Raw genomic sequence first — 248,591 nt, 5'->3', positions numbered from 1 at the left:
GCATTTGTTTGTGAAAATTGAATAACGTTAACAGAAGTTTAGAGATGCTTACAAAGCAAAAGAAAATGAAGACCTCCAACCTGTGAAAAAATGCAATGAGGAATAATGTTCCATATGTTATTATTTAAAAAAAAAAAATAATTGTTTAATTCAGTTTACTTTATAAGTTTAATTAAGAGTGACAAAATCTAATTTGATCTGATTTATTAATTTCTGATTCAGCATGAGTGAACTTCTGCGGTTAACAAGAAGAAAAGAGAAAGAAGAACAAAAAAGGGGAAGTGAGTAAAAACACAACCTTATTTACTTTCAACCTAAAAGAAATCTGCTGAAATAAAAGAAGACTTAACTGTTTCTCAATAATGCTGACAAACAATATAAAACTTACATACATACTGCAATGCATGGGGTCCACCAATCAAACTCATGCATGACTTCCAGTTAATAATTTTTTTCTGACTTGAATAGCTTGTGTTGTGATGTTCAGAGTTGTCTGTTCATCTGAATGCCTTGATTGTCACTGTTGTGGAGGTGAATACACTGATTCTTGATGTGTGTGTGTGTGTGTGTGTGTGAGAGAGAGCTTGTTTATGTGGTTAACGAGGACACACATTTGTATAATGACATAGGTATGACACAGGTATTACAATGAGGAGGTGGTTTATGAGGACATTCTTAGTGTCCCCGTAATTCAAAACGCTTATAAATTATACAGAATTAGTTATTTTGAAAATCCCAAAATGCAGAAAGTTTCCTGTGAGGGTTAGGTTTAGGTGTAGGGTTGGGGTAGGGCAGAATAAAACCCATTACGCCTATGGAGAGTCCCCATAAACCGCATATACCAACATATGCTTGTATTTTTCAAATTGTATTGTTTTAGTAGGATTTAACGGTCACTGTCCCACCTGTGGGACGCTTAGCGCTCTTTTTTGTTGTTGTCCTTTTTCTCTATAAAGTCTTTTAGTAAACATCATAAATTATATATCAGTAGAAGCCAAAGATTAATCTTATGAAAACCATTTTGAAATCAGACATTGCGTTACCATGGAATTTGTACTTTAAAATCTTATGGTGGTCTTCTCCCCCTTACTGGGCAGTGTCAAGTGTCATATTACAAAATGCATTACGGCCTTTTAGAATCATTTTTTAAAAATATAATCTTGGCAACATCATATCATTGGAAAGGTCTGAGTCTCAGGAATCCATATTTGGTGGTTATTTTGAGATAGAAGTAAAATTGAAAGTAGTTTTGATGGCTCCCAGTGGCTGTTTGTGGTTTGTCGCCCTAAATAAAATCTCACAGGAACCTCAATTTTTTTTTCACATCAACTTCAAATTTGAAACATAACTTATTTAGACACAATTCTTTAATTGTATAACAATTTTAGAGTAAAACCTGTTATGTAAAATATTTATAATAAAAAAATATATAATAAAATTAATATAGCACATTATATTTACAGTACATTTAAACTTATATAACTTTTGATACTTAATTTTTTTTTTTTTTTTAATTCAACTTTGGCCAAAATCTGCTAAGTTTCTTCTTTAAAAAGAGACCTAAAAGAGAACTAAAAAGAGGTTTATATTCCAAAGTGTTCATAAAATTACAACAATTTCAGTTTGGAAAGTGCACTTTAATGCCTATTTTCAAAAATGAGGGGTTACCGTTAAAGGCTTAAATGTCTGAAACCTAAAATATGCTTTATGTGGTTAATAACACTGCATAGTTGTGATAATAGGACAAGAATCTCATATGTGGTACCGTACTCCCAGGGGCATGGAAATAAAAATCCCATATGTGGGACCGTACTCCCAGGGACACAGAAATAAGAATCCCATATGTGGGACTGTACCTGTCAAAAGGATAACTATAAAAACAAGTATTTCTGCATTCTATCTTTCTGATTTTTTTCTTTCTGAATGTAATATTCAGTTTTCGATAAAAATAATAACACATATCTTTACTTTTGTATTTGTGGGGTTGCTGCAGATAGTGTAAAAAAAATAAACAAAAAAAACAAACAAAATAACAAAATAAATGAAAGAGGAAATTAAAACATTGAAATATTAACGAATATTTATCATTTTGACCATTCGATGGAAAACAAAGCTTCATATTACCATCACTAACAACTGGAACACACCTATTTTCATCTGATTATAACTCCCATATAAGTCACAATATCTTTAATCTGTTCTGTTTTCTTCTTTTAACCTCTTGAAGATCTGATGTCTTTGATCAGAAGAACAGCAGCAGCTGCAGCAGCCACTCCCATCAGAGCAGTGACCACCAATCGCATCACAGCTTCAACTGTATCACAACAATTGAGATGAACTTCTGAAAATAAGAAATAAAATGAAATGGGGTTTACATTTTTGGCTGGCTCATGGAGTGAGTAACTCATCTAGTGTCTGCATCTTTAAAAATCTTTTTAAATGGAAGATTGTATGCTCTGATTGCGAATGGAAGTAAAGGGAAAAATGTAAAATTTGCAATTATTGGGGAAAAAGCAAATTAGGAAATTTTGAATAAAAAAACTTCTGATTCGAAAGCTTATGATTTGAAAAACATTGCTATTTTTTTTTTTTGCCACATTTTTTTATGATTTGTTCACTTTTTGACCCTCTGGGCCTCTTCGTTTAGTGACTGAAGCCTTGAATTTTTTTTTTTTTTTTTTTTTTTTTAAATCAATGTAATACATTTTTGTTCAATAATATTGTCTGATTGTAATTTAGAATTTTGAGGGTATTTTATGATATTGTGCAATATTTATACAGTTTTAATAAGCTATTTTTCGATTAGAATTAATATAAATTTTGTTATTTAATTATTTATTTATAACTTTAAATAAATGCAATATTTCAAATTTAAACATAATGAAATCTTCATTTTTTTGAAGTGAACTGGTGGCATAAAAAATAAAATAAAAACATGTGTAATGTCCTCCTGTATAGCTCCCTATATACATATACACAGAGGCTTTTGGATTCCAAAAGTTTTTTAGACATCATCTCTTCATTTTATTTTTAAGGAACCCTTAACTTTTATATTGGTCCTTTTAAGATCCTTTTTAAATCCAGTAGCTTACCGCCTGCAGCTGCCCAGGTCCATGAGGATTCACCCAAAAAACATTGTTTTTTGGATGTTTCAGCACACAGAATTGCGCTTATCAACAAAGCATGTTTATTCAGAAACCGCAACAAACATCCAGGTTCTGAGGAATCCTACATGTTGATTCGGTTGATTCCTCACGTATAGTGTGAGCAGTCAAATCGCAACTCGCCGATCGGACCGTACAGTGAGCGCATACAGATCATGAGCTTTGGCTTTACATCGCATGCAATCTACTCGTACAGTGTGAGTTGGTACTTTGCCGAAATTGCACAGAAATCGCACAGTGGATGCCCACCTTAAATCTGTTAAAGTTTAAGTTTAAGTCTTTGGACCCTTGTGTCTATTTTTCTTTGTACTGTTTTTGGAAGCTCGGCTTCTCTTGTTTTGTTGCACCTTTTATTAGTCAAGTTTGTATTTTGTTGAAGACCTACATCTCCTTGCCATTTGAACATACTTGCTCTTGGATTAATTTAGTGGGTAGTTAGCTTAATCCATTAACTTTGTGAATCTGAACCCAACAGACCCGGTTTCTATCCCCACCTAAAACTGCCTCATTACAGCAAGACTGAACCACAAAACATGAATCCAGCGGAGGAGTCCACCACTATCTAATGTGGATCGCATTCTGTCTGCCATATCAGGGCAAGCTGCTGCCATTCAGCAACATGAGCAGATCCTTACTGAGATTCTTCAACGTTTAAATCTTCAGACTCCAGTCTCTTCATCACAAGAGCCTCAGCTGTCACATGGTAATCCTTCTCAAGCTGTGGTAGCTGCCCTGTCAGAACCCAAATTACCAACACCAGAATGGCAGTCCCGAGAAGTGTTATGGGTTTGTCACTCAGTGTAACCCTAGTGTTTCAGTTACAACCTGGCAGCTTCCCCACAGAGAGCAGCAAGGTTGCTTACATCATTACCCTTCTTACTGGCAAGGCTTTAGACTGGGACCACTCACTGCAAACAGTGTCAGCTTCATTGCTGAAATTAAGACAGTCTTCCACCCAGCCAGCAGAGGTGATGTGGACTACCGTTTGCTTCAACTCTCAAGGCACTCGAAGTGTGGCAGAGTTTGCCATTGAGTTTCATACCCTAGCTTCAGAGAGTAGTTGGGACCAGTGAGCTTTAAGGGCCACATTCCACCAGGCCTTGTCTCCGGAACTCAATGATGAGTTAGCTTTTAGAGACCCTTCTCCGGATTTGAAATGCTTAATTGAGGTGGCTATCCGAATAGATCATCATCTCTGAGAACGACAACAAGAACGACGTCGGGAGACCATTGTGTATCGTCCTCAGGAATTTTACAATACTTTTGAACCACTCGGGAAACCCAGTGATCTGGAGGAACCTATGCAGCTGGGTTGACCCAGATTAAGCTCAACAAGAAAGGGATTGACGGATGAGGGAGCAATGCTGTCTGTACTGTGGAAAGTCTGGCTATTTCCGATCCAACTGTCCTGAATTGTCAGGAAAAGCCTGTTTTCGACCAGGAAAGGGGGAACTGGAACTATCTTCCCTCATCCTACAATCTCTGGAGTTACTATCCAAGCCACCATCTTCCACAACAACCAGAATCACCAGCTTGGTGCTTTCATCGACTCTCGGGCTGCTGGGAACTTAATCAGGCGCTGATTACTGATGTCTTGCGGGAGATGCTGAACAAGTTCGTTTTTATCTACCTTGATGATATCCTCATTTTCTCACGCAACTACCAAGAACACATTCAACATGTTTGACAGGTCCTGTCCCAGTTACTTAAAGCCTCTTCGTCAAGCTGGAAAAGTGCAAATATCATTTGTCTTCAACCCCATTTCTTGGCTTCATCATTTCCAAGGGCAACATCCAGATGGATCCTGGCAAAGTACGAGCACTGCAGGAATGGCGCAGGTAAAAGTTTTCTTGGGTTTGTAAATTTTTATAGAAGATTTATAAGAAGCTTCAGCTCTGTTGCAGAACCTCTCTCCGCACTCACAAAGAAGTCTGCCCAATCATTCATGTGGACTGAGAAGTCCAATCAAACTTTTAACAAGCTGAAAATACTCTTAACGTCTGCCCCTGTTTTAACCCTTCCAGACCCAGAGTTGCCCTTTGTGGTGGAGGTTGATGCTTCTGATGTGGGCATAGGGACAGTCTTATCCCAAAGACCCAGGGTCGACAACAGGCTTCACCCATGCGCTTATCTGTCTCGTCGAATAACTGCAGCAAAGAAGAATTATGATATTGGAAACCGAGAGCCATTGGCAGTAAAGGTGGCATTGGAGGAGTGGAGGCATTGGTTGGAAGGGGACAATTACCCATTCCTCATCTGGACAGACCACAGAAACCTAACCTACATTCAGGAGGCCAAGAGACTGAATTCCCACCAAGCACGCTGGGCACTGTTTTTAACCGGTTTGACTTTGTTCTTTCTTACCGCCCAGGTTCCAAGAATTCAAAACCTGATGCACTTTCGAGGCAGTTTGACTCCCCTGAGGAGGAGGCCAGACCAGAACCCATCCTTCCCACCTCCAGAATAATAGCAGCTATCCCGTGGGGCATTGAGGCTGCCATTAAAGGTGCCATCTGTAATGTTTGGCAAAAAAAATCAAGACATACTCCACATTCCATACCAGATGGGGGCAGTATGCCTCAATTAAGTGAATTGGTCTACTCTAGAGAAACAAAGGAGAAACGGCATAGTCTCTATGCTCCGCCCCTACTTTCACAACAACACTACAGGCATAGCCGAAGCCTAACTGTGCGTTCACACCGCCGGCGTTTAGAGCATCAAAAATCGCTCTTGCCGCTCTGCTCACGACGCTGCCGAAACATTTGTGAGCGCTCAGATGCTCTAACGTAGATCGAATGCTTATTTTGTATTTAAAGCGGCCGCAAAGCAAACAAACTTGTTGATCTCCTGCAGACTAACCACAAGGAGTTATAAATTAACCTCATTAAATATTGTTGTGGACAAAATATTAGGATCCTTTACTTAAAATGAACAATCTCAGACACCTTGGTCCACGTATCACTTTTAATTTATTTTTTTATGTCCCTGTTTGCAAACAGGGACACATCATAGATTAATACAAACGCTAAACAGCAATAATCAACCTGTCCTTTATTCTGCTTGAGAACTAATGTGCCAACTCTCAAGCATTCACCGTGAGACACACGCAATTGACTCTTTTCACACGCTTTCACGCCACACATTCATTTTTTTACGCACAGAAAAACCACGAAGCAAAGAGGACACGGAGACCAACAGACTAGACAGAGCAGGTTAGTTATGATATAATAATAGGGCTGTGCAAAAAATCAAATGCGATTTTCATGCACCTCTCATCAGTAAAGACGCTCCTGTAATTAGAAGTATATCTCAAGCCTGTGCGTTCAGATCAGGGTTGCCAGGTTTTCACAACAAATCCTGCCCAGTTCCATCTTAAAACTAGTCCAAAACTAGCCCAATCGCGTTTCCGGGAGGTTCCCCGATAAAAATTGCGTCCCGGGGTTAAAATATACATTTTTGGGAACGGTTTCCCTGGTAAAATTAGCATTTTAGGGGCTAAATATCACGTTATTGGTATTGCTTCAAACCGCTGCCATAAAAAACAACCGCAGACTTGGCAACACTGGTTCAGGTGGAGCGGCAGTTACTACACAGAGCCGTAGTCTACCGACAACTAACACAAAATCGCTTTCAAAATCGACAAAGAATCGCCTGCGATTTTAACATCGATTTTGTGTAGATTGTCAGTGAATTACGGCTCTGTGTAGTAAATGCCAACCAGTGTTGCCAAGTCTGTGGTGGTTGTTTTTCATGTCCGCGGGTCACAGCGACCCCAATACAAATAACGTGATATTTAGCCCCTAAAATGCGAATTATACCAAGGCAACCCTGCTAAAAAACTTATATTTTAACCCCGGGAAGCAATGTTTTATCGGGGAACCTTCTGGAAGCGGGATTGGGCTAGTTTTGAGAAGCAACTGGGCAGGAATTGTTGTGAAAACCTGGCAACCCTGATCTGAACACACGTGCTGGAGATATACTTCTAGTTACAGGAGCGTCTTAACTGATGAGATGTACATGAGAAAAGACATGCACAGCCCTACATAAAAAAATGGGTAACGTTAAGTTATAGCTAGCTAATTACCAAACACAGCTACGGTTAGCCAACGCTAACATTAGCACGTTTATCGAACAGCCTTCGATACATTTCTATGTTATAACTTCCCGAAAATAAATACACAAACATATAAAACAAACTTCTAGTGAAATACTAACAGCATCTAACTTAACAATCAAAAACAAGGGTTGTAAGTTCGGAGTCGAACCTCATATCTTTCAGGTCCATCAGTTGTCTCCAGCAATTAAAAGCAGTGCGAATGTTTACTCTGGTTTGGCTCCTTATTTGATTTGTGTTTCCGAGCGCGGTTGTTTCCCTGAAGCGGGTGACGCTCTCTTCCCTGAACTGAAATGAACTAGTGGGCTGTACTTTCCACACGATTGACATCAGGTTCAAGTACACGCCCACAAGCCATGCAAATTATTCATGTATTGCAGGTTGGCTGGTGGTTATGTTGCCTGCATACCGCCTCCCATGGCCGAAACTGGTATTATGACACCTGTCGGGCCGGGGCTAGTAATGCTAATGCTAATTAAGATTGATATCTCTGCAGCACTATAACTTGACATTTTTTTAATGACATAATCGCCCTTATTTCTTCTCATTCTTTTGATGCGTGTAGGTCATGTTATGGATATTTTTACCTCAATTTTTGCATATGGCACCTTTAAGAAGGCCCAACGGAAGCAGTCTGATCCAGGTAATGGTCCACCAGGATGTCTTTTTGTTCCTAAACGACTACGTTCTGATGTCTTGCAATGTGCACATGTCTCCCTCCCCTCTGGTCATCCTGGGTCCTCTACAACTTGCAAGCTCATCCACAGGAGATTTTGGTGGCCAAAGTTGCAAAGAGACGTCTGTGATTTTGTCGCCGCTTGCACAGTGTGTGCCCAGAACTAGGAGCTCAGAACCCACCCTCAAGGACTACTGCATCCTCTACCTATCCCTAAACATCCTTGGTCGCACATATCTCTGGACTATGTCACAGGTCTGCCTGAATCCCAAGGTAATACTTTCATTCTTTTGGTGGTGGATAGATTTTCCAAAGCCTGTCACCTCCTGCCACTACCCAGACTTCCCACAGCTAGCCAGACTGCAGAGCTCCTAATGCAGCATGTGTTCAGGATTCATGGCTTCCCCCAGGATAATGTCTCCGATAGAGGTTCCCAGTTCACCTCCCTGTTCTGGAAGGCTTTTGGCTGTCTCATTGGATCTGAAATCAGTCTGTCATCTGGTTTTCACCCCCAGTCTAATGGGCAGAGGGTGAATCAGGAAGAGAAAACTTTGAGATGTTTGGCAGCAGACAATCAGACCACTTGGAGCTCTCAATTAATCTGGGCAGAGTTTGCACATTATAATCTCTATCATTTTTCCTTAGACATGTCCCCTTTTGAGTGCCAGTACAGTTTCCCTCCCATTTTGTTCCCTGGACAAGAGCCAGAAGTATGTGTTCCTGCTGCTGCTCAAATAGTTCGCCGTTGTCAACAGGCTTGGAAGAAGGCCCGAGCAGCTTTACTGAAAGCCACTCAACAACAGCAGAGGCAGGCAAACTGGCATCGGAGGTTGGGACCAATACTTCGTCCGGGTCAGAGGGTGTGGCTCTCAACCAGAGATCTGCCCCTGCAAACTAACATGTTATATCGGTCCTTTTAAGATCCTCAGGAAGATAAATCCATTAGCTTACCGCCTGCAGCTGCCCAGGTCCATGAGGATTCATGTCTCTCAGCTAAAGCCTGTTGTTTGTTCTTCTCTGTCCCCAGCTGCCCGTATCGTTGATGGACAACCAGCTTACACTGTGTGTAGGTTGGTGGATTCCGTGGAAAAGTACTGTATTTGGTTGACTGGGAGGGTTACGGCCCAGAGAAGCGCTCATGGGTGCCTGCTTGAGACATTCTGGACCCTACTCTCATTATGGATTTTCGTCGCACCTAAAGACTCCAACAAATGAGCGTCAGGAGCCGTTCTCAGAGGGGGGACTCCTGTAAGGAGCCCTTAACTGGACTGCTATTTTCCTCCTGGTCAGCTGGTGGCATCTCTCACCAGAACACTACCACTCATTATGCCTGATGCATCACACCTGTATCTTGCCCTATTTAAGTGTGTTTGTGCCATGCCTTATTGTTCAGTCTAGAGCCTATGTTACCTGTTGCAAGCTAAGTCTGTTTAAGTTTAAGTGTTTGGACCCTTGTGTCTATTTTTCTTTGTACTGTTTTTTGGAAGGTCGGCTTCTCTTGTTTTGTTGCACCTTTTATTAGTCAAGATTGTCTTTTGTTGAAGACCCATGACTCCTTGCCGTTTGATCATCCCTGCTCTTGGTTTAATTTAGTGGGGTGTCAGCTCAATCCAGGGGGGGGGTGAAATGCTATTTCATGCATACTGAGTTTTTTACACTGTTAAAGAGTTGGATTCCCATGCTAAACATGGACAAAGTTTCAAAAATTAAGTTGTACGTTTGAAGGAGTATTTCTGTTCCAAAAATACTCCTTCCGGTTTGTCACAAGTTTCGGAACGTTTTTTTCGAGTATGGCTCTGTGTGACGTTAGATGGAGCGGAATTTCCTTATATGGGTCCTAAGGGCACTTCTGCCGGAAGAGCGCGCGCTCCCGTATAGCAGAGCACTGAGAGAACAACAGACATTCACTGATCAGAGCGAGAGCGTCGCGAAATGTCACAAAATAAGTGTGTTTTTGGTTGCCAGGGCAAGACAACCCTGCACAGATTACCAAAAAAAAAACAGCATTAAGGGACCAGTGGACGGAGTTTATTTTTACAGAGCATCGACGGAGTTGTGCAAGTGTTTGTGTTTGTTCCCTGCATTTCCAAGATGCTTGTTTTACAAACAAGGCCCAGTTTGATGCCAGATTTGCACATCGTTTATTTCTTATGGATAATACAGTCCCAACGAAAAAGGGTCACGATCGTGTGTTGGAACCGCATGCGGTGAGTAATATGCTTCAAATATCTCTGTGTTGTTAACTTAACTATCGGCGCGTAAGCACATCAAGTAAACAACATGCGATGTTGTCATCAAACTGCACTTTCCACATGTACAGCTTAAAAAAAAAAAAAAAAAAAAAAAGACGACAAAGTGGAACTTAGTCATTTTCCAAAACCACTAAGCAAATATATACAGTTTCAGTACATACCACATAGAGACGTTGTTGCTGATGCTGCTCTTGTTAAATTTCAGCCTCTGGATCTGATTCTGGATCATAAATATACGCTGAATCTGACTGTTAGCCATGGTTTGTTTTGGATGATGGTTTTTTCCTCACGGTAATGTCACAGCTTCCAAACGCTCTCAACGCAAAAGCTTACTGGTGCTCGCGATTCTTTAGTTCGGCCCACACGTCACGCCTCCAGCCGGTCGTGTTTTTCCGGGAAAAAACGGTACAGACTATCTTTCTCTTATGAATATAATAAAACTAAAGACTTTTTGGAGTTATGAAGGATGCAGTACTACTCTATAGGTACTCAAGATTAACAGGATATTGAGTGAAAACGAGCATTTCACCCCCCCTTTAACTCAGTGACTTTGAACCCAACAGACACAGGTTAAATCCCCACCTAAAACAGCATCGTTACATTATTAGCATCAAGTTCTGATGTTTCGTCTTCTATCTTTACTTACTTTTTCCTTTTGAAGTCTTTAAACAAATTTCTAATACTACTTTTTTTCAGTTGATATAATGTGTATTGTTCATAATTGTGTATTATATGCAAAACAGTTTATATGTCAACTCAAATGTCCTTTTGTGCTCCACAGAACATCAAATACAATTTTAATTCTTCATAATTTCAGGCACCTTAAGATCAAGAAATTAATTCAGTGAATACGTGCACAAGAGGACTGTACCTGAACATGGTTGACAGAGTTGAGTGATGTTCAGATGTGTGGTCTGGTTTGTGATGGGATTGTTGATCACACAGCTGTAGCTGTTTTTCTCCTGATATTCCACCTCCAGAGGTAGAGAGAGACTGATGCTGAGATCAGACACACTGATGCTGGACAATAAACTGTTTCCTTTGTACCAGGAGAGAGTCACATGACTCACATTCACCACTGAACACAACAATGAACAATATGATGATGATGATGAACATTGTGAAGAGTTACTGCTGATGACAGGAACAGACAGATGAGCTGAAAACATAAAAAAATAATAATGATTAAGCATCAGTCAGTCTCATAGCAGTGATCCCCTCTCCTCTCTCTTTTTACATTTATACAAGATTATTGTTTACATATTAACAAATATCAGACAGGAAAATTATGCTTTATTAAAGTTATCTAGTTATTTTTAAAATATTTTTAAAAAAAGTGTTAAGATAAATCTAACAAGTTAATAAAACTAGTATTTAACTCACCATAGACAGTGAGAGTGAGATTCTTGCTCACACTGCTGGCCTGTAGTTGATAGAGTCCAGTGTGTTCAGTTCTGGTGTTTGTGATGATCAGAGATCCAGTTTGATAATCCAGCTTCAGTCTGTTTCTGAATCTCCCATCAAGAACATCATCACATACAGAGATGCTGTCACCAATTAAATTAATTTTAGCTATTACAGTGTTTTCAGATCCAATCCCCCACTGAATCAGATCTTCATCCATCATGTCAGTAAGACCAGAGTCCAGAGTGACTGAATCTCCCTCCAGCACTGACACTGACTTCACTGTAACTGTATCACCAAACACACCTGAAGAAAAGAGTTACAGATTAAAAAGTAAATAAAATAATTTTGTTGATTTTCTTCAATAGATCAGTTTTGTAAATGTAATAAAGAACAGCAACACAGGCACAAAAGTATCCTGGAATTCATATTTACTGAACGTGTTATTTTCAGTTAGCTGACACTGTTAGTAAAGCTGGGTCTGGAGCCAATCTGATTGTTCCCTTCAGTGCCTCTGAGACATTAAGACCTGTTTCTCAGACAAAACCAGAAATAGGCCATAGTAAAAAAAAATAAATAAATAAATAAATAATTGGAAATTAAGATTACTGGTGTGCATATTGTGACAAAACATAAGATCAGTCAGTGCAAGTTTCTATCATATGAAACAGCTCAAACATATATTTCAGTCTGGGAGGCCTCGTCTGTGAAACCAGGGGTGAAGGTTATAAAAATTCAAATGCTTATTTCACCCTGGACACATAAGCAGCTCATTGTGATTTCATCACACAACAGTAGCAAAAGAGCAGTGATCCTTTGACATTAATATATGATGGTCATCTTTCAGTAAAACCAGCATGAAATCAAATAAACATTTTTCTATTTTTTATGGAATGTTGAACTATTTATTATAAAGGATTTCATTTTTTTTTAAATTCATGTGCAGTCATTATCTTTAAAAAAATAACTTGTCTTCCCTCTAACAGATACATCTCTTCTTTGATGATGTGTTTACTGGCACGAAGGTGGAGCAACTTGTCACTTTGTCACTTGAGATTTGTCCAAAAGTAAACCACAAACATTCAATTACCTCACCATGAGCAAAATTAAGCCCCGCCCTACAAAAGACTCTGTCTGTCCATTGCATGCCAAACAGAACAGATTTCAAACAAAAGGAAACTGCAGCCTGACTTCACTTTGTAGTTGCCTAAAATGGATAACTGTACAATAACATGGGGAAGTCGTGGCCTAATGGTTAGAGAGTCGGACTCGCAATCAAAGGGCTATGAGTTTGAATCTCGGGCCGGCAGGATTTGTGGGTGGGGGGAGTGCATGTACAGTGCTCTCTCCACCTTCAATAACAGAACTTAGGTGCCCTTGAGCAAGGCATCGAACCCCCAACTGCTCCCGGGTGCCGCAGCATAAATGGCTGCCCACTGCTCCGGGTGTGTGTTCACAGTGTGTGTGTGTGTGTGTGTGTGTTCACTGCTCTGTGTGTGTGCACTTCGGATGGGTCAAATGCAGAGCACAAATTCTGAGTATGGGTCACCAATACTTGGCTGAATGTCACTTTCACTTCACTTCACTATAACATGCAATGCCTTCGTTTTGAAAATAATTCACTTGAATGAAAAATAATCTGCACAATCTGTAAATCATGGACATATAGAAATGCATATGCAGCTGATCACTCTCATATTTCACAAACAAATAGTAGATCCAAAAATACTATTGACCTTAATGTGTATCAATCATTCCTATCTCTGCTAATGTGTCCACTGCTAAAATGACATACTACCATAACAAAATTAACAATTAATTTCTCAACTCTAGCATGCTTTTTTTTTTAGTTTCCTCGAATTTCCTTTGTCCGTTTCATCTCTAATAGCTGACAACTTTGCCACATTTTTCATTAATAAAATTAAAAACAATTTTCCACACCACAATCAGTCAAGCTCATGTCACCAGTTAACATGCACTCATTTACATCCTTCTCTTCACTCGCTGAGGCAGAAGTGTCAAAACTCATCCTTTCTAATCACCCTACAACTTGCCCGCTTGATCCTATTCCATCTCATCTCCTTCAAGCCATTTCTCCTGCAGTTGTACCTGCACTCACTCACATCATTAACACATCCCTCCACACTAGTGTTTTCCTTCATCATTGAGACAGGATCCTATAACTCCACCACTTAAGAAATCAACCCTAAACCCATCTCTTTTAAAGAACTACAGACCAGTTTCCTTTCTTCCTTTCATTGAAAAAAACACTTGAATGAGCTGTGTTCAACCAAGCCTCTGCATTTCTCACACAGAACAACCTCCTTGACAGCAACCAATCTGGCTTCAGAAGTGGACATTCAACTGAGACTGCCTTTCTCTCAGTTGTTGAAGCCCTAAGACTGGCAAGAGGGGAATCCAAATCTTCAGTACTTATCCTGCTGATCTGTCCGCTGCTTTTGACACGGTTAACCACCAGATCCTCCTATCAACGCTACTGGCGAAAGGCATCTCAGGAACAACACTTCAATGGTTTGAGTCTTACCTATCAGATAGGTCCTTCAAAGTATCTTGGAGAGGTGAGATTTCCAAATCACAACATCTAACTACTGGGGTGCCTCAGGGCTCAGTTCTTGGACCACTTCTCTTCTCTATCTAAATGTCATCATTAGGTTCTGTCATTCAGAAACATGGCTTTTCATACCACTGCTATGCTGATGACATTCAACTCTACTTCTCATTCCATCCTGATGATCCGATGGTAGCTACTCGCATCTCAGCTTGTCTAACAGACATTTCTTGCTGGATGATGGACCATCACCTTCAGCTCAACCTTGCCAAGACAGAACTGCTTGTGATTCCAGCAAACCCATTGTTTCATCACAATTTCACCATCAAGTTAGGCACATCAACCATAACTCCTTCAAAAACAGCCAAAAGCCTTTATGATTGATGATCAGCTGACTTTCTCAGACCACACTGACATAACTGTCTGATCCTGCAGATTTGCTTTATTCAACATCAAGAAGATCAGGCTTTTTCTTTTGGAACATGCTGCACAACTCCTTGTTCAAGCTCTTATTCTGTCCAGGCTGGACTATTGCAATGCCCTCTTGGCAGGTCTTCCAGCCAGTTCTATCAAACCTTTACAATTAATCCAGAACATGGCAGCAAGATTAACTTTTAATGAGCCGAAAATAATACATGTCACTCCTCTGTTTATCAATTTGCACTGGCTTCCAATAGTTGCTCGCATAAAATTCAAGGCATTGATTTTTGCCTACAAAACTACCACTGGCTCTGCACCCATTTACCTAAATGTATTACTTTAGACTTATGTGCCCTCTAGAAGCTTGCATTCTGCAAGTGAATGTTGCTTGATTGTGCCATCCGAAGGAAACACAAATTCACTTTTACGGACTTTTAAATTAAATGTTTCCTCCTGGTGGAATGACCTCCCCAACTCAATCCGAGCAGCTGAGTCCTTAGCCGTCTTCAAGAATTGGCTTAAAACCTTTATTTGACCCTCTAACTCTAACACTCACTATTCTAATTCTATTCTTTAAAAAAAATCTAACTACCATTCTAATCTTTTTGTATTCTATTTTCTTTTCATGTATTATGTATTATGTGTATGTATGTATGTAAATATATATATATATATATATATATATATATATATATATATATATATATATATATATATATATATATATAATACCTCTAACACTAGCTTGCTCTATTCTTTTTTCTATTCTATCTGTTTTCTTTTTTATTTATTATATTTAAAAGCCCTTGCTACATGTACTGTGTTAAGCTAACTGAGACTTGTTATAGCACTCATATATCATTGCATTTCTTGTTGTTTTTGATTGCTTCCACTGTCCTCATTTGTAAGTCACTTTGGATAAAAGTGTCTGCTAAATGAATAAATGTAAATGTATTAAATATAAATGACATTAACATCTCACATTTACGCAGTAACTTTAACATTCCACTCTTCAAAATAAAGGTCCTTTATTGTTTTCAAAAAGTTTTCTTGGGTAACCAAAAAGGGTTCTTCAATGGAATCACTGCAAAAATTCAGGAGCATTATTTTTTAAGAATGTAGCATTCATCGATTCTTTACTTTATTTTACAATAAAACTGTTTCTCATATAGTGGAAGTGAAATTGTGGAGGTCCTTTCAATCACATGCTATACTCACAAGAACACAAACAGACACACACACACACACACTATTCAAACCTCAAGACATACACACACTAAAATACGTCAACCACAAACATGGAATAATAGCCTCACTGTAATGCACATTAAAAATGAAGCTGTGGAGATGCAGTAGTAAAACAATGTCTGCAACGGAAGACCTACTGTTATTAAGAAGTTTTCTAATGTACTCCAAGCGCTTATACGCTATGCTATTTTGTGTGTTTTTACACATAATGCAACAATTTCCAATTAAATAATATTTGATATAGATTCACAGTTTAATTTTGTGTAGTGTAATGACTTGGGTTCATGCCCTTCAAAGACTCATTTAGTTCTATTGTTTCAGTTTTCACCATTTCTGTCTAGCTCAGTTTTCTTTCGTTTCTCTAGTGTTTCTAGGGCTTTTAATTTTCCCTTCACCTGTGCCTAGTTTAGTTGCTTTTCTAGTCTCTTGTATTTATAGCCCCCTGTTTCTTTTATTATTCATTTATTTTACACAAAGTTGTGAGGTTGCATTTACCTTTGTCTTGGAGTAACAATTTTACAGAAAAGGAAGGAATACTTTAGATCTGTGAACACTATTCACTAGTTGATTATTAGCATGCATATTACTAGATTATTTACTGTTTATTAGTACTTATAAAGCACATATAGTAATGTTTTATTCTAAATGGCCATATTCTACATCCCTTAACCCTAATCTATACCCAAACATAACTACTTCAAACAACTACATCTTTAGATTGCCATCTTTGTAGATCCTCATCTCAACTGCACATTACATGCAGTCTACACTGCAAAATCAATACAGTATAATTCTAGTTAGTTTGTAGTTAAACTAGTACATTAATGAACTGGTTAACTTTAACTGAGCAGACATCAGTCAGATGTTCATAGAAGAGCTTTGTCTTCGGTTGAAAATTGACTCAGCAGATCAGATGAAGCCTGGGAACTTTATTTTCACACATTTTAGTGTTGTATTTTATTTATTTATTTAATTTAATTAAAAAAAAAATTATCTCACCGGGTGGACTGGGGTTTAACTGTTAAACATATGTGCTGTACAATCATTTCTCAAAACTAGCTTCACTTTTTTAATATTTTTGCTCAGTAACTTCATCTGCAGAGACATATTTTGTATTTTGCACTTTTCATTGATATATGCATTCAATTTTATAGTGTCCTCATTGCAAAGTAATCAACTTCCACAAGAAATATAAACCATGAAATGATAAAAAAAAACTCAAAATATGTTTATATTATGTTACAGACTAAGCTAAACTGACTCTAATCATACATATGAATCATGTGAAAATATATATTTTTTTTTATTATTTTTTTTTTACAATTTTCTTCAATTACCGTGTCCCTGAAGTCATTTTCCACCCTGTTAGTACATACTTTCTCGCCTTCCAAAACTGACTGCAATGTCATTGAGACCATTTAATAGAAGTGATTTATTTTTCCCACTGGAATTTTTCTGTCAAAATTGAGGTAAGCTTCAACTCTCACGCATAACTTTGCTTTAGTTTTTGAAATGTTATCCTGCTTTATCCTGTGTTTTTCCCTCATATATGTCATCATAATAAAAAAAGCATAATTATTAAAAGCATAATTATATAATTTTTTTTTTTTTTTTTTGAGTCCCAGAGCTTTACCAATATCCATTTCTAATCGTTAAACATTTCACTATTTTGGTAGAATGCAAAAAATATAAAAATCATGTAACTTTTTTTCCAATACTTATGAAGCCAAAATGTTACCGCATACCAGGAATGACCCAATTATCTCAGGCTATTTGAATTCATTAAAATATCTGCATTAGTTTGTCTGAGATTGCTGCACAATCTTATGTGCACTGGTAAGAACAGATATATTGATAGTTGAAACCATGATCAGTGATGCAGCAATTCACTGAATCAAGACAGAAACATAATGACATCATAACTAAAATCAAGGAAACATCCTAGCGAGCATAAAAGATGTATTATATATGTATTATTATTGTTATTATTATTATTCTACAATCGCTAGTATTTGTACAGATTGCATTACTTATTGATTGATAGTGGAATTGAATTCATTAGAGCTCCACAATATTAACAATAATAAAAATCTGTTCTGTAACTTACCAGCCAGGCGGCAACAGCACAAACAGCAAAAAGCCAATGTGTGAAACATGTCCATCTTCAGTTCAGCGGTCTGAAATAGTTTCAGTCAAATGTGAAAGCTTGCAGTAAATTTGTGTAGAGAACAAGCTTTTAACAAAGTGAACTATGTGCTGACTTCCTCCAGACTGAAGACTGAATTAGATCATGACCCATGTGTTCAACAACATTTCCTGTCTAAAACACACCCAAAGACTGTCAGGTAATAATTGGCAACCAGGAGAGTCTTTTTTTTTTCTTGACAAAACTATTATTCACTACTCATTAAATATTCAATTTAGGTTGTCATTTATTAGATAGTATGTTATTAAAAAGGTCTTATTATGCTTTTTCACTTTTTCAACTTTAGTTAGTCTGTAATGTTGCTGTTTGAGCATTAAAAAAAATCTGCGAATTTTCAAAGCTCAAAGTCTAATTCAAAAGGAGATTTTTTTTTTTTTTACATAAATCACTTGGACTACAACATATATTTTCTGGGATTTGTCATATCACAAATATTAATGAATGTGATAAGATGTAGTTGAGATTCAACAGAGAAGGCAACAAGTGTTATCACGATGTCAAAAATACACTAGCTTTCCAAAGACAGAGAAATTTAGAGTGGTTACAATGATCCGGGTTTAAATCACGCTCAAATTGTTTTGATTTTGACACAATATTTACACTGAAGCATGCAGGCAGCTATAGTAAGAGGCAGGACATTTTCTGAACAGTGGTGCAAATCACAACACACTGGCCCAGCTAAACAATCACAGCACACACTGGCCCAGCTCTGAAAAAACAGAGGAAACACCTTGCGAATGACTGTAGTTGTCCTGCTGCATCGGCACAGTGTAATAACTGTCAAAAAATGGGAAATTATTCACAAGTCTGTTGCTCGGGACAAGCTCGCTCAGTGCGTGAAATTTACTTACCTGAGATTCAGATCCTTTATATGCATGACTCGTTAACTGATAAAATTCAGTGCACGGCTGTCATAGCGACCACAACTACGTCTGTGCCTATCGAGGTGACCGTGGATTCTGGATCATCTGTTTAGATTTTGCCGAAAATTGTGTATGATACACACTTCAGGAAAGACGCTTTGCAGCCTCCTTCTGCAAGACTGGTGACATATTCTCGTGCTCCGATTCCTGTACTTGGATGCTTACCTGTGATTGTCTCTAAGGATGACATTACCTGCTCCACATCGTTCTTCGTGGTTGAATCTGGCACAGCTCAGCTTGGAATGGATCTGATCAATGGGCTACATCTTCGTTTCGAAGGCAATTCAATTTTGCCAGAGCGCACGTCAGCTCCGGTCTTGCGATTGTCTGCTTCGATATCTTCACCTGCTTTGGGATGCGCAAAAGGTTTTGTGCACAAGGTAAAAATTTTGTCTGCTGTGACTCCTGTGCATCAAAAACTCCGCCGCTTACCTTTGTCTGTTAGAGATACAGTCAGTGAAGAAATTCATCACCTTCTTGAGTTGGGCGTAATTGAGAGAGTGGATGCTTCGCCATGGGTCTCCCCGATAGTAGTAATACAGAAAAAGTCGGGTGCTTTTCGTATGAGCGTTGACCTGCGAGAGCCCAACAAGGCTGGAGTTACGGATAGCTACCCTCTACCACACATCGAAGAAATGTTGTCTGTGTTAAGAGGCGTGACTGTATTTTCCAATATCGATTTGGAGAGTGCTTACTTTCAGGTACCGTTACATGAGGAGAGCCACGATCTGACCGCCTTCATTACTAACGAAGGACTTTTCAGATTTTGTCGGGTCCCGTTTGGCCTTGCTTCAGCACCCTCCGCTTTTCAGAAAATGTTGGCAACAGTTTTACGAGGACTTCCGAATGTGGCCAATTACCTGGATGATATTATTCTTTGGGGACGTACACAAAAAGAACATGATCACACGCTCAAAGCTATCGTTCAGCGTTTACAGGATGCTGGGCTGAAGTTGAATCATTCAAAGTGCCAGTTCAACAAAACCAGTCTGCGCATCCTGGGACATACAGTGAACGCGCAAGGAATTCAACCGGATGAGGATCATCTTTCCGCTATTCTTCATACACCTGCTCCGGAAGATGTGACCCAACTTCGGCCGTTCATTGGGCTACTGTCGTGGTACAACAAGTTTATTCCTAATTTTGCCACGGTAGTTGAACCTCTGCGTGCTTGTATCAGAAAGGGCTCAGATTTCGTCTGGTCTGAAGATGTACAGCAATGCTTTAATGCTGTAAAAGAATTGCTCATCCATAGCCCTGCACTTTCATTATTCAATCTAAATTTGCCTACAGTGGTATCTACAGATGCCTCTAACTACGGTCTGGGCGCTGTTCTCGTTCAAGTTCACGAGGATAAAACGGAACGCATTGTCGCTTTTGCATCGCGGACCTTGTCAGCGGCTGAACGCAAGTACTCGACCATCGAAAAGGAAGCGCTGGCTTGTGTCTGGGCCGTTGAAAAGTGGCGAACATACTTGTGGGGCCGCAAATTCTTCCTGCGCACGGACCACCAAGCCCTAACTGTGCTTCTCTCATCCAAAGGAACTGATCGTGCCGGGATGCGCATTGCGAGCTGGGCAGCGCGGTTACTGTGCTTCAATTATGACATGATTTACAGGCCTGGGGCTCTGAATAAAACAGCCGACTGTCTTTCTCGCCTGCCGTTGCCTGTTTCGGAAGAAGACTGTTTGGAAGCTGAACTGACGAACTGAGTGTGCAGCAAGATTATGTGTTCAGAGAGTCACGTCTTGTTGTACCTGTTGCGCTATGGCACACATTGGTGAAGTTAGCTCACAAAGGTCATCAGGGAATTGTGCGCACAAAACAGCGGCTTCGCGAACTGTACTGGTGGCCTGGCATTGATGGTTTGGTTAAAGAGCACATCCAAACCTGTCAAATGTGTCTGTCTTCTGACAAAACTGCTAACACCTTCACTGTGCCACTGCAGCCAGTGCCTTTTCCATCTGTACTGTGGGAAAAGGTAGCTATTGATGTGGTGGGACCATTCGAAACCGCTGAGTGGGACTGCCGTTATGCGCTGACATTGATCGACTATCACAGTAAATGGCCTGAAGTCGCTTTCACTGCTTCCATCACTAGTCAAAGTGTGATCACCTTCTTGTCATCTGTGTTTAGCAGATATGGAAATCCACGTATGGTCGTGTCTGATAACGGGGCTCAATTCACATCAGTAGAGTTTTCAAAATTTCTGGAAAAGAGAGACATTCAACACATACGTACTTCGTTGTACCACCCTGCTGCGAATGGAGCTGTAGAACGTTTCCATCGTGTGTTGAAAAGCTGTATTCAGTCTACTGTTCTGGAAGCGAAGCCGTGGAAATCTACAGTCAGGGAATTTCTCCAAGTGTATCGTGCGACTCCCCATTCTGCTACTGGACTTTCCCCGTTTGAGCTGCTTCATGGCAGAAAGATGCGAAAGCGTCTCAATATTCTTCCTCTTCCCACCACAAGTCAGGATGCTCCGGCGCTTTTTCAGCGAGTTTCTTTGAAGCAAAAGAAAATGAAAGCATACACTGACTCCAGATGTGCAGCTCGCACCCCGGATTTTAAAGTGGGGGATTGGGTGCGTGTGCGTATTCCGACTCATGTTCCGAAAGCACATCCAAAGTTTACCAACCCTCGTCAAATTGTGCGTAAATTGGGTGCGTGTACTTATCTGTTATCTGACGGGAAGAACTGGCATGCTTCTCACCTGACTCGTTCTGTTGCACCTGTTTCGGTGGCAATTGACACAGGGGTTATGGACTTGTCATTTCAGCATCTTTCTTCGTCTCCTCCTCCGAAGATCCAAACTCCTGAAGCTCTTCAAAGGGTGTCTTCCCAGTTGAGACAACCTCCTCGTTGGCTGGAAGACTATGTCACTTAGTCACCTTGCATTGCGTGATTATCACGGATGAGTAATTCATTACGTCAGTTTACGATTGATTTTAAATGAATGCTACGTCTAAAAAAAAAAAAAAAAATCTTGTAAAGCTTAATTTTGTTCTTTGATCTGGTTACAAGTAAGTGTTATATAACAAGTGAATGCTTTAGTAACTTGTGGTTGTGTTCATTTTTTTGTTGTTGTTTGTAAATATAGGGGTAAGTAGGTTGCTTTAAGTGATGGGGGAATATGTTGTGTTCTTTTGTGCATATTGGCCAGTAGGTGGAAATAGAGGTTCATGATATACGTTTAGTTGAATAGAGAAGAAGTAGAGAGTCCGAAGCATCTCCACCTGCTACTGCGTGTGCTGTACCACTCTGCTATTTAATTTGGTTAAATAAAGGATCTTGATGTTCGAATGCCTCCTCATTGCTTCTTACAAAGGATATAACACTGTGTATTATAAAACACTCTTATTGTGGCAGTGAGAGTTGAGATCCAAGCGTACATGACATCTTTTGCTTGTGATGGTGACAAATTATAGCAAACTAAGATGTTATTGCATTGTTGCAGCTATGGGTTCATTTTGATGGATAGAAACCTTGTAGAAAAAATAATTTACTTACTTTTAGAAAATTATCATGCCGTCACAAACTGACATCAATGGTGACAATCGGAACAGAAAAGGCTGGAAAATAAGGAGGAGTTTGTGCTATGAAGCTCTTTTGTTTGTCACCGTTGGTGTGATGCATATGCTAAATCTAGAAGTCTGTGTGTGTGAGTACTTGATCCTTTTACTAAAATAATTTCAAACACATTCATTTTGCCCATCTTCAAAATAATTATTTTGCTCTTGGTGCCTGTTAAAAATATCAGACAAAACTTATTTTATGATCTCAAATGCTTATTATGTGATGACTTTCTCATCACCAACAAAGAGCTGATAACACCTGAGCTCGTTTAATTTTGTCTTTCTTCGCCACAAAACAGCGTTTTAAAATACACTGTTTCAGCAGCAAGAGACAAGCTAACTCAAGAAGTAACTGGACCAAGATCCCAACTAAACCAAACACTGATCACCACAATGATGACTTCAAATGAGTCAAGTATCAACATTTAAACCTCTGTTAATTCTCAATAAGAGCTTATCCAGATGTCTGACAGAAATAAAGTCACAGAACCTTGTAAAGAGGATCCGTGAACGTCTATATCGGATGTACAGAAGACATAAAAAACATTTTTAAAAAAGACTTGATAAAAACATAATGTATCCTCAGTGGACGTCTTTTAAACATCTGCAAAGACATAAAAAGACGTCCACTGGACGTTACTTTGCCCAGTGGATTAGGTTGATGTGCAATATAGTAATTTTTATGTAATAGTTCCTTTAAAAACAAACAAAAATGTTGAATACATGTGACTTCATGCCACAAGACTGCGAACGTATGAAGGTGTAATTATCACTGGATTTATTTAACATGCTTTATGTACCATGTGTTGAGTTCAGTGTAAAATGCATTGAGTAAAGAAGTTAATATACAAGACTTGGTATGTCCTTGTGCTTTGGACACAAACTTCCAATAATAATAAAAAAATAGTTATTTGACCCGTGTTATGGTCTTTTATTTATTAAGACTTTTTGAATAATATAAAGTTGTGGCCTAGTGGTTAGAGAGTTTGACTCCTAACTCTAGGGTTGTGGGTTCAAAACTCGGGCCGGCAATACCATGACTTAGGTGCCCTTGATCAAGACACTGAACCACCAACTGCTCCCTGGGCGCTGCAGAATAAATGATGAACACTGCTGTGCATTTTTGTCTGATATTTTTTAGGTTGACATGACTATTTATGTTGTGACAACTTGTGATATTAAGTTATTATTTTAAGTTGAGTGGATGTAAGTACCCCTTTGTTAAGTTTACTCAAAAAAGCTAAGTTGCATTATTTTTTTTTAGTTGAAACAATTGTTTTTTTTTTTTTTTTTTTTTTACAGTGTGCAGCTGTTCAATCTTTAAAGCCCTTTATGTCTAAATATACACTCTGCTTACTCATGTGAAACATATATACGCAACAAATTACAGTAGTCATCTTTACAATCAGGCATCATTTCAGTGTCATTGTTTATAAGGTGGTGAAGTCATTAATTATTTGAAATAAAACAGATTCGCTGTTTTTGCACCTGCCCTATGTTTCACGATTTGTCTCTGAATTATTGTGAAATGTTATTTTGGAAATTCTCTGGCTGATTAAAAAAGACTGTTAAATCTTTGTAAACACATTCTATTAAATGAAAATAAACCAAGAAGTGATGTCAAAATGAATATGATTATAACTTACCATCCAGACAACACAAGCAGAACAAAGTAAACGTGTGAACCATTTTCAGATAATAGCAATTGTGAACAGTGTGTGAACATGCGTATGTCAGATTGAGAACCCACAGGACAGTGTTAAACTGCGACAGTGTTGCGTGTGTTTCATCCACCAATAATAGTTGAGCTCCACTCACTCACTAAACATGCACACGCTTCAGCTTGCATTGGTTATAAATATTATGTTCTATATTATTTTGCAACAATGAATTTCAGATATTTTATTGTTTAATAAATATTTAGCTCTTGAAAGTTTAAAATGGTTTTAGGAGGTTTACTAAGGTGTGTATTCTCAGTAGATCACACTCAAACAAATCACATGTTTGAATTTAGTAATGCAGAAGCTGCCCCCTCACCTACCAACACATCAAACCACATCTTTGTAGGAGCTCAATTGAAGTTTCACTTTGACTCACAGAAGTAGACAGAATTAGATACATTACTCATGGAGATTTTTGCTTTGTTCACTCTCTGTTTTGTGTATAGTCTTAAGTCAGATAAGGCCAAAAATCATCAGGTGCTATTTTATAAAATAACAGTTATCCACTCAAGAACAACAACAACAAAAATAATAATAAACACGGCAATGACGTTGTATTTATTTGGATACCAGCACATTCAGGCATTATGGATGGTTTCATCAGGCGCGCAAACCTGAAGTTAACTTCCAGTCTGTGTTTGTTTATCAGTCTGGCTATGGAGCTGTCTACAAATGTAATTAAAGTTAAGATGAAAAAACGGATGTTGGGCTCAGGTGGTTGTGCTGTGGGATGTGTTTTACATACATTTACATGTGGCACTCACAATATCGTGTGGAGTGAGAATCATATGGTCTTACTTCCTTCTTAGCCTTCATCCAGTGGTTTAAGGAGGTTTGCGAATATCCCGCTGGTGGAAAGGATGCAGATGAGCAGCTTTTTATCTCTACACCAAAGAAGGGGATCGGCATCAAATTCTGCTCTAACTTCCTGCACACTCTCTTTGCACAGACAGGGCGGCTGGAGGATCCTCTCAAACTACACTTCTGCAGAGGTCTGAGCACGGAGATACAGTCTGAATTAACCTGACGAGATGAGGGGAAATCCTTGGATCAATTCATTGGGCTGGCCATCTGGATTGATAGACTCCTTTACTCTCTTCATCAGATTTGGCTCTCTTTCAGTTCCAGTCGGCACCACATAACCCCAACCTGACAGCTCACAATCGTTTTATTAGACCATCCACATCACCTAGCTCTGCTGGGTTCTTCTTTGTCAAAAAAAGAAAAAGAAAAAAGGATGGAGGTCTTTGTTCCTGCATCCATTACCAAGGACATCATCATCAAGTTTCTCTACCCCTTGCCTCTATTCCCTGCAGCCCTAGAACAGCTCCTAAAGGCAAGATACTTCACCAAGCTGGATCTTTGCAGTGCATACAATCTCATTTGCATTCGTGAGGTGATGAATTATAGGATGCTTTCTCTACAACAACTGGGCACTGTGAGTATCGTATACTATTTGGGCCTGCCAACAGTCCTTCAGTGTTCCAGGCCTTCATCAACAATGTGTTTAGAGACATGCTAAATCACTGGGTCATTTTTTAAATTGACGACATCTTAACCTATTCAGATTTATATGAAGAGCATGTCAACCTGTAGCACAGCTGTGTCAACCACTCACACATTCACTCTACGCACCTGGTTCACTCTGCACACCTGTTCACATACTCACACACACAGCTGTTCCCCATTTGTTCAATAGTTTATAGTTTTGTCTCACACACCACTCTGCCTGCCTGGATTATTGTAATGTCAAATGTGATTACGTGTGCTACTCGTGCTTGTATTTCGGCTTGTTCCCTGTGATTCGTTTCGGTTTAGTGATTTCGTTTGGCCTTTGTGTTCTCGTTTATAATGAAGTGTCTCTTCCCTGCATCTGGTCCCTGACCTTGTTCTTTCCATGGCGCCGTCTCTACTGCGCCGTGACAACCTGCAGGTTGGTAGCATGATTAGCACATGACTAGCATGTTTCTAACATGATTAGCAAGTGACTAACATGTTATTAGCATGATTATCAAGTGATTAGAATGTCGTTAGCATGTTTCCAGCATGATTAAAAAGTGACTAGCATCCTGCTAGCATGATTCTATGCTAATAAAAAAAAAAAAAAAAATATATATATATATATATATATATATATATATATATATATATATATATATATATATATATATATATATATATATATATATATATATACAATTTATAAATAAGATCTGGTGGTTCTAGATATTTTTTTCTTTACTTTATCCTCTAGTCTTGTGCATTTTGCTAATATGTGTTTGCTTGATAAGGATTAAACTACGTGCTTTGAGATCTTTTGCTTTTAATGTCACAATTTAACTTTTCACCCTTATGAAAAGCTGATATTTAAATACATACTGAAATACATTCAACAGAACATCCATGAGACACATGTTAGAGATGTTCAGATGGCGTCATTAATCAGTTCAAACAAAAACAAACCACTGATGATCGATCAGTAAACTCTTATCGTCAGCTCGTCTCTGGTATTAATTCCACGTTTGTATTATTTTGTGTATGTGGTTCATCAGTTCTTCTTTTTTCTTTACCATCTGTGAATCTTTGTTGTCTTCCAAGAGAATGATGACGTGATAACTCGTCTCATAACCCAAATTACATTAGCTTGATGGAGACTGTGACTGATTGGGACATTAATTAAGTGTAGTGTAAAAAGACAAGCTGTCTATTAATGTAATGATCAGGTAAATGTTCTCCAGTAGACTTTACTGTGGTAACTGCTTGTTGAAGGTAGTTGTCTAGATTTTGAAAGTGCTTTTCTGAATGAATAAATAAATAAATATTATAATATTACACTGCTACACTTTACTGTAGGCTACATCTCTTTAGATCTAGATACTTTTGCAATTAAAGGGAGAACTATAACTGTAATGCTGGTAATTTCTATTTTGCCTTTCTCATATAAGAAAACTATGAATCACACAAAGCAGAGAGAGTAATGCAGATAACAGAACACAACAGTCTGAAAGCATCCCAAAAACATCAGTGAGAAGCTACTCCATCATTTCAGATTAACTAACACACTTATATCTTTTATGAAAACATAAAATCACCTGTTACTTTAAGCAATGTTAACTGTGATGTATAGAATCATACTTTCTGGCCTGGATCTCTGACCATCACAGACATCACAACTCAACACGCTGGACGTTATGAAGCAGAGATCATCAGACGCCCGCTGTTATACAAAATTTCCTTCAATTTTATTTATCCTCAAGTTCATTTTTACAAACAAAAACTAAATGTAATAAAATAACTTTAAAGACCGTTTGAACAGAGATGTTGAACTTCCAACTTTTTTTGTGACTAGAAATGAACTGAACTGCGAGAATGACACATCTGTTATTTATTTATTTATTTATTCTTATTATTAACTTGCATTTTCAATGTTCTCTGTCAGGTTGGAGAAAACATCACGAGTATGTTTTCTTCTCTTTTTAATTTATTTACTTACTGTATAATAGATTGCACTAAATATTTTTCCTCCACAGAAGCAGATGATCATCCATTATTTCAGTAACATTATTTGAGTATAATTTAATCTCCTCCTGTCCCTCCTAATGTCACTTCATCACCAAACATACCTAACAAAACAGATTCACAATAGTGAATAGTGTGTGTTCACTTTTCTTATTCGGTTTCTCTTTTATTTTATTTTTTATTATTGAAGAAAGCAGAAGCTGTTTGTCCAGCAAACAGATCAAACCACAGCTCTGTAAAGATGCCAGTAAGAGTTTCACTTTGATTCACAAACTGAGCGACACAAACATCACATGCATTCAAGTGAATATTATTCCTGTTTGGTCTGTGGTTCTTCTGTGCTTTGTTAAATTATACATTTTTATATAACTAAAGATTCATTCAAATGCTCTGAATTTGCTTTGAAATGTGCTGCTCATTAATTTATCAACATTTTATTTGAGCAAAGGAGAATGGAGGAATCAAGAGAATCGATTTTTCTAAATCACTTGATCACTCAAGTGTCATTCCAGAAGTCCATCTGATGTCAAATGGACCATTTTAAAGATATCCTTACCTATCCTTATCCTCTGGGTCTTGAATGTGTCTGTTGTGTTGATGTCTATGGAGTGTCAGAAAGCTCTTGTCAAATTTCACCAAAAGTATCTTAATTTGTTTCAGGTTTGGAATGAAAAAAAAAAAAAAAATAGAACAGTTCTAGAACGGGACTCTCAAAGCCTTGACATTGTATCTGGGAGACAAGTATTAGAGTAAAATTGAATTTCAAGTCATTTTAAAATAACACAAGGTCCCAAGAAAATACTAATCCTAAATAATAATACTAAAGTGCTGTTTTGGCTGCTGTGTGTCACATGAAGATCCCCCCCCCCCACCAAACTTGTGCCACCTCAAAAATAATGACGCCCCTATGTAAAATGCATCGTACGAAAGAGAAAAGATCAAACATTAAAAGGGTCATATGAGGCAACATGACTAGAACGCATGTTTATATCACTTTATAATGGGTGATATAAAAAAGAAAGTTATCTGCAAAATACAGCCTGTTTAGAAATACATAAGTTCATAATTTCTGGCATCTTAAGTTATCAGCAGTGGCAAAGCTAGAGTTTTATACATGGGGTGGACAGGGGGTACATAGACCACGACAGAAAATCAGTATATAACTCCAAACCTGGCATAAAAAAAGCATTAATAAATCCTACAATTGCTAATTACTTCACATTACCCCACATTAGCTATACATTTATACTGTAACTTCAAATGTTAGTTTACTGAAACTTATTTTATTATCTCATTAACCAGTGGTTGGAGCAAAAATAAATAACTTGCTACAGTGTATTTTATAAATATTGTTCAGGGAGCCTAAAACTTTAAATTACTTCAAACAGGGCTGCCAGCTTTTGAGTTCTGCCTAGAGAGAGATGTATTCAGGAATAATTAACAAGCCTGCGATTAAATACACAATCAGTCAAAAGTTTTGAACAGTAAATTGTTTATGTTTTTTAAAGTATACTCTTCTGTAATTTATTTGAACCAAAATACAACAAAAGCAGTAAAACTGGCTTATTTTTACTATTCAATGTACTGCTTTCTGTTTGAATATATTTTAAAATGTAATTTATTCCTGTTATTTAAAACCTGAATTTTTGGCATCATTAGTCCAGTCACACGATCCTCAAGAAACATTTTATTATTATTATTATTATTATTATTATTATTATTATTATTATTATTATTATTATTATTATTATTATTATTATTTAAAATAGTTAAGTACATTTTTTTCCAGGATTATTTTAATGAATAGAGAGATCAAAAGTCAGCATTTATCTGAAATAAAAAGCTTTTGTAACATTAAACAACATATCTTTTAAAAGCTTGGAGTCAGTATTTTTATTTTTTGGGGTGGGGGATTAAATAAATTAATACTTTTATTTACCCATGATGTTTTAATTTAAATTGATCAAAAATGATGCTAAAGACATTTATAATGTTACAAAAGATTTATATTTCAGATAAGTGCTGTTCTTCTGAACTTTCTATTCATCAAAGAAACCTGAAACAATTCTAGCAGTTTTCAACATAATAATAATAATAACTCCCAATAAGTTTTTGAGCAGCAATTCAGAATATTATAATGATTTCTGAAAGATCTGTGACTGTAGTAATGATGCTTAAAAATTCAGCCTTGAAATCACAGCAATAAATTACATTTTAAAATATACTCAAATTGAAATCAGTTATTTTAAATGGTAAAAATATTTCACAATATTACTGCTTTTGCTGTCTTTTGGATCAAATAAATGCATTTTTATTAATTATAATAAAAAGAGCAATTATGAGTAAATATATAAATGTCATTTTTGCTAAATTCTCTCTACTTTACATTTTTTCTACTAATTTATGGACACTGAGTGGATTTTCTGCTGTAATTTTTTTTTTTTTTTTTAGCTGCTGTCTTTCCGCCTTTGAAACCCTCGTTGAGTGATGACATGATACACAGTAAATTGTAGTTTATCTTTCAACATGGATCAGATATTCATTCAATCTTTATTTCATGCTAATAAGAATGCACTCCTGCTTTGCTAGAACTTGAGGAAAAGCGGGAGCGCGCATGATCCGTCACGATACTAAAATCTCCAAGACTGCATTTATCAATTGAAATTCGTAATAACATTTAAATGAATAATTTGAATCTTGAGACTGTCGCATCCATCAGCTTGTTGTCTTTGCCCTCTCTGCTCTGCAATGTTTTTCACTCCATAGAAAATTTACGTGTCACGAGAGCGTGTACACGAGAGGCTGGATATAGATGTGATGTCGCATCATTGAGTTTGCGGCTAAAATAAATGCTTCTTTCAGTACGATTAATCAGAGAAAATAAATAGTAATTATTGGGGTGGCAACCGGGGCGGCTGAACAGATGTCAAGGGTGTCCAGTGCCAACCTGGACACCCCTCTGGCTCCACCACTGGTTATTAGTTTCAGTAAAATTAACAAGTAAATTCAATGAATAGATGAAACAGATTATCAGTGCTGCTGTACCTGGACATGGTTGACAGAGTTGAGTGATATTAAGATGTGTGGTCTGGTTTGTGATGGGATTGTTGATCACACAGCTGTAGCTGTTTTTCTCCTGATATTCCACCTCCAGAGGTAGAGAGAGACTGATGCTGAGATCAGACACACTGATGCTGGACAATAAACTGTTTCCTTTGTACCAGGAGAGAGTCACATGACTCACATTCACCACTGAACACAACAATGAACAATTCTGCTGTGATGAAGATGATGATGATGATGATGATGATGAACAGTCTCTGCAGATGACAGGAACAGGAAGACGAGCTGAAAACATAAAATAAGACTAGATTAGAAAGTGTTTATTGCAGCATCAGTAGGTGTCAGCAATATAATTTGTTAATCTTATTTATTGATTATTACACACAGTAGCAAAGAAAAAAGAGGAATTATGCTTAATTGAAATTATTTAGTTATTATATTGATCAATAATCAAAATAAGGGAAATATTGAAGTGCATTTAATTTAAAGGTAAATAAAACAGGGGAAACAAACATTCAGCTCACCATAGACAGTAAGACTTAATCTCTTAATCACTCTGTAGCTCTGTAGTTGATAGAGTCCAGTGTGTTCAGTTCTGGTGTTTGTGATGGTCAGAGATCCAGTTTGATGATCCAGCTTCAGTCTGTCTCTGAATCTCCCATCAAGAACATCATCGAATACAGTCATGCTGTAACCTATTAAATCGTTTTCAGCTATTAAAGTGTTTTCAGATCCAAACCTCCACTGAATCAGATATTCATCCATTATTTCAATAAAACCAGAGTCTAGAGTGACTGAATCTCCCTCCGTCACTGACACTGACTTCATTGTAACCGTATCACCAAACACACCTGAAGAACAGAAACACAGATTTGATGTTTTACTTAAATATTCCTCACAGAACTAAACTGCAGCTGTTCAATCTTTAAAGCCCTTGAATTCTAAACATACACTCTGCTTACTCATGTAAAACAGCACAGATATATTACAGTAGCGCATGCAGCATCCATCATCAGTCCATCTTCAGATCAATCGGTCATCATTTCAATTGCATTGTTTATAATTATAATGTGGCAAAGTCATAAATTATTTGAAATAAAACAGATTTGCTGTTATTGCACCTGCCCTATGTTTTACAATAATTTGTTTTGGAATTATTGTGACATATGATTTAGGAAATTCTCTGGCTGATTAAAAATGACTCTGTAAATACTATCTAATAGAATAAAATTAAAGCTAGAAGTGATGTCATAAAATGAACTTACCAAGCAGACGAAACAAGCTGAACAAAACAAACATGTGAACAATTTTTCAGATAACAGCACAAGTGTGTGAACATGTATGTGTCAGATTGTGAACAGATTCTGAACTCAGGACAGTGTTAAACTGCCAGAGTGTTGCGTGTGATTCATCCACCAATCATATTTGAGCACCACCCACTCACTTCACATGCACACACTTCTGCTTGCATTGGTTATAAATATTAAATTCTATATTATTTTGCAACAATGAATTTCAGACATTTTATTGTTTAATAAATATTTTGCTCTTGAAAGTTTAAAATGGTTTTAAGAGTGTTTACTAAGGTGTGTTTTCTCTTGTTCCCATTAGCAGATCACACACACACACACACACACACACAAACCACATATTTTTATATATTAAGCTGCCCCCTCACCTACCATCAAACCACATCTCAGGAGATCATTAAAAGTTTCACTTTGACTCATAGATCACAGAGGAATCTATAATTAGATGCATCACATTACTCATGAGATTCTTGCTTTGTTCCCACTCTGTTTTGTGTATAGTCTGAAGTCGAGTCAAGAATCATCAGGAGCTATTTTATGAAATAACAGTTATCTGCTCAAGAACATAAAACAAGCCAATAAGGTTGTATCTATTTGGATTCCAGCACATTCAGGCATTATAGGAACTGAAAGCAGATAAAATAGACAATCAAGGTTTGGAAAAGAAAAAATAATTACGATGCTGAAAACAACAACAACAACAACAACAACAACAATATTTGAAACAATACACACTTAATACACTGTAAAAAATTTCTGTAAATTTACAGCATATTAACAGCGTAAATATACAGTACTGAACTGTTTTCTAAAATTACGGTGTCTTACCGTAAATGCACACGTGATCGGTGGGAGAGGGGAAACCAGGGGGCAAGGAACTCGACCGGATGTTGAAGTCGGGTGGGGGCTGCCATCTTTTAGCAGAACTTCACTTGCGTTAGCATTCCCATTGACTCCCATTCATTTTGGCGTCACTTTGACAGCGAATAACTTTACATCTGAGGCGTTTAAAGACGCCGTTTGTCCATTATTTATTTCTAAAGATACACGACAATGTATAAAGGGCTCCATTACCTTCTATGTTACATTATGGCCCCGTATAAACAGTTTTTGTAAAAAAATAGGCTAACGATTGCGTCATAACCACTCGACTCTCTGTCGCATTACCGTACAGACAGGAGGAGAAGCTCGCAGGCAATTAACTTAATATGGCGTACTGGCGTTACATTTTAAAATACTATACAAAATAATTAATCAGAATACTTACTCCTGCTCACTCACGACAAAGAACTCCCCGCTCAAGCTCGCCGTCTCTGCAAGATTAACGATGGCAGTTTGCACACACAGCCACTAGAAGATTTACATCTGTCAGACAGGTTGCTGACGTCGTCAAGCTTCGTTTGAGTCTGCGCGTCAGAAACGGAAGTTCTAAAAAACGCTAAAAATGGGCTTCACTTGTCTCAATTGAGTTCCAATGGGGTCGCTGTGTCCATTTCTTTTACTGTCTATGGGGGAAACCAAAGGCTAGCTGACGCATGGAGGAGCATGGTTTCAGTCAAAGTTTTATGGATTTCATCTCAAGTTGAGGCTCATTTACAGGTAAGCAGATCAAAGTCTGAATACATTTTTATCTTAAACTGCAGCGTTTTTTTTAATGTGGGCACAATATTTTAATTTACCTTTGACAAATCTTGCCAAGACGGTGAACTAGCATGTATGCAATTTTTACAAATTTCTCCTGAAAGTTAAGCGTGTATGAGTGTGTTTGTGAAGGATTTGCATTGTTTTTTTTTCTTTCCTGGTGTAAAATACTGTAAATGTTAAACTTGTAAATAGTTAAATATAAAATACTTGCGTTCGCTGATTATTTAATTGGATATGAATTGAACATATTTGGCAACTTTATAAGATGAGCACGTGATCGGTGGGGGAGGGGAGCAACGGTTAGCGTCTGATACCAGAGAAAAGTCTCTGTGAATAAAACGGATATTATCTCAACTATAATCTCGATTACAGATTGCAGATAACGAGGATATGAAGTAAGTGTGTTTTCCTGATTTTCTGAAACACTTAACTTATTTGCACAATTATATTTACATTTTGCATTGGCGCCAACCCAGTGTAGTTTAAAATGGAGGATTTGTTTTATTTGCATTAATGTTGCTAAGTTAGGTGCGTATAAAGTTGGTAACATATATTATCCTTATATATTGGGAAATCGAAAATAGGCCTGTAAACTTAGGAAGCATAAACTCATCGCCTTTTGCATGAGCACTTGACTGGATAGATGGAAAGAGTAGCGTTAACGTTATGGTGAGAAACGTTTGTTTTTTTCGGAGTGACACATTAGTCTTTTAATATAAGTCGTATCTAAAACTAGTTAGAGTGTAATCTAAATATATTTGAAATTATTGTTAATAAAGTGGGCTTTGTATGTGAGCACATTTTAATTTTAATTTTGCACTGGATTTATTGGCACAAATCTCTATATCACAGAGGAAACGTTACTTCATTCACTTACATTCTAACTTGTTCCTCAGCCTCAAATACAGTTGTGTGTGTGTGTGTGTGAGAGAGAGAGAGAGAGAGAGAGAGAGAGAGAGTGTGTGTGTGTGTGTGTGTGTGTGAGAGAGAGTTAGAGAGAGAGGAAGAGGAGAGAGCAGTAGACAGAATATTTTTAAGTGTTTTTAATGAAAAGTTGGAGGATGTCCCAGGATGAGAACAAAGATATGGTACACCTCCTTGTCAAGATTCTAACGTTAATGTCCCACTTCCAGGAACATGAAGATGGACTGGTTTCACATGCAGATGTAAGTATTTAATTTTCTTCTTTCCACTTCACCACATTATATTATGTAATATTATTATTTGTGTATTGTGTGTTCTCTACAGGTTGCAGCATCTGCATCTGAGGTTGAGAAGACACTCAATCTACCTGCCAATCCTCATCTGATTTTGCTGGGTTAGTGTGTCATTGCACATGATGAAGAAGAAACATTTACTGATGGCTGAGATCTAAAATTGTTAACATTGCTGTTGTGCACAATTGTTAAAATTGCTTCTTCTTTTTTTTGTGAGTGTCCAGTCAACATTTTTGACTGCAGTTGCAACAGTGTTTTGCTGTGTACTACATCTTCAACCTGCAGTATCAAGAGGCGGCTTGTTGCACGTTAGAGTTTTTTCAAAGGTAAGTGTTTTCCTTTTTGCGTATGTTTTAATCACTCTCTTAGAATCTGTGGTAACACTTTATAATAAGTATACAGTAGTAAAGTAATAAATTATTTGCAAACTAGTTACCTCAACCTTTCTCCTGTTTTCTACTTGTTGTTCTTCCATTTCAGTTTTTTCAGTTCATCATCTGAAACACTGTCAAATGTGGTTTTATTCGCATGCCAGACACGGAGAAAATAGGAGAAAGGCATGTAGATCCACATTAAATCCAAACGAGTCAGAATATATATATATATAGATCGTTTGCAAATGATTTATAAGTGCTTTATTACTTTATACTTATTATAAAGTTTTACTAAATTAATCTAAATTCTAAACCAAATTAATTAATCAGAATTTAGAAAAATGGTTATTATACACTTCGGTAATTTTTAATGCAACTTTCCTTAGATGATTCTATGGAATAAACCCAGAAAGAGGCTCAAAGACCTGCCGAGGCAAGGTAGTCTCCAAGAAGACGGGGAAGGTGGTGAATAAGAAGTCCACTACAGTCAATCCAAAGGTTGCCACTCTACAAAAAAATCGAATGGACTTCAAATGGGACTTCATCTAGGCAAGTGAAGTTACACATACATTTTCATTAAATACAGTTCTTAATACAACTTATTTCACAGTTTACACACACAGAATATTTCTCACATTTAAACTTGTTTAACAAAAAAAAAATCAACATTTAAAAGTAGTCAGTTGAAAAAGACTGGTGTGACTCATTTTGGTAACTAACGTTGCGTCCCTGTAGTTTGCATTACATAAAATAAAATAATTTACAGCAAAGAAACGGTTTTATAAATAAAATCCACAAACCTATATTTGACCCAAAAAAAAGTCGTCAGTGGCACTGAGAACTACCCTGAAGAGGATACAGTCCGCACTCATTACAACCCCTATGTTGTTGCGACTGTTCAGTCCCAGGTTACACAAAAACTATCCAAACACACAAAAACATTTCGAGGTTGAAATAATATAATGATTTTATTAAAACCATGAATTTTTTTATTTTTATTTTTATTTTATTTTTTGAGTACATGCACACTATTAATCAGTTTAGTTGGTCCACTAATGTTGCTCAAAGTCTGCTTAATATTTAACTTAACACTCATGAAGAAATTAAGTAAATATGTTTTATAATTTTTTTTGTTTTGTTTTAACTTTTTCAAATTACATCTTAATGGTTAAAATACATTTTAGAAATACGTTTTATTCTCAAATTCCATTTTTATTCCTGTTACAATTAAAACATGGAATAACAATTGTGTAATTATTCCTTAAACATCATTTTTAATGATTATTATTATTTTTATTACTATAATTCTTATTTGTATTATTATATTACTTTGAAAATGACATATTCTACTGTACAAAAGTGATATATTTCCGTCACAATCACATCACATTAGACCGAACCTTTATTTTGAAGGATTGATGTGAAGACACTTGATATTTTTTTTTTTTTTTGTGTATGTGGGATAGAGCTGCAACTATTGATTATCTTTTCTGTAAACTAATGTGACGTGTGGGTGGAGCTAAAGAATCACTAGCGCCAGTAGGCTTTTGCATTGAGAGCGTTTGGAAGTTGTGACATTAGCGTGAGGAAAAAAAAAACATCATCCAAAACAAACCATGGTTAACAGTCAGATTCAGCCGTTTATTTATGATCCAGAATCAGATCCTGAGGCTGAAACTGAACGAGAGCAGCAGCAGCAACGACTCGCTCCGAGCGGGGCTCGAACCCAGGTCTCTGGCATGGGAGGGGACGCACTAACAAGGAGGCAGAGATATTTGAAGCAGTTTTACTCACCGCCTGCGGTTCCAACACACGATCGTGACCCTTTTTCGTTGGGATTGCATCATCCTTAAGAAATAAACGATACGCAAATCTGTCGTCAAACTGGGCCTTGTTTGTAAAACAAGCATCTTCCAAATGCAGGGAACAAACAAAAACACTTGCACAACTCCGTTGATGCTCTGTAAAAATAAACTCCATCCACTGGTCCCTTAATGCTGTTTTTTTTGGTAATCTGTGCAGGGTTGTCTTGCCCTGGCAACCAAAAAGACACTTCTTTGTGACATTTTGCGACGCTCTGATCAGGGAATGTCTGTGCTTAGCCTCGCTATACGTGAGCACGCGCTCTTCCGGCAGAAGTGCCTCAGGACCCATATAAGGAAATTCTGCTCCATCTAACGTCACACAGAGCCATACTCGAAAAAAACTTTCCGAAACTTGTGACAAACCGGAAGGAGTATTTTTGGAACAAAAGTACTCCTTCAAACGTACAAACGTACAAACGTTCAAACGTACAACTTAATTTTTGAAACTTTGTCCATGTTTAGCATGGGAATCCAACTCTTTAACAGTGTAAAAAACTCAGTATGCATGAAATAGCATTTCACCCCCCCCCCCCCCTTCAATCTAGTGTTCCCTTTTTTGATTAGCTAATTAATCCTTTGGATAACTTTACAAAAACTATAAGTACAACTTCTAACATAATATTGCAACTTTTATTAATTAATACACTAATCCACATCGCGATTTCAGTTAGTGTACAACACTATTTTATTGTATTCATCACAAATGTGACAAATTCTGTGACAATCCACATTATTTGCCTAATTCCGTTTTCATGATTTGATTCCGTGATTGCCTCCACGTTTTTCACATCGTGGAAATCGTAGGGTCCTAAGTTTCTGAAATATTTTATATTATTATGCAGTATACATGTTTTTTGTTACGTTCTATTAAAATTCTGCTGATGTTATTTTAACTTAAAAAGGATTTTTCTCAATGTTTATGTTTCAGACTACACCCCTCCCTGGCTACACTTGCATCAGAGTTGGTGACAGTTTTATGCTTCTGAAACGTTCTTGGACTGTTCTACAAATCCTTGCCAGGTTTTGACTTATTACACCAAAATAAGATTCTTGTTCAGAAGTTGTTTGCCATTTCTTAAAGGCTGTTTTTAGGGGAACGTACACTCCAAGCCCATGCCCATGCATTGTCATACTCATAGCACAAAGCTAGACCAAAAATGGCTGCTTGTTTTGTGTTTTATATGGTCAACTTAAATTAGTTTAAATATGTCCACAGACTTCTGCAGGGTTCATTTTGCACATTGTCTGTTTTGTAAATTGGTTAATTTTCTTCTCTCTTCATCTCATCTTTCTCTAACACATACAAAGACTGACTCTTCCATTTTGATTGCTTATTTTTTTTTGAGAAAGCATTTGAATTATTGGTTGGGCACTTAAATAAATAGTGTTCTATAAGAAATACCCCCTTGGTCTTCTCTTTTCTGTCTATTTGCTGCCACTTTTTAGTATAAATGAAATGCCAGTTTGTGAATTTGTTAAAATACAGATATTTTTAATAAAGTTAATGATTGGCAAAATTGCCAGTTCTACGGTTTAGAAAAAAAAACAACAACTAGAATACAGTAATGATCCTGAAAAATTACGGTACACCGCTGGAAACCCTGCTGCCAGTATATTATTGTTAATTTACAAAAAAAGCTGTAATTCAGAAAACTGTAAAATAACGGTACACAGCTGGAAACCCTGCTGCCAGTATATTACCGTTAATTTACAGAAAAGCTGTAATTCTGGAAACTGTAAAATAACGGTACACAGCTGGAAACCCTGCTGCCAGTATATTACCGTTAATTTACAAAAAAGCCGTAATTCAGAAAACGGTAATAAAACTGTAAAATTACGGTACACTGCTGGAAACCCTGCTGCCAGTATACTACCGTTAATTTACAGGACAATTTTTTACAGTGTAGAGAAACATTCTAATGGATTGTGCGGCCTTTGTACCTTGAGTCTCTCATTCATTTTGGTAAAATGATTTTTTTTTTTTTTATTTATATTTAGCGAAGGGTTAGAAAGTGAAAGGTTAGAGGATGATGAGGCAGCTTAGAGGCTCGTTTGGGGCAGAAAACGTCACTGAAGGGGGCGTAACACGATGGGATATTTACTGACCGTTTTTCAGCTGGGCTCTCAATGGAAGTGGCGCAGACAGACAGCTGTTAAGGCAGAGAAGAGGATGGAACCGGAAACCCTGATAGACAGTCCTGGAAACAGGTGTCGCCCCACTTCAGGACTTCGCCGGTCTTCCACGAGATGACTGGGTTGTGCTGCTCCAACCACAGGTGCCCTAGGATCACTTCAGCGGCAGAACCAGCAGATGAATCTCGTGAAGTAGACTGATTTGAAGTATAAGAGGGCCGACACCACGGCGAACCGGTCTCCTGCTTAACGGCTTTCCTGTTATTGAGTGGATCTGATAGGCTGACGGCATTGCCGTGGTAGTGAGGTTGAGCTGACGGCAGAAAGTGTCGGAGATGAAGTTGCCGGCTGACCCAGAATCGAGGAGTGCATGGACTGGAATGGAAACAATGGATGAATCCCAGGCGGGTCTACAGACTTCTCTGTGGTCAACAAAGCTAGAATATGACTGAATGACAGATTTATTCTGGGTCCAAATAGAATCGGCCCATTGTAGTGCTTTACCTTGTAATTGGGAAATAAGGAAAGCCACCTTTGATCGTTAGGTGGGGTACAGGTGCGGTTGCATCTCCAGGACCAGCGAGCACTGGAGGAGAAATCCGCTGCAATCCTCCGCCGAACCAGAGAAGGGTGCCGGTTTGGCCATGGGACTGGCGTGCACAGAAGGTGAAAGAGAGGTGGTGTTGTTCCCGGAAGTGTTGCTGGTGTTGAAGGTGATTGTAACGCAGTTCTTTCGTGGAAGGAGGCGGGAACCGGCAGACAATCAAATAAGATTTTAATTACAAAATAAACACAAAACAGCGCAGCAGCCCCTCACGGCCGACTGCCGCGCACAAACAAAACCACAACAGAAACTAAAACCCAGGCCCGGTCCTCACTCGTCCTTCACTGTCGCCGCTCCCATTTTATATCCTTCCATCTCCTCCGTGGGATTCAAGAATGGTGAGTGTTGCAGGTGTCGCTGATTTCCAATCACTCCACCAGCCTCGCTCATTCCCACGGCTCTCGGCCCCACCCACTCGTCACATACCCACATCGCCCCCCGCAGGCCGGGGGGCACCCTCGAGACTGCGATCTATATACTGGTGAGTGTTCAACGCAAATTGTCTACGAGGTCCTGAAAGGGGTCTGGAAGGCTCATGCTTGTGTCTATCGGTCTTGGTCCAGTCTTCTGTTACAGTACAGATGGGTCGGAGACAGAGAATCACAGGGAAAGATGTTTATTAGACACAAGCAGAGGAAATAGTGAAAACAGGTGAGTCAAACTGAAGATGTAGGAGTAAATGTTAAGTGAATGGGTGGTGATACTGTCCTTGGTATCTTGGAGGAGTGAAGATCCGAGAGGCGGTGGTTCGAGAGGATGGAGAATGATGACACCCACACACACGATGAACACAGGAGGTAACTAGAGATTACTGGAGACAGGTATGTATAACACGGGTAGTCCTTGAAGTAAGCAGGTAGGCTTGACCTAGTTGCGAACAAGACCGAACAGTGACTGCGTGTGTGTGTGTGTAATGGTAATCTTCCAGGTCTATGGCGGTTAAAATAGCAAGTAATCCACATATCACATGCGTGCTGGAAGCCTAGTCAGTACGAATCACGGATAGACTAAGATCTATTAAAAACATTAACTACTGTTCACCAATGAAAGCTCATAGTAAGCCTTACTGTTACAATAATAATTTATCACTTTATTTTTTTTAAGTTAAGAAGGAAATGTGCTCAATTCTCTAAAATCATTAACTAGCCTACCTCTGAGAGAATGTTATTGCTTTAAAACTAATGCATTTATTTATATATATTTTACAGATATGAGATTCATCTAGTCAAGTGCAATTTGACTTGCAAATGCTCTATAGAAGGGGTGAGTATTTTTGTCAATCTAATTTTAATCAATTCTCATTTTTATGAACCGATATCGATTCTTAAATACCAGGAATCTAATAGTCATCCTGTTTTCAGTTGATGAATGAATGGAACATTGTAGTGCACATCACATCCAATAACTCACAATAATCTTTGTGCTTTGTTATTATTGATATGAAACAAAGTCTCAGATTTAATATTACGTCCGTTTTCTTACGAAATTCAAAAACATAAATACCATTTTGGCGCTGTGGCGTGAGATCGCTCAGGCTCAGCTCAAGAGAAGCACATGATCTTCTCTTTCATAATAATACCAGTTACAGCGCGAAATAAACATGAATGAGCATTAGGGCTGTCAACTAATATTCTAAATTTGAATATATATTCAAAAAGGTGAAAATTAGAAACGAAGGTGAAAATTAGAAGACTATAAAAGAATCGTGTAAAAGCAAAACACAGTTAACCTTGAGATTATTAGTAGAACAAAATATATGGATATGAGAACACCTTGGTTTTTTTTTTTTTTTTTTTTTTAATATATTTAATTATTTATGACGGTTTAGGTGTCTAAACAAGCAGCACGTGCTGTCAGTGATTTCAGCCACTAGAGGCCGCTCTCACACTGTATAATGAAAACTGCAGCAACAGACCCAAACTTTCAGCCACTCCAGCAAAGGACGAAACATGGAAAACTATCAGCAGGGATTTTTGCAGATAACCGACTGTTCCACCAATCAACTATCGGTGCCGATTAATCGGCGAAACCGATAAATCGGTCAACCTCTAATCCCGATGCACTGCATCCTCAATTTTCAATTTTACTTCACGAGTGATGTGTGCGCGCATGTGCGTGTGTTCACCTATTCGGGAAGTCGCAGTGACATAGTTACATTCCAGTTAAGGTTTTAAGGGAGTAAAGCCTGTTTATGCCATTAGGAAAATAAATTTGGTAAAATAAATGTTTTTAAAATAAATTTTCATTTAAAAGCAGTGCTCATTCATCAGTGTATTATGTTACCATTAGAGAAGCACACAAAGCTTGCATTTCCAGGTATGTCCCTCTTTGGCTGATTTACTTTCAAGATGGAGGCTCAACATGGCTTCCAGCATTAGAATGATTCACTTGTATGTATTTTAAATGGCAACTTATACACTTATGAGAATACTTAATTAGTTGTTTGAAGTGTATAAACATTGATTACATATAATTTTGAAAGAACAAAGTTTTTTTGGCTAAAAAAAAAAAAATCAACTTTTGTAACTATTACACAGTGTAGCTTTAATTACTCTTGTCTCGACTCCCTCTGCTATTGTATGCTACCACGACAAAGCACATCAGTACATTATTATTGATTTTAGTCTATTACTGAACTGATACCAAATCATCCTTGTCTGCATCGCGTTGCATCGTACAAACAATTAATTTTGACACCCGTATTGCATATGGACATATATTTTGAGATTATCATTCCACATCGTCACATAGCATGTTTTATTAAGTTAGGTGCAAAAAATACTAATAAAGTTTCAGAAAGCACAGATCCAACAAATCATTCTGTAATTATCCATCTGCCAGCCGTAAGGTTGCTGACCACTGCACAATTGGGTATCTTTGATCTAAACTTGAAGGACTACCATCCACAATCCTAGAACTGAGGTCTAACAGTAATCTGTAATCCGTCATCTGTCTTTCTTGGTCTTGTCTGGTTCTCATTATATACAAGTTCACATTTTTCATGATATCTACATTATTAAATGATTGAAATTGCATTTGTTTGAATATTCCCAGAGCAGTGCCCGGTGTTCTGTCGAATTTCATTTTGTCTGTGCATTCTGCAGGATGATAACGAAGCCTTCATCCAAAAATCCACAGAGGAGACCACAGTGGGAATCTACATTCTCAAATTCCGTGACCGATCAGATGACATCGGGATTGTTCTGGAAGGCCAGAACATCTTGCAAGGCTTGGACAACTTTGCATTAGCTACGGCAATGCTTTTTGGTCTACCCACCTAAAACGAAAAGTACATTGGAGGTACTGCAGAAGATAGTCATTGAGCTGGATGGCTCCACTCTGTCCAAGAAAGACTAATTGATACTGTTCATTTACTTCTGTACATAAAATACATACATAAAAATTAGTGTACCGTTAAGAAAAATGCATCAATTTGACTTCTCTTATGATTTTAAAATTTAAAACAAATGTCAAGGTATGTTTTTTAATAACTTGATACTGTTCGTTTACTTCTGTAGCACATACATAAAAATGAGTTGTACTCTTAAAAGAAATGCATGATTTTGACTTCTTATGATTTTAAAATTGAAAACAAAAATGTCAAGGTATGCTTTTGACTTGATATTGTTCATCTTTTCCTCTGCACCTGTTTGACGGTGTATTTGTGTTAATGTTTGTTTTGTTGCAGTTACTCTATGAATGGTTATTATTGTTCACCTTTTCCACGACATGTTTGACTGTGCATTGTCTTTTACTTGAAGTGATGAATAAATGAAATGAGTAAAGTGATACGAGTACTTATGTGCGGTCATTGTTCATTGACATTTGTTCATGGAATCTAAGCTATTTTTAACTTCAAATATCCACACAGAAAGCTTACTTCTAATAGCACAACATTTATTGTAACTTTAAAAAAAGAATAGCGATTTGATGCAAGAAATGTGTTTGCTGGTCTTACTGCTTTTAAACTGCAGTAATGTTGTTCATGTACTCAAAACAAGTGGATGTAAAAAAAAAAAAAATCTTATTAAAGTCAGCTTATAGTATTCTAAATCTTAATCAGGTTAGTTTTATTTATCGAAACCTCAGCATATATGAATGCAAAATATAAAAATGTCATGTTAGTTTAAAAAGCACAAATTATGTATCTTGAACATAAAGAAATCAAGTTTATTTAACAAACAAATGATGTACTTTTAACATATAAAAATCATTTCCCTTTAACAAGCACAAATTATGTATTTTGAATATATATAAATCATGTTTATTTAACAAATTATGTATTTTTAACATATAAAAATCATGTTCGTTTAACAAGCACAAATTATATATCTTTAACATGTGTAAATCATGTTGCGTATACCTAACTTTATTATGTGCAACCGATGTACATATATTTTTTGTTAATCCAACAGGTTTTTTTTTTTTTTTCAGTGTGGGCGCCACAGCATAAATGATGAACACTGCTCTGTGTGTGTGTGTGTGTGCGCGCGCGCAGAATGCACCATAAACAAGTTTAGTAACATTAATTCTTACTGAAAATGGTCGATTAAGCAGTTTATATTCTGAAACATATTTCTAGGTTGTGTTCTGTGTGCAATCAATTATATTGGGATGTAAACTTTCCTGTCTGGAGTCGGGCATCTTCAACTTTATTTTGGTTTGGTAAAGATTCAGTTGTTGTATGTTATTAAAAAAAAAAATTAAAAATCATGTCATGCAACAAGCAAGCATAGACTATTATCCGCCAAAATGCAGATTCGTCACGCGCCAACTTCTTACGCAAATAAGATTGGTAAAGCCTATCACTAAGTTTGATTTTATTAATTAATTTACTTACAATAAATAACAGCAAATTATATTTATATAAAAATATATAAACAAATATAAATCTCTGACTATGTTTATACTATGTTAAAATAGCAGGATATTTTTCTAATTACTTAAATTTAAATTAAATTAAATTAAAAATTTTATTAAAACATTTTAATTAATCCATTTAGCAGACATTTTTATCCAAAGCAACTTACAGTGCATTCAGGCTAACAATTTTTATCAATCATGTGTTCCCGGTGAATCAAACCCCCAACCTTGCGCTTGATGCCCGCGAGCTACAGGAACATATTACATGTTAACAATTGCTTATTGCAAATAGTGGCAATTATATGGACCTCAGCATTGTAATGCATTATAAACCAGTATGCAATAACTAGTTTTGTGTACATTTTAATTAAAATTATTAAATGGATGGAACCTTATTGGGGGGGGGGGGGCACAACCACAGTCCGCCAACAATACCAGATATTTGCCCTTTTTGTGTGTAAAATAGACGCCTATTTTTTTTCTGCTTTTTTTTCTCAACAGGTAAACAATTGCCCACAGAATGAAATAAATAAATAAATAAATAATAATAATAATAACAATAAACGGGGTGCTGACTTCTCGCGCATATATTTACATCGGTCGACCTCTAGGGGCTGTTTCTGTAGTATCGTAGAGTAACCACAAGGTGTCGATGTTGTATTAAGTGTTGTGTTCTTACCTTGAAGTTTGTGTAACGGAATCCTTGATAGAGACGGCCTGTGATGCCGATGCCTGTGCGTTTCTAAAGATAGAAGTAAAGATTGACTTCAACTCATTTATGAAGTAGATTACTCTTTGTGAAGATAGGCTACTACAGTTTCATAAAGCTAAGAAATAAACGATATGCAAATCCGGCGTCAAACTGGGCCTTGTTTGTAAAAGCATCTTCGAAATGCAGGGAACAAACAAAAACACTTGCACAACTCCGTTGATGCTCTGTAAAAATAAACTCCATCCACTGGTCCCTTAATGCTGTTTTTTTTTTGGTAATCTGTGCAGGGTTGTCTTGCCCTGGCAACCAAAAACACACTTCTTTGGTGACATTTCGCTCTCGCTCTGCTCAGTGAATGTCTCTGCTCTGCTATACGGGAGCGCGCGCTCTTCCAGGAGAAGTGCCCTTAGGACCCATATAAGGAAATTCCGCTCCATCTAACGTCACACAAACCCATACTAGAAAAAAACTTTCCGAAACTTGTGACAAACCGGAAGGAGTATTTTTGGAACAAAAATACTCCTTCAAACGTACAACTTAATTTTTGAAACTTTGTCCATGTTTAGCATGGGAATCCAACTCTTTAACAGTGTAAAAAGCTCAGTATGCATGAAATAGCATTTCACCCCCCCTTTAAGCAATTTTGAGCGTGGCATGGTTGTTGGTGCCAGACGGGTCGGTCTGAGTATTTCACAATCTGCTCAGTTACTGGGATTTTCATGCACAACCATTTCTAGGGTTTACAAAGAATGGTGTGAAAAGGGAAAAACATCCAGTATGCAGCAGTCCAGTGGGTGAAAATGCCTTGTTGATGCTAGATGTCAGAGGAGAATGGGCCGACTGATTCAAGCTGATAGAAGAGCAACTTTGACTGAAATAACCACTCGTTACAACCGAGGTATGCAGCAAAGCATTTGTGAAGCCACAACACACACAACCTTGAGGTGGATGGGCTACAACAGCAGAAGACCCCACCGGGTACCACTCATCTCCACTACAAATAGGAAAAAGAGGCTACAATTTGCACAAGCTCACCAAAATTGGACAGTTGAAGACTTGAAAAAAGTTGCCTGGTCTGATGAGTCTGGATTTCTGTTGAGACATTCAGATTGTAGAGTCAGAATTTGGCGTAAACCGAATGAGGACATGGATCCATCATGCCTTGTTACCACTGTGCAGGCTGGTGCTGGTGGTGTAATGGTGTGGGGGATGTTTTCTTGGCACACTTTAGGCCCCTTAGTGCCAATTGGGCATCGTTTAAATGCCACGGCCTACCTGAGCATTGTTTCTGACCATGTCCATCCCTTTATGACCACCATGTACCCATCCTCTGATGGCTACTTCCAGCAGGATAATGCGCCATGTCACAAAGCTCGAATCATTTCTAATTGGTTTCTTCAACATGACAATGAGTTCACTGTACTAAAATGGCCTCCACAGTCACCAGATCTCAACCCAATAGAGCATCTTTGGGATGTGGTGGAACGGGAGCTTCGTGCCCTGGATGTGCATCCCACAAATCTCCATCAACTGCAAGAAGCAATCGTGTTAGTATGGGCCAACATTTCTAAAGAACCTTGTTGAATCAATGCCACGTAGAATTAAGGCAGTTCTGAAGGCGAAAGGGGGTCAAACACAGTATTAGTATGGTGTTCCTAATAATCCTTTAGGTGAGTGTATATCCAAGTGAAAACCGTTTCTGGAACAAAAACAAATGAAGGGTGCTAATAAGATAAGAGTTTTAGTATTTTAATTCTTCTGTCATGTTGGTTTAAACAGCTGAGACTTATACAGAAGGGATCACTTTCGCTGAAACAACGTTCTATAAAAGAAATGTACAGAAACTAAGTTAATTAATAATTTATGTTATGCATCTCTGCATGATTTTAGCAGTCATATTTAGAGTTGTGTGTTTGTATGTGAAAGATCATTTTACAAAACACCATATGTTATGAAAATTATAGGACAGTGTTACAGTCAGATTATTTGTAAATAGATACAAGAACAAATAAAAAAAAACATTTCCATTTCGGTAGGTATTACAGTGACTGCCTCCACCTCGTGGTTGCAGAAACACTCAAAAAAGCCACTCCAGGAACATTCAAATTTAATAGTAAATAGTAAATATTCATTTGTAATTTTAATAACCATTTTACAAGATTTGGTTCACTGTTCTTCCACACTAAATTGCTCTCCTTATATTTGAGTCTGAAGGGGGCCCAGTTCTTGTTACAATGTTGTCAAATCGCTCGACCTTTGTCGTTCTGTAAGAAAACAAGTAATCACAGAAAACAAAGAGAAATAAATAAACAATGTTTACAGTGTATTTATTTGTTTTAAAAAAAAATCATCACATCTGTCATCAAGTTAACAAGATTTCCATTTAAAGGGAACCCCGAGTATTAGGGCTTGTATAGCTTAATATAATAGACATGATGTGTCTGAAAGGTGCAGTAGAAAACCCATGAAAGACTTGCATTATTAAAAAAATAAAAATAAATAACATTGTTTTATACATATGTTGGGTCAACATTATTTTGATGACATGAAATGGCAACATGGAGACATAAATTATGTTACATTAAAGGAATAGTTCACAAAAAAATTACTCCATGATTTACTCATCCTCAAGCCTCATATATGACATTTTTCTTTCAGACGAATACAATCAGAGTTATATTTAAAAACATCCTGGCTCTTCCAAGCTTTATAATGGGAGTGGATGGGAGCCCAGAATATAATGTCCAAAAGAACTGAACCAATCCATTATAAAAGAAGTCCACACAGCTCCGAGAGGGGTTAATAAAGGCCCTCTGAAGCGGCACAATGTATTTTTTTAAGAAAAATATCCATATTTACAACTTAATAAACCTTTATCTGTAGCTTTGCTACCTGTCGTGCGCACGTTCACGAGAGTGTTGTCCACCGGATGACGTAGGATGTGGGCAAACGCAATGACGAATACGCGAGTGACAAACGTGGAAGTGCAGAGGAGAAAGCAAAACAGAACACCAGTCACAAATTAGTAGTACAAAATTAAAGATTTGTAAAGTAAAATGTCTGAGATTTCAGCATAAGCCAATAGGACTCTGGTTTTCCTTTGCTGTAAACAAAACTTGTTCCTCGAGAGACTAGCATATTCTCAAAGGAGTTTACACTATGCCTACATCAGGGGTCGGCAACATTTTCGGCATGACGTGCCAACTTTAACATTAAACAGACGCTTTGCACTTTGATTCTGTGAACAGTAAACCCCGCCTACTTTGATTTGATTGGCCATCTCAGTCATTTTGACATTGACGAGCGCTGTTAGACTGCTGAGGATTTGATCTGAAGCGCCAAGTATGTGCAGCGACTAGCACAACTTAATTCTCACACTTTAATAGTTTTTATAGTTCCTATCAGTTCCTTTGTGACTATGAGAAGTTATTACCTCAGAATGTACGTCAGTATGCAGTTTTCGCTCTCGCTCGCGTGCCAGCGTTCATCCCTCTGTGTGCCACTATTGGCACATGTGCTGTAGGTTGCCGACCCCTGGCCTACATCATCTGATGGATGCTACTTCAGAGATTAACGTTTATAAAAGTTGTAAATATGGATATTTTTCTTACAAAAATGCATCGCTTCACTTCGGAAGGCATTTATTAATCCGTATACCTTCATTTTAGCTATATTTAAATAAAATGTTGAAAGTTAGTCAACTAAATTTGTTCATTTAAATACAGCTAAAATAAATTGATTGCAAGTTCAATCATTTTTTCTTTTTCAATGTACAATAACACAGTGTCTTACCTCACAATGGGACTTTCAGCAGCTGCTCAGACTTGTTTTTCTCAACATTTTCTGTAAAAAAAAACACACAGACAATTAAACATTGATTTTGCTTGAAAGATGGTTTTCCTGTCAAAATCTTATCTGTAGGTGATACTTGCCCTTGCTAGATCTCCTGCAACGATAGTTAATCACACCAAGAACAGCAGCTGTAGCTAGCAGCAACACACCAACACATATTCCAGCTATAAGACCTAAAGACAGACCTGAATTAAGAAAAGAGACATTAGTGTGAGTGAATCTGACAGTCTGTTGTACAGTATTCACTGGATATATTCTTTTTATGGACCCTCTCAAAGATCCTGTAGAGATCAGAAAGACTAATTTCTGAAATTATTGCTTATTAAATACCTATATACACTGAAAAAAATGATTATGGCCCCAATTAAATTAAGCGTAATTCAATTTTGCTATTTAATCCATTTAAATTTAGTTTTTGATTTTAATTAATAATTATTAATTGGTTTTAAACAAATTATGATTATGATGGTATGATTAATTGAATTTACTTAAAAAAATTATGGTAAGTGGTTGCAATCAATTTATTTTAGCTATATTTAAATAATATTTTTTAGTAAATTCAATGAATCATTTTTTTTCAGTGTATTTCCCATCATGCACTGGGGCATGAATAATTAAAAATGTTAAATTTTTCACAGTTTTCGAGTTGTATTTACACAGTTTTATGGTTGCTTTTGATGTTACTTTTAGTGACATTCATTTTTGTGATGCCTGAAGTTCATTTTCTACTCAAAATGACCCATTTATACTCAAACACTATTCACTGATTGTTACCGTCATTGTGTATGGTGTACCAAGTATTGAGGTCTCTGAGAAATGGTGACTACTGAGTTATTTTATACAGGCACTCTTGTTTGGGAGAGCAAAAATATCTCTTGGATCAGAAAAATAAAGTTAGAGTTGAAAATATTGGGTTTGCTTTATTTGTCTGAATATTAATGAAAAATGCAATAGATAAAAAATATATTGGATTAAAATTAATCTAATATGTAGAAATTAAACGATTAAATTGATCTGGTTGCACAATTAATTTGAGTAAATTCTACTCAAAATAGTTTAGCTAAAATTATGAATATAATTAATCTGAAATTACTGAAAGAGATTAATAAACTCAATGTATAAAATGTAAGTACAACCAATTTATAAAATATAAGTAAACTCAACTTATAAACTATATCTGGATTTAGATAAATTTATTTCGTGCAACCCCTTGATGTAATAAAATTAAGTAAATTCAACATAACATTTTTTTCAGTGTGTATATATATATATATATATATATATATATATATATATATATATACACACACACACACACAATAAATAATATATTTAAGATTACAATCAGTTAAAAATAAATAACATTATATATAAAATAAGTTAGTAATAATACTAACAATAAAATCATTGCTCACAAACCTGAATATAACTGTCAGAGATCAATTTGGGAGGAATATGTTGGAGGCGGTCACTCTTTAGAACAATGTGCCTTTATAAATGAACTAGTATTTGTTCTGTGATCTATTGTACATAAATAAAGGAGGAAGGGAGGAGAAAACATACTGCTTTCATGCTCTTGTTCCTTGTCCCGATTGTATGATACTACGTTGGGTTTGTCAGTTCTAGAGAGAAAGGCTGGAAAACAAAAGCGAATGATAATGAATAAATAATAAAAAAACACAATTATTTTTATTTAGTATTATTTTTAATTCATTTATTTTTCTAAAGCCATTTCTATTTATTTGTAGCTGCAGGAAAACCTTTCTAAACAAGGAACAAACCACCTACAGTGTCCTGTTTCTAATATCAGCTGTTATTGTGGAATAAGGAACATCATTAGTCAAAGTGATCAATTCTGATTTTATTTCTGATAAAAAGTCTTAGAGGACCAAATTATAATATTTTTAATACCATCTAAACATCCATATTCAAAGAATTGCTGAGTTTAACCATATTTGTTTTTAAAATACAGCACATGTGAGTGAATGGATCCCTGAATGACTGAATTATACTCACCAGTGACAGACACACTTAAAGTTTTTATGTTTTCGCCGATGTTGCTCATTTTTCTGGTGATTTTTGTGCCGTCACACTTGCTGTTTCGATTCAAGCTTTGGCTGGTTCCCGTGCTCTTGCTTTGGATGAAATTTGCTTCATAACGTCCAGCGTGTTGAGTTGTGATGTCTGTGATGATCAGAGATCCAGTCTCATAGTCCACCTTCAGTCTGTCTCTGAATCTCCCTCCTTCACCATAATACAGACAACTCTTACTGGGATCTCCATTGATCAGAGCTATCAGAGTATTGTTGAAATACCACAGCATCTTGTCACGTTGTTGTTTGGTAACTCCTGTGCTTAGAGTCACATTGTGTCCCTCCATCACTGACAGCAAGTTCAATCCAGATGTGTCAGCAACCAGACCTGGAGACAGTGACAAACTATATTTTTGACCTTCTTAACTTTAACCGTTTGTTGTTTAAATGGCAAAAGATGATTTCGGCGAATACAATCACAGAAGATGGGATTTACTGTTCTACATTTTTCATGGTGAAAAGAAATGTGAGGTAAGATAATCACAGATAAACATTTAATACATTAACTACTTGAACACTTTATCATCTGTTTAGTCGACCACTGAAAGTCATATTAGTGAAGTGAAACTGAAGCTGGAATCATTTCTTTGAATATCAAAGCAAAACTTTCATTTTCTGTTTGACTTATGTTTAGAGTGTATACTCAGTTGGTGAGTTAAATTGAAAGTGACAGTGAAAGTGACAGTGAATACAGCCAAGTACGGTGACCCATACTCAAATTCGAATATGAACCGAGCAGCAACATCCCGCTCTCTCCAAACGCCAAACATTTTTAATAAAGCATTCTTTTTACAGACAAGCTACGGGAGGAACGCGTAATTAAACGCGTTGCGTTCGTATTCTAGGCACATATCTGCTTGTCTGTGAGTAGAATGGTTTAAAAATAATTTGTTTACTGAGTTTGGTCTTTTTAAAACACTGTTTTAATGCATAAAGCCACGTACTTTCACATTAAGCGCTGTAGAATGTCCCTAATTCTTTTGTGAATTCGACTGGTCTAGAAGATTAAACTTGCAGCAGCTACACTCTAAAAAACGCTGGGTTGTTTTTTCAACCCAAATGGTGGGTTGAGACCGCTGCGTAGGACTTTGGGATGTTTTAACCGAGCGCCAACCGCTCTCTCTCGTGAGGCCAATAAGGAAGTGACTAAAACTGCAATTCATCGACTGGCCGCTTGAGGCTGGCTGCAAAAGGGAGTCAGTCCCATAGACTCCCCATGTTAAAATGCCCAACTTTACAGCAGAAAAAAAACATGTTTACAGCCTGGTTCAAAAAAAGATTTTGGTCTAAATAGCTAATTTTGCCCTTCGTGACAACTGTGAGGGGGGTGATTTTTTTTTATAACTCATCCGTTTCAATTATATTAAGACTTAAAGTTCTGCATAATTAAGGGTTGTGGCCACTTGTGTGACAGGTTGATTGCCACTGCGGACACTGCCGTCGCGCTAAGTGGGCGTGGCTTCAGCAAGTAGCTCCCGCCTTTTTGCCCATTTTCGATTGTCCGGGAGAGTCGCGCGGTGACGTTCTGCCAAGATGGCAACGGCTCACTCTGCACACTTTAGGCTTCAAAAACACACTTCATGAGTCTATGGGTGACGTCACGGACACTACGTCCATATTTTTATACAGTCTATGGTTTTAACCCAAGTTTGGGTTGAAAATTGCTCTGGATTTTAACCCAGCGGTGCCACGCACGTCACGTTGAGATCGTACGTCTCCAGGTCGAGCAGCCGTCATTTTCTCATTGTGAAAGAAGCGAGAAGCGAGTGAAAGACATTATGGTAAGAAAAGATTCAAAATTTAAAGTTATTGTTTATTGTTTACCCGGTTGTATGAAAGGCGGAAGGTTTTATGAAAGGCGGACACAAAGGAGCTTAAAGAGTAACTAAACCCTAAACCAACTTTTTTTAGTTAATGATCTATAAGAATGGGGCTTTATTAGTGCTGTTCATTGATTCAAGTAACTTTTTTGGCATTTGAGTATAAAGTGTTTTAATTATACAATATATGGTGTAAAAACGTCTGAGTGCTGCCCTCTTCAGGTTGAACGGTGGCTACTGCAGTTGATTTTTCCTATTGGATGTTGCGGTGGCAAGTGACGTAAGCAGTTTCCAGCTCACCACGCCCCTTGGTACGAGCTACCACGCCCTTGGCAGTATAAAACCATCTTGTTCCCTCAAAATCACTGTAGTGACTGTGAGCTAGTGAGTCAGGAGTTGGAATTGCGAGTATTGAAAACGACCAGGATAGACTATAATAGCATCTATTTAGCATGGCAATTATGTAGTTATTTAGATCTTCAAGTTAGTGTAGATTTATCTGTATTTAGTACAGTGGTCAGGATGGTACGTAGGTGTGTTGCTGGTTGCGACAACACTGCTGGACTTCATAGTTTTCCAGCAGACTTCAAAATTAGGCGCCAGTGGTTGCATGCACTTGGCCTGGAAGACCGCGAGTTCCCGCCTAGAGCTGGAGTGTGCAAACTGCATTTTACAGGGGATTACTTCTCCAACGCAATGGAGGTGGAAATGGGCTTCTCCACACAGGCCTCATTTAACGTTACTGAACGGAAGAGGTACTTTTAATATAACGTCCGGGAATGTCTTATGTCATATTTACGTAAGATTTTACATTATCTGCACTTTTTGAGTTGTTAATAGACGGTTATGGTTACGGTTACACTCATGTTAATTTGTTGTCTAAAGACACAGAAGCTGTTTGTGTGAGGAGTCTCAGTCAGACTGTGTGAGGAGGAGGAGGAGGAGGTGCTCTCAGCTTCTTCAGAAGAGAGGGACAGACAGGTTTAAGGCGAGTAAACTTTAGAATTCTATCAAGTTATCTTTTTTCTTTTTTTTTTTTTTTTTTTTTACTAAGACTAAAATAATGTTTGTTTTTGTAGATGTTGAAATCCAGAGACAAGATAACTTAATTCTTTGAGACTGATGAGTTATTTTTTAATAAAATTAATGTTTCTTTTGTGTCCTCCCTGTTTACTTCACATTTTGATGCAACAACAGTGTGATTTATATGTTCATATTTTATTGAAACCATTGATGTCCCTCTTTGCAGAACTCAAACTAACTTTGGAGTTAAGGACATACAAGTCTGCTTGTGTGAGGAGGTGGTTTTCTCAGCTTCTTTGGAAGAGAGGGAAAGATCGTTTAAGGCAAGTAATCTTCATAATTTCATGTTATCAGTTATCAGTTGTTGTTGTTGTTGTTGTTTTTTACTAAGAGTAAAATAATGTTTGTTTTTTTGTTTTTGTAGATGTTAAAAGCCAGAGACATGGGAGATCATCATTCTTTTGAGATTTAATGTAAGTTATTTTTAGAAAATAAATGTTTCTGTTGTCTCCTGCCTGTTTAATTCACATTTTGATGCAGCAACAGTGTGATTACGTTCTCATTTCATTGAAACCATTAATGTCTGTTTTTCATTGCAGAACTCAAACCAACTTTGCAGTTGTCTGATTTGGAGAGTCATCATTCTTGGTCTTCCCTCTTAAAGGTAAAGTTCACACAAAAAATCATTTACTTGCCCTCAAGTCATTCCAAACCTATAAGACTTTTGTCTGTCTTTACAACACAAATTAATATATTTTTTTTCTCATAATTTTGTTAATCCATTTATAGTTTAGATAATCAGGATTTTCAAGCCTCATAAATACAAAGTTATTGTAGAAGTAATTCATTCCGATATTTATATATGAATAATTCTTAAATTATATGATAGCAAACATGTATGTTCAAAATAAAATACTGGTCTCCCAGACCAGCATGACAAAAATTAAGAGAATATTAAACATATTTATTTGTGTTCCAAAAATTAGCAGAAAGTAGGGGAGAGTAAATTATGACCATTTTTATTATTTGGTGAATGAACCGTTTGAAGAGCAGCCCTCCACGTACATGAGAATGTGTGAGGTATGTGAATGTCATGTCTGTTTCAGTAAAGTAGATTTCTGAAAGCAATATATTTATTCAAACAATATCACCTGCCCTCACACTAGTGCTGCCATTATAGCCTCCTGGAGCGCTGTGGTGGACTGAGACATTAAACAACCTCACAAAGTGTTGAAACTTTAACACAGATTATTTACCTGTCCTTACGGATGTGAATACACCTCTATCTGAAAATGGATAGTTTAATTAAATGTTTTCTCTTTTCAAATGTGTTTCTCTTAGGTCACTGATGAAGAGCAGGTGGTGACTGGGATGAATCCTGGTCAGAGAGGAGAATCTTCTTTCCTCTAAACTGATGCAGCGGTGGTTTTAAAGGAGGACGCTGCCCTGGGTGAAGTAGAAGATGTCACATGCTGTGCAGATGGGGCTTCTTCATGACTACATCAAATATGCTAAAGCGATCATGAAAATTGACATTGATGTAAGTGTATAAACTGTAAGTGTATAATTTGTAAAAACAATGTTAAATGCTTCTGTTCTGTGTTGTTTAGTAGAAGAGTTTACACTCTGTCATTCATACACATGCTCACATTCTTACACACACACACACACACACACACACACACACACACACACACACACACGTCTGTTAAATGTTATAATATCAATGTTAATGTTGTTGTTTATTTGTGTACTGTCATGCCAGAATAGCTGGTAAAGAACCTAACTAATTGTCCATTTATTGTAGTGTTTTCATATATTTTTATACAATATATAAAATTGAACAAAGTCCAATTTGATCTTAAGTTATATTCAACAAATGTTCAATGCTTTATGAATTCTGTAGCTGTTAATGCCATACGTTTCTCCATTTCTTCTAACATGTTACTTTTTGACTTTTCTCTTGTTTTTAATATTTTCCTTTTGATAATTATTATTTGTGTGTAAAAGTGATATTTAAAATGAACAAGATTTGTAGGTTTAATGCCCAGCTCAATTTGGGTTCATTTTAGCCAAGCTCAATGCAGTGTTTCCCCACAGCCTTGCACTCCGGCATTCCGCGAGTTAAATTTCTTCCAGGAGGAGGCGCTAAGAGCGGGAGAGGTAAGGGTTTCTCCGGTAACGGCTGCAGAGCGGCGCTGAGCTCACAAACACTGCCTTATCAAGCGTTACATGCGAAATGAAATCGAACATTTACTAAATACAGTAGTTTTCCTTCTGAAATACAGTGATAAGAAACACCCGCGCTGGTTTTTGAAACCCTGCAATGTAGTATTTTTAAACCATATAATAGGAACCCAGCAGGCTGGGTTAAATATGATAACCCAACTGGGTTGGGTTAAAATAACCCAGCGTTGGGTTCGTCCCTTTTGACCCAGCGCTGGGTTGCCAAAATAACACAAATTGAGTTGTTTTCAACCCAGCAGTTTTTAGAGTGTAACATCTCGTGATTCAATAAATCAGACAGTGAGCCAAGTTAACAATAAACAACTGCATTATAATAAAGGCTTTATCAAACTGCACAGCGTTTTTGGCTTTTAGGCTTTTTAAACTACATACTCTGTCCTATACAAACTAAGCACACATTTCCTACCATGTTTGTCTATGAAAGATGATCGAACCAATCAGAGTAGGTGTGGGGCGGGGCTGCACGTGTAACCCCGCCCCACGTGCAGCCCCTCATCGATCTGCTGCAGTCGGGTACACTTACAGTCGGGTGCTTCTCCTTTAGACCGCTCGGATACGCTACCCTCGCTTAAGTTTATTTAAATGTAGATTTTCTACTAACCGATATACAGTGTAGAAAGTGACAGAGACATTTTATCCAAGGCAAATATCACATGCAATTTAAGTAAAATGACTTACCATCAACAAGAAAAACAATCAAAGTGAGCACAAGGTAGCCTCCCATCATTACAGCTTTAGTTCCCCTGATTAATCAGTTAAATCGGTAATAACACGAAAAGAAAAAGAATTACAATGGGACACACTGTAACATGCTGGTTCCGACGTTGCTGTATAAAGAAAGCGATAGTAACTTAGCGATTTTATTTTAGGCATGTGAGAGGGGAGGAGAAGGGGATGTAGGGTGTGTGTCATGTGAATTGATTAGTTTTCTATCAGTCAACCTATAATAAAAGTAAAATATCTAGCTACAGTGCAATTTTGTTATCCCTGCTGAAAACTGTCTTACACCTGCTGTAGGTTTTAGCTTGTGCAATTGTTTGCAGCTTTTAACGTTTGAGCACTCATCAGCTGGTTTTTCAGTGAGACCAGCGCCAGCCTAAACCTGTAGATCAATTATTAATGATGTTACTTATGAAGCAGAGGCTAAAGCCATACAGTATGCATGGCAATTTCATTTTCGTTTCGAGGCTTGTATCGTTTCTCAGAAAATACGTGATCTATGGTAAAGTTTAGTTTCGTTTTAAATTAACCCTTTCACGCATAGTGGTAACTACAGTGGAGAGCTATTTAAAAAAGCATTTTCTTGAATTTGCACGGGTTTTTATGGCAAAGTTGCACACCAGCCTCTTCATTGGACCCTGGTGCATCATCCTATAAATTGCAACCAAGAGTCAAGCTGTTGTGTTTAAATTTTTTCCCCCTCCAAACCAAGATGGCCAAGGGTCAGTCAGACATGCCAAGTTGCTCCGGAATATCCACCCATTCGTTCTATCCTAGGAGACTCTTGTAGGTAAAAAAATGTTGCAGCATCAAGCAATATCTAATGAGTCATATCACAGTAACATTTTCAAAGTTTTAATTTTAGATTGAGAGAAAACTCTGATTAAACACATGCATAAATTGCTATATTTCAGCTGCAAATCATAATTATAATGTGAATATTGTTTTTGAAACTTAATCTGCAGTGACTTTTTTACTGTAAATAAATGTATTTGAATTATTAGAATGTAATTTTCATTGACATCGAAAAAGTCATGTGACTACATAATGTATGACACTTGTAATGCATTACTTTACTTGTTAGATCAAAAAGTAATCTGATTTCGCAATGCACGTTATTGTAATGCGTTTTTTTACTCATAACATCAAAAAGTAATCTGATACCGTAATGCATGTTACTTGTAATGCATTTCTTTACTCATAACATCAAAAAGTAATTGGATTATGTAATGCATGTTACTTGTAATGTGTTTCCTTACTCATAACCATGACCAATGCTTTGGCTCTATTAAGGAGCCTACAAAGCTTCTTTATTACCTCTGGGTTCGTCGGATCTTAATTGTATTCATCTAATCCCATGTTATGCTACGGAACTGAAGAGGGGAAAAGTTTAAACAAAAACTGTGAAATCTTGGACTGATGATGCTATTGAGAGTTTACAAGGATGTTTTGACTGTACCATATGGAATGTTTTCATGGATTCATCTGCTGATATTGATGAGCTTAATGATGTGGTTAGTTCCTGGGTAACTTATTGTGTTGACTCTGTTATTCCCAAAAAAGCTGTGAAGATATATCAAGATAATAAGCCATGGGTGAGCACCAATCTTACACTATTAAAAACGCTGGGTTGTTTTTTCAACCCAAATACTGGGTTGAGGCCGTTGGATAGGACTTTGGGATGTTTTAACCCAAGTTTGGGTTGAAAATTGGTCTCCCTTTTAACCCAGCGGGGCTGGGTTGAGAACGCGGACGTGAAGGAGAGCACGCACGTCACGTCAAGGTCAGTGCGAGCAGCCGCCATTTTCTCAGCGTGATAGAAGCGAGAAGCGAGTGAAAGACTATGATAAGTAAATATTCAAAATGTAAAGTTATCGTTTATTGTTTACCCGGTTGTATGAAAGGCGGAAGGTTTTATGAAAGGCGGAAACAAAGGAGCTTAATGTTATAAAAAATAATAAAACGGACGCGTTTTTCGCCTCAGACACGGAGGTCTTAACGGCCTCATTTAACGTTACTGAACGGAAGAGGTACTTTTAATATAACGTCCGCGAATGTATTTTGTCATATTTACATAAGATTTTACATTATCTGTACTTTTTGAGGCGTTAACAGACAGTTATGGTCACGGTTACGCTCATGTGAATTTGTCTTTTTTTTTCGCGGTTAAACTGAATATATGTTTGTCTGCTAAAGGTAATGGCATTGCGTAGTAAAGACTAGCATAATTATTTTGAGGCTGTTGAAGTGGTAACTGTTAAAAGTCTGTTTTACATGTAATATTTCAGACTTGTCCAGCTCGTGTCTTCATTGTCCTCGCGCTGAGAGTTAGAGACACAGAAGCTGTTTGTGTGAGGAGTCACAGTCAGACTGTGTGAGGAGGAGACGGTGTTCTTCTGAAGAGAGGGACAGACGGGTTTAAGGAGAGTAAACTTCAGAATAACATCAAGTTATCTTTATTTTTACTAAGACTAAAATGATGTTTTTTTGTAGATGTTGAAATCCAGAGACAAGATAAATTCATTCTTTTGAGACTGATGTGAGTTTTTTTTTTTTTTTTTTTTTTTAATGTTTCTGTTGTCTCCTGCCTGTTTACTTCACATTTTGATGCAACAACAGTGTGATCACATGTTCATATTTTATTGAAACCATTGATGTCCCTCTTTGCAGAACTCAAACTAACTGGAGTTAAGGACATACAAGTCTGCTTGTGTGAGGAGGTGGTTTTCTCAGCTTCTTTGGAAGAGAGGGAAAGATCGTTTAAGGCAAGTAATCTTCATAATTTCATGTTATCAGTTGTTGTTTTTACTAAGAGTAAAATAATGTTTGTTTTTTGTTTTTATATATAGTTAAAAGCCAGAGACATGGGAGAGCATCATTCTTTTGAGATTTTATGTAAGTTATTTTTAGAAAATAAATGTTTCTGTTGTCTCCTGCCTGTTTACTTCACATTTTGATGCAACAACAGTGTGATTACGTGCTCATTTCATTAAGACCATTGATGTCTGTGTTTTTCATTGCAGAACTCAAACCAACTTTGGAGTTGTCTGATTTGGAGAGTCATCATTCTTGGTCTTCGCTCTTAGAGGTAAATTTCACACAAAACATCATTTACTTGCCCTCAAGTCATTCCAAACCTATAAGACTTGAATATATTGAAATTAATATATTTTTCATTTTCTCATAATTTTGTTAATACATTTATAGTTTAGATAATCAGGATTTTCAAGCCTCATAAATACAGAGTTATTGTAGAAGTAATTCATTCCGATATTTATATATGAATAAATCTTAAATTATATGATAGCAAACATGTATGTTCAAAATAAAATACTGGTCTCCCAGACCAGCAATGGATGACAAAAATTAAGAGAATATTAAACATATTTATTTGTTTTCCAAAAATGAGCAGAGTTTGTGTGGGTCTGGAACAACATGGGGAGAGTAAATTATGACCATTTTCATTATTTAGTGAACTAACCGTTCATCTACACCATCTACGTACATGAACATTTGTGAGGTATGTGAATGTCATGTCTGTTTTAATGTTTCAGTAAAGAAGCTTTCTGAAAGCAATATTTATTCAAACAGTATCGCATGTCCTCACACTAGTGCTGCCATTATAGCCTCCTGGAGCGCTGTGGTGGACTGAGACATTAAACAACCGCACAAAGTGTTGAAACTTTAACACAGATTATTTACCTGTCCTTACGGATGTGAATACACCTCTATCTGAAAATGGATAGTTTAATTAAATGTTTTCTTTTTTCAAATGTGTTTCTCTTAGGTCACTGATGAAGAGCAGGCGGTGACTGGGATGAATCCTGGTCAGAGAGGAGTATCTTCTTTCCCCTAAACTGATGCAGCAGTGGTTTTAAAGAAGGAAGCTGCCCTGGATGAAGTAGAAGATGTCACATGCTGTGCAGATGGGGCTTCTTCATGACTACATCAGTTATGCTAAAGAGATCATGAAAATTGACCGTGATGCATGATCTGTATTCATGGACTATGAAACAAACTGTAAGTGTATAATTTGTAAAAACAATGTTAAATGCTTTTTCTGTGTTTAGTAGAAGAGTTTACACTCTGTCATTCATACACATGCTCAGGGGCGTCGCACCCGTGGACCCACACTTTTCCCGGTGAGAGGGTTCAACACCCACACGTTTTCTGCAGTTTTTCCGCAGTTTTGCACAAACGCCTTACTACAGCTCCTCCGTTTCTCTGGCCGCTCGGTGTCTGCGCTCGCCGCGGCTGCCTCCTCTTCCCTCCCTCTCATGACACCGGCTTTGAGTGTGACTGGCTGATGATTGGCTGTTCTGCCTTAAGTCACGCCTCTCTTGGGGTGTTATTGGTCAGCTCGTGCTGAGGAGGCGGGAACTTAGGCGGGAAGAGTTTGGGAAGATGTTCTGTTATCGTTTTGTTGACATGTCGAGTGTTTCGGTATTATATATTTCGTTTTTTAGACTAATGCTAATTGCTTTTATTGGGATATTGTTCAGCAGCTAGCTTAATTCGGCTATATAACGTTATGTGGCCATGAAATGTATAACATAACTGTGATGATGAAGCAGGGAATTGACGAGGAGGGGGACAAACTGTCATTGTTAAGCAGTGTATTTATGGGTTCATTGCCAGTGCAACTAATTTTGATATTTTGAGCATTGTTTGTTGATTAGCTGAATACTTTTGTGGATACTTACCTGTTGTGTTTGATTGTAATGTTACATGTTGAGGAGAAAAAAGTGAGAAATGATGACATTGTTTGCGTACCTGTTGTAGAATTATGAAAGAAAAGTGTATATTATTTTAATGTTTAAAAACAGTAAATTGTTACATTTTTTATACCACCAGAGAAAAAGCTTTGTGTGGGCGTGTTTTTTTCTCTCCCCTTTTCTGATTTTTTTTTTTTAAATGTTGGATAATTTTTTTTTCCAGATAAAAAGCTGCAAGCCGGAAATCCGGCACGGTGCTGGAGAACTTTAAGCCCTGCATTTTGTACCCCTCTATCATTGTATTCATCTTTTTTTTATTGTTTATAAACAAACCACATCCATCCCCCACACTTTTGAAAAGCTTGCTACGCCACTGCACATGCTCACATTCTTACACACACACACACACACACACACACACACACACACACGTCTGTTAAATGTTATAATAATCAATGTTAATGTTGTGGTTTATTTGTGTACGGTCATGCTAGAATAGTTGGTAAAGAACCTAACTGTAAATTTATTGTATAATAGTGTTTTCGGATATTTTTATACAATATATACAATTGAACAAAGTCCAATTTGATCTTAAGTCATATTCATCAAATGTTCAATGCTTTATTTATGAACTCTGTAGCTGTTAATGCCATCCTTTTCTGCATTTCTTCTAACATGTTACTTTTTGACTTTTCTCTTGTTTTTAATAAATATTTTCCTTTTGATTATTATTTGTGTGTAAAAGTGATATTTAAAATGAACAAGATTTGTAGGTTTAATGCCCAGCTCAATTTGGGTTCATTTTAACGTAGCAATGCATTGTTTCCCACATCCTTACACACCAATTGGTGGCTGCACTCTGCGAGTTTATTTTCTGCCAGCAGGAGGCGCTAAGAGCGAGAGAGGTAGGTTTCTCCGGTAACGGCTGCAGAGCTGCGCCGAGCTCACAAACACTGCCTTATCAAACATTACATGCTAAATGAATTTGAACATTTTCTAAGTACAGTAGTTTTCCTTCTGAAATACAGTGATAAAAAAACACCCACTCTGGTTTTTGAAACCCTGCAATATAGTCATTTTAAACCATAAAAAAAGCAACCCAGCAGGCTGGGTTAAATATGATAACCCAACTGGTTGGGTTAAAATAACCCAGCGCTGGGTTCGTCCCTTTTTGACCCAGCGCTGGGTTGTCAAAATAACCCAAATTGGTTTGTTTTCAACCCAGCAGTTTTTAGAGTGTAAGGGTCTGTTAATAAAGAAAATATTAAACTGTTCTTAAACGAGGGGCTTGAAGTTAAAAATGTACAGAAATTAATTAGGCAAGAAATTAGGAGGGAAAAAATAAGATATAAGGAAAAAGTCTAAATTAAATTAAGAACAAATTGTATGGGCTCAGTATGGGATAGTCTTAAAGTAATTACGGGCCTAAATAGTGGATGTAGAAAACAAGTGAAAGTACCCGGTTATGAGTTAGATTGTGTCCTTGTAGAGGATTTTAATACATTTTATGCTCGATTTGAAGAGCTGAATGGTGACATAGAACATGAGTTTCATAACTCCTCTCAAGAGGGAAGTTCACTTGTTTCCTTCAGTGTAGAAAATGTAGTCAATCTTTTTAAACAATGTAAAAATAAAGTGAATCCTGGTCTAGATGGAATAAGTGGTAGGATCCTGAAACAATGTGCGGAGGAATTAGGTCCTATTTTTACTTATATTTTTAATTGGTCTTTTGAGGTTCAGTATGTACCAAAACTTCGGAAAGAGTCAATTATTATTCCGGTTGCAAAGAATAATTGTCCTAAAGGCTTGACAGATTATAGACCTGTTTCCTTGACCTCGCTTATAATGAAGGTATTCGAGAAATTAGTAAAAGAGGTACTATTGGAACGAACGTCATAATTTCTCGACCCGATGCAATTTGCCTATAGGGCGGGAAGAGGTGTGCAGGATGCAACACTGACCTTATTGGACCTGTTGTACAAACATCTGGATAGTAGTAACCATGCAACACTGATCATTTCAGATGAGATTGAAAAAAAATTACCGCTAGGTTTTCTCAGAGGAGGGCTATGATAGAAATGTGCATGTCCATCTTGAACATAATCAGAATTATCAGCTAATAAGAGTGAATATCCATACTCTGGTGCACTGAAGGGAGCATCTGAGTGGTCTCCACAGTTGTACCTTGACAGGTTGTAGAAAATTCTGATGGAATCATGTCTTCATGTTCTAATATCAAAGATACGCGAAGTGCAACTTGTATGAAGTTGTATGAAGCCTTTGCAATATTTCGCATATATATTTTTTGTATATATTTGATAGTTTTCACATGATTTGATATAATTGTATTGATTAGTTTGTTAAATTCACATACTATATCTGTTTGATTATTGTCTTACATTTACTATAGTATATCTTCAGTTTAAACCATAACCGCATGCTGTCCCCTCAAGTGGACATCTGAAGATCTCTGAGATGAAACGAAAAAAAAGAAGAAAAAAAAGCAATTCTTGTTTTTCATGCCCTAAGAGCAATAAAAACACATAGGAAAAAGATCCTGACTGAGGTTATCATAATTCATGCATGAAAAGGTTAAAACAGAATAATTAATTAGCCTTGAAGGTCTTTCTTTCTTTCTTTCTTTCTTTCTTTCTTTCTTCTAACGAAGAGAATGAACGTGATCAGCAATGCGCGTAGTTGATGTGTCAAAGTGAAACATTCTGTGGTCACGTTTATCTTCAAAGAAATGTAATGTGAGCAGATTGGATGGAAACCCGCTGTGTTTTACTGGATGCGAGTTTATGCGTGTGGGTCAGTAGTAGGTTAGGTGGGTAAAGAGTGTTTTCATTTCCTGTTTTAATATGAACCTTTACAAAAAAAAAAAAAAAAACACTTTACTGATGTATGAGAAACAGTCCATTGAGAGTTACAGGAACCAATTATTCTTACTCATCACTCATAGACACTATAGCTATAGCACATCCACACAGGCTGAGCATTATAAATTAAGTTAAAAAAAAATCACATGATAACAAACTGCAATAATCATTTAACATCTGCCTGTAGAGATTGTTTTCTGCCACTATATAGTGAATCTGAATAAATGCCATATATTAGTTGTAATTTAAGTGAAACCCTAGGGTTGTGGTCAGTGAAGGGTGGTCGAATCCTGCTGGGGGAGGATCCACACGCTCTTATATCTCACTTCTGTCAAGTCTGAGCTGTCTTCATAGAGTTTCATGATAATATTAAGAGTGCTCAGAGAAAATGGTTCATGTTGTCATTTTGTTCTGCTTGTGTTTGGGGCAATTGGATGGTAAGTTACAAATGTATGTTTTTTATTATTATTATTTAATGTTTCAGCTGATTTAGGTCATGCTTTGGTTTTTAAATAGGGTAAGAAGATTGATTTGCATTCATTATATCGGAGTAAAATACATTCTGAAATTGAACAGGAAAACTATTGTACAATCTATTGGATCGCAGGAGATCAAATTAAGGACAGATTCAGTCAGTTTGTTCACATGAGCTCACCAAAGCCATATATATATATATCTCAATGGTGATTTATCTCCCAAACCCTGTCTATCTATTTCTCCTTTCATTTATTATTTTTCCTCTTTGTTCTTCATTTCACTGTTGAATACAGAGCAGTTAAGATGATAAAATTGTTTACCTTTTCATCTTTGATCAAACTCTTCAGGTACATTTGGTGTTAATGCATTGGAGTCAGTGTCAATGACAGAGGGAGATTCAGTCACTCTAGACTCTGGTTTTACTGACATAATGGATGAAGATCTGATTCTGTGGAGGTTTGGATCTGAAAACACTTCAGTAGCTGAAATCGATGTAATGGCCGACAGCATCTCTGTATTTGATGATGTTCTTGATGAGAGATTCAGAGACAGACTGAAGGTGGATCATCAAACTGGATCTCTCATCATCTCAAACACCAGAACTGAACACACTGGACTCTATCAATCAATCAATCACCTTTATTTATATAGTGCTTTAAACAAAATACATTGCGCCAAAGCACTGAACAACATTCATTTGGAAAACAGTGTGTCAATAATGCAAAATGATAGTTAAAGGCAGTTCATCATTGAATTCATTGATGTCATCTCTGTTCAGTTGAAATAGTGTCTGTTTTATTTTGCAATCAAGTCAACGATATCGCTGTAGATGAAGTGACCCCAACTAAGCAAGCCAGAGGCGACAGCGGCAAGGAACCGAAACTCCATCGGTGACAGAATGGAGAAAAAAACCTTGGGAGAAACCAGGCTCAGTTGGGGTGCCAGTTCTCCTCTGACCAGACGAAACCAGTAGTTCAATTCCAGGCTGCAGCAAAGTCAGATTGTGCAGAAGAATCATCTGTTTCCTGTGGTCTTGTCCTGGTGCTCCTCTGAGACAAGGTCTTTACAGGGGATCTGTATCTGGGGCTCTAGTTGTCCTGGTCTCCGCTGTCTTTCAGGGCAGTAGAGGTCCTTTCTAGGTGCTGATCCACCATCTGGTCTGGATACGTACTGGATCCGGGTGACTGCAGTGACCCTCTGATCTGGACACAGACTGGATCTGGTGGCCACGGTGACCTCGGAACAAGAGAGAAACAGACAAATATTAGCGTAGATGCCATTCTTCTAATGATGTAGAAAGTACGGTGTTATGTGAAGTGTTCCGGTTCCAGTTTACCTAATTAATGCAGCCTAAAAATCCTTTAACGGATTTGGATATTAAAAGCATATTAGTATGTTATGTGTATGCCAGGTTAAAGAGATGGGTCTTTAATCTAGATTTAAACTGCAAGAGTGTGTCTGCCTCCCGAACAATGTTAGGTAGGTTATTCCAGAGTTTAGGCGCCAAATAGGAAAAGGATCTGCCGCCTGCATTGATTTTGATATTCTAGGTATTATCAAATTGCCTGAGTTTTGAGAACGTAGCGGACGCAGAGGAGTATAATGTAAAAGGAGCTCATTCAAATACTGAGGTGCTAAACCATTCAGGGCTTTATAAGTAATAAGCAATATTTTAAAATCTATACGATGTTTGATAGGGAGCCAGTGCAGTGTGGACAGGACCGGGCTAATATGGTCATACTTCCTGGTTCTAGTAAGTAACTAGAGCAAGTAACTCTTGCTGCTGCATTTTGGACTAGCTGTAGTTTGTTTACTAAGCGTGCAGAACAACCACCCAATAAAGCATTACAGTAGTCTAACCTTGAAGTCATAAATGCATGGATTAACATTTCTGCATTTGACATTGAGAGCATAGGCCGTAATTTAGATATATTTTTGAGATGGAAAAATGCAGTTTTACAAATGCTAGAAACGTGGCTTTCTAAGGAAAGATTGCGATCAAGTAGCACACCTAGGTTCCTAACTGATGACGAAGAATTGACAGAGCAACCATCAAGTCTTAGACAGTGTTCTAGGTTATTACAAGTAGAGTTTTTAGGCCCTATGATTAACACCTCTGTTTTTTCTGAATTTAGCAGTAAGAAATTACTCGTCATCCAATTTTTTATATCGACTATGCATTCCATTAGTTTTTCAAATTGGTGTGTTTCACCGGGCTGCGAGGAAATATAGAGCTGCGTATCATCAGCATAACAGTGAAAGCTAACACCATGTTTCCTGATGATATCTCCCAAGGGTAACATATAAAGCGTGAAGAGTAGCGGCCCTAGAACTGAGCCTTGAGGTACTCCATACTGCACTTGTGATCGATATGATACATCTTCATTCAATGCTACGAACTGATGGCGGTCATATAAGTACGATTTAAACCATGCTAATGCACTTCCACTGATGCCAACAAAGTGTTCAAGTCTATGCAAAAGAATGTTGTGGTCAATTGTGTCAAACGCAGCACTAAGATCCAATAAAACTAATAGAGAGATACACCCACGATCAGATGATAAGAGAAGATCATTTGTAACTCTAAGGAGAGCAGTTTCAGTACTATGATACGGTCTAAATCCTGACTGGAAATCCTCACATATACCATTTTTCTCTAAGAAGGAATATAATTGTGAGGATACCACCTTTTCTAGTATCTTGGACAGAAAAGGGAGATTCGAGATTGGTCTATAATTAACTAGTTCTCTGGGGTCAAGTTGTGGCTTTTTTATGAGAGGCTTAATAACAGCCAGTTTGAAGGTTTTGGGGACATGTCCTAATAACAATGAGGAATTAATAATAGTCAGAAGAGGACCTATGACTTCTGGAAGCACCTCTTTTAAGAGCTTAGATGGTATAGGGTCTAACATACATGTTGTAAGTTTAGATGATTTAACAAGTTTATACAATTCTTCCTCTCCTATAGTAGAGAATGAGTGGAACTGTTCCTCAGGGGGTCTATAGTGCACTGTCTGATGCGAAACTGTAGCTGACGGCTGAATGGTTGCAATTTTATCTCTAATAGTATCGATTTTAGAAGTAAAGTAGTTCATAAAGTCATTACTGCTGTGGTGTTGGGAAATGTCAACACTTGTTGAGGCTTTATTTTTCGTTAATTTAGCCACTGTATTGAATAAATACCTGGGGTTATGTTTGTTTTCTTCTAAAAGAGAAGAAAAGTAATCAGATCTAGCAGTTTTTAATGCTTTTCGGTAGGATATGCTACTTTCCCGCCAAGCAATACGAAATACCTCTAGTTTTGTTTTCCTCCAGCTGCGCTCCATTTTTCGGGCTGCTCTCTTTAGGGTGCGAGTATGCTCATTATACCATGGTGTCAAACTGTTTTCCTTAACCTTTCTTAACCGTAAAGGAGCAACTGTATTTAAAGTGCTAGAAAAGAGAGAGTCCATAGTTTCTGTTACATCATCAAGTTGTTCTGAGGTTTTGGATATGCTAAGGAATTCGGATACATCAGGAAGATAACTTAAAAAGCTGTCTTTTGTGGTAGAAGTGATGGTTCTTCGATACTTGTAACAAGAAGTAGAATTTACAATTTTGGCTATATGAAGTTTACACAGAACTAAATAATGATCTGAGATATCATCACTTGGCTGAATAATTTCAACACTATCAACATCAATTCCATGTGACAGTATTAAATCTAGAGTATGATTTCGACAATGAGTAGGTCCTGAAACGTGTTGTCTAACACCAATAGAGTTCAGAATGTCTATAAATGCTGATCCCAATACATCTTTTTCATTATCGACATGGATATTAAAATCACCAACTATTAAGACTTTATCTGCAGCCAGAACTAACTCGGATGTAAAATCACCAAACTCTTTAATAAAGTCTGTATGGTGCCCTGGTGGCCTGTATACAGTAGCCAGTACAAACATAACAGGGGATTTATCATTAACATTGGTTTCTCTGGATAATGTTATATGAAGCACCATTACTTCAAACGAGTTATACTTGAAGCCTGCCCTCTGAGAAATCCTGAAAACGTTATTATAAATTGAAGCAACACCTCCCCCTTTGCCTTTTAGACGCGGCTCGTGTTTATAACACTACAGTAAGTTTATAACACTATACACTACAGATTATCAGAAATGTTAGCAAAAGTTTTAATCTGACTGTCTATGGTGAGATAAATATTTGTCTTTTATTTGCAATAGTTTTAAAAGTAAATGCATCCTAAATATTTGGTTTTCACTGAATGAAATCACAAACTCTCACTTAACATGTTTGTTTCTAATCTTTCTCAGCTCGTCTTCCTGTTCCTGTCATCAGTAACTCTTCAAACTGTTCATCATCTTCATCATCATCTTCATCATCACAGCAGAATTGTTCACTGGTGTGTTCAGTGGTGAATGTGGGTCATGTGACTCTCTCCTGGTACAAAGGAAACAGTTTATTGTCCAGCATCAGTGTGTCTGATCTCAGCATCAGTCTCTCTCTACCTCTGGAGGTGGAATATCAGGAGAAAAACAGCTACAGCTGTGTGATCAACAATCCCATCACAAACCAGACCACACATCTGGACATCAGCAAACTCTGTCAACCTTGTTCAGGTACAGCAGCTCTTATGTCTATAATAGATTTGATTAAAATGGGTTTAGTTGATTTAAATGACTAGCTGGTTACAATGATAAAAGGCAAGGCGAATTTGTTGATATAGCACAGTTCATACACAGTGATAATCCAAAGTGTTTTACATAAATTGAAATATTTAGAAAAAGCAACAAAAGCAAAGAATAACATTTTGAAATGATTAAAAATGGATTTAAAATGAATTTCAGCATTAAGCATTTCATAATAATAATAACAAAAAAAAAAAAAAAAAAACACAGCGCAATCATTCGGACGTACTCAGTAAATGCACACCTAAAAAGATGTGTTTTGAGTCTAGATTTAAATGTACCCATTGTTTCAGCACATTATAAATAACATTTTTGACAGTTGTTGAGCTATGTTTTTTCTTTTTCTTTTTACTCTACGTAAACATCTCTGTCAATTGGATGAATTGTATGTACTGTACATATTTATATGCATTCTACAGGTGTTTAAGCCTGAAATGAAGAAAATGAAGTCCAATTAGATTTTTACTGTAAGCCGCATTATGTCAGTGTTGTGGACTTCAGTTTCCTTGTTTTAACCCAGTCTTAGTTCCTGTTTTCTTTAATTAGTCATGTTTCTGTTCCTGTCTTCAGTTCTATTAGTTCCAAGTGTTCCCCGTTTAATTAATTTTTTTCCAGCTTTATCCCACCTGTGTCTGTCTTTAAATTGTTTCCTCTGTTCTTAGTTCAATGTCCGCTTTCATATGTCCCGTATCTGTTTGTTTCTCCTTGTGAATTTAACTAAAATATTTTACTTCAGTACTCTCCTGGTTCCTTCTCCAAGCGAAGTGACTCAGTAGAGATTGGAATAAACTAAAAGCTTTTTCAATTAAATAAAGCAGAAAAATATTACTGTGTTCACTTCTCAATAGATCACCATAATGAGTGTCTATCTGTGTAGTTTTAGACTCAACATCTGTTAAAGTACTGATCTCTTCTTCTGCTGCTGCTGGATCTCTGCTGATTGTTGCTGCAGTCGTGATAGTTTGTATTTGCAGGAAATGTAGAAAAACAGACAAAGAAGGTAAGTGTTAAATCACACACTATGCAGCACTATTCAGTTGTCTCACTGATGCTCCTTTTAAAACACAGAAATGCAATGTTTTAATCCATTATTTTTATCGTTGAAACAGCTGAGACTCATGAAGACGAGATCACTTACATTGAGCCTACATTCTACAAAAGAGAAGCACAGAAACCGGTAATACACTAATTAATGTTGTGTATCTGTGTCATTTCAACAGTGTGTCCATCTGTGTAATCGAGCCAAAAGCACGAAGCGGCTCAATATTAGAGAGTCGAGTATAAAGTCGTAGGATCAATATTCAGTGCACAGAAACCTTTTACCATGTAACTAAAGGATAACAGATCAAAAAGTCCCTTAGTTCATGCTTCCAGTGCTCAAAATGAGCCTCTGATGAAGTATTTCCTGTCAGCTGATGTCATCACAGTTAAAATCTTCATATTCAGATACTGAACATTCTTTTGTGATTCTTCAAATGCTTCTGAAAAACATCATGATGTCAAAGACACATAAGACTGAATTCATTCTTTCTTTCTTTTTTTTTCTTTTTTACAGGATGTTAAAGAGGATGATGACGTGGAATATGCACCTATCGTCAAGAGAAGATGATCAGACACGTATCAGACCCGCTTTGTGACTTTCACAGGAAGCTCCTGTGACTACCTCAGAGTCTGTCTTTCATCTCAGCCAAAACATGTAGATTGAGTTTTAGGATTGTAAGTGTAAATTCAGGGCTGGATTAATGAAATTCTCTCTTAAAGAATACAAAATACTTTTAACAAATAATTTTAATCTTGTGAAACACAAACATTTTCTTGTTAGACTCTATAGCCTCCTAAAGAATTATTTTATTATTATTATTTTTAACAAATTCCCAAAACGAGAAACATGTTTGCATCTGATTTACATCGGTGTAGATTTGCAGGAAACAGTTGTGCTTGAACATTGCTGAATGTTTGCGGTTGACTTAAACACAGACACTGCTAAGGCGTCATTGGCGTGTGGTTAAATGCCTTTTTTCCATTTCCATTTCATATGAAACGCAGTCTAACTTTAGCATTAACCAACCACTTTACCATGAAATACTGAACAGATACACGATTCTCTCAGATAAAATAGTATGTGATAAAATATCAGTCTGATTTGTTACTATAGCACTTTTTTTTCAATAGCAATTGTTTCAAAGCAGTTTTACAGAAAACTATGATGTTAAAGTTAAATAATATTTTGCAGATTTGAGCCAGGAGATAATCTAAATGTTTACATTGATGAAGCAGAGTTTTGATATATACTGACCTGCACAAGTAAACTGGATGCATGTGCTATTCTCCAATATAAAGAGCTTCTAGTCAAATCAGGCAGTTATTTCTGAAAACTACTGATGTTCTTCATATCAAGCCCAAAACAGTTCATAACCTGTTTTTGCCATCATTAGAAATAAATGCAATTTATTTTTCACTGCTGTGATTGTTATATCATGCAGATGTCTGATGGTTGTTATTGACTTTTCATTTTGGGGATAATTTACTAGCTAACTAACAACACCGCTAACAAAAAATATGTATATTTTTCAGTTGTATAACAGTGCTACCAAAAGCAAAATGCAACAGCAACACATTTGGCAAAAACAGACACTTTTTTTAAAAAAACTTTGAAGGCCGTTTTGTCTGAGCGCCATCTAGTATCAAAATAAGAATCTTTTGGTTCATCCAGAGACTAAAGTAATCTTATTGGAAATCACAATGATGTCATTCATTCATTCAGTCCACGGGCCTGTACCATGAACAAATTCAGTTACAGGGTTAGTTTTGAGTTGACAAAACCAAACCTCTCCAATCCGGCTTTGTTGGTACCATGATGCTGTTCATCAACTTTCTTTGTCAACTCAGGCTTAGATCAGAGAATGTGTAATATGGAGAGAAGTTTCACTCTCACTACACTTCGGCTTCTGAACTGGTTGCAGTTCCACTCTGATTCCATATGGGCGCTCACAGGACGAGTGCAGAATGAATGGTGGTCAATGGCGGTATACCCTCAAAATCCACTTTTCTGAGGATATAATTTTTTTGTCTAGTAATTTGAATGTTGTATTTAAAAGGAGATGCAAAGAAATTACACATTGCTGGGTGTTAGATTTTTTAGAGACACTTATTTGCTTTAAAAAGTCTTTTAAAATGTCAATGACGTCATACAAATCGTACGACCAGAGGTGCTGCTTTACGGCAATCCTTCAGTCAGTTTGGTGCTTTCAGAGAAAGTCTATGGTGCTTTACAGAGCCGTTTAAAAATGTATTATTTAACGGCTCTGGTGCTTTCGTGCTCTGATTTGGGACATTAGCATACTTGGCATTTGGCCAACTTTCCCTCCCACGTGAACCACTGTAAATTCAGGTTGGCTTTGACAGTTAACACCGTCCACATGGGTTAACTTTTTTCGTCCTTGGTAAATGAGAAATAGGACAACCCTTGCCCGCTATTAGAACAATTTATCATTGCACACCTGCGAGGCATTTTTTTTCCTTTTTCAGTTTTTATTGATACTTAGCACTATTGAGCGTGACATTTGTTTGTGTTTAAGGTGGCAATACTATACCATATGTATCTGGTATTTCTTAACACAAGAATAACAGAAGTACTCAAATTAACTTTATTTTCCATGTAAATTTCATAGTACATACATAATAGGCAGATAAAAGTACCAGCAACCCAAAAAAAAAAAAAAAAAAAAAAAAAAGTTGCTGCGTTGAAAAGAAAAACTTGGATGAAAAAGTCCACCTTAACGTTCTGATCCCGCAGATTCTTATTCGGAATCCATCGAGCAGTATCTCTGGTCATAATCATTCCTTCACGGACCAATCAGCATTCATTAATAGAATGCTAGTGTGTTATGGGCAACAACTCAACCTGTAAGAAATCGAAAGGACATAAGTACTCGTTCATTCAACTTTCGACTTGTAACCCATGTTGAACTTGCAAAAACTACAATCAGGTCTGAGATTTCTCAACGGCAATCGGGTGAAAGGGACACATTTAGCGAGCAGGGTATAACTGCAGCCTGGAGATCTCCAAAAAGGGGTGGGAACTCCAAAACAGGTCATGGCTTCCTCCCATTGAGAGAGTTGTCACAGGCCGGAACGGGCCCCTACCGAACGTGTCACAGGCCGGAACGGGCCCCTACCGAACGTACCACCTCGAGGAGTTTACCCAGAGACACCACAGACGGACAGCAAGGCAAGTATAAAAGTTCAGTTTATTAAAAACTGGGCTCTTGGCACAATGGTCCCAACTCAACAGATAACAGAACGGGAAGCAAACTCAATCCTTCCACAGAGCAGATAACAGCACAGATAGGGCTACGAGATCTCCACGCAGCAATTCCTTTCCAAGCAGTCATTGATAAGTAATGATTCCTCTTTTGGACAGCCAATGGCCAATACCTGCATAACAGTGACAAGGGAGTATCACAGCAGTTCCTCTCCAAACAAGTAAAATGACGTATCTGTATAGATTAGATTAGATTCAACTTTATTGTCACTGCACATGTAGGTACAAGGCAACGAAATGCAGTTAGCATCTAACCAGAAGTGCAATAAGCAGTAAGTACAGAATAAAGGTCTATAATATGTACAATAACTATACAGGTAAGTATTATGGACATAATTTACAGATATTAAATACTATAAGCACGATACACAGATAGGTGTACTATGAACATACTATACAGATGGGCTATGTAAAAGTGTATGTACACTATAGGCAGAACTATGAACATAATTTACAGTATTGCAATGGACAGTAAAGTGCATAGAAAAAAATATTTCAATGTGCAAATGGATTATACAGTGTTCCTGGATGAACAGGCAGTAGTGCAAGTAATAACAAGTTACTTTTGCTTGTTGTGAGTAAATAAATAAATCAGAGTGTTGAAGAGGGGGAGGAGTCTATGTGTGGTGTGGGGGGTGTTGAGGGGTGTCAGAGGGCAGAGTTCAGCAAGGAGACAGCTTTAGGGAAAAAGCTGTTCCTGAATCTTGTGGTCCTTGTCCGGAGGCTCCTGAAACGCCTTCCGGAGGGGAGGAGGTTAAACAGTTCGTGGTCAGGGTGAGAGGAGTCCTTGAGAATGCTGCAAGCTCGACGTAGACAGCGTTTCTTCTGGATGTCCTCAAGAGCAGGAAGTGGTGTCCCTGTGATGCGCTGGGCAGTTTTCACCACCCTCTGCAGTGCCTTGCGGTCAGCCACTGAGCAGTTCCCATACCAGACTGTGATGCAGCTGGTCAGGATGCTCTCTATCGCACACCGGTAAAAGTTCACCAGGATGGTTGAAGACAGCTGGTTCTTCTTCAGTGTCCTGAGGAAGAAAAGGCGCTGGTGAGCCTTCTTGACCAGGCTGGAGGTGTTTGTGGCCCAGGACAGGTCCTCCGAGATGGTGGTTCCCAGGAACTTGAAGCTGGAGACATGTTCAACAACCATCCCGTTAATGTGGATGGGGTCATGCGTGCTTCCTTTCTTCTTCCTGAAGTCCACAATGAGCTCCTTGGTCTTATTGGTGTTAAGGAGCAGGTTATTGTCAGCGCACCATGTGGCCAGGTGCTGTATCTCTTCCCTGTAGGCAGTCTCATCGTTGTCACTGATGAGGCCAATCACCGTGGTGTCGTCCGCAAACTTAATGATGGAGTTGGATCCATGCACAGGCTTGCAGTCGTGGGTGTAAAGGGAGTAGAGGAATGGGCTCAGCACACAGCCCTGTGGTACGCCAGTGTTAAGTGTGATGGTGGTGGAGTGGTTGTGGCCTGACCGAACATCCTGAGGCCTGTTGGTCAGAAAGTCCATAATCCAGTTGCAGAGGGAGCTGTTAATGTCCAGGTCTCCAAGTTTTGTGGTCAGCTTGGAAGGAATGACGGTGTTAAATGCTGAACTGAAGTCAACAAACAACATCCTAACATACCTGTTGTTATGGTCCAGGTGTGTGAGTGCAGAGTGCAGCACTGTGCATACTGCATCCTCTGTGCTCCTATTTCTGCGGTAGGCAAATTGGTGTGGGTCCAGTGTGGGTGGGAGGCAGTCTTTGAGATGTGCTAGGACCAGTCGCTCGAAGCACTTCATAATGATGGGTGTGAGTGCTACGGGGCGATAGTCATTGAGGCACGTTGGGGAGGAGTGTTTTGGTACTGGCACAATGGATGTGGACTTAAAACATGTAGGCACAGTTGCTTGGATGAGGGACATGTTGAAAATGTCTGTGAAGACCCCTGCAAGCTGCTCTGCACATGCCCTAAGCACACGTCCAGGAATGCCATCCGGGCCAGCAGCCTTGCGTGCGTTGATCCGGCTCAGTGCAGTGTGGACATCTGTGGAGGTGAGTTTGAGAAGTTGGTGGTCTGAAGAGGCTGAGATTTTGGTGGCCGTCTCCTTGCTGTCGCTGTTGAAGCGAGCATAAAAGTCATTTAGCTCGTTAAGGAAGGAGACGTCCGTGACTGTTGGTGTGGAGTTGCTTGACTTGTAGTCACTGATAATCTGGATGCCCTGCCACATGCGTCGGGGGTCAGAGTTGGAAAAGTGTTCCTCTACCTTCAACTTGTAGCAGTACTTCGCCTTTTTGATGCCCCTTTTCAGGTTAGCCCTGGATTTACTGTAGGCCTGAGCGTCGTCTGACCTGAAAGCGGTGTTGCGGGCTTTCAGCAGAAGTCGCACCTCCTTGTTCATCCATGGCTTCTGATTAGGGTATGTTGTTATCTGTTTTTCTGTTGTTACACTGTCAATGGTGGAGTTGATGTGATCCAGTACAGAGGAGGTGTAGATATCAATGTCCGTGTGAGAGCCACAGGCAGCCTGTGAAGCAAACATACTCCAGTCAGTGTGTTGAAACCTGTCTTGAAGTAAAGAGTCAGCTCCAGTTGGCCACACTTTGATGGTCCTCACTGATGGCTTCACACGGTTGATGAGGGGTGAATACTTAGGGGTGAGAAACAAAGAAAGGTGATCAGACTGTCCGAGGTGGGGGAGGGGGCTCGCGATGTAAGCTCCATTAATGTTTGTATAAACATGATCCAAAGTTTTGTCTCCTCTGGTGTGGCAGGAAACATGCTGGTGAAATTTGGGGAGTACTGTTTTTAATTTGCAGTGATTAAAATCACCCGCGACAATAAAAGCAGCCTCCGGGTGAGCAGTCTGTTGTTTACTAATGGCTGCATGAAGTTCGTTCAAAGCAAGCTTGGCATTAGCATCCGGTGGAATATAGACTGTCGTTATTATGGTGGAAGTGAACTCCCGTGGCAGATAAAAAGGTCTACATTTAACCATGAGAAACTCTAGGTTAGCTGAGCAGTGTCTCCCAACAATGACAGTGTTCGTACACCAAGCTTTGTTGACATAAATGCACAATCCACCACCTCTTGTCTTGCCTGAGTCATCTGCCGTTCTATCTGCCCGGAGCGTGTAGCGTCCTACTAGCTCAATGGCATTGTTGGGTACGTCGCTGTGTAGCCATGTTTCTGTGAAAACCATGACATTGCAGTCCAGAAGTTTCTTACTGTGGGTGATGCGGAGTCGTAACTCATCCATTTTGTTCACCAGTGACCGCACATTAGCGAGAAAAATGCTGGGTAAAGAGAGCCGGAGCGGTGTTAGCTTTAGCTTAGCTCTTAGGCCTCCGCGCTTCCCCCGCCTTTCTTTACGATCTCGACGCCGCCTGCGAGCACTTCCGCCCGGCCGGGTAGAGTGCGAAGCTTCGGGTGTTCTAGCGATCTCAGGGATGAGTCGAAGATTGGTGATAAAACTGCTGGTAAAGTCCTCACCGATATCCAAAAGCTCCTGTCGGGTGTATGATGTTAAAGCAAAGCTGTTCAGTACGAACAGACCCGAGATGAGCAGGAATAAAACTGCAAAATTGCAAAAACTGGAGAGACGCTGAGCCTCACGATGTGTTCGCGCCGCCATCTTGGTCTTTTATAGGCAATAGTAGGATCGAGCCCACGACAGTTCCTCCTTGAACAGCAGGTGATCGTACAGACAGTGATAAAAGGATCTTCGCCTAACAGCTCCTCTTCGGGGCAGACAACGGCAGGTAATAGAACAACCTGTAGTAAGAGACTTTCACATGGCAGATTACCTTCAGAGCGGACCTTCAGAACGGATGGCAGATAGTGGAACAGACAATGGTAAGACAGCTTCACCCAGTGGCCTTTCTTCAGAGCAGACAGCAGCAGATAATGGGACGGACAATGGTATGAGGTCCTCACACAGCGGCTTCTCTTCGGAGCCGACAGTCAAATTATACACCCACACTTGTGCATGCAATCGGTTACTTCAAAGAACCACCCGTGTTCACTTCACACTAAGCACTGCAGTCCACTGCAGACACACAGTGAATATAGCTCTTCTACTATTCTAGAACTTAATTCTACTATTCTAGAACTTTATTCTAGAACTTAAATCTCCAACACTGCCAACACCACGGATTGGTGCTCAGCCGCTCTCCAATCCTCATCCAGTTCACTCTGTAGATTTGTTCCTCCAATTCCCCAAAACGCTGTGACTAGAGTTCCACCTTCCCGCCGCGTTAGTCCTTCCCGCTCTGTCCTCCACCATCCCGCGGTATTAATCCGTCAGCTCTGTCCCCGCGGCATTAATCCATCTGCTCCGTTTCCATCCCTGTTCCCACTCTGTTCTCCCCCTCTTCATGTCAGAATGCCCCTTTTATAATCCACCTAATCAGTCTGTGTCCCGATCGCCATTGACTTCCCTCCTATCACACAGCTGAAGCTCGTCTCTTCATTACATCGCTGCGCCCCGGACACAATACATGGGGGAAACCCCGGAACCGGCCCGGTGTCACGGTGTCAAACTGCTCCCACTCGGAAACATTTCCAAGGACAATAGTTCCTCCCTGTCTGTCATCCTGTGACAGACACGCATGCACAATTTTCCCGCCAATCCACTTCAGGGCAAACTCCGCCCCACAGCTGATTCTGAAGTTTTTATTGGTTGTGTTAAAGTGTTTCCTACACTATGCAACAAAAATGCTAACCCCTAAACCTACCCCACACCTTACCTTAACCAGTGAAATTGACTGAATGTCGGGATTAGCGCTGAATAGCGTGGTAAAGAAAGTTTCAGTTCAGGACATAAACAGTTAATAAGATCATGCAATATGAGACTCACCGGACAATGGCACCTTTTTAGTTACACCCAGCATCACAAATAATAATATCTATATATAGCATTTTTTTTTTTTCAGATGAACTAGAAACAATGAATTTATAAGGTTTTATTTTGAAATGTAAGCCAGGAGCAATTGGCTGAAGCCACAGCCAATGGTGAAAGTCTTTGCGAAAGGAGACCCCGCCCCATTTTGGAGTTCACGCCCCATTTTGGAGATATTTGGTCTGCAGTTATACCCACTTGAATTTAGCCATCTAGCCCCATAGACTCCCATTCATTTTGCACTCATTTTTGGAACTCTGGTGGAACTGCAACCAAAATTCGGTACAATAGGACTTAATAGGGAGTGGGAAGGCTCTCCATAGACGGGCTCTGCTTAGATTCCGAGTTTGTGGAGTGCATGCGCATGAATGTGTGACATCACTGGTGAACAGCCAATCACAAGCCTTGCAACACAAAGCAAGTTTGATTTACTTCAAATAAACAATTTATAATAACAACTAAAATTGCTTGTGTGTGAAAGATAAATAATAATAATAATAATAATATGAATTCCAATAATTATATAAATCATAAAATGGCTTTTTTTTTTTTTTTTTTGCATTAGTAGTCTTTAATTTGGAGCAAGATAAACTGGAGTGACTTTGTGTAAGACATGTGTCACTTCTCTCACATCTGATTGGTCCAACTTCAGCACTGTTAAAAATCGCTGTAAAAAAACGGCCAAATTTACATGACAGTAACATAGACCAAGGGAAGTCGTGGCCTAGTGGTTAGAGAGTTTGACTCCTAACCCTAGGGTTGTGGGTTCAAATCCCAGGCCAGCAATAACACGACTTAGGTGCCCTTGAACAAGACACCGAACCCCCAACTGCTCCCCGGGCGCCGCAGCATAAATGGCTGCCCACTGCTCTGGGTGTGTGTTCACAGTGTGTGTGTGTGCACTTTGGATGGGTTAAATGCAGAGCACAGATTCTGAGTATGGGTCACCATACTTGGCTGAATGTCATGTCACTTTCACTTTTTTTCAACGCTACTTTTGCGTCATCGAATGGTAACGCCCGTTTTTGGGGGAAAACAAACAGATTCCTGATACAGAACTCGCTCCAGGGACCTTTTGTTTTTCATTGTTTCTGATGTGTACAGGCCAGTCAGAGACAATTTCAAACAGATATTGTTTAGTCATAACCTGCGAATATATCAAATGTAAAATCAGTTAACAGCCAAGGTAGCGTGCCTAATGAGAGCTAACGTTAATCATGTAGCTACTAGCAGCTTCGTATTTCTAACTACAACAAAACTGTCAATAGCTTAAATCAAGTGAAATATGATCCAAGTAAACCACCGACTCCTCTTGACATGGCCTCATCATCTAGTTTATCATACTGTGAGTGTGTTAATGACAAAAAATAGGCTACTTGGTGATTCCATGAGATAATGGTAACGTTATATGTCCATATTTGGCCACTGCGTGGGGTTATTAATCCAGTTTTCCACCATTTCAAAGGGACACCTCTGTAAACACCGTATCCAGTAGCTTCTTTAAATATCTCACACGGTCCTCGGCCGGCAAAGAGAGTGTGTATGTTTGTGCCATTTTTGCTATAAAGAAATTAGAGCGAGTTCTGTATCAGGGGAATCCGTTTGTTTTCCCCCAAAAAAGGGGCGTTACCGTTCGATGACGCAAAAGTAGCATTGGTCTATACTGTTTTTCAATAAAACAGTGCATTCTGGGTAATATTCATCATTTTCGAGAAGGTAGCCTGCTGCTATATATCGTAAATTAACAACGTTCAAAGTCGACACTCAGCGGCTGTGTTTCAAATCACACCCTACACCCTCATTCACTATTCCCTACATGAGTTTACTAATATAGTCCACCTGACAGAGAGAATGAACACTAATGAGTGAATTCAGACACTGATCAACAGCTGCTGTTAACGAGTAGAATCACTGAAGAAAAAAGAAACAAGACAAAAGCAGTTAAAGTCAGTCACAGTAAAAAGTCACAGTAAAGTCTACTGGAGAACATTTATCTGATCATTACATTAATATACAGCTTGCCTTTTTACACTACACTTAATTAATGTCCCAGTCAGTCACAGTCTCCATCAAACTAATGTCCTTTGGGTTATGAGTTATCACTACATCATTCTCTTGGAAGACAACAAAGATTCACAGATGGCAAAGAAATAAGCAGGACTGATGAACCACATACACAAAATAATACAAACGTGGAATTAATACCAGAGACGAGCTAACAATAAGAGTTTACTGATCGATCATCAGTGGTTTGTTTTTGTTTGAACTGATTAATGACGCCATCTGGAGGATTGTTAAAGAACAGCAGCTAAACAACATCAGCACCGTGAGCTCAACCACTAACACGTGTCTCATCGATGTTCTGTTGCATGTATTTCAGTGAATATGTCATATATATTTGTATATTCATTTACAAAGAAGTAATGATTACAGAATACACATTCACAGACCTGATAAATATCAGCTCTTCATAAGGGTGGAAAGTTAAAAGCAAAATGTTTCAAAGCATGTACAGTGGTTTAATGCCTGCAAACACATAATAATAGCTAAATGCACTAGAGAGTTACAGAAGGCCTCAGAGTGTTATTTTCCCAATTAAAGCATATATATATATATATATATATATATATATATATATATATATATACAGTACAGACCAAAAGTTTGGACACACATTCTCATTTAAAGAGTTTTCTTTATTTTCATGACTATGAAAATTGTCGATTCACACTGAAGGAATCAAAACTATGAATTAACACATGTGGAATTATATATGGAATTATATACATAACAAAAAAGTGTGAAACAACTGAAAATATGTCATATTGTAGGTTCTTCAAAGTAGCCACCGTTTGCTTTGATTCCTGCTTTGCACACTCTTGGCTTTCTCTTGATGAGCTTCAAGAGGTAGTCACCTGAAATGGTCTCCAACAGTCTTGAAGGAGTTCCCCGAGAGATGCTTAGCACTTGTTGGCTCTTTTGCCTTTCTGTCTGCGGTCCAGCTCACCCCTAAACCATCTCGATTGGGTTCAGGTCCGGTGACTGTGGAGGCCAGGTCATCTGGCACAGCTCCCCATCACTCTCCTTCTTGCTCAAATAGCCCTTGATGCCTTCAGTGTGACTCTACAATTTACATAGTCATGAAAATAAAGAAAACTCTTTGAATGAGAAGGTGTCTCCAAACTTTTGGTCTGTACTGTGTATATATATATATATATATATATATATATATATATATATATATATATATATATATATATATATATATATATATATATATATTAACTAAATAACTGTCTAGAGGTCATACTAAAGAAAAACATATATTGAGCCACCACCACAGACACTTTATTAAAATTAGAAAAGAAAAGAAAAGAAAAGAAAAGAAAAGAAAAGAAAAGAAAAGTCATCTAGCACTCTGTTCTGGCTTCTAATCTAATGTTATAAAAGGTTAATTTCCGGAATTTAGTGTATTGAGGCCATCTGGTGGTCAAAACACTGAATATAAATTCATATTTCATTTTATTATTTATTTACTCCTTTTTTTGTCAGTATGCTGTTTTTATTTTGTTTTATAATTATGTGCAGGAAGCAACTCCACAAATACACAAATAGAAATACATATTTCATTTTATTATTTATTTATTTACTTTTTTTTTTTTTTGGGTCAGTATGCTGTTTTCATTTTGTTTTATAATTATGTGCAGGAAACAACTCCACAAATACACAAATAGAAATACATATCACGTAGATAAATCACTGTAGAATTAAACTGAAAACTGAATGTTACGTATGAAACTGATAAACCTTTATGAATTAGCCTATATTTGAAAAGATGCTAATGTTGTCACATCACGGGACAAAAGAACGAACAACCGGAAGACCTGAAAGATGAACTGATCAATTCTCTTTCTGGCTCAATACTGCATTGACTGACACAGGTGAACTTTGTTTTATTTTAATTTTATTATACCATACATCAAAACAATGCAACGAGAAACATTAAAATGAGAAGGAAAAAAATATGAACAACATTAATATGAAAACCATGCCAGAGGACAATAACAACATAAAAATAAATAGATAAATATTTTGGGGGTGTCACTTTATACCTGTTTACTATAAGCTCGAATAGGTTTTTTACTTGTGCAATTTCATAGAATCTTACAATTCAGCTTGGAATCATTTAGAAAATGAGAAAAGTTTGGTTTGGAGCCTGACCACTTCATTTTATGAATATAAAACTTCCCCATTACAATTAACAATTGTATGAAATATGCTTCATCTTTGTCAACTCCATGATCACTGAAGTATATTATTACATCAAATCCACTCAACTGCAAATAAATGTCCAATATTTTCTTAATAAAAAACTCCACATCAGTCCATATTTTTGTATGTATACAATGAAAAAATAAATGAAAAATAATTTCCTTTTCACCTTTACAGACATCACAAGAGTAATCAATTTCTGATTTAAAGCATTCCAGCACATGTTTAACTGGATCTATTCTATGCATTATTTTAAAAGAAAACTCTTTTACTTTATTAATATAAAATTTGTCTACTGTTCTCCAAGCTTTACGCCAATTCCCATCTCCAAGACCAGAAAAAGCGAGCTGGAGGATAAACAATGTTATTAAGTATATTCCTAATATAATTATTTGAGACTCTATTTTGTATAATATTTGTATTAGCAATAAATATTTTACTCTTGATCTCTTCAAAATTCAAATTTTTCTCATGTCATGCATTTCTAACAAGAAACAAAACTTATTGAGGGATTGCATCCATTACAACTGCAAATTCCTTAGGTTTAACTGGTATTTTAAATTTATTCAAAAACTATTTATATGTTAATAAAACTCCATCATTGTTTGGGAGCTGGCTAACTGCTATATTTGTTTTCAAACCAGACACAGGTGAACTACTAGCAGAACAGAACCTATATAATAGCTATTGCGCATGCGCGACTGAACGAATCACTTCCCCGAGACGACTCGTTATTCCCGAGTCAAATTAAAGATTCAAATCTTTAAAAAACTACACATCACTACTTCATGGTTGGGATGATGCCGGCCGGTGTGGGTGCTAGAGTTGTGACGTTCGCGAACGAACCGATTCTTTTGAACGGCTCATAAACATGAACGATGGGAGCCGAGTCGCGACTGGAGAGGAGCCGTTCTTTCTATCGTTCTTTTTTCCTATGCGTGTTCATACAAATGAGCTCCGCCAGGAGACAGAACAGTTATAGGGGGAGGGGCGCACCCAGCGCAGGCCAACCCTTTATAGCGTGATGATATTAGTTATTAGTTGTGCATGCATTTACATTGCATTTTGTGTTCATTTAAAACTTATTTTAAAATCATTAAAAATGTTCTTTTGTGATACTGTACTTGTATAGAAATGTTTCACTAAAAGCTGTTTTCCACAGACATTCATTGCAGCCCACTTTGTTATTGTTCATTGACTTGAAGGGGCTGATGTCCTATTTGCAAAGTTTACAGTAGTAATAGTATGTAGTATGTAGACATTTCCATTTTATTTATTCTAATTTTATCTACTTAAAAAAAAAAAATAGTTTTCTATCAAAATGTTCTTGTGTGATAACAATGTTCTTGTGTGGAAGTGTTTGTAGTAAAAGCTGTTTTGCACAGAAATTCATTGCAGCCGGCTTTGTTTTTTATGTTTATTTGTGAGTAGGTATTGTATGAATAACATAAGTCAACGTAGTTTTACACACACACACACACACACACACACACTTTGTACTAAAGGTAAATCAAAATAATGATGTCACTGTCTAAGCAGAGGGATTTGTGCAACCCTATGGAATATAGTCGACACATGAGAAATGAGGTAATAATCAATATTTCAGAATAATTCAAACTCAGATATTGGTGTGTGATATCTGAGCTTTAATTATTTGACTACAAATCTCACCTCATAATACCTCCCAGTGATTATTTCCAGGATAAACTGAGATGCTCCCAAGCTGGCTCCTTAAAACTGACTAAATATTTAAAAAGAGCCAAAAGAGCCATTCTTTTGAACGGCTCTTTGAAAGGAACGGATCGCGAAGATCCGGATCCCCTCAAAGAGCCATAAATCCCATCACTAGTGGGTGCTCTCCTGGCTTCCGCGTAGGACTTAATTTTACTTCGAATTTCCAACATATCTCGTTTATTTGAGGTACCGCAGTGAAAATGATGGGATGCTACGTTGTGATCATTTTATTTGCCTTTTTCGTTCAGGGTAAGACATCTATTTGATTATGTAGGCTATTTTTTACACTTTGTTTTCCATGATGAAAAGTTCTTCATTTTCGACTATGCCCATCAGCATTTCACTTAAAATTTTGCCTTTTATTTAGCGCTGTTTAAGGCATTAGTATAAAACATAAATACAGTGATTTTGTTCGTATGAATCAACTTTATGGAAGTGCATTGCTTAGTTTCTTTAGTTCTTCCTGTTCCGGAATCCGATTTTACACAGTTTCACGCTCGTCATCACTTATTTCTAATTCAAGCTAACGTTACATATTTATCTGTAATTTCGTAATGATCGTTGTTTAAAATGAAACGTGTGTAAATGAATGTAAATGTCATTTGCCGATCAAATCCAACTTTATTTACAAAGCACCTAATAAAACAACGAAGTTGACCAAAGTGTTTAACATTTTAAACAAACCCCACGCCTCATAGGGAAGTGTGGTTGCTTTCGCCACACATTGAATTCAGATCAATAAACCAAGATTTACCTCAGCTGGATTAATTTATTCAAATTTATTTTTCTTTTTTGTTATAAAATGTAAATCATATAGTTATAGATTAAAGTAGTATATGGCTATATACATATTTAATAGAATCACAGATAGTACCTTAAACACTGACGGGCTCTTAAGAGGAATCGTTACTTACCAACGACTGCTTGGAAAGGAATTGCTGCGTGGAGATCTCGTAGCCCTATCTGTGCTGTTATCTGCTCTGTGGAAGGATTGAGTTGGCTTCCCATTCTGTTATCTCTTGGGTTGGGAAGATTGTACCAAGAGCCCCCACCGCTGCTGGACCGAGGGGAACAGAGTTGGAACTCTTCCATCACGTGTTTTAGTATTTAGGATCTTAACTTGATAAAACTGAACATTTATACTTACCTTGCTGTCCGTCTGTGCTGTCTCTGGGTAAACTCCTCGAGGTGGTACATTCGGTAGGGGCCCGTTCCGGCCTGTGACAACTCTCTCAATGGGAGGAAGCCATGCTCTATTTTGGAGGTCCCACCCCATTTGAGTTTTCGCCCCTTTTGGAGTTCTCCAGGCTGCAGTTATACCCTGCTCGCTAAATTTGTCCCTTTCACCCGAAATCTCAGATATGATTGTAGGTTTTGCAAGTTCAACATGGGTTATAGGTCAAAAGTTGAATGAACGAGTACTTATGTCCTTTCGATTTCCTACAGGTTGAGTTGTTGCCCATAACACACTAGCATTCTGCTAATGAGCGCTAATTGGTCAGTGAAGGAATGATAATGACCAGAGATACCGCTTGATGGCTTCAGAATCAGCGGGATCAGAATGTTAAGGCGGACTTTTTCGCCCAAGTTTTTCTTTTCAACGCAGCAACTTTTTTTTTTGCTGGCAATTTTATCTGTCTATTGATATACATGTACTTTGAAATTTACATGGAAAATAAATTGAATTTGAGTACTTCTTGTGTTAAGAAATACCGGATACATATGGTATAGTATCGCCACCTTAAACACAAATGTCACGCTCAATAGTGCTAAATATCAATTAAAAACTGAAAAAGAAAAAAAAAGAAAAATGCCTCACAGGTGTGCAATGATAAATTGTTCTAATAGCGGGCAAGGGTTGTCCTATTTCTCATTTGCCAAGGACGAAAAAAGTTAACCCATGTGGACTGTTAATCGTCAAAGCCAACCTGAATTTACGGAGGTTCACGTGGGAGGGAAAGTTGGCCAAATGCCAAGTTGGCTAATGTCCAAAATCAGAGCACGAAAGCATCAGAGCGATTAAATAATTTTTCAACGGCTCTGGAAAGCACCATAGACATTCTCTGAAAGCACCAAACTGACTGAAGGATTGCCATAAAGCAGTACCTCTGGTCGTACGATGTGTATGACGTCATTGACATTTTAAAAGACTTTTTAAAGCAAATAAGTGTCTCTAAAAAAAATCAAGCACCCAGCAATGTGTGATTTCTTTGCATCTCCTTTTAAATACAACATTCAAATTACTAGACAAAAAAAAAAAAAAAATCCTCAGAAAAGTGGATTTTGAGGGTATACCGCCATTGACCACCATTCATTCTGCACTTGTCCTGTGAGCGCCCTCATATGGAATCAGAGTGGAACTGCAACCAATTCAGAAGCCGAAGTGTAGTGAGAGTGAAACTTCTCTCCATATTACACATTCTCTGATCTAAGCCTGAATTGACAAAGACAGTTGATGAACAGCATCATGGTACCAACAAAGCCGGATTGGAGAGGTTTGGTTTTGTCAACTCAAAACTAACCCTGTAACTGAATTTGTTCATGGTACAGGCCCGTGGACTGAATGAATGAATGACATCATTGTGATTTTCAATAAGATAACTTTAGTCTCTGGATGAACCAAAAGATTCTTATTTTGACACTAGATGGCGCTCAGACAAAACGGCCTTCAAAGTTTTTTAAAAAAAAGTGTCTGTTTTTGCCAAATGTGTTGCTGTTGCATTTTGCTTTTGGTAGCACTGTTATACAACTGAAAAATATACATATTTTTTGTTAGCGGTGTTGTTAGCTAGCTAGTTAATTATCCCCAAAATGAAAATAAGTCAATAACAACCATCAGACATCTGCATGATATAACAATCACAGCAGTGAACAATGCATTGCATTTATTTCTAATGATGGTAAAAACAGGTTATGAACTGTTTTGGGCTTGATATGAAGAACATCAGTAGTTTTCAGAAATAACTGCCTGATTTGACTATAAGCTCTTTATATTGGAGAATACCACATACATCCAGTTTACTTGTGCAGGTCAGTATATATCAAAACTCTGCTTCATCAATTTAAACATTTAGATTATCTCCTGGCTCAAATCTGAAAAAAATTATTTAACTTTAACATCATAGTTTTCTGTAAAACTGCTTTGAAACAATTGCTATTGAAAAAAAGTGCTATAGTAACAAATCAGACTTCACTCAAATTGACTGATATTTTATCACATACTATTTTATCTGAGAGAATCGTGTATCTGTTCAGGATTTCATGGTAAAGTGGTTGGTTAATGCTAAAGTTAGACTGCGTTTCATATGAAATGGAAATGGAAAAAAGGCATTTAACCACACGCTAATGACGCCTTAGCAGTGTCTGTGTTTAAGTCAACCGCAAACATTCAGCAATGTTCAAGCACAACTGTTTCCTGCAAATCTACACAGATGTAAATCAGATGCAAAAATGTTTCTCGTTTTGGGAATTTGTTAAAAAAAAATAATAATAAAATAATAATAATTATAATTCTTTAGGAGGCTATAGAGTCAAACAAGAAAATGTTTGTGTTTCACAAGATTAAAATGATTTTGTTTTCTTTAAGAGAGAATTTCATTAATCCAGCCCTGAATTAAACTTACAATCCTAAAACTCAATCTACATGTTTTCAAGGGCTGAGATGAAATGACAGACTCAGAGGTAGTCACAGGAGCTTCCTGTGAAAGACACAAAGCGGGTCTGATACGTGTCTGATCATCTTCTCTTGACGATAAGTGCATATTCCACGTCATCATCCTCTTTAACATCCTGTAAAAAATAAATAATTAATTCAGTCTTATGTGTCTTTGACATCATGCTGTTTTTCAGAAGCATTTGAAGAATCACAAAAGAATGTTCAGTATCTGAAAATGAAGATTTGAACTATGATGACATCAGCTGACAGGAAATACTTCATCAGAGGCTCATTTTGAGCACCGGAAGCATGAACTAAGGGACTTTTTGATCTGTTATCCTTTAGTTACATGGTAAAAGGTTTCTGTGCACTGAATATTGATCCTACGACTTTATACTTCTCTAATATTGAGCCGCTTCGTGCTTTTGGCTCGATTACACAGATGGACACACTGTTGAAATGACACAGATACACAAAATTAATTAGTGTATTACCGGTTTCTGTGCATCTCTTTTGTAGAATGTAGGCTCAATGTAAGTGATCTCGTCTTCATGAGTCTCAGCTGTTTCAACGATAAAAATAATGGATTAAAACATTGCATTTCTGTGTTTTTAAAGAAGCATCAGTGAGACAACTGAATAATGCTGCATAGTGTGATGCATAGTGTGTGATTTAACACTTACCTTCTTTGTCTGTTTGTCTACATTTCCTGCAAATACAAACTATCACGACTGCAGCAACAATCAGCAGAGATCCAGCAGCAGCAGCAACAGAGATCAGTACTTTAGATGTTGAGTCTGAAACTATACAGATAGACACTCATTATGGTGATCTATTGAGAAGTGAACACAGTAATATTTTTCACAAGGAGAAACAAACAGATACGGGACATACGAAAGCGGACATTGAACTAACAACAGAGGAAACAATTTAAAGACAGACACAGGTGAGATAAAGCTGGAAACAAATTAATTAAACAGGGAACACTTGGAACTAATAGAACTGAAGACAAGAACAGAAAACATTACCAAATAAGGAAAACAGGAAGTGTTGTCCAGAACACTGACATACTGCGGCTTACAGTAAAAATCAAATTGGACTTCATTTTCTTCATTTCAGGCTTAAACACCTGTAGAATGCATATAAATATGTACAGTACATACAATTCATCCAATTGAAAAAAAAGAAAAGAAAAACATAGCTCAACAATTTTCAGAAATGTTATTTATAAACATAAAATGCTGAACATGTCTTGAAGATGTGCTGAAACAGTGGGTACATTTAAATCTAGACTCAAAACACATCTGTTTAGATGTGCATTTACTGAGTACGTCCGAATGATTGCACTGTTTTTTTTTTGTTTGTTTGTATTTTTGGTTATTATTATTATTATTATTAAATGCTTTAATTCATTTTAAATCCATTTTTAATCATTTCAAAATGTTATTCTTTGCTTTTGTTGCTTTTTCTAAATATTTCACTTTAATTTATGTAAAACACTTTGGTTTACCACTGTGTATGAACTGTGCTATATCAACAAATTTGCCTTGCCTTTTATCAATGTAACCAGCTACAGTCATTTAAATCAACTAAACCCATTTTAATCAAATCAATATACACATAAGAGCTGCTGTACCTGAACATGGTTGACAGAGTTGAGTGATATTCAGATGTGTGGTCTGGTTTGTGATGGGATTGTTGATCACACAGCTGTAGCTGTTTTTCTCCTGATATTCCACCTCCAGAGGTAGAGAGAGACTGATGCTGAGATCAGACACACTGATGCTGGACAATAAACTGTTTCCTTTGTACCAGGAGAGAGTCACATGACCCACATTCACCACTGAACACAACAGTGGACAATTCTGCTGTGATGATGATGATGATGAAGAACAGTCTCTGGTAATGTCAGGAACAGACAGACGAGCTGAGAAAGATTAGAAACAAACATGTTAAGTGAGAGTTCGTGATGTCATTCAGTTTAAACTAAATATTTAGGATGCATTTACTTTTAAAACTATTGCAAATAAAAGACAAATATTTATCTCACCATAGACAGTAAGATTAAAACTTTTGCTAACATTACTGATAATCTGTAGTTCATAGAGTCCAGTGTGTTCAGTTCTGGTGTTTGTGATGATCAGAGATCCAGTTTGATTATCCAGCTTCAGTCTGTCTCTGAATCTCTCATCAAGAACATCATCAAATACAGTGATGGTGCCAGCCAGTACATTGATTTCAGCTATTAAAGTGTTTTCAGATCCAAACCTCCACAGAATCACATCATCATCCATTATGTCAGTAAAACCAGAGTCTAGAGTGACTGAATCTCCCTCCAGCACTGACACTGACTCCTCTGCATTAACACCAAATGTACCTGAAGAGTTTGATCAAAGATGAAAAGGTAAACAATTTTATCGTCTTAACTGCTCTGTATTCAACAGTGAAATGAAGAACAAAGAGGAAAAATAATAAATGAAAGGAGAAATAGATAGACAGGGATGGGAGATAAATCATATATATATATGGCTTTGGTGAGCTCATGTGAACAGACTGACTGAATCTGTCCTTAATATGATCTCCTGCGATCCAATAGATTGTACAATAATTTTCCTGTTCAATTTCAGAATGTCTTTTACTCCGATATAATGAATGCAAATCAATCTTATTACCCTATATAAAAACCAAAGCATGACCTAAATCAGCTGAAACATTAAATAATAATAATAAAAAACATACATTTGTAACTTACCATCCAGTTGCCACAAACACAAGCAGAACAAAATGACAACATAAACCATTTTCTCTGAGCACTCTTAATATTATCATGAAACTCTATGAAGACAGCTCAGACTTGACAGAAGTGAGATATAAGAGCGTGTGGATCCTCCCCCAACAGGATTCGACCACCCTTCACTGACCACACACACACTAGGATTACACACTAATTACATCTAATATATGCCATTTATTCAGATTTACTATACAGTGGCAGAAAACAATCTCTACAGGCAGATGTTAAATGATTATTGCAGTTTGTTATCATGGGAATTTTTTTTTTTACCTTAATTTATAATGGTCAGCCTGTGTAGATGTGCTTTAGTGTCTATGAGTGATGAGTAAGAATAATTGGTTCCTGTAACTCTCAATGGACTGTTTCTCATACATCAGTAAAGGTTTTTTTTTATTTATTTATTTATTTATTTTTATTTTTTTTGTAAAAAGGAAGTCAAATCGTAAGGTTCATATTAAAAAAGGAAATGAAAACACTCTTTACCCACCTAACCTACTACTGACCCACACGCATAAACTCGCATCCAGTAAAACACAGCGGGTTTCCATCCAATCTGCTCACACATTTCTTTGAAGATAAACGTGACCACACAATGTTTCACTTTGACACATCAACTACGCGCATTGCTGATCACGTTCATTCTCTTCGTTAGAAGAAAGAAAGAAAGAAAGAAAGAAAGAAAGAAAGAAAGAAAGAAAGAAAGAAAGAAAGAAAGAAAGAAAGAAAGAAAGAAAGAAAGAAAGAAAGAACATTTTCTTATGGGCGTGTTTGAATTTAATGTGGTTTAAAAAAAAAAAATATCGTCTGTATTGTGCAACCATAGCGGGGGCGGAAAAGGTTCTTCGCCTTCAAGGCATTTAAACAAAACGAAAGTAAACTTAGCCGTAGATTACGTGATTTTCTGAGAAACGAGCCTCGAAATGGAAATGAAACTCTTTATGGATTTAGCCTCTGTTTCATACGTAATATCATTAATACATTGATCTACAGGTTTAGGCTGGCGATGGTCTCCCTGAATAACCAGCTGATAAATGCTCAAACGTTAAAAGCTGACAATAGTTGCACAAGCTAAAACCGGCATACGAGCAGGTGTATGATAGCTTTCAGCAGCGATAACAAAATTGCATTGTAGATATTTAACTTGCTTATTACTATGAGTTGACGAACAGAAAACTAATATAATAAAAACACGATAAACACCCTCCTCCTCTCTCCTCCCCCATCTTACATACCTACAATAATAGCAAGTTACTATCGCTTTCTTTATACAGCAACAACGGCACCAGCATAACTTCTACCTTTTTTATTACTTTTCTTTTTTGTTATTACAGATTTAACTGATCGATCAGGGGAACATCCACTGCAATCATGGGAGGCTACCTTGTGCTCACTTTGTTTGTTTTTCTTGTTGATGGTAAGTCATTTGAATTAAATTGCATGTGATATTTTCTTAAATAAATGTCTCTGGCAATCTCTTTCTCTCTCTCTGTCTCTTTCTACACTGTATATAGGTTAGTATAAAATCTAAATTTAAATAGAGCGATCTAACTCCAAGTAAGGACTGATTGCAAGTACACCCGGCTGCAGCCTGCAAATCGAGGCGGGGTTGCACCTGGGGCGGGGTTGCACGTGTAGCCCCGCCCCACACCTACTCTGATTGGTTCGATCGTCTTTCATAGACATTCATGAAAGGAAATGTGTGCGAAGTTGGTGTAAGACAGAGTTGTTTAAAAAGCCAAAAACGCTGTGCAGTTTTACAAAGCCTTTATTATAAAGCAGGTGTTTAATTGTTAACTTGTCTCACTATGTCTGATTTATTGAATCACGAGATGTTAGCTGCTGCAAGTTTAATCTTCTAGACCAATCGAATTCACAAAAGAATTAGGGACATTTTTAAACACTTAATGTGAAAGTACGTGGCTTTATACATTAAAAATGTTTTAAAAAGACCAAACTCAGTAAACAAATTATTATTAAAGCATTCTACTCAGAGACAAGAATATATGATGACAGAATACAAACGCAACGCGTTAAGCATTTTCCTCCCATAACCTGCTTGTCTGTAAATAGAATGCTTTATTAAAAATGTTTGGCGTTTGGAGACACCCAGACAGCAAGCAGTTTTGGCCCAGATCCGGCCCACATCTGGCCAACATGGATTTCACACGGGCCAGATGTGGGCTGGATCTGGGCCGAAACTGCTTGCTGTCTGGGGAGCGGAATGTTGCTGCTCGGATCGTATTCGAATTCTGAGTATGGGTCACCATACTTGGCTGTATTCACTGTCAGTTTCACTGTCACTTTCAACTTAACTCACCAATTGAGTGTACACTCTAAACATAAGAGTCAAACAGAAAACGAAAGTTTTGCTCTGATATTCAAAGAAATGATTCCAGCTTCAGTTTCACTTCACTAATATGACCTTCAATGGTTGACTAAATAGATGATAAAGTGTTCAAGTAGTTAATGTATTAAATGTTTATCTGCGATTATCTTACCTCACATTTTCTTTTCCCCATGAAAAATGTAGAACAGTAAATCCCATCTTCTGTGATTGTATTCACCGAAATCATCTTTTGCCATTTAAACGACAAACAATTAAATTAAGAAAGTCAAAAATATTGTTTGTCACGGTCTCCAGGTCTGGTTGCTGACACATCTGGATTGAACTTGCTGTCAGTGATGGAGGGACACAATGTGACTCTAAGCACAGGAGTAACCAAACAACAACGTGACAAGATGCTGTGGTATTTCAACAATACTCTGATAGCTCTGATCAATGGAGATCCCAGTAAGAGTTGTCTGTATTATGGTGAAGGAGGGATATTCAGAGACATACTGGATGTGGACTATGAGACTGGATCTCTGATCATCACAGATATCACATCTCAACACGCTGGACGTTATGAAGCAAATTTCATCCAAAGCAAGAGCACGGGAACCAGCCAAAGCTTGAATCGAAACAGCAAGTGTGACGGCACAAAAATCACCAGAAAAATGAGCAACATCGGCGAAGCCATAAAAACTTTAAGTGTGTCTGTCACTGGTGAGTATAATTCAGTCATTCAGGGATTCAGCCATTCACTCACATGCTGCATTTTACAAACAAATATGGTTAAACTCAGCAATTCTTTGAATGTGGACATTTAGATGGTATTAAAAATATTATAATTTGGTCCTCTAAGACTTTTTATCAGAAATAAAATTAGAATTGATCACTTTGACTAATGATGTTCCTTATTCCACAATAACAGCTGATATTAGAAACAGGACACTGTAGGTGGTTTGTTCCTTGTTTGGAAAGGTTTTCCTGCAGCTACAAATAAATATAAATGGCTTAAGAAAAATAAATGAATTAAAAATAATACTAAATAAAAATAACTGTGTTTTATTTTTTATTATTTATTCATTATCATTCCCTTGTGTTTTCCAGCCTTTCTCTCTAGTACTGACAAACCCAACAAAGTATCATACAATGGGGACAAGGAACAAGAGCATGAAAGCAGTATGTTTTTTCCTCCCTTCTTTTTTTATTTATGTACAATAGATCACAGAACAAATACTAGTTCATTTATAAAGGCACATTGTTCTAAAGAGTGACCGCCTCCAACATATTCCTCCCAAATTGATCTCTGTCAGTTATATTCAGGTTTGTCAGCAATGATTTTATTGTTAGTATTATAACTGTTATTTTATATATAATGTTATTTATTTTTAACTGACTGTAATCTTAAATATCTTATTTGAAATATATCAATCAAAAGATTTAGCAATGTATTTAATAAACAATAATTTCAAAAACTTTCAGATCTCTATAGGATCTTTGAGAGGCTCCATAAAGAGAATATATCCAGTGAATACTGTACAACAGACTGTCAGATTCACTCACACTAATGTCTCTTTTCTTAATTCAGGTCTGTCTTTAGGTCTTATAGCTGGAATATGTGTTGGTGTGTTGCTGCTGGCTACAGCTGCTATTCTTGGTGTGATTAACTATCGTTGCAGGAGATCTAGCAAGGGCAAGTATCACCTACAGATAAGAATTTTACAGAAAAACCATCTTTATTAAGCAAAATTAGTGTTTAATTGTCTGTGTGTTTTTCTTTTTTTTTTTTTTACAGAAAACATTGATAAAAACAAGTCTGAGCAGCTGCTGAAAGTCCCATTGTGAGGTAAGACACTGCGTTATTGTACATTGAACTTGAAATCAATTTATTTTAGCTATATTTAAATGAACAAATTTAGTTGACTAACTTTCAACATTTTATTTAAATGTAGCTAAAATGAAGGTATACGGATTAATAAATGCCTTCCGAAGTGAAGCGATGCATTTTGTAAGAAAAATATCCATATTTACAACTTTTATAAACGTTAATCTCTGAAGTAGCATCCATCAGATGATGTAGGCCAGGGGTCGGCAATCTACAGCACGTGTGCCAACAGTGGCACGCAGAGGGATGAACGCTGGCACGCGAGCGATAGCGAAAACTGCATACTGACGTACATTCTGAGGTAATAACTTCTCATAGTCACAAAGGAACTGATAGGAACTATAAAAACTATTAAAGTATGAGAATTAAGTTGCACTAGTCGCTGCACATACTTGGCGCTTCAGATCAAATCCTCAGCGGTCTAACAGCGCTCGTCAATGTCAAAATAACTGAGATGGCCAATCAAATCAAAGTAGGCGGGGTTTACTGTTCACAGAATCAAAGTGCAAAGCGTCAGTTTAATGTTAAAGTTGGCACGTCATGCCGAAAAGGTTGCCGACGCCTGATTTATTATTATATGATTATATTTTAGAGTAAAATCTTGATTAAAGGTTTATTATTATAAATTATTATTATTATTATAAATAATAGCTATTTTTATCACTTGTAGTTATAAATAGTCACTTGGAATTATGAATTTGATTTACTTAAAAAAAAAAAAACAGTTTATTTTTATTTTGTCTTATTTTATGCATTTATCATACGCTAAGAAAAAGCCTCTCCATGTTAGTTAATATAAAATGTCATAAATAATAATATATACGTTAAACATTACCTTGTCATGGTGTTTTATAATTTATACAGATAACTCTATATGCCAATAAAAGAAATAATCATATTTGAATTATATATATATATATATATATATATATATATATATATATATATATATATATATATATATACATAATAGGCAATGTAATTGTAATGTTCTGCGCTAAGGCTGGCTGAAGTGAACTAACTCTGGAACAGAAGCTGTCTGTGAATAAACTCTGTTTAAATGCTGTAAAAAATTTGCGTGTAGATCAAATAAGAGCTGTAAAAATCTCCCTCCTAATTATATGGGGATATAAGGGATGAAATCCACCCCAAAATTAAAATGGTGTCATTAATCACTTACCCCATGTCGTTCCAAACCCGTAAAACTTTTGTCAATATTGTTAATCTTCGGAACACAATTTAAGATATTTTGGATGAAAACCGGAGGGCTTGAGAGTGTTTCATAGACTGCCAAGTAAGTAACACTGTCAAGGTCCAGAAAAGCATGAAAAGCATCGTCAGAATAGTCCATCTGCCTCCAGTGATTGAACCGTAATCTTATGAAGCGACGAGAATACTTTTTGTACACGAAGAAAACAAAAATAACGACTTTATTCAACAATCCATCTCGTGTCTCTTCAAAACACAGCAGCGCCATTTTGGCAAATCTGAGCTGTACGCAGATGGCGTATGAGCCGCGCGACAAGGATGCATTGTTTACGGCTTTGGTTTGAATGAAAACAGTGCTACGACAGCGCAGTGCGGCTGACACAGAAGAGCGTTACACCTCCTGCGATTTGCCTAAATGGTGCTACACTGATTTGGAGAGACACCGAGGAGAGGAATTGTTGAATAAATATGGAGGTAGTAGCTTGACTTGAGAGGTTGAAAATCTGAATGTGAGAACTGCATTTGTATTTTCAAGCTGAAATTAACAGTCACAGCTCTGATGTGTCAAGCCTAATCTTTCAGTTTGCACACACACTTAAGTGTTTTGAATTGGAAGTTGTAGATTAATAATTACAAATATGTAGAATGACATTCACAAAAATAAAATGACATAACGTTACACAAATGTTTACGACATATTTACTTTTGCACTTTTTTCAGTTTCGCTACACACGTACAACAGTACAAGGTCAAACGCTAGCGCTTTGACATTTGACTTTGCTTGACTCTTTTTGCGGTTTTCCTGTTGAAAAGCTCACTTGTGCTTTTGAGCTGGGGACGGGGCTTTGGTGCGAATGAAGACATTTTATTGGTCGATGGCTGACCAATGAACAATGCAAGCCATCGCGATTTGCCAAGAAAGAAATGTGTTTTATGCATATGTAGTTATTTGTAAAACACTGCAAAGTATTTTCACTGAATATCCTTAGCGTTTACAGGATTTTAAGACACTGCATTCATTGTGTCATTCGGGTATTATCTGGTAGACAAATATGTCTGTGAGACTCCCTGTTTTCATCCAAAATATCTTAAATTGAGTTCTGAAGATGAACAAAGCTTTTATGGGTTTGCAAGTGATTCATGACAAAATTTGCATTTTGTGGGGAAGTATCCCTTTAATCTACATACGAAAAAATGATAATTTTATGCCAGTAATGGTAAGTTAAAAAGTTTTGCGGAAAATTACTGTAAGTGCAATCTCGGTCTTTGCTTTAAATTGTTATGTACATATATATGTCCAGTAGGGGTCACTCTTGGTTTATTGTTAACAAAATATGAGCGGGAACCTTCTTTTAGGTAAGGAAAGGTGCACACAGGGTGTTTGTACCACGCTATGCATGTCGTTGTAAAGGTAAAGGACTGGTGGATTTACTGACTGCTTGTTTGCATTCTTGCCTGAATGGAAATGAAGAATCTTACAACAATGAGCATTTTAACATCTTGTGTGGACAATAGTACTCCAAGTGTGTACGTCCATTTACAAGCTCCGTCCAGCATCCCTCGAGCTACTTAAAGTATTAAATTTGGCCACTTACAATTACCATTACCATTCATCCTGGATTTATAGTTTATGGCTTTTATAACACAGCTTAAACAATGTATCAAGAAAATACTGCAAAACAACAAAGCAGACATTATGAAAATAAGAAAGGAAGAAAGGAAAGCATTTTTTCAACATTACTGAACCGGTTTGGCACGCACTAGGACCGTGGTTTACCTTAAATCTGACAAGCATCTGTAAACTGGTTTGCTATAACTAACACATAAAACAAACAGGTTTCGGCTAATGTATGTTTCTGTTGATGGATGATTATTCTGGCTTTTCACAGTGATGACAATAAAAAAATTAAAAAAAACCTGGACAAACTATTCACTCTTGTTCAATGCGAAAATGCTCATTCATTCTCTGCCAATAGGAGGTGCTTTTGGAACATCAGAAATATACTGGTTTCCCTGGTAACAGCTGTAAACAAAGCAGCTCAGCTAATAAATTAAACTTTATCGGGTAAAATTAAAATGCGATCAAAACTTTTCTGAAGACAATCAGTTCCCTTCAGAGGTTCATTTTTATAAAAACTTGAATTAGTGAGAATGAGAAAAGTGTGAAAAATATAGCCTCTATTGACGAGGAAAGTCCACTGATGAGTGACCAGCATAAGCTTACATAATATTTTAGTCATTTTAACTTAAAGCTGTCAATCAAACCAAGTGCACTTGAGGAGAGTTTGTGTGACACAGTATTTACTGGTTCATGAGCTGCTCGTGTAAATGAACTCAGTGCCACGCTCAAATCTAAACACAGAAAAAATTTAATTAAATTGCAGTCTTTACGATTAATGGCCACGGCTTCATATCATGTTCTTACAATTATGCATTGCTAGAATTAGTTACCACTTTTTACTTGCATTTGGCACAGATATTTATTGGGCAAAATTAAAAGACTGAAAATTGTTTTGCTGTTTAAACTGATCTGTGTGAAGAAGTTTGATCATCTTCTAGTGACAACCCCTGCATACACCACTTCATCCTCTTTAACATTCTGTAAAAAACACAATAAATAATAATAATGATTAAACATTTGAAACATGAACAATTAATCACACTAGGTTTGAGGTCTCATATATATATATAGTTTAATAATTAGGTCCAGCTTATTTGGAAACAGCATCAAATATTTTGATATCTCGTCGATACAAATAACTTGGATGCAGAAATATTGAAACTTATTATATAACAGTGGAATTTAATGACAAAATTTACAGAACTAAAGCATTAAGAGATGGCCAAAACCCAAGTACTTAATATAATGCCATGAGTTAAAATAATACTGATTTCAAATGTCAAATGTGAAAAATAGGATCTGATATGTGTTGGGTTGACTTTTGATTTGTGTTGATTATGTTTAGAGAACCCTTTTTTTTCAGTGTTTTTCAGTTGTTTCAGAAAGTTCAAGGCTCTGAGATTACTTATTAAAGATGTTGGACAGTGATGTCATCAGCTGACACAGGAAGTACTTCATCATTGGCTCATCTTCAGCACTATGGAAATATGAACTCATGTTCTTCAAATGGACCTGCTGATTTGTTATTCTTCAGTTGTCATAGTGCAATCAGTGTCTTGAATACTATATGCTATTAGTTAATGTTTCTTAAAAAATGGTCCTATAATTTTCACAAATAACAAATGGTGTTTTGTAAAATGATCTTTCACATACAAACACACATTGTCATGTTCAAGAAACCAATCTGAAATGATTTGAGGTTTGTGACATGGTGCATTATCCTGCTGGAAGTAGCCATCAGAGGAGTGGTACATGGTGGTCATAAAGGGATGGACATGGTCAGAAACAATGCTCAGGTGGGTCGTGGCATTTAAACGATGCCCAATTGGCACTAAGGGGCCGAAAGAGTGCCAAGAAAACATCCCCCACACCAACACACCACCACCACCACCAGCCTGCACAGTAGTTACAAGGCATGATGGATCCATGTTCTCATTCTGTTTACGCCAAATTCTGACTCTACCATCTGACCGTCTCAACAGAAATCGAGACTCATCAGACCAGGCAACACTTTTCCAGTCTTCAACTGTCCAATTTTGGTGAGCTTGTGCAAATTGTAGCCTCTTTTTCCTATTTGTAGTGGAGATGAGTGGTACCCAATGGGGTCTTCTGCTGTTGTAGCCCATCCGCCTCAAGGTTGTGTGTGTTGTGGCTTCACAAATGCTTTGCTGCATACCTCGGTTGTAACGAGTGGTTATTTCAGTCAAAGTTGCTCTTCTATCAGCTTGAATCAGTCGCCCATTCTCCTCTGACCTCTAGCATCAACAAGGCATTTTCTCCCACAGGACTGCCACATACTGGATGTTTTTCCCTTTTCACACCATTCTTTGTAAACCCTAGAAATGGTTGTGCGTGAAAATCCCAGAAACTGAGCAGATTGTGAAATACTCAGACCGGCCCGTCTGGCACCAACAACCATGCCACGCTCAAAATTGCTTAAATCCCCTTTCTTTCCCATTCTGACATTCAGTTTGGAGTCCAGGAGATTGTCTTGACCAGGACCACAGCCATAAATGCATTGAAGCAACTGCCATGTGATTGGTTGATTAGATAATTGCATTAATAAGAAATTGAACAGGTGTTCCTAATAATCCTTTAGGTAAGTGTAGATCTGCGATCTATTTACACTATGTGCGTGAATCGGTGGGCGGGGCTAAACAGGCAGTGATGGCGTAGTAGCAGGCGTTGATCATCTTCTGTGGAGGTGGTGTTTAAGCACACTATTACATCATAGAGTCCTACATTCCACAAACGTTGTTTTAGCAGACTGGCTTCAATATAAGCTGTTTTTAGACTAACAAGAATGTATTGAGTTCTATAACTTGCTTTTATGATACAGTGAGCCCATATATGTCAAAAGATCAAGGGAATTTCGATTTCTAACTTCATGACCCTTTTAAGGCTCCACCTGGCTCTTTCTTCTCTTTGGCTCCACCCCTTTTTGGCTTCATTTTTCTCTTCCTTCCTGCCAGATGCACCTCAGTCCTCAATTCTGGTGTTATCCTGTCAGACCCTTTTCTTCGCCTCTATCCCTGAATCCGGCAGCATTGCCTCGGACTACTGTGCATAAGATACCATGCTGAACCATTGCCAAAGCCCTCTCCCTCTACCTTTGAACAGTCTGATATGACACAGTGTTTAGTTGATTTTCCTATGTTTCCATTCAGTTTTCTATAGTCACTATAGTCTAGAATGAAATACATGAGATTTGCTCAGATTTTGCCCCAGTCTGCAGTCTGGAGAAGCTGACACTAGATGCTGAAGGCAGAGCCAGTCTATAGATTTGATTTGACCTATTTCATAGAAAAGTGAGTCATGTATGATGGTCACAGACTCCAATTTTTTTTTTATTCTTAGACTATGAATCCATTCAGATGGAGGAGACCAGATGTCTGATATTTTGAGTGGATTTTAGAAAGCATATTGTTTTGTGAACCACATTAATGTCTGATAGTGTATGATTTTACTTATCGGGAAAAACAGTGTAATTGACACTCAATACAGTTTAAACTGAAATGTTAAATAATATTCACCTGATGGCCACAAATGTACTGGAAACCTTTGATACAGTTCAGAAGAAAACACTGATCATTTTTATTTTAGCAGATGAAACCTATTTAAACTGAGAAATGTCACAATATCAATGGATTTCTGTTCTGTTTTCAACTTTAACAGTTTTTGTAAGATCTGATGTCATTGACCAAAACAACAACAGCAGCCGCAGCAGCCACGCCCATCAAAGCAGTGACGACCAATCGGATCACAGCTTCAACTGTATCACAACACTGGACACAGACTTCTGGGGGTGTAAAAAAAAGAAGTAATGATAGTGCTGTCATTTTTAACAAGATGGTTTATTCTCTGTCACAATCTTAAAATTGTATTAAAAAACCATTAATATCATGGCTTGTTTACCTGCACGTGCCTGACAGAATTCAGTGAAGTTGAGCTGTTCATATTCTGATGAAGATGAAGATGATGATGAAGACAGAGAGTTACTGCTGATGGCACGGACAGGCAGACGAGCTGAACATGACATAAATATTCGCAAAAAAGGTCAATATGACACTGGTTCAAAAGTTTGCCACTGAAGGCAATTTCAGTAAACACACAGGATTGGAAACATTTTGAAACAGTTATGAAATAATTAAGCCTCATTTACTAAAATCACTTGACTGCTGGTGTGATGTGTACTCTACGAAAAATAAGTTTATTCAAGTGTGCTATTAGTATACTTCTTTTAAACTAAAAATAGGAAAGTATGCTTTTAGTTTACTTATCAGAAATTAGCTTTATGTGATCTACAGAAATATACTTAAAATTACATTTAAGTATACTTGAATTATTCTTAGAAAAAGTCTAAATATATTTGAGCTATACTCATAGAATATGTGTTTTCATTATTATACAGTAGAGGGTGCTAATACACGTCTTCTGCATAGAATTTCCAAAATAACACAAGTGATGAAGAAAAAAGAAACACCAGAAACTAACCTGTTTTTATACAGTCTATGATACTAACACATGAACTTTAACACAATCATCTGACATGAAACAGCATCAAAACTGTAATGTTATCGATTCCATTTACATTTTGATTATCATTCTGAATCAATTTCATTCACTTTTTCAGCTTTTTGTTCACAATGTTATTTCTTTATTTTTGTATGAAACTTGACCACATTAAAATGTTTGAAAAAAGAATGCAAGAAGCTAGAATAAAATCTGTTCTTTCTTTGAATGTTTTGTATGTTCAGATATTCATATAACAAAATATACACACATTTAGACCTAAATTGGGACATAGAAGTATAATTAAAGTATGATGTAAAGTTCACTTAAAGATAACTTATGAGTATACTTGCAGTATAAAACTACTAAACTAGTAGTTTACTAAGAATATACTACAAATTGTACAAAGTATTTAATTAGCAAACCTATAAGTTTACTTTTAGTATAATTGCAGTTCAAACTATAAAACATAAAGGTTGTGTACTCAATGTAAATGTAAATGTACTCAAAGTTTGCTTGGAGTATACTTAAAAGTTTACTTTTATATACTAGAAAGTGGGCCAATTTAGTCCCAAGGAGTATTGAAACAGTACACTTACAAGTATACTACAAACCTGAGTCCAAAAAAGTTAGGACATTGTACAATTTGTGAGTAAAAAAGGAATGGAATAATTTACAAATTTCATAAACGTATATTTTATTCACAATAGAATATAGATAACATATCAAATGATGACAGTGACATTTTGAAATGTCATGTCAAATATTGGCTCATTTTGGATTTCATGAGAGCTACACATTCCAGAAAAGTTGGGACAGGTAGCAATAAGAAGCCGGAAAAGTTAAATGTACATATAAGGAACAGCTGGAGGACTGATTTGCAACTTATTAGGTCAACTGACAACGTGATTGGGTATAAAAAGAGCCTCTCAGAGTGGTAGTGTCTCTCAGAAGTCAAGATGGGCAGAGGATCACCAATTCCCCCAATGCTGCAGTGAAAAATAGTGGAGCAATATCAGAAAGGAGTTCCTCAGATAAAAATTGGAAAAGAGCGTAATATCATCCAAACATTCAGAGAATCTGGAACAATCTATTTAAAACTATTTAAAATCAACTTATTTTTTCCCTTAAAATGATATATTTTCTCAGTTTAAACATTTGATATATCATCTATGTTGTATTCTTAATAAAATACTGAAATTTGAAACTTCCACATCACTGCATTCTGTTTTTATTCCCAATTTGTACAGTGTCCCAACATTTTTGTAATCGAGTTTGTATTTAGAACTGTCAAGATTATTAGTTGGAGTGCCCATGATCTTCTGTAGAGGGCACTCCACTCAGGACTCATTCAGAACTCCATTTCCCATCCTGCCTCATTCCCGGTACTGATTGCACACAAACACCTGCATCTGCACTCACACCTGCACCTCATTTCAGCTAATACACACACACATATAAGCAACACACTCACTCCACCCCGTCGACTTTCAAGAGTCTAGTCAGGTCACCGTTGACCGTCCAGAGTCAGGTCAAGTCACCACTAACACCCAACAGTCAAGTAAAACAACAGTTAAACTTCATGAGTCAAGTCAGTTCCCTGTTGACTTCCCAGAGTCAAGTCAGGTCCCCATTGATCAGGTCCCTGTCGATTTCCCAGAGCCTAGTCAGGTCACCGTTGATCAGATCTCTGGCGATTTCTCAGAGCCTAGTCAGGTCACCGCTGACCGTCCAGAGTTAGGTCAAGTCACCAATGATCTTCATGAGCAAAGTCAAGTCACAAATGACCTTCATGAACAAATTCAAGTCACCATTAACCTCCGTGAGTTAAGTCAAGTCACAGTTAACCTTCATGAACTAAGTCAAGTCACAGTTTATCCTAATGGACTATGTCAAGTCACAGTTGATCTTCGTGAACCCAGTCAAATCACCACGGATCTAACAGAGCCTCGTCATGTCTCAGCCGAGCTCCCAGAGCCTTGTCACGTCTCAGCCGAACTCCCAGAACCTCGTCACGTCTCTCGTCACAAACTTCCAGAGCTCCTATCCTGTCAGGGCCATGGAGGCCGTCTATGAGCTCTCATTCGTTCCGGTCATGGCTATGGAGGCCATCCATCAACTCTCTGTCTGTCCTGTCATGGCCACAGAGGTCCTCCATGAACCCACCGCCTGCCCTGTCATGGCCACGGAGGCAAGCTTCAATCTCATCACAGCCACAGAGGCCGGTATTAACCTGTTTATGTTCTCTGTTTCAGTTCCACCTGACCAGACTTGCTCTCCTGTGCCATGGACTACACTGTGGTAGTTCTCTGCTCTGCCCTGGTGGGCTTCTGTCTCATCTGCTCAACTATGGTGGTCTTCTGCTCCGCCCTGGTGGGCTTCTGTCCCGTCTTCTCGGCTGTGGTGGTCCTCTGCTCCGCCCTGGTGGGCTTCTGTCCCATCTGCTTGGCTGTGGTGGTCCTCTGCTCCACTCTGGTGGGCTTCTGTCCCATCTGCTTGGCTGTGGTGGTCCTCTGCTCCACTCTGGTGGTCTTCTGTCCCATCTGCTTGGCTGTGGTGGTCCTCTGCTCCACTCTGGTGGTCTTCTGTCCCATCTGCTTGGCTGTGGTGGTCCTCTGCTCCGCTCTGGTGGGCTTCTGTCTCGTCACTCCCACGCTACCTGCTCTGCCCTGGCGGGCCCTTGTTCCCGAGTTAAGCCCACGGCGGGTCCCTGTTCCTGAGTTACACCTTGATCCTGAGTTAAACCCATGGTGGGCCCCTGTTTCCCATGTCAGGTCCAGGAAGGGCTCCTGATCACCATGTTAGGCCCAGGAAGAGCTCCAGTTCCGCCTGCTCTGCCCCGGTCCCCGGCCACTGCACTTCCACACGGACCTGGCCTTCCGTCCCTCCTCCTGTTCCACCTCCGCTCCACCGTCCTCCTAGATTATCTTGATCTTCTGGAAGCCGCTCCTTTGGGGATGGGGGCTGTGTCACGATCATTAGTTGTAGTGCTCATGATCTTCAGTTGAGGGCACTCCACTCAGGACTCATTCAGAACTCCATTTCCCATCCTGCCCCATTCCTGGAACTGATTGCACACAGACACCTGCGTCTGCACTCACACCTGCACCTCATTTCAGCTAATCCACACACACATATAAGCAGCACACTCACTCCACTAGATTGAAAAGTCTTGTTTAGCCCTGCCTACATTTCTGAGTGTTTGTTATCCCGATGTTTGACCTTTGGACTGTGTATTCCGTCTCTGATTCTCTACTGCCTGTCCCGATCTCTGCTTGTTTCTGGTTACGATTCTGGTTATCCCTGACACACCTGATGCCATTCCTGATCTCTGCCTGTCTGACCATTCTGTTTAATAAATGCTGCAATTGGATCCAAACGTCTCTGACTCTCTCTTCATAACAAGAAAACTGATATTTGTATACTACATAAAGTATACTTAAAAATATACTTGAAGTTTACATAAGTATACTTATTCAAATAAACTTGAAAAATACTACTTTTTTGGTAATGGTACTCAGAAACGCTGAGTAGTTTCACTTCAGAAGCACACCTTTGTATGCTTTTGTATACTCTCTCTGCGAGACTTCCGGGTTCATTAGCAGCTAAGGAAATAATGAGAAGAATAACAACCTGCAGTAAACACTAAAACTGTTTGCACTACAAACCTGTGTTAATTAAGATAATACATTAAAATAATATGGTAAGACACACCATTGTCAATATCAAACAGAAAATGAACTGTTTTGTATAGCTAAAAATAGCTGTACATAATAAATAATTATTAAAATAATGACGTCATTATAAAGAATAAAAATTAACTTTTTTTACAACTATATATAGTCTACTTTTTATCTCATAAATGGGCTTAGAACCATAGAACCGTGTGTTTCTTCAAGAAAGAATATAATCACAATGTTAAGAGGCATAGCAGGTTAAATCATAGCCTGTAATATGTAACTCACCATACACCGCAAGACTGAATGTCTTGCTCACACTGTTGCTCTGTAGTTTATAGAGTCCACAGTGTTGTTTTGTGATGTTTGTGATGGTCAGAGATCCGGTTTGATGATCCACTGTCAGTCTGTCTCTGAATCTCCCATCAGGACCATCATCATATATAGTAAAGCGTTCTGTAGTTACATTGATTTCAGCTATCAAAGTGTTTTTAGTTCCAAACCTCCACAGAATCAGATCATCATCCATTATTTCAGTAAATCCAGTTTCTAGAGTGACTGAATCTCCCTCCGTCACTGACACTGATGTCACTTCATCTGTTTCACCAAACATACCTAACAAAACAGAATCACAAAATAAGTGTTCACACTTGTAGTTTGGTTTTGCTTGTTTGTTTGTTTTTTTGTCCTGCTTCACTAAGAGTTCATGTTGGCATTATAACACCTAACCTAAATACAAAAATAAATAAAAATGTGATGTATGATTTTCATAAGCCTAATCTATATTTTTGCAATGGGACTTCAAAACATTGCTATGTGCTGTTTGCTAGGCTAAATGCACTCATACTAGTATCCGGATGTATGTGACTATATGGTATCTTTCTCAGATGGGATCTCACAAAGAGCTTAAAAAATGAGGAGTCAGAACAGCGGCAGGAATTCTTCCATTGCACACAGATGAAGAACAAAGGTCACACTATTTTTGGTAGATTTGGGAATTTTGGTCTAGTTTCTAATAGTTCACCAAGTAAGTACAGTAATCAATGTAAACAAGCAGTGCAAAACAATATTGTTATAACAAAATCAGGACTTTACAAAAACAATATTTTAAAATAAACAAGTAAGAGCAAGAAGCGGTGTCTTAAAATGAATATGATTATAACTCACCAACCAGATGCCACAAGCAGAACAAAACAAACATTTGAACCATTTTCAGATTACAGCACTTTAAATATGTGAACACTTCTGTGATGGACAGTTTGTGGACATCAGGAGAGTGTTAAAATGCGATATAGTGTTGCTCGTGATACTTCAACCAATAATCTATGACCACCACCCATCCATTGCACATGTACATGCTCTTCTTGCATGCATTGGTTGTAATTCTTAGAAATAATTATCTCACTCTCATAGAAGCAGACCTGATGTTGTATAACACTATCACTATCACTATATATATATATATATATATATATATATATATATATATAATGTTTTTTTTTTTTTTTTTTAAGAATGCATAAGCTGTTTGTCCAGCAAACAGATCAAACCACAACTCTGTAAAGATGCCAGTAAGAGTTTCACTTTGACTCACAATCTGAGCGGCACAAACATCACATGCATTCAAGTGGATATTATTCCTGTTTGGTCTGTGGTTCTCCTGTGCTTTGTTATATTATGCATTTCTGAATAACTAAAGATTCATTCAAATGCTCTGAATTTGCTTTGAAATGTGCTGCTCATGAATTTATCAACAGTTGTATGAACTGTAAATGCAGCATGCAGCTTCACTGAGAAAGACAAAGCATGTTCACAACAGATGTGAAAACAAGCCTGAATGTGTCCAACACACCCAAACCTGTTCAATACCCCACTGCAGCTAAACCACATTCTGTTTAAACAGACCCATAGAAAACCACAGCTCATGGTTTTGTTTTTCTAGCACAGAGAATGAACATTATACCGTGAATGCACTAGCTATGGTGAAGTGAAACTTCTGTGGTCTGCTTTATTTTCAAAAAATTTAAACCTGAGGAGTAGAAAACCTTTTTATTTCATGCCAGAAGCATGTGTCAGTTGGTAAAGAGTGTCTTTTATTTCCTCTTCTGTTGATACAAACCTCACAATCTGACTTCCTTTTCATGAAAACAGCGTTATAGACTCTATTTCACACAGCTGAGCATTATGAATAACGTTATGTATTTATTTCACGACACTAATACTTCCTGTTCTGATGCATATATGTATACATATATAGAGACGCTGCCTCAAAACAAAGACTATTATTGTCTGTCACGTTATAGATTTATATTATAAATGTAGCTTTAATCCAAACACAGAAAACAGTGTCATTAGCATTTACAAAAAAAAAAAAAAAAAAATTGGATGTAAAATATGCCATATTAAACATTTTTTTTAATCTGTTTGGCCAATTTTTTTATTGACAAAAAAATAAAACAACAATATTTTATTTAATAAAAAGAGCATACACATACATATATACATGCATATATATACAAATGTTGTCAATATACAAAATGTACTAACCAAGCAGAAATTAAAACAAAACAAAAAACAAAGAGGGGAGAAGTACTTCAAAATACATAAGTCAAAAGCAAAAAGGCTATATAAAAGAATCTAGCAGATCTGACGTCATTGCCTAGAAGAAGTGCAGCAGCTGCAGCAGCCACGCCCACCAGAGCAGTGACGACCAATCGGATCACAGCTTTAGCAGTATCACAACACTGGATGCGGACTAGACACTAGATGGCGCTCAGAAAGAACGGCATACAAAGTTTAAAAAGTGTCTGCCTTGGCAAAATGTGTTGCTGTTGCATTTTGCTTTTGATTGGCAGCACTGTTATACTACTGGCAAATATACATATTTATTTATTTATTTATTGTTAGCCCTTGAGTGTTGTTAGCCGTTAATTACCCCGAAAAGTGAAAATGGCAAAAATGGCACTGATGGCAAAAACAGGTTATGAACTGTTTTGGGCTTGATATGAAGAACATCAGTAGTTTTCAGAAATAACTGACTGATTTGACTATAAGCTCTTTATATTGGAGAATAGCACATACATAGGCTACAGTTTACTTGTGTAGGTCAGTATCTATCAAAACTCATCAATGCAAACATTTAGATTATCTCCTGGCTCAAATCTGAAAAATATTACTGAGACATTAAGATATTATAAACTTTAACATCATAGTTTTCTGTAAAGCTGCTTTGAAACAATTGCCATTGAAAAAAGCGCTATAGTAATAAATCTGACTTCACTCGAATTGACTGATATTTTATCACATACTGTTTTATCTGAGATAGTCGTGTATCTGTTAGATTCAGGATTTCATGGTAAAGTGGTTAGTTCATGCTAAAGTTGGACTGAGTTTCATATGAAATGGAAATGGAAAAAGGCATTTAACCACACGCTAATGACGCCTTAGCAGTGTCTGTGTTAAATGTCAACCGCAAACATTCAGCAATGTTCAAGCACAACTGTTTGTCCACCAGAAGATGTCATAAATCAGATGCAAAATGTTTTTTGTTTTTTTTTGAGGATTTTTTTAAAAAACATTCTTTAAGAGTCTATAAGAGTCAAGCATGAATATGTTCCAGTGTGCCAAAAGATTAAAGTTATTTGTTAAAATGTATTTCTATTACAGTTTTAAACTAGCTCAGATGAAAGACAGTCTCTGAGGTAGTCACAAAAGCTTCCTGTGAAAGTCACAAAGCGGGTCTGATACGTGTCTGATCATCTCCTCTGTTGATAGGTGCATATTCCACATGATCATCCTCTTTAACATACTGTAGAAAAACACAAGATAGCAATTTCAATTAACAAATTAAGAATTAATTCAATCTTGTGTATGTCTGTGACATCATGTTGTTTTCTAAAAGCATTGTCGCATGCAAGAGTCGCGGAAGAATGTACAGTATGTGAAACTCTGATGTCACAAGCTGACATAAGCACTGAAAATATTAACTAATGTAGATCTGTTACTCTTTAGTTAGACTGAAGAAAGGGTGTTGTATGTGTTATTAATCATGAGTCACGGTTTCACACATGCTGAATACTGATCTTATGACTTTTATACATATTTAATATGCTGCTGTTTTGCACTTTTGTTTCCGTCACACAAAAGTGCACACACTGTTGAAATGATACACCAGATACCCAACATAAATAAGTAATAAACTATCTTACCAGTTTCTGTGGCTTTCTTTTGTAGAATGTAGGCTCAATGTAAGTCACCTCATCTTCATTAGTCTCAACTGTTTCATAAAACAATAATAATAATTGATTAAAACAATATAGCATTTGTGTGTTGTTTATTGTGTTTTAAAGAAGACAATTAAATAGTGCTGCTTATTGTATATATATATATATATATATATATATATATATATATATATATATATATATATATATATATATGAAGAGTTCAGATGCAAAAGCCTCTAAATGCCATTTGAAATTTGCATCTAAAATTAGGATTTTTATCAAGCTCCTATGCTTAGGTTGAGTCATTTTACTTTAATGGCAATGTGCAGGTCCTTTGCCAGACTATTAAAGTGAAATAACTGAACATAAATATAGGAGCCTGATAAAAATCCCAATTTTAGATGAAAATTTCAGATGGCATTTAGAGGCTTTTGCATCTGAACTCTTCATATATATATATATATATATATATATATATATATATATATATATATATATATATATATATATATGTGTGTGTGTGTGTGTGTGTGTGTGTGTATGTATATGCCATAACTGCCATTGAAAATACTTTAACTAATCTTGCATTATCTCTGGAGTTTAGGTGCCTCAGTGGGGGTGGTGGGGGGGTTGGTTATTTTTGGAAAAATTTGGCAATGTTCACTTAAAACCTAAAGTCCATAATAAGCTCAGTTCAATAAGGGCTATGATAAATAAATAGTGTAATAGCCTAAAAAGTGTATAAAAAATTGTCCATTGTTTGGGAATGTTGTTATATCATGTGTGAGGAAAGTCGGTATGTTTGAGTCCAATGTGAGAACTTGAATTAGCATTTTCAAGAAAATGATATCCTCTCTGGGTCAAAATGGACGCAACACAACTTGAGGGTTAAAGGAACTACACTATTAAAATATAGTATTATTATTTGTTATAACACTTATTCATTTTACAAATCTTTTAGCCATTAATAGATTTAACGCTTACCTTCTTTGTCTGTTTGTCTACATTTCCTGCAAATACAAAAGATCCCGACTGCAGCAACAATCAGCAGAGATCCAGCAGCAGCAGCAGAAGAAGAGATCAGCACTGTTTTAGATGCTGAGTTTTTAATGATACAGAGAGACAGTCATTAGTGTGTTCTGCTGATAAGTGAACATCAGAGTTAGAAGCATTTTGCTGCCTTACATTAAAATACATTTTCAAAGTTTTTAGTTTATTCCAATTTTTACTGTGGCTCACAGTAAAATTATGTTGAATGTGTATTCATTTCAAGCTGACAGACAGCAAAGGGTGGTGATGTTCTATAGTTAGGCTTATAAATATTCAGATATGCATATAATTAATCAAAAAGATAGAGATGTAGCGCAAGAATTGTCAAGAAATGTTGGACATATCTTTTAGCAATGAAAACGGCTCCAGTCATTATAATCGACTAAAAAACAAACGTACACATAGTAAATAAATATATCAGCTCTGCTGTACCTGCACATGTGTGACAGTGCTGACTGATGTCCAGATGTTGAGTCTGGTTGCTGCAGAGTTTGCTGATGTCCAGATGTGTGGTCTGGTTTGTGATGGGATTGTTGATCACACAGCTGTAGCTGTTTTTCTCCTGATATTCCACCTCCAGAGGTAGAGAGAGACTGATGCTGAGATCAGACACACTGATGCTGGACAATAAACTGTTTCCTTTGTACCAGGAGAGAGTCACATGACTCATATTCACCACTGAACACACCAGTGAACAATTCTGCTCTGATGAAGATGATGAAGATGATGATGATGAACAGTTAGAAGAGTTTCTGCTGATGACAGGAACAGGCAGATGAGCTGAAAACATGAATTAAAAAGTCTGGATAAATCAATAGTCATATTTGTCATTTGATGTTCACAGTTTGTGAACTATAAAATTATTTTAAAATTCAGTATGTACATTTACATTTATTGAGGACAATGAGGACAAGACGCAATCAAAATCAAGAAAAGAGCAATGATAAATAATTGCTATAACAAGTCTCAGTTAGCAGTACACAGTACATGTAGCAAGGGCTTTTAAATAATATGATAAATAAAAATAAAACGAATAGAATAAAAAAGAATAGAGCAAGCTAGTGTAAGAGGTCTTTTTTTATTTTTATTAATTGTAAAAAAAAAGCTAGTTAGATTTTTTTAAAGAATAAAATTAGAATAGTGAGTGCTATAGAGAGTTTTAAACGATGCAAAATAATATATAAGGGCATTCAAAATGATCTCTGCTCACCATAGACAGAAACATGATATGTTTGTGATGATAGTTTTGCTCCACGCAGCTCTAGTTGATATTCTCCAGCGTGTTGAGTTGTGATGTTTGTGATGGTCAGAGATCCAGTCTGTCTGTCCAGCTTCAGTCTGTCTCTGAATCTCCCGTCAGGAACATCAAATGTGTAGAAGACTCCAACAGCTTTATTGATTTCAGCTATCAGAGATTTTTCAGCTCCATATTTCCACAGTATGTCATCATGTGCAGGTATTTCAGTAAGATCAGTGTTTAGAGTGACAGTATCTCCCTCCATCACTAACACTGTCTCACCAAACACACCTGGAGAATAAACAGATTTAACACAGATTAAGATTTCTGTTGTTTTGTTTGAAAACTGTATTAAAGAACAGCAGCAGAGACACACACTCATTTCATTGTTATGGTGTTTTATCAGCTGAGTAAAATACAAGAGTAAAGTTACACAAGTTCAAGCATGAAAATACACGTTTATTAATGCTGCTCACATTCAATACATTTCCTAATGGGATATTAGTACATTTTTAGATGGCTGGGGAAGAGTTGCAAAATGTCACTTTCAATGATCACTTAAAAAAACAAAAACAAAACATGTTTTAAAGTGATTTTTGTGCCTCTATTATTTTAATATGTTAAAAATTAAAAACACAAATACCTGAATCTTAACTGGATTAAAGTACTTTTGGACAGTAGCATTAGTTTATTGCAAGAATGAAGCTGTAAAATGTTTTCATAACTCACCAAACAGATGACAGAAGCACAACCAGAACAAAACAAATGTGTGAATCATTTTCTTTAAGTGTCTGAAGAAGTAATACTGTCCACAAAAACATTTTCCCTGCTAACAACATTACGTAACTGTTACGTAACTGCGACGTAATCTGGTGACCAAAGTTTCGGAGAAGGGTCTGGCTGCAGACCATGGGCGAGTGGAGCTCCACTCTCAAACCGGAAATACGTCACCTCCACTTGAAAACATCAAGATGGCGTCGCCGGGAGTACTTCAAACTTAAACTCAGGTAATTTTATCTCTGCATCGCTAAAATGGTGAACTGACGCTGTTGTAACGCGCAGTGTAAGAAAAACGCACAGGGCTTACGTGAAATTAGTAACATAAGAATACTAAACACTATGGATTTATAGATTTATATCGCGAGCAATGTTGATGTCTGGCCACTGATCATATATACACCACATATAGTAATTTATAGATCAATGTTTCTGTCCAATGTGTTTTTTTATTAAGTTATCAAGTTCAATTACAAACCTTTACCCCACATTTCAACAACTGAACACATATTATTAGTGTCGATACAGCCAAATAGAAAGAAAAAAGATGGAAAAAAATAACAAATAACAATAATCACACCATAAGATAAAACAGAATAAATAACGGAAAGAAAAAGAAAGATGTCTTAGGGTCTTATTCTAACAACAAAAACAAGTTCAAAGCATACAAGAGTTTCTGGGCGTTCCTGTCCATCCTGTAATGAAGAGACTTTGCAAATATCTTTAGTTCATTCTTCCATCCGCTGAAGTGAGGTTTAACCTTTAAAAACGTACTTATCTTACTTATCTACTTATCTATGAATCTAGTATTTGCACAAAGTAATTAAGTTATTTATCAAAAAGTCTAGGATCTTTTCCTTCAACAATACTCCAACCTTAACTGAGATCACAGTCAAAGGGTGTATTGATATCTGTTTGAAATGAAGCCAGTTTTGAAATTCCAGCCAAAAAGTCTGTACAGATTCACATTTCAAAAACATATGATCAACAGTTTCAATATCTTTCTCACAGAACCCGCATGAATTGTTCTCCCAATTAAATCTTTCTTGTAGGAAGTGATTAGATGGATAAATGTCCTTTAGAATTTTAAATGTTACTTCTTTGGCTTTAGGAAGAACTGGATAAGTAAATAAAGCTTCCTTATTTTCTTTGCCTCTTCTTCACTAAATTCTTGAAGAACATACTTTCATTTCAGTTGACTGGGGAAGTACAGTTTGGATAATACATTTCTGATAAACTTATTTGTTAATTGTTTGCTCTTTAAATTTTTACCTTTAGTACATGATGGATAGCATAGATGTAATTTAGTTTTTGGTGGCTTGTGGTAAAATAACATAGTGAATAATGAAAGGACACGATCGTTTTGTATGTGTATTCCTTTAGCATTTGTTGTATAATTTTAAAAAGGTCATATGAGGTGGTTGTTTTCATATTTAATTTTTCATTCACTTCCAGGGATAGGATTGGCATAGAAGATGCAGCACTCTTTACATTTTAAATGTATGTTGCCACCTTAGAAGTCAAGGTCTTTTTACATGTGACATTAACATATTTATTTTTTCTATTTTGTTGTTCTGTTATTCTATTGTTTTACTTTTTTTGTTTCAGATCAAATGTATATCAAGTGTTATCCATCCTCATAACACCTCCACAAATAGAGACTGAAACTTCTGAGCACCATCACCTTGTCTGCTATGGGACTGTCATAGGTGAATGATGCAGTACTATTCTGTGTTGAATTTACCTAACGTCAGCACACAGACATAGTATTGTTCCAGTTTTGCTGTGCTCATGTCTTCTTTGTGTCCCCAGCCCAGCAATCAGATGCATCAGAACAACAAAGCACAACTGTGGTGGACCAGGCACCTTCAGCAACAAGTAAATTGCTTTAACATTAATGATAATTAAATGTCAGTATTGTAATTAAACTTGACCCATCTGACGTAATTGTTCATGCCAGAGATTTAACAACACTGTCAGTCAGGAGCATATTTAACAGGAGCCACACTCAACTGGCTTGATGGTGACTTCAGTAAGTGTGGTCAACCCTCTTGTTTTTGTGGCTATAACAATTAGACTAAGTAATCTCACTCTCTTCCATTTCCTTAACATTACCCTTTTTTTTGTTGATACTGAACAGGTGCAGTGAAGATATTTAAAGAGACACTATCTAAAGTACAGAAAGCCGTACATAATCTCTAGGTGCAATCGCCTACAGTGCAGCCAGCTTCACAAAGACTGTGGGGCTGGTCACCAGGAAAATGGCCAACAAGGAGTGCTTTTGGGGTTTTACTCCTCAGATGACCACCCTGGCTACTGTAGCTGGGATTGCTTCACAGACAATGGAGGTCTTGAAGAGTAAAGTGTGCGTGCATGTGAACACATTGTGTTATTACAGTAACAATTATGGTCACTTGCAGTTCATGCGTTTTCAATGTAGTGTAAGATGTGTTAATTATTATTATTACTCAAAAACCATTAAAACTTCTAAATTGTGGAAGTTATTCTTCATTATTTTACTGTGGTTATTTTGTATATGTTGTTATTTTGATTAAAATACAAAATTCAACACACATAATTCTGGTTGAGGTATTATTTTAATAATTTATTTAATATTTCATTTATTTTTCACTGCTAAATATTAAAAACATAAGGTTGACTTTCTAAAATGTATGGAATGTTACATTGGCAGTTGTACACTGGTAAAACAAACATGAACAAATTGATGTCTGTAGTGCAAATTGCTGGGGGGGGGGGAGGTAAAAAAAAATGCTGTCTTGTCATAAACCGTAAAGGATTAGTATATATATATATATATTTTTTTTCTTCTACTAGGTAAAAGTAACAAAGATAAAAGTACAGAACATATTAACATTACGTACAAAGAGGTGACATAACTGGCAAAGCACCCTTTATACGTGTATATAACAAGTAATACAAAACGAAAGTTTGGTGGTAGTGACATATTTTCCCTCTTAAATGGAGCTCCACTCGCCCCCATGGAGGCGACGTAATTCTACGTAAAGTGTTACCCGGACCAACATGGCGGCCGCGTTATTATTGGAGGCGATGTAATTCTACGGAAAGTGTGGCCCGGTCCAACATGGCGGCGGCGTCCCTAGTGGAGGTGACGTATTTCCGCTCTTGAGTGGAGCTCCACTCGCCCATATGTCTGCAGCCAGACCCTCTTGTGACTTTCTTCTTCTCCTTCTCCTTCTCCTTCTTCTTCTTCTTTTTCTGAATTTTTATGGCGGTTGGCAAACCAGCTTATGGTGCATTACCGCCACCTAACAAACTGGAGTGTGGAGCTCAGACAAGCAAGGAAATGAAAAATAATAATAATAATAAAAAAATAAAAAAATAAAAAATAAATTATCCCGTATAACCCTATGTCTTTAATAAATTTAATAATGGCTCTATACTTCTTCCATTGCTCAAAATTACATTCCAAAAAGCTTTGTATATTGTAAGTGTTAATGTCCAATTTTTCCATTTCTTGAATAAGCAATATTCTTTCATTTTCGTACTGTTGACATGAAAATAAAATATGCTCTATTGTCTCTGATTCATCACGATTTCTACATTTACCTGTTGCATGCTTTCCTATTTTAAAAAGGGAATGATTTAGTCCAGAATGTCCAATTCTAAGACGTGAAATGATAATGTCTTCCTTCCTGTTCTTATATACACTTCTTCCATTTCCTACAAGTTGTTGGATGCTATTAAGATGTCTGCCCTTGCTATCAACATCCCATGCTTCTTGCCATTTACTATGAGTGACTTCTTTCACTTTAGCCTGAACCTCTTTTTTTACTAAGAGCCACTTGTATGTCAACATCTGCATGATTTAAAGCTTGCTTAGCTAGTTTGTCAGCCACTTCATTAGCCTCTACTCCCACATGAGCAGGGACCCACAGAAACATAATAAGACTAGTATTACTATTTCTCAATAAACTTGCTAGAATATCAAAAATAATATCTTGCCTAGTTGATTTTAGTCCACTTGCAAGGCTTGATCTTCTTCTTCTTCTTCTTCTTCTTCTTCTTTGTGCTTATTTGGCGGTTCGCATTCTTAAAAAGAGCATTACCGCCATCTACTGTGGGTAATAGATCATAGACAAAATACACTAGACTAGATCACCACTACCAGAACAATCAGGACTCATGCTTTCAATGTTGCTGCGTGTTCAGCTCCTCCATCTACGGCAAAGTCCATCTCATTCCAGAGAGGGATGCTGTAACAAAAAAAAAAAAAAAAAAAAAAAAATGTATACATTTATAACCCTTCTATATTCTATGGATCAAATTGGTTCTTCTTATAAACTTTATTATTAACCTACCCCCTTCTACTGAATTTAAAATTATCCTTAATGTTAATTGCTGATTACCTTCCATCTGCAGTTCTTCTCTTAGCTTACTTCTTTCCTCTGAATATTTATTACACCTAATTAGAACATGCTCCACTGTTTCTCGTATTCCACACCATTCACACAAACCTGTATGATGTTTCCCTATTATTTGCATTGTTGAATTAAGTCCTGTGTGTCCCAATCTTAATCTAGAAATAATAGTCTTTCTTCCTTTTTCCACTTGACTTCCTTCCTCTACCTACCACTGGTTGTATTGAATGTAAATGTCTACCCTTTTCCTCATTGTCCCAGTACATTTGCCAATTATTATTTATCTCCCTTTTAATTATTGATTTGATTTCTAATTTGCTATATTTAATTTCCATATCTATAGTTTCTTTTGCCATAGCCTGTTTTGCTAACTTGTCTGCTGCTTCATTTCCTGCTACTCCAGTATGTGCAGGAACCCATAAAAACTGAACTATCTTATTTTCCTGTTGCATCATGAACAATATCTGTAGGATTTCCAAAACAATATCTTGTCTAGTATCTGATTTCTGAGCTTCCAGGCACATCAAGGCCGAACTTGAATCTGAGCATATTAATGTTTTACTTAAACCCATTTCATTTATTTTATTAATTGCTACCATAATTGCTAGTAACTCTCCTGTAAACACAGATACATGATCTGATATTCTTTCCCCTCTCGCCACTTTCAATCTGGGTATGATGTACGCTACCCCCACCTGTTCCTTTTGTGGATCCTTAGATGCATCTGTGAAAACATGTACATATTGTTCATACTTACTCCCAATATACTCTTTTGTCATCTCTGCCTCCAACATCCTCCGATTTTTATCTTGCCTTGATTCCAATAATAATAAATCTACCTTGGGTTGAGGTAATATCTATAATGGTATTGTTTGTAATATTACTGCTGGAATAACACTGTACTCATTTAATTTCATATCCTGAACTAAATCCTTAATGATCCAACCAAAATTGTTAACTTTCCCCTTTCCCATGTTCCCAACATGTTTCAAGTATACCTTTTGTTGGATGACTATCCTTCTGCCCTTTTAGATTAACCCAGTATGCCAGTGTCAATTGCTTCCTTCTTAAGTGAATTGGCATCTCCCCCATCTCCACCTGTAATGCTGAAACAGGAGAGGAAGGGTAAGCTCCACAATATATTCTCAACGCTTGAGATTGAATTCGCTCTAACTTTCCTAACTGTGACTTAGCTGCTGTTCCGTATGCAATACAACCATAATCTAATATTGCTCTTATCATTGTTGAATAAATTGTTTTTAATGCCACTCTGTCAGCCCCCCATTCTCATCCTGAAATACACCTCATTACGTTTAATATCTTCTTACACTTTCCCTCCATCTTGTTTATATGTACACTCCATGTAGCTTTGGCATCAAACCACATAGCTAAAAATCTTATGTCTTTAACTTGTTCTATTTCTTTATTATATAACTTCATCTTTAAATCAATACTTGACCTTTTATTTGTAAAAAATATATATTTAGTTTTCTCCACTGAAAATTTAAAACCCCATTTATAAGACCATTTCTCAACACTTTTTAACACTGCTTGCATTTTATTAACAATATATTCTACATTCCTACCTCTAAGCCACAGCGCTCCATCATCCACGAACAGTGATTTATTTATATTCTTATCTATTGTTGCAAATACATCATTTATCATAATAATAAACAACAAAGGGCTTATGACACTACCCTGCGGAGTTCCATTCTCAATTATTCCTTTCCTTGATATATATTCCCCACTCTTTACTTTAATATTTCTTTCCATTAAAAACTCTTTAATCCAATTATATAATTTTCCGTCTATTGCAATTTGATCTAATTTGATCAATAAACCTTCCTTCCATAGCATATCATATGCTTTTTCTACGTCAAAGAAAACTGCTACTAGAGTTTCTTTATTTATCAAAGCTTTCCTTATATCTGAATCCAAATTAATAATTGAGTCCATTGTACTTTTTCCCTGTCTAAAACCATTTTGATATGGGGAAAAAAAATTATTCTTCTCCATATGATACATTAAACGTTCTGTAATCATTTTTTCCATTACTTTACCTAAATGTGCTGTTAACGCTATCGGTCTGTAGTTTAGTGGAATACTTGGATCTTTACCTGGTTTTCTAATAGGAATTATTACAGCTTCTTTCCAATTCTTAGGTAACGTCCCTTCTTCCCATACCCTGTTGTAAAACTCTAGAATGACTTTAAGAGATTCTTCACTTAACTTTTTTAACATTACATAACTAATTCCATCCTGTCCTGGAGTTGACGCTTTTGTATTTTTTAATGCCCTCTTCAATTCTGAATATGAAAAAGGCACATCTAGAATATTATTTGTTACTCTTTTTTTCCCTAAAATAAATGGATGTTCTTTTAATAACTTCTCCCTCATTTCCTTACATTCCTTCATCAAATTATTCGAATTATTTATTTTTGAAAATTATTTTCTAAACATTTCTGCTTTCTCCTCATCACTTAATGCTATTTCTTCTCCACTACTTAACACAGGCAAAAATGTGAAAGGAATATTGGCACAGTTTGGGAACTACTAAAGTTTGAAATAAGAAAATGTAGCATTCAGTTTGGAAAAAAGAACAGGTATTCAAGACATAATCAAAGATATTTCAAATTCAACTCAGTCACCTACCCACCCATCAAATAGTGATGATTTAGAAAATTTACAGAAAGAATTAGACTGTATTCATCAAGAAAAAGCCAGAGGCGCCTGGAAGAAGGTGAAAGGAACAGCAAATACTTTTCTAGTCTTGAGAAAAGAAATGCAGAAATAAACTTAATTAAAAATTTAAAAAATAACAGTACGGTTACTGAGGACCTAGGCATGATTTCTGAATTTGTCTCTAAATATTACACAGATATTTATTCTTTAGGAGAGGATCAAGACAATGCAATTCTTTTTAAAACAATTATAAGTCCAAAAACATTGTCTTTAGAAAGTAAAACAGAGTGTTCTCAAGACCTTTCTCTAAATGAAATTGAATTTTGTATTATAAGATAATGGCATCTATTTTTGCAAAACGTATGAAAGATGCATTAAATGAGATAATTGATGAAACTCAATGTGGATTCATGAAAGGTCGTCACATTTCCTCTAATATTCGTTCAGTTATTGATTTAGTGCAGTACAGTAATTTATTGAAAGTAATTTATTCCTTCAAATGTATTGCAGCCAGTGAAAGACTAATTAAAATATGGCAACTTGCTGATGATTTCTTAGTTTTAGTACTGAGGTGGCTTTGAATATAACTAATAATTTTTCACAATTCTCTGGAGTGAATTTAAATCTATCGACATGTGAGATCCTACAGCTCAAAAATAACCTATCCACTGGATGTAATATTCCTGTTAAAAGCGTGGTAAACTATTTGGGTATCAAAAACGCTAAAAATACTGATGCAATAGTCAACTCAATTCTTATACCTGTCATCGAAAAAATGCAAAAGAGGTATAATTCATGGTTGGCGAGAGATCTTTCGGTTGCACTTTATTTTACAGTACGTGTACTAACATGTACTTATAGTGTACTTACAGTGTATTTATCTAAGAAAGTTCTGGTAATACAAGGTTACTACATGGGGTAGGGTTAGGTGTAGGTTCAGGGTTAGTACCTAGTTATTATAATTACTATAATAAGTACATTGTATATACATGAGGAACAGGACTGTAAAATAAAGTGCTACCGATCTTTCTATTCAAGGAAGAATTTTATTAAGTAAAGCAGAAAGTCTTTCGAGAGCAGCATACCTCCTGTCTTCACTTAGTGCCCCGAAGGTTACAGTATATGCTCATAAATGGAATAAATTCTCTTTAATTTCATCTGGAGAAACAAGCCTCATAAAATAAAAAAGTGTCCTTATTAATAAACCCATCTGATGGTGGGTTATATATTGTTAATTTTACAATTTTCAACCAAATTAAAAAAAAAATGAATTGGATTAAATATAATATATTTAATTAAATTAAATATAATTGGATTCAAATCTTTTCAACATTGTCCCATATCATTTATTTGAAAAACTTTTTTTTTTTTTTTTTTTTTGTTGTTGCAGTGTCCTTCTATAACTGGCAGACTTCCCGTTGCTTTGGCCAATCACAAGCTTTACTTTACTGGTCACTTTTGTACAAACACAATTTTTCTCCTAGCAGGTGCTTTATATTGAACAATGTTAATATCCCTCATAATAACAAGTCATTGCATATGAAGCATCGAGTTCAGCTTAACGTATTAATTGTAAAAAAGGTTATTGACAAAAATGGGCAATTATGCACACCCTAATTTTATTACAAAATATGGCTTTTTTGTAAATGAACACACGTAAGTAGCAAGTACACCCGACAAAACAGAACTGAAAGGACAAGGCTTATGTACAAGGGATAATTGGGGAAACACAGGTGGATGGCATGACTAAATTAACAGGGACATGGAACACATGGGGAATAGAATAAACACACCTGGGAACTAATCAAACCAAATACGGAAGACAGAAACTGGGTCACAGGGGCAAAAACACACTAAATGAGTCCAGGTATGTAACAGTACTCCCCCCTCCCGGTAGGTGCGTCCTTGCACCATAGAAAACAACAGAGGGAGGCGTGGGTGGGAACTTGGGAGGAGGTTCCGGTGGAGGACAGACTCCCAGGAGGGGGCCAGCAGACAGGGACCACGAAGGAAGGAGCCAGGGATAACACGATGGAGGGAGGAGCCAGGGAGGAGACAGGAGCAGGAGGAGCCAGATTGTCCACCAGAGACCATCCAGGACGGAGATCCAAGGTGGAGTCGACGGCGGGAGGAGCCATGGTGAAGGAGGGGTCGACGACACCAGTGGGCCGACAGGCGGAGACTGCACTGGTGGGTGAGGAGCCCAAGATGGAGCTGTACAGCCGCAGAGCCAGGGTGACGTCGAGGATCCAGAGGGCCTAGGTGGAGCAGAAGGCTCAGGCGACCAAGGCAGAGGCGGGGTCCTGGAAGACCGCTGTGGAGCCGGAGCGACTGAGGATGGAGGAGAACCAGAGGGAAGGAGGAGCCTGACAGAGCCGGAGGGATGGAGTGACGAGGTGGAACCAGAGGAGTGGAGTCCCGAGGTGGCGGATGGTCGATGACTGACCAAGGTGGAGCCGGAGGGACGAGGGAGCCCGGTGGAGCAGGTGGGATGCCAGGCCACGGTGGAGACGAGGGAGCTAAGAGCCAAGGCGGAGCCGCTGGGTCGAAGGACCGAGGAGGAGTCCAGGGCTCAGAGTCTGGAGGCGGAGACAGGGCCTTAACGTGCCAAGGCGGAGCTGGAGACTGGCAGTCTAGCGGTGAACCATTGCGCCAAGATGGCGCGGACTGGGGGCGAGCTGCGGGACTGACTGGCACCAGCAGGGATAACGAGGAACTGGCTGGTCTAGGAGGAGTAGAGAGAGGAAGGATGGGAGGAAAGACAGGAGGATCAGGGCTGGATGGAACCAGCGACAGTGGAGCAGAGGGACTGGCAGGTTTGGGAGGAGGTGGGAGAGGGAGGCTGGGAGGGAATACAGGAGAAACAGAAACTTCAGAGCTGGGCGGAACCAGTGGAGACACAGAGGATTCAGAGCTGGGCTTAACCAGCGGAGAAACAGAATTCCGGGCTGGGCGGAACCAGCAGAGAAACGGAAAACTCAGGGCTGGGCGGAACCAGTGGAGAAACAGGAAAATTAGGGATTACCTCCATAGACCAGTCCATCAGATCCAGAAGTTGCTCCATATTACCCGAGACCGGATATAGCTCACCCTCAGTCGTGGATGTGTGGGCAGGGCTTTCCTCCACGCCCTCGATCTCCACTAAGACTCCCACGATGCACGGTGTTGCCGGCTCACACACCTGGTCAGTCGCGCTCTCGAGATCCTGCTCCTTGTCACTGGATGGCTCGGGCTCTGCGGCTGAGGTGGGCTCTGGCTCCGTGTGGCGGGATGGTGGCTGGCCTCTGGGTCGGGAGTGGGACTGGCGAGATCCTCCATGGGGCAGACGGTGAGAGGTGACCCATTTCTCGCCAGAGTCCACTCCACGAATGCGGCAAATTCCTCCCGAGGACCATCTTCGGGTGACAACGCTGTTTCTTATACCCAACGCTAGTCTGGGTAGCATTCGCTAGCAGAAGAAACCATCTGGTGTGGTCCTCGAGAGAACGTCCTTCCTGCTCCAGCAGGAGGAGGAGGAATTCGGGGCTATAGAGGGGATCCATTGACACACTACGGAAAGAAAAGACTGTGAAAAAACGGAAAACAAAACGGAGGGGAAACACGCAATTGTAAACTTTGTGGGTCGGGTCTTCTGTTACGGTTTTGCTGCCGGAAGGAACACGGAGCCGAGGATAAATGAAATAAGGCTTTTATTATATCCAACACAGGGGATATCCAACATGGAGCACAGAGGTAGACGCACGTAAGTAGCAAGTAGACCCGACAAAACAGAACTGAAAGGACAAGGCTTATGTACAAGGGATAATTGGGGAAACACAGGTGGATGGCATGACTAAATTAACAGGGACATGGAACACATGGGGAATAGAATAGACACACCTGGGAACTAATCAAACCAAATACGGAAGACAGAAACGGGGTCACAGGGGCAAAAACACACTAAATGAGTCCAGGTATGTAACATAAACGTGATTGGACTAGTTTTGAGAAGCAAGTGGGAAGGAGCATGTGCTGGAGATGTACTTATAATCACAGGAGCGTTTTTACTGACGAGATGCGCATGAAAATCACATTCATTTTTTTGCACAGACCTAACATCTAGTTAACAAAGCTAAACAGCGTTGCCCTTTGTGTAGTAAGTTACAGAAACTGTTAAACGCACCAACTTAAACAATAAAATACCCTTACCGTTTGTGGTCCACAACGCCTTCTCCAGATAAAGAGGGAACTGCTCCATCTTTCAAGAATAATCTTTGTGCGAATCCGGCATTTAACTGATTGAGATTGAGGAAGATCGCTGTCCTCAGCAAAATGTGCTGCACATAGTTTTACATGTGGATTATAATTTTCAGGAACCGAGTTAAACATAAAATTAACCATTAATCTCCAAGTACAGCGTCCCTGGGAAGCCCAAACAAAGATGATTGGACTCCAAGATGAAAATAACAGCGTTTCAACGACATGGCGAAAAAACAACTCTTCCTTTTCTCCATCGGAGCGCAAAAAGACCACGCCACCTTTTTTGTGTATTCATGTGGGTGGAGGTTAGTCAAAAAACTGTTTTAGTGACGTCATTACTGCAGGAACTAGAGGGCTGTAGTCCAAACGGGTCATTTTTTGTAGGCGAATTCTGTTAAATAAAATATCTCGCTTGGCATTGAACTTTGAGCTTTTAATTTTACAGATATTATTTATACTCTAACAACAACATTACACAATAACTAAAGTTTAAAACATGGGATCACGAAGAAGGGGACCTTTAAACCTCACTTATATCTTGGCGCATACATCTGGATGTTACCATATAAATGTAATTTCTTGAAAAAGTTAAAGAAGTACTTTACAAAATTATTGACAGATGTTATCCTGTATATGCAGTTGTTAGCAGATATATTCAGTGTTTGTGATAAGTGTTGTAAGTGATAAGTGATACCTTTTGTAATGTATCTGTTGAAGATACTGAACATTTATTTTTCTATTGCCCTTTTTCTATTTCATTTTGGGTTGACTTAAAAAAAAAAAAAAAAAAAAAAAAAAAAATATATATATATATATATATATATATATATATATATATATATATATAATGCAATTTCTAAAGCTTTTAAAATTTATGTAATGCATTTTTTTATCCTTTTTTTCTTATTATTTATATTGTCTTTTTTATATGTATGTTTGTATTCAATTATAATTTGTGTTGTTGCTGCAGTTATGTTTTGCATGCTTTGAGATGTGCAATGTTTCCCTGTTCACATTAAGTCTTTGTGTTATAGAACTGAATAAAAGAAAATAAAAAAAGTAGAAATAAATGGAAGGGGCTCATTGGGGACCCATCCAAGATGGCGGCCGCGCTGATACGTCTGTTTCTATCGCGTAACGTGGCAGTCACGTGGCTTCGATACGTGCCGTGCCGGTGTCATGAGAAATCGAGTCCGCCCGAGAAATCGAGTCCGCTTAGGACCCCGAGTGATCCCATTGGCTCAACGAACAATTAATGGGTATTATTTTTTAGCGCCTGATTACAATTCCTGCTAAATAGCGTTTTTATTTTTGTCGTTTGAACTTTGCTATAATTACCATTTATGTACTTTAAATTACATGTTTCATATGCTAGTATATAGCCGACGCGCTTTAGGTTGTGAAATCAAACATTTCTCGTTTTTTTTTTTTTTTTTTTTTTTGTTACTCGCGTATCAGCATAGCATACAGCTACTCGATGTGTGTGTGTAAATTTATATTGTTAATCTAAATGATATAATATCGCAATTGCTTGTGCAGAACCGTGTTATTGTTGTATTATATACAGATATATTATTATTTTATGTAAAATGAATGTTATATTAATTTTACATGAAGTATGTCAGTATGCCTATTATATTTATACCATTAAGTATAGTAAGTGAATAATGGTTGTTTGTGCACTGAAAGTAACTAAAAATACAGCTAGATAGTTTATATAGATAGCAATAATTGCTATATAATTATAATTTGCAATTATAATATAATGATTCTACTGTTTTTGTTTTTACATATAAATGTTCAAGCAATATATACACTATCTATGTAAGACATTTATACATTTTTCAAAATGCATAACATTTTCAAATAATTTTTACAGAAAGACATACTATTGTGTCTATGTGGTCAAAAACACCCTCACTGTTTTAATAGTTGGTGTTAAATGCATTAGTCGTCATACATACAGCAAGCAAGCCAAAGGCAACAGGGGTTAATTAAGAAAAAACTGTAAGATGTCGATACTGGAGTAAAAAAAACCTTTGGAGAAACCAGACTAACCAAAAACACTGGGGACCAGTTCTCCTCTGTATATTCAGTCTGAACATTTGGTACAATATCATTGGTAGTTAACAGTGTTACTGCATTGATTCAGCTGTAAGGTTAGAGGTTAAATGTGCCATGTACAGGCAGCAACATTGTTTTCTCTGTGGCCCAGGTGAGGCATGCAGTGGGAGTGAAGAGTGCTAAGGTGCAGTCATCCATTCATAAATTCTTGCTGTTTTGCTGAAACTGGAAACAGTTCATCCTATGTGAAGTCCATTGTGGAAGATTGGGGAATCCTCAGTCTCAACGTAACTCGAGAGCGTCTGGGACAGAGCTTCTGTGGTAAAGAAAAATATAAAAATTGTTTAGGAACTGTAATATAATAACAATTTTTTTCCTCTCTGCCTTTGTAATATACAGTATGCTGGAAGACTTTCTTGACATCATACAGAACGGGTTCAGAATACAACAGAAGCAGGAAACATCAAAAATCACTGTTAACCGTAGAGCATCGGTTTACAATTCTTGCAAAAATCAAGTTATGATTTATGTGTATGTTGTTATAAAAACAATCAAACAGACATAAATGTAATCTGTTAAACTCAGTCTATTTTGCATTCAAACATTGCTTTAAATAAAGAGACAGGTGATTTATTTGAGCAGAGCTTGTTTTCTGCCTCCACTATTTGGAAAGTCTAATATATATATATATATATATATATATATATATATATATATATATATATATATATATATATATATATATATATATATATCCTATTTTCTATGAAACAAACTGCTGCAATGAAAATCTCCTTTTGATTTATTCTGCCTTAATTTACTATTAATTTCATTCATAATTATTCACTTACTGAACGCTATTATGAAAGTATATGTGTTTGTTTATGTTAAATAAAAGATAAACATGAGAAAAGAGTCGTATCTTCACTTAAAATCATAGAAATGCATCTTGAACAATCGGGTCCCACCTAGCGAGGACCCCTAAGATGGCGGCCGTCGCGATGCCTGTGCGCAGGATGCAACGGAGGCACTTGTCCCGAACGAAGGACACGAGACAGTTACTAATGTACACTAAAAATCTTTGTCAGATTTGAGATCGTATTAACTACCAGCAAAATACGTTCATATGTGGAAAAAATAGCAGATGGAGTCGATAAAACGCCTGAACAATGAATACAGACCTCATCGTCAAAGATCGCGAGAAAAAGGCTTGAACAATCGGGTCCCACCTAGCGAGGACCCGTAAGATGATTAATTATTATTATCACTACTAACGTTACTACTATTATTTGTGTGTGTATTGTCAGTGTCATATTACTGTACAAGGACAGTGGATAATATTGGTAGTTAATAAGAAAATCTGCTCAAATCATTAATCGCCCCTCCCCTCCACACCCAAATGCATGCGTGTGCAGGACGGGTTTAAGCACACCTCTAGTTCTGTCATACTCGTGCACAAATCACACGAAGATTTTTAGTGTGAATTACTACCTGTCTTGTGTCCTTCGTGACAAGTGCATCCGTTGCGACTTGCGCACAGGCATCGCGATGGCCGCCATCTTAGGGGTCCTCGCTAGGTGGGACCCGATTGTTCAAGATGCATTTTAAGGGAAGATACGACTCTTTTCTCATGTTTATCTTTTATTTAACATAAACAAACGTATATACTTTTATAATAGCGTTCAGTAAGTGAATAATTATGAATGAAATTAATAGTAAATTAAGGCACAATAAATCATAAGGAGATTGCAGCAGTTGTTTTGTTTAATATAAAATAGTATATATATATTTATTAGTATTTTCGTATTAGACTTTCCAAATAGTGGAGGCAGAAAACAAGCTCTGCTCAAATAAATCACCTGTCTCTTTATTTAAAGCAATGTTTGAATGCAAAATAGACTGAGTTTAACAGATTACATTTATGTCTGTTTGATTGTTTTTATAACAACATACACATAAATCATAACTTGATTTTTGCAAGAATTGTAAACCGATGCTCTACGGTTAACAGTGATTTTTGATGTTTCCTGCTTCTGTTGTATTCTGAACCCGTTCTGTATGATGTCAAGAAAGTCTTCCAGCATACTGTATATTACAAAGGCAGAGAGGAAAAAAATTGTTATTATATTACAGTTCCTAAACAATTTTTATATTTTTCTTTACCACAGAAGCTCTGTCTCGAGACGCTCTCGAGTTACGTTGAGACTGAGGATTCCCCAATCTTCCACAATGGACTTCACATAGGATGAACTGTTTCCAGTTTCAGCAAAACAGCAAGAATTTATGAATGGATGACTGCACCTTAGCACTCTTCACTCCCACTGCATGCCTCACCTGGGCCACAGAGAAAACAATGTTGCTGCCTGTACATGGCACATTTAACCTCTAACCTTACAGCTGAATGTTCAGACTGAATATACAGGAGAACTGTTCCCCAGTGTTTTTGGTTAGTCTGGTTTCTCCAAAGGTTTTTTTTACTCCAGTATCGACATCTTACAGTTTTTTCTTAATTAACCCCTGTTGCCTTTGGCTTGCTTGCTGTATGTATGACGACTAATGCATTTAACACCAACTATTAAAACAGTGAGGGTGTTTTTGACCACATAGACACAACAGTATGTCTTTCTGTAAAAATTATTTGAAAATGTTATGCATTTTGAAAAATGTATAAATGTCTTACATTGATAGTGTGCATATTGCTTGAACATTTATATGTAAAAAAATTGTGTGGAATTATATTATAATTGCAAGTTATAATTAACAATTATAAACTAGCTGCATTTTTAGTTACTTTCAGTGCACAAACAGCCATTATTGCCTTACTATTACTGATTTGTAATAGTACAAGTAACTGTTGTACTATTTTATGTACTGTGTTATATGAGTTAAAGTCAATTACAATTGTAATTTCGTCATCATAATGTGATAATTGCTGTATGATTTTCTTTGAAAACAATAGCTTCTTAAATAATATACAATCAGCAATTGCAATACATGAACTGCTTGTAAGCAAAACCATATATAACAACATAAGTATACTTATTACAATATTGAAAATAATGTAAAAAATTACATGAATTAGGTAGTAAGTCAAAATAAATAAAAATCAAAGTGTGTGTGTGTGTGTCTATATATATATATATATATATATATATATATATATATATATAGGTCCGTTTTATTAATAATTATCTTTCAACTATCCCACAATCTTCTGAATTTGTGGGCTAAACGTGTTTTAGTCATCACAACTGAATTATTATTATTATTATTTTAGAACTGGAAAATATATTCAAAAGCTGTGCTGAGGCATTCTAGTAACCGAATATTAAAACTAATTACAATGCATTATTTATGAGATGCTGCTAGTTTTATGACATTTAAAAAAACATTTTGATGAATTACATTCTGTATGTTGCTTTTATTAAATTATTTTAGCTTGAAACAACAAGCTACCGCAGCTCCGATTAGCCATGCAACAAGTTATCGCGATAACAACTTTTGATCAGGCATTTAAAACAGCTACCGCCTTGGTCCTAAGCGGACTCGATTTCGCGGGGGGACTGGATTTCTCACCACACCGGGTACAAATTTCATTTCAACAAAAAAGCTCCAATATCTCGTTTCTAATTCATCAGAGATAACGTTACCGCGGCTAAAGGATGAGAAAATACATTTGGCTGATTCTGTTTGCTTTTATCGTTGAGGGTAAGACATTAATTTGACTTTTTTAACACTTTATCTTTTGCGTGAAGAAAAAAAAATAATTGTAAACAATTTCCATCAACATTTCACTAAAACTCTTGCTTTTTATTAATTGCTGTTTTAGGCATTAGCATAAAAACATACGTACAATGATTTTGCTCTCATAAATCCACTTTATGGATTTTTTTTTTTTTTTTTTTTGTAATTCTTGTTCTGGACTCCGATGAAAGTGACGGGGTTTCTTTAAAAAGCTTTTGATCACTTATTTCTAATCCAAGCTAATGTTACATATGTATCTGTATTTTCATAATGCTCGTTGTTTAAAATGAAACATGTCTGTAGATAATAATATCGATAATAGTCAGAGATATCAGCTGTGGCTGATGTCTTTGATGATATCAAGACGATTATTATTATTAGATGTCTATGTATGTCTATGTATGTAAATGTCATTTGCCGATCAAATGCAACTAAAACTCCAACTCAAAAAAAAAAAAAAAAAAAAAGACTATAGGTTAATTCTGTGTCAAATCAACCACATTTAAGAAACTTCCCCTGCTCAATTTTTTTATTTTGTTAATATTTTTTTTCTGAAGAAAGATATATAGTGATGATAGCCAAAATATTACACATTAAATATAAAAAAATAAACAAATACATTTAATAAAAGGAAAATAAATAAATAAACGATGTGATAAAAAACCAAAATAGTTAACGTTAAAATGTAATCCTGAATTATATTTAAAATGACCTTTTCATTTTTCATTGATTTTTATTCTTTTTAACTTTAATTTACTTATACTTTCATTCATTTTTATATTTAAATAATTCATTTTTTAATGTATTTATTAATGTATTTATTTATTATATGAATTTATTTATTCCCACGTGTATTTATTTTCAGATTTTTTATTCATTTATTTATTCATTCATTCATTTATTTTTACTTTCCATGTGCAACTTGGAACTTAGGGAGGCGGTCCTTGTGGATACTCAGACTCGCATAAAGTTAGATTGATTTTAGAAGCTCGGTATTTGCAAATTTAGGGACCATCACTAAAGTTAAATACATTAGGATACACGTTTCTAATTCCAATAGCATTTTAAGAGAAAAGCTCACAGTCACAAAACCAACTGTAAAGTGATATTTCACCAGTCAGGTATATTCAGTAATATTTACATATGATTTGAGTTTATTTTATAGATATAAAAAAATCTTAACACATATATCAATGTCGTAACATTAGAGATGGTCCCTAAACTTGCAAATATCGAGCGCCTAGCGCAACTTTATGCCAGTGGGTCGCGTTCCAAAAGCATTGTGAGCCAGAGTAGACCACAGAGACATTTAGTGCAACTGGTTTTATGATAAACATGCTCACAATGTTTTTGGGAGTTTTTTCTTTGTGATTACAAAATGAAGACAAGCCTTGACCTCCACCGAGTGCCTTCTTTCTAGAGTCGTCATCAGCCAGACTCATAGGCTGCATCCGAAAACTGAAAAATGCTGCCTTCGGAGGATGCATTCCATGGTAGGAAGGCATTAAGGCATGTCCGAATTCAAAATTAGCTTCACTTCCTGTCTCCTGAGATGACTTCATCTGGCCGATTTCTGAAGGCAGCATAGATGTATCATTCGCTGCCTTTGATAACCCACAATCCAGTGCATTCCATTCCTTAAGAGTGAAGCCAAAAAGTAAAGATGGCGTCTGAAAGTTGTGTTCGGTGGTCAGTTTGTGTGTAAATGTATGTTTCTGATCAACATTTTTCACTTTTTATGCTATTTCTAGCGAGAAATGAATATTGCAGTAATGAAATATACACCTAGTTATCACCAAAGCTCTCTATATTTTGCTGTAGATCATTAAACCATTAGGCTTCCTCAGAAGCCTGTCCGAGATCAGTTTCATGAGTTGCCTTCGTGCAAAAACGCTGCCTGCAAAGTCATTGCCTGATTAGACAGCAAGGCAGCAAGTCACCTGCCTAAGTTTTCGGATGTTGGTGGATCCGGACTTAATGACGTAACTATGAGGATAAGTAACTGAATTCAGTCGCTATTAATTAATTAGAAATAATAATGTGAATCTGTGAAAATATATTGGAGATCTCCAGTTGATCTGGCACATCCAACTCTCAAACTCTGATCTCTATTATTAGTTTAGTCAGAGGCTTGACTTCTGCTTGAGCTCACCACCATCAGTGATGTTTTTATCACATCATTTATTTATTTATTTATTTTCCTTTTATTACATTTATTTATTTATTTTTAATTTCTGCCGGATTGGTCCTCCCTCCAAATAGTCTTCAAGTTTGTTGTGAAAATTCTACAGTAATTCAGTAACAATTTGTAGAGACTGAGAATGAAAAACCAAACAGAGTTTTGTCTTTGTACTGCTTTAATTCTCTGCAGAGTATGATCTGCGAAGAGATGACACACAGACTCACAGCCCACCTTTTTTAGTATGTAAAAAAAGATACATTGAAGAACAGATAAGCCCCTTTGAATTTGCATGTTTTTTTTTTTTTTTTTTTTTAATGGAACATAGTCATTGCTAACATAGAAGCAAGCTATAAATAAAACAATATCATTGGGACATACAATTGATGGCTGCATAATTAATATAGATTATTGAAAGTGCTTATTTCATATTAAAGAGAAACTCAATGTGCAGAGTGAGAGAGAGGGGGATTCAGGGAAAGATGATAGAGACAGTGAATGCCTTGATACTTCATTTGATTATTTTGCCCGTTCACAGTCAAACGATTTTGATTTATTTTTTAAGTATATCCCAATTCAAACAACTGAAAGAGCCAAAGAGTTTAGCAGTCTGGTGGACACATGAATTGGGTGGTGACTGCAGAAACAGAGGTGGCCTGGAGTGGAGTCAGATTCCCAGCCTGATTAACTGTCCCAGTCCACCACTGCTGCCACAACTGTGTTTTTCTCACACAACCTCTGTGATTACTCCAAAGCAAATTACCTACTGTTTTTCAGCAAACTTCTTGATCCTCTGAATTAACTAAACCCAGTTAAACTAAAGAAACCACACATTAACATGGTTTTTTTATACTAGCCATTTAGTATTTATTGTGTAATAATATTAATCAATCCGAACGACTATGCAATATATGTGAGGTACGAATGCTTCGTGTGAGGTAAAAGTGTATGGCAGACATGGTCTGTCTTCAGTACTCGGCCTGTCTTCAGTTTGCACTTGGCCTTCAGCCATTGTTTCCTCTCCTCTGCTGTGGCAAAAACTTGCATAGAGAATCAGAAGGGAGTGTAAATGAGTCATTCAATTTTAAATCACAGGCAAACTTTTGGAATGTGTGATGCTGACTTTGGTAGCAAAATTGCTTCTAACAGTGCTGCTATTTTATCATTGTTTAGATCAGGCTTACCATCAGACTTTAGAAATGTCCTGTGTTTCCGATCATGACAAACCCCAAAAGAGTAACTGGAATTTGTGTAAATGGTAACTGTTTGTCCTTCAGCAATTTTGCAATCCTCCGCCAATGCTACTAATTCAGTCGCTTGCGCAGAGCAATGCGCGTGGAGCGCTCCAGATCTTACTGTTGCATATGCAGGGGTTACCCCTTAACTGGCTCTGTTTTTGCCAATTATTTGGGTCTCTAGATGCTGAACCATCAATGAATAGAATTAAGTCAGCACTTTCTAAGGGGGTTTCTTTTAAATCTGGTCTTGGTGTACAGACCTGTTCAAATATGTTGTGTTCTTCCTCATCCTGCTTCGTAGGGAGCAGTGTAGCTGGATTTAACACTGTGCATCTTTTAACTGTGATGTTTGGCATTTCTAATAGGATTGCATTGTACCTGAGCCACCTGGCCTTTGACAAATGGGATGTTTTCTGTTCCAACAGGATCACAGAGACCGTGCGTGGCACGAGCAAAGTCACGTCAGAGTACCCCTCTATTTCCCTTGAAACTAGAAGCTTTTTCTGAAGATGCAACAGCTCTCAGGCATTTTTGGCATGTCTGCCGCTACCGGATCAAGCTTACCCTAAATATAGGCCACAGGTCTCCCCCATGATCCTGTAACAGAACAGAAGTCAGAAACCCATTCTCTCATCAACAGTTTGTACAAAATTTGTCCCGGTGTTAGTGATGTTTGTAGCAGTAATATTTTCTTAAATGCTTTCTCTGCTTCTGGAATCCAGGTCAGTTTTTCATGGGGTTGCAAGCCCTTCCCATGAGCCAAAGCGCTCAGGGGCGATTCTTTTATAACATAATTAGGAACATTCGACAATACAAACACATGCCCAAAAATGACATAAGTTGCTTTTTCATGATAGGCTTTGGAATCTTGTGAATTGTCTGTTTTTTTTTTTTCTTCAGATAGAGATTGTTGACGACCTAAAAATGTCACTTCCTTTTTTACAAACTGCAGTCTTGACAAACTGTCTTACGACCCTCAGCAGCCAAAAGTTTTAAAAGCTTGACAGTATCTTTTGCAAGTTTCTTCATCTTTTTAACAGGGAAAATAGGTGTACACAATTACCCCAGGTGCTCTTAATGTTTCAACAACTTCAGTAGCCTCTCTCTTTAGAGGATATTGAGGTTTACAGGGTCTGTAATCAGACTTTGGAGTGACTTGAACTGGTTCACAATTTTTAACCAGCCCCAAGTCAAATTTAGATAAAGCCCAGAGTGTTTTAGGGACTTCTTTGTGCACTGGGTGAGTCTCTACTTCCTCTGCCGAGAGAAAGGAGTGTGTTGTTGTCATTGGGTCTTCAATCACACAGACTGAGTGTACAGTACAGCTTAACAGCAAAATAGGAGTACGCACATTCGGATGTAGACAGTGTTGGATTGTATTCAACTTTTTCCTCTGATGTCTCCACCAAATTCACATGAAAAACACGTTTTTACAAATAAACCAATGTCTTCCCTATGGTCTTTGTTCTTTTTGGATAATGAAACATGTGGAAGAGATTCAACAACATAAAAAAGCATCTGCTTTTCATTTCTCAAATCAACAGCACATCTGTTTTCTGTCCAGATTAAACATTTCCGGTCTATTCAAACATTTCATTTCTTTCAATGATACATGTGCTGAGCAATGTAAGTCAGAGAATGGCATAATTCAGAATTAGGTGAAACTGTCTTTTGCAGCATTGAGAAGCTTTTCACATAATTCATCATCTTTCTGTTTACACTGGTAAATATACAACTGTGATTGTTGGATTGTGGCTAAAGTTTGAATTTGGCACTGGACCACTTTCCAGTTTCACATGACATCTCTTTCTAACAGATTTTGAAGGCAGTTTTCTGTCAGTAGTGAACAATGCTTAAAGTTCATGCCTTTCTAATCTTTACATCTCAATGGTACGGTGAAGTTTTCTGACCGTATACCAGATGCAGTAGTAAACCAAACTAAATTTCCACTTAATTTTGGAATTGGATCTATTTCATCCTTTCTAATTACTCTAATAAGATGCCAGCCCTTTCAACTCCATTAACACATAATCTAATCTGTGGCATCTGTTTATAAGATAATTTATTCAGATGACTACATGTGCCTATGTTCTTGTCAAGAGAAGATTTATCATTCTCTAATCTTCCAATGTGCTCATGTATCAAAGATATAATAGGATATAAATATGAGTCAGTCTGCCTCCACTTTCTCTGTTCCAGCCATCGTTGGGTTGATAAAATGTGCACAGTGAAATTTTCCAGTGTCACCCCTCTCTGGAGTGAAAGCAAACATCTGGATCAGTCTGAGACAGTCTTTGTCCTCTGCTCTTCTGCGTGACTTTGCTGGTGTTCACTCTGACTGGAAACTCAGTCTTGATCCGTTGACACAGTGTTTCCACTGCTTGACAATATGCTCCATTGTGCCTCTTTCAAGTCTTTCTCTTTCCATGGTTGAAAAACAATCACAGTTCTATTCAGCCCAGGCACTTGACTAATGGGAAAGCTCTTCTCTTTCCTCCAGTTCATACTCATTCAGGCAGTGTCACTCTCTCATGATCTTTAGATCTGGTGCTGACTCCGGTCACGGAGTATTTCACTGTTCTTACGCAGTCGCTGCTGTCGAAGTTGTGTTTGTCTTTCGTCGGGCAGCAGGACTGCGGTGCAGATGCAGTTGCTCTTTAGGATGGAGGCAGTGGTGGTGGTTGAATCTGGTGCTGCTGTTTGTCGATAGGAGAGAAGCCAGGAATCCAGATCAAAGTCCACTTTGGCACACTGTAATTGTCAAAGGGGATAAAGAGAAGAATTCTGAACAGTATGATCCGTTCTTTTGTCAGGGTTTTCTACCGAATTATAATTTTTCAGTTCTTTCCTAAATGGCATTGAAATTTATTTCTCACCGTTCTGCTGCTTCCTGTGATTTATAAAAAAAAAAAAAAAAAAAAAGAAGTCAAATCATCATCATCTTGTAACATGGACAATGTCCTGCTTTAGACCCTCTTTAGTCTACAGCACTACTCTTCTTCTGTAGAGCTGCCGAAGGTGTCAGATTTTAACATCTCATTGTCTTCATCATTTTCATCAGAAGCATTCGCATTATTCTTTCTTTTACACAAGACAATGTGTATTACCATCTGATCTGTTTCTAAATATTTTATGGTTGAATTCACCGCTCTTCTATTCATTCCCATCACACAAGGCCACATACGCAGCAAAAGTAAAATCATGGCCAGTGCTGAGACCACTTGATAGCTTGTGAACCAGTTTTGATTTAGCAAAACCTCAAAGATTTCCCTTTAACTCATGTTAATTGTTATTGTTGTATATGCAGTGGTTACAGCTTAACTTGCTCTGTTTTTGCCAATTATTTGGGTCTCTAGATGCTGAACCATCAATTAATAGAATTTAGTAAGCATTTTCTAAGGGGGTTTCTTTTAAATTTGATTGTTTTTCTGCTTTTTATATTCTCTTAATTTGATTGTAAAAAATTACTCACTTATTAGGATCAACATAAGGATTAGGATTAACATAAGCACATATAGTCATCTGAACTCACTTAAAAATTGCTCACTTATTCTACAACATGGCATTTGAGATCATCTCAAAAGTTTTTATTTAACCCTGCTTAAAGTCCAAAAGTAACCCTGCCTTTTTGATTGCGGGACCTCACCTCTGGAATGACCTGCCGCTGGAAATGAGATGTTGTGCATCACTAGGTTTCATTTTTAAACACTCTTAAGAGGGCACTTACTTAGGTGTGAGATTGTTATGTTTTACTTTTGATAATTTTGTTTTATATGATGTTTTATTGGAAAGCACTTTGGTCAACTGGAGTTACTTTTTAAATGTGCTGTAAAAATAATTAACAAATAACCTAATATATATATATATATATATATATATATATATATATATATATATATATATATATATATATACATACATATATATCTATATCATCACTGTTGACAATGCAAATATGCAAATAATAACAATAACTCAGGGTTTAGGATTGAACGTGTAACTTCAGACTATTAACAAGTGTTTATTATTTCAAGTGTAAGAGGCCGTCAATGTTTAAGGTACTATCAGTGATTCTATCAAATATGCCTTTAGCCGTATACTACTTCGATCTATAACTATGATTCACATTTTATAACTTAAAAGAGAAAAAAATAAATTCTAATAAATGAATCCATCTGAGGTAATTCTTGGTTTATTAATCTGAAGGCAATGTTTGGTGAAAACAAACTTCCCTATGAGGCGTGGGATTTTAGCAAACCAAAACATAAAGCTTCCTTATGTTTTATAATCATCAGCATAATGAAGAATAAACATTATGTTTGTTCTTGAGTATCTCCATTGTGTTTGATTCTGCAGGGTTCTGAATCTCTCTTCTTCTCTCTGTCCTCTTTAATATAATTTTTAATATAATTTATTTTAGTATATCTGTAATTTACTGGGTCCAGATGTCAAATTTTAGTTTCTGCATCAAATGGAATTAAAAAAGTGATTTTATACACACAGAAAATCAAGTAAATGCATGTTTAAATTTTATCTATTAAATTTTAGACTCACTGATACACAATACTGTTGTCTCTACTCTGCAGTATAATAGATTGTTATACATTTGGTCCCCACAATATATGTGCAAACAAACAGACTCTCTCTATCTCTCTCTCACACACACACACACACACACACACACACACACACACACACACACACTCTCTTTCTCTCTCTCTCTCACACTCACACACACACACACACACACACACACACTTGTAACTGTTCATTTGTGTCTGCAGGTGTGTCTGGTGATGTAGCTGAAGTGAAGTCAGTGACGGAGGGAGATTGTGTCACTCTAATCACTAATGTTACCAAACAACAACATGATAACATGATGCGGTGGTACTTTACTGACACTCTCATCGCTCTGATCAATGGTCCCAACACGAGCTGTTTATATGATGGAGAAGACAGGAGATTCAGAGACAGACTGAAGGTGGACTATCAGACTGGATCCCTGACCATCACAAACATCACAACTCAACACACTGGACGCTATGAAGCAGACATCATCAGAGATGAGACTTCAGGAAAAAGTGAAAGCTTGAACAGAACGGGCAAGTGTGACAGCACAAAAATCACCAAAAAAAGCAGCAACCGTGGTGACATCATACAATCAATCAATCTGACTGTCAATGGTGAGTCATTTAATGTCATTAACCCTGAAAAAATTTAACATTGGTCTCCAGACCTGTTCGTCATCTTTTCCTGTATGTTAATGATTTGTTATAGTTTGGTCATTTAAGACCTTTTTTCTGAATGTTTAACAGTCTTTATTATAAGTCTTCACTCTGACTGGTGCTGTGTTTCTTTATCTTGAACAGCTGATAACACAGTAATGTGATGCTGCAGGGAGTTTGTTCCCTGTTTTTACAGGTTTTCCAGCAGCTGTAAATGAACAGAACTGATATAATGACTTATTCCTTCAAGATCAAGTTTTGTGTCTTTTCTATTTCATTTTAATTCCCTTATGATTTCCAGCCTCAAAAGCTGAGAGAAACTAGGAAGAACCTAAAAATATACCACAGAGCCAAAAATACTGACGCAAATGTTTGTATGTTAAAATAAATAATAGGGACATAAAAGGACTAGAGTCTTAAATAAACGGTATACTCAGTGTTGGGGAGGAACTAGTTACAAGTAACAGTGTTACGTAATTTAATTACAAAATTAAAGTAACTGAAATCAGTTAAACCCACTGAGCAAAAGTACATCCAAACGACGTATTTTTAACATCTTTGTCGGACGTTGAAATGACGTCCCCTGAAGAGCCAGAATGAAAGTTTTTATGACGTCTTTTTTCGACGTCTTTTGGACGTCCAATATCGACCTGCACAGGACATCTCCTGAAGGTTTAAATTGAGTTCAGATGTGGTCATTTCTAGACGTAATTTTAACATCTTATAAGATCTCATTTAGATGTCATTTATATTGTTTCTGGACAAAATAAATACTCTTAGGCGGCATTCAATTAAATCTCATGTTTATTTCAATGCAGTTTCTTTTTGTACTTGTAAATAAACTTAAGGAAACAGTGTGTTCACACAAAAAACCATGAAAATGTAAGAAATTTCACTCATTGTACAGTGACATTAACGACAAGCAATATAGTTTAATTGGGTCCACACATTATGTTCAACTGTTGGAGCTTCACTTTCTAAGCTTTTTCATTTTATTTCAACTGCTATTAGCATAAAATTCTTAATTATGGTATTCTTTATTCATGCAATAGTCAAGTGTTCATGTGCCCGAATATTATCTGCATCCACAACAATAATAATAATAATAATAATAATAATAATAATAATAATAATAATAATAATAATAATAATAATAATAATAAAACAACATGCTACAATGCAAAGATTTTCAATATTTGGTTCAGGACCAAAGCAAAGGGGTCCACAAAATAATACCATATTTTCCAAACTACAAGTCATATTTTTGAATCTTTATTTAACAAAAGAAATAATGCTTGTAACTAATTGCACTAGAATTAGTTTATTTCATACATAGGCCTAAATATTTTTATTTTTTGTTCCGTTTTGAATAGCATTAAATTTTAATGATTTGAAGTGAGTGAAAAGAAAATATTTACAGTGTTTATAGTTTTTAAGTTTCTGAACATTTGTGTCTTATACACCGATGCAACTTATAATTTTTTTTTTTTTTTTTTATCTGGTGTAATTTAGCCCTATATATTGCTGTATGAATAAAATAAAAATCATATTATGTTCATTATATTCCCACCCACAATAATTTTAAGCCTTAAAATCTTGTAATTCTGAGGGTGTCCTTGAAAGATCTTCTCTGCTAGGGCTCCCTGGCCCCAAAATATTGTAAATGTCCAGTGCTAGTGGACAGGCATCCATGAGGAAGAACTGTCACAACAGCTCTCTGTCTTCACCAACTGCCCTGAAACACAAATTAAATGTAAATGATTATCATAAATATAAATATAGCTTTATAATGCTCATTTTGACCTCTGTGGTGAACATATGGTCAGAAAATACTTCCATACTCATTTTTTTGTCTTTAGTGAATTATTTCAAAGTAAAATTAAAAAAATATATAATTATATTTTAAAGTGCCTTATTTCACAGGCTCGTGTGAGCATCCAGGAAGGATGTTTTAATACAAGAACGAACTCTTCACACAAGATAAAGTTTTGAAAATCTTACATTATTAATAGTGACCGAATGTATTTGTATGCAGTAGTAAAACTAACCAGTAGGTGCCAGTAGTGTTACACTTACAGCAAATGTAGATTACGAACCAGAAGTTAAACTTCTGTAGTCCCCTCCTGAAAAGTAGGATATTAATTAATTTATTTATTCAAAATTTGTGCACATTTAACTCCAGAAGTATTCATGTGATCTCAATATGATTTTAGATTCTGGTTCCTGAAAAACTTTTCTTCATTTTTAAGATCTAAGTGCAGCTCCATGTCCAAATGTAGTATTCTACCCATTTTCAGTTGTTAAACACCAAATGTGGTTTTGTGTTTATCTTGTCATCACTGTTGACAATGCAAATATGCAAATAGCAAATAATAACAATAACTCTGGGTTTAGGAATGAACCGTGTGTAACGTCAGACTATTACCAAGAGTTCATTATTTCAAGTGTAAGAGGCTGACAATGTTTAAGGTACTATCAGTGATTCTATCAAATATAAAATATAAAATAATAAAAGGACAAGAGGCTTAAATAAACAGTATATTATAGAAACTGTGCTAAAATCAGGGAAATGCACTGATAAAAAGTTGGTTTTCAATCTGGATCTATGAGTAACTACTTAGAGGCTCATCTGACGTCTTCTGGAAGCTGATTTCATCTCGTCATGTTTTAAATGAACTAGATGTTATGAACTGGTTTGATCTTTCTGATCTGAGAGCTCAGTTTGTTTTTAAACCATGAATAATATGACATAATCTCTGTATGTTAATAGATATATATGTTTTTGACATCTATACACTGGACCTGTAAAGGTCTCTGGAGAATATATATCCAATGAATATGACGTAAACTCACTGTCAGATTCACCCACACTAATGACGATATCTGTTCCAGGTTCAGGTCTGTCTCCAGCTGTTGTAGCAGGAATATGTGTTGTTCTGCTGCTGGCTGCTGCTTTTGGTGTTGTTGTTGTTGTTGGTGTGATGATCTTTCGCCGCAGGAGCTCCAGCGAAGGTAAGTATCAGCTACAGATACTTGAGTGAGAGGAAAACCTTTTAATTTTGCAAAATTAGTGTTTAATTGTATGTAATGATTTTTCTCAAACAGACAAGAAGAAATTCAAACACGTTCTAGAAAAAATGTCTAAGGATATGGTAAGATACTGGACTCCTGTAGTGTGTCTTTAGATCTGTGTTTGATTTCACCTGCGCTGACAAAATCATCTCCATAAGAAACACATTTAAACCATTTCTCTGACTGATGACAGATGTGCTGTAAATGGCATTGTTAATGTCTCTCTCTTTTCTTCTTGTCAGTCTTTATTTTCTTACAGACACCGAATGGAAGAAGTCTAATGATCTAAAAGGATCGCAACAGCTTGGGCAAAGAACAAACTCCTCTAAATATGCGTAACAGCAAAATGAGATTGAGTTTTGAGCTGAAATATTGAAATCCTTTATAGGTCTCTCATTAATGATTAAGCGCTCAGTGATATCTGTTATTGAAATATTGAAACGGCTGGAAACATGCTAATGTTAACTGTGTGATGTTAACAGTCATTTTGTCTGTATTGTTGTTAATTTCAAATTTTATCATTTCAATGTTCTGTAATTATTTGTCAAAGACTCTGTAAGTTCATGTAATCTTTGAACAAATGTTTTTATCCAAAAAAACAACAGAAAAACAACTGCAGTTTGTTATAGTTCATACACTCATCTAAAAGATTATTAGGAACACCATACTAATTCTGTGTTTGACACCCTTTCGTCTTAAGAACTGCCTTATTTCTACGTGGCATTGATTCAACAAGGTTCTTTAGAAATGTTGGCCCATATTGATAGGATAGCATCTTGCAGTTGATGGAGATTTATGGGATGCACATCCAGGGCACGAAGCTCCTTTTCCACCACATCCCAAAGATGCTCTATTGGGTTGAGATCTGGTGACTGTGGGGGCCATTTTAGTACAGTGAACTCATTATCATGTTGAAGAAACCAATTAGAAATGATTCGAGCTTTGTGACATGGTGCATTATCCTGCTGGAAGTAGCCATCGGAGTATAGGTACATGGTGGTCATAAAGATATGGACATGGTCAGAAACAATGCTCAGGTAGGCCGAGGCATTTAAACTATGCCCAATTGGCACTAAGTGGCCTAAAGTGTGCTAAGAAAACATCCCCCACACCATTACACCACCACCACCAGCCTGCAGAGTGGTAACAAGGCATGATGGATCCATGTTCTCATTCTGTTTATGCCAAATTCTGACTCTACCATCTGAATGTCTCAACAGAAATCGAGACTCATCAGACCAGGCAACATTTTTCCAGTCTTAAACTGTCAAATTTTGGTGAGCTTGTGCAAATTGTAGCCTCTTTTTCCTATTTGTAGTGGAGATGAGTGGTAGGGTCTTCTGCTGTTGTAGCCTATCCGCTATTCTATCAGCTTGAATCAGTCGGCCCATTCTCCTCTGACATCTAGCATCAACAAGGCATTTTCTCCCACAGGACTGCCCCATACTGGATGTTTTTCCCTTTTCACACCATTCTTTGTAAACCCTAGAAATGGTTGTGTGTGAAAATCCCAGTAACTGAGCAGATTGTGAAATACTCAGACCGGACCATCTGGCACCAACAACCATGACACGCTCAAAATTGCTTAAATCACCTTTCTTTCCCATTCTGACATTCAGTTTGGAGTCCAGGAGATTGTCTTGACCAGGACCACAGCCATAAATGCATTGAAGCAACTGCCATGTGATTGGTTGATTAGATAATTGCATTAAAGGGTTAGTTCATCGAAAAATCAAAATTCAGAGAGCTCTCAGTCCCTCCATTGAAGCTTTGTGTATGGTATACTGTCCATGTCCAGAAAGGTAAGAAAAACATCATCAAAGTAGTCCATGTGACATCAGAGGGCCGGTTAGAATTTTTTGAAGCATCGAAAATACATTTTGGTCCAAAAATAGCAAAAACTATGACTCTATTCAGCATTGTCTTCTCTTCCAGGTCTGTTGTGAGAGAGAGTTCAAAACAAAGCAGTTTGTCATATCCGGTTCGCGAAAGAATCATTCGATGCAACCGGATCTTTTTTAAACAGTTCACCAAATCGAACTGAATCGTTTTAAACGGTTCGCATCTCTAATACGCATTACTCTACAAATGACTTAGGCTGTTACCTTTGTTAATGTGGCTGACCCTCCCTCTGAGTTCAAACAAACCAATATCCCGGAGTAATTCATTTACTCAAACAGTACACTCACTGAACTGCTGTGAAGAGAGAACTGAAGATTAACACCGAGCCGAGACAAACAAACAAAAGATTGACTCGTTCTTGAGTTTCGGTGAACTAACCCTTTAAACACACTGGAAACTCTGGTAGTGTATTTGCTATTTTTGGACCAAAATGTATTTTCTGTACAGTATACCGTACATACGTTTTCAATGGAGGGACAGAAAGCTCTCGGACTAAATCTACAATCTTAAACTTTGTTCTGAAGTTAAACGGAGGTATCATGAGTTAGGAACGACATGAGGGTGAGTTATTAATGACATAATTTTGATTTTTCAGTTAACTAACTCTTTAATGAGAAATTGAACAGGTGTTCCTAATAATCCTTTAGTTGAGTGTAATTTATATAAACTAATCTAAACTAAAAAAGTTATTTTTAGTTTATGGTTGTGCATTACTTTTACACAGCAAGTGAATGTTGTTTATGTGCTTCATGAATTATTTTTGTCTTTTTAAATGGTTTGTATTTAAATCACTAATACATTTCTTATCTACATTTATACAACAGATGATTTGTGATTATTAGAAGGAAGAAAAGAGAAACAAAGAATCAAAGAATCAGTTCAGAAACAAAGAATCAGTTGAGCTCGCTGATTCAGATGAATGAATGTTTGTAGCACCAAAACAAGGACAAAAAGACACTGTTCATAGCTTTTACTTTGACAGAAGTTGACATGAGTTACTAGTCAACTGTCCAGAAAATAAGAGCTATAATAACTTTTAAAGCAGTTACTGTTAAATCTTCATCTTCAAAATTTATACTAATTTTCTGTATAAGAAAAATAACTTTTTATGATTCTGTATGTAAACTTGTGAAGTTAAGTTTATTTTTGTTGTTTTTTCACTTCAGAAAAAAAATCTGATTCATACCTGAGATATTAATATTTTAGTAAAATCCTTAAAAAAAAAAAAAAAGGAAAAATACTTCCAGAACTAAGGCTACTGTAGCTGTTGTCTCGTAATAAACTTTACACTTAATGCTGCAAATGTTTTTATTCAACCATAATTTAAATCTGAATTTTGATTAATTCAGATTATTTTATTAGTTTTGGTTCCTTGGCGCTGTCGCCTCTGGCTTGCTTAGTTGGGATCACTTTATCTACAGCAATATCGTTGACTTGATTGCAAATGATTGCACAGATACTATTTAACTGAACAGAGATGACATCACTGAATTCAATGATGAACTGTCTTTAACTGTCATTTTTCATTACTGAGACACTGTTTTCCTAATGAATGTTGTTCAGTTGCTTTGACGCAATGTATTTTGTTTAAAGCCCTATATAAATAAAGGTGACTTGACTTGACTATGATTCACACATGTATATCAGTTCGGTCTGTAAATATTCAGTTTGTTTAATTTTAGGATGATTTATTGGTGTGACAAATATTACATTTGTATTTTCATGGTTGCTGCAAACAATTATACAAAAAAAATGAAAATCGCAACATTACATAAATTGATAAAAAAATAATAATGGAAACTGTAAAAAATTAAGAAATGTACAGTGCATACTTGCATAGTATTAAAGAAGAAAATTAAATATTAAAGAATGTTCATCGCTTTGGATACCAGATGTCTCCTAAAACACCAGATTCAGGTAATGAAAAGTGGAAAACGGTACACTCTCAGAAAAAAAAGTACAAAACGGTACCTTTAAGGAACAAAAGCTTGTCACTGGGGTGGTACCCTCAAAGGTACATTATTGTACCTTGAGTCAGAGGAGCAAATTTGTACCTTACTTTTTTTTACCTTCTAAGGGCCAATACTGTACCTTTGAGGATCAATAATGTACCTTAGACAAAGATACAATAAAGTACCTCTGGAAAAAGGTACAATTTTGTCCCATTAAGGTACCACCCCAGTGACAAAGCCATTTTGTACCTTTAGGTGGCAAAAAAGTTCCTTTTTATTCCCTAAGGAGTGAAAGAAAATGAAGGCAAACAACAACTAACTGAATTTTAAGACATTTATTTTAGTCCTTAAATGGAAAACAGTTTAATTCACAGATTCAATAATAATTCATCTCACAACCATACAATGTAACAACCCAAAATAAAATGTAACAATGTTTAGGATGTCATGTCTGACATAAAAACATTAAAAATAATTAATTAAATTTTTTTAAGAAGCATTTCAGTGACAAACTGACAACTTACTGCCACTCCAAAAACAAAATGAACAGCGATATCAGAGAATAAATACAATGGAACCATTTATATTTTCCTTCTTTCAATTTCATGAACATCACTAATAAGAACAGCAATATAGTGCAGAAAAACATGAGTTTTTATCAAAGACCAAGCAAAACACTTTAGCACAACACACAAAAGTAAAGAGAGTCAAATAACGGATAAACTAAATGACACTTGATGTGTTCTGGATTAAAAAACACAAGCTTTGAGCTCATCCACAACGCTCTACAACCCTCCCAACACAGCTTAACATAAATGCCCCATACTAACAAACTGTTTATCATTGATGTATGTATCTGCTGTAGCCTTCTCTGAATGTACTTCACAGGCTCGAGGGTTAGTGTCACGTTTTTTTTCCACTGCTGAACAAATCGGTTGAATTTGGCTTGCTTCTTAAACGACCCCTCAAAGAGGCATGAAATCATCCTCTCAGTCAATCCATAGTCCACTGCTTCTCCATCAACATCATTATCTAGACAAAAGAGAAAAGAAAAACAGCAATGTTAACCACCACTTTGGTAACAACATACAACAATTTAAAAAGGCAGACTGTAACGTTAGTATAAGTCAATGGGGAAAAAGTTCGAGTCTAGTTCGCGCGAATGACGCGAATTGAGCGTTTCGCGCGATACGCGCGTTAAGCGCGAATGGTACTTTTTGTGCATTTAAGCGTTTGACGCGAATTCGCGTCTGTCGCCCGAGTTGAAAAATTTAAACTTGAGCGTCAATTCGCGCCGCGTTAACCAATCAGGAGCCTGCTAGGAGTCACTCATTCAACATGGAGAAACAACTGATGCCGTCAGTGAGCAGTCAACCAGAGCTTCATGACAAAAGTTCATATTTCAGGAATAAAAAGGACCTAACGATATATATATATATATATATACACATATTAATAGATTAATTGAATAAAGGACAAAGATAAGAAACGTTTCGCTTTACCCCAAACGAATTACATTTTATCTTGAACCACTAGAGACATCAGAGCCAGCGGCAAATGTCAGAAGGTCTATCCGACCTGAGGCTGCTCTCGGCGGATACATGATGATGGAGCTCCCGCTGATCATGTGGAGCTCATGTCTCCGAGATCGGCGAAACACATTTTTTAAATAGACGCTGTCTTTATAAATAAACCGCATATTTAAAGACTAAATCACACTTTCAAACAGTCACTGGCTATCGATAGTCACATTCCGCCCAAATGGCTTTGCTTTAGCTTTAAAATATTCCAGAACAAGAGACTGTTGGGCGGCAAAAAGTTTTTTTTTTTTTTTTTAATCGTTCTCCTCTGACGCAGTCCAGCTAACGTTAGCTCACATAAGTCAGAACAAAAGATTTTCGGCGGCAAAAACGCTTCTCATCCAACTCTGACGCAGTAGTTTTACAGCTAAGCTATAATGATGTGGAAAAAACGTTTTTGCCGCCCATTAGTCTTTTGTTCTGAAATATTTTAATATTTCACGTTAACGTTATCTTTTCGGCTGCAGAGTTGGATGAGTAGCGTTTTTGCCACCGAGAAGTTAACGTTAGCTCGATGGTGAACTGTAGCCAAGATAGTACTGCTACTTATAATAATAATATTTATTTATGCTATTATTATATAATAATATTTTAATTAACGTTAACTAGTTAACGTTAATAATGGCAATCGTCAACGTGAGTCTAGCTAGCTAATGTTGACTTAGAAGCTGTGTCCAAATTCAGGGTCTGCATCCTCCTTAGGATCCTTCCTACCCGGTTGAAGGAGGATGGGTCCTCCGACGACCGCAAAAACCGGAAGTCGGTGTTTGTGAATTTGGACAGCCTACCCTTCTTTCAGTTCCCTCCCTTAACCGTTGCTCATATCCTGTCGCCTAGCAACCGTGACAGCTGCTAAGCAAGACGCCGGTGAAGAGCTCATCGTTCTCTCCCCGGAGCTTTATAAACACTTCTGTCTGCTCTTTCGTCCTTAGAAGCGTTAAAAACAGCTTCAATCACTAACAAATAAGCTGTGTGTAAGGGGATATTCACACAGGCAGTAAGGAAGAAGCTAGTTTACAAAAGTAAACGTTTTTTTTTTTTTTTTACATATACACGTACACATGTAAAAAAAATGCTTAACGCTAAAACAAAATGCCTAACTAGAAAACCACTGAAAATATATCTTTTTGAAAAGCCAGTTTTTAAAAAACATCGAAAATAATACTCCTCCCCCACTCCGCTACCGCTCGCTTCGTCCTGCCGAAAAGAATTATGGGATAGGTAGGACGCGAAAGGATCCATCACACCCATCCTTCGAATTCGGGGAAAAGGAGGAGGCATTTGTGGGCCGCATTTGAAGGATCCTACGAATTTGGACAGCCTTCGTCGCGGCGCTGTGACGTAACATCCTTCAAATGCGTCCTCCGAAGGATGTAGACCCTGAATTTGGACACAGCTAGAGTATGAACTTGGCTAGCACTAACATTAACAGTAAAAGTTAACTTCCAACTTTGAATTAACACCACAAACACTGATTAAAAATTCAAATACTTTACCTTTGAATTTACTTTTCTCCTCTTCAGTGACCTCTATCCCCAAAGTAAATAACTCCGTGATTAAATCCTCCGTTGATAAATGTCGAAGGGCCATCCTCCCACCTTTGATCGACACTGACAGAGACTGACAGTTGGATCACTGTCGATTCACTCATGTATCCTTCCGCGCTGCAATATTTATGCTTCCGCCGAGTCAAACTCTGGTTAGCCTGTAGCTAGATCCTTTCAATAGAACACAACTTAAAGCGTTAACAATTATTTGTCTGTTTTATTCTAATATAAATAGGGTAAATGGTTTGAAAATCAAATTCTTCAATACTGTTTGTGAATATAAATGATTACATAATCCTCATTAACATGATTAAAAATGATTCAAAGGGACACTTCACAAATAAAAAAACAAAAAAACAAAAAAACATTCTGATTTATTTTGCCCATATCTCAAAACTTTACACATTCTGATTTATTTTGCCCATATCTCAAAACTTCACAGTTAATTTAGTTTGACATTATTGAGTTTGATAGTATAGGTTAACTTGTGTTTCTATATTGAGAGATGACATTTTCAGCATCCACTAATTCCTGCCATTTTATATTTAAACATTAAGGTACAAATATGTAAGGGACAAATATGTACCTTACACCTCCAAAAGCTCACAATGTACAATGGAAGGTGCATAATTGTACCTTAAAGGTGCACAATTGTACCTTAAAGATACGTTTTTGTACTTTTAAGGGTACATATGCAAAGTTTGTACCTTAGGCAACAAAAATGGACCTGTATTGTACCTCTTTTTCTAACAGTGTAAGAAAAGCTTTGTTTCACTATCACTAAACACTTTTATACCAAACATATTTTTATCTTTACAATTAAAACTACAATACATGTCAGACTATTTATGATATTATTTCGTTTTCTTTTATCCTCTTGTAGATCTGACGTCATTGACCAAAACAACCACAGCTGCTGCAGTAGCCACGCCCATCAGAGCAGAGATGACCAATCGCATCACAGCTTCAACTGTATCACAGCTCTGGATGTGGACATCTGTAAGTAAATAAATAAATACATTGTGATATTTTCAATAAGCTGACTTTAGTCTCTAGATGAACTTTTATTTAAGTTGTAAAAAAAAAATCAAGCCTTTTTAAAGACACAAATAAGCTTTATGATGTCAGGAGCTCACTGATCATTTAATTCATAATTTATTCTTAAGCTATCAGTATCAGTAAAATCATCAATTGAATTCATTGTATAGATTCAATTGATGCTCTTATCAGCACTGCTGTACCTGCACATGTGTGACAGAGTTGAGTGATGTCCAGATGTGTGGTCTGGTTTGTGATGGGATTGTTGATCACACAGCTGTAGCTGTTTTTCTCCTGATATTCCACCTCCAGAGGTAGAGAGAGACTGATGCTGAGATCAGACACACTGATGCTGGACAATAAACTGTTTCCTTTGTACCAGGAGAGAGTCACATGACTCACATTCACCACTGAACACACCAGTGAACAATTCTGCTGTGATGAAGATGATGATGATGATGATGAAAAACACTGTGAAGAGTTACTGCTGATGACAGGAACAGGAAGACGAGCTGAAAATGAGACAAAACTACTGTAGATCAGAATGTTTATTGCCATGTCAGTCAGTCAGTCAGTGAGTGTCTAATGAACTCAGACTGCACGATTGCCTTGAACCGAGCCCTAGCACGATTGCCAGTAGTTCACCTGTTTCAGTCAATGGCTCAGAGTGCATAGTTTACGCTTATGGGTCTGTCACGTTATGAATGAACGACTCAAAAAAACCCGAAGACTCATGAGATAAACTAATCAATTCTCTTTCTGGTTCAAAATGCATAGGTTGAAGCATGAAGAACCTGAAGACTTGTCAGACGTGAGGTGAAAGTGAAAGTCTAATATTTGCCAAGTATGGTAACCCACAGTCCTACTCTGAATTGGTGCACTGCATTTAATCCATCCAAGTGCACACACACAGCAGTGAGAAGTGAACACACACCCGGAGCTGTGGGCAGCTATATATCCAGCGCCCTGGGAGCAACTGGGGGTACAAGTGCCCTGCTCAAGTGCACTTCAGCCATGGTTATTGAGGGTGGAAGAGAGCACTGTTCATTCACTCCCTCCCACCTACAACTCCTGCCAGCACCGAGACTCAAAGATTCATTAATTTTGCTGAACGAGACTCAAATGTCTAAGTTGGTAAAATGATAAAAACTTCCCATCACTAGCCCGGATTGGCTAATCAGGAGCACTGGAAAGATTCCCAGTGGGCTGGTCTGCTTTTTGGCCACGGGAGGCAGTGTGTTGTCATGCTGCTGGGTTGAAATGCTGTCTGCACTCACAGCAGCCCTGTTCCTCTGTTCCTCTGTATTATTGCTCTGACCAGCACCCAGGGGGGTTTACTCAATCATTACCTTATCAGAACCTAACAGTCCCAAAGTCTCTCCAACAAATTGGTCCTTTGAGCCGGATGAGTATTCCCTTCTGACATGATGGATCTTGATTAGGAGATTGTTTGTGGTGCTTGTCCTAAACGCCATACTCGTCCACCAGCTCATCTTCAGCATTATGAAGTACAGTATACCTGAGTCAGACCTGTCACTAAGTATGATGTCCCACATACCTGGGAGCAGAGGTGGAGAGTCCAGGGGTCAGAAAGTAAAAGTCCTGCCACATTTTTGCTCCACCCATGAACTCAGCAGCTGATTTCACCAGAGGAGGAAACAAGTCATTCCTTCCAAGTCACAAACTAGTCTCAACTCAAATCCCAAGTCCTCAAAGAGTTAAAGTCAATGAGATAATTAAGAGACTAATTAAATGATGATTGTGCATTGGTGATGAACACCTGCTGTTATTGGGCGTTACAGAGGATCAGATGCTGATGTTTTATTGGTTAAAATTATGCCACCATCATGGAGATCAGTGTTTGCTTCAGTTGGGCTCTTGACCTTTGGTTTCTTATGTTAGATGTTTCTCTGTAAAAGTACATGTGCTGTTATAAAACAGCCGGTTTTACATGATGAAGTAATTATTAGGCATCAGCCTGTTTATTTCCAAAACAATTTTATGTATTTATTATTAACAAATGTTCAGTTTTTAAATAACCTACCTTGTGGAACTGTTGGTTTAATCACTATAATGAATACATTTCCTAATGTATGTAATAAATATAAATTTTTCGAAATCTTTTCCTAATAAGACACACAGACATCATGACCCAGCATATGAATCTCAACAATGGTGACAATCAACAAAACGCTTCAAGCTGAAGTGCATGCTGGGTAACACCATAGTTAAAACTCTGATTATGCACTGTAGCATGAATAATTATTGTAACCACTGTTGAGGATCATATGATAAGTGCTCATGTCTAAAATCCCGAGCCTGTACAATTTTTTCCCCCAATATTTAAGCATTACAATAATATTTGTTTAATAGGACTTTTTTTGTAGTTCAGTAATTGCTGAACATAATTTAACAAACCAAAGAGAGACACCTTCATGAAGTTAATTAAAATGTTTTAGATGAAAAAAGGGCAATTAAATTTTCTACTTCAAGCTTTTAATTCAGCAATGTGTTAATGTTTACTACGTAACACAACCGCAAGTGTTTAAAAGCAAATTACTTTGAATTATTAAAAGGGTCAAGAGCCCAACTAAAGCAAACACTGATCTCCATGATGGTGGCATAATTTTAACCAATAAAACATCAGCATCTGATCCTCTGTAATGCCCAATAACAGCAGGTGTTCATCACCAATGCACAATCATCATTTAATTAGTCTCTTAATTATCTCATTGACTTTAACTCTTTGAGGACTTGGGATTTGAGTTGAGACTAGTTTGTGACTTGGAAGGAATGACTTGTTTCCTCCTCTGGTGAAATCAGCTGCTGAGTTCATGGGTGGAGCAAAAATGTGGCAGGACTTTTACTTTCTGACCCCTGGACTCTCCACCTCTGCCTGGGAGGCACCTGTCCACCGGACTACCTCCCTATCCTTCCAGCCACTACACAGCAAAATCCCCAGTGTTAATTTAACACTCTTGAGTGTGGACTCATATAAACACTAAAGCAGTGTTAAAAGTAACACTGAAGCAGAGTTGAAGTTAATGAGATAATTAAGAAGTTAATTGAGTTATGATTGATCATTATTGAAGACACCTGATGTAAACAAGCAGAATCACCAAATGAGAAAATCACAATTTGTGTATCACCATTATAGTGGTCAATGTTTGCTTTAGTTGGGATCTTGACCCTTCAGTTATTGTCTTTAGATTTTATGTGGCTGTGGTGACTGAATTATATCATACAGACAGACCACAGCAGAGGCAATCATGTGTGCCATTGATTGTGGCTTGAGCTATTTGTTATAAAGTGACCTTAATGCCTGAGTTTAGGTTTCTTTACTGCATACATAAATGAAGTGAAAAAGAAAAGTAAGCAACCCAGTGTTTCTGACATAGTATGACATGTTTTTAATAGTTAGTTCTACGTAAAAAATAAATCTTTTGTTTAGACACACAGACATCAGGAATCAGCGTGAGCATCACAACAACGGTGACCATCAAAAAAGCATGTTGTGGCCAATAAAAACTCATCCATGGCTCCCATCATGCATTGCGGCATGAATAAATTATGAGATGAACTGTCTTTTTAACTTTTTATTCTAACTATATTTTATTTTTGCTGTTTTTATGTTCATTTTGTATCTATTTTTGTGATGTTCAGAGTTGGTCTGTTTATCTGAATATGTTGTTTGTCACTGTTGTTCAGATTCATACACTGATTATTGTTATCTGTGTGTGCCTAAAATTGGAATTCTTTAATAAAAAAAAAATCAGAATCACTTGCAAGAGATACCTACAAAATGTATAGAAAATACAAATTTTTTCATTGTGGAATCAAAGCTGTGACAATCAATAATGGAAGTTTTACTTTGAGAAAAGACTGTAAATGAGTTCAGTGATTCATGTCAAACAACGATTACATTAAAACATAATCATCAACACGCGATGATTTTTGCTCTTGGTTTGACAAACAAACTTTAAAAGTAAAAAGTTACAAGCCAAGATCCCAGCTAAAGCAAACACTGAACACTATAATGGTGACACACAAATTGTGATTTTTCTCGTTTGTGATTCTGCTTGTTAACATCAGGTGTCTTCAATAATGCTCAATCATAACTCAATTAACTTCTTAATTATCTCATTAACTTCAACTCTGCTTCAGTGTTACTTTTAACACTGCTTCAGTGTTTATATGAGTCCACACTCAGTGTTAAATTAACACTGGGGATTTTGCTGTGTACCCCTGCTGGTGACCTGGTCTGTTCTGATGGCTCAGGGGCCGGTTTCACAAAGATAGACTTTGACTATGACTTAGATATAGTTGATAGTCAGACTTCAGATAGACATCTAATTCAGACCATTGCACAAAGCACTTAAGACTCTGACTATCTCAAGTAGGACTACACTGCAGTGCATTCTGGGTAAAATAAGACACTTTTCAAAACAAAAAACATGGCGGATCGAGTAAGCGCATTTAACCGGTCAGTTCAGTTTACCCCAGCAGAAAATATGTGTTTGTTGGAGGAGTATAATAGTTACAAGGACATTTTACTAGGGAAATTTAGCGGAGGAGAATGTAGTAACAAGAAGAAATGTTTAATTTGGAAAAAGATTTCCGCGACAGTAAACAGCATTAATCCGACCGTTGAGCGCAGCGTTAAAGACGTACAGAAAAGATATAAAAACATGGTGCAAGATGCCAAAAAGGAAATATTTAAGAGGAAATACCCAAAAACGGGAGGAGGACCCCAAGAGAAACTTAAAGACACCACTGAAATGGTGATGAATATATATGGTGGACAGTCGCCGATGTTCTGGGGGATAAGCGGAGGACGGGAAAGTGGAGTGTGTGGTGCTGTCAACACTGACGTAACCGGCGGAGTTCCCTCAGCCACTGACAGCAGCACCCCGCCGCCACATCAAGAGGAAGAGCCAGGCCTAACCTGATTTTACCTTAAGTGAGACATGTTCCTGGGACAACATCGTTGTTGACCCTGGAACAACATTGTGATTAACCAATCAGATTTGAAGAACCAGTTTATAGATTTTGTGAAGTTTATGCTTAAAATCAGTGTTTGGTGCTTGTACATCAGTGTCATTCATCTATCATTTCCTCTGATTTTAGGGATTACTCATGGTTAAGGTTAGGTTTAGGTGTAGGGATATGGTTAAGAATATATTTTTGGAGTAAAATGTTGTTCCAGGGTCAACAAAATATGTTGACCTAGGAACACATCGGACTTGGCAAAATCAGGACGTGCGAAGAGCCAGACAGTCAAGATGAGAATACAGGTAACAGCGGGTGATTGTTATAAATAAATCAGTTTGGTTTTTCCTTTTGCTTTATTGCCTTCGATTTGATGCTTATAAAGTCAAGTTGATGATGTATGCTAATATGAACCGGTAATAATGTATGCTAATGTGAACCGGTAAGCTTGCTATCCAGCAAATCATGTGAACAACGTAATGACTCAGCCTATAATAGAAGGAACCTACAAGTAATAAAATGTTATGTTCTTATTTTTTTTAGTGACCCTGTCTTTGAATTGGGACCGAAGCGAGGCAGTGGTGGAGGAGCCGGCTGAGAGACGTGAGGGGACAGGAGATGAAGAGTCTGAGTCAGCGTCAGCATCAGCATCAGCTACAGCTACAGCTACAGCTCCTGGTCCCATGGGTTGCACAACGGTGTTCAGAGGAACAACCATGTCAATGGTGCTAGACAAACAATACAGGAATCTTCAACTGGAAGAGAGGAAATTGCTGCTAGAGATTGAAGTTTTACAGCTTCAGAGAGATAAATTAAAATTAGAGCTTCACAAACAGTCGCTGGAGTCCTGAATATCTTTGAGTAGCCTACTAATTTATTTAATAATTTATTGAACGAACAGTATATCACTTGTTTTGTGAGTTAATAGTTTTTCAGTTTATATAGTAAGTTGTACTTTTAATAACCTTGAAGATTTTGATATGAATGAAATGAAACTTGAATGTAATTTATAGAATAATTTATTGAATGAACAGTATGTCACTTGAGAAACCTTAAAAAATAAATTTTTATATTTATTAAGTTGTTTGCTACTCATTTAAGCCTAATAGGTAAAGACAGGCAACATGATTTTTTCAATGTTTCAGACATTGAAAATCCTGTCAACGTACATCTGACGCACATATCGACCAGTTCCATTCTGCTCCTCTAAATCTTCTCTATCCTCCAGTTCATTGAGATTGTCATCTCTGATATCCTCACCTTCAGGCTCAGGTAGCCGGAGATCCCTAATGATTAATGAAATAAATAATTTTGATTATAGTTGAAGCATGTGGTAAATAGTAATTCAATTAGGCCTATTGAAAATGGATGGCAATGTGGATTTTGTTTTCAGGTAGGCCTACCTCGCTATGTTATGCAGCACAACAGTTGCACAGATGATGTTACACACTCTGTCAGGTGCCATTCGCAATTCCCCATGTAGGCAATGAAAACGCCTCTTCAGTACACCAAATGCCCGCTCTACAGTGTTACGAGTTGAACAGTGTGCTGTGTTGAAGTTTCTCTGTGCAAGTGTAGTAGGATTCAGGAAGGGAGTAAGGAGCCAAGGTTTTAGAGGGTAGCCCGAGTCCCCCAACAGGACCCCATCGATAATGCCTTGCTCAAAAGCTAGGCAGAGTTGAGAATTTTGCAGAATTCGAGAGTCATGAAGGGATCCAGGCCAGCGGGCCACACAGTTGAAGAACCGGAGATCAGAATCACAAACAGCCTGAATGTTTAGGCAAATGTTCATGAGCAGGTGGAGCCTGGATTCTGACATGTGTCCCATCAATTGCTCCAACAACATTGGGAAATCTTGCTATGCTGAAGAACCCTCTTTTGAGTTTGTTCAGCTCAGCCATTTGGTTTGGGAACTGAGGGAGCTTATTTGAAAGTGCCCTTGATACCCTGTATACCACCCGTGACACAGAAGCTTTGCTGAGACCCACTGTGTCACCAACAGTATTCAGAAAACTTCCTGTAGCATAAAATCTCAAAGCAGTGCGAACCTGTAGCAATGCTGGGATACTGTGGCTCCTTGAAGTGACAGAGCTCAGTACTTCAGCTAATTCATCTGTCAGACTCAGTATAACTTCTTTGGGCAAACGAAACCGACTGATGAAGTCCTCATTATTATACATTTCCAGTAGGTTACTGCGGTCCCTAAAAACCCTTTCCCTTCTCATAGCTCTCTCCATAACGTTGTCAGCAAACCACAAATTATGAGCCATTTTCCCCTTTTCTCTTGGCTGTTTGTTTCTGCTGGTTGCCAAGGTAACAGAGTCTTAGACCTAAGTTAGCCTGGGGGTAAGGTGTCTAATTTTTTTGGTCTAAATTAAGTCAGTCTTTATCTTTGTGAAACAGTCTAACTTGCATTAGACTAGTCTATGAGTAAATTTTAGACTTGTCTAACACTATAGACCGGTCTGAATAGCTTTGTGAAACCGGCCCCAGGTCATGTCCTCAAATTATCAGCCTCCACAGCATGCTGAATTCCATCAGCCATCCTTCTCCTTACCTCAAGTGGCTGGTTTCATTTCCTACACAGCAAAATCCCCAGTGTTAATTTAACACTCTGAGTGTGGATTATATAAACACTGAAGCAGTGTTAAAAGTAACACTGAAGCAGAGTTGAAGTTAATGAGATAATTAAGAAGTTAATTGAGTTATGATTGACCATTATTGAAGACACCTGATGTTAACAAGCAGAATCACCAAACAAGAAAAATCACAATTTGTGTGTCACCATTATAGTGGTCAGTGTTTGCTTTAGTTGGCACTTTGACCCTTCAGTTATTAACTTTAGATTTTGTGTGGCTGTGGTAACTGAGTTATACCATACAGACAGACCACAGCAAAGGCAATCTTATGGTATTGATTGTGGTTTGGACTAATTGTCATGGATTGACCTGAATGCCTGAGTTCAGGTTTCTTTACTGTGTACATAATAAGATGGATAAAAAAGTGATCCAGCATTTTTGCCATAATATGACATGTTTTTAAAACTTAGTTCTACATAAAGAAAGAGTTCTTTAGTTTAGACACACAGACATCAAGAATCAGCGTGAGCATCACAACAACGGTGACCATCAAAAAGCATGTTGTAGCCAATAAAAACTCATCCATGGCTCCCATCATGCATTGCGGCATGAATAAATTATGAGCTGATCTGTCTTTTTAACTTTTTATTCTAACTATATTTTATTTTTGCTGTTTTTATGTGAATTTTTAGTATCTAGTTTTGTGATGTTCAGAGTAGATCTGTTTATCTGGATATGCTGTTTGTCACCGTTTTTGAGATTCATATGCTGATTCTTGTTATTTGTGTGTGCCTAAAATTAAAACTCTTTAATAAAAAAAAAAAAAAAATCTGAATCACAGAATCACAAGAGATGCCTACAAAATGTATAGAAAATACAGACTATTTCATTGTGTAATCAAAGCTGTTACAATCAATAATGATCCATAAGAAGAGAAGAGACTGTAAAAGAGTTCAGTGATTAAGGTCAAGCAACAATTACATTAAAACATAATCATCAACACCCAGTGATTTTTGCGCTTGGCTTGACACACAAACTTTTAATTTAAAAAGTCACAAGCCAAGATCCCAACTAAAGCAAACACTGACCACTATAATGGTGACACACAAATTGTGATTTTCTCGTTTGGTGAGTCTGCTTGTTAACATCAGGTGTCTTCAATAATGCTCAATCATAACTCAATTAACTTCTTAATTATCTCATTAATCTCAACTCTGCTTCAGTGTTACTTTTAACACTGTTTCAGTGTTTATATAATCCACACTCAGAGTGTTAAATTAACACTGGGGATTTTGCTGTGTATACACACGACAGTGAATTACAGCACCTGTGTCCTGAGCATGCACAACTAATGCAGACTCATCAGGCTTTCCAAGCAGACCTGAGAGAGCTGAGAGAAGTTTGTGGAGAAGTCAGAGAATTAGTTCAAGTTTCTCAGTTATTTCTAGGTGACCTTAGTCTAACAAGAGGCCATAATCTCTCAACAGAACAGCAGCTGGCATTGCAGCTATCCAGACCTCTTGTGAGGTGGTATGAATCCACACCTTTCGCGTAAGAAGGAAATTTAGCTGATCTTCCCCCAATGCCCTGGCCTGAGCCTCACGTTGACTGGATGAAGCAGGTGGGTGATCTTACACTCTTAGCCGCGGGTGGCACTGTTTACCACCCGGTGATGCCAGAGAATAGAAAGTATTCCTTTGTGTTCTTGGCTACAGAAACACACCCTCCTAAACCTTATGCACCTGACACTTGTGGGCTCCCCCCACCTCCTACCACTAAAAGGCTTAGAGAGTTACTCACATCTGCGGTCATGCCCGTACCTGCTAACCGCTTGAACATACCTGTTTCTCCACGAGTTTCAGTTGAATCCGTCATCCTTTGCACCAAAGGCAGAGCCCGGCCTATATTCTGTAGCCCCTCATTCTAGGCCTGAATATTTATACCAGGGACCTTCTCTATGATTCCTAAGTTCAGCTGGTCTGATCCTGGTGAGTTTGCTTGGCTCTGGATAGCTCTGGAGGACCTGTTTCCCCCAGATGGGACTGAACTTTTCAAATATCAGATCTTAGTCAATCATAAGCTGGAGGAGGCTAGAATGATAGCAGATGCTTATCTCAACTATCCTACTCCATTCACTGATACGATGGCAGCGCTTCATGATAAATTTGGCCAGCCACATCAGCTAGCTTTAAGGATGATTGCTAGTGTCCTTGAGAGTCCTAACAGAGCTGAGCCGAGTTTCGTCTGCATATGTTCCACCAACCTGGCACAACCCCTAATCTGATTGATCTTTCAAACTGGCTATGTTATGAAACTTGGTGCCACAGTTATGACACTGAGCTGATATCCAAGGGTTCACATGCAAAATCAGATTCAGGGAAGAGAACTGTGACCATCCTACATGGAGTTGGAGAATTCCCAGTTGAGACTCTTGTCCATCGGAAAGATCCTGTTTCAAAGACCAAGCCTGCCAAAGTGAAACGTTATTGTCCTTTCTGTGATAAGACTGAGCATTACCTGAGACAGTGTGCCTCCTTCACTAAGCTTACCTCAGACCAGGTAAGGACTTGGATTTGCAGTAACAACAGTTGTTGGTGCTGTGCTAGGGCATACCATGCTGCTCAGTGTGACCTTAAAAGGACCTGCAACATTTGCCAGGGCACCCATCTCTACCCCTCTCCATGAGGTGAATGTCAGTCCATCCCCAAAGGAGGATCCAGCTAACATCGAGTTGACTAATAAATTCCAGACAAAAAAATTTGAGGAATATCTATAAGGTCCTAGCTACCCAGTACAAACCCCTGGAATGGTTTTTACCTTTTTCCACTTGGGCAAAAGTCATCATTAAGCAGCTGTGAAACAAGCAGAGAGGGTGGGATGACCCCAACCTACCACCTGAGCTCCTACAGTCCTGGAATGTATTGGTCCTTGTATCTCCTTTCCTAATGTTCCTCCTGAAGTTGTGAGGGACGGAGTCACCCATGAGGTACATATCTTTGCGATTGCCTCTGAGCAGGGATATGGAGTAATGGCCTACCTTTGGACTACTGACCAGGATGGTCAGACCTACCTGCCCTTCATTATTACACGCTCGTGTCACTCCTAAATGAGCTCAATCCATTCCAAGACTGGAACTCTGCAGTAGTCTATTTGCGGCACAGCTGACTAAGTTACTTGTGACCGAGTTAACCCTACCAATCAAATCTATTTCCATGAGGACATACCCTACTACAGTCCTCCAGTGGTTGAATTCTGACTCCTGACATTACCAAGTCTTTGTGGGAAATATAATCACTGAGATCCAGGAGCTGATGGAGAAGTGTTCTTGGCATAATGTAATTTCTGCAGACAACCCCGCTGATGACCTCACAAAGGGAATACCTCTCCAATACCTTGCTGTGCTGAACCGATGGTCCCAAGGACCCCCTTTCCTCATCCAAGATCCCAAGGAATGGCCAGTAATCCCTAAGATTGAAACCAGGGAAGACCAGGTTGAACTATGGAAATCTACCTTCTGTGGGATCAGTACCTTTCCTCTCTCGTCTGGTAAGATTAATGGATGGAGTAACAACACCTACAAATCCTTAAGATGTCAGATCTACATGCGGCGCGCCTTCAGCTCTAGAAACCTCCCTCCGATTCTTGCGGAATCTTATTATCAGATTGAGGTACAAACTTCTGTGGGTGTGAAACGGAGTTACGGGAAGGTTATGCTGCTTTGGTTCCTGACATACAGGGTCATCTTGCCCACCAGAGGATCGACTTCTGCTTTAATCCTCCATCTGCCCCTCATTTTGGTGGAGTTTAGGAGAGGTAAGTGAGATCGGTTCCAAATTCACTGTTTATCGTATTTAATGACATGATATTGCTGTAGCTTTGTAATAGGTTTTGATGAAAGTGGCATAGCAAATAGCATGCTATACTTTTCCACCGTGATAATCTATTTACCAAATGGGGTTTAGGAAAGGAAAACCACACAATAAATTCCGTGCATCAAACATTAGCTTGGGATATTTTTAAGCATTGGTAAGCAGCTGCCTGCATCCCTTCCCTTCTAATATAAAAATATGGAAATGCTAACATTGCTAATGGTAAACTTTATAATAAGTAAAAATACTGTTTGCTAACAGTTAAATGACAATCAACTAAATATTAATTAACTATCAATTTACCATCTATTAATGATTGTTATTATAAAGTGTTACCATGTTTTCTTTCTCCCTCAAGGTGCTTTGCTTAAATTTCTCAGCCCTCAGGCTCTTCCTAAGGATAACTCCACTGATGAAGGTAGAGTGAATTTCTCTCACTGTGCTGTTAATAGTGACCTCTTTCAATATGCTAACAGTGAAATGGTAAAACGTACTCCACCAGTAATTTCAGATTTTCTTTTTCAATTATATTCCCAGCTACACCATCAACTTCATCCTCAACATCAACAGATGCATCACTTCTTAGTGCTGATGTTTCCTCTATAGCACAAGGTACCACAAGCTCTTAAATTATAGTTGATATCCTGCACAGCCCAGAGTTTAAACTGATAAGTGTGTGCTGTCATATTATTAGAAAAAAAACCCCAGTGCAAATCACTATTGAATTCCCAACAAACTGTGTAAATACCAGTCACTTTTGCCCATGGACATTTCAGAATTTTTAATATACAGTAGTGCTTGTCAAATTTCTAGGTGTCAGACACTCACTGATGCATTCTGTACCTGAACAGATGGATTATATTAATAAAACATTATTTTTCCCCAGCTACTCAATACCATCTCTCACAGTGGAAGACACTGCATCCAGAACAGAAATTGAGTCTGCACCACTTCCCAACTCTGAGGTTTGCTCTACAGCTCAAGGTACCACAAGCACTGTCATTATAGCAGATGACCCTGCGCAGTGGCCAGCAGTCCTGACTGATAGTTGTTGTGTTCATAGTTAACCACAAGGTGGCAGTGGAATGTTGAAGTGTTGAAATGCTGCTTGGAAAAGAGAACGAGAAGTGAGTTGTTCTAAAAATGACAAGCGTGGCATGTGTTAAATAAAAAAGAGCATCTAAGGAATTACTCCGGTCTTGTGTTTAATAATCCAATACACAACAATTGGCGACGATGGTTTCCGTGCCTACGCCTGCATCTTTTCTGCCATGCAGTGGAGAGCCTGCGATTCCTTTTGCTACCTGGCGAAAAATGTTTGAAAATTACTTGCTTGCTATAAATGCTACAGGAGACTCATGGCCGGATGCCAGGAAACGTGCTATTCTACTACACAGTTTGGGGACTGAAGGCCAGAGGCTGTTTTACACGTTTCCTAATACTGGTACTACATTTGCAGAGGCAATGTCAGCGTTGGAGAATCATTTTGTCCCAAAGGTGAATGTTGTGGTCGCTCGACATCGCTTCCGACAGCGCTCGCAACGTGCTGATGAGACAATTTCACAGTTCCTGTCTGCTTTGCGGGACTTATCTTCATCATGTGCTTATGGTGACATGGAAAGTGAAATGCTGCGCGATCAGCTGGTCGAACGATCGTATGCTCCAGCAGTGCGAGACAGACTTCTGCTGGAACCATCACTGACACTTGACACCGCTATGGTCATTGCATGTCAGGTGGAACAAGCGCTCTCTAATTCGGACATGCTTGCAGCGCAAAGTGCAGTTCAGGCCGTAGCTTCTAAACCCTTTCATCGGAAAAAGCGTGATGCACATTCTAACGGAGCAAAATCTGTGGCTGATACTACAAGGCGCGCGTGTTACCGTTGCGGAGCTACAAATCACCTCGCTAATGCTGCCAATTGCCCAGCTGCTCGAGCCAAATGCCGTACTTGTAGTAAGACCGGACATTTTTCTAAAGTTTGCCGTTCTTCTAAGGACGTTCGGGAAGTGGTTCCGGACGTGGTTGTTCTTTTGACTGATACTGTAAATACATCTGCAGACAAACTTTTGTGCAATGTTCATGTTACAACGGCAAATGGTGCTTCTATTGAGACTGAATTAGTCGTGGACACAGGCTCTTCAGTGTCAATCCTGCCTGTGGCTGTGTACAAACGACACTTTTCGGATTGTTCACTTACTGCTCCCAAAGTGAAACTGGTTACGTACATGAAAGAGGATATTCCCGTACTAGGATGTTTACATGCGGACGTTTCACTGAATGAACAGGTAACCACCGCTTGTTTTTACATTGTGCAAGGTGGCTCTGCTTTGATGGGCATGGACCTAATTCGAGCCTTGAACTGTTCTTTTCACTTTGGTACGGTTACTGCTCCTAACGAACTACATGCACTCGTTGGTGAAACTATTTCTGCTCCAGATACTTCTGTGGGGTGCGTGAAAGGCTTTGTTCATAAGCCTACAGTCAAACCTGATGCTACTCCAGTTCGACAGAAGCTTCGTCGACTTCCATTCTCCGTTCGACAAGCTGATTCTGCAGAACTGGACTCATTACTGCAAAATGGCATAATTGAGAAAATCGATTCTTCCCCTTGGATTTCGCCTATTGTCGTCACCACGAAGAAAGGAGGTAAAATACGTCTCTGTGTTGATCTGCGCGAGCCAAATAAGGCCCTGATTGTTGACAGCCATCCTCTGCCGCATATGGACGAACTGTTGAGTGAATTAAGAGGCACATCAGTGTTCACTACAATTGACTTAGCGGCTGCTTACCATCAGCTTACCTTACACGAGGAGTGCCGGGATATCACCGCGTTTATTACGCATGATGGTCTCTTCAGGTACTGCCGGGTTCCATATGGCCTTGCTTCCGCGCCATCTGCATTTCAAAAAATGATGGAAACTGTCCTAAAAGGCATAAGTGGGGTGAGGAACTACCTGGATGATATAATAGTATATGGTGCCACCCAGGAAAGTCATGATGCGACGCTGCGCTCAGTCATGCAGCGCTTGTCCGACGCAGGACTACAACTGAACTGGGACAAGTGTACGTTCAGCCAGTCATCCTTAAAATTCCTTGGACATGTCGTTTCCAAACATGGAATTTTCCCAGATGAGGAACACAAGTCTGCGATCATTGAGGCTCCTGCGCCACACGATGTTGCTTCTTTGCGCTCATTTCTGGGACTGATTTCATGGTACAGCAAGTTCTTGCCGAACTTCGCTTCTGTTGCTGAGCCGTTGCGTGCGCTACTTAGAGATGCGTCAACTTCTAAATTTGAATGGACTGTGTCTGCTGAACGCAGCTTCAAAGATCTGAAAGAACTGCTCTCTGGAAGTCAGGTGCTTGCGTTGTTTGACCCTTCCCTCCCCACTATAGTGTCAACTGACGCTTCGGACTATGGATTGGGGGGGGTTTTGACACAAATACACCCAGATCGTGTTGAGAGAACTGTAGCATTTGCTTCTAGAACCCTTACTGCTGCCGAAAGGAAATATTCTACGGTCGAGAAGGAGGCGTTGGCTTGTGTCTGGGCCGTAGAAAAGTGGCGGCCGTATTTGTGGGGTCGACACTTTACGCTCAGAACTGATCATTGTGCGCTCACTACACTATTGGCAACCAAAGGCATTGGCCGGGCCGGTATGCGGGTCGCCCGGTGGTCGGCACGCTTGCTTTGCTACACATATGACGTCATCTACCGACCTGGACGTCTTAATTGTGCTGCAGATTGTCTATCCAGGCTGCCATTACCGACAGGAAATGATAGTGCTGCTGTGGAACCAGAGATGGTTGCTTTCGTTACTGGACTGCCTACATTGTCTGTTGAGGATTTCATGGCTGCTTCGGAAGCTTGTCCTGAGTTAACCCAGCTGCGCTTGCGAATCGGGCAGGGCTGGCCGAAAAAATGCTGTGACCTGGATCCTGTTCTGGTGCCCTTCTTTCGCATTCGTGATGAACTATGTGTGGATGGTGTGCTAGTGAGGAGAGGTGAACATCGTGTTCTTGTTCCTTCTACCTTGCGCTCTAAGATGATAAGCCTAGCACATGAGACACACCAAGGAATTGTCCAGACGAAACAAAGGCTGCGTGAATTATTCTGGTGGCCTCACATGGATGCTCAAGTACAGTCGGCTGTCTCTTCCTGCTTAACGTGCCAATTGAATGACAAATCGGCTAAAACAGCACCAGCTCCTCTTCAGCCTGTCAGCCTGCCATCTGGACCATGGCAGAAACTAGCGATCGATATCGTTGGACCTTTTGAGAGAGGACCTTCTGACTGTCGTTTTGCCATTTGTCTGGTGGATTACTATAGTAAGTGGCCTGAAGTAGCATTTTCTCAGAATGTCACTGCTGAGGTGGTCACATCATTCCTCCAAACAGTTTTCAGTAGAGAGGGAAATCCACAGTGTGTTGTGACTGATAACGGGCCTCAATTTCTCTCCAGTGTGTTTGCAGCATTCTTAAAGGAGAGAGGAATAAGTCACATGCGTAGTACAGTCTATTTTCCACAATGCAATGGGGCTGTGGAGAGGTGGAACAGAGTACTGAAAGAATGCATCCTCTCTGCGGAACAGATGGGGAAACCATGGAAACATGCAGTGACTGAGTTCTTGCAAAGCTACAGAGCTACCCCTCACAGTACTACAGCCGTTTCACCTTCTGAGCTTCTCCATCATCGCAAAATGCGTACAAAGCTGAATGTCTTTCCTGTTGGCCCCAAAAGTGACAAATGTGCTCGAGTGGAAGAGACTGTGAGTAACAAACAGTGCAAGAGTAAAGAGTACACTGACAAAAGACGTGGTGCCAAGTACCACACTTTCAAACCAGGAGACCAGGTGAGAGTGAGACAACCTGGGCATGTGAGGAAGGGTGTTTCTCAGTTCTCACCACCACTGAACATAGAGCAACAAATTGGAAAGAGTACTTTCGTTCTGAGTGACAAAAAGAAATGGAATGTATCGAAACTGGCTCGCTTTACAGCCCCTGTTACCACACAGAATGAGAACTTGCAAGCACCAGTGACATTTAATCTTAGGAAGAGTAATAGAGTGCGTAGAATGCCAACGTGGTTGAAGGAATATGATTTACAGTGAAGTGAAGTGAAATTGTACATGCATGAAAGGAAAAAAAAAAAAAAGTAAAGAAAACATGCATCTTTGATTTGGTTATGTTGTGAGCTTGTGAACAGTTAAAATTGCTTAAATACTTAAAACTATGCATTAGAAAGAGTAAAACAAGGTCAGTTACATTGGTTAAGTTGTTGTGAGTTATTAACAAGTACACAGTAATCTTACGTGATTTTGTTACCTTACAAGAATAACTTTGTTCTGAATACTAATCGGTGATATGAAGAATCTTTCAAGTAAGAGGGGAAATGTTGTGTTCATAGTTAACCACAAGGTGGCAGTGGAATGTTGAAGTGTTGAAATGCTGCTTGGAAAAGAGAACGAGAAGTGAGTTGTTCTAAAAATGACAAGCGTGGCATGTGTTAAATAAAAAAGAGCATCTAAGGAATTACTCCGGTCTTGTGTTTAATAATCCAATACACAACAATAGTGTGCGCTGTCAAATTGTTAAAAAAGGACCAGTACAAGTCACAAATATTGTTTCCCCTCCAAAATTCTGAGAATCCACCTCGAAGATTCACAAATGACAATTACATGAGAAACATGAAAAATGCTTTGATCATAGATGTTATATTCCATGAGCACAGACTCTGTGTTCTGTTTTGCCTGCACTGTTTTTGGGAAGCGTGACAATGCCTTAAGCAACTGTGGCTTCCATACATGGAGAAACCTAGCTCATCATTTAAAAGAACACGAATATTCAAAGGGACATTGTGACAATATGACAAAGTGGCATGAGCTGCAGAGGAGACTGCAAACCAATACAACCATAGATCAAAGACAACATGCGGATCGAGATTGAGCATTGGAAAGGTGTCATAAGGAGAGTGATTGCCATAAATTGTCACTTAGCGGAACGCAACCAGGCTTTATGACCCACACAATGGGAATTTTCTGGCACAAGTTGAACTGATGGCACAGTTTGATTCAGTTATGACTGAACACATAAGGAGTATACAAAACCAAGAGACAAGAAGAGTGCATTACTTGAGTGGAACTATTCAAAATGAAATAATTACACTAATTGGAAACAAGGTACTGGAAGAGATTGTGAGAAGAGTACACAGAGCAAAGTATTACTCTGTTATTATGGACTGCACTACTGATGTCAGTCATAAGGAACAGTTTTCCATTGTTCTGAGAATAGTCAATTGCGAACCATCTGTGTCCATTGCAGAACATTTCTTTGGATTTTTAGATGTTGAAGACACAACTGGTAAGGGCCTGACTGAAGTCCTGCTTGACCACCTGCAGAAACACAGCCGAGTCTTTCTGACTGTCGTGGTCAGTCTTATGGCAATGGCAGCAATATGATGGGCCATAAACAGTGTGTTCAGGCAAGAATTTTGCAATTGAACAGCAAAGCATTTTACATTCCATGCAGCAGTCATACACTTAACCTGGTTGTGTCAGATGCTGCCAAGTCCTCAGTGCTGTCCATCTCCTTCTTTGGTGTGTTGCAAAGACTCTATAACTTATTCAGTTCCTCTGTGCAATGCTGGGCAGTTCTAAAGGAACATGTAAAGCAGTTCACTTTAAAACCTTTGTCAACTACAAGATGGGAAGCTCGGATTGACTGCGTGAAGGTGGTGCGATACCAGTTACCAGAGATCCTGGATGCATTGTCTGCACTCCAGACGTTTGCTATAGAGAAGTGGGACTCAGAGACCATGTCCACTGCTAAAAGCTTACATGGTGAGTTGAAGACCTGGTCTTTTCTGCTTTGCGCAATGACCTGGTACAATGTTTTGTACCAGATCAATCATGTCAGCAAGCTGCTACAAAGTCCAAATGTTTCCATGGAAACACTAAGATCAGAAACAGAAGGAGTAAAAGACTACCTTGAAGACTTCAGGGAAAATGGGATTGCTTCCTGTCAAACTGATGCAGAATACATTGCAGAAAATCTGGATATGGACATGACCCTTCCTGAGAAAAGGCAGCGTAAAAAGAAAAGACAGTCTCTATATGAAGGTACAGAGGAAACTCAGTCTACTCCAGACGAGACTTTCAGAAGAGACTTCTTTCTGCCCATGGTTGACACTGCCCTCAGAAGCCTAAGTTACAGGTTTTCAAGACTGAAGGGTGTTTATGACCTTTATGACTTTCTGTTCTCAAAGGACAACATGAAGCAGACAATAAAGAATGGAAAGCTTCATGAATGATGCAAAAAATTGGAACAAAACTTTCATGACATTGATGCTGATGACTTGGCACTTGAGATCAATTCATCTCTCTAAACCTTTCCAGACCATGTAGCCACTTCCCCCTTTGACATGCTTAATTACATATACAGTGAGAAGCTACTGGATTTTTACAGTAATTTAAGCATTGCTTTGCATGTTTGCCAGTCTTTGGACATGGAGGACATTGTGATTGCCTTTGCAGAAAACAAGGCTCGCAAACAACAGTTTTAGATAATTTGCACATGTTTGTGAGAACTGAAAAATATTAATGTGAGTGTGTGTGTAAGTATGTTGGATTTAGTTATTGTGCACTTTTTAATGTATATTAGATTTTTTGGTACAGTGGTGTTTTTTGCAAATGTTCAATGGTTGAAAATGCTCAAATTTCAAATATTTTTTCAAGCAGTATTTGCACTGTAAACCTTTTTTATTTATATAAAGTGTGGGTGAACTTAAACTGTATGGCTATGCTGTGGTTCCTGTAGGCTTTGCGTGTGTGCGGGGGGTTGGGGGGGACCTCCATGTCCATTTTGCTTGGGGCCCCCAAATTGTTAAGGGGCAGTGTAGTTTGATGAGCTGCCACTGTTAGCTGTATTCGTGTGATCTTTCCAAGTTATCAGCTGCAAGGATGATGCTTCCAGTTTGTTTGTGGGGATTGTTGCAGATTTAATATCAAGGTGTTAGTCACTGACCACAAAGTAAGCCTATTTTATTTATATTTGTGTTAGCAGTGATCGCTACAGTGTTATACAGTTGTTCATTTATTTATTGTATTTATTTTTGCAGACTATCTACACCTTTGATTGTACATCTGTGGGCCCTCCTTTTCCATTATTGGTGCTCTGACTGACAACTCATCCATTACCTGATAAAAAAAGTCTCTCCAACAGTGTGTGTGTGTGTGTGTGTGTGTGTTTGTGTGTGTGTGTGCGCATGCGCTCGCAGTCTCTGTTCAGGATCAATTGATTCACAGACATTGGTGGTCTTCTTTTTAATATATGGCTCTAGTATCGCTATAGCAATATAGCAAAATTACCAACCAAAGGCGTAGGGGACAGGGGGAACATGTCCCCTCCAATATTCGAGACATTCACATTTGGCTCATGTGACTGCCCTGTTTGGGGGTCACACTCGGGCACGTTTAAAAATGCCTATAGTGTGAGTATACCATTATATGACAGTGATCTTCTCTCCACAATTGTAAAAGATTATTACACATATGGACAAATATCGAAGAACAAATTGCTTATTTGAAATGACTTGGTCATGTTATTAATCAATAATCAAAATAATTGAAATATTAAGATATTCTTAATTTATATACAAATAAAATAGCTGAAGCAAACATTTAACTCACCATTGACAGTAAGACTGAAACTCTTGCTCACACTGTTGCTCTGTAGTTGATAGAGTCCAGTGTGTTCAGTTCTGGTGTTTGTGATGATCAGAGATCCAGTTTGATGAACCAGCTTCAGTCGGTCTCTGAATCTCCCATCAAGAACATCATCATATATAGTGATGCTGCCGGCCATTACATTGATTTTAGCTATTAAAGTGTTTTCAGCTCCAAATCTCCATAGAATCACATCATCATCCATAATTTCAGTAAAACCAGAGTTTAGAGTGACTGAATCTCCCTCCGGCACTGGCACTGACTTCACTGCATCAGTATCACCAAACACACCTGAAGAACAGAGACACAGATTTGATGTTTTACTTAAATAGACCAGATTCTGCACAGAAGGAAACTTGTGAAAATCTTTAGAGTAGGGGTGTCGCGGCATAACGTAATTGACGGTAAATGTGATATTCAAAGCAATAATTATCGATATCGTGCTAATTGAGTGTCTGACGATATATAGCAATATTTAAAATCAACTCTTACAATGTTAAGGAGATCTAACCAATCAGAGTTCACTTTATTGATGACATTGGAAAAGGATGTTAGTGATAGTGATTATGAGCCTCCTTGTTAGTGCGTCCGCCTCCCATGCCAGAGACCCTGGTTCGAGTCCCACTCGGATCGAGTGTGAGGAGCAGTGGAGAGGACCCGGGAGAGAGAGGTTACATTGGTGCCGTGACCCTGTTGGGAGTTAGGTTTAGGGGGGTGAGTGTAACGGAGGCCAGCGAGTAGTGCTGTGAGATTAATCTAGATTAAAAAAATTAATCTATGCCTATTACTAATTTAGATGTTTATTTGATCATATTCTCCATAATCCCGTTCATATGAAATTATTACTCGCCACTTTATAATAGACACTGAGAATTTGCAAATCACTCTTTACATGCTGAATGCATAAAGGGCAATTTAAGTATTGCAATTAACTAAGAATTGTATTAGATGTAAAATATCATGCAGAGCTGGGTATATAACTTATGAACTGTAATCAGTTACTGATTACAGATTACATGACAACATTTGTAATCCGCAATATAATCTCCTAGATTACACATTTTTGGTAATGTAATATGATTACTTTTTGATCACATTTAGATTACATTTGTGCCAACCCTTATTTGATATTAAATATATTGAATCAGCATAATCCTGTACTATTTTGACAGATACAAAGAAAAAGTATATTCTAAAAAATATATTTAATTCACCAAGAAGAGCCACGATAGCTTCTTTTTCAAGTGCAATGTAGCCTATGGAAAGTTAATACTTAAAAAATACTAACACTAATGTACCTTGCTGTAAGTGTTTGATAGTAACACTGAATAAAACAAAATCACATCTTATAATTTTAAAGGATATTTACTTATCTTTGTAAATTTAGAAAACCGCTACATTAATTAAATTAAACATTAAGTCAAATATTAAAATTTAAAAAGCTCTAGAAGTGTATATGACTATATCAATGAAAAACATCACACAATAGCTACATTGCAACCATGAATTTTGTATATATATATGTTATAGACCATTTCTAGCTCAAATCATTCATCTCTTTCATGACTTGTTCGGTTTACTTAGTTTTGTCATGGCAAGACTTAATGACTCGTGGGAACGTGATTATATGTTTTGGCCACGAGATATTAATTTGTGGGAACATCATATTAACTCGTGGGAACGTGATATTACGTTGTGGCCACGAGATCATTCTTTTTTTTCCCCTCGTCTCAAGAAATATCTGTGCCCACACGAAACCACAAAATGATGTATTACATATGCCAGACCAGCATGTGGCGCTGTAATTCTGCCACAGAGACACATTAAAAATGGAGAAGACATGGACTATGCCACAGACAATTTATAAGAGACATGCTACCTCAATCCTCCATACAACTATATAAGCCCTCATATATACCCCACTATATAAACACTCAGCTCCACGTGATCATTTGGAGCTCAATGCTCATGTATCCACCGAGAGCAGTCTCTACTCGGCTAGTCCTTCTGATATTTGCCGCTGGCTCTGATGTCTCTTTAGTGGTTCAACATAGAATATAATTAGTTTTGGGTTAATCTAACAGGTAATATTTTGTCTTTATTTAATTAATCTACTTCTTCCAAGCAAGATCCTTTTCATTCCTGTTTCTGTAAAAGTATCATACAGCTCCGGGTATCCACATATAGCGACTATGACTTTTTCCTCCATTTTAGTATAGGTCTCTGCAGGAAAGTAATGGGAGTTACCATATCAGGGTGTTTTTAGACCATGATACCTGATTGGCTGATGTCATAGTGACGGTAGGTTTAGGGGTGGGGTTGGGTAAGAGGGATCATTTTGAGTGCATGATTTAGAAACACCTAGCAGTTTGAAAACACCCACAAGGTCATAAACGCCCACTTTTTTCTCTGCAGAGACCTAAATCTCGGATTTCCCCCCCGCTCGCTACATCGTAATCATGTCACTACTAGAGCAAGTTTCTGATTGGTTAATGCGGCACAAAATTTCGCCAAAGTTCAGATTTTTCAACTCGCGCGTTTCACGCATCAAAATGCCCAAAAAGTTTAATTCATGCTGCATCAATCACAGGATGTCAATTCACTTCTTTGCATTGTATTAACATGTAAATCACTTGCGCTTAATGCTGCGTTCACATCAAACGTGAATAGAGCATCACATTCGCGTCTACCGTGTCTAGTTTGCCACTTGAACATTTTGAATGCATTCGCGCAGAAAAAGCAAGCGTTTAAAGCAAAATGGACACACGTCCCAGGCGAAATCCGTTTCTTGTGGGAGGGGCAAGTGTTAGGCGGTTGCCTGTTTGCAAGATGGCAGATGTTGATCAAGCATTCAAGGCTTTTCCTCGTTTTCCTGCACACGTCCTAGTAAACACATTATCTTGTTCGCGAAAAGTAGCTGTATATTGGGGGAAAATAGTTGTAAAAAATGGTAGGAAGGCCACGGGTCAATATGTGACTCAAAAGTAAAATGTGTATTTACAACACTCTTCCAAGCGAGGTCCTTTTTATTCCTGTCTCTATAGAAATATGAACTTGTGCCATATAGCTCCGGGTGACTGCTCACTGAAAATATCAGTCGTTCCATCATGTTGAATAAGTGACTCCGGTCTGGACTGCCGCCCCAGCAGCAAGCAGACTCCTGACTGTTTAATGCGACGCAAATTGATGCCAAAGTTCACATTTTTCAAAGTTCAAAGTTCAAACTCTGGCGCCAGACCCGAATTCGCATCATAAGCGTAAATGCACAAAAAACATAATTCACGCGTATCACACAAGACTCTCAATTTGCATTATTAGACGCGTGATTGAGGCGAATTCACGTCTATCGTGCCGTGCTAACCGCCTGTAGTGCATTACATTTTTAAGTTACGCATGTTCTTTATTCATCTTGTTTTTGTATTTGCAATCAATATGGACTGTGCGTAGTCACACCTTGGCTGCATACGAAAACAGAAAAATGCTGCCTTCAGAGGTCACATTCCAAGGTAGGAAAGCATCAAGGCACGTCCAAATTTAATGTTAGAGTCAATTCCTGTCTTCTGAGATGCCTTCATCTGGCCGGTTTTTGAAGGCAGCATAGATGTATCCTTCGCTGCCTTTGATATCCCACAATCCTGTGCATTCCATTCTCTGACAGTTAAGCTAAAAAATAAAGATGGCGTCTAAGTTGCTGTCGGTGCTCATGTATGTTTTTGATCAATGTTTTTTTTTAATGTAATTTCTAGTGAGAAATTAATATTGCAGTAATGAAATATCCACTTAATTATCACCAAAGCTCTCTATATTTTGCTGTAGATCATTAAACTATTACTCTGCCTCAGAAGCCTGTCCAAAATCAGTTTCATGAGGTGCCTTCATGCAAAAACGCTTCCTGCAAATTCATTGCCTCATACGGCAGCGAGGCAGCAAGTCGCCTGCCTAAGTTTTCAGATGCAGCCTTAATTTCTTTGTTCAAATCTATTAAGTTGACAGTTACATGATTAAAACTAATCTTGAAAAAATTGTGTGACACATTGCTACATTAAACTGCACTTAATGGCCCATCTGTGGTCATTCTTTGATAAGGTTCATTAGTTAACATTAGTTAATTATATTAGTTAACATATATAAATGACATAAATAACAATGAACAATATTTCCACATCATTTATTAATCTTAGTTCATGTTAATTTCAGCATTTACTAATGCATTAATAAAATCACAAGTTGTGTTTGTAAACATCGATGCACTGTGAACTAACATGACCAATGAATGAATCTATTTTTATTAACATAGATTAATAAATTGTGTAAAACATGTATTGTTCATTATTCATTCATGATGATTAATACATTAATGTTAATAAATTACATCATATTGTAAGTGTTTATTCATCATATTGTTGAACTCGACAGTATTTTCTCTCTTGTTATTTCAGCTTCAAAGAGACGGAGAAAGCAAGAATCTTGTGCCCTGCATTTATCAGTATCCTTATGTTCATTGGGTGGAAAAGAATAACAGAAATAAACAAAGTAAAAAATAATTTGATTATCACCCCCCCCCCCCCCCCATAGGTTTCTATAGATATCACGATATATCAATATTGTGAATTCTTATGGCCACAATAACCATGATGTGAAAAATATAATATCATGACAGCCCTACTTTAGAGCCCTTCATTTCTTTTAACATGTGTGCCAAAAACATTATGTGTGTAAAACATCCACAGACATCAGTAACTACGCAACAAATTGTAGAATATAACAGCGTCTGCCATCAGTCCCTCTTCAGATGAATCAATAATCATTTCATGCCATTGTTCACAAAGTGGTAAAGTCATTATTTATTTGATATAAAACAGATTCACTGTTATTGCACCTGCCCTATTTTTTTCTCTCCGGGATTAAATTAGATTTTACAAATATTTGATTTAAGCATCTTTTATATTGGAAATCATCTGTCTGATTAAAAAAGTACTTTATGGCTCTGTATTAAATTTCTGTAAATACAGTCTATCAGAATAAAACTAAAGCAAGAAGTTAAAATAAATATATTTATAACTTACCAACCAGGTGCCACAAGCAGAACAAAACAAACATGTGAACCATTTTCAGATAAGAGCACAGGAAGTATCTGAGCATGTAGCCTATATGAGAGATTATGAACTTACACGACAGTGTTAATAGCTAGTGGGTGTGATTAATACTCCAATAAAGCTGAACATCGCCCATTAACTTCACATGAACATGCTCCTCTTGCATGCACTGGTTATAAATAAGAATAATTTTGCAACAATTAATTCCAAACATTTTATTGTTTATTAAATATTTTGCTCTTTAGATTGTAAAATGGTTTTAGGTTAAAATGTTTTCTCATCATTCCACCAGAAGATCACTCTCACACAAACCACACGTTTGAAAATAGTAATGCAGAATCTGTTTTTATTTCTTCTTTCCCCTCAACATACCAACTCTGTATAGCTACAGCTGGTTTCACTTTGACTTACGGTACTTATCGAAGTAGATATTATTAGATAGGCCTATGTCACTAATTGAGATACTTACTTTGTGTGTCTTGTTTGGTATAGGAAAGAATCATCAGGCGCTACTTTAAGAAATAACAATTATCCACCAAAGGAAAAAAAAACTAAAAACGGAGAAAACAACAACAACAAACAAAGCAATGTGGTTGTATTTGTAGCTCTCGATTTTCCCGAAAACATAAAAATGGGCGTTCAATTCATCCTCTTTATGCCTTTCACAATGGGAGAACTCGTTTGGTGCTTGGCCCAACTTTGGCCCACTCCTCTTGACAGAACTGGTGTAACTGGGTCAGGTTTGTAGGCCTTCTTGCTCGCACTTGCCTTATCAGTGCCACCAACAAATTGTCTATGGGATTGGGTTCAGGGCTTTGTGATCGCCACTCCAATACCTTGACTATGTTGTCCTTTGTAACTAATTTGGAAGTACAGTATTGTTCAAAATAATAGCAGTACAATGTGACTAACCAGAATAATCAAGGTGTTTCGTATATTTTTTTATTGCTACGTGGCAAACAAGTTACCAGTAGGTTCAGTAGATTCTCAGAAAACAAATGAGACCCAGCATTCATGATATGCACGCTCTTAAGGCTGTGCAGTTGGGCAATTAGTTGAATTAGTTGAAAGGGGTGTGTTCAAAAAAATAGCAGTGTGGCATTCAATCACTGAGGTCATCAATTTTGTGAAGAAACAGGTGTGAATCAGGTGGCCCCTATTTAAGGATGAAGCCAACACTTGTTGAACATGCATTTGAAAGCTGAGGAAAATGGGTCGTTCAAGACATTGTTCAGAAGAACAGCGTACTTTGATTAAAAAGTTGATTAGAGAGGGGAAAACCTATAAAGAGGTGCAAAAAATGATAGGCTGTTCAGCTAAAATGATCTCCAATGCCTTAAAATGGAGAGCAAAACCAGAGAGACGTGGAAGAAAATGGAAGACAACCATCAAAATGGATAGAAGAATAACCAGAATGGCAAAGGCTCAGCCAATGATCACCTCCAGGATGATCAAAGACAGTCTGGAGTTACCTGTAAGTACTGTGACAGTTAGAAGACGTCTGTGTGAAGCTAATCTATTTTCAAGAATCCCCCGCAAAGTCCCTCTGTTAAAAAAAAGGCATGTGCAGAAGAGGTTACAATTTGCCAAAGAACACATCAACTGGCCTAAAGAGAAATGGAGGAACATTTTGTGGACTGATGAGAGTAAAATTGTTCTTTTTGGGTCCAAGGGCCACAGGCAGTTTGTGAGACGACCCCCAAACTCTGAATTCAAGCCACAGTACACAGTGAAGACAGTGAAGCATGGAGGTGCAAGCATCATGATATGGGCATGTTTCTCCTACTGTGGTGTTGGGCCTATTTATCGCATACCAGGGATCATGGATCAGTTTGCATATGTTAAAAATACTTGAAGAGGTCATGTTGCCCTATGCTGAAGAGGACATACCCTTGAAATGGTTGTTTCAACAAGACAATGACCCAAAACACACTAGTAAACGGGCAAAGTCTTGGTTCCAAACCAACAAAGTTAATGTTATGGAGTGGCCAGCCCAATCTCCAGACCTTAATCCAATTGAGAACTTGTGGGGTGATATCAAAAATGCTGTTTCTGAAGCAAAACCAAGAAATGTGAATGAATTGTGGAATGTTGTTAAAGAATCATGGAGTGGAATAACAGCTGAGAGGTGCCACAAGTTGGTTGACTCCATGCCACACAGATGTCAAGCAGTTTTAAAAAACTGAGGTCATACATCTAAATATTAGTTTAGTGATTCACAGGATTGCTAAATCCCAGAAAAAAAAAATGTTTGTACAAAATAGTTTTGAGTTTGTACAGTCAAAGGTAGGCACTGCTATTTTTTTGAACACACCCCTTTCAACTAATTGCCCAATTGCACAGCCTTAAGAGCGTGCATATCATGAATGCTGGGTCTTGTTTGTTTTCTGACAATCTACTGAACCTACTGGTAACTTGTTTGCCACGTAGCAATAAAAAAATATACTAAAAACCTTGATTATTCTGGTTAGTCATATTGTACTGCTATTATTTTGAACAATACTGTATGCTTGGGGTCTTTGTCCATTTGGAAGACCCATTTGCGCCCAAGCTTTAACTTCCTGGCTAATTTCTTCAGATGTTGCTTCAATAAATCCAAATAATTTTCTTTTCTCATGATGCCATCTGTTTTGTGAAGTGCACCAGTCTTTTCTGAAGCAAAGCAACCCCACAACATTATACTATCATCACCCCTATACTTCACAGCTGGGATGGTGTTCTGAGGCTTCAAAGCTTTGCCCTTTTTCCTCCAAATATGCCGTTTATCTTTACAGCCAAACAGTTAAATTTTTGTTTCGTCAGACCACAGGAAATGTCTCCAGAAATTAAGATTTTTGTCCCCATGTGCAGTTGCAAACTGTAGTCTGGCTTTTTTTTATGGTTGTTTTGAAGAAATGGCTTTCTCCTCTGAGTTACCTTTCAGCTCATGGTGGTACAGGACTCGTTTTACTGTGGATAATGGCACAGTGTTTCACGTAGCATCTTCGCAAGGTCTTTTGCTGTTGTCCTGGGGTTGAGTCGCACATTTCGCACCAAAAAACGTTCCTCTGTGGGACTCAGAATATGTCTTCTTTCTGAGTGGTAGGATGGTTGTACGTTCCCATGTTTTTTATACTTGCGTATTATTGTCTGAACGGATGAACGTGGGACCTTCAGGCATCTGGAAATTTCACCAGGATGAGCCACACTTGTGGAGGTCACAATTCTTTTCCTGATTTCTTGGTTGATTTCTCTTGATTTTCCCATGATGTCAAAGAAAGAGGCTCTGTGTTTTTGGTGTGCCTTTATATGTAACCACAGGTGTGCCACCAATTAACTCAAATGCAATCAATTAACCTATCAGAACTTGATGAAAGTTATAAGAAAAATACATAAAAATTCTCCCTCACTTGATTCTGACATTTAACAAATGCAAAAAAAAATATGTTAATATTTATTGATCTAAAACAGAAAAAAAAAAAATACTCTGATATAATGTATGACAGTAAAAAAAAAAAAATTGTGTTTTCTTTCTGAAGTTTATGTAAATATCTGGTTTCAACTGTATCAATATTTTGTGTATTTGGTGTAACATAATATGTTGACATGCTTTAATGTTCAATAACACATTAAACCTTTTCCATCCATAGAAAACTGTTACAAGAAAACGCTACTATAAGAAAAGGCCTACTGAGACTAATAAAGGTGAGAATGATTTTGTAATTGTGTTTTTTTAGTACATTAAACTACGTTAAACATTTTCATATAACGGTTTTATATGGGAGGAAAATGTTTTAATGTGTTGCATTCATATTCAGGGCTCATCTGATTTTTTGTTGGTAGTATACTCTATTAGTATGATGTTTAGTGAATTTGGTCTGGTAATATCACTGTCTTTAGTACATTAAGCCACGTTAAGTGTTTTTCAGTTTAGCATTTTAGAATGTCCCATAAATTTCTACAAAGTCCTTCCTTCCCACAAACACAGTGTGCTCTGATTGGCCAACTGACCCAGTACATTGTTATTCGGCTCCTCATGTTTCAACCATGCTCCTGATCAAATCTTTCATTTGTCTGGTTCAGGTCTGATACACAGAGGTGGGTAGAGTACCCAAAAACTTTACTCAAGTAAAAGTAAAAGTAATTCTAGAAATATTTACTCAAGTAAAAGTAAAAGTACTAGTCTTGAATAGTTACTTGAGTAAGAGTAAAAGAGTATCGGATAAAAAATCTACTCAAGTAGTTAGTTACTAGTTACTTTGGGTCATATATACGGAGCCTTTTTTTATATAGATATATAGACAAAAAATGTATGTAATGTATGTGTGTGTGTATAAATGTATATATTTCATCAGCCTTTAATCCAATTTATGTAAGTTATTATAAAACCCTGTCTGTTTATTTAAGTAACAAATATAGGTGTCATGCCATAACATATTTTTAATACGACTGACTTTATTTTAAATGTGAATTTAACATTGAAAGTTAATGTGATATAAATATTGCTACTAATCTTTCATTGTTCAGAAAGAGAGCAAATAACATTTACATTATTAAACATAATTTTCACTGACAGTCTAGATTTCATTCACTCTCAGAAACTCCCATTAAAATCACTGAAACTGTTAACACTGTGAAATCAATATCTTAATTATAGATTCGTACACACATCTGCACTTTGTTGTTTCTGACGAGAGAATTCGGCAGAAAGAGGTATTCAGTAAGTGAGCGAGTGAAGGAAGCACCGGCATTTCAGCGATGACTCATCGGAACACCTCTGATTGGCCATTGCATTCAAAAGCTCAACAGAACCGTGTGTGATTGGTTAATGCGCAGCGCTGTAAAAACGCGTCTGTCTCTGGCTCAGCGCCAGCAAGCGATCACAGATCTGAATTTAGCAGCTGATGATATGACTTGCTTAACGTACTCGCACTGGTGTGATTGTATTAAAATTAATAAAATCTTAATCGGCTATTCTTTGTCTTTTGGAAGCTGCATTCAACCTGTTATAAGCCACACACGTACAACAAACTAATGTCACAGTGGTATCGTGTACTATAATCGAATGTAGCCCAAGTTATTACCTGTTAAACAGTAGACAGCACACGCGTTCATCTAATAAGGATCTCCATCGCAAGCAAAGAATAGCCTTTGCAGATTAGCTTTCAATTCAGTGCAGTTCCATAACCCCGTTTTCAACGCTGCTAATATTCTTAAACGTTACAACTCTGAGTGAACCGCTTCGGAGCTCAGCGCGTGCAGCATGGAACTGAACGACTCAATCAAACTGATTCATGAACCAATTCACTCGTTTGCCAATTGGTTTGATCAAGCCTTTGAACAGAGTTGACTCAAAAGAATGAATCATTCGCGAATGGGCATCGCTCATTGTCCAGAGAAAAGTAGACGGCGCGTTTGGAATAAACTGAAGCATTTATTGCATTAAGATAAAGTAACGAGAGGGGCGTCGCCCACAGTAACGAAGTAAAAGTACAGATTTTTCCCAAAAAATGTACTCAAATAAGAGTATAAAGTACCCATCTTTAAATATACTCCGAAAAGTATTCGTTACCCCGAAAAATTACTCAAGTAAATGTAACGAAGTAAATGTAACTCGTTACTACCCACCTCTGCTGATACACTACAAAGCTTTTTATCCAAAACAACTTACAAAAGAAGAACAAATTACTCCAGAGTCAGTCAACGAAATGAGCAAAGGATTGACTCATGGGTTTTCGGATCACCAGTAGTTCTTTCAGACAGTTCGATTCAATAAACCAGTCGAAGAAAACGGTTCTTTTGCGCTCGAAGTAATGGCATCATTGGCGATGATTGCCCTTGATTCAAGCCTTCGGTTTACCCGCGCTCATAACATTAGCACAGAATCAATCACCAAAAGAATCAGTTCGGTTCAGACGCTCTGTGTGTCTGTCTGCTTCAAGCTGAATCACACATGCGCAGTATCATCAGCTCCTCGGTTCACGAATCAGACGTGTCTGACAGAAACAGTTCTCAACTCGTGAACGAGTCAGTCTTTTGTTCATTATCTGGCTCGGCTCATTGTTCATCTTCAGTTCTCTCTTCACAGCAGTTCAGTCAGTGTACTGTTTGAGTAAATGAATTACTCCGGAATATGGATTTGTTTAAACTCAGAGGATGTGTCAGCAACATTACAAAAAGTTAACAGCTTAAGTCATTTGTGGATTAATGCGTATTGGAAACGTGAACCGTTTCAAACGATTCAGTTTGATTTGGTGAACTGGTTCAAAAAGATCCGGTTACATCGAATGATTCGTTCGCGAACCGGATATCACAAACTGCTTTGTTTTGAACTCTCTCCCACAACAGACACGGAAGAGAAGACAATGCTGAATAAAGTCGTAGTTTTTGCTGTTTTTGGACCAAAATGTATTTTCGATGCTTCAAAAAATTCTAACCGATCCTCTGATGTGACATGGACTACTTTGATTATGTTTTTTTTTACCTTTCTGGACATGGACAGTATACCGTACACACATCTTCAATGGAGGGACTGAGAGCTCTCGGACTAAATCGGAAATATCTTAAACTGTGTTTCAAAGATGAACTGAGGTCTCACGTGTTTGGAATGTCATTAATGACATAATTTAGATTTTGATCTTCGTTTTACTTACCCTCAAAGCATCCTAGGTGTATGTGACTTTCTTCTTTCAGAATAATCCAATGTGAGTTATTATTTTAAAAATGGCCCTTGCTCTTCCAAGCCTTTCAATCAGGGTAAGTGGGTGTTTGTGGTCAACTGTTCAGAAGAAGTGAAATAAAGTGCGTGCATCTGTAATAAACCGTCCCTCACACGGCTCCAGGGGATGAATAAAGGCCTCCTGTAGCAAATCCATGCCAATTATTACGTTTGAAATCTGGATATTTACCTTACAAAAACACATGGATTCGCTACAGGGGGCCTTTATTCACCCCCCAGAGTCTTGTGAGGGGGCTTTTATTACAGATTTGAAAGTGAAAGTGACATACAGCCAAGTATGGTGACCCATACTCGGAATTCGTGCTCTGCTTTTAACCCATCCAAAGTTGGGTTAACACACACACACATATATATTAATTATATATATATAATTATTGAAATAATTTAGATTAGCATTTTTGTGTTTTGTTTTTGTGTGTGTGTGTGTGTGTGTCTTGATGCAGTTTTGAGAAATATAGCATTGTGTTTAGTGTGAGTGAGACAAGTAAAGAGACGTAAAAAAGTAATAACACGTAATACAATTAAAAAATTGTAATAACAGTTGTTTGTATCACTTGCCTTCTTGAAGTTTTCTGTAGATGCAAACTATCCTGACTGAAGCTACAATCAACAGAGATCCAGCAACAGCAGAAACCAGCACTATCAGACACACTGAATCTGGAGGATATGAAGGAGACTGTTCTGTAGCAGCTAAAGAGAGAGAGAGAGAATAATGTAAGTAGTTGTGTCAGTCTGATCTATATAAAAAGAGAGACATCAGGTCAGTAAATGATCACCTGTACCTGCACACTGCACACTGGACAATAAACTGTTTCCTTTGTACCAGGAGAGAGTCACATGACCCACATTCACCACTGAACACAACAATGAACAATATGATGATGATGAAGATGATGATGATGATGGTGAACATTGTGAAGAGTTTCTGCTGATGACAGGAACAGGCGGATGAGCGGTAAACATGACACAAACTAAATGTGATCTAGATCAGGAAGTGTTTATTTGCAGCATCAGTCAGTCGATGAGTTTCTTATGTGACAGAAATCTTCACTTCTCTCTCCACAATTATTAAATAGTATTGTATATTATTTTGCAACAATGAATTTCAGATATTTTATTGTTTAATAAATATTTTGCTTTTGAAAGTGTAAAATGGTTTTGTGAGGTTTACTAAGGTGTGTTTTCTCTTGGTTCTATCAGCAGATCACACACACACACACCACATAATATATTTTATATTATTATATATTTAGCTGCCCCCTCATCTACCATCAAACCACATCTCGTGAGTTCATTAGAAGTTTCACTTTTACTCACAGATAACAGGGGTAGCAAGAATTAGATGCATCACTCGGGAGATTTTTGTTCTGTGTTTCTGTTTTGTGTATAGTTTCAAGTTAGATATGGCCAAGAGTTATCAGGAGCTATTTTATGAAGTAACAGTTATCCACTCAAGAACATACAACAAGGCAATGAGGTAGTATGAGGATCCCAGCACATTGTGTGGACACTGGAGCACAGAACATGTGCTTGATATTTGCAGGAAATTTGAAATGGAGGGGAAGGATATGATAACTTTCCAACATTAATATGACAGAACGACTCTGTCATGGGAGTTCTGTGTACAGTATACTCAACCCAGGGAAGGAAACGGTTCCGGCTGTGCTGATCTTCTTCTATTATTGTATTTATTATCTTCTGTTTTCCATGTTCTTTGTCAAAGCCAATGACGATTATAACAAGAGGTTGGAGAAAACGTCAACCACGGGTATGTTTTCTTCTCTTTTTAATTCATCTACTTACTGTCTCAAAAATTGCACTACTGTAAATATTTTATAATTGTAAATGTGCATTTTTCATAAGAGTGACTGATCTTGTCTGTCGTGCAGGTGTGTCGCTTGGTATGATGTGGTTCTGTTTGTTTTACAGAGATGATCATTTACTGCAGAACTGATAAGTGTTTTTTGAGACACTCACAGCTGTCTGAGTTTATCTGTCTTGGTCTTTAATGAGTCATTCAGGACTTCCATTCAGAAACTCAGGAGGAGCTATTCATTATTATTATTATTATTTGTATAATTAATTCATTAAAATTCATGTTTCTAATAGACTCATTTATACTGCTTAGAAGTCAAGTCAAGTCAAGCCATGTCAAGTCACCTTTATTTATATAGCACTTTAAACAAAAAAGATTGTGTCAAAGCAACTGAACATCATTAATTAGGAAAACAGTTTGTCAATAATGCAAAATTAAAGGCAGTTAAAGGCAGTTTATCAATGAATTCAGTTATGTCATCATCAGGGGATCTGTATCTGGGGCTCTAGTTGTCCTGGTCTCCGCTGTCTTTCAGGGCTGTAGAGGTCCTTTCTAGGTGCTGATCCACCATCTGGTCAGGATACAGACTGGATCTGGTGGCTACAGCATTTTATACCTGTTAAAATGTATTGTGTAAGCTTTTGTTACTTTCACTGTAATGTATTTGAGATGCTTCACTGCAGCAGCTCAATGCTTTAATGCAGGGAACCACTCCTTATACATTATACGATACGTCTGTATATTTTGGTGATGTAATTTGTGTCACGCACACTGTACGCGGACCCTCGCATATGAATAAAAACCAAAATTTTAGAGCAAGCTACGGAGCACACACGTTTGCATTGGTGCAGAAGACTCTTCCAGCTTAGAGTATTTCACACAGTCTGCTATCTCACTTTTGCTGTAATCGTGTATGCTTGAGGTTTAAAATAAGTGTTGTAGTGAATGGTTGTTACTTTTATTTAGATATTTTGCAAAAAGTGGTAATAGTGCATAATAATTACTGCATAATAAAGACTTTTATGTTTGATAACTTCTGTTTAGCTGTTAAGTTGGTGTTGAAGTGAGGTACTGCACATTAGTGTTCAGTTTGCTGGGATGCTATAAAAAGTACGGAAACACTGAGAGGATATGCATGATTTCTGCTTGAATTACATTTATTTGTTGTTTCCTTGTGATCTCGACATAAAAGAGTGTCATTTTAACAGAAATAAAGTTGTATTTATATTAGATATTCATTAGACATTCGATCTGTAACATTAAATGGGGTCTAGAACAAAGTCGTTCTAAGCAAACATGCGTAGGTTTTTGAATTTATAATGTTTGGGAATTTATAATCTTTCATTGTGCTAATTTATTATAAAATGAAAGGGTATGACTCCTATACAGCGTGCAGCGTGACACAACCAGTGCAGAATGATGCACTTGAAGCAACACAGAGTCACAGCGTGTAGCATTACTCATAGAAATGTTCAAAACACTTAGGGAAGAGATATTGTTGTGTATTATATGTGTGCAATATTTTGAGCCTTTTCTTTAAACAGTTTTTAATCTCAGTTATTGTGCACTCTTGAAGAGAGTTTCATTGTTTTGACTGTAGTAACTAGGGCTGGGATGATACGCTAATCTGCCAATTCAATACTATCCCGATAATTGTGTGCCGATTCATGTCTGCTCAGTTTAAACATTTGATATGTCATCTGTTGTATTCTGAATAAAATATTGAAATTTGAAACTTCCACATCATTGCATTCTGTTTTTATTCACATAAAAAAAATCGGATTTGTATACTGTATAAAATATGAGGGGAAGCTACCCTAATTTCATTGTATGTGTGTATGATGACAATAAAACACATTCATTAATTCAAAATATTACATGATTTAGTTACAAGTAATGTTTAACATATAAAAATACATTATAAAAATGTAAATATTTGCAACTCAAATGGAGGTTGAATGCAGTGTTGGTGAAAGTTACTTTTTAAAGTAATGCGTTACATTATTGTGTTACTCCATAAAATAACTAATTGTGTTACTTAGGTACTTTTATGGAAAGACCCTCTCATGCCAAAAGTGAAATGAATAAGCCTCAGACTTCTTCCTCTACACTTCACTCCCAATTTCTGACAGGAGAGCTGTCAGTCAACAAATGGAAAGAAAAAAAAAACTTATGCTACTTATTTCAAAAAGTGACTATGATATTTTGTTGTAAATTTAAAAGTAATGTTTTACTTTAGTTACTAGAAAAAGGTAATGTGATTATGTAAATCTTTAACTGGAACTGTGTTACCCCCCAACACTGGTTGAATGTTTTTCTGGAGTAAAGCTTCTGTGAAGGGACTTTTTGACTGAACCACTAGGTGGCGGTATTTACTTTAGTGGCTATTGAAATTATTATTACTATTTTTTTCTTTCTACTACATTTCTATTTATATACAAATAATCTGCTTGTAGTATTCTTGCTGAAATAATACAACAAATGCTTTTGATTATTAAGAAGATGAAATGACCTGCATAGACTCAATTCAGTTCACTGATGTAATTGAATACGGTGAATGGTCCCATCACACAAACATGGTTACGAAAAACCAAACAAACAAAAAAGACAGCTTTATGTCTAATCAGACGTTTGGGATAAATTGGCACCTCATAGATATAGGTGTCAATAACTCTGAAACAAAGTGAGATGTTTTGACCACATTTTGCACATGAATTGTATTTGTGTTCAATTATAATTATTTTAGATATTATGCAAGTAGGGTAAATATTAAACATCAACTCATCATAATCATCAGTTACGCCTACAGACCAACTAAGTGCAGTTATTCAGCCTGAATTTATGGCTTATTGTCATTATAATAACACCCGTTTAATTAAAAATATAGGTCTACATATAATTTATAGATGCATTTCAGTTAAGTAGGTGCTTTTCAGAGAAGTATTTGCAGTGTTGCAGTCTACAGTTAAAGCAGTGAACATTTTAATTCTGCAAAGCAACATAAAACACATTATGAAAATAAGAAACTATATTGACAAAGAAAGATGAAATGAATGGCAGCATAGAGAATAGAAGGAAATATAAATAAAAAACTACTCATCGTTTTATCCACTAGATGGCATCAATGTATGCAGTATTGAAATATTTTGGCTACAAACCTTTTTTATGATCAAAGAGAGCAAAGCACTTCAAATCACTAAACAGTACATTGTCTTTTGAATGTAATTATGTTTCTTTTCCTCGAAAAGTGTTTTTTCCTTTTAAAATCCTTTATATTTCACCTATACCTCTATCTATCTATCTATCTATCTAATATAGGTAGCTATATATAATTTTTTTTTTTTTATTATTATTATTATTTCTGGAAACTGCTGTTCACTCGTCTCTCTTCAAGATGTAGCATATTGGTTTTGTAATATCGAATTCACCTCGAATAATGTGTTTTTTGTTTGTTTGTTTTTTTCAAAATAAAATGTAAAATCCTTTTATACTTATATACCATATATAAGACCACTTTGAAGGCTCAGGAAACCTTTGCAGGTGTTTTGAGTTGATTAGCTGATTGGCGTGTCACCATATTCTAATTTGTTGAGAGTGAATTGGTGGGTTTTTGTTAAATGTGAGCCAAAATCATCACAATTAAAAGAACCAAAGACTTAAACTACTTCATTCTGTGTGCACTGAATTTATTTAATACACGAGTTTCACAATTTGAGTTGAATTAATGAAATAAATGAACTGTGTGTGTGTGTGTGTGTGTGTGTGTGTGTGCTCTTGTTTTTGTGTAATATCAGGACACAGCTCTGTATAATGACATGGGTATGATACAGGTATTACAAGGAGAGTGTGACTTATGAGGACATAACCCATGTCTCCATTTTTCAAAACGCTTATAAATCATACAGAAAGATTTTTTTATAGAGAGTAAATGTCACAGGGTAAGCCTGTGACTATGTTTGGACTATACACACACATACACATGCACGTTACGCACATACACCGGCGTCATGTGTTACAGTCGGTTAGCCAACATAGATTCATGTATGCATGGACATTCGATGTCACTGTGCGTTGTAAACTTGCTGTATGATGTCCTTAAATGAGGTCAAATGAGAACTAGTAACATAACACAAGTGCATATGATGATAGCCTAATAGAATTGTTTTTTTTTTCTCATATACAGAAATAAATCACCACCACAAGTATTTGATTCACATAGTTTATTGAATACAGTGTAAGAGATTCAGACTGTGTTTACCACATTACATTTGTCCATTTCATTTCCAAGAGTCATTTGCCAAACCTGTTCAGTTAGACATCCGGTCTATTTATGGGTCTTTGTGTCCGCCATCTTGTTCGTGTGAGTGATGTCACCGGAGAGTCCATTCTCATAACTGTAAGAAAGAAAGGTTTCTCAAGTAATTTGTTTCCTTTGAATATTTATGTTATGTTTACGTGCATAGGATTTCTTGTATGCATGTTTATTTGTATTTTATTATTTTTGTTATTGTTGTTATTTTTATCATGTATTCTTGTGATGTATGTGAAACGTGTTTCCTTTCAGTACAGTATGTTCCAGAGTAGGAGGAGTTGGGCCTATAAAATGGCTCCAGAAAGTTAGCAGGATAGAGTCAGAGTTTTTAACAGTAAAAATGCACAAAGTTTCCTGTGAGGGTTAGGGTTAGGTGTAGGGTTGGTGTAGGGCCATAGAAAATGCAGTTTGTACAATATAAAAACCATTATGCCTATGGGATGTCCCCATTTTTTCACAAAAACAAACTGTGTGTGTGTGTGTGTGTGTATATATGTCCCTATATTGCATTTTATATTGCCTTATAATAAACTTTATAATAAACTGGATAATGCTGCAAATGTGTTTATATTCGGCCACCATTCAGATCTGATTCTGATTAATTCTCATTATTTAATTATGACACCGTTGCTGTTATAATATAGACCTGTGTAAGATTTGAAGATGAATCTATGCTTTTAGGTTAATATTCAGTTTTCAGTAAATTTCTGATTTGTATTTTCATGATAGCTGCTTACAAGTATAAAACAAAATGGAAACTACAACATAACATTTTAAGTTGTTTATTCATACTAACAGCGTAATTAGGAATTGTAAAAATAATAAAATGAAACATTAAATAATTTTGATCGTTTTGGACACCAGATGACCCTGATACGTCAGATTCGAGTAATAAACATTTCCCAGAGGAGTTCAGAGCAAAGCATTGGTAAGCCAAAGTTTCATTTTAACATCATTAAACAATTATACCACAAATATTTTAATATTTAACATTAAAACTACAACATATGCAAGAATATTTATGTCTATCATTCCCTCCAAGATAGATTTTTGCGATCAAAATGATTTTGCTGTGGCTTTTCTTCAAATTCGTGATGATATTTGCAGCATTTCTTATTGTTTTGCAGTGAAAATATACCACAGACATTCTTCTAACACTGTTATGACTTTTCTGACTTGGAGAAGTACTGTAGGTCTCCAGACTAATGTTTGAGGAAACCAGCTCTAGTGCCATTAAGATCTAGAGAAGCAGGCTCCAGCACCTGACAGTAAAGCACTCACCCTAATCACACATCTACATCTCAGAGATGTCTATCTGACGAGCATTTACATATGCAAGATATATTTTTAAGAGTGCTTGTTCAACTGCAGTACGTCTCCTGTCAGATGTCAAATATACATTTATTAGAATGTTTGTAAAACTGTTTATCAGAGTACACAGCAGATGATTCCCAGATCTTTAGCAGATGTCTTACAGATGTAACAAATATATTACATCTGATAAAGTGTACTTTTATTATTGTCATTCATATTTAATATATATGTCTAAATATAATTTAATGAATACAAAAATATTAGGGAGTGGAAATGGCCTATAAGTACTTCTCTGCAGCCATCTATAGAGGTCATTTAATATATATATATATATATATATATATATATATATATATATATATATATATATATATATATATATATTATTTTTAAATGTGTTTGCTTTGCTAAATCAGGAAACTTTTAGTTTTATACATTAGACCATTTCTGCCACAAGTGATTCCTGTAGTTTTATTGTTAAATACACTGTGAACGGTGGTGGAGATTGAACGAGGGAACCAGATGCTGCGGTGACGTCACCGGTATGGGGTAACACCCCTCGATGTGACGAATTTCTGAAGCCCTATACCATCCCGCCAATCCTATTGGCCAAATAGCGCATCATATAGAAGAATCACTGAGAAAGCTTGTGATGAAGCCACTGCACTCGTGGAATAAGCTCTAATTCCTAAGGGCGAAGCGAGTCCGCGCACCTCATTGGCTAAGATTTAGTCTCCATCAGCCAATGTGACATGCGCTGCTTTGTGACAGCATGGCCTCTATTTTGTGTCCTAACAGACAAAGCTGGTCAGACTCACGCCATGGAGCTGTTCGATCAACATAAGTCTTCAGAGCTCTGACAGGGCAAAGACTGAGATCTCCTGACCCCACCTCTGCAGGGGGTAAAGCCTCCGAGACCACTTGCTGAAAGTGAAAAGGGTTCGAAACGACCTAGGGACATAATTAGGCCTTGGTCGCAGCAATACTTTACAGAGCCTGGTGCAAAATCCATGCACAAGGGCAAAACAGAAAAAGCCTGTAAATCTCCCTGTAAATCTTTATTTGAGGATAAAGCCACAAGAAGAACTGTCTTTAAATCAGGATTTTATCCGGTATAGTTTCAAAGGGCTCAAATGGATGCCCTGATAAACCTTGCAACACAATGGAAAAATCCCATGAAGGAACTCGTATATATATATATATATAAGTACACACACACACAGAGCAGTGCACACACACCAGGAGCAGTGCCCGGGGTGCAATTGGGGGTTCATTGCCTTGCTCAAGGGCACCTCAGTCGTGTTAATGCCGGTGTTCTGTCGATTTGTCCTACGCTGTCAGATTTTCCTACCTCCCACTAAAGCAGTGGGTAGTACAATTCCACAACGAAAAATGCTACTGTAAAGTTATGGTTTATTAACGTCTACACCTACCACAACCCTAATCATACCCTTACAGTACTGCAAATACAGTAATTATGTGTTATATTCACGGTTGTAGCTAGAAGGGATACAGCTACAGGAAATCAACAATAAATATTATTTTCTACCAATTAGATTGCGTTTTTATTCAAGTCTACACCTACCCCAACCCTAAACCTACCCTTACAGTAATGCAGATACATTAAATATCGTTGTTTAGCATGAGACAAAGGACGCGATATTGATGTGCGCGTGCGCAGTAAACCTGGGTAGGAAAATCTGACAGGGTAGGATAAAATATCAGGACACCGGCCCGAGTTTCAAACCCACAACTCCAGGGTTAGGAGTCAAACTCTCTAACCACTAGGCCACGACTTTATATCATTCAAATAGTCTAAATAAGTAAAAGAACATAACATGGGTCAAATAACTTATGTTATTATTGAAAGTTTGTGTCCAAAGCATGGACAGGACATACCGAGTCTTGTATATTAACTTCTTTACTCAATGCATTTTACACTGAACTCAACACATGGTACATAATGCATGTTAAATAAATCCAGTGTTAATTATACCTTCATACATTAGCAGTCTTGTGGCATGAAGTCACATGTATTTAACATTTTTGTTTGTTTTTAAAGGAACTATTAGGTGAAAATTACTATATTGCGTATTTTGACATCAACCTAATCCACTGGGGAAAGTTACGTCTTTTAATGTCTTTGCAGACGTTTGAAAGACGTCCACTGAGGTGACAGAATGTTTTTATAATGTCTTTTTTTTTATATTTTTTATGTCTTCTGTACATCCGATATAGACTTTCACAAATACAAGGTTCTGTGACTTTATTTCTGTTAGACATCTGTCAGAGATCAGTGTTTGGTTTAGTTGGGATCTTGGTCCAGTAACTTCTTGTGTTAGCTTCTGCTATAACGGTGTATTTTAAAACACTGTTTTTGTCGTGAAGAAAGACAAAATTAAGAGAGCTCAGGTGTTACCAGCTCTTCGTTGGTGATGAGAAAGTCATCTCATAATAAGTATTTGAGGTCAAAAAATAAGTTTTGTATGATTTTGTAACAGGCACCAGGAGAAAAATACTTATTTTGAAGATGGACAAAATGAATGTGTTTGAAATAATTTGAGTAAAAGGATCAAGTACTCACACACACAGACTTCTAGGGCCGGTTTCACCGGTCTATAGTGTTAGACAAGTCTACAATTTACTCATAGACTAGTCTAATGCAAGTTAGACTGTTTCACAAAGATAAAGACTGACTTAATTTAGACCAAAAAAATTAGACACCTTACCCCCAGGCTAACTTAGGTCTAAGACTCTGTTACCTTGGAAACCAGCAGAAACAAACAGCCAAAAGAAAATGGAAAATGGCTCATAATTTGTGGTTTGCTGACGACGTTATACTGAAAAAAATAATTAGTGAATTTACTTAATTTTTATTTGGCAAGTTTTTGCACAAGCATTTTTCAAGTAAATTTACACTTTTGGAAATTAAGAAAATCTACTTAACTAAGTTAAGTAAAAAAAAAAACAACAACTAATAAGTACATGTAACTTGACATGTTCAATTTTATTGAGTAAATTTAAATTAAAGCATTTAGCAGACACTTTTATCCACAAAATCTTCTGTAGACGTCTGACAGAAATAAAGTCAGTCTGGTTATTAATAAGTGGAGCTGGTGATGCTGTTTGTGGGGTTGTTTAATCAGATCTTGAGAGATTTCATGTATTTTATTTCAGTTGATTTCATCTAAGTCTGTGTCTGAAGTCAGTTGTAGTAGTTCTTGTGTTTCTCTTTTCTTCAGTGATTCTGTTTGTTAACAGCAGCTGTTCATCACTAATTCTCAATCAGCACTTAGTTAATCACTTAATTACTTGAATGCAAAGTTTTAAAACTTACAGGGTTTAAATCAAGGCAATCTGTTTACTCAAACGAGTAAAGTTTACTTATCGGGTTTTACAGTGTAGCACTGGTCAGCTGTCACAGATGCCACTGAACATTAAGCTGTACTATGCAAAAAAAAAAAAAAAAAAAAAAAATCATTTTTATTTTTATGGTTAACTGCCATCACCTTGGTCAAGACAATAAACTACGTAAAATCTCTCCTTTGTAGGATATCAGTCTGCAGTTTAACTGCTATGTGTGTATGTTCGTGTATCTTGTAGTTTTTTATATGTATCGTTACATTATTCAAGGATTGGATTGACAGGGTTGTCCCAAGGGGCAAGGAACTCGACCGGAAGTTGAAGTCGGGTGGGGGCTGCCATCTTTTAGCAGAACTTCACTTGTGTTAGCATTCCCATTGACTCCCATTCATTTTGGCGTCACTTTGACAGCGAATAACTTTACATCTGAGGTGTTTGAAGACTCTGTTTGTCCATTATTTATTTCTAAAGATACACGACAATGTATAAAGGGCTCCATTACCTTCTATGTTACATTATGGCCCCGTATAAACAGTTTTTGTAAAAAATAGGCTAACGATTGCGTCATAACCACTCGGCTCTCTGTCGCATTACCGTACAGACAGGAGGAGAAGCTCGCAGGCAATTAACTTAAAATGGCGTACTGGCGTTACATTTTAAAATACTATACAAAATAATTAATCAGAATACTTACTCCTGCTCACTCACGACAAAGAACTCCCCGCTCAAGCTCGCCGTCTCTGCAAGATTAACGATGGCAGTTTGCACGCACAGCCACTTAGAAGATTTACATCTGTCAGACAGGTTGCTGACGTCGTCAAGCTTCGTTTGAGTCTGCGCGTCAGAATCGGAAGTGCTCAAAAATGCTAAAACTGGGCTTCATTTGTCTCAATTGAGTTCCAATGGGGTCGCTGTGTCCATTTCTTTTACTGTCTATGGGTTGTCCTCTCGTCAGCTCTCCTCTCGAACCGTTGCTATGCGACAGAGCGCTAATCGGAAACACCAGGTGGTGGAATTAGGAAATCCTGAGAAGGCGGAGCATCTCACGCACTTCGGAGGGTCCTTCGTGCACTTCGGAGGTTGTGGCCTTCGAAGTGCGTACACTCAACTTTGGGACACAGCTAAAATCTCACGCGGTGGCTTCCGTTACTATAGGTGTGTGTCGCTATGCGCATGTGTGAAAGAGAAAAACGGAAGCTTCAGTCATTTTAAGTAGGCCACTGGACTGTGCTTTTTATTATTCTTGAAAATAAATAATATAGACCTGACTGTTTCAGCATAATATGAGGTAAATGACCAGTAAACGCTACTCAGTGTACAAGTCTTAAGTAGATTTTTTTTTCTCTTGTTCTTCTGTTATTCGGCTCGTGCTGCAGATCTCTGGTTCTGGGCGAGGCTCAGAAACGGATCTCTGACAAAGAGGAGGATTTCAATAACTCTCCGGATCATATTTATACACGAAACTCTACAACAAGATGAAGAGCGCACTTACAGTTATTCTTTTCATATTATTCACGATCGGTAAGTTTGGTTTTTAAGCATAGATACAGACGGTTGGTCTGGGAACGCCTCCGGGAACGCCCCGTCACGTGATGTGAATTTAGCCCGTGGGGGAAAACATTGCCTTGGCGCTAATTGAAATACACGGGACAATCACGACGAAGATTTGCTGTGTCGTTTTCTGTACCTCCAATAAACTAACAAATTATGAATTGAAGTTCTACATCCTTCCTAATAAACATACAGAGCCGGTGTAGCAGTCGATTCTGTTCCCCTCGGAATGTCTGTTCCCTACGGCAAGTCAAATAGTTCAAAATACCGTCCTAAATCTTAAACTTAAATAAAATAAATTTAAGACGAGAGGTTTTTCAACTTGAAATGTAAAAACATAAGACAAAAATAACAACTGCAAGATGAATAAAAAAATAACATAAACGGGAGTGTGAGAATCATTTTACTATGCTGCAGCATAGCTATGGAAGCATATGGGTAGCATTATTCAATTTGGGATGTAATATGCAAAATGACAATGCAATATGTAAAATGGCAATGCATTTCTGTATTTACATTTACATTTTCCAATACATTTGTGCAACGTTTGGTGCAAAATGAAAATGAAAATTAAATTACATAATTTTCATTTGCCATTTACTACACCAGTTTTAATATGTAAAATGAATATTAATTTTAACGCTTTATAAGTTGCAAAATTAAAATGAAAATGTATTACAGAAATGATTAGATATGTCTAACATGTTAAAGCAAAAACTGTTAATTAGCATAATATTTGAATCAGATGTAGCTGGGCACATAATTCGTGCTGCTGAGACCTGCAAATTATTTCTAGGTTGTAGTATTGTATGAATATTGTCCCACTGATAAAAACAGTGCAAATAGTTCTGTCCCTTTGGATAACAGTAAAGTGGAAATAAATATAGTTAAATTTATGAAATAAAATTAAATAGGATTTTTTGGGAAGGTAAGTCTGGCCAGTTATACAAGCAACACGAGTCGGACGAGTCTAAAGATATGAGCTGAATTGGGTGAAACATTAAAGTTCTAGTCTGTGTCAATTACTCTCATAATAAATAATAATAATAATGTTAACTGTATTTTTCGGTATAAGTTGCATCAGTCCAAAAATACGTCATGACGAGGAAAAAAACATATATAAGTCGCACTGGACTATATGTCACATTTATTCAAGACCAAGATAAAACATTACCGTCTACAGCCGCGAGAGGGCGCTCTGGGGTAGGCTACAGGAGCACTGAGCAGCATATAGCTAATTTTACTATTTTTATTTAGAAATTTAACTATATTAATTTTTACAATTATTTATTAATGTCTCTCTCTCTCACACACACACACACACACACACACACACACACACACACACACACACACACACACACATACCTAGTGCCTTATGACTTAAAAGATGAGAGTGGTAAATGTTACAGACATGGAACTGTTCAGTCTATTATTGATTTTAATTTCCACTTCACTGTTATCCAAAGGGACAGAACTATTTGCACTGTATTTATCAGTGGGACAATATTCATACAATACTACAACCTAGAAATAATTTGCAGGTCTCATCAGCACGAATTATGTGCCCAGCTACATCTGATTCAAATATTATGCTAATTAACAGTGAGCGGTGGTTTCAGACATTACAGTGCTTCACTCGCACTGACTCTTATTTTGCCTGAAAGAATGACAAGACCGAGCTGAAGGCTGTCAGATGAAAACCGATCCGATTCGACCAATCAGATGAAAGCAGCGTTTCAGCTCCGCCCACAAGTCCGAATGAAATATTGAAGCCATAAACCGAAATGATCAAAACATACACGGACCAACTGTCTTGTCCATGTTGTCTCACTTGATTGAATCCTCTTCTTGAGACTTGAGTCTCTGACCTTCTGTAAGCCCCGCCTTGTTCACACAATGATTGACGTGGCGCGAGGGCGGGGACACGTGATCGGCTCGGAATGCATTTTCAATGTGCACATTGAATTTTGCTACATTCATTGCGGGACACTGAATGAAAATGCAATCGCAAGTGTCTTGACTGTGAGTGTTAATGCAATTAAGAAAAATAGCATTTAAATGATCATTTTGCCACAGTTTTTGCTTTAACATGTTAGACATATCTAATCATTTCTGTAATACATTTTCATTTTAATTTTGCAACTTATAAAGCGTTAAAATTAATATTCATTTTACATATTAAAACTGGTGTAGTAAATGGCAAATGAAAATTATGTAATTTAATTTTCATTTTCATTTTGCACCAAACGTTGCACAAATGTATTGGAAAATGTAAATGTAAATACAGAAATGCATTGCCATTTTACATATTGCATTGTCATTTTGCATATTACATCCCAAATTGAATAATGCTACCCATATGCTTCCATACATAGCAAGAAATTTGTCCCTTTTTGCTTTCCTTACGTCCAGGTGTGTTTGGTGTATTTGTATGCGGATGTTGCCAAATCCGCGGAATTTAGGCTACTTTGGGAAAATGTTTGATTAACTATTTGGATGGGTTTTTTACAAGGACCTGGCAACCCGAGGGGAAACAGACATTCCGAGGGGAACAGAATGGACTGCTACCCCCTTACTGTCTATGGCTACACCTGAATGGATTACAAAATGGCTACAAACAATTAATTGTGAGGATGATCAAGGGAAGCTGTGGAATCCCAAGACTAAGCATTTGTATGTGTGCAGTCGGCATTTCATTACAGGCAGGCTATATTAACATCGTGTTCATTATTAACGTTATCAAAACTGTGTAAGGTTGTTTCAGAAAGTGGCATGCATATATAATTAGCCTTATCATTCTACCTGAAGCAAAACTATATTACATTAGCCTAGTGTCGAACATAAACCCACTTAAAAAAGCGTGTGGACACGTAACAACTTAGTTTTGTGTCAGAACTTTTACACTTTCATTCATAAATTCACCCCGTCTGTGTTTGCGAAACGATTGAATCGCGGAATCCAGTCAAAAATAGAGCTTGCTGTATAAAGCAGAACGTCACGGATTTTGGCTATTTTTGAATTAATACATCTACATCAGGGCTGTAAAATGAATCAAATATCGATATGGACTAGTGTATATGAATATTAAAGTTAAAAGAGACTACAATTGTTCTACGTGTCTCTGGGAATGAGTGCTCAATATGTGCATTTTTGTCATTCAGATACACACGATGCTCGCAGTGTTTTCCCCCACGCCGACTCCGCCCTCGCCACGCCCCCAGCTATGACTAGATGCCGACCGTATCTATAGATGCAGCACTATCGGTTTCGTTTTTCTACACACTGGAAATGCACATTTTCTTTTCTAGGTATCAGGTTGTTGTTTTCCTTCCCTTGTTAAAATCTGGCCCCCAAGAATCACCATCATCTTGTCCCCCGTTCTGATACAATTCACTTGAGATTTCCACTGATCATGATTTCTGAGTGTTTTATACAGTAAGTTTAATTTCTGACTGTTTCTGTTTATCTGCAGGTGTGTTTGCTGATGGACATGAAGAGTCAGTGTCAGTTACAGAGAGAGATTCAGTCACTCTAAAGTCTGGTTTTACTGAATTAAAGACACTTGATGACATTGAGTGGAGGTTCAGTGGATCTCGTATAGCTACCATCACCAGAAACTACGGTGAGATCTCAGTATGGGTTAAAGCTGATGGGTCATTCAGAGACAGACTGCAGCTGGACAATCAGACTGGAGATCTCAAGATCAGCAACATCAGCACCACAGATTCTGGAGAATATAAACCACTGATCAGCAGCATCAGTGGATCCCCCCCAGAGGTGACATTCACTGTCAAAGGTATTTTTTTATACAATAGTGTTATTTATCACTCTACACTCTCAGAAACAAATGGTTGCTCTAAGCAGGATTGTATTATTGTCCCCCCTCCCTCAAATAGTATGGTAGTAAAAAACAAAGAAAAAGAAAAACCTTCTATGGGGTCACAATATAATAAATATACTTACTGTATACTTTACAAATGACAAATCTAGATTGTTACCTAAGACTATGGTTTTAATAGTTTTCTGATTGATTTTATAGTCTCGAGCATTCAGAAATCATACAAATGAAAATTAAGCAGTTTTACTATGATAAAACCATGGTTATTTTTTGTAAGGGTTGCGATGTCCACGTTTTATTGTTGAAGAAATTATAGAGTATGTGTCAGCTATATATAGTAAAAAGGTGGCCAAAAAATGAAAGATTAAGTAAATATTTGAATTAAATGTTTGGTCAAAAGCCTACAAGAATGCGGTTTACCTGTAAGTGCAGCAGCAGCAATCACCAGCATTTGGCTCCCTTTGCAGGCATTTGTAATAACATTTAATGTACATAAACTTTTTATTTTGTATTACATTATGTATTTTAACAGCCTTATTGAATGAAACTTAAGCAATCATTATTGCCTTATTGTTTTATGTAATGCATTTTAAGTAATTTGAAAGGCTGTTTTTGATTTAGGTCTGTTTTATAACTGCAATAGAATATAATCTTAATACTTCTTCATAATTTATTTGAAGTAATGAAACCATAGTTAATTTGCGGTTACCATGGCTAACCATGATTTTTGGTTTTATTTTTGGAAAATGTAACTACTATAGCCTGAAATAGCATAGACTTCTTCATGGCTAATGTTTGCATATATTTTATTTCAGTCTGCAACCTATCTACTTGTTCTACAGATCTGTGCACTGGTGTTAAAAACTGGTGTTTTTTATTTTTTTTGCGTTGACCTTACCGAGTGTTTCCATGAGCCTTTTTGATAGTTTCAATTAAAGTGCCGGTGATGCAATGTTGCCAGTATTGCTAGTAAAACAAACAAAAGATGGAAAATAAATTAAAAATAAACTGAAATTATTTCAGATGTTTTAGAAATATGATAATATAAAGATATCACTGAGCTTAAACTGCAAATTCATACTTTATTTACTTTCTAAAGAAGTGTCAAATTAAGTGGATAAAACATGTCCATAATGCTTAAGTTAGCTGGATCTGGTAACACAGAGGCTATAACAGCACCCTTACTCACAGATCTCTAAAGAAAATGTATTCACTCCACCAGTGTCTCACAGCGAACTTTTTATACTGCTAGCTACGGGCCTGCTGAAAGTGATGCAGGGGCTTCGTTTTCTTTTCTTTGTGTCAGTTTGCTGGTGTCTTTTCACGGGTAGAGTTGTCCATCAATTATGATTATTTGCATTCAGCTGCAAACATGAGGCACGAGCACGGATGTGGCAATGGTGGTTGGCGTGTCAGGGTTTTTTTTTTTTTTGAGCAACTGGGATGGTGCCCACCGGGAGTTGGTGCCCTATTCAAACTGTGTACTCTGTGTATAGGGACCGTATTTGACTTAATTTGCGTATACTGCTCAGAACACATTTGAACCATCATGGGGATGAGGCGGGGATGAACGTAAACAGATTTTAGACATTTCAGGTTTCCGATGGCACTTTTCTTTTCATTTTACCTCTGTTTAATGCATATTAAAGTAGTGTTAATTAGCACAGCTCTGATTTTTACAGCATTAATCTAGAAAATACTATATTGTGTTTTTTTAGTGGTGGGCCGTTATCGGCGTTAACGCGAGACTCTTATCGGGCGATAAAAAATATCGCCGTTAATCTATTCTCAAAGTTGGGTTGGGAGCTGGGTCTATACTAAGCAAGCTATGATGACTTTCACCTTGATATTTTATATAACCGACTCGCTGAGGCCAGCCTAAAAAGATGCTCAGGACAGTTGACGGGCCACTGCTGCGCATCGTCACGAAAGCTTATCTTTTTCACGTGTTGTTAAGCCCTCCCGCTGTCGATTTAAACATTAAAGCATCCAAACACAAGATGCGGAAAAGCTGAACAGAGTAGCTGGTTACTCGCGCGCTGTGTTCGGTGCGCACGAGAGAGAGCCGCGTATAACGGACAGTGACACTGAACCGAGCTCTCTTCTGCGAAGTTCTCCTCGAAGTCCCTCCTGCACCTGAACGAACAAATACAAATCGCAGTTTGAACAAACAAAAGATGTGAAAGAGCCCAATTCAACAACGCGGTGTTCTGTTGTTCAGGGCTCACCCAGAGAAAGGCGTCTCGAGACGCTAAAAACAAGCATTTTCAAGTGTTTTGATCAAAACACTTGAACATCGAATTTGCTTATTTTTGCTCTAGTGCCGACAAATACATACGAAATATGTCAAAATATCCACCTTGAAATTATGCTCGAAAACTGTCAGTTATTTCTTTTTACAGTTGAGGAAAAAATGGGATATGTATTATATTGGATGCGTTCATCGACTCTTAAAGTGACCGCGCCTAATTTAGCTACTGGCTGCTGTAATGTTAATCCAAGAAAATGAAAATGAAAATCACTCACTGCTCTTGACTACTTTGTAGTTTTATCAGTCAAACCAAAAATTATTCAGACACCAGATATATTTTTTGATATATAAAGCAAAACGGTAATAATGTGAGAAATGTTGAAGGTGTCTGAATAAATGTAGGTTTGATTGTATATTTCATTTTTACATTGAAGACTATTCAGTGCTTTTTTACATTTAATTATTTAGTTTCTGTACCTGGACACCTACAAACTTGAAAAAAACGTAAACATTGTGTAAATAGCACAAATAAATAAAAATAAACGAACATACAAATTAAACAATTTCAAACAGGGCCCACTGTACAACCTTCAGCGGGGCCCCGCTGACCCCAGCTACGGCCTCCTCACGCCTGTTTCACACATACTCCGTCTGCAGTGCGTATGCAGTCCGTGTGCGTTACGTATGTGGTGCAGCACGGACTCAATGTGCTTTCACACAGGACACGTTTGCAGTCCGCTACTCGGTACGTAAACGATCGCTGCACTGCTGCAGACGCAACACTCCTGGAACGCAACTGGAATCCGCTAACATGGGTGCGTTACATGGGTGCATGGCTGCACTGCAGACGGAGTATGTGTGAAACAGGCGTAAGGTTGTTTGCACCTTGTGCAATGTGGAATTAGTTTACAGCTTTTTCAAGCACTTTGTGATGCATTTTGGAAACAGGAGATGTACATTTCAAATGCACCACCTAGCTTGATAAACCCCTTCTCAAAGACTTACTGTTTGACAGTTTTATTTGGGTAACACACATATTCTGAATGCCTTCGTCAGAATTCGAATGAGCCATTTTAATCTAGATTAATTTCAAGATCACAGTGAGCTTAATCTAGATTAAAAAAAAATAATCTATGACCACCTCTAGTTTTTTTTATTATTATTAGACCACATGCATAATTATGAGGCACGTTGATATTCTGATCATCAGAGCTGGAAAGAGTATGAAAATATTCTACTCAAGTAAAAGTGCCATTACATTAATAAAATTTCACTTAAGTACAAATAAATGTACCAGTCTAAAAATCTACTCAAGTAAAAGTAAAAAGATTCTCATTTAAAATTTACTCAGAATAAAAATTAGTTACATTTTAACCGTGAGAGGGAGGCAAAAATGGATAGGCCAAGAGCGATAATTAAAATCATCTGAACCAGCTAATCTAATCATTCAGGCTTATTTGAAAACTACATGGTATGTGTGCTGGAGCAGGGTTAGAACTAAACTCAGCAGGGCTGCGGTCCTCCAGGAACTGAGTTTGACACCCCTGGGATAGGCCTATTAATCACAAACCACTTGTTTTTAATTAAAGGAATCAGTTATTTAGAATAAAATAAATGAATCAGTGTCAACAAAATTAAATTTTTCAGTGCAGAGGAAACACAGAAGCTTCATCAGAAGTGGGATAAATACAAAATGAATAGCAGTTATTAAGACTGATGTGGTTTGGAATTGGTAAAATGTGCTTGGGAAAAAAAAACAAAACAACTATGATCAGAATATGAGCGTGCCTCATAATTATTCACACAGTGTGGAATAGAGTAATGACTGCTGAGGGCTGAAGCTTTATCAGAACTGGTTAAAATTTAATGCATTTATTACTTTTAAATATGACCTTGATTAACATAAGCATCGGTTTCTTTCATTAACAAAAAAAGTTTTAGTGACCCAACATTTGAATAGTTTTTGTGTTAGTGAAATTGTGTAAAATCCACTCTGCATTTGACTAGTTGAGATGGTTGCAGAAAATAATATTGAAGAAAATCATTAGAAAACTCACAGTGATCTGTGTCAAATCTGTTTGGAAAGTGCTAACTGACAGAATCTGTTTGTGTTTGTTCTGCAGTTGACCCTGTAGTTGTGTCTGCTGCTGAAGTGAAGTCAGTGTCAGTGCTGGTGGGAGATACAGTCACTCTACAGACTGATCTTACTGAGATACAGAGAGATGATGAGATGCAGTGGAGGTTTGAACATCAGAACACTCCTATAGCTGAAATCAACAGAGCTACGAAAATCTTCATCACATCTGACGGTCCTGATGACAGATTCAGAGACAGACTGAAGCTGGATCATCGGAATGGATTTCTGACCATCACAAACATCACAACTCAACACGCTGGACTTTATCAAGTTGAGATCAGCAGTAACATCAGCAGTTACATCATACACCACACACAGTCATTCAGAGTGACTGTCAGGGGTGAGTCCATCAATGAAATATATTTAGATTCGTTTTCTGTGAATCATTTAGATGAAAACTTATTTGCACTGAATTAAGACTAACAATCTTTATGTATGTGGTACTGTTAGTTTATTTATTTTTATCAAAATCTCAAAGCATTATACAGTAGTGGTGCTCATAATTGAGTGCATATCTCCATGTATATTTTAAGCATCATTTAGGAAATTGAATTCAATGAAAAATGAAGCTTTGAATCATTCTGTTCAGTTAAATTTCCAAACACCAGTAAATATGCCCATGTTCACTTTCACTATCATCTGATCTTATGAACACATTGCTTTTCCTTTGTTTTTACTTATATCTTATTAGACCTGATATGTGTCTTTCTGACAGCAAATGACTGCTGAATAAATTATAAACATTAAATTAGAGATAAATCAGCTTTATTACACAAGACTCAATTAGATTTAGAAAGCTCTGTGCATGTAAAGCAATATTATGTAACATAAAAAAAAAAATACTTATGAACTTCCATTTATGTTAGGCTATTGTAGCCTAAACATTTAACACAATAATAGGTTTAAATGATCTTTTGGGGGTATTTTCTTAGCCAAATTTGGTTTGCTAATAATACGATTAATTAATCACAGCACCCTGTAATTTTAATTTTAATCGACTGACAGGCCTAGGAAAAATATAAATAATTATTCTGTGGAAGGCTCAGGACTATAAAATATTTGTCCAATCATTACATTTGATCTGAATGCAATGATAGGATGTCCTGCCCACCTGTCAACCTGTTTATTTGCATATATACAGTAGGTTTTATTTTTTTATGTACTAGTAGTACAGTGTGATTAATTGTTGCATTAATTTTCATGAATGGATTACTGTTATAATTATTTAAGTTTATTTGTTATACCATAGTTGCTTTTAGTTGTTATTAACACCCCTGGTTAATAATTAGTGATGCTTAATTTCTCTGTTCATTATTCACTGTTGTGATCAGTTTTATAATGAGCTCAAATGTTCACCTGCGTTTGATCAGTTGATCTGATGAACACATTTCTCTTCTTCTCTTTGTCTGTCCTGTGATGGAAATGTTGTGTTAGACTTGAAATATGCCTTATTGAACAGTAAAGTGTCCCTGTAGAAATTATACTTCAATTAAAACAACTGAGAGTTAAATGAGCTTTATAGACTAATAGTGAGAAGTGTTTAAAATCTTTCTGTGTGTATTTAATTAATGTCTGAGTCACTGTTCCTCACTGTTCTTCATGTGTTTGTTGTGACAGATGCAGTGAAGTCAGTGTCAGTGAAGAAGGGAGAATCTGTTACTCTGCCAATTACTGAAATGAAGAATCATGATCTGATATGGTGGATGTTTGGAAACATTCGCCTAGCTGAAATCGATAAAGCAGACCAACACTTCTCCATATATGATGGTCCTGATGAGAGTTTCAGAGACAGACTGGAGCTGGATCATCAGACTGGATCTCTGACCATCACAGACACCAGATCCACAGACTCTGGACTTTATGAAGTGAAGATCATCAGCAGCAGACACATCATAAACAGTATATTCACTGTTACTGTCGGTGAGTAGATCAATTCTGTTAATATGTCATTGTAAAAGTGGTCTTATTTAGATCAGAACTCATAAAGATTAAGTTAACTTTTGTTGTGTTTACAACTCTACACTTCATTTGAATAGTTAAACAACATTCATATTTTAATCTGTTGAACTATATCAGTTAATAAAGAAGATACTAAGACTGTTCAGCTGCATAATTCATGCTGCAGTGCATGCTGGGAGTCATGAATGAGTTCTGTACTACGCTGGTACCCATCATGCATTGTGGTATAAATCTTTCTGATTGTCACCATTGATGAGATTCATACACTGATTACTGATGACATCATCACTAAGAAATAGTCAATATCACCTAGACCAGTTTTCTCTTGACTGTTCTTCTTATAGCAAATGTCTTATAAACACGGTTACAGTAGCATGCAAGTTTGTCAAAAATATAGTCAATATATGATTGTGGACACCTCTAATTATTGAAAGAAACGGATAATGTTGAGGAAATCTGACTGAATAGTCTTTTTTTTTTTTTTCAATTAATTTTGATGATGCACTTGAATAACTCAATGCATCTTTTTCAAGGCTATGAATAAGGTTTCTAAGTTCAAACTTCTCTGCTGGACTACTACATGAACTACATGAGTTTAAGTAGACACTTTACTTTCTTTTTTTTAGAAACATACATAAACACTGCATACACCCCACGTGGGACGGCATCTTCTTCAAATAACTATCCAGGTAAGAACACAACACTTGTAAATACAAAAATGACATCTAGTGGTTACTCCAAGATACTAAAAATAACATCCCAAAAAAAAAAAAAACAGCAAGGAATTTGTAAATTTGAGAACAGAATTACTGGAAAAATTATCAATAGATTTCATATTGATATTCGTGGTGAGAAGATTTGGTGGTTTCCTCACGTTCCATCTGGAGGGATGTTATCTTAATGTTATAAGATTGTATTACATTATGCATAATTCTGTTGTAGATCTATACAGGGGCCTGTTATCTGTGATATAATTAGCCTATTTTGACTGATAACTCTTTAAAAAAAGTTAAATGCTTAAATGAACACTTAAGTTTCTACAAGTTTAATGTTAAACAGGAAAAGTAATGTTATTTACTTGTGTGCTGGGGCAGATTTTGTTTGTTTATCAAGTGCAATCTAATTGAATGAATACAGTTCTATTTTTTTTTTAGTGTACAAATGTATCCAGTAAAATAAAATGATTCTCATATTTGATGTGGTTCAGTATAACTAGTCTTTCTGAGCTGTGACGAACCTAATGCAGGAAGAATAACTTTATAACCCACAGAAAACACATGAACAGAGTAACAGACATGTAGCTGGATGTAAGAAAGATGTGACAGATGTGCAGTTCTTCTGAAGCCATCAGTGCTGATGTTTCTAGTGTTTCTCATAATGACGGTCTCTCTTTATCTGTTACAGATCCACGTCTGTCTCCAGATGATCTAGATCCATGTCTGTCTTCAGCGGTTCCATATTCACGTCTGTCTTCAGATGGTCTAGATCCAGGTCTGTCTCCAGCTGCTGTAGCAGGGATCGGTGGTTTTTGTTTTCTGCTGGGGGCTGCTGTGGGTGCTGCAGCTGGTGTGATTTGCTATCGCTACAAGAGGTCTAAGGGTAAGTATCACACAACAATTCATGTAAAATGGAGGGGAAAAAAAACGTAAAAGTCTGATTACTGTTAAGCTAGTAACAGATGAAGGGCAGACACAGATCTACTGTGAGCTGTGTCTCTGTTTACAGACAGTTTCTGCAGATATTATAATAGAGTTTGATCTTAACAGATTTTTTTCTGCATGTTTTTCAGGAGGGGTCTGTGTCTTTAATGATATTCAATATTAAACCACATTACAAAAGACACAAAATTATGAAAATACTAAAGACAGCACTGATCACACATCTCCAAATTAACATAAAAAGAAACTTAGAGGTTTGACAAAGATAATACACAGATAAATAGTAAAATGATTGTATAATTATAAATACAGAATGAAACATCTGCAGGATCTTATATCATAAACCCGTCTGCACATTGTGCAATTTAAGAAAGATAAAAGAAAAGGTTTGTCATTTAATAATGTAACAGGTAAGTCTAGTAATATTGCACAGATACATTCATAGCAGCATCAGCACAGACTAATATTACTGTGAAAAACACTTAGTTCTCCATCTGAACTGAATGACCGCTTTATTCAGCTTCTGAAAGTAAGAGCACAGTCCATCTGTGTGTAAGATTCCAGGTTGATCCAGAGATCGTGACATCAAATCTGAGTTTTGTTTGAGACACAAAGTAGCAACTCGATCAACAACAGAGCTTTATATTCTGCTTTATGTGATGAAGTCTGTATTTAGTCCGTATTGTTAGATCATGCCTCCACTCCATATAATTAAGATTCATCCCCAGATAACAGATCCCGTCAGAAAATATCAGTTTTTACTGGTAACAGAACAACTCTTCAGTGAAGTCTAACACACAAAACCTGTTATCAGCAAGTCTTGCCTGGTACCAGAATACCCAAAACACTATTAACAGTCTTCTGTTAGCCAAGAAGTTTACTGAACAAAAACCCAGAGAAGAGCAGAAGCAGGAGAACATCACTGTTTTTCAATGGAAAGCTTATAAAGACTGTATTTGCTACATTTGTGTAAGCAGTACACATCAAAACATGAAGAATGAAAACGCTGTACATACCAGATTCATCGTAATAACGAGTCATAAACACATCCACAGCTGTAAATCCCGGTTTAGTTACAATGTAAAAAATTGTGCCGTTAAATAACAGTAATTTACTGGCAGCAGAGGTGCCAGTAAAGTACCATTAATTTACCACTGTTATTTTTTTTTTTACAATATTTTACCGTAAATTCTACAATGGAGATTAACTCCACTCCCTACCTGACCTACCTGAAAGACCTGAAAAAGCAGGGTTCATTTCAGTTTTATCTTTGAATTATTGTACCTATTTGTGCAAAATGATTATCATTTATTACAATACAATGTTACAGTCTTTAATGAAAATAATAAGTCTTAATGATTGATTGATTGTGGCAAGGCCTGGGAAAATCCAATATGAATTGTCTTATCACTTGTCCACAGAACATGTAGGTTAAATATAATGATATGTTAAAGTTAAAAACTTTAAATATGTACTTGAAAAGTAAACAGGATGACTTTAGCATCACTGTAAAATTTTGAGGAAGAGCTGAGCAAGTCTTGCACATGTATTTCCTGGTCTGAGAGTGACTTCCTGCTTAAACAGGAAGTAATGAATATAAAAAAAGGTAGAAATATATGTATGTGAAAGGAGAATGTAAGTGTGTGAGTGTGCCAGAATGAATTATGGCTTGTACGGCCCCTCATACTATCACTTTGTCTCACACACAAGCAGAGAGAGAGAACGAGAGAGAGAGATAGATTAAATATATATGTATCAGTCTGGCGAGTAAACAAAAAAATGTACTATCCAATGGCGATTCAATTGACATGGTGTCTGTAAGAGGGTTGGTGTATGCACAAATAAATCTGTATTTCTCAAACATGTTCACACAGTTCTTATGCACACCAGTAAGTAATCATTGTTGATAACTCCCACATGTTCTTAAGCACCAAGCTTATTTATGTTCATGATCATCTCTGTATTCAGAAATGCCTCCAATCAACCATATATGGGGACACTCATGTGAATATATATGTTCTGACTGAAATCAAGGCAAAGAAAGCAGCTTACTGACCGACTGAGAAGTCATTCTTACAGCTGAAAGATTATTTTTAGCTCTTGTAAAGAAAATATTATGACATAACTATCAGCTAGATTCTACCTATAACTGATTTGTTCATTGATTAGTCTCAACTGATCCTTGTGTTCTCCATTTGTTTTCATTCATTAAATACACACCTTTACAAATCGATCCATGACTCAACTCTCTCTTTATCTCTGTCCACACTGTGACAAAAATACTAAACTAAATTAAGCTTTTAAAAAATGTATTATTAAACCTGAATGTTTTTTTTTTTTTCATCAGTATGTTTGGCATTTCTGCTAGCTGAACTAACATTAAACTGTTTAAATGAGCATTAACCAAGATTAATGAATGCTGTGAATTACAGCTTTTACTCAGTGTTAACTCCCTTTCACACATAACATTGTTCTACATTGTTACATATTGTTACAGATTCAAAAGATAACCAGATGCAAAAGTATTACAGCTGATACAGAAACAGAAAAATCATTTATTGTACACAGTTTAAATACATTAGTATAACCGTTTATATTTGTATTTGATTTTAACCACCAAGTTCTAATTATGTGTAATTGCATAACATTAGTAAACAAATAAACAAATTTATTTTAGTTTAAAGCAGAATTATCACTTCCTGAACTAAACGAACATTTACAAAGAATCACACAATATCTTGTCAGTGTCTCTGATATATTCATCTGTTCATTCACTAATAATCTCCTTATTTCTCTGTTTCTATGTGCTGCTGTGACATAAAGCGATGGACAATATGAATATGGGTAAGTATTACAGTTGATAAATGTGTGCTACATTAGAGTAGTAGTGTTCTAATATGATCTTTTCATAGTATTTCTGCTTTATTTTTATGGTTTACAAGTTCTGCTTGTCCAGTATTGAGCTGGATTAGGTTAATATGCTGATGAATGAATCTGTAATGGATCCATGGAGAAAGGGTCAGAATGGGTGAGGGGTGTGAGACATTCAGTTTGAGGAGGTCTGAGGAGGTCTAAGTTAAGCACTAATTGGCCTAAAATCACCGTCCTGCTGTCATTTGATCTCAGTTTTATCTGGACTGTCTAAATAATATCTAAATGTTATATTTAGCAATTTGATGTGATATTCTGTTCACAGAAAGTTAATTCATTCACCTCTTATGCACATACGTAATTCAGTTGCAAGCATTTAAAAATATATATTTTATTTGTTCATTATAAGATATGAGTTGGCCTCTAAAACATTGTGGAATACTTAAAGGTCCCATGACATGAAATTTTCACTTTCTGAGGTTTTTTAACATTAATATGAGTTCCCCTATCCTGTATATGGTCCTCATGTTTCTAGAATTTTAATCGGTGTAAATTGAGATTTTTCTATCTTTCTCTGCCTTTGAGAAAATGGAAGCTCAATCAGGCTGATCTTGAATCTCCTCGTTGTGACGTTATAAGGAGAATTGTTACCTCCCCTTTCTCTGCTTTGCCCGCCCAAATATTTACATATAATTCAGTTGCAATGTCAGCACAGGCGTTTCAAACAGACTTTTATGATGTGGATTCGACAGCACCGGCACAAACAGTGAGTAACAGTGTTCATTAATGCCTGATCTGTGATCAGTGATTTCTGATGTGTAGCTAATCATTCAAGTTCACACAGACTTTCTTTCTAAATCGTTTAATACGGTTTATGTATCAGTGAATCAAGCCAGTGACTAAACGATCAACTTCCCGTTGTTTCTCTTAGTAGCATGAAACAAATCTGTTATTTAAATTGTGATTTAACTACAGAGAGCGATCAAACAACGCTCCCTTTTTTCGGAGCTGTCACACATCACGAGTATATCTGCACACTTGCCCAAACTGCCGTTACAATGAATGACGCTGTTATGCTGAACAACAAAGCTATTACTGTATTCATGTGGTGCATTCATGTGTTTGCTGTTAGCTGTGGTGAAAGCTAAGACTCTGTCTACTCAATGCTCATCACTGCAGCCTTTCATGTGATGGGAAAAGATCTAAATAATAATTATATAATCAACAAATCCACGATTTGTTCATCTCAACAGCTGTAATAGTAAAAAAAAAAAAAAAAAAAATATATATATATATATTACATTATGGCCCCGTATAAACAGTTTTTGTAAAAAATATGCTAACGATTGCGTCATAACCACTCGACTCTCTGTCGCATTACCGTACAGACAGGAGGAGAAGCTCGCAGGCAATTAACTTAATATGGCGTACTGGCGTTACATTTTAAAAAACTATACAAAATAATTAATCAGAAAACTTACTCCTGCTCACTCACGCCAAAGAACTCCCCGCTCAAGCTCGCCGTCTCTGCAAGATTAACGATGGCAGTTTGCACGCACAGCTACTAGAAGATTTACATCTGTCAGACAGGTTGCTGACGTCGTCAAGCTTCGTTTGAGTCTGCGCGTCAGAAACTAAAGTGCTAAAAAACGCTAAAAATGGGCTTCACTTGTCTCAATTGAGTTCCAATGGGGTCGCTGTGTCCATTTCTTTTACTGGCTATGTCTAAATCCCATCTGGGGGACCGTACCGCTCAAATGGTTAAGCAGCACTGAGTAGAATGATTGGTGAATGACATCAAAGTACCGCAAGAGCGATTCGAAAGTTTACAGAGTTTTCTACTTTGTAATGTCATTGAGCAAGTGATGTTTTTTTTTTCCAATAAAGTCAATTAAGCTTGAGAAGCAGAGTCCCAGATATAATATTGCTTTAAAACTCCTTGCTAACTCCTTGTTAGAATAGAGACACTATATAGTGACATAAACTCCTCGTTATTCAGTAGGGAGATAACTGAGTACTATTATTATTATTATTATTATTATTATTATTATTATCATAAATTAGAAATGTCATGTTATTTTGTGAGAACAAAGATTAATTGCTTAAACAAGACAACTTATATATTTGTAGAAAGTTTTGACACCACAAACTTGAAACCTAAAAACTGTCCTTGTCCTATACATCATCTCATTTTTTAAATTTCTGTCATTGCCTCTGTGTTTTCTTTTACTTTCCACAGGAACTAAAGAGAACGGATATGACTCTTCATGATTCCCCGGTGAAAATGAGAAATGAACCCATGTCTGTTGAGCTGTTAAACTCTCATGTAAAATGATTAATTGTATTTGTGTTATGATGTTACTCTTCATACCTGTCAACCTATTAACTATACTAGTTTGATTCACACAGCTTAGATGGAGTTTATTTTTACAGAGCATCAACAGAGTTGTGCAAGTGTTTGTGTTTGTTCCCTGCATTTCGAAGATGCTTGTTTTACAAACAAGGACCAGTTTGACGACGGATTTGCACATCGTTTATTTCTTAAGGATAATGCAGTCCCAACGAAAAAGGGTCACGATCGTCTGTTGGAACCGCAGGCGGTGAGTAAAACTGCTTAAAATATCTCTGCCTCCTTGTTAGTGCGTCCGCCTCCCATGCCGGAGACCCAGGTTCGAGCCCCGCTCGGAGCGAGTCGTTGCTGCTGCTGCTCTCGTTCAGTTTCAGCCTCTGGATCTGATTCTGGATCATAAATAAACGGCTGAATCTGACTGTTAGCCATGGTTTGTTTGGATGTTTTTTTCCTCACGGTAATGTCACAGCTTCCACATGCTCTCAACACAAAAGCCTACTCGCGCTCGTGATTCTTTAGCTCCGCCCACACGTCACGCCTCCAGTCGGTCGTGTTTTTCCGGGAAAAATCGGTACAGACTATCTTTCTCTTATGAATATAATAAAACTAAAGACTTTTTGGAGTTATGAAGGATGCAGTACTACTCTGTAGGTACTCAAGATTAACAGGAAATTGAGTGAAAACGAGCATTTCACCCCCCCTTTAAATGAAATGTTCCCTCCTGGTGGAATGACCTCCCCAACTCAATCCGAGCAGCTGAGTCCTTAGCCATCTTCAAGAATCGGCTTAAAACACGTCTCTTCCATCTTTATTTGACCTTCTAACTTTAGCACTCACTATTCTAATTATGCCTAAAAAAAAAAAAAAAATCTAAATCTTGCTTGACCTCCTTAAGGTCAGATCAGAGTCTCTCTGTGACTGTAACATTCTCTTCACTTTCAGAAGATGAAGTGTTTAATTCAACATCTGTCCAGTGTCACATCATCCGTTCAATCTCTGTTAAAACTTATGTGACGCATTTATTGCAGGAATTTCTTTACATTTATATTAATTAAGTATTGTTTTATTTTTCTATTTTCTTAAAAATGTTCTTGCCACAGTATATTACATTTCTGCATTTATCTTATATCCGTTTGTATTTTGTATTATCTGAAGTGAATTTGCCCAGATGTGACTGGGAAATTGTTAACTCTGATAGTCTGCTGATGATTAATCAGTGTTGTATGACTTTTTAGATTTTTCATAGTTCTTTGATATTTCATTAGAGAAGCTTTTGCTGAAATCATTTGTGTTTGCTGTTTTGAGCCAAACATATAGGTTTCATTAATGCTGTTACTGAATAAAACAAATGAAAGTGGAGTCTATTGTCTGGTTTATGTTCATCCTAATCCTAGCAGACTGTTATACTTTTTTTGATGTATGAAATAATAATGTTTTTCGGATATATATTATCCTGATTTTATATGGTTAGTATTATTGTATAACAAATTGTAAAGGACAATTGTACAGTTAACTAAATGATATGTGTGTGTATATATATATATATATATATATATATATATATATATATATATATATATATATATATATATATACACACATATCATTTAGTTAACTGTACAATTGTCCTTTACAATTATTACAATTATTAATTACATATATATATATATATATATGTATTTATTTATGTATGTATGCATGTATGTATAAAACTATATGAAAACTCTGTTCACTGTTTACCATTTTCCAACTCATATTTTATACACTGTGTGATTTAAACTTGTAAATATGAGACAGGTGTGACACTTCATCACTTGTAATTTCTGGAACCATCTAGAAACATGAAATTATCTGCAAGTTTTCAAGTATTTGATTTTTGCAAATTAAGTGTTTTTTTTTTTTTTTTTTTTTTTTTACAGCATTAACTAATTTAAGAAAGAAAATAATTCTTAATCCATTCTAAATAAAACTGAATAACACCCGCAGGTTGCAGTGTTTTAGCAGCGGTGCCTATTCATAAGTTTGATTGCAGAATATATAAGAAGTTCAGTATGTCAATAATTTGTTCTTGATCAGCCTACACTTGTTCAAACATATGAGTAACAAATACATTAAAAAGTTTGATAAACATAAATTGCAAACACAAAGTTGGACGTGGAGTTGTCTAAATAGTCTCCTAACCGAGTGCTTCACATCTGAACACTGTTCCAGAACAGTAATGTGTGTCCTGTGCATTTTATGGAGGACAGTTTCCTGAACATGGAAGAGTACAGCCAGCTGTGCACAAAGACTGTTTCTAAAAAATGGTGAAATTAGGACAATCTGGCACTTCTGAGAGCCTGTGAGTGTATTTTGTTATTTACATATTTTAAAATTCATTATTTTTGACTATAACTCTCAGGCAACAATCAGTCGGGCAATAATCCAGCCACAACACTAAAACAGAAGAGGACGATATCATTAAAACGCACTCCTTACAATGAATCTGTCACATTATAAAACTGCTACCTCCTTTAACGGTGCATCATATTCTGATCTCAGTGACACTCGGACAGTATTTAATAAAACTGCTACCTTTCTTTTGATGTGCTGAAGCTGCTGTGATATCCACATAAAATCATCCGCTGGAAAATCAGTAGAAGTAGCGAGGAAGTGAGAGAACACATCTCACTCTTTGCCATTCTATGAAGTTCTAAATCTGCCACGACATCCAAGAGAAGAAGCGAGAGTGCACACAAACTTCATTATGTCCTTATGTAATGCTGGGGCTGATTAGTTGAGCATTGTCACACTGTAAACCCTAATGTTGTCTTGACTTAAAAAATCAAGTAATGTTGACTAAACATTGCTCAAAATTTTGCATTTTGGCCCTGCCACTTAAAAATATGAGTTAATTTAACTAATTTACCTTCAAAATGCATAAACTTAAGATTTCAAGTGTTGTGAGCTCGAATTTTGATGGGTTACAAAATTCGTCCTTTTGGTCTGTTTGGTTGCTGAACTAAGTTTCAAGAGGAAGTTTTTCTTTGTGTACTATGTTCAGTGACTAAAATTATATATATATATATATATATATATATATATAGAAACGAAAGAGAAAAGAGGAAGAAAAACACCATGGTCTGGAGTTTTTTTTTTAATATATATATATATACACACACACATACATACACATATACATATATATATGACATAAAAAATATAGAAGAATGTTTTGTGAAAAAAAAACAATGTACATAATTACATAATCACAAATGTGAATATGCAAAACAAAAACATTAAAATGTAAAGAAAGTACTCAGGCTCATTTACAAATAAATGACATTACAACGATGAATAATGTATACATCTTATTCATTTCATGTTTAACTTACATCACAAAAATAAACTGTTACAATGTGACAAAAAATAAAAATAAAATACCTGTTATGTACCCAGAGAATGGCTTATAAAAATGTATTTGTTAAAGTGGTCATATGATGCTGCTAAAAAGAACATTATTTTGTTTATTTGGTGTAATGAAATGTGTTTATGCTGGTTAAGGTTCAAAAAACATTATTTTCCATATACTGTACATTATTGTTTTTAATCTATTCCCCTACCTTCTGAAACTGGTTGATTTTAACAAAGCTCATTGGTCTGAAAGGCGAGGTGTGCTGTGATTGGATAGCTGTCCAGTGCGTTGTGATTGGCCGAATACTTCAAGCTTGTGATGGAAATGTTACACCCCTTACCATATTGTGACAAAACATTTAACCCATTATAAACATGATTTCTAGTCATGTCCTCTTTTGGAAGGCCAAACAAAGTAGCTTCGCTTTCTCAATTAAACAGCGTCACAGACCACAGCCTTTAGTGAGCGAAGGCCGTCTTGAGGCGGCAGAGGCAGGCAGCTTGAGAATGGCGCATACGGCTGATTTGACAAAGGAGCTTGTGGCAACCACTTCGTCCACAGTGGAAGCCGATTCGGCGAACCAAGGTGCAAAGTTAATGTATTTCCTCATCAAAACTAACAACGTCTATACGACATGGTGGTGACAACAACATTACAATGGGAATAAAAGGTAAACTATTTTCTTTGCGTGAACATATGGGCGGCGTTATGCAAATCTTCCCACATAGTGATGTAAAGATGTGGGTGCGTGTTAGAACGAGCCGTTTTAGGGGGGCGTGGTTGACTCTTAACTTTTATAAAGAATATATCTCTTTGGATTTGAGACTTTCTTTTAGAGCTGTAATCGGGCCTTAAAAGTTAGGCCCGACAGGACCCGAGCCCGACAGGTTTCGGCCCGAGCCCGACAAGTACATTTTGATTGACAGCTTTTTTAAAGCCCGAACCCGTTTACAGCCCGACATTATTCAAATGTGCGCACGCACACAGCTCTTTTGCCTTTTGTCAACAATGAGTAATTTATTCATGTTTTAACATAATTTACTCATAACTAACATAGACTAGACCACTTGGAAGTTGGAATAAAGAAATAAAATAAGTCTTCTGTGACATCGTAACATCTCAGCATTCTAAACATAGACTCATTTAACCTATAAATAGACCAACGCACCAATAAAAACGAGTAATTAAAAAAAAAAATTAATTAAGATAAATTTTAAATTAAGATGGGTATTTGGCAATAACGAAATTAAGATAAAGGCTCCGCGGGATTTACTTTATTTAATAAAAGAATAATGCCAACATTAGCATAAATACTCTGTCAACATTATGCATTTAAGACTCAATGAATATTTAGCTATCATTTGAAAAACCTTTACTCACAGAGATTAGGCTCGGTCTACATGTTTTTGTGGAGGAAAATGATTGAATCCACTGTAGATGTCTTCAGCGCGCTCCTGCGCTCACTGATGGTGCGTCATTATTCACTCATTATTCTCATTATAAACATGGTCAAAACTTTTCCACACCTCAGAACTTTGCTTTAGTTGCTGGTGCAACCAAAACGTAATCACCAGAGGCAAGCCTCCGTTACACCTGCTCAGCATTCATTTTCGCATCTTTCTCGCGCTAATCGAAACACATCACATGACCGCTCGTTTACATGACCTCGCAAACCGGAGCGCAAGCCCGAGCCCAGCCCGAGCCCGCGTAAAATGATAGAAATTAAGCCCGAACCTGACCGAACCTGTCGGCGAGACAGGATGCGATGCTGTGATCATCGGAGACTCCATCGTCCGACACGTCCGTGCTACGTTAGCCGAAGGTAGTGCACACTCATTGTTTGCCTGGTGCTCGTGTTCTCGATGTTTCTGCGCAGATACCCGCGATCCTGCGGTCGTGCTTCACGCCAGGGTTAACGACACCACGCTGCGGCAGACGGAGACGCTGAAGAGGGACTTCAGCAGCCTGATCGAGACGGTTCGCAGCACGCTCCCGCGGCGACGATCATCGTGTCAGGACCACTGCCCACGTATCGACGAGGACAAGAAAGGTTCAGTAGACTTTTTGCTTTAAATGAATGGTTGTTGTCATGGTGTAAAGAACAGAAACTGCTATTTGTTAATAACTGGAATCTTTTCTGGGAGTGTCCTAGACTGTTTCGTGCTGATGGATTACACCCCAGTCGAGTCGGAGCGGAGCTTCTCTCTGACAACATCTCCAGGACACTTCGCTCCATGTGACTAGTAAGACAATTCTCAAATAACTATTATGATGAGTTTTGTTCCACCCGCTTAAATAATAAAAGTACTTGCGCTGTAAAAACTATAAAGACTGTGTCTGTTCCCCGAATAGTGAGGTCAAAATATAAATATAATGTGGGATCTAGAAAAAATCTTATCACAATTAAACCAGAAACAAGTAAAGTAAATGAACAAAAACAATTTTTAAAGTTTGGGCTCATAAATATTAGATCACTCACACCAAAAGCAGTTATTGTAAATGAAATGATCACAGATAATAGTTTTGATTTACTCTGCTTGACTGAAACCTGGCTAAAACCAAATGATTATTTTGGTCTAAATGAGTCTACTCCACCAAACTACTGTTATAAGCATGAGCCCCGTCAGACTGGTCGTGGCGGGGGTGTTGCAACAATATATAGTGATATTCTCAATGTTACCTAGAAAACAGGATACAGGTTTAACTCTTTTGAAATACTTCTGCTTAATGTTACTCTGTCAGACATGCAAAAGAAATCTAATGTATCTCTTGCTCTGGCTACTGTGTATAGACCACCAGGGCCGTATACAGAATTCCTAAAAGAATTTGCAGATTTCCTCTCAGACCTTCTAGTTACAGTTGATAAGGCGCTAATCATGGGAGATTTTAATATTCACGTTGATAATACAAATGATACATTAGGACTTGCGTTTACTGACCTAATAAACTCCTTTGGAGTCAAGCAAAATGTCACCGGGCCCACTCATCATTTTAATCATACACTAGATTTAATTATATCGCATGGAATCGATCTTACTGCTATAGATATTGTACCTCAAAGTGATGATATTACAGACCATTTCCTTGTATCGTGCATGCTGCGTATCACTGATATTAACTATATGTCGCAGCGATACCGTCTGGGCAGAACTATTGTTCCAGCCACCAAAGAAAGATTCGCAAATAACCTGCCTGATCTATCTCAACTGCTATTTGTACCCAAAAATACACATTAGACGAAATTACTGACAACATGGGCACTATTTTCTCTAATACGTTAGAAACTGTTGCCCACATCAAATTGAAAAAGGTTAGAGAAAAACGTACTGTACCATGGTATAACAGTAATACTCACTCTCTCAAGAAAGTAACTCGTATTCTTGAACGCAAATGGAGAAAAACTAACTTGGAAGTTTTTAGAATTGCATGGAAAAACAGTATGTCCAGCTATAGACAGGCTCTAAAAACTGCTAGGGCAGAGCATATACACAAACTCATAGAAAATAGCCAAATCAATCCAAGGTTTTTATTTAGCACAGTGGCTAAGTTAACAAATTACCAGATGCCACCTGATTCAAATATTCCACCAACATTAAATAGTAATGACTTTATGAATTTCTTCACTGATAAAATAGATAACATTAGAAATACAATAGTGAATGTAGATTCTACAGCGTCCAACACTTCAGTTTCATCCATCGCACCCAAAGATAAACTGCAGTGCTTTACAACTATAGGACAGGAAGAGCTAAATAAACTAAATAAATGTATCACTGTATTTTGTATGCCAAAATCATCAGTATTAAAACAATAAAAGACCTGAAATATTTCAGTTGGTGTGCAATGAATCTAAAATATATGAAAGTTTAATTTTTATCATTACATTATGGAAAATAATGAACTTTATCACAATATGCTAATTTTTTGAGAAGGACCTCTATATATATATATATATATATATATATATATATATATATATATATATATATATAAATGCATACTGGTATGATTGATATTTGAGGTATTACTATTTTTGTAAAACCCTTATGGAAAAAATAGCAACAATTCTTCTAGAACCAAGGCTAACTGTTGCACTGACACTGTCCCTATTGCATTTTATATTGCCTTATAATAAACTTTTTAATAAACTGGATAATGCTGTGTGTTTATATAATGTGTTTATATTCAGCCACCATTCAAATCTGATTTTGAATTCTGATTAATTCGCATTATTTAATTATGACACCCTGCTATTATAATATAGGCCTGTGTAAGATTCGAAGATGAATCTATGCTTTTTAGGTAAATATTGGGTTTTCAGTTAAACTGACAAATTTCAGATTTGTATTTTCATGATAGCTGCATACAAGTATAAAACAAAATGAAAACTACAACATATTTTAGATGTTTATTCATATTAACAGTCTAATTAGGAATTGTAAAAAAAAAAGAATAAAATGAAACATTAAAGAATTTTGATCGTTTTGGACACCAAATGGCCCTGATACGTCAGATTCGAGTAATAAACATTTTCCAGAGGAGTTCAGAGCAAAGCATTGGTAAGCAAAGTTTCATTTTAACATCATTAAACAATTAAACCACACATATTTTAGTATTTAACATTAAAACTACAACATATGCAAGAATATGTATGTCTATCAGTCCCTCCAGGATTGATTTTTGCAATCAAAATGATTTTGTTGCGGCTTTTCTTCAAATTTGCGATGCTATTTGCAGTATTTCTTATCATTTCTTATAGTTTGGAAGAGGGCTTGGTGATCTGCAATACGACTGTAAGATGTTTCCTGTCAGATGTCAAATATAAATTTATTAGAATTCATGTAAAACTGTTTATCAGAGTACACAGCAGATGATTCCCAGATCTTTAGCAGACGTCTTACAGATGTAACAAATATATTACATCTGATAAAGTGTACTTTTATTATTGTCAATCATAATAAATATAATTTTATGAATACACAAATATATAGGCTATATTAGGGAGTGGAAATGGCCTATAAGTACTTCTCTGCAGCCATTTACTAGTGGTCATTTAATATATATATTTTTTTGTTTTTTTTTTTAAATAAGTGTTTGCTTTCCTACATTATGAAACTTAGTTTTATACATGGAAACCTATGAAGGATGAGCAAATATCGTCACATTAAAAATAACTTTCAAATTCGGTAATACTTAAAGCTTTGAAGTGCTGGGAAAAGTTGTGTGAATCATTTAAAATCACTCGAAAACATTCCACCATTTCTGCCACAACGGTGGAGATTGTGTTTATTGAACGATGTTTTCCTGGCTTCCACATCAGTGGTATTTGTTCGGATTCTGATATCAGCTTGAACAGAATTCTGCGCCGAATTTGAAAGCTTCTCACAAGATTTCACAAAGATTTTATTGTTTCTACGGTGAATTCGACTGCTTTCTTCACACTACCCCAGCGCGGTGTATAACAGTCTTGCGGCTCCGGCTCGAGCAGATAAACGGTCTGCGCAGCCCAAACTAGTAGCGCGGATTCGTTCCGCTTTCGGTTTGTTTATCCAAAGTAGCTCTTGTAAATTGGTCCTGATGAGAACGCAAGGCCTTTCTTTGACTGAATGCGCACATTGCGATGACGTTACGGGACGCTTCTAAGCCCATATTCAGCGGGACATTTGCGGTCTTTTGCGAAAATTGCGGAGTTTGCTTGATTTTGTGATAAATTCAGCGATCGCGAAATCCTGGAGGGACTGATCTGTATATATCTGTTCTGTTTTCTTTTTCTTTTCTTTTTTTGAATATGCAATCTGTTCCGTTTTCTTCTTTTAACCTCTAGCAGATCTGACGTCATTGACCAGAAGAACAGCAGCAGCTGCAGAAGCCACGCCCATCAGAATAGTAACGACCAATCGGATCACAGCTTCAACAGTATTGTAATAATGGATGTGTATGTCTGTAAACAAAATTTATTATTTACTAAATAATCATTTTCAGTAAGCTGACTGTAGTCTCTATAGATGAACTTAAAAACTAAACTTTTACTGATGTTTAAAACAAATACATGAGTGAGTTCAAGTTCATTCATCATTTCCTTCATTGATCTGGCATCTTGAGCTATCAATTTCAGTAAAATCAACTAATTAATTTGGTGAATTAAATATGCTTGTATCAGCTCTGCTGTACCTGAACATGTGTGACAGAGTTGAGTGATGTCCAGATGTGTGGTGTGGTTTGTGATGGGATTGTTGATCACACAGCTGTAGCTGTTTTTCTCCTGATATTCCACCTCCAGAGGTAGAGAGAGACTGATGCTGAGATCAGACACACTGATGCTGGACAATAAACTGTTTCCTTTGTACCAGGAGAGAGTCACATGACCCACATTCACCACTGAACACAGCAGTGAACAATATGAAGATGATGACGAAGATGATGATGATGATGATGAAGATGAACATGAACAGCATGAACAGTTTCTGTTGATGACAGGAACTGGCAGATGAGCTGAAAAAAAGGGGTATTAACTTGAGTAGATCAGGAAGTGTTTATTGCAGCATCGGTCAGTCGAGTTTCTTATATGACAGTGATCTTCACGTCTCTTTCCACATTTATAAAATATTATTACACATGGACAAGTAACAAAGAAGAAACTGATGCTTTTGTTATTTTATTACTTAGTTATCAAAATAAAAGTAAAATAAATGACCTTTCATTTACAGGTAAATAAAAAGGTGAAACCAGTATTTAACTCACCGTAGACAGTGAAAGTGAATCTCTTTCTCACACTCTTGCTCTGTAGTTGATAGAGTCCAGTGTGTTCAGTTCTGGTGTTTGAGATGATCAGAGATCCAGTTTGATGAACCAGCTTCAGTCTGTCTCTGAATCTCCCACCAAGAACATCATCAAATACAGTGACGCTGCCGGCCATTACACTGATTTCAGCTATTAAAGTCTTGTTATATCCAAACCTCCACTGAATCATATCTTCATCCATTATGTCAGTAAGACCAGAGTCTAGAGTGACTGAATCTCCCTCCATCACTGACACTGACTCCACTTCATCTAAATCACCAAACACATCTGAAGAATATAGACACAGATTTGATGTTTTACTTAAATACTCCACACAGAACAAAACTGCAGCTCAGTTCAATCTTTAAAGCCCTTTATTTCTAAACATACACTCAGCTTACTCATGTGAAAGATATAGACGCAACAGATTACAGTATCGCGTGCAGCAGCCGTCATCAGTCCCTCTTCAGATCAATCAGTCATCATTTCAATGTCATTGTTTACAATTATAATGTGGCAAATTATGGTCATGAATTATTTGAAATAAAACAGATTCACTTTTGTTCAACCTGCCATATTTTTCACAATATGTTGTTTTGCATTTATTGTGAAATGTTATTTTGGAAATTCTCTGGATGTTTAAAAAAGACTGTTAAATAAAATCTATGAAAATAAAACTAAAGCTAGAAGTGATGTCATAAAATGAATATGATTATAACTTACCAAGCAGACGACACAAGCAGAACAAAACATGCATGAGAACCATTTTTCAGATAACAGCACTTGACGTGTCTGAACACTTGTGTATGTGTCAGATTGTGAACACAGGACAGTGTTAAACTGCGACAGTGTTGCATGTGTTTCATCCACCAATAATAGTTGAGCACCACTCACTCATTACACATGCACACGCTTCGGCTTGCATTGGTTATAAATATTCAGTTATATATACTAATATATACTATATTAAACTAATATAATGTGCAAAAAGAAAAGAAAAACAAATTCTCAACCATCGCAGTTGTGACAGAACAGGTGTCATATGTGCATGTTTAGCATTTTTTAAGAACAGCAGCTAAAAGCATTAGCACCTTGAGCTCAACAACTAACATGTGTCTCATGGATGTTCTGCTGAATTTACTTCAGTGCATGTGTCATACACACACACACACACACACACACACACACACACACACACACACACATGTTTGTTTTTGTGAAAAGTGGGGACATCCCATAGGTGTAATGGTTTTTATACTGTACAAACTGTATATTCTATCGCCATTCACTAACCCTACCCCTAACCCTAACCCTCACAGGAAACTTTGTGCATTTTTACTTTCTCAAAAAAACTCATTCTGTATGATTTATAAGTGTTTTGAAAAATGGGGACATGGGATATGTCCTCATAAGTCACCATCTCCTTGTAATACCTGTGTCATACCCATGTCTTTATACAGAGTTGTGTCCTGATATGTCACAAAAACATGCCCACACACACACACACACACACACACAGACACCCTCACCTAGCAACAGATCAAACCTCATCTCATGAAGTCATTAGAAGTTTCACTTTGACTCACAGATCACAGAAGTAGCTAGAATTAGATGCATCCCATCACTCATAGAGATTCTTGTTTTGTTTTTCTGTTTTGTGTAAAGTCAAGTCAAGAATCATCAGGAGCTATTTTATGAAATAACAGTTATCCACTCAAGAACAAAATACAAGGCAATGAAGTTGTATCTATTCAGATCCCAGCACATTCAGGCATTATAGGGAATTATTATAAAATATTAGATTTATAAAATAGCCAATCAAGCTTTGGAAAATAAAAAAGAATTACGATGCTGAAAACAACAACAATATTTGAAACAATACACACTTAATAAGAAAACATCAGAATGGATTGTGTGGACACTGGAGCACAGAACATGTTTTTGATATTTGCAGGAAATATGAAATGGAGATGAAGGATATGATAACAGACATGGACAGAACAGGACTAACAGAACATGGAGTAAAGAACATGGGAAGTGTTGTGAGTGAACAACTGCTTTCTAATAAATACAAGACTACAGACGAGAATATGACATGTAGGGCTATCGTATTTTGCCAAGTGTTTGTATGTTTATGTTTGTGTATTAGTCATGTGCTTGTAGAAGAAGTTTGGAAAGAAAGATGAAGGTTGTAATAAGTGCCTTCGAACCTTATGTCTCTCATTCATTTTATATAACTGCACTAGTTCTTTTTTTATTATTATTTTTCTAAATTATTTATATTCAGCCTAAGTAAAGGGTTAAAATATGTGGTTGTGCTGTTGCTTTTAGTCAGTATTCATCATCGGTGAAAGCATGACTCATAATGTACTTTTGTCTGTGTACATTTAGACCATCTGTGGTTTTTAAATAAATGTGTTTTTATTCAACTGTCAGTTCAGGCTAATTCTGAATCTATAGTTCATTGGCATCTTTTCAAATATAGGCTAATTCATAAAGGTTTATCAGTTCCATACGTAACATTCAGTTTTCAGTTCAATTCTACAGTTATTTATCAAGTGAAATTTATTTCTATTTGTGTATTTGTGAAGTTTCTTCCTTCGTACATTTATAAAACAAAATGAAAACAGCAACATAAACTGAGACATAATAATAATAATAATTAATCAAATGAAATATCAACGTCTATACAGTGTTTGACCACCAGATGGCCACAATACACCAGGTTCCGGAAATAAACCTTTTATGACTCAGTTTAGAGACCAGAACAGAGTGCTAGATGACTTTTCTTTTCTTTTCTTTTCTTTTCTTTTCTTTTCTTTTCTTTTCTTTTCTTTTCTTTTAAAACCTTTCCAAATGTTTAAAATAAGATCTGGGGTGGTGGCTCAATATATGTTTTTCTTTAGCATGTCCTCTATAGGCATAATATGTAATATATATATATAGATATGCTTTAATTGGGAAAATAACACTCTGAGGCCTTCTGCAAATCTTGTGCATTTTGATAATATTATGTGTTAGGTTTTTTTTTTTTTTTTTTTTTTTTTTTTTATCAGCTATCATATCCCACTGATTTTAAGAATAAATTATGGGTAGGGTTAGGTTTAGGGGTAAGGATTGGGTTAAGTCTATATTTTTGGACAACAATGTTGATCATCAAAAGATGATGATCCATGAAAATGTCTTACTTGGCAAAATCACTTCCTGACAACTAAAATGACTAAATATATTTGCACAATACTTCCTTAAAATGTTGTCGAATTAAATTACAAATATTATTTTTTTGCACTGGAAAGAACATTCTAGAAGTCTAATTATATTGAATAAGTTTGCACAAGGCTACAGAAAACTGATGTGTTTATTTTTCTTCAAATGCAGTCTAAGCCGATGAGTTTTGAATGTTATATGTTGTATTTGTTTAAGTTAAAAATAACAAGTATTATAAACACCACAAATCCATGGTTCATTGTTGGCAAAATGATCATGATAGCCTTTATATTTCACATCTATGTGGTTCAGTCTTGTATATTGATTAGGCCCACTTTGCTATTCTATAAATATATAGGCCTAATAAGTTGTATTATAATATGCTATAATGTATGAAATATATTTATCTAAATGTATCAATTAGTTTCCAAAATATTCACCAGAAGTCATCATTTCAGGGGTTATTTTTCACAATTTTCTTCCATGGGGGCATGTCACTGGACATTTACTCCTGGAATGTGAGTGGTTTTTGTCGAGAAAACCTGGCAACCCTAGATGGGGTAAGCACTGGACGCGTAGCTGTAATTATTTACATAATTTTATTTTTCATAGGGCAAGCAGAGAAGCCCTGCAGGCCCTGACGGCCCACCACTGCTTAAATGCTGTTGTAGTTTCGTTTCTGACGGTGTTTACATCTGCGTTCATTGGGATACATCACACAGAGAATAAAAGGTAATGAGGGACCTGCGCTCTCTACACACAGTGTAAGGGACCAACTCCCAGGTGAAGCATCATCCCAGTTATCATTATAAAAAAAAAAAATAATAATAATAATAATTAGATGGAAATTAGCCATGGTTTTACTATGAATAAAACAAAAAATCATGGTTCTTGTAGTAATGGTAACCAGTCGTGGCCTACTGATTAGAGCAGAGGTGTCAAACTCAGTTCCTGGAGAGCTGGAGCTCTGCAGAGTTTTTTACACAGACAGTGTAGCTTTCACTTAAGCCTGAAGGACTTGATTAGTTGGATCAGGTGTGTTTAATTAGGGGCGAATCTAAACTCCACATGGCTCCGGCCCTCCAGGAATTGACACCTCTGGGTTAGAGAGTCACTCTGAGTCCCAATTCGCATACTATCCGTCCTAAATAGTATGCAAAACTAGAATTAGTACGTCCCAGATCGTAGTATGTTGAAAATAGTATTCCAAAGATACCCGGATGGTCTACTATTTCCGGTTAGAATTCGAAGTGCAGATCAATGCACACTCTAAGTGCTAATATTGCCCACAACCCATTGCGTGCGGGAGGGAGGAGCTTTGCGATGGCTTTGCGGTGATGTAAACATGGCAGCCGGGTGCAGCAGCGGAGATGCGCCCTCAGCTTTTAAGTGTAAGAATTCAAATGTTTAACCCTAATTAAAGTTATATTTTATTGTCTCATAATATTATTGGGTTTATGTTGTGCTAAAAAAGTACCGTGTTTATCTTGTAGGGTCCGATGAAGATACTGAGCGCCTCATTAACTGGCGCATTGCCAATGATGCCCTTTTCACAGGAAAAAGAAACGCGGCAATTGTAAAATGTATTGTGAAAAAAAAAAAAACGATGAGAAAAAAAGATGGGAATAGTAAATAAAATTTTATTGGACATAAAGAATGAATGAAACGTTAACAGTTGCGGTTAGTCAACCACGTTGTCGTTCACGTTGCATGATGTCATCGAAGTATGTCCCAGAACGTGCATACTCTTTTGCTACACACTCAAAAGTATGTACTTTTGCACTTTCTTTCTTTTCATTTGCTTTTATCAATTTAACCATGGTTTTGTTCCTTCAAATACACATAAGTATTAAGATACGAATGCCTGCAAAGGGAGACAAAGGCCTGGTAACTGCTGCTGTTACACTTACAGGACGATCGAATCCTTGTTTAACATTGACCAAACCTTACAAAAATGAATCATTTATTTATTTAATTGTAGTAAAACTTAGTAAAGCTTATTTTTCTTATGTGTGATTTCTCAATGATTGAGACAAAAAAAAATCAAGAGACAACTGTAATGAAATCATAGCCATAACTGGCTAGGGCTACAGTTGTAATTTGGAAATAATACAATTTAATTACAATTAGCTATATATTTACTTTTATATTTTATATAAGTTCTATATCGATCATTATTTGATTCCATCTGATTTATTTATTTCTTTTTCTAACAGCTGTGCCCAGGGGGTCAGAGTTTAGTTATACTAGCAGCTCCAACCCCTCTAACAGAAACTGAGGCATAGTAAAGTTGTTTGTGAGCTTTATGGAATGGAAAAAAAAACAACAACCTTCAACCACATGTAAACTCACAGAAAGACAGAATTCACACCCCTCACACTCTCACCAGTGCACATCAAACTTAGACGTCCAGTAACAGGCACGCTCTCCTGTAAAAGATGTCTGTGACCATCAGATCAAACCACGTTTCTTTCCAGATCTTAAGAAAGCCGACCACAGCAGGTTTCAGTCTGACTCACAAACTGAGCTGAACTGAGTGTTGCATGCATTCACTGAATTGAATTAATGACAAAAACACACCTGGGCCTTGTGTGATCTGATTTTAATAGAAAGCAATATTGTAAAATGAAATGTAAAAAAAAAATAAAATCAAACAACGCTACTGGCTTGACAGTGAACACAGCTTGATTTTGGCCCTGCAGCTCGAGGCTCAATGTTTAACTCATTGTTAGTCCTAGCTCGCACTAACCTGACACTATTAAGTGAAGTCCTATTTAGGTTCCTGGGCTCTTCCATCTCTAAGAACCTGAAGTTGGTTCGGCTAATGATACATTGGGCAACTTTTTTAGCAATTTTGGTGTCAACGGGCAACCAGGTGAGACACAGGGCCCACGACCAACCTAAATTATCAAGATAGAAATTTGTTAACCATTCTTACCATTCCCAAGCAACATTGCTCAAAAAAAGTTGCCCCGTGTATCACCAGCATAAGATCTTTACACCTCCAGAGTGCAAAAAGAGGGGGAAAACCCCTCACATCCAGGTCACTTCCTCTTTGATTCGTTGCCCTGTGACTGGTGCTACACAGCACTGATCAGCAGAACTTCCAGACACAAGAACAGCTTTTCCCCTCAAGCAATCTCCCACATGAACAATTAATAGTATATTTTACCCCAAAATAAAAATTATCCCATAATTTACTCACCCTCAAGCCATTCTATGTGTATATGTCTTTCAGATGAACACAAATAGAGTTAAGTATATTAAATTATATCCTGGCTCTCCCAGTCTATACAGTTGTAGTGAATAGGGCTGGAAATTTTAAAGCCCCAAAAGGTACATCCATCCAAAAACATCTATATTTAAAACTTTATAAAGTATAATAACTGGCTCCAGAAAACGGCAGTACATGAGTCAAGTTCCAGCAGAAGACTGACATTTTTATTTCTGCACTGGAAGCTCTAATCACCCATACATGTCTTCATAACATACAATCATTTTCTCACAGAAAAAATAAAGTTAGAAAATGTATAAATTGTCTTATTTCATTGTGCAGTCCTTCACAATGAACATTTTGAAAACGTAGCATTACTGTAACATCGGAAGATCATTGAGAAAGAGAAGAGCTGATAGTGACACCTGCATACACCACTTCACCCTCCTCCTTAACCCTCTGTAAGAAATCACAAACACAAAACATGTTGGATTCATATTTTCTTCACTCATTTAACTGGTTTTATTGATTAACATTCTATACCTTCTTAAAATGCACACAATGACCATAAACTTGAGATGATAAAATGTAAAGCTGCGTATGTTATCTCTGTTTACTGTTCATATTACTTCATATTATACAAATCTCAATTGATATACAATATATCAGTAATTTATTTAAGTTTGAAGCGAACAAGCAAATATTTAACGTATTCCAAATATTCCAATACTCTAGATTGGCCAGTGTCGTACTCCAAATAAATGGTTGGAACATTTTGACACTTCAGGTTCCTGTACACTTCTAAAAATATCAACCGAAGCACACAATGTGACCGTGAGGAACAGACAACACTTTAAATACAAGACTAAACGAGGCTAACTCAATCAAACATGGGAGAACTGGGTCATGGAGAGCACATGGGGAGAAAAACACGCACAGACAGTCCAGAGACGTGACATGTACCTGCATACCCCGTGCAGCCAAACAAACACAACACACGGTAATTAGTTATCTTACCGTTTTCGGTGAATTTTGATTGCAGTATGTTGGCTCAGCATAAGTTATCTGTTCTTCACAGGACTGAACTGTTTTAACAAAATTGGTCATCATTTGGAAATGCATTAATGCACCATACTATCTACTATCAGGCTTTTCTCAAAATATTGATATATTTCTCACAAAATGTAACTGGTTTACCCACTATTTTTTTTAACTGACTACTGTTTCAACAATAGGTAACTTGCCCTCTTCTGCTCTTTTTCTTGCTCTCTTGCAGATGCAGAAGATCCAGACCACAGCTAAAGTCAACAGAGATCCAGTAGAAACAGTAGAGATCAACACTGGATTTATGTGTGCAGAGCCTGCAGAGATACGTTCAAGAGAGTCAACTCTGATCTATATATAGAGACACGATTCATTTTCTATGAGTTATACAGTATCTTACAACATGGCTCAAGATAACCAATCATTTTGTTTCATGCTGTAACTAGCAGTAAAGCGGAAGAGACGATCAGTTCACCATCTGTGCTTTAATTGAGGCACTATAGCAATCTGTCAAACTACATTAAAGAGAGCCAAAAATCTATTTATTGTGTGAATATCATAATAACATCGACATAATTTCATAGCACAACTTATTGCTATTTATTAAATGGTGTTCTCTCTACAGATAATGTTTAGTTAAGATTTACATTATTACAGGTCAAACATTATGTTTTGGACTTTTAAGAGACACGCCATGTAGATGATTGATGTTCTTGTGGAACATGTAAAAACGTATGGATTATAATGTTAATGAAATTGTGATACTGTGTTTTTCATACACAAACAAAATTATATAATTAGAGTATTCATTATCTTATTAAATGCATTTGTCACTCCCAGTACTTTGCAGCATGAATTTGGTCTTTAAAGTTCTTTCATTTGAAACTTAACTTTAAAACAATGTAGTGTGGTCATTGGAAATATAGAAAAATGTACATCTCAGTGCTGGAATACGCTATATGACATTTAACGTCTGAACAGGTTTTAAAATTATTGCTGACTTTGTAAATGCTTGCAGAGAAAAACAGGGCATCAAACACTAATCAACATATATGGATGTAAACGTTTCAAGATGAGTCTAAAGTTTGTGTTTATGTTTGCTTTTCTGTAACTTCTGACTGTAAATGAGGGCAAACATTTTGACAAAAAGTTTAGTGTATTCCAGCCTTTAAAAAGCCTGTTTCCCAATTAGCATCATAAAATCGACAGCATTAAGGTACAGATAATAAGAGACCTGCATTCGTTTTAGTTTTCCCAATATGCAGTGCACATGGTGAATTCAATTCTCTACTCACGATAGACTGTGACACTGAATCTGTATTCAGTCTCTGTTTTGCCGCTGATGGTTATCAGATAGAGTCCAGCATGTTCAGTTCTGATGTTTGTGATGGTCAGAGATCCAGTCTGATGATCCAGCTGTAGTCTGTCTCTGAATCTCCCATCAGGACCATCAAATGTGTTGAAGCTTCCACCCTCTACATTGATTTCAGCTATCAAAGTCTTTTCAGCTCCAAACTTCCACATTAGAAGATCCTCTTTCTGTATTTCATTAAAATTAGTTTGTAAAGTGACAGAATCTCCCTCCATCACTGATAACGTCTTCATGCCTTCACAAAACACTGGGAAACAGAGAGAGTTTGCACTGAATACCTGCATCAACATACAATTAAGAAATGCATTTTGTGGAAATTTTGGAGATTGGAGTGAATTCAAGTTTTGAAATGGTACCACAATACCAGCACAATTAAAAATGGCAAAATGATATTAGGTTAGATTGCAGCAGCTGGAACGGGCAAGAGCAATAGCTGCAGATCTGTATTAAGTCAATTTGAGAAAATAATAATTGTAGTAAAGTACGATTTGAATCATAGTTTAATACATTTGGTTAGAACGACTATATTTTACAGTGATATATATCCACTAGAACTGAAAAGCATAAAATTAGTTTTAACTTACCAACCAGCCACCAAAAGGACAAAAAGCAAAAAACAAATGAGTCAAACATTTTCTTAAACAGTCAGGGTCTGAAACAGTCTTGCGCCAGAAATCAGCAAAGATGAACCTTGTTTGTGGTGTTTGCTCTTCTGTGTAGTAACTCTTTGAAATTCTTTCTGAATCTTCTTGTGTTTGTGTGTTGAGGCTGTTGGCTGAGTTTTTTCTCTCTTTTTTTCTCTGAAAACCACAGTATAATGTTTCTCATAGTGCTGTGTGCCACTGCATGAATGATATCTTAAAGATTTACGACCTTATACATTCTTTCTTGGACTGGTTGAATTTAGTAATTTAGTCCAGTAAGAATGGACTATGGCTTAATTTTTTTATCTCAAACAATATGCATCTTGCTAGGTTGCAATTGCGCGTGAAGGCAGCATTATTGAAAACAGGCATAGCTTAAGCAACATTAGCCAAGCAGCTCTTTCAGAAAGGAAATTTGAAAATCAAATGTATATACTTTGTCTGGAGTTGACATTCCCGCACAAAGCACTGGTATTGATCCATAAACATACAGAGGACATCACCAATTGTTTTTGATAATGAAATTTAACCAAAGTGTCCTCAGCGACACATATGGAGGGAGTCAGTAGAGACTCCTATGTTCATTTGTGCCTCTCAAAACACAAAACACAACACATTGTATATCTCCAGCAGTTACAGTAAGAAAACAGTAATGGCGGACTGCTGCTTTTCACTCAGGGCTGTGTCTATGCTAATAGGGCAGAGAGGGTCACAAAGGCGTGGCTATTTCTCCCTACAATGATGTATATAGGGAGAAATTTGGAATCATGTGTTCAGAAATATGGTTAATGATTTATTGGGATTATAAAAAATAATTTATAATACAACCCAGTATTAAATACAACCCAGCATTCTGTAAAATAAACCCAACGATTGTGTTGTTTTTAATCCAGCATTTGTGCTACTACCCAGAAGATTAAGATAAACATTTAACCCAACCACTGGGTCAAAAGAACCCAAAAGTTTATTTTCCGTATGCATTTAAAACCCAAATTCAAGTAATCAAGTGAACAACTTTATTATTCATACTGTAGCGTACTGTATAAACAATCAACACTACAGAGCACTCCAAATAAATATCTCAATGAAGGATAGCCACAGATGTCACACCCATAAACTGTTCTCTGAACATCAAATGCATATGGCAAACAACTGGAAACACATTAGAAGTTTCGAAGTCATCATCTAACTGGTTGAATTCTACAGGATTTTTGGGAGCGAGTCGCCTTCTTTTATACTCTGCCTGGAAACAAAGCCATCATGACACCAATCCTCCTTATGGAAGAAGAAAGCTCTTGCGTTCATAACTGTGACATTGAGTGCTTAGCAGGATTAGCTAAATGTTGGATTTTTTTAACAGTATGTGAAGTTCGAGGAATAAACTCTTTTAAAATATATGTCCAAGAGTTGTACTTGCCAGTCTAATATTTTAGAAACACTGACATTACATTTTCACATTTCACATGACGCTGAGCAGAATGAACTGTGATTGGTTGCTTTACATGTCAGATAGATGGCCTCTGGGCGGTCCTTGGCTAATGAAGGATGCATGGAGTTCAGATCTTCTGCTGTTTGTCTGAATCTCTCGCTATTCACTGTTAATTGAATGATGTCTGCTTCTTCTGGGTCTGATATCATAAACCAGCACAACAACAGTAGCCAGACCCACCAGAGCAGAGAGAGCCAATCGGATCACAACTTCAGTAGAATCACAGCAGAAGACATAGTCTGCAAGGAGAAAACAAGACAGAAATGGAATTGTGCATCCACTTCCTTCCCCTCACCAGCTCACTCAGAATTGTCAGTAGAACAATATTTTGTTCTACATGAATGCAAAGTGATATTCACAGTCATGTTTGGTATCATTTGAATTGTCTTAGTTTGACTAATACAATGATCTCAAGCTTACAAGAAGTAGACTTAAGGGTAATACAGACCCTAAGAGATTAGAGATAAGTTAATTACTGTAGAGGATGTGCCATTTCCTGGTGTCGTTCATGCAAATTACCATCTGTCCCAAAAGGTGTAAACTCTACTTGATCAATCCAAATTCTAATTGTTGTCTTGGTCTGAGTACTCAAGGAGATGTTGCAAGAAAATCAGGGCCATATGGCCATATGAGCCCGTAGAGTGTGTCCATAGTCCTGAAGTCAGGTATGCATCTTTTACTCTTAGATTTATTTTTGAGAATTGGATGTCTTGTGTTCATTTGATCTGATAACCATATGTAATTGGCATAAAACATATTTACCTGACTGATAATGAATTGTCATATTTGAATTGATTCCGTTTACTCTGAAATGATTGACTCTATTAGATTATGTTGGATGCATAACACCACTAGGTTAGTTATGGGCTAGAATTATGTTTTAGAGCTCCGACACACTAGCATTAGTCAATGCATACTGTAGTGGAGGCTATAATGGGTTTTCCATTTTACAACAGTGTGTATTTGACCAACCTAAATGTGGGTCAGCTTCAGCCTCTAATAATATTATTCTTCTGAAGTATACTGTATGTGAGAAATCACAGCATTATTATATCAAGTTACTTAGAGGAAGTTAAGGGTGATCAACTTGGTTCTATGGTAATGGTCACGATGTCTGGTTAGATATAGTCTTATGGTGACTAAATAATGTATACTAATAATGTATGAAAGAGCAAAGTATGGCACGGGCCATCTAGAATATTATTCAGTTGCCTCCATGTCCAAAGACTGACGAGTTTGTGAGTATGAGATCCATTAACCAGCCAGTACGAGACTCTATGTGTTATAGGGATAAGATTCAATAACATTAAAGTGTTAAAAGATTCAATACTTTTAAAATAGTTTTTGGAGCTTGAAGGCAGCAATGGATCTCAACTCCAGTCCTCGGGACGTACTGCTCTGCACATTCATGGAGTTCATGGCATCTCTCTTAACGATCTGATGATCTAAATCAGGTGTTTTAAATAAGGAAGACATACAAATCTGCAGTGGCATGGGTTCATAACGGCTGGAGTTGAGAAACAATGGTTTCGCTAAGTGACAGTTGAAATAGGGTCACACTAAAACAGTGAATGTTGGGTTCCCTTTCAAGGGAACTTTGAACTGCATCTTCTGGGAGTCGCTAGAGGACGCAGTGTCTCATTCCCTACTCAGGGAACCATGTTTACATAAGAAACCTGAGACATTCCCTTTCAAGGGAACTTCGAACTGCGTCCTCTAGCGACCTCTGGAGGACACAGTGTCTCGTTCCCTACTCAGGGAACCATGGTTACATAAGAAACCTGAGATGTTTCCTTTCAAGGGAACTTCGAACTGCGTCCTCTAGCGACCCCTGAAGGACACAGTGTCTCGTTCCCTACTCAGGGAACAATGGTTACATAAGTAAACTGATCTGCATTCTTAAATTTATAAATCATTTTGATAGTTTGCAGTATTGAGAATAAATACAATATGCCACAATATGTATTCAGGTGATTCATACGTTAATCCACTACTCACCATAGACAGTAACATTGAATTCTTTATTCAGTCACTGTTTTGCCGTTGATGGTTATCAGATAAAGTCCAGCATGTTCAGCTGTGGTGTTTGTGATGGTCAGAGATCCAGTCTTTTTGTCTATTTCCAGTCTGTCTCTGAATCTCCCGTCAGGAAGATCATATGTGTTGAAGCTTCCAGACTCTGCATTGATAACAGCTATCAAAGACTTTTCAGCTCCAAACTTCCACATTAGAAGATCCTCTTTCTTAATTTCAGTATTAGTTTGTAACGTGACAGAATGTCCATCCACCACGGATATCATCTGCATGGCATCACAAAACACTGGAAACAGAAACAGTTTGGCACAATAAATGTGTTGTTAAAGTAAAACAAGTTGTAATTTTTAAATGAACACAAACTTTAAGAATTTAAATGTACTAACTCTGTATGCGAGATCACAGACCTGAATCTGGATTTCACAGTCATATTCATAACTCGAACTGGAACAGCATGTCTTTTACTTACCAGCCAGATGCCAAAAGCACAAAGAGCAAAAAACAAATGAGAGAAACATTTCCTTCAACAGATCAGGGGTCTGAAATCGTATCACTAAAGAAATCTGCAATGTTGAACCTCGTCTGTGGTTTAGAGTAAATCCGTAAAGAGAAAATCTAGTCTGTTCGAGATTAAAACTGTCTGAGACTCACTGTAGTGAGAGACTGTGTGGCTTTTTGTGTGCTTTGCAGCTCTTACTTTTTCTTTTTTTACCACAGTCTGTGTTGTCACAGCTTGTGTGCGGATGCAGCATGGACAAAAAATTGTTTGGACTAGACTTTTGTATATTAAGTCTAAGAATACATGCTCAAATGCTACTGTTTAGGATTATCTCCAAACTGGAAACTTAAAATAATAATAATAATAATAATAATAATAATAATAATAATAATAATAATAATCATTTGTAATTTAAACTCTCAGGAAAAAAGTTATAGAAGCTGTCACTGTGGCGGTACCTTTTCAAAAGGTACACTTATGTACCTTTTGTAGCTTTTACAGTAGGTACTAATATGCCACTTTAAGACACCAATATGGACTGTGTTAGGTACAAATTGTGTACTTTTCAAATGGTACTGTGCCAGTGTCAGCTTTTTGTACTTGTTCTTTTTTTCTGAGATTACACTATTTTTCCATATTAAGTTTTATATAATATGGTACTGCATGTTATTCAACATGTTACTTTTTTTTCTTTATGCTTTAATTATGGTTTTCTGTTTGGACCTACCAGAGCAAACCACTATTCTGTGCACTTGTAAAGTTGTCAAACCTCAGCAGGTTTCATTTTGACACAAAACAAGCTGTTCACAGAACAAACTGCTTTGTGCATTTATGAGCATTCTTTTTTTCAAAGTGCCTATAAGCAGATTTGATTTATGCTCCTAAAACCAGGTTTTCAAGCATAAATGGTGTCCACATAAACAATCATGATAGGTGTAATATAATCAGCAGGAGATAGGAAGGCTAATTCATGTAAACCCATGACAAGTCAATTTCTTCATTCTCCATGCACCACTCTTTCACAGTTTGAGTCTTGATGAATCTTGGTTTTGCCATCCTGGAATAGCCATGATTCATCTTCTGACAGGATTGTTTAAGAATTTAGAAGTTATACAAGCTAATAAATAGGGTTTAAAAAGTACTGTTGTCAATCATATAGAGTAGACATAACCTATCAAAACAGCATTAATCGTCCAGTCATAGACTTTCAAGTAGGCACTGTCTGCCTATTTAATTCCATAAAGGGTCTTTACTTTGACAGTGTGTTTATCGTTGTTACATGTTAGGTGTCACTTTTCCCTTAGGTGGCAATAGAGTGCTGTGGTCATGTTTTTTTTTTTTTTTTGGCTAGTGTGAGTTGTCAAGTTGTGTTCCTTTTAAAAATGCTGAGCCGTGAAACACATTTCTTTACAGTAGTCATCCTTTTCAGATCATAATACTGCATTTGTTTAGCCTTCTTTGGCAATAACCCGGCCGACAGGCTGCGCGTGATTTTCAGCAAACAGTTCTCAGTCGGTATAATCACGTGGTGATGGGGGAAACGAAGCTTGAAAAAGATTCGAGTCAATTGAACCAAATGCTGCGCAAAATGATTCACTGTTTCGAAACGCCACACAGGTGACTCCTGGTCGGAACAGAGTAAATGCAACAAAAACACCGGCAAGATATGCATAAAAAAAGGAAAAAAAAAACTTTTACAAACCCATTACAAAGGTTTTAGTGAGCTATAAGTATAATCTATCAAATGCTTAACTAATCATCTAATTAATTATTACGTTTATTTATAATATACATCCTTTTATCAACTTGAGGGTTTTGTTTGTTCTATGAATAGCTCAGCCATATAGACAACTTAAGAGACTTTAAAGTAGGCTACTATTATTGCTTTTTTTTTATGATCAGAAACAAAACCATAGACATGGCTCCGGAGGACAATCATCGCCCCCCAGTGGCGAGTCATTGTTGTTGTTGTTTTTTAATGTTGTTTTCTTTTAATCGAAGAAATTATAGAACAATTAAAGTCCACATAGACCAGAAAGACGAATAATCTTAATCGTTAGACAGCATTTGAGAGACGAAGTAGTAGTAATAATAATAATAATAATAATAATAATAATAATAATAATAATAATAATAATAATAAAACATACATAATCAACTAAACCTTCAAGAGATTTTGCTTCTTCCCTAAGACAAAACCAAGGACTACAGCAGGGGAACTACTCAAGAAAAATCATCCACGAAATCTAACATTACGTCATTCTTTTTGTTCTTGATTTGCATTAGACTTTTTCAAAGATTCCAAACTTTTCGAAACTGTTATGACGTAATGAAGCCTCGTTTACTGAAAACAGGTGACTTTGACAGTTTACACACGTTGTGAATCGGAATCACTGATTTGAAACAAAAGATTCATTCAGCACTAGTTTCGAGTACGATCAGGAACGACACAGACGACAGAGAGGATTAATATAAACCACCGATTATAGGTTTATTAAAATACGGTTTGAAGAAATCGACAGCCATATGGAGAATGTTTCCTTGTTCGTTGTGTTTATGTTCTTGAACGGTAAGAGAGTCTATGTGATTGGCACAACACATTAGGTTTCATTTAAAAAGCAGATTTTTTTTTCTATGAACAGTAAAAAAAAAAAAAAAAAAATTCTTTTTTTGAGGTTTTAAGCCTGAAGTGGCTGTGGTATATATATATATATATATATATATATATATATATATATATATATATATATATATATATATATATATATATTAGATTGAAGAACAAATAATGTTATATGGAGAATAAGGATAAAAAAATGGATTTAAAGGGATAGTTCACCCATAAATAAAAATTATTTGTTCTGCTGGACACAAAGAAAGATATTTAGAATAATGTTAATATCTAAACAGATCGTGGGTCCCTTTCACTTCCATTGTATAGTTCTTCCCTACTATGGAGGTCTGCTTGGTTACAAACATTCTTCAGAATATCGTCCTTTGTGTCCGACAGACTAAAGCAATTTATACAGGTTCGGAATAACTCAGGGGGAATAAATGATGTAGAAATGACCCGTTCCCTTTGTTTTTGTGGTTCATTAGTTTGTTATAGCTACTGACTGATTAGTTAATTTTGTTTCACTGATTTTTTTCATAGTATGTAGCTCGTGTATACTCCTGTGTTTCAGTTTTTCGTTATCAGTTGTTCTTCACATTGGCATTAGGTTGGTTAGCATTTCCCATGTGTTATCCTGTGTTCTTAGGATAGTTTAGATGTATTCTTATGTTCTACATGTCTTCATCTTTGTGTTTGTTTGTTTGATTTCAGGTGTGTTTGCTGATACAGAGTCCGTGTCAGTGATGGAGGGAGATTCTGTCACTCTACACACCAGTCTTACTGAAGTAGAGAAAGGACATGTGATAGACTGGAGGTTTGGACCAAGCAACATTCTCATCGCTAGAGTCAACAGTGTAGCTAATACAGCAAATGTGTATACTGATGTTATTGGGGAGAGTTTCAGAGGCAGACTGCACATAAACCAGCAGATTGGAGATCTCAACATCACAAACATAAGAAATGAACATTCTGGGCTTTACAAATTAAGCATCCATGGCAAAAACATAGACATGTTATACAATGTCAGTGGTGAGTATGTCAGTTTTTTTTTTTTTTTGAGTCTGATCATTTAATTTCACATTCACTCCCCCACCTACAATTCCTTCCAGTTCCGAGACTCGAAACCGCAACCTTTGGGTTAAAAGTCTGACTCTCTAACCATTAGGCCACAACTGCCCCTACTTCAACATGAAATTAAGTGTATAAGCAATACCTGGGATTATCATTGCCATATATCTTGAAAACAAGAACATTCAAACTGTCAACTCACTATGGATTAACAAGTTTATCCTATGATTGTTTTCTCAGTAATGCTAAAATGGTGTAATAATATTTATGAATTTGATTATGTACTTTTCTATTTCGATGCATGCCAGCCTACTCTTCGGTTTGGCTGTGGCTTTTGATTGTACTTGTATGGTGCCCGTAAAGTGACTTCAGATTACTTAGTTTTGTGGTGGACACGAATTAATAACTCGTGGGAACGTGATAATATGTCGTGGCCATGAGATATTAATTTGTGCGAACGTCATATTAACTCGTGGGAACGTCATATTATGTCGTGGCCACGAGATCATTTTTCGAGGTAACCACATCCTTATGGCGTGGCCTCGAGATGCTATGTTTAGGGAACAACATCCATTTCTCATGGCCATGACTTCTTATGTTGAGGGGACGACATGTTTTTCTCGTGGTCACGATCTTAATGCGTAAACAAACCTGCGGACCAGGATTATCGCAGATGGATTCATTTATATTTTATTTCGAATTAAGTTATTATTATATTAACCATATGATTTGGCTACCGGGCTGTATTACATGCGATCGTCAGCATTCAAATTAAGTTTATCATAAATCAATATTACATGAAGTGCGTAATAAAATATAAAAACTTTTTTTTATTCATCCTACAGTCTTGTAAGTCCATTAACTTATAGTATTTCCCCCGTAAAATGTGTACATTATTATTATTATTAGCCTATTATTATTGGCTATTTTTTTCTTTCGTTTATATTCTTTTCTTTTTTGCTTCAATTTCGATCTCTTTACTTAACATTCTGAATACTTTTGTAAATAATAGAGTACTGCAAATGCTCGATATTAACATAAAATGTCAATGTAAATGCATACATTTTATATGTATAAATAATATAAGAATTTCTTAATTCTAAGTAAAATATTAATGATTCCATCTCTGATAATCCTGGGTTCCAGGTTTGTTTACGCATTAAACTCATGGCCACGAGAAAAATTCATGTCGTTCCCTCAACATAAGATGTCGTGGCCACAAGAAAAACTTAGCATCTCGGGGCCACGACATAAGGATGTCTTTACCTCGACAAAATGATCTTGTGGCCACGACATAATATGACGTTCCCACAAATTAATATCTTCTGGCCACGACATATCACGTTCCCAGAAGTTATTTCGTGGCCACGACAAAACTAAGTAAACCGAACAAGTCACCTCACAGGCACCATATACTTGAGTAGCAGTCTCAGTTTTGTCTATTTTTAGACCGATGAGTTTGATCTCTGAGTAACTGTTCTTGCATTTCCTCCAGTGGTATCTGATAAAAGAGAGGGTCTTGAGATTGTGCAAGTCATGAAGGGAGATTATGTCATTCTACACACCGATGCTGCTGAAATACACAAATATCATCTGATACAGTGGATGTTTGGAAACACTGTGATATGTTCATTTAACAAAACGTACCAAGTTCCGCCAATCTTAAACAAAGTAGAGGTGGATCGTGACACTGGATCCCTCAAAATCAAGAGCATTAGAACGGAACAGTGTGGGACTTATAACCTACAGATGATCAGCAGCACTCACACCATACAGAAGAGATTCAATATTACTATTTTTGGTGAGTACTTGAAGAACTAAAAATCACAGGTTAATTCATTGCAGTTCATCCATGCAATGCACATTCTCTGGAGGACATTGGCATTTTGTTTATCTCAGGGGTGCTGGCCAAAATTGTTTTAAATTTAATAACCGTGTCAGATAGTAAAGAAGTCCTGTGATTGGTAAACATGGGGAAAAATGCTTTCATCTCCTTTACATATTACAGTTCTGTTCTCTATTTGTGTTCGGTGACTCAGATGAGGTGAAGCCCATATCAGCGATGGAGGGAGATTCAGTCACTCTAAACTCTGATACTAAAATATATGATGAGATACAGTTCGAATATGATGACTCTATCATAGCGGAAATCAAGAGAGCTTCCCAAAACTTCTCCACATTTGATGTTCCTGATGGGAGATTCAGAGACAGACTGAAGCTGGACAATCAAACTGGATCTCTGATCATCACAGACATCAACACTCAACACACTGGAGTCTATCATCTACACATCTTCAACAGCAGACACACTGTACACAAGAGTTTCGTTGTTAATATCTGCAGTAAGTAGCATTTCAAACGTATCACAGTATTATATGCAGATACTATTTAAATAACCAAATTACTGTACATTTTAACTCTTAAAATGCATAGACTGTATGTATTTGTGGCATGGTGTCATTGAGACAATGTGCAAATGGCATTTTAATTAGACAAAAATCTCTTGAGTATATGTTAATGTTTTCCATTCATATCATATGTGCTTGGTTCTGTAACAGATGCAGTGAAATACGTAACAGTGAAAGTTGGAGAATCTTTTACTCTAGACACTGGTCTCACTGATATAAAGAAGTATGGTCAACTGCTGTGGAGGTTTGGAGAGAATGACACTCTTGTATCTAAAACCAATGGAACAGATCCGCTCTTTTCTATACCTGAGAGATTCAAAGACAGACTCCTTTATCATGAAAATGGATCTCTCACCATCAAAGATACTAGATTTGAACACGCTGGGTCTTATCGCATAGAAATCAGCAGCAGCAGAAAAACCTTACTCAAGAGATTCAGTGTTCTTGTCACTGGTGAGTATTGATATTATTTACAAATCAAATCAATTAATTCTAAAAGAAAATTTTTTTTCCACACTTTTTAATTTAACAGATTACTTTCTATACTACTTGAGTTCTAACTAAAATAAGCCTTATATTCGAATTAACACACGGCAATACAAAAGATGAAAATAGTGAAGAAAACCCTAATATTTTTATGTGAAGTTACATTAGAGGCTGGCATGCTTATTTATAATTGGTCTTCAGCATTATCAAATTCATATTTTTAGTCTGAGTTCAGTGTGTTCACACTAATGTCTGTCTCTCTTTAGCTTCTACAGTAGCAGACCTTGAACACCCAGGCTCTATAGCAGCAATGGTTTTTGGTATTGTTCTGGTTATAACTTTGGGTTGCATCATCTTTTGCAAAATATCTAAAAAGGGCAAGTATCATCTACAGATAGTATAGCAAAAGGAAAACACCGTTATTTTACAACTGTGTCTGATTATTTTGTAATTGCAGAATGGAATAGAATCCCAAAAAGGGCTGTCCAACAATGAGGTAAGATACTTACCTCACATTAATGATCTTAATTTCACATTTGTCTCTTTTCACTGTGCTGGCAAAATGTATATTTCAAACACATCTTGATCAGTGACAGATACCAGATGTGCTGATGTTCTGTCATTTTAAATTACAATCTTTGCATTCTGTGAATCATTGTGTGTTTTTTTTTTTTTTTTTACAGGAAAAATACAGAAGTCACTTGATATGAGAGGATCCCATCAAGATCACTTTGCAGCTATTATAACATAATTTATATGTTCTAATAATCTTGCTCTTTCCATATACCTCAGAACAAAACATTTGTTTGTCAGTTGTCCAAACTTTAAGTTTTAACTCAGGGGGTATTCCAGAAAGGAAGTTATGTGACATACCTCAGAAAAGCTTCCTCAGAGTAAACAGATAACCTCAACTTTCAGTTCCTTTTTATTATTATTATTATTTTTTATTTTTTTGGAACATTACATACTCTAAGTAGCCATAAAAACTTAAACATTCTCTATTTTAAAAAAAACAAACAAACAAAAAAAAACCTTTTAATCTTGTGCCAAGTTTGATTCTCTGAAGCATTTTGTTCCACTAAAAGGAGTTCCCTAAAATCATTCTCTGTTCTCAAATGTGGGTACTTCTGCCGGCATTTATAGGAACTATGAAAATACTTCTCCAGTGTGAAAGCCTCTATTACATGCAAGTTTTTTCCTCATTCCTCATTTATGCTTCAATTCATAGTTTTTATTACTGTAGTTGAGCTTGGAATTCAGAGTTTAAAAACAAATATGTATAAGAAGAATAGGAAAATACCAGAACCAAAAACTGTTAAAGGAGTCATCGGATGCCACATGCACTTTTACAAGATGTTTGAACTGAAATGTGTGTTTTATTTTATTTTTTATTTTTTTAGAAAGTTGTACACTCTACATACTGTGAACATTAAAAAACAATTGCACAAATTGTCTTCTGCAGCAGAAAGATTCACAAACTACACACAAAATGATTGAGAAATATACAGAGTGCAAAAGAAAAATTTTGCAAATTATCTTTTAACTATATAAGAATTATTTACATAATTTAAATGATCGATCCGCTGGCTGTACTCTGCGCCGGAATCGATTTTAAATACACAAGACATAAATTCCAGTGCTTTATCCAGTATGTACTGCTCTTTCTTTTGTTTTTGGATTGTTTTATGTCAAAGTACTCGGTCGTGTGTTTTTCTGGGATTTTTCAGAGAGTTCTCTCATTCAAATGTGTTATTTTGTGTTAGTTTTCATGCACGCACAACAGACTTTACTTACACTTTGAGGTTTTCAAATTTCCATTGAAAATCCTAATTGGTGGTTCAAAGACCAAAACCCATGTTTATTGGTTGACTATGGGACAGTTTGAACCAATCTGAGCACGGGGTGGGACTAAGCATCAACAATAGGGAACTTCGAACTGTGTCTTCTAGGGGGCGCTTTGGGGGGGTGGGGGGACACCTCATCATGACCTGTGTCTGAAGCATACATTGAAAAAACACCAACTTGTTGGCTGGCGACAGCCTCTGATGTCACTACCGGCGCGACTATAAATCACGTTATCATCTTTGTCATCTTCAACTGACTGTTTTGTCTGAAGCGTGCATCTGAAAGAAATGGTAAGGGCGCGATGTCTTTGAGGAGGTAATCTGCGTGCATTTTGAGCGTTTTTTCAATGGAAAAAGCTCCGCTCCCGTTCGTCTCTCTTCTGATAAAAAAATAAAAGACAAGCCATCTGCTTCCCACGGTTCAGGATCTGTCCATGCTACGGCGGGGAAGAAAATGAGTTCGTGAGAATACAGGTGGATCTGTCTGAATGGTTTAAAGAGGGACTTTCCCTTTCATGATCGTAAAAAAAAAAAAGGGGGTGGTGGATGAGAGAGAGCCTTGGGAGGATGATGTTATATTTTTAACACTTTCTCATACTGAGGCTAGTGCTCTGCTGGGTTTTTACCCAGGAAAAGTAGGAGATATTTGAGGATGATGAAGAAGTGAAGTGAAGTGACATTCAGCCAAGTATGGTGACCCATACTCAGAATTTGTGCTCTGCATTTAACCCATCCGAAATGCACACACACAGAGCAGTGAACACACACACACTGTGAGCACACTCCCGGAGCAGTGGGCAGCCATTTATGCTGTGGCGCCCAGGGAGCAGTTGGGGGTTCGATGCCTTGCTCAAGGACACCTAAGTCATGGTATTGAAGGTGGAGAGAGCACTGTACACTCCCCACACCCACAATTCCATCCGGCCCGAGACTAGAACTCACAACCCTTCGATTGGGAGTCCATCCCTCTAACCATTAGGCCACAAAGCTAAGGCTGAGCCTTCTTAATTCTCCTGCCCTGCGTATGTAGAGCTGTTGGAGGTTATTGAGTGAAAATTACCTTTTGACCATAGCCCTCCAGCTCAGGTGAGCCTTTCATTTGTAGCATGATCTCCATAAGAATAGAAATGAAAGATGCCTTTTTCTGCTCGCATCCATCGGTTTCGGCATTAAAGTAATCTGCCGACATCGAGGTGATGCGCAAAAGCGGCTAGGAGGGAATGGCCCCTGTAGAAAGAGCTAAAAAAATTTATAAATAATTTATACATTTTTAATCTGTGAAAAATGTTTCTTTCTGCAGGGGATACCTCCTCTCTTAATCTTCCTCCTTGCCATCTAAGCCCCTTCAGAAAATCATCTCGCTTAAATGGCAAGGCATACGCAATAGCAGGTCAGGCTGTGGCTTTATTACAGACAATGCTGCTGCTTCAAGCATATCAGACTGATCTGCTAAGAGACCTGGATAGAGGCAGGGGCCTTTTTCTGATCAGGTAGCTGAGCTGCGCTGCACCACGGATCTTCCTCCGTTCTACCAAGCAGGCCGTCTCCGCCATGGGCAGGACTATGGTGGCCATGGTGGCAGCAGAGAGACATCTGTGGATGAACAGACATTGGGAGGAAAGAAAATGCTTTCTGCTCGATGCTCAGGTTTCGCCTTCTGAACTTTTCGGTATTTCTGTTGAGACAGCGATTTGAGAAGTTCATGGAGACGAAGGCACGCTCTGCTGCTTTCAGATCCTTCGTTCCACGAAGGTCCAGGTCTGAGCCCGAACAACAGGGGTCCTGGTCTGTCTTGATCTGAGGATCAAAGACAGGCACAGAAGACTAGTGTCGCAACTCGCACTCCTCCCTCACCTGCGGGCAAGGGTTAGACGAATCGTGGGTCACGAGGAGGTAAGCAGAACCTAAGTCGTATGATCTAGACGAGGCAGCGTTCTCGTCTGAATCGTAGTGATAACGAGGCATCTACTCGTTCCCTTTGGAGATTTTTAACCCTCTGGAGTCTAAGAGGTTATCAGGAAAAAATAGCCTCATAACACGTATATGCGTTAATCAACTTCAGAGGGTAAACTTCTGCTTTTATCTTCCCCTTCCTAATTCCCCTGTAACCACCAGCTCTCCACCTGATCCAGGTTAGGTGGAAACCTCTCACATAACAGTCTCCTATGCTGGACCTATAATGTTTTTATGGTTCTATGTCCAAAGCAACCACTTGACTGATGGTCCAGACTAAAAGGAGGTGCCCCTTGAACGGGGCTCCGGCGTAGGAGGGTGGGTGAGTAAATGTAACCCTCTCTGTATATACTTATGTGTATTTAATTACTGGTGGTTACGTGTCTACTAATAAACTCTGTGAGTTTCCTTTGCAGTGCTCAGTTACAGTTTTTACCAAACATTCGCCAGCAGCAGCCATCCGGCTTCATGTTCTGGTATTAGGTGGCTGAGATCACAGGTTTCTGAGGGAGCCTCCTTGATCATCAGGCCTGGCACAGCACTGCAGGGAATTTCATGGATGTCTGGCCAGGTCACCCCGAGGGGTCTCCTTTCCACCTAAGGGTGCTGTCGCATCTACCGGGAAGTGGAGGTGGCAGTTACAGAAGTCTTCTTGTATATGCTGCCTCAGGTGATGATCCCCTCGCCCGAGGTTTGTAATATTGAGCTTGCGTCTCCCGTGAGATTCAGCACCTCTGCAATGCTTAGGAACCTTTAAGTACACACGCTAAGCTTTGTTTACTTTCTCAAAACCACATGGTGGTCAGTGTGCACGTGAACACTTGGCGCACTTTCTAAAAATCCACGAGTGGTAAGTTTGCACAGAAGACTCTGCAAACTTTTTGAAATAGTGTATGATAAGGGTTATGCGCTTCGCTTCATTCCCTTTCTTGAGATGATTAGACCTTGGTTCCTTGGGCTCCATTCAGCCAGTGTGTATTTGTTTATACACCTCAAGCATCGCTTCCCTCAACATGAGGGGCTATTTGGGTGATTCTTGTGGTAATTTAGCAGCGCTCCGCTTTTTCCAAAAAAGGGTCGCCTATGAGTGCTCTACTCTGAGCTTGGAGTTCTCTGTTTTTTCCCCAGAGCGCTCCAGTATTGTTTCCTTAGAACGAGTTGATGACTCTCAATCATACTGTTTTGAGATGCAACATTCCATCTCTGAGCTGCTCTATTGGAGTGCCATGAGAGCCCCTCTTTAGGACAGTATTTGAAAATCCATGCTATGGTAAGTGTGCACGTGTAGTCTTTGCACACTTTCTGAAATCCACACTGTGGTAAGTTTGCACGCTAGTATTCTGCGTTCTTTCTAAAATCCTATATGGTGAGGGCTTCGTGCCCTTTCTTGAGTTGGTAAAAGCCCCGTTCATCTTGGGCGCCACTCCACCTATATATCCTCAGATACCTATCTAAACAGGGTGTTGCTATGCGGAAGCTAGCGGTAGCCCCTGTGTGACAGGCAAGACTTGGTACAAATGCTAGGTTCTTAGCCTTATCCCTTTAAATGAATCTTTCCTGATTCCAAGCCTTCAGCTCTACCCTGGGCCGAGACCCTAACAATTAAGTTGGTTATGTAACTTAGGCCTTTTGGCCATAAGGGGTACTGTCACAGACAGCCATCTAAACATCCCAGGGGCAACTCCCATGGAAATGGTAGAGTTGGTACTTAGTGCTTGCCATAATTCTGGCCTGCATTCCCCTCAGCATGGCGGCGTGGGTAAACTGTTCCCCAAAGCACCCCCTAGAGGATGCAGTTCAAAGTTCCCTTGAAAGGGAATGGTCTCAGGTTACGTATGTAACCATGGTTCCCTGAGTAGGGAACGAGACACTGCGTCCTCTAGCTCTCTGCCATGCTTCGGATGCAAGCTTCAGACGAAGAAGATAAGGACGTTCTCTCCCGGTGCTGATTTATAGTCGGAGGCTGTCACCGGCCAACAAGTTGGTGTTTTTTCAATGTATGCTTCAGACACGG

General features: G+C 37.2%; 6 protein-coding genes and 2 long non-coding RNA genes across 9 annotated transcripts; 4 read left to right on the top strand and 4 right to left on the bottom strand.

Annotated features, from left to right (window-relative positions):
- Positions 1–47,315: 47,315 nt before the first annotated feature.
- On the bottom strand, positions 47,316–57,446 carry LOC127987116 (uncharacterized). Its single transcript, XM_052589415.1, has 6 exons — positions 57,290–57,446; positions 51,445–51,849; positions 50,992–51,063; positions 49,509–49,613; positions 49,369–49,419; positions 47,316–47,840 (listed from the first exon to the last, which is right to left on the bottom strand). Exons 1-5 carry the CDS (start codon positions 57,336–57,338, stop codon positions 49,370–49,372), a joined length of 681 nt encoding a protein of 226 aa, XP_052445375.1. The 5' UTR covers positions 57,339–57,446; the 3' UTR covers positions 47,316–47,840; position 49,369.
- Positions 57,447–60,178: 2,732 nt separating this feature from the next.
- Positions 60,179–61,376, top strand: LOC127987167 (uncharacterized). The gene is made up of 3 exons (XR_008161079.1): positions 60,179–60,226; positions 60,355–60,419; positions 61,119–61,376. It is a non-coding gene; the product is annotated as an uncharacterized LOC127987167 (long non-coding RNA).
- Positions 61,377–83,233: 21,857 nt separating this feature from the next.
- Positions 83,234–87,509, bottom strand: LOC127987157 (uncharacterized). Its single transcript, XR_008161070.1, has 2 exons — positions 86,210–87,509; positions 83,234–83,908 (listed from the first exon to the last, which is right to left on the bottom strand). It is a non-coding gene; the product is annotated as an uncharacterized LOC127987157 (long non-coding RNA).
- A 634-nt stretch (positions 87,510–88,143) lies between these two features.
- Positions 88,144–231,690, bottom strand: LOC127988019 (natural killer cell receptor 2B4). Its single transcript, XM_052590514.1, has 5 exons — positions 231,462–231,690; positions 222,093–222,413; positions 89,634–89,753; positions 89,445–89,512; positions 88,144–89,084 (listed from the first exon to the last, which is right to left on the bottom strand). The coding sequence occupies exons 1-5, from the start codon at positions 231,688–231,690 to the stop codon at positions 89,031–89,033; spliced, it is 792 nt and encodes a 263-aa protein (XP_052446474.1). The 3' UTR covers positions 88,144–89,030.
- Positions 93,021–103,022, top strand: LOC127987117 (uncharacterized). The gene is made up of 6 exons (XM_052589416.1): positions 93,021–93,158; positions 94,386–94,790; positions 95,178–95,249; positions 95,659–95,763; positions 95,866–95,916; positions 102,461–103,022. Exons 1-5 carry the CDS (start codon positions 93,113–93,115, stop codon positions 95,913–95,915), a joined length of 678 nt encoding a protein of 225 aa, XP_052445376.1. The 5' UTR covers positions 93,021–93,112; the 3' UTR covers position 95,916; positions 102,461–103,022.
- LOC127987086 (SLAM family member 9-like) lies at positions 109,403–114,333 on the bottom strand. The gene is made up of 6 exons (XM_052589380.1): positions 114,217–114,333; positions 113,461–113,778; positions 112,683–113,030; positions 112,185–112,298; positions 111,183–111,250; positions 109,403–110,782 (listed from the first exon to the last, which is right to left on the bottom strand). The coding sequence occupies exons 1-6, from the start codon at positions 114,263–114,265 to the stop codon at positions 110,702–110,704; spliced, it is 978 nt and encodes a 325-aa protein (XP_052445340.1). The 5' UTR covers positions 114,266–114,333; the 3' UTR covers positions 109,403–110,701.
- LOC127987124 (uncharacterized) lies at positions 131,184–146,641 on the top strand. 2 transcript variants are annotated; one of them, XM_052589423.1, is made up of 5 exons: positions 131,184–131,360; positions 139,598–139,996; positions 142,931–143,050; positions 143,144–143,190; positions 143,353–146,641. In XM_052589423.1, exons 1-5 carry the CDS (start codon positions 131,315–131,317, stop codon positions 143,389–143,391), a joined length of 651 nt encoding a protein of 216 aa, XP_052445383.1. In that variant the 5' UTR covers positions 131,184–131,314; the 3' UTR covers positions 143,392–146,641. The 2 variants fall into 2 exon arrangements, with proteins under 2 accessions (XP_052445383.1, XP_052445384.1); XM_052589424.1 differs by lacking the exon at positions 131,184–131,360 and adding an exon at positions 132,649–132,889.
- A 9,720-nt stretch (positions 231,691–241,410) lies between the features above and the next one.
- On the top strand, positions 241,411–244,203 carry LOC127987085 (uncharacterized). The gene is made up of 5 exons (XM_052589379.1): positions 241,411–241,687; positions 241,926–242,228; positions 242,445–242,747; positions 243,047–243,276; positions 243,464–244,203. The coding sequence occupies exons 1-4, from the start codon at positions 241,423–241,425 to the stop codon at positions 243,181–243,183; spliced, it is 1,008 nt and encodes a 335-aa protein (XP_052445339.1). The 5' UTR covers positions 241,411–241,422; the 3' UTR covers positions 243,184–243,276; positions 243,464–244,203.
- Positions 244,204–248,591: the final 4,388 nt, after the last annotated feature.

Source organism: Carassius gibelio, chromosome B22 (assembly GCF_023724105.1).
Source record: "Carassius gibelio isolate Cgi1373 ecotype wild population from Czech Republic chromosome B22, carGib1.2-hapl.c, whole genome shotgun sequence".
Taxonomy (NCBI): domain Eukaryota; kingdom Metazoa; phylum Chordata; class Actinopteri; order Cypriniformes; family Cyprinidae; genus Carassius; species Carassius gibelio.
Note: the sequence above shows the minus strand (reverse complement) of the source record. Positions and strands in the feature narration are given on the sequence as shown.

What these genes read in the sequence shown, in the direction of transcription:
- LOC127987117 (XM_052589416.1), top strand. Translation starts at nt 93,113, where the DNA reads ATGGGAGGCTACCTTGTGCTCACTTTGTTTGTTTTTCTTGTTGATG. An exon ending in TTTAAGTGTGTCTGTCACTG is followed by an intron (nt 94,791 to 95,177) that starts GTGAGTATAATT and finishes TGTGTTTTCCAG; the next exon opens with CCTTTCTCTCTAGTACTGAC. An exon ending in GGAACAAGAGCATGAAAGCA is followed by an intron (nt 95,250 to 95,658) that starts GTATGTTTTTTC and finishes TTCTTAATTCAG; the next exon opens with GTCTGTCTTTAGGTCTTATA.
- LOC127987116 (XM_052589415.1), bottom strand. Translation starts at nt 57,338, where the DNA reads ATGATGGGAGGCTACCTTGTGCTCACTTTGATTGTTTTTCTTGTTGAT. An exon ending in GATTGTTTTTCTTGTTGATG is followed by an intron (nt 51,850 to 57,289) that starts GTAAGTCATTTT and finishes CACTGTCTCCAG; the next exon opens with GTCTGGTTGCTGACACATCT. An exon ending in GGAACAAGAGCATGAAAGCA is followed by an intron (nt 49,614 to 50,991) that starts GTATGTTTTCTC and finishes TTCTTAATTCAG; the next exon opens with GTCTGTCTTTAGGTCTTATA.
- LOC127988019 (XM_052590514.1), bottom strand. Translation starts at nt 231,690, where the DNA reads ATGTGGAAGTTTGGAGCTGAAAAGACTTTGATAGCTGAAATCAATGTA. An exon ending in ATTCAGTGTCACAGTCTATC is followed by an intron (nt 222,414 to 231,461) that starts GTGAGTAGAGAA and finishes CCTTTTTTTCAG; the next exon opens with CTCATCTGCCAGTTCCTGTC. An exon ending in TAGACAAACAGACAAAGAAG is followed by an intron (nt 89,513 to 89,633) that starts GTAAGTGTTAAA and finishes TCGTTGAAACAG; the next exon opens with CTGAGACTCATGAAGACGAG.
- LOC127987124 (XM_052589423.1), top strand. Translation starts at nt 131,315, where the DNA reads ATGAGAAAATACATTTGGCTGATTCTGTTTGCTTTTATCGTTGAGG. An exon ending in AATCAATCTGACTGTCAATG is followed by an intron (nt 139,997 to 142,930) that starts GTGAGTCATTTA and finishes TATCTGTTCCAG; the next exon opens with GTTCAGGTCTGTCTCCAGCT. An exon ending in CCGCAGGAGCTCCAGCGAAG is followed by an intron (nt 143,051 to 143,143) that starts GTAAGTATCAGC and finishes TTTCTCAAACAG; the next exon opens with ACAAGAAGAAATTCAAACAC.
- LOC127987086 (XM_052589380.1), bottom strand. Translation starts at nt 114,265, where the DNA reads ATGATTCACACATTTGTTTTGTTCTGGTTGTGCTTCTGTCATCTGTTT. An exon ending in GTGCTTCTGTCATCTGTTTG is followed by an intron (nt 113,779 to 114,216) that starts GTGAGTTATGAA and finishes TTTATTCTCCAG; the next exon opens with GTGTGTTTGGTGAGACAGTG. An exon ending in TAGACAAACAGACAAAGAAG is followed by an intron (nt 111,251 to 112,184) that starts GTAAGCGTTAAA and finishes TTTATGAAACAG; the next exon opens with TTGAGACTAATGAAGATGAG.
- LOC127987085 (XM_052589379.1), top strand. Translation starts at nt 241,423, where the DNA reads ATGAAGGGAGATTATGTCATTCTACACACCGATGCTGCTGAAATACAC. An exon ending in TTTCGTTGTTAATATCTGCA is followed by an intron (nt 242,229 to 242,444) that starts GTAAGTAGCATT and finishes GTTCTGTAACAG; the next exon opens with ATGCAGTGAAATACGTAACA. An exon ending in ATTCAGTGTTCTTGTCACTG is followed by an intron (nt 242,748 to 243,046) that starts GTGAGTATTGAT and finishes GTCTCTCTTTAG; the next exon opens with CTTCTACAGTAGCAGACCTT.